Source organism: Mesoplodon densirostris, chromosome 12 (genome assembly GCF_025265405.1).
Source record: "Mesoplodon densirostris isolate mMesDen1 chromosome 12, mMesDen1 primary haplotype, whole genome shotgun sequence".
Taxonomy (NCBI): Eukaryota; Metazoa; Chordata; class Mammalia; order Artiodactyla; family Ziphiidae; genus Mesoplodon; species Mesoplodon densirostris.
This window is the reverse complement of record NC_082672.1, coordinates 18,543,397-18,831,754: the sequence shown is the minus strand read 5'-3', so window position 1 is coordinate 18,831,754 and position 288,358 is coordinate 18,543,397. Positions and strand designations below refer to the sequence as shown.

The window sequence follows — 288,358 nt, the reverse complement described above, 5'->3', positions numbered from 1 at the left end:
GGCAGGGTCCAACCTTATTCTTTTGTATATGAATATGCAGATGTCCCAGCATCATATGTTGAAAACACTATTCTTTCCCCCATTGAACTGTCTTGGCACGGTTGTCAAAAGTCAATTGACCATAGATGGGTGGGTTTACCTCTAGACTCTCAGGTTAAAATGTTATGTGATCTATGTGTCTATCCTCATGCAAGTAACACACTGCCTTGATTACTGTAGCTTTGTAGTAAATTTTGAAATCAAGAAGTGTGAGTCTTCCAACACTGTTTTACTTTTTCAAGATTGTTTTGGCTTTTCTGGGTCCCTCACATTGCCTTGTGAATTTTAGGATTTGCTTGTGCCTTACTGCAGAAAGGGGAGTTGGAATTTTGATAGGGATTGCATTAAGTCTGTAGATCACTCTGGGGAGTACTGTGACCTTAACAAGAGTAAGTCTTCCCACCATGAGCACGGTATGTCTTTTTATTTATTAGGTCTTCTTTAATTTCTTTCAACAATGTTTTGTGGTTTTCAGTGTACAAGTCCTGTGCTTCTTTGGATAAATTTATTCATAAGTATTTTATTCTTCCTGATGGAATAGTAAATAGAATTTTTCTCTTAATTTCATTTTGAGATTTTTTTATTGCTAGTGTACAAAAATACAATTAAATTTTGTACAGTCATCTTGTATTGTGCAACTTCACTAAACTCTTTTTTTGCTCTAATACTCTGTGTGTTTGTGTGTGTGTATACTTAGTGTTTTATGTGATACATATTATCATATATATATGATATTGTCATCTGCAAACAGAGATACTTTTACTTCTTTCTTTCCAATCAGGATGCCTTTTGTTTCTTTTTCCTGCTTAGCTGCCCTGGCTCATACCTCCAATACAATGCTGAATAGAAGGGGTGAGAGTGTACATCCTTGTCTTGTTCTTTATCTTAGAGGGAAAGCATTCAGTCTTTCACCTTAACTATGATATTAGCTGTAGGATTTTGTAGATGCCCTTAATTAGCTTGAGGAAGTTCCCTTCAATTCCTAGTTTGTTGAACGTTTGAGGCTGAAATAGTGTAGGATTGTGTCAGATGTTTGTTTTGTCAAATGTTTGTCTTGAATTTTTGTCTATTGAGATAATTTTTTCTTTACTCTCTTAATATGGCATATTACATTGATTTTCATATGTTGAAACAACCTTGCATTCTTGGGATAAATCTCACATGGCCATGTTGTTCACTTTTTATATGTTTTGGATTAATTTGCAGGTATTTTGTTGAAGATGATGGTATATTTATTCATAAAGGATATTGGTCTGTAGTTTCCTTTTCTGTGATGTTTTATCTGGTTTTGGTATCAGTGTAATACTGGCCTCATAGAATGAGATGGGAAGTGTTCTCTCCTCTTCTTTTTTTTTGGAGAGTGGGAGCTATGTGAATAATTGGTATAAATAATTTTTTAAATGTTTGGTAGAATTCACCAGTTTGCTTAGTGATATTCCTAAGCTAATTCTGTAAAGTCTCTGTTCTTTGTCATGTGTGGCCACTGAAATCTTCTTCAGTTAGCTTAAGAATCAGCTAATGATAAGTAATTTTTTTGTAATTCCTGAAACCAATAAATCTCTCATTCTTTATTGAGGAGCTTTGTACGCATGTTAAAGTAATCTCCAACACTCAGCTTACAACTCTGCCTTAGCTCCCACTTCCTGCTTGGCTGCTTCAAGGTCAGCCAGAGGTGAGAGCTAAGGGCCTTCTCGGGTTCTTTCTGAGAATGCACACAGCACTACACATGTGCATGAACTTTTAGATTCTCAGGAGCACGTCCAAACTTACCAAAGCCCCTATGGACACCTCATTGCTCTGCCTTTTCTTTTCAAGCTGTTTTGGTTAATCTGTTATCTGTGCCAACTGTTAACTATCACTTTAGGCATTATGGTTTTGAAACATTTGCCTGCAAATGTTTTTCATAAATGCCCCTTGGGGAGAGGCTTTTAGTACTGGGCAACCTTGAGTCAGATCAAATAGAGACAAGCTTTTCCAGTTGAAAAACCATCTAACAGACCAAATAATATCAATTCTTTGCAAATGCAGCTTTGAAAGGGCCCCAGCTCTGTTCTGCTTCCTCAAGTATTGGGAATGCAGGCTCTTCTTTTTCAAGGCCACTGCTGAGTTGGGGAGTGGGAGTTTGGAGTTGCTATCCTTACCAATATTTGGTAGATTTTCTTGTATAAATACTTCCTGGCTTGCTTCCTTTAATTAATTTCCAGAGTTCTGGGGAAAAAAAATGATCCTATTTTGCCAGTCTGTTGATGTTGTTGTTGTTGCTTTTACGAAAGGATACATTTTTGGATGCCAGTTTCACTACACATCACCATTAATAGTAAATTAACCTTATTAAAATTGAACTAATATGATACAGTCAGTTCACCAGTATTGACCAGTAATCTTATGACAACTCAATCTTGCATACTAGCAGAGGGAAAATATACTATAATTAATTAATTAATTAATTACAATAAATAAAAATATGCTAGTGCAAATCAGGTATTTCAACCATGAAACATGGCTGCAGGTAGTGACACAGAAATATCTTCTGCAAATATGAAGAACAATTAAGTATAAGCATACTTGTATAAGAGAAACACTATTCAATGGCAGCTCCAGGATCTAAAAGAATAAGTCAGAATTTTTAAAATTACGACTAGAAATTATAAGATGCATCTGAGAAATTAAGAGTAAATTCTACTCGTAGAGTTAACTCATCAAAATGAAAGCAAAGCCTCTTTATTAGACACAGCCTGCATAAGAATATTAAACTCACTTTGTACTTAAACTCTCACCAAGGATGATTGATGATAGAAGAAAAAACTAAGAAGAAACATACTTTTGTGACCATACTTTTATTTGCTGACACTACAGAAAGCCAAATCTCTACTACACAAAGAATGAGTTCATAATGGAAAAACACCGAAGCATCTAAATTTGACTGTGTACTGTACTAAGTCAAAAACAAACTCAGAAAATGCTCTACATGAAAACAAAGTTGATTTGCTGTTGATCGTATTGGTAATTTTGCATTTTCTTTCAGCTAGAGGTTTATTTTTAAATTCAATCTCCCCTGACTGAAATGAGGTTTTTTTAAATTGTGTATTTCATATTTGTCCTCACAGCAGTCAATGAGGTAGGTGAGATAAACAGAACTATTCTGGGAGACACAGAATTCTAAATTAAATGATAAAGTATGTCTTAAAATGACATGCAGTGCTTTGTGACCACCTAGAGGGGTGGGATAGGGAGGGTGGGAGGGAGACACAAGAGGGAGGAGATATGGGGATATATGTATATGTAGAGCTGATTCACTTTGTTATAAAGCAGAAACTAACACACCATTGTAAAGCAATTATACTCCAATAAAGATGTTTTAGAAAAAAATGAAATGGACTAAGTGCTCTTTCAGTTGGATCATTCAGTATTTAAAAGGCCACTTTAATCTGATACCTTTTGGGGCACAGACAACAAAAACACTTAGTTAATGATTGTACATCATTATAAGGGGCAATTTAGAAGTGTATACAAAGCCAAACCCTACCTACAAAGTCATCACAAACCCCTAGGTTAACTAAGAGGATTGTCACTGTCCTTTAAATTACACCACATGGCTTTAAAAAGCTAACATCCTTCTAAGAGTTTGCCTGTCTCTCAGGATAGTGGATTAATCCCTAATCTCACTTATCTGACTTCCCATTGCAATTACAGTCACTTCTACAATGTGAATAATTTATCATCCACTATTAGTTTTATGTGTTTTAACATTGTCTATGTAGATAATATGCTCCAGGAGTTCTTAAATTTCTCTATCACCCTCTCCTCTCCTCTCCTCCCTTCTTTTATTCATGGGGTCTCCTTATTCCATTCCATCCCATTCTTTCCTGGGCAACAAGTGCCTCAGTGCTCCCCTCTACTAGAGCAATTCATTCAAACAGTTTTGAAACCCTAAAATCTTGCCTAATTAATTGAAAGAAACATTTCAGCTTTACAGTGGTTCTGTCCTGTCTAAATATAATTTTGAGACTTCCTCCTATTTTACTCCTCATTTTCAAAAACTCATTGTCCAGTCTTATGTCTGTAGAGGGTTACCTATTTTACTGTCCCCATTCCTCATTATCTAGTCACTGAAATATGGATTCTATCTCAACTATGCCACTGAAACAATTCACACTTTAGACTTTATCTTACTGGAAATTGCTGTAGCATTTGGAATTGACCACTCTCACCTTACTAAACACTCTTTCTTTGGCTTCCATAATACTGAACCCTCTTTTCTCAGCCTCCTCCTCGGACCCACTTCATATGCTCAAACGCTTGTTTTGCTCACAGATCTCCTAGATGCTCTCCTCTTTTCAGTGTATATACTTTTCATGTGTGATTTCATCTTTCCCTTGGCAACAATTTCTAATGAAACGAATGATTCTTTAGCCAGGAATTTTCTCTAGGGCTTTATGTCTCCATATCCAACTGCCTTCTGAATATCTCCATTTGTATGTCTGACAGGATCCAAAATGTAATCCATACAAAATTGAACTCATTTTTAGTCCCATAATTTCTGCTTCTCCTCTCAGATTCTGTAGCCTAGTGAATACTGCCACTGAATAGCAGATGCACTTGGATTCCTCCCCAAAATCCATCCTTGCCCTCTTCCTCCTTCCTAATAAAACTGAAATTTGTTCAGATTTTCACCCTCCTCCATGAGACCCCTGAGCTCTAGCCCTGGGGTGTCCTAGTTCGTGGAAAATACTTTAAATCAGTAATGGTAGAATGATTTCCCTTGCCTGTAAGTGGGTTTTCATGAGCATGTGATAAAATTCTGGTCAGTGACACATGAGCTGATGTCTCCTGAGGTGTTTCTGGGAAAGGTTTCTCACTCTTAATAAAAGACACAGGAAGAAACTTCCCCCTTTGCTGCCCTTGAATATTGTTGGCCTTGGATTTGTACCTGAAACTGTCTCAGTCATCTTGTGTTTCCAGCAAGAATTTGCCTGACAACAAACACGATACAATAGAAGATAGAATCAAAAGAATGGTAAAGAAGCAGAACTAGAGTCCCATTCCTCAGGCTGCTCTTCTCTTGAATGATGGTTCAAATCAGTGGTTCTCAGACTTAGCCTGCAAAGACTTCTAAAATAAATATTGCTCAATTCCACCTCCAGAAATAGATAAAGAATATGTGGTACATATACACAATAGAATATTACTCAGTCATAAAAAGGAACGAAATTGTGCCATTTGCAGAGACGTGCATGGACATAGAGACAATCATACAGAGTAAAGGAAGTCAGAAAGAGAGAAACAAATATTGTATAATATCGCTTATATGTGGAATCTAGAAAAATGGTACAGATGAACTTATTTGCAAACAGAAATAGAGACACAGATGTAGAGAACAAACATATGGATACTAAGGGGGGAAGGGGGTGGGTGGGATGAACTGGGAGATGGGATTGACATGTATACACTACTATGTATAAAATAGATAACTAATGAGAACCTACTGTATGCACAGAGAACTCTACTCAATGCTCTGTGGTGACCTAAATGGGAAGGAAATCCAAAAAAGAGGGGATATATACATATGCATAGTTGATTCACTTTGCTGTACAGCAGAAACTAACACAACATTGTAAAACAATTAGACTCCAATAAAAATTAATTTTAAAAAAATTCCACCTCTAGAGATTTTGATTAAGTAGGTCTATAGTGGGACTCAAGAATTTGCATCTCTAACAAGTTCCCAGGTGATGCTAGTATGGCTTGTCAAAGGAAAGTACTTTGAGAACCACTGGTTTAAATCACTGACCCAAGTTTCCTACTATGTGCAGCCAAACGCATTTTAATGGATAAAGCTATGCACTCCATTGTCAAAACCAGAATCTTGTGTCTCAGTCCAAACTCTCTTTTTTTCTCCACATGTACAATCTACCCTGAAATGTTATTCATTCTACCTTCTAAATAGTTCTCATATTTGTATGCTTTTTCCATAGAGAGCATCATTTCTTAGTTTAAGCCACCACAATCTCTCCCTTGGATTACTGCAACACTCCAACTAGCCTTCTACTCCCACTCTCTCCCCTTTTAGCAAGCAGTTCACTGCCATCATGGGAAGATTTCAGAAATGCAAATTTTGTCATTTCTCATTCGCTTAAAACTTCACAGAGGCTCCCCAGGCCTTCTAGTACATTGAACAGTAGTCCTCGGTCCCACATACTGCAGACTCATTCCTGGTTGCTCTGCATCTTACACTTGCCTACAACAGCTTTAGCTTTCCAGAATGTATCTACTTCAGAATGTCTTGAGTTCACTGTGCTCCTGGCTCCTCTGTGCCTTTCATATACTCTTCTGTTATTCCACCCTAGTCCTTCTCCTTTACTTGCATGGACCTTATTTATCTCAAATTAAAGGTTCTGTTTAGATATTTCTTCCTAAAAGGATTCTTCCCTGATCTCCCAAGTGTGGGTTTGAGACACCTCCTTCGAGCTCTCACAACACTCTTTTCTTCCCTTCCAACAGCATGTCTTTTATTGCCTCATAATGACCTCTCTCCTCATCTGTACACTTGGGGGGATCAGGGGCCATGTCGGCCTCATCCGCCTTGTGAATCCCTCACATAATGCTTAGGACCACATTGTCATTATCCTCCTCATCATCTTCATCATCATCATCATCTTCATCATCTCATCTTCCTCCTCCTCATCAACAGACACTAAACTAAAGGTCTTACATATTTAATGTTCTAACTACCGTATCTTGCCCATAAGGAAAATTAGGTTCAAAGAGATTAGATAATTCACCCCAGGGGGCAGTTAGCAATGGAAGGGCAGGATTTGAACCCAAAGCGAGTCTAACCCTAGAGCTCACTCTCCATTCCTTCTTCTGCTAACAGTACAATGACCCTTGATTTTCCTCCAGGAAACCACCCCCTCTCCACCAGTTCCCCACCTTCCCTTGCCTGAGATTCCACTTCTTCTATTACCAGCCATCCCTCCCAACACCGGCAGCACACCTGTGCCACACATCCAGTGGCCTGAGGGAAGAGGCTTAATTGCAGTTTGCCAGAGGGGTGCAAAGCCTGTCACTGGTCCCATTCCCAGTTCACCCAGGTATCTCTTCACCACTCTCTGGGGAATGACTGCCCAGTGATCCTTTTCACTACACAGGTAAGACTGGGCATATATTGGAGAGAAAGTGCTATCCTTTCAAGAATTTATATAGTATGCCACAATCCAAATTCTGAAAACACTAGGTTCTAAGAGGAAAAATAAGTGTGAATGGACTCTATAGGTTTGATAAATTAATAAAGCTAATAGAACAAAAAGAAAAATTATTCTGAAATACAAAAATGAAAAATTCAACTGTTTATAAAGCCCATCTCCAGGCCTCTCCTGACACTTGCACACTCCTCTGTTGCTATCCTGTCTGCCTCTGTGGCATATGACAAATTCTGTGAACTCTTGAGCACAAGGACTGTTTTTCATCCCTGGATGCCCATCATCGACAACAGTTCCTGACATAATACTCGTGGTCAAAAAAAAATGCGAAATCAGTTGTGCATATAACCCAATGTTTCCATCAAAGTCTCTTCCCTCTCAGCAAGATAGTTGAAAAAGAAATTTGGTTGAATAATTTTGAATTTGAGCTTTAAATTTGTCTGACCAGAGGCGAGTGTTAGTATCTGAGAATTAAAATGGAAAGTTAAGTTGTCCTCTCTTCTGTCATCTCCAATCCTCTGAGGCAGAGAAATTTACATAACTGTCACCCTGCACATATTCCATCCAAATTTCACTTTGCTGCCACTCATGGCCCCTCTGACCCTGGAGTAGCACTCTCTTACGCCTTAATCAACTTCCTTCACTCTGGGGCAGCCTATATACAGCCTCTCATTTTCTACACAGGCAGGCATCTTGATACCATTCAGTATTCTCTAGTGACAAGGCCACGCATGATAGAGCAGAGGGAAGGGCAAGATGAAGGACATACCCCGGGGCCCTCCTGCCATCACTCCTCTCTTGCCTTAGCCAGGCAGTGGCTGCCCTGGAGAAACAGTGCACAGATGCCTGGCAGCCTACTGGAGCAATCTATTCTTGACACTGAAGAATTTTTTTCTAGTCAGCACTGTGATACTGTAATGAGTAGACTCAGCCTCAAAATTAAAGCTTCCTGATAAAAGAACATCCTGAAGATTGTTTGACCTATATCACCGAAATTCATTTTAATGCATGGTGACTCAATGTTTGTTCATTGCAAACATAAACAGGGCTGATTTTTAAGGGTGTGCCTGGTTAAACATATGGTAGACACCCTCTTTATTAAGACTAACACCTGGTTAGAAGCTGCAGTTTATTTTGTCGAGAGTGTTTAGTTTTCACACAGAATAGAAATTGAGAAAGAGGCAGTTAAATGAAATTGACAGATGTCAGATCATGAGTGTCCTTCTATATCCTTCATTTTTACTATAAAGGACACTATTAGGACACTTGGCAAAACTTTGAATGGGGTCTGAAGATTAGAGGGAGGTGATGTATCATTGTTAATGTCTGATTTTGATGGCTGTATTACCGTCATCTTGGGCACCTACCATATGCAAAGAACTGTGAGGTACAGAAAAAAAGGACAAGAATTGTCCTAGGTTAATTACAGTGTAACAGGAGAGATATCAGGTGCATGTAAAAGATGGGACCTCAGACACACCTGAGAGAAATTTTGTATAGTTTTTTGAACCAGGGTTTCTCTATGGTCCATTAGAATCTTTCTTCAGATACTTTTACACCTTGATTCTGATATTTTGTCCTATTTTAAGGGACTTATAGAGTTTGGTTTGTTAGGTTGGGAAAGAAAATCTTATGTACAATTGTGTTTTAATGGTACATTCCACAAAGCTTAACAGTTCTTCCTTTATTTACCTTGTTTTTCTAGGAGAAATGTATGGAATTAAAACAGACTAAAGGACTAGGCTGTATAACACTATTTCAGGAACCTCAAACTTAAAGCCAATGTACATGAGCTCCAATCCTCACTCTATTAATAAACTACTTGCTGTGCAAATTTTGGAAAATATTGACCTCATGAGGTTGTCCTGAGGAGCATATTAGATGATTTGTAAAAGTAAGTTGATAATCATTGTAAAGCAATTATACTCCAATAAAGATGTTTAAAAAAAAAAGTAGGTTGACAAAGTATAATATGCAGTATAAAAATAGTGTGTCGTATTTAAAGAAGTTACTAAAATAAGAAGATAAACACAAAGCCTGTGTGAAAAAGAACACATGAGACTGCTTTTTCCTAGAATTACCTGTTTTCTCTGCATACTTTCAAAGACCTTTGGAGTAGGGAAGACTTTCTGAGTCTTAAGTGCTTGTCTGAGAAGTCTAAAGAGGTAGAAGTCCTCTTCTACTATGTGATATTTAGATTACATCTATAAGTCAATTTAACTCAATAGGTGCTAGATTGTATTTTTGGTTATTTGGCATAAAGGTGCAAATCAAAAATTGAAGTTCAAACTCTTCTCTCTGGATAATTTCATCAATTATTCCTTAGAACTATTTAGAAATAAGGCATGACATAACCAAAAGACCAACTGACTATGACTAACAGACTAACATCATCAGTGTGGGTAGCCTAATTGCATAATTTGAGCTCAAAGTGGATATGAGGAAGTGGACTCCATTTTCTTCTGTGCACAGAGCTTAGTCCATACCCCAGGCTTTCACAGCACTGAAGTCACTCACAAGAGAATAAGATTCTTACCCAAGTGTCTTTGTTCCTGCAGCATAGCATAACCACCTAAGCCTTACATCTAATCATTATTTCCTTTTATCTCATACAGTAACCCTTACATTTATTAGCAGAAAACCACCGGTATTACAGCCTTTATTCTACATTGCTATTTTTTTTACTGTGATGCTTATATTCTCAGTACTACTTATTGTACCATATTTTCACAAAATTAAAAAGGGTTAAAAACTTTTTTTTTTGGTCTAAATATCAAAGATCAGTTCATTCAGGTAGTATAGAGTGGATGAGTTTTCTAAAAGAAGATTTCTTTTCTTTCATATGTTCTTTGCAGGCTGGCCAAGAAAATGTATAAATACTCCACCAAGTCACATCTTGTTACGAGTCATTTGATTACTGGTAGCTGGCATGTAGAGCAATGAAAATGCAGTTTTAAAAAATTAAATGCTGAGCTGGTCGCACTCAGACACCAGACAAATATAAATATGAATCCTGTGATTTTATCATAAGGAGGCTACTTGTCTTATTTATTTCCCACTTCCAGCACAGTGTGTGATCATAGTAACCACTCAGTAAATATTTGTTTTACATGATCTGGTAAAATAGAAACAGCCAGAGAAAATAGCTAGATCAGAATATGGACTGTGGTAAGTTTTCTTCTTTGCTATGCTTTTCCTTTCTTTTCTCTAGAAGCCAGAAGTGTTTTCTATACAGGTAATTCACACCAGCAATTCCCTTACAGCAAATTTCCAAGTAACTGTAAGTCTCCTTAAAAGGTTACATAGAGAAAGTCACTGTTCACAGTGGTTAGAAAGCATTCTAATGAGACAGACTGCAGCTTCTTGAAAAGGATATGAAGTAACCTGAGCCCTGCACAATAGGCTCTTACCCCAGACCACCCTGTATAGAGCTGCTTCTTACAACATGATTTGCAGGGGGAGCAATCATGAAGGAAGAATAAATTAAACATGCAACCATTTTTCAAAGTGAGTTATTTTATATTCTAATAGTTTTTATATGAGACACTTTCTAATTAATCTCAAACTCTTCAACATAAGCACTGAAAAATAAACCCTTAAATTTCTTTTCTCTATGCAAAATGTAAAATTGAGGCTAAGAATCTATACTGATTGTGGGTCTGGTTCACCCAATGACACTGCAAATTCTTTAACTTTCTTCCCATCTCCCTACAAAGTATTATAAACCAAGAAGAATTTTCAACTTGAACATCATTGTATATTTAGGGGATGTGGTAGACACAAATGACAAATCTGTATTAAAATGAAAATATAGACACAAGGTCTAGAAACACTGTTTGTCTGTTTTTAATTTGTTTAAGTGGATGTGCTGTATGTCATGAGGCCAGGAAGAAAACAAGGTTATCATGTTACAGTCAGAACCTGGAGAAGTTAGAAGACTTTGTCCAGACAGGTATGGACAGAAACCACCCAGAGGAAGACTTTTCCAAGCTTTGAATATGCCAGTGCAAGAAGAAAAGAGTACAAAGAAACAACTAAGATAAAAAGATCAAAGATGGTGGGTCTGAGAGACAGTAATACAAGGAGGGAGTGAGATAGAATGAGAAAGTAGAGGAGGAAAATCAAAGATAAATATGTCTATTCCAACGTACTTGAAGAGTTTTAAGAATGTTTATATACACAATGGAATATTACTCAGCCATAAAAAAGAATGAAATAATGCCATTTGCAGCAACATGGATGGACCTAGAGATTGTCATACTGAGTGAAGTCAGACAGAGAAAGAGAAATACCGTATGATAACACTTATATGTGGGATCTAAAAAGAAATGATACAAATGAATGTATTTACAAAACAGAAACAGACTCACAGACTTAGAGAATGAATTTATGGTTACAGGGGCAGAAGGGTGGAGGGAAAGGATAGTTAGGGAATTTGGGATGGACACGTACACACTGCTATATTTTAAAAGGATAACCAACAAGGACTTACCGTATAGCACAGGGAACTCTGTTCAATGTTATGTGGCAGCCTGGATGGAAGAGGAGTCTGGGGGGAGAATGGATACATGTATATGTGTAGTTGAGTCGCTTTGTTGTGCACCTGAAACTATCACAACGTTGTTAATTGGCTATACTCTAATATAAATTAAAAAGTTTTTTAAAAAGTGTTTTAGGGGCTTCCCTGGTGGCACAGTGGTTGGGGGTCCACCTACTGATGCAGGGGACGTGGGTTCGTGCCCGGGTCCGGGAAGATCCCACGTGCCACGGGCCGGCTGGGCCCATGAGCCATGGCCGCTGAGCCTGCGCATCCAGAGCCTGTGCTCCGCAGCGGGAGAGGCCACATCAGTGAGAGGCTCGCATGCCGCAAAAAAAAAAAAAAAGTGTTTTAAGCTGGGACGAAGTGAGAGAGTGGCATGGACCTATATATACTACCAAATGTAAAATAGATAGCTAGTGGGAAGCAGCCACATAGCACAGGGAGATCAGCTCAGTGCTTTGTGACCACCTAGAGGGGTGGGATAGGGAGGGTGGGAGGGAGACGCAAGAGGGAAGAGATATGGGGATATATGTATATGTGTAGCTGATTCACTTTGTTCTAAAGCAGAAACTAACACACCATTGTAAAGCAATTATACTCCAATAGATAAGTTTTTTAAAAAAATAAATGTGATGGTAAGAACTCAAAAAAAAAGAATGTTTAGATACTTTGACATGGTAATTTTACTTCTAAGAGTATATAATAAAGGAATAGTGTGAACTTTGAATAAGGCATAAGAGTAATTTATGTTAAAAAAACTGGAAATAATCTTGTGCAAAATAGGAAAATACTAAGTAAATTATGAAGTACTAATAAGATGGAATACTTAAGATGTTTAATCTTGGATAGAGTATTTCAATGACATGAGAAATTATTATGGCAGAATGTTAAGAAGAAAGAATAAAATTGTAACTAAAGTAAAATGTCAACTTTGAAAATAAAAAAGAAATAAAGCTTGAAGTAAATATTTTTAAATGGTAAAAAAAAAAAATAAATAAACATGTCCATTCCAAAGAGAAATTCCTGGGACCAAAGACAACAATCCCACCTACTACATGGCCAGCAGTGGCTTAAAACACTTCTTAGCATATCTTTGAATTTGTAAGAGTTTATCTTCTCATGACTCTTTGTCCCTAGCCCCTGCATCTACTCATGCTGTTTATTTCACCCCATGTCAACCTAATCTGGAAACCTCAGAATCAAGCATTATCATCAATTTTCATAAAATTGAAACTCACCCTGAACATTTCTGAGTTGAGTAGAAATCTACCAATGATCTTAATCATCAGGATGACTGCTGGGAGAATGAATGACGAGATAGAAATACACTTCACATTACATTCTGCCATCTTACTGACCTCATTCCATCTTCCTATCTTCTCTTTCTTTTCAGGAGTGCAACACAAAACCTATTTTCCTGTCTTACTTGCAACATCTTAGCAATGCCACTGAAACTTTTGCACCAGCAATAACTAAGCCCCTGGGTATATATAGAAGGAGGGGAGAGCTGTGGAGGCTGACTTTCTACCAGTAAGTGTCAATGCTTTCTTCAATTTCTTTTTTATTTCTTTAAATCTTTGGCCACACTGTGAGGCATGCGGGATCTTAGTTCCCTGACCAGGGGATCAAACCTGTGCCCCCTGCACTGGGAGCGCAGAGTCTTAACCAACGGACCACCATGGAAGTCCCACTTTCTTCCATTTAAAGTAGGATGGTGTGAATATCATATTTTCACTTGATTACAACTATGAAACTTCTTAGGGATCTTATGCAGTCAATAAGATCTTATTTTCAAAGAACATTTGTGAACATAAAATGCTTATGATATGATAAATGGGTCATAAAGATATATATGTGATATAATAATTTATATAAAAGTCATATATATTTATAGTTGTAAAAATGACTTCAGAAAAATACATAAATACTTTAAAAATAAAATATTTAAAGTATCTCTGAGCAGTGGAGTTGTAGGTGATTATTACTTTCCCCTTTAGAGTCTTCAGTAGATGTTTTATCATGAAGAATTTTTTTTTAAATCAGAAAGAAAAATATAACTTTACTTTTAAAGATGTCTTAGGGTCGTACTAAGTAAAATTGTTTTTATATTAAAGTAATATCTGGTTAGAGTTACAGAAAGCAGGTGAAGTCATTTCAAGTTTCCCTTTAAATGTGAAATACATACGTTACTTGTCCTTGAAACTCAAGCCATTTGATTCCTTGAGACACTATGAATTTGACTTCTCCTTGGGGAACTCAATCCTTTTCAGACTTTAAGTGATACATTAGCTGAAAAGAAAGAGAAAAAGACAGAGAAATTGTAAAAATAATGCATAAACTAGAGATGCAGTTGCATATATATTTTAAACAATTTCTTTCAATAAAAATTTTCATTATGAAGGATTTAACCAAGTTTTATAGTTTGAGGACTTAGCTATGATCTTCTAAAGTTTGGTGAAATGATGAAATTCTACCTGAGGGCCAACATTTTAAAAAGTTGTTGATAATGATAATGATATGAATAAGAAAAGTTCCTGTCCTTAAGCACTTCAGATTCTATGGAAGACACTCAAGACACTGGTAGGAATACACAATTCCTTTCTTGCCTTGAGCCTCTAATTACAATTAATGCTTACTTTTCACCTCTGAAAAAATATTGTTACTACTTTGAAGAAATCATACCCAAATTCTTCCTCCTTCTTTCCTTCTTCCCTTTCTTTCTTGCTGTCTTTCTTTCTACACACCCTATACCTGCACTGTGTGGTATAGTAGCCATTAGCCACATGTGGTCATTGAGCACATGAAACGTGGCTAACCCAAGTTGACAATAAAGAACACATTACATTTCAAAGACTTGGTATGAAAAAAGAATGTGAAAGATCTCAGTGATCTTTTTTTCATTTATTACATGTTGAATGAGATATGGTGGGTTGAATAAAATACATTATTAAAATTAATTTCACTTTTTTAACCTTATTTTAATTAAGCTAGTTAAAATTTTTTTAATTATATAAGGCTCACATTACATTCTAGCACAGGTGCATTGCACTAACTGCACTCAGTTTGTGCATTTAGAAAAAAAATAGAGAAAGAAAAAAATAGAGGAAAAAAATAGAGAAGCTTACCACTTCACAAGACATATTTGTGTAAAACGTAATGATATACATTTTCATTTTAGTAGTCAGTTATGAGGGTCAGCCCATGTGAACAAGCACACAAGATTTAGCTAAGAAAGAATTGTGTATGAGCACTAATAGTTTTTGCGCATATTGTGATACTGTAAAATACAGTGGAAACTAGTGACTTATCTCTTATCTTTGTGGGTAGGGTGGGAAAGAAGTTTTTCTCTACCTCGGTATTTTGTTTCATATGATTGAAAACAAGCACTTTATTTACAAAACTCATCAACAGACGCATTCTTATGGGTTTGTTTTTTCTTAACATCTTTTTGGAGTATAATTGCTTTACAACGGTGTGTTAGTTTCTGCTTTATAACAAAGTCAATCAGTTATGCATATACATATGTTCCAATATCTCTTCCCTCTTGCATCTCCCTCCCTCCCACACTCCCTATCCCACCCCTCTAGGTGGTCACAAAGCACCAAGCTGATCTCCCTGTGCCATGCGGCTGCTTCCCACTAGCTATCTATTTTACTTTGGCAGTGTATACATGTCCATGCCACTCTCTCACTTTGTCACAGCTTACCCTTCCTCCTCCCCATATCCTCAAGTCCATTCTCTAGTAGATCTGTGTATTTATTCCCATCTTGTCCCTAGGCTCTTCATGGCCTTTTTTTTTTTTTTTTTAGATTCCATATATATATATTAGCATACGGTATTTGTTTTTCTCTTTCTGACTTACTTCACTCTGTATGACAAACTCTAGGTCCATCCACCTCACTCCAAATAACTCAATTTCGTTTCTTTTTATGGCTGAGTAATATTCCACTGTATATATGTGCCACATCTTCTGTATCTATTCATCTGTTGATGGACACTTAGATTGCTTCCATGTCCTGGCTCTTGTAAATACAGCTGCAGTGAACATTGTGGTACATGACTCTTCGAATTATGGTTTTCTCAGGGTATATGCCCAGTAGTGGGATTGCTAAGTCGTATGGTAGTTCTATTCTTAGGTTTTTATATATATATATATATTCTAGGTGTTTATTATATAAAAATGCTCTTTACAGTGGCTCAGTCAGAAAAATTTCTTTAAAATTACATTTCTGTGAATGAAATTGCTCTTGAATAGTTCATCCTACATAGAAGTAGTATGTATAATATACAGTTTGAAGTGAAGACTTAGGAAAACTATGTTCATTAGACCCTTAGCATTAGCAAGTGGTATTTCTTGAAATCTTTGTGGACCTAGGATATAACTACCTTCATAAAATACAGATTTAATTGAAAAATTTAGTTGATCTCTTCAGACCCTTAATGATTCTATAAACAGGACTCTGTCGTCAAAGTTGTTAAGCAATTTTTTGCTTCTAAAATGAAGGCTGGATGATTTTCATTACATCATTAGTATACATGCAGAGTTTCTTATTCTTGGCTTTTTTGCCCTGGGGTTTGTAGAACAAAAGAGTGTTTTTGGCTTAATCGCAAAGCCTGCTGCACTGTCACAAAGTTGAAGAGTTAGTCGTTGGTCACTGTAATGCTTGCTGCTTGCTGTTGTTTCTTGGTCATGGTTTGACAGGAGTTGGACACTTCAGGAGTTTGTGTCCCTTCTACTTTCTGTATGTCTTCAGCTTGGGAAGATTTCCCAAGCTTCTCCTGTCAGTTGTTGGAACTTTTTGTTAATTTCACATTATACCAAGAATAATGCATTTGACTCTTCTACCAATATTCAGTTTTGGTAACAAATGGTTCAGTAGCCACCCTAGCAGCCACATGACTTCTTACTTCGTGAGAATGTTTATACAGTGCTCTGACTTTCTCTTGAATTATATTTCCTTCAGAATCACATGCTTTCTATATACATTCGTATACAAGTTAGCCATCATTTCAACTTTCAGTAAGGTTTTAAAGTTTTGCTTTGGTAGGAGCAAAGGAAACATTTTAAGTATAACCTTTTTGTTTGTTTTAGTATAGAGCCTGTGGTGTATGGTGGACTTTATAATGACACTGATCCAGTCCCTGTCACATTTCTTTTTTTTCTTTTTTTTTCTTTTTTCTTTTTTTATTTTTGCTTTATAACAAATTTAATCAGTTATACATATACATATGTTTCCATATCCCCTCCCTTTTGCATCTCCCCCCCACCCTCCCTATCCCACCCCTCCAGGCGGTCACAAAGCACCGAGCTGATCTCCCTGTGCTATGCGGCTGCTTCCCACTAGCTATCTACCTTACGTTTGGTAGTGTATATATGTCCATGCCGCTCTTTCACTTTGTCACAGCTTACCCTTCCCCCTCCCCATATCCTCAAGTCCATTCTCTAGTAGGTCTGTGTCTTTATTCTTGTCTTACCCCTATGTTCTTCATGACATTTTTTTTCTTAAATTCCATATATATGTGTTAGCATACAGTATTTGTCTTTCTCTTTCTGACTTACTTCACTCTGTATGACAGACGCTAGGTGTATCCACCTCATTACAAATAGCTCAATTTCATTTCTTTTTATGGCTGAGTAATATTCCATTGTATATAAGTGCCACATCTTCTTTATCCATTCATCCGATGATGGACACTTAGGTTGTTTCCATCTCCGGGCTATTGTAAATAGGGCTGCTATGAACATTTTGGTACATGTCTCTTTTTGAATTATGGTTTTCTCAGGGTATATGCCCAGTAGTGGGATTGCTGGGTCATATGGTAGTTCTATTTGTAGTTTTTTAAGGAACCTCCATACCGTTCTCAATAGCAGCTGTACCAATTCACATTCCCACCAGCAGTGCAAGAGTGTTCCCTTTTTTCCACACCCTCTCCAGCATTTATTGTTTCTAGATTTTTTGATGATGGCGATTCTGATTATTGTGAGATGATATCCCATTGTAGTTTTGATTTGCATTTCTCTAATGATTAATGATGTTGAGCATTCTTTCATGTATTTGTTGGCAATCTGTATATCTTCTTTCGAGAAATGTCTATTGAGGTCTTCTGCCCATTTTTGGGTTGGGTTGTTTGTTTTTTGATATTGAGCTGCATGAGATGCTTGTAAATTTTGGAGATTAAGCCTTTGTCACTTGCTTCATTTGCAAATATTTTCTCCCATTCTGAGGGTTGTCTTTTCGTCTTGTCTATGGTTTCCTTTGCTGTGCAAAAACTTTTAAGTTTCATTAGGTCCCATTTGTTTATTTTTGTTTTTATTTCCATTACTGTAGCAGGTGGGTCAAAAAGGATCTTGCTGTGATTTATGTCATAGAGTGTTCTGCCTATGTTTTCCTCTAAGAGTTTGATAGTGTCTGGCCTTACATTTAGGTCTTTAATCCATATTGAGTTTATTTTTGTGTATAGTGTTAGGGAGTGTTCTAATTTCATACTTTTACATGTACCTGTCCAGTTTTCCCAGCACTACTTACTGAAGGGGCTGTCTTTTCTCCATTGTATATTCTTGCCTCCTTTATCAAAGATAAGGTGAACATATGTGCGTGGGTTTAGCTCTGGGCGTTCTATCCTGTCCCATTGATCTATATTTCTGTTTATGTGCCAGTAGCATACTGTCTTGATTAGTGCAGCTTTGTAGTATAGTCTGAAGTCAGGGAGCCTGATTCCTCCAGCTCCATTTTTCTTTATAAAGATTGCTTTGGCTATTCGGGGTCTTTTGTTTTTCCAAACAAATTTTGAAATTTCTTGTTCTAGTTCTGTGAAAAATGCCAGTGGTGGTTTGATAGGGATTGTATTGAATCTGTGGATTGCTTTGGGTAGTAGAGTCATTTTCACAGTGTTGATTCTTCCAATCCAGGAGCATGGTATACCTCTCCATCTATTTGTATCATCTTTAATTTCTTTCATCAGAGTCTTATAATTTTCTGCATACAGGTCTTTTGTCTCCTTAGGTAGGTTTATTCCTAGATATTTTATTCTTTTTGTTGCAATGGTAAATGGGAGTGTTTTCTTGATTTCACTTTCAGATTTTTCATCATTAGTGTACAGGAACGCCAGAGACTTCTGTGCATTAATTTTGTATCCTGCTACTTTACCAAATTCATTGATTAGCTCTCGTAGTTTTCTGGCAGCATCTTTAGGATTCTCTATGTAGAGTATCATGTCATCTGCAACAGTGACAGATTTACTTCTTCTTTTCCGATTTGGATTCCTTTTATTTCTTTTTCTTCTCTGATTGCTGTGGCTAAAACTTCCGAAACTATGTTGAATAATAGTGGTGAGAGTGGGCAACCTTCTCTTGTTTCTGATCTCAGTGGAAATGGTTTCAGTTATTCACCACTGAGGATGATGTTGGCTGTGGGTTTGTCATATACAGCCTTTATTATGTTGAGGAAAGTTCCCTCTATGCCTACTTTTTGCAGGGTTTTTATCATAAATTGGTGTTGAATTTTGTCAAAAGCTTTCCCTGTGTTTATTGAGATGATCCTATGGTTTTTCTCCTTCAGTCTGTTAATACGGTGTATCACATTGATTGATTTGAATATAATGGAGAATCCTTGCATTCCTGGGATAAACCCCACTTGATCATGGTGTATGATCCTTTTAATGTGCTGTTGGATTCTGTTTGCTAGTATTTTCTTGAGGATTTTTGCATCTATATTCATCAGTGATATTGGCCTGTAGTTTTCATTCTTTGTGACATCTTTGTCTGGTTTTGGTATCAGGGTGATGGTGGCCTCTGTAGAATGAGTTTGGGAGTGTTCCTCCCTCTGCTATATTTTGGAAGAGTTTGAGAAGGATAGATGTAAGCTCTTCTGTAAATTTTTGATAGAATTTGCATGAGAAGCCATCTGGTCCTGGGCTTTTTTTTGTTGTTGGAAGCTTTTTAATCACAGTTTCAATTTCAGTGCTTGTGACTGGTCTATTTATATTTTCTATTTCTTCTTGGTTCAGTCTTAGAAGGCTGTGCTTTTCTAAGAATGTGTCCCTTTCTTCCATGTTGTCCATTTTATTGGCATACAGTTGCTTGTAGTAATCTCTCATGATCCTTTGTATTTCTGTAGTGTCAGTTGTTGCTTCCCCCTTTTCATTTCTATTTCTACTGATTTCAGTCTTCTCCCTTTTTTTCTTGATGAGTCTGGCTAATGGTTTATCAATTTTGTTTATCTTCTCAAAGAACAAGCTTTTAGTTTTATTGATCTTTGCTATCGTTTCCTTCATTTCTCTTTCATTTATTTCTGATCTAATCTTTATGATTTCTTTCCTTCCGCTAACTTTGGGGGTTTTTGTTCTTCTTTCTCTGATTGCTTTAGATGTTAAATTAGGTTGTTTATTTGAGATGTTTCTTGTTTCTTAAGGTAGGATTGTATTGCTACAAACTTCCTTCTTTGAACTGCTTTTGCTGCACCCCAAAGGTTTTAGATCATCCTGTTTTCATTGTCATTTGTCTCTAGGTACTTTTTGATTTCCTCTTTGATTTCTGCAGTGATCTCTTAGTTATTAAGTAGTGTATTGTTTAGCCTCCATGTGTTTGTATTTTTTGCAGATTTTTTCTTGTAATTGATGTCTAGTCTCATAGAGTTGTGATCAGAAAGGATACTTGATACGATCAATTTTCTTAAATTTACCAAGGCTTGATTTGTGACCCAAGATATGATCTGTACTGGAGAATGTTCCATAAGCACTTCAGAAGAATGTGTATTCTGTTGTTTTTGGATGGAATGTCCTACAAATATTATGTCTATCTTGTTTAATGTATCATTTAAAGCTTGTGTTTCCTTATTTATTTTCATTCTGGGTGATCTGTCCATTGGTGAAAGTGAGGTGTTAAAAGTCCCCGACTATGATTGTGTTACTGTTGATTTCCCCGTTTGTGGCTGTTAGCATTTGCCTTATGTATTAAGGTGCTCCTATGTTGGGGGCATGAATATTTACAATTGTTATATATTCTTGGATTGATCCCTTGATCATTATGTAGTGTCCTTCTTTGTCTCTTCTAATAGTCTTTATTGTAAAGTCTATTTTGTCTAATATGAGAATTGCTACTCCAGCTTTCTTTTGATTTGCATTTGCATGGAACCTTTTTCCATCCCCTCACTTTCAGTCTGAATGTGTCCCTAGGTCTGAAGTGGGTCTCTTGTAGAGAGCATATATACAGGTCTTGTTTTTGTATCCATTCAGCCAGTCTATATCTTTTGGTTGGAGCATTTAATCCATTTACATTTAAGGTAATTATCGATATGTATTTTCCTATTGCCATTTTCTTAATTGTTTTCAGTTTGTTATTGTAGGTCTTTTCCTTCTCTTGTGTTTCCTGCCTAGAGAAGTTCCTTTAGCATTTGTTGTAGAGCTGGTTTGGTGGTGCTGAATTCTCTGAGCTTTTTTTTGTCTGTAAAGGTTTTAATTTCTCCATCAAATCTGAATGAGATCCTTGCTTGGTAGAGTAATCTTGGTTGTAGGTTTTTCTCCTTCATCACTTTATATATGTCCTGCTTATCCCTTTTGGCTGGCAGAGTTTCTACTGAAAGATCAGCTGTTAACGTTATGGGGATTCCCTTGTGTGTTATTAGTTGTTTTTCTCTTGCTGCTTTTAATATTTTGTATTTGTATTTAATTTTTGATAGTTTGATTAATATGTGTCTTGGCATGTTTCTCTTGGATTTATCCTGTATGGGACTCTCTGTGCTTCCTGGACTTGATTGACTATTTCCTTTCCCATATTAGGGAAGTTTTCAACTATAATCTCTTCAAATATTTTTACAGTCCCTTTCTTTTTCTCTTCTTCTTCTGGGACCCCTACAATTCGAATGTTGGTGTGTTTAATGTTGTCCCAGAGGTGTCTGAGACTGTCCTCAGTTCTTTTCATTCCTTTTCCTTTCTTCTGCTCTGCAGTAGTTTTTTCCACTATTTTATCTTCCAGGTCACTTATCCGTTCTTCTGCCTCAGTTATTCCCCTATTGATCCCTTCTAGAGAATTTTTAATTTCATTTATTGTGCTGTTCATCACTGTTTGTTTGCCCTTTACCTCTTCTAGGTCCTTGTTAAATGTTTCTTGTATTATCTCTATTCTAATTCCAAGATTTTGGATCATCTTTACTTTCATTATTTTGAATTCTTTTTCAGGTAGACTGCCTATTTCCCCTTTATTTGTTAGGTCTGGTAGGTTTTTGCCTTGCTCCTTCATCTGCTGTGTGTTTTTCTGTCTTCTCATTTTGCTTAACTTACTGGGTTTGGGGTCTCCTTTTCGCAGCCTGCAGGTTCATAGTTCCTGTTGTCTTTGGTGTCTGTCCCCAGTGGCTAATGTTGGTTTAGTGGGTTGTGTAGACTTCCTGGTGGAGGTGACTGGTGCCTGTGTTCTGTTGGATGAGGCTGGATCTTGTCTTTCTGGTGGACATGTCCATGTCTGGTGGTGTATTTTGGGGTGTCTGTGGCCTTATTATGATTATAGGCAGCCTCTCTGCTAATGGATGGGGTTGTGTTCCTGTCTTGCTAGTTGTTTGGCATAGGGTGTCCAGCACTATAGCTTGCTGGTCATTGAGTGAAGCCGGGTCTTGGCATTGATATGAGGATCTATGGGAGATTTTTGCCATTTGATATTACATGGAGCTGGGAGGTGTCTTGTGGACCAGTGTCCTGAACTTGGCTCTCCCACCTCAGAGGCACAGCCCGGATGCCTGGCTGGAGCACCAAGAGCCTTTCATCCACACAGCTCAGAAGAAAAGGGAGAAAAGCAAGCAAGCAAGGAAGGAAGGAAGGAAGGAAGGAAGGGAGGGAGGGAAGAGAGAAAGGAAGGAAGGAAGAAAGAAAGGGGGGAGAGAGAGAGGGAGGGAGGAAGGAAGGAAAGAAGATAAAATAAAATAAAATAAAATAACGTTATTAAAATAAAAATAATTAAGAAAAAAAATTCTTAAAGTAGAAAAAAAAAAAGTACAGACTGAACCCTAGGACAAATGGTAAAAGCAAAGCTACACAGACAAAATCACACACAGCAGCATACACATACACACACACACACAAAGAGAAAAAGGGAAAAAAATATATGTATATATACATATATATAAGTCCACCTCCTCAATTTGGGATGATCGTTGTCTATTCAGGCATTCCACAGATGCAGGGTACATCAAGTTGATTGGGAAGATTTAATCCGCTGCTCCTGAGGCTGCTGGTAGAGATTTCCGTTTCTCTTCTTTGTTTGCACAGCTCCTGGGGTTTAGTTTTGGATTTGGACCCACCTCTGTCTCTAGGTTGCCTGAGGGCATCTGTTCTTCACTCAGACAGGACGGGGTTAAAGGAGCCGCTGCTTCGGGGACTCTAGCTCACTCAGGCCAGGGAGAGGGAGGGGCACAGAGTGAGGGGTGAGCCTGCAGCAGCAGAGGCCAGCGTGACGTTGCACCAGCCTGAAGCGTGCTGTGCGCTCTCCCAGGGAAGCCGTCCCTGGCTCCCGGGACCCTGGCAGTGGCGGGCTGCACAGGCTCCTGGGAGGGGTGGCGTGGATAGTGACCTGTGCTCGCACACAGGCTTCTTGGTGGTGGCAGCAGCAGCCTTAACATCTCATGCCTGTCTCTGGGGTCCGTGCTTTCAGCCATGGCACATGCCTGTCTCTTGAGCTCCTTTAAGCAGTGCTCTTAATCCCCTCTCCTCATGCACCACTAAACAAAGAGGCAAGAAAAAGTCTCCTGCCTCTTTGGCAGCTCCAGACCTTTTCCCGGACTCGCTCTCGGCTAGCCGTGGTGCACTAACCCCTTCAGGCTGTGTTCACGCCGCCAATCCCAATCCTCTCCCTGGGATCTGATCTCCTAAGCCCGAGCCTCAGCTCCCAGCCCCGCCCACCCTGGCGGCCGAGCAGACAAGCCTCTCGGGCTGGTGAGTGCCTGTTGGCACTGATCCCCTGTGTAGGAATCTCTCCTCTTTGCCCTCCGCACCCCTGTTGCTGCGCTCTCCTCAGTGACTCCAAAGCTCCCCGCCTCCACCACCCGCAGTCCCCGCCTGCGAAGGGGCTTCCTAGTGTGTGGAAACCTTTCCTCCTTCACGGCTCCCTCCCACTGGTGCTGGTCCCAGCCCTAGTCTTTTGTCTCTGTTTATTCTTTTTTCTTTTGCTCTACCCGGGTACGTGGGGGAGTTTCTTGCCTTTTGGGGGGTCTGAGGTCTTTTGTTAGCGTTCAGTAGGTGTTCTGTAGGAGTTGTTCCACATGTAGGTGTATTTCTGTATTTGTGGAGAGGAAGGTGATCTCCGCGTCTTACTCTTCTGCCATCTTGAAGCTTCTTATGCGTTTTATAATTTACATGTCTTCATAGGATTATTAGATATTTTAAGTACAAATTCTACATACATCTAGATATATCTTTATACCACAGAAGAGTCTCTAATTGTAAACCCAATGACCATGAAAATTATAAGAATGAAACAGCACTTCTATTTTATCCTTAGGAGTTGAATAGAGCCTGAAGGGGTTAGTGCACCACGGCTAGCCTGGAGGGAGTCCAGGGAAAAAGTCTGGAGCTGCCGAAGAGGCAAGAGACTTTTTCTTCCCTTTTGTTTCCTGGTGGGCGAGGAGAGGGCATTAAGAGCGCTCCTTAAAGAATCTCCAGAGACGGGCGTGAGCCACGGCTAAAGGCACAGACCCCGGAGAAGGGCGTGGGACGCTGGGGCTGCTGCTGCTGCCACCAAAAGGCCTGTGTGCGAGTGCAGGTCACTGTCCACCCCCCTTTTGGGGAGCCTGTGCAGCCCGCCACTGCCGGCATCCTGGGACCCAAGGACAGCTTCCCCTGGAAAGCGCACGGAGCGCCTCGGGCTGGTGCAACGTCACGCCGGCCTCTGCCGCCGCAGGCCCGCCCCACACTGCGTGCCCCTCCCTCAACTCGGCCTGAGTGACACAGAGCCCACGAATCAGTGGCTCCTTTAAACCCGTCCCGTCTGAGCGAAGAACGGATGCCCTCCGGCGACCTATGCGCAGAGGCGGGGCCAGGTCCAAGGCTGAGACCCGGGAGCTGTGAGAGCAGAGAAGAGACAGGGAAATCTCTCTGTGCAGCCTCGGAGGCAGCACATTAAAGCTCCACAGTCCACTTGATGTGCCTTGCGTCTGTGGAGGGCATGAATGGACAGCGAATCATCCCAAATTGAGGAGGTGGACTTTGAGGACAAGATTAAAGATTTTTTCGCTTTTTCCTCTTTTTACAATGAATTATCCTAAATTAAGGAGGTGGACTTTGAGACCAAGATTTCAGATTTTTTCCTCTTTTCATCTTTTTACAACGAATTATCCCAAATTGAGGAGGCGGACTTTGAGAGCAAGATTTTCGATTTTTTCCCCCGTTCTCCTTTTGTGAATGTGTATGTGTATGCTTCTGTGTGAGATTTTCTCTGTATAGCTTTGCTTCCACCATATGTCCCAGGGTTCTATCTGTCTGTTTTTTTTTTTCAATAATTACTTTTTTATTTTAATAACACTACGATATTTTAGACTTTATTCTATTTTACTTTATCTTCTCTCTTTCTTTTTTTCCTACCTTCCTTTCCTCCCACCCTCCCTCCACCACTCCTTTCTTTCTTTCTCTCTTTCTTTCCTTCCTCCCACCCTCCCTCCCTCCTGTCTTTCTTTCTTTCTTTCCTCCCTCCCTCCCTTCTTCCTTTCACTCTTTCTTTTTCTTTCCTTCCTCCCTCCCTCCTCTATTTCTTTCTTTCTTTCTTTCTTTCAGTCCTTCCTCCCTCCCTCCCTCCTTTCTATCTTTCTTTCTTCCTTCCTTCCTTTCTTTCTTTCTTCCTTTCTTTCTCTCTCTCTTTCTTTCTTCTCTAATTCTTTCTTTCTACTTTTTCTCCCTTTTACTCTGAGCTGGGTAGATGAAAGTCTCTTGGTGCTGCAGCCAGGAGTCAGTGCTGTGCCTCTGAAGTGGGATAGCCAACTTCAGGACACAGCTCCACAAGAGACCTCCCAGCTCCACAAAATATCAAGCGGTGAAAATCTCCCAGAGATCTCCGTCTCAACTCCAGCACCCAGCTTCAGTCAATGACCATCAAGCTACAGTGCTGGTCAACCTATGCCAAGCAACTAGCAAGACAGGAACACAACCCCACCTGTTAGCAGAGAGGCTGCCTAAAATCATAATAAGGCCACAGACACACCAAAACACACCACCAGACGTGGACCTGTCCACCAGAAAGACAAGATCGAGGCTCAACCACCAGAACACAGGCACTAGTCCACCCCACCAGGAAGCCTACAAAACCTACTGAAACAATCTTAGCCACTGGGGAGAGACACCAAAAACAATGGGAACTACGAATCTGCAGCCGGCAAAAAGGAGACCCCAAACACAGTAAGATAAGCAAAATGAGAAGACAGAAAAACACACAGCAGGTGAAGGAGCAAGATAAAAACTTACCAGAACTAACAAATGAAGAGGTAATAGGCAGTTTACCTGAAAAAGAATTCAGAATAGTGATAGTAAAGATGATCCAAATTCTTGGAAACAGAGTAGACAAAATGCAAGAAAGAGTTAACAAGGACCTAGAAGAAATAAAGATGAATCAAGTAATTATTAAAAACACAATAAATGAAATGAAAAAATACTTTAGATGGGATCGATAACAGAATAACTGAGGCAGAAGAACGGATAAGTGACGTGGAAGATAAAATAGTGCAAATAACTGCTGCAGAGCAAAATAAAGAAAAAAGAATGAAAAGAACAGAGGACAGTCTCAGAGACCTCTGGGATAACATTAAATGCACCAACATTCAAATTATAGGGGTTCCAGAAGAAGAAGAGAAAAAGAAAGGGACTGAGAAAATATTTGAAGAGATTATAGTTGAAAACTTCCCCAATATGGGAAAGCAAATAGTTAATCAAGTCCAGGAGGCACAGAGAGTCCCATACAGAATAAATCCAAGGAGAAATATGCCAAGACACATATTAATCAAACTGTCAAAAATTAAACACAAAGAAAACATATTAAAAGCAGCAAGGAAAAAACAACAAATAACACACAAGGGAATCCCCAACAGGTTAACAGCTGACCTCTCAGCAGAAACTCTAAAAGCCAGAAGGGAGTGGCAGGACATATTTAAAGTGATGAAGGAGAAAAACCTGCAACCAAGATTACTCTACCCAGCAAGGATCTCATTCAGATTTGATGGAGAATTAAAACGTTTACAGACAAGCAAAAGCTGAGAGAGTTCAGCACCACCAAACCAGCTTTACAACAAATGCTAAAGGAACTTCTCTAGGCAAGAAACACAAGAGAAGGAAAATACCTACAATAACGAACCCAAAACAATTAAGGAAATGGGAATAGGAACATACATATCAATAATTACCTTAAATATAAATGGACTAAATGCTCCCAGCAAAAGACACAGATTGGCTGAATGGATACAAAAACAAGACCCATATATATGCTGTCTACAAGAGACCCACTTCAGACCTAGAGACACATACAGATTGAAAGTAAGGGGATGGAAAAAGATATTCCATGCAAATGGAAATCAAAAGAAAGCTGGAGTAGCAATTCTTATATCAGACAAAATAGACTTTAAAATAAAGACTATTAGAAGAGACAAAGAAGGACACTACATAATGATCAAGGGATTGATCCAAGAAAAAATTATAACAATTGTAAATATTTATGCACCCAACATAGGAGCACCACAATACATAAGGGGAATACTAACAGCCATAAAAGGGGAAATCGACAGTAACACACTCATAGTAGGGGACTTCAACACCCCACCTTCACCAATGGACAGGTCATCCAAAATGAAAATAAATAAGGAACACAAGCTTTAAATGATACATTAAACAAGAAGGGCTTAATTGATATTTATAGGACATTCCATCCAAAAACACCAGAATAAACATTTTTCTCAAATGCTCATGGAACATTCTCCAGGATAGACCATATCTTGGGTCACAAATCAAGCCTTGGTAAATTTAAGAAAATTGAAATTGTATCAAGTATCTTTTCTGACCACAATGCTATGAGACTAGACATCAATTACAGGAAACGATCTGTAAAAAATACAAACACATGGAGGCTAAACAATACACTATTCAGTAACGAAGTGATCACTGAAGAAATCAAAGAGGAAATAAAAAAATACCTAGAAAGAAATGACAATGGAGACACGACGACCCAAAACCTATGGGACGCATCAAAGGCAGTTCTAAGGGGGAAGTTTAGAGCCATACAATCCCACCTTAAGAAACATGAAACATCTCGAGTAAACAACCTGACTCTGCACCTAAAGCAATTAGAGAAAGAAGAACAAAAAAAACCCCAAAGTTAGCAGAAGGAAAGAAATCATAAAGATCAGATCAGAAATAAATGAAAAAGAAATGAAGGAAACGATAGCAAAGATCAATAAAACTAAAAGCTGGTTCTTTGAGAAGGTAAACAAAATTGATAAGCCATTAGCCAGACTCATCAAGAAAAAAAGGGAGAAGACTCAAATCAATAGAATTAGAAATGAAAAGGGGGAAGTAACAACTGACACTACAGAAATACAAAAGATCATGAGAGATTACTACAATCAACTCTATGCCAATAAAATGGACAACCTGGAAGAAATGGACAAATTCTTAGAAATGCACAACCTGCCAAGACTGAATCAGGAAGAAATAGAAAATATGAATAGACCAATCACAAGCACTGAAATTGAAACTGTGATTAAAAATCTTCCAACAAACAAAAGCCCAGGACCACATGGCTTCACAGGTGAAGTCTATAAAACATTTAGAGAAGAGCTAACACCCATCCTTCTCAAACTCTTCCAAAATATAGCAGAGGGAGGAGCACTCCCAAACTCATTCTATGAGGCCACCATCACCTTGATACCAAAATCAGGCAAGGATGTCACAAAGAAAGAAAACTACAGGCCAATATCCCTGATGAACATACATGCAAAAATCCTCAACAAAATACTAGCAAACAGAATCCAACAGCACATTAAAAGGATCATACACCATGATCAAGTGGGGTTTATCCCAGGAATGCAAGGGTTCTTAAATATAGGCAAATCAATCAATGTGATACACCATATTAACAAATTGAAGAAGAAAAACCATATGATCATCTCAATAGATGCAGAGAAAGCTTTCGAAAAAATTCAACACCCATTTGTGATAAAAACTCTGCAGAAAGTAGGCATAGAGGGAAACTTCCTCAACATAATAAAGGCCATATATGACAAACCCACAGCCAACATCGTCCTCAATGGTGAAAAACTGAAACCATTTCCACTAAGATCAAGAACAAGACAAGGCTGCCCACTCTCACCACTCTTATTCAACTTAGTTTTGGAAGTTTTAGCCACAGCAATCAGAGAAGAAAAGGAATCCAAATTGGAAAAGAAGAAGTAAAGCTGTCACTGTTTGCAGATGACATGATACTATACGTAGAGAATCCTAAAGATGCTACCAGAAAACTACGAGAGCTAATCAATGAATTTGGGAATGTAGCAGGATACAAAATTAATGCACAGAAATCTCTGGCATTCCTATACACTAATGATGAAAAATCTGAAAGTGAAATCAAGAAAACACTCCCATTTACCATTGCAACAAAAAGAATAAAATATCTAGGAATAAACCTACCTAAGGAGACAAAAGACCTGTTTGCAGAAAATTATAAGACACTGATGAAAGAAATTAAATATGATACAAATAGATGGAGAGATATACCATGCTCCTGGATTGGAAGAATCAACATTGTGAAAATGACTCTACTACCCAAAGCAATCTACAGATTCAATGCAATCCCTATCAAACCACCACTGGCCTTTTTCACAGAACTAGAACAAGAAATTTCAAAATTTGTTTGGAACAACAAAAGACCCCGAGTAGCCAAAGCAATCTTGAGAATGAAAAACGGAGCTGGAGGAATCAGGCTCCCTGACTTCAGACTATACTACAAACTACAGTAATCAAGACAGTGTGGTACTGGTACAAAAACAGAAAGATAGGTCAATGGAACAGTATAGAAAGCCCAGAGATAAACCCATGCACATATGGTCAACTTATCTTTGATAAAGGAGGCAGGAATGTACAGTGGAGAAAGGACAGCCTCTTCAATAAGTGGTGATGGGAAAACTGGACAGGGACATGTAAAAGTATGAGATTAGATCACTCTCTAAAACCATACACAAAAATAAACTCAAAATGGATTAAAGACCTAAATGTAAGGCCAGAAACTGTCAAACTCTTAGAGGAAAACATAGGCAGAACACTCTATGACATAAATCACAGCAAGATCCTTTTGGATCCACCTCCTAGAGAAATGGAAATAAAAACAAAGATAAACAAATGGGACCTAATGAAACTTCAAAGCTTTTGCACAGCAAAGGAAACCATAAACAAGACCAAAAGACAACCCTCAGAATGGGAGAAAATATTTGCAAATGAAGCAACTGACAAAGGATTAATCTCCAAAATTTATAAACAGCTCATGCAGCTCAATAGCAAAAACACAAACAACCCAATCCAAAAATGGGCAGAAGACTTAAATAGGCATTTCTCCAAAGAAGATATACAGACTGCCAACAAACACAGGAAAGAATGCTCAACATCACTAATCATTAGAGAAATGCAAATCAAAACTACAATGAGATATCATATCACACCAGTCAGAATGGCCATCATCAAGAAATCTAGAAACAATAAATGCTGGAGAGGGTGTGGAGAAAAGGGAACACTCTTGCACTGCTGGTGGGAATGTGAATTGGTACAACCACTATGGAGAACAGTATGCAGGTTCCTTAAAAAACTACAAATAGAACTACCATATGACCCAGCAATCCCACTACTAGGCATATACCCTGAGAAAACCATAATTCTAAAGGAGACATGTACCAAAATGTTCATTGCAGCTCTATTCACAATAGCCCGGAGATGGAAACAACCTAAGTGTCCATGATCAGATGAATGGATAAAGAAGTGTGGCACATATATACAATGGAATATTACTCAGCCCTAAAAAGAAATGAAACTGAGCTATTTGTAATGAGGTGGATAGACCTAGAGTGTGTCATACGGAGTGAAGTAAGTCAGAAAGAGAAAGGCAAATACCGTATGCTAACACATATATATGGAATTTAAGAAAAAAAAATGTCATGAAGAACCTAGGGGTAAAACAGGAATAAAGTCACAGACCTACTTGAGAATGGACTTGAGGATATGGGGAGGGGGAAGGGTAAGCTGTGACAAAGCAAAAGAGAGGCATGGACATATATACAGTACCAAACATAAGGTAGACAGATAGTGGGAAGCAGCCACATAGCACAGAGAGATCAGCTTGGTGCTTTGTGACTGCCTGGAGGGGTGGGATAGGGAGGGTGGCAGGGAGGGAGACGCAAGAAGGAAGGGATGTGGGAACAGATATATATGTATGACTGATTCACTTTGTTATAAAGCAGAAACTAATAAAAAAAGAGTTGAATAAATCAAATTCTCTTCCCATTTGCTGTGATTCAGAGTTAGTATTTGTAGTTTCTAAGTTAAATGTACAGTCAGTGAAATGCCACTAGAAATTTTAAGACTCATAATACATAAAAAAGACATTTTTAGCAAGACAAATATTAGAATAATATTGTATCATTTTATTAAATGTATTCATCAATTTTTATAGAAAGAACAGTCAAAATTTTAAACTCAAGTTTGGTTTTTAAAAAATGCTATAGGGCTTATTTGTATTTTTCTCAATAATACAGTTTATAGTGTTTATTTATAATATATACCACATTATAAAATATTCCATATAACTTTTTAAGGATCACTTTTATAGTAAAATGTCTGTAATATATTAAATGTGCTTTTCAAATAATTTTGACCATAATAAAACATTTAAGCAAAACTCTGCTAAGTGCATCTTACCAGAATCAACTTTCTATGTCTCACCTTAAATTACTTTGAAATAAAGAGTAATAGCATGCTACACGATACATAGCCACACCTCTAATGTATAAAAGATACATTTATAAGGAAAAATATATGCACACTTTTTGTCTGATGGAATCATTGCCTTTAATATAGATCACAATAAATAAAATGGTCTTCGTTTTTCCAACACATCCACTCATCTTTCTCTCTTTAGAAATCCAAAACTTCTAAAATTCTCATTTCTGTGATTTGTCTGTTGAAAATTTGATTAAAATTTTACATTGATTTGTATAAACTTTGAACAGAATAATTTTTTTCATTGAATAAATTTTTACTGAGCATCTACTATGTTCCAGACACTATGTTAGGTGCTCTGTATATGCTGTTGAACAAAATTATTATGATCCTTGCCTTCACAGAACTTAGAAATTGAAGGAAAATTAGACATTTCATAAATAATCTCACAAACAAAAACACAGCTACACACCTGAGGAGTCCAGTGAAAGAGAAGCACAGGTTTTACAAAAAAGCTTAAGAGGTTGAGGGAAAGGGTTAACTTAAGTTAGGGAAGTTAAGGAAAATCTATCTGAGGGAGTAACTAGTTCTGCCTGGAAGAAGAGAAGGATTTAGCAGGTGAAGCACTGGAGGAGGAATGTTCTAGGCAGAGAAAGGTGTGTATGCAAAAGGCTTCCAGTACAAAAGAGCTCCATGCATCTGAGGTATTAAAAATGGTTGGGTAGCAGCAGCCTGTGGGGATGATGGGAGATTGAGGACAGCAAGATTGACAGTGGTCAGAGCTCACCTGGTCTTATATGTTCTTTATTGAGATAATTGACACAGCCTGAATGGGGCTTGAACATAAGAGGGTAGTGATGTTAACTTCCTGGTTTTGATGGTTACATTTTGGTTACATAACACAATGCCCTTATTTGTAGGAAATATACACTAAAGTACTCAGGATTAATAAAGCATCATTTGGGCAATTCACGCTCAAATATTTCAGGGAAGAGAAAGGTTCTTTGTGTGGTACTTGCAACTTTTTAGTAAGCTTGAAATTGTTTCTAATAACGAAAAAAGAAACAAAACTTGAGAGTGAAATTTCCTTTCTCCTACCGTTTAAGAGATTTCTATTCCATTTTTCTGGTTTGTTTGTTTTTTTTAACAACAACAAAAATGTGAATGGAATAATTTTACAGTATTCAAGGAAATATAACTTGTAGGGCAATTTGTCTTCCTTATTAGATACAGATTCATGTAATATGTTTCCTGTATATACAGAAATGAGATATTAGGAAGCAGGTTTTTTTTAACACCTTTACTGGAGTATAATTGCTTTACAATGGTGTGTTAGTTTCTGCTTTATAACAAATTGAATCAGCTACACATATACATATATCCCCATATCTCCTCCCTCTTGCATCTCCCTCCCACCCTCCCTATCCCACCCCTCTAGGTGGCCACAAAACACCGAGCTGATCTCCCTGTGCTATGTGGCTGGGAAGCAGTTATTTTTAATCTAGTGCTCTAACTGGGCTTTCTATAGACAGATATACTACTCTGTGTAGACAGGTGATTTGGAACAGAGAGAGGGAAAAATGGGTTCCACCTGGGTGATCTACCTGTATAGCACCTTTCTTTAACCCTTCAAAGTTCAGTCTTCGGGCTTCCCTGGTGGCGCAGTGGGTGAGAGTCCACCTGCTGATGCAGGGGACACGGGTTCATGCCCCGGTCCAGGAAGATCCCACATGCCATGGAGTAGCTAGGCCTGTGAGCCATAGCTGCTGAGCCTGCACATCCGGAGCCTTTGCTCCGCAACGGGAGAGGCCACAACAGTGAGAGGCCCGCATACTGCAAAAAAAAAAAAAAAAAAAAAAAACAAACTTCGGTCTTCCCTCAGGCTCTAGGACAGCAAAGACACTATGAGGCCTGCTCTGAACATTTGAGGAACGAATGGAGGCCTACATACCAAAGGTTGGAATATTTTAAAATTATAAACCAAGCTAATAAGCTATCAAATAAAATATATTTTATCTTTCTTGACAGTATACCTTCATAGACATCTAGAAGGTGCATTTAGAGTTTATAAATAAAAATTCGAATTTCATCTTAGAATTCCTCCCTGGAATACATAGTTCAAGGAGGAATGACCCATACCCATTCTCTTCCCACATCAGGGTCCCGCCCACATGCAAAGGCTGCTCCTCACATGTATGTGGACATCTCCACAGAGAGCTGCTCCCTCTACCACCACCCCTTGGGTCTAGGAATGAACTGTAGGAATTCCTCCAGTATCTCAGTGATTCTCTTGGGATTTCCATTACATGATTTTTTTATAACATTCCAGGACTTTTGATAAATATATACATTCACGTCTAATATTAGCTAAACATTATATGTTTACTAAACATCTATAGTTTTGTTTACATAGGTTCTTCTTCTTTTCTTTTCATGTAATATAAATAATAACTTGTATAGCTCTTCAGCATGTTTTGTTGCTCTAGAATAAGTCTTGGAGATCTATCTAACTTTACCTCTGATTTTGCCCTAAAAAATCCTAGATATCATTGTGTACATCAGATTGAATGTACAATGGCCAGACCATGTAAATGGAACTCTGACACACAATCTATAGTAACCAGCCCAGAAAGCCAGCCTGCTAACTGTAAGTCAGACTTGTAGGAACTAGCAACTGACCCAGGAAGTTAAACAATAATCCCTAAAACAGTTAGCCCCAAATGGCCAGGACTTGATTAATAACTGACAGATTCCCTAACTTCTGTCCTGGCTTCCAACTTAGGGCCAATTAGGGGGCATATACGGACCCTTAACGAATCACATAGGATTTTCCACTTCTACTTAGCCCACCTACAGCTTTCCTATACCAACAGCCTTCAATTAGAGCACACCTGAAGCCTTTCCTTTTATTTTGTATAAAGCTTTCTGGCTCCTCTGCCTGTCTTTGCGTCTCTACCAAACACAAGTAATAGTGGCTGACTCTTTTTCTATAACAAGCTCAGAATAAATAACCTTTGCTTGTTCTCATTTGGTTAGTCTTTGTTTATTTCCACATGTAGCAGGCAGTGATAGATTTCATGCTTAATATCATTTATTGTAATGAAGCAGTTGGCAAATTTAACTCTAACATATGTTTGGTTAATATTTATTTATTTTTAATTTACTGAAATTAAGTAAATAATTTAACAAATAATTAGTTATTATTTTATCATTAAAATTTCAGTTGGACTTGTTTCCTTTATAGAACTAGCTGTGGCTCTAGTAAAAAATGGAATTTAGACTGCTTAAAAAATATATTCACAAGGCTTTATTCATTTCCACAGTTAGCAATAAAAGCAAACTTTTCAACAGTAATTTAGGCAGTGAATGATAGATTCTTTCAGTTCTGCACATAAGGATGAGTCATCACCAGGGTGTTTTATAGAGTGAAAAACAATGCTCATATCTATAAAGACTTTTTACATAATTCACTTAACAAAAAGTGTTAAATCTGAAAATATAATTGATTTTATTATTGCAAAAGCATTTGGTAAGTGGAAGAAAACAGCATGACACTTAGAGCAGTAGAATTCTAACTCATGATAGGTTGAAAATTGACATGAGTTCCCAGATATCTTCTTAGTCCCTATAGTAAGCTGTTTATGAGGTCTGTGACATGAAGTTATTTTAAAATTCAAACCATGACTCAGAAGAAATAATTTTGAAGACAGATAAAGTAATTGGTAAATTCTAATTCCAGTATTTTCTGTTTTCCGCAGATAGTAGCAAAGCCATTTCCAAATTGCAGCCATCTCTTCCTCTCCCCTTCATTGGATCCAAATCTTCCTCCAGTCTTCCAAATCATTCCCAAAGTCATTTCTTCAACTTTTTCTTCTTCCATTTTCCCAGGAATTTCTCAAGCTGTAGATGTGAGGTTCTCCCTCACAGAATCATCAGAAGGCACCTGTAAAAAGGCAAATTCCTGGGCCCAGCCCCATACCTTCTGAGTCAGAATCCCAGGGCATGTGGCCAGAGGAATGTGCACTTTCACAAGCTCTCCAGATGATACTATTGCACATCTGGAGTTGAGAATTACTGTTTAAAACAATTGTCTACCTCAGAAATCTCATCAAATCTCTTGGATTCACAGATGGTTTAATATGATAATGACAGAATAACATATATTTTTAACCTTACTTTCTTTTTTGAAATTGAACTGGTTTCTCTAACTTCTGATACGATATATTTACTAGATAACTTACTGTCAATCCACAACTCAGGAAAAATAAAACCAAATTTGAAGTATTTCCTGCAAAAGAATCTCCCGCCCTTCCTTCTATCAGTCTCTTAATTAACAACTATTTAAACATTTAAAAATAAGAGTCACTGGGCTTCCCTGGTGGCGCAGTGGTTGAGAGTCTGCCCGCCAATGTAGGGGACGCGGGTTCATGCCACAGTCCGGGAAGATCCCAAATGCTGTGGAGCGGCTGGGCCAGTGAGCCATGGCCACTGAGCCTGTGCGTCTGGAGCCAGTGCTCCACAACGGGAGAGGCCACAACAGTGAGAGGCCCGCGTACCGCAAAAAAAAAAAAAAAAAAAAAAAAAAAAAAAAAGATCAATAAAACTAAAAGCTGGCTCTTTGAGAAGATAAACAAAATTGATAAACCATTAGCCAGACTCATCAAGAAAAAAAAGGAGAAGACTCAAATCAATAGAATTAGAAATGAATAGGGAGTAGTAACAACTGACACTGCAGAAATACAAAGGATCATGAGAGATTACTACAAGCAACTATATGCCAATAAAATGGACAACATTGAAGAAATTGGGCAAATTCTCAGAAAAGCACAAGCTTCTGAGACTGAAACAGGAAGAAATAGAAAATATAAACAGACTAATCACAAGCACTGAAATTGAGACTGTGATTAAAAATCTTCCAACAAACAAAAGCCCAGGACCACATGGCTTCACAGGTGAAGTCTATCAAACGTTTACAGAAGAGCTAACACCTATCCTTCTCAAACTCTTACAAAATATGGCAGAGTGAAGAACACTCCCAAACTCATTCTATGAAGCTATCATCACACTGATACCAAAACAAGACAAAGATGTAGCAAAAAAAATAAAACTACAGGCCAATATCACTGATGAACATAGATGCAAAAATCCTCAACAAAATACTAGCAAACAGAATACAACAGCATGTTAAAAGGATCATACACCATGATCAACTGGGGTTTATACCAAGAATGCAAGGATTCTTCAATATATGCAAATCAACCAATGTGATACACCACATTAACAAATTGAAGGATAAAAACCATATGATCATCTAAATAGATGCAGAAAAAGCTTTTGACAGAATTCAACACCCATTTATGATAAAAACCCTCCAGAAAGTAGGCACAGAGGGAACTTACCTCAACATAATAAAGGCCATATATGACAAACCCACAACCAACATCATTCTCAATGGTAAAAAACTTAGACCATTTCTTCTAAGATCAGGAACAAGACAAGGTTACCCACTCTCACCACTATTATTCAACATAGTTCTGGAAGTTTTAGCCATAGCAATCACAGAAGAAAAAGAAATAAAAGGAATCCAAATCGGAAAAGAAGTAAAGCTGTCACTGTTTGCAGGTGACATGATTCTATACATAGAGAATCCTAAAGATGCTACCAAAAACCTACTAGAGCTAAGCAATGAATTTGGTAAAGTAGCAGGATACAAAATTAATGCACAGAAATCTCTGGCATTCCTATACACTAACAATGAAAAATCTGAAAGTGAAATTAAAGAAACACTCCCATTTCCCATTGCAACAAAAAGAATAAAATACCTAGGAATAAACCTACCTAAGGAGACAAAAGACCTGTACGCAGAAAACTATAAGACACTGATGAAAGAAATTAAAGATAATACAAACAGATGGAGAGATACACCATGTTCTTGGAATCGAAGAATCAACATTGTGAAAATGACTATACTACTGAAAGCAATCTACAGGTTCAGTGCAATCCCTATCAAACTACCTCTGGCATTTTTCACAGAACTAGAACAAAAAATTTCACAATTTGTATGGAAACACAAAAGACCCCGAATAGCCAAAACAACTTTGAGACAGAAAAACGGAGCTGTAGGAATCAGGCTCCTGGACTTCAGACTATACTACAAAGCTACAGTAATCAAGACAGTATGGTACTGGCACAAAAGCAGAAATATAGATCAATGGAACAGGATAGAAAGCCCAGAGATAAACCCACACACATACGGTCACCTTATCTTTGATAAAGGAGGCAAGAATATACAATGGAGAAAAGACAGCCTCTTCAATAAGTAGTGCTGGGAAAACTGGACAGGTACATGTAAAAGTATGAAATTAGAACACTCCCTAACACCATACACAAAAATAAACTCAAAATGGATTAAAGACCTAAATGTAAGGCCAGACACTATAAAACTCTTAGAGGAAAACATAGGCAGAACACTCTATGACATAAATCACAGCAAGATCCTTTTTGACCCACCTCCTAGAGAAATGGAAATAAAAACAAAAATAAACAAATGGGACCTAATGAAACTTAAAGGCTTTTGTACAGCAAAGGAAACCATTAAAAAGACGAGAAGACAACCCTCAGAATGGGAGAAAATATTTGCAAATGAAGCAAGTGACAAAGGCTTAATCTCCAAAATTTACAAGCATCTCATTCAGCTCAATATCAAAACAACAAACAACCTAATCCAAAAATGGGCAGAAGACCTAAATAGACATTTCTCCAAAGAAGCTATACAGATCACCAACAAAGACATGAAAGGATGCTCAACATCACTAATCATTAGAGAAATGCAAATCAAAACTACAGTGAGATATCACCTCACACCAGTCAAAATGGCCACCATCAAAAAATCTACAAACAATAAATCCTGGAGAGGGTGTGGAGAAAAGGGAACCCTCTTGCACTGTTGGTGGGAATGTAAATTGATACAGCCACTATGGAGAACCATATGGAGGTGCCTTAAAAAACTAAAAATAGAATTATCATATGACCCAGCAATCCCACTCCTGGGCATACACCCTGAGAAAACCATAATTCAAAAAGAGTCATGTACTACAATGTTCACTGCAGCTGTATTTACAAGAGCCAGGACATGGAAGCAATCTAAGTGTCCATGAACAGATGAATGGATAAAGAAGATGTGGCACATATATACAATGTAATATTACTCAGCCATAAACAGAAACGAAACTGAGTTGTTTGGCGTGAGGTGAAGGGACCTACAGTCTGCCATACAGAGTGAAGTAAGTCAGAAAGAGAAAAACAAATACCGTATGCTAACCCGTATGTATGGAATCTAAAAGAAAAAAGAAAAAAAATGGTTCTGAAGAACCTAGGGGCAGGACGCAGACGTAGAGAATGGACTTGAGGGCACAAGGAGGGGGAAGAGTAAGCTGTGACAAAGTGAGAGAGTGGCATGGACATATATACACTACCAAATGTAAAATCAATCGCTAGTGGGAAGCAGCTGCATAGCACAGGGAGATCAGCTCGGTGCTTTGTGACCACCTAGAGGGGTGGGATAGGGAGGATGGGAGGGAGACGCAAGAGGGAGGAGATATGGGGATATATGTATATGTATGGCTGATTCACTTTGTTATACAGCAGAAACTAATACACCATTGTAGAACAATTATACTCCAATAAAGATGTTAAAAAAATAAACAAAATTTAAAATAAAGATTTCAAAGTAAAAAAAAAAATCCAAAGATGAATACTATTTCATGATGCACAAAAATTATATGAACTTCTAATTTTAGTGTTCATAAAGTTTTATCAGAATATTACAGTATTCAATTCTTACATATTGTCTATGGCTGCTTTCACGTTACAAATCTGTAACTGAGTAGTTGTGACAAAAACTCCATGGCTTACAAAGCCTAAAATATTTACTATCTGACACTCTTTACAGAGAAAAGTTTACTGACCCTTGTTCTAGAAAAATTAATTGTGGCAATGCAAAGAGCATTAGGTATGAGGATTAAATGCAGGTAGTCTGGGTAAAGAAAATAGATCAGTAGTAGAAAAACTGGGAGGAAAGGTTTCTGCCTCAAGTTTTTTCTTCAGTTCTTTCTAATAGTCATCATTCTTCTGGTTAATATTAGGTCATGGAGCATTAACCCTGAGCAAATTTAAATCATTAATATTTCTCCATGGAACTTTCCATTTCAGCTCCCCCTCTCACTCTCTCCTACATCATTATTGTCTATACCACTTACCAATATATCGTTAATTATCTGTATACTTACATGCACATGACCTGTTCCTCAAATTAACTGTAAGCTCCTAGTATTTGTTTTTTTTTTAAAAAGGGAGACTACTTTACCCTTTTTTGTTTTCTTATATTTCTAAGACCTAGAATGAAATGCTTATCCATGATGCTCATGAATGTTGAAGATGATAATAATTTCCTGGGTATTTTCTGCACTTTTTTCTCAGGGAATAGAAAATAAATCCTACAAAAAATATATTTCCAATTCTAAGAATTCCAACAAGATAGACTTTGATGGAGCTGAGACTTTTAGTTGAATAGCACAGTCTGGGAGTTTGGAAAGTACCCAATAGAACATGTGTACTTTGGTTGAACAGTTGATGAAAAGAGACCTTTGGATCTCTCTTGATTTCCTTTCTTTGGGACTCCACCCCGCCCCCCAACACACACACACACACACACACACACACACACTCTTCAATCATTCCATCCTGCTGTATTCAAAATCAGAGAGAAAACTTCTTGACAGTGAAATAAAAGTAGAAGAGCTTTGAAATAAGCATGTGCTAAGATGTAGAGCGAAAAGAACACAAAATCCAAAAATACTTCAGGCTGATGTAGCTTGTGTCTCTGAATTTCACCCAGGATTCTGAGGAAAGAGTGAACTGCAGTTTTCATTTAATTCAATAAGACTCCCATTTGGCAGGGTTAACCTTTTCCCTCTTGTGTCTTCATTGTGACTTAGTTGATACAAATTGCTTTCATTAGGGCATTAATGGGCTTCTGGCTGTAGTCTCAAATGGAACCTGTTGCAGTGGTTCAGTACACAGTAGTCAGGATGCTGTTAACTGTGGTTTAACATTAGGAAGGAAAGGAAGCAGGCTTATAAATGATTGCTGAAAGGTTCTGTCTGAATGGAAATTTTGGAACGTTAAGAGATCCAAACAGAATCACAGATTACACACCTTTCTGGCCTAAGATGAAATCCCTGAAGACATTCTCAAACCTTATTCGGTGACATTATCTGTATATTTTATGAAGGAGGTCTTGGTATATTTGACGCTAATACATTTCTCTAATGTGACCAAGAGTCAAGTTGGAAGAAAGGGAAACACAGTGTGCTACATGGGCTGAAGGATTTGCCAAACAGAATGCAACAGAACGCCAAAGGCTCTGAGACAGACTTTAAGGAATGATAGGACAGGAAAAACAAACTGGCAATTTTTCATAAAGAATAATAAAGATTAAACTGTCGGACTTCCCTGGTGGCACAGTGGTTAAGAATCTGCCTGCCAATGCAGGGGACACGGGTTCGAGCCCTGGTCCGGGAAGATCCCACATGTTGAGGAGCAACTAAGCCCTCACGCCACAACTACTGAGCCTGCGCTCTAGAGCCTGCGATCCACAACTAGTGAGCCCGTGTGCCTAGAGCCCGTGCTCCGCAACAAGAAAAGCCACTGCATTAAGAAGTCCACACACCGCAACAAAAGAGTAGCCCCTGCTCACCGCAACTAGAGAAAGCCTGCGCACAGCAATGAAGACCCAATGCAGCCAAAAGTAAATAAATAAATACATTTATAAAAAAAAATTAAACCGTCATCATCTCTATCCCCACAATGCCAGCCAGCTGATGATGCAGAGATATCAGGCTGCTTTGGAGACAGTTCTCCCAGCTTGACTCACAAACAGAGAGGACAACATATATCCAAGATGTTTGGTACTTTGCTACTAATTTTGGAACTCAAATGTGAGGACATATTTCTTCAGTAATTTCAGTAATCCCATTCAAACCACAAAATAGAACAATGGACCCACTGAGCATCCTCCATCTCCATAATAACTGAATATCCCTCGTTGTTTGAACCACATCTAGGCTGTAAATTGCAATAATGAAGCTGAGAACATGGAATGTAGTAAGGCGCTTGGTAAATATCTTTCGAACGAATGTATAGGTGAATTACTAGGTAAATAACTGGAGGTCTGGGTGTATCGCTGCACAAATCCTGCCAGTGCAGATAAAACAAAGCATAAAGGAGTTTGTATGTACCATGGATAAAGACAAACATTTTAAAGACTAGGTCCAAAGCAGATTTGCTTATAGAATTCTATGTGGGAGAGTTCTTGGTGAACACATTTCTAATTGTGATAAAAATATCAGCAGCACATTAAACACATTTGTTTATTATCCAGCAGACATTACCAAATTAGTGTCTGTTCTTGTCGTTACTGTTTGATAGATCCTGTTTATTAAAGAAGCAATGATTTCATCCTTGGAGAGAGAGGAATTTGGGGTATTGCTATGGAATCTTTCTGCTATTCATTTGGGTAACATTTTGATCTTCTCTGGAATAGTACACATTGATCATGGCATGAAAATATTTTTTTGTCATCTTGTGTGAATAGTACCTAGAATTTGGAAAATATGCTATTCCACATGAAAGTGGAGGAACTTGCTTGAGGGCACATAGAAAATTAGGGATGGGACAGAATTATGTGTCCCAAGATTTAATCTGACCCTAAATTATTTTGCTCAGAATAATGCTCTGTATTAATCCTTTAATTCCTAGGAATACATGCCCTTCTAACCAAAAAGCCGCCTTTCTGAAATTTCCTTTTGTAAGCTTCAATAACTATTTTGTTTCCACTACTCCTTGAAAACAACGTTTTTGTTTCAAGTGTCACAAAATCAAATGTCCACAGGGGCCAAACAGGTCAAATACACAAATGAAGTGATGAGACAAGTGGTAAGTGACACTGAGCCCCAGTTTCTGTGGGATGTAGATGATGGGATTGCGAGAAACTGGAGATAAAAGCCCAATGTTGAGGATCCAATTTTCTAAGAGAGGGCAGAAATTCACATTTGTGCATAAGGCTCTTAAATTTCATTGTGTTTATTTTGGTAACTAATTAAAATGTAAAGCACTCTCCAGGCCAAAACCACAAGCCAAACTAAGCATGTCTATGGGCTGCATCTAGTTAGAGGGACAGCTCACTTCCTTTTTATACTGCCAGATCAAGCTGCTGGGGGTATTTCGCTCTCTGTTTAGATTGGCTTTTAATTTATCATCAATCAATCGCATTGAAGAAAGTACAGGAATGTCTTCAGTAATGCCAACATAGATGGAATTGCACAGCCTACCAGGATGGCTACTCAGCAGGACAACATAAAGTACATAAACTCTGTTGTCAGGTTGCCTGGGATCTTTCACTTACCAGCCACGTAACCTTGGGCAACAGATGTAATTTCTTCCTGGCTCAGTTTCTTATCTGTAAGATAAAGATTATGACAGGTATGACAGTTACATGAATACACACCCATACACACAAAATACTTAAAATCTAAGTTAGTGCTATCTAATTATTTGCTATTACTTATTAATCACAAATCATTGCATTGTTGAAAAGTAACAAAAGTTTACATGTTTCTGTCACATTAGACAGCCACTGACTCCACAAGTGGCCTCAGAAAACTTTCTTCCTCAGACAGAACAGGTGCAAGAATCAGGCTGCTATGGTATAAATTCCCACTATTTTGTCTTTAACACCAAACGCCATCACTTCTTGGAAATGTCATAACTGCATATTTCAATGAGAGGAATATATAAGCAAATTTTCAAAACACTAAAAATACTAGCAGTTAATAATATGTTAAGCTATCTTTTCATTTTTCCCTTCTTTGGAGATGATCCATTTTAAAGTCAGGGATATTCTGTTTCAGAGTTGAAAGGCAGAAAAATTAAAGGAACTTTATTTTCCTCTTTTATAGGTTACTGAAGCATGAAACTTATTGACAGATGCTTGAGCTAGATATAAGTTACCATGCTATTTCATCCAAGGTTGTTTTCACATTCTGGAGGTTTTAATTTTTTTAAAGGGTACCCCCAATTTTTTTGAATGTCTAGAAATAGAGAAAACAGAAAGTCACATGTCATCTTGTCTATGTTACTGAAATAATCATATGTTTGTGAATAGTAAAATGATGACACAAAATTCATTTTCTGTGGCACAAGCATATTTACCCACCAATGAAAATTCAAGATACACTGCCCTTTAAAGATTCCATAACTTTGTTTTTTATTTCCTGTACTCCTATAAATAAAGTTAAATTGTCAGGCCCACGTGCTTTCATTCTACCAAAACCTTTCTTCCCAAGGCAGGAGAAGAGAATGGTGAACTCTCAAAAATAATGCTGGTTGAATGTATTAAGGTTGAGAACATCTCCTTCCACTCTGATCTCATCAAGTGCTGCTAGACAGTGGCCTTATGCTCATGTGAAACCCAACCCAGGAGCCAAGAAAAGCAGAAGTGCAGAAGCACTGACTCACATAAGATGGGAAGGTACATTAGAAATAACAGACTCCACACACAACCTCACTCTCCATTTAACAATGAAGTACCAATGCCCAAAGCGGGATGTGATTTACAAATGTACAACTGGATATCCAGGGGCCAGAAGCCAAACCTAATATTGCCAATTGATTAAAATATCTTTTCTATCCTGAACTGTGTCTACAAGCTTCTAGAAGTGCATTAAAATTGGAGATGCATAACTTACAACATTAACTGGTTTTCCTCTCATAACTATTACAAATGCTCAGTTTTTCTCAGATATGATGGGTGATTCACCAGCATACAAATCACCTGAGGTCTATGGAAACTACAGATTCCCAAGCTCACTCCAGACCTACTGGATGGGGAGGAGATTTAGAATTTGGCTACATGCAGTTTCAGTATACAACTCAGGGGACTGTTATAAAAAATAAAGTTTGAGAACCACTGACGTCTAGGATATGTGATATACATTAATACAGGTGAAATTACTGGAATAGGGAAAAACATTCCTACTTAATTTACTCACAAACTGATATACTTTAACATCTCAAACTTGAGTGGTTAAGGAATTGCTTTAAGGAATAGTTGCTTTATAATTTCTAAATGTGCTCTTGTGTATGTGTACTTAGTGATTTTTCATAGTCACTTTCTCATCTGGTTTTGAATCTTGGGGAATGACCCAAAATGACTCTTACTCAACAGTCAGTGAAAGCTTTTAGCATATATAAGGTTAAGGAATTGTACTTTGCTGCACTTAAAACAGATGTGCAGCTAGAATTTAATCTTGTGTTTCTGAAAGGAGACTGTACATGCAGGGTCAGGGCATCTCAAACCCAAACAATGGCATAGGAACTATCATCTGAAGATGATGCTTTTGTGGCACACTATTTTCCTGATTTATTGCTTAATGTAAAAGAACTACCATAATTGAAATGAAACATTAATATACATTACAGTTTAAATTATATATCAAATTTAGAAACATGACAACTTTTAAAACGCATTAAACCAGGAAATGGCATTTCAAATATAGAAGATCCACAGACAAACGTTTAGAATTTGAACTTAAATTTGGCTCTCTTCCTTGTCCTGAAGCCACTATTTCCTATCAGCATCATTCAGAATAAAACTGGCACTCTATGTACCATGTGGGTGAATTGAGGCCTTTTTTGAGATTCTATTTTAAGACCAAAAAAATTTTTGTTTTAATTTATTGGTAAATCCCCAAGGATTTATGCTTAATATTTCATGACAAAGGAGCTATTTCTCCTTGTTTTCTGAAAATGAATATAATATTACATCATTTTTGTATTCTTACTGTGGTAAAATATCTCTGCTTATTACATTTCCAGTATGCATAATTCATTTTTATTATTGCCACATTAAACTGGAGCTGTTTTCTTGATGACAGCTATTCCTTTTAGACTAGATACCCAGCACTCTTCTACCCAGGATTTTACATCTTATAGGAAATGAATGTATTTAGAACAATAGTCAAAATTAATTTAACAATGTCTAGAAAGATGAAGAAAGTTAAAATTATCCTTCTGAACTATTGTCACCAATCCACTGAAGATAATGAACATCTATAAAGTATGGTGCATTTATGCACCGTTTTCATTACATTTTCCATGCATTTGTTTTACATTGTCATATAAAGCTAGAGCCATCTGTAATATTGTCACACATTTTATTCACAATTATATTTGGACATAGGTTGAGCTTCAGTGATTGTTTTCTGCAAATATTTGTGCAAAGACCTTAAATAAACTAGGTAGTGCTGGATAAATGTTTCCCAAATTTGTACTAGATTGGTTTTATAATGACTCAGAAAAATATTAGTATGCTTATATCTAAAATTTTATTGGGAAATGAGGGGCAGAGAAATTCCATCTGATTGGCTGACATTTAGAAGAATTAAGACCAATATTCAACCACGTCCCAGGAGACAAATGCAAGGATCCAGATCCTTCCATATCTGGAGTGTTATATGAATGCAAAACTATGACTTGTTGTGAAACTCTAAACCTGGGAACACATTTCTGCACGTGGTCAGCCTCACACTTCTTTTTATTTATTTATTTATTTATTTATTTATTTATTTTTTGGCTGTGTTGGGTCTTCATTGCTGCACGCGGGCTTTCTCTAGTTGCGGTGAGCGGGGGCTACTCTTCATTGCCGTGCGCGGGCTCCTCATTACCATGGCTTCTCTTGTTGTGGAGCACGGGCTCTAGGTGCACGGGGCTCAGTAGTTGTGGCTCGCGGGATCTAGAGCACAGGCTCAGTAGTTGTGGCGCATGGGCTTAGTTTCTCCATGGCATGTGGGATCTTCCCGGACCAGGGCTCAAACCCATGTCCCCTTCATTGGCAGGCAGATTCTTAACCATTGTGCCACCAGGGAAGCCCTCAGCCTCATGCTTCTAATCAGTAATTTCTCCAAAGTTCATTCCGGGTCAGTTGTGCTAAATTCTTTACACTCCCATTAGCCTGTATAATTATTAAATCTCATTTTGCAGTTGAGAAAACTAAGAGTCTGTGCCCTTAATAACTGTAGCATATAATTGGAAACATCTTTTTTTCTTTTCCTTTTTTGTAAATATTTTTGTTTCTTATCCTTTTACATTTGGTTGCAATTCCTTTTCTTTTACTAAAAATATTACCTAGGTGAATACACATAAATACATGCTACCATATTGCACATAAATAGTGTAATATGTCTCTCCTAGGTTCCAAGTGTAGATATTTGTACCTTTCTGGGAATGGGAAGCATCCTTTGTTATGTAAACGAAACTAGTGACTAGTAGTATAATGTCTTTGGACTAAGAAGTCATTCCAGTCAATCCTAGCCAGTATTCTTCTATTGCAGAACATTAATAAGGTCTTGTTGTCTATAAACCCTTAACATTTTCAAAGCAGAAAACTGATTATTACAACTCCAAGGTAAGCAGGAAAGAAATTATGGTCTTTACTTTAGAGATGACATAACTGAAAGGAGGGGAACTCCAGTCAACCGACCTACCCAAGATTATATAGTTAAATAATGGCAGAGTTTTGTCTAGAACCTTGGCCTTCTGATGACTCATTCAATGTTTTTCTAGTAGAATGTCTCTCAGATAACACTTAACTTTCTGATTATTCAGTCTTTATAGCTCACAACTTTTATGAATTTGATAATTTTTCCAGAAATAAATAACTATATATGGAATACAAAATTGAGCTGAAAGCAAAAAGATGTGGAGATACAAAGCAAAGATGTAATAAATTCCAAGCATATCATAAATAATCATAAAAAATATTTTCTGGAACATTGGATTTGAATTCTCAAAAAATTTATTCTCCTCTCTGAAGACCTACATTCTCTGCACATCCATTATCCCTTTTTTTCTATGTTCTGTCTGTAGTTTTGTATCTATTTCCTTTTTCCTTTCTAAGGTCCTAAATTTTCATATTTTACAAGTCTAGCAGCCATATTAACCAGCCATAGTTTTGTCTCTTAATTAAAATTTTCAGTAGATATAACAAATATACTCAGCCCTGTCTTTGGGTATGTTTCAATCAAATATGATAAATAGGGTGAAGACTCATATATAAATAAAACTACTGAAGCCCACCAAGTCAGGATAGAGGACCAGGCAAACACCCAAAACATGTCCACCATTAATAAACACTTGTAGAACATTATCCTAATTGCCACAATAAAGGAAACACATGGTGTTATGGATGAACATGGAACACGTGCTTAAACTAGACCAGAAAGCATCATGGCAAGTTCCTAGAGGAGGTGATATATGAGGTTAGATTTGAAGGATGAATGGCTAATAAGAGTCCAGGAAAGACAATGAAGTAGTGTGTTTAAAGCAACGGAATCAACATGTACAAAAATAAGAGGTATCAAAGAGTTTGACATGTTAAGGGAACTGTAGGTATTGCAATATGAATAAAGCAGAAGATTAGAAGGGGAGAATAACAAAAGATAAATCTGAAGAGTTCAATAGGGACCAGATTACAGAATGTTAACCAGGCTCACTAAGGGCTGCGATTTTACCCTAGAAAAAATAATACTCCTTTAAGGAATTATAGGATTAATTTTTAAAGGAATAATAACCCTTTAAGGAATTTTAAGAAGAGTTATGATATGGAAATTCTAATAATAATGTTAACAATAGCTAACTTGTTTTGAGTCCTGCTATATCTCAGGAACCATGCTAAATGCTTGGCATCTAGCCAACATTAGGTCTCATAAAAACTCCAAAAGGTAGATACTGTGAGTATCCGTACTTTTCAGATGAGATCATTGAGCTAGTCGGTAATAAAACCATAGCCAAGAACGAATTTGAGGGGAGCAAGATTAGAGACAGAAAAAAACAGTTATTGGGTTGTTGCATCAATCCTGGCCTGAGATGACTGAGACTTCGTCTAAAGCAACAGACAAGAGCATGGAGAGGAAGGGTTGGAGAGGCAAGCAATAAAGGCGTCAGAACCAAGATGTCCAGATTTGATATGGGTGAAAGGGAAAGGAAGTAGCCAGGAGTAACTCCACGTGCAATGGGGAGATCATCTGGGATGATAATAATGCCAGAAATGAGAAGTAAATTTGAAGAGAAATATGTTAGACTTGAGACATCTATGAGATACAAAAGTAGAAATACCTCGTGAGCAGTTGAGTATACAATTAGGGGGCTCAGGAGAGGCACCAAAAAAAAAGGTAATTGCTCAAACAATTGTAAGGTATTTCTCGCTCACATGAAATTCTAGAGCAGGTATTTCAGGCTGGTGGGTGGCTCTCCCTCATGCAATTATTCAGGGGCCCAGGCTGATAGTAGCTGTTCCAGGTTCAACATGTGGTTTCTCTAGTCTCTGTGCTTGGAGAAAAGAGTGGAAGTTGGAGGCCAGAGAAGTCCTTTTAAGCAAGTGAGGAGGAAGTTGCATATATAACTTTTAATCATATTCCCCATGCTAGAACCACTATAGGTCCACATCTATTGCAATAGGGCTAGGAAATGTGATCCCTAGCTTAGTTGACACAAAGCAGTCACAATTCTACAATTATGAAAGAAGCAACAGCTATAGAAGAGTAGCTGGAGAGTTTAGAGCCTTGGAAGTGAATTAGATTACCTAGGAAGAATGTTTAAATTGAGAGGAAAAGAAGGCCAAGAATGGGATGGACATATTAATAGTCTTTTTTAGTCTATGTGAGGGCCATCAGGGAGACGTCCTTGTTTTTGTAAATCTTGAGTCACATTTCTTACCTTGCCCCCCTGCTTTTTTAGCATTTGATAACCTAACTCTTGATTATCTATTTCATAACATAAAATACTATGGTAAGAAATGACCCCATTTCCAGTTGCAATGCCAGGTTTATCACACTCACCACCAAAAGTATACTGTAGTCTCAACCTTCTGCTTTATCTGCAGAGAAGGTCAGCTAAAGCCATAGAAAGCATTTTATAAAAACTTTGTATAACAGATAATTTGTAGGACAATTAATATATTAGCTAAACGAGGTTTGAAAGGGTTTGACGGGGATGAATGATGGTCAAATGCTAATAAGATAAAATTTCACAGGAATACATACAATACAGTTTCAAAAAACTAAGTTCATAAGAAAAGAGGTATCAGACCTTGCTTGACAACAGTTAACATAAAGACCTCAAGTTTCATTTGATCACAAGATCAATATGAGGAACACTGTGATACAGCTGCTAAAAATGTAAAGCAATTTAAGGCTTTATTAGTAGGTTTGGCACACACAACAAAAAATGTTGGTACACAAAACATTTTACACTGAACAGTTGGGAGCGCCATGTTAGCATTTACAATGTATAGTCACCTTGAATTCTTCCTCTCCCTTTTGCATACATTCAATTAATATCAGGTCCCATCTATTCTACTTTTTAAATATTTTGTGGTCCTTGTAATATTGAATTGGAATTGGAGATGTGAGTATGAACTCATTTATATATATATACATACATTCATACACATAATATATATACTATATAATTTTACAGAAAGAGGTACAAACACATGTATCAGTGTGTGTGTGTACATTTCTTAGATCTGTCAAATGGATGGGCCTAGAAGTAAAGACACCACAAGAGCAATGATCACATCTAACATCCAGATCTTTGTCTCTAAGTACCATTTTCCACTAAAAGGAACTAGGGATCCTGAGAGAAATGAGCCCAGGGTGGGTCAGGGAAACCATAAAATGAGTCTGGAACTTTCTGTTGTACCAGAAAGTAAGAAAGTGCTAAGATAGGGACATGTCAAAAAAGACAGGGGATCCAGCTTAATGAATACTAAAGAGAGTGGATGAAAGTTTGATGAGCAAGAAGATATTTACACAGTTTCAGCATAATCACCACAGGTTACTTACTAATTACAAAGAGAAAAAATAGTAACTTTATAGTAAGTTAACCTAACAAACACAAATTTATTAAAGTTATCAAGGCTAATGTCACTCATAACAAGACAAAACAATATGATATGCTTCCTGATATGATACCCTGAGAAGGACACAACATCACTTCTATGCTGTTACACTCAAAAATACATACCTGAAGCTAATTGTAAGGAAACATCAAAGAAACTCAAACTGAAGGATATTCTGCAAAGTTATTGGCTTTACTTTTCAAAAACATTAAGATCATGAAAGAAAAACAAAGGCTGAGGAACTGTTTTGGATTAAAGGAAATGAAAGGAACATGACAATTAACACAACATGTGATCCTGGATTGTATCCTGGACAAGAAAAGAAACTATATATTATTCAAACAAGTTGTGAAATTTGAACAAAAACTATGAATTAGATATAACATTATACGAATGTTACATTTACTGACTTTGATAGAGGTACTTTGGTTATGTAAGAGACAGTCCTTAGGAAACACATATTAAAGTATTTGTGCATAAAAAGAAGATAGAGAGAGAGGGAAAGAACAAATGCTAAAGTAAATGGGGCAAAATGTTCAGAATTGTTGATCTGGGTAGAGGATATAATAGAGTTCTTTGTAATAGTTTTTGTAACTTTTATGTAAGTAAGGAATTATCTCAAAATTAGAAGCTAAAAAGATAAACTTCTGAATCTGACCCAAATAATTTGCAACAGGTCGTTTCCCGAATCTGGTAAATACTTCCAGTGCAATCTAGGAGGTTCAATCTGCTATGTACAAAGAAAAAAAATGGAAAAGTGTATAAAGTCTTTGGTTTACATTACCCGTTTTTCAATATGTCTTATTAAAACATAACCTGTACCCGGGAAATCATATCGTCATCCAGCAATCATCAGGTAGTCAGCTTTCAACAATGGAATTTCAAAAACTAAGAAAAATATAAAACTAGATCTAAAAGACTATGTTTTAGGATACTAAGTGTGACCTCAAATAATCTAAAAATATGCCATAGGTGTCACATTTGGGCATTTTCATCCTTAGGATATATCTGCCAGAGCTAACATTGAATGCTAAAAAGAGAATTCTCAGCAGAGTGCTCTAGCCTCAGAGTTATAATTCAACTTCACTAGTCACTAGATGAATTTTAAAAGATACCACTTATATATTTAGTATATTTATATTCCTAACAAGAGTCCTATAAATAAAATACTATTATCCCAATTTTACAAATAAACTAAAGCAAAGAGATGTTGAGTAATTTTCCGAAGTTCACACAGCCTGTAAGAACTTGAGCTGAGACTCGAACCCCACAGCGCCACCAAAGATAGTGCCTTTTCTCCTTTCTCGTCTCTACTGCTATGTGACTGACATAAAGACTCTAACACACATATTCTAAGAGACACTTTGCTCAGGTGTGGTTAAGTAGAAGAAATTCTATATAGAGTCAGTGTAGCTATCCTCTCACTGAGGAGTGTCCAAAAATGTTATTCATACTGGCAAAAATACATAGGAAACAACCTAAATGTCCAATAATAGAAATTGGTCAAATGAATCGTGGTAGATAACATTTTCAGAGAACGCTAATGATCATAAGAAAACAAATGCCATAAAATGATCATTAAGGGCCTCCCTGGTGGCGCAGTGGTTGAGAGTCCACCTGCCGATGCAGGGGATACGGGTTCGTGCCCCGGTCTGGGAGGATCCCATATGCCGCGGAGCGGCTGGGCCCGTGAGCCATGGCCGCTGGGCCTGCGCATCCGGAGCCTGTGCTCCGCAACGGGAGAGGCCACGACAGTGAGAGGCCCACATACCGCAAAAAGAAAAAAAAAAAAAAAGATCATTAAAAAAGAGAAGAATACAAAATTATTTAGACAGTGTGATTCACGTATATATACCTATAGAATAGATTTAGTATATATACGTGTGTATATACACATACATAGGAAAAAGGCTAGAAGGAAATAAATGTTTATCACTGAGTACTGCAGGTTACTTAGGTTTACATCTGTGTACCTTATCTTTATTTTCAAAGCTTTCGAATAGTAGTCTCCATTATTTTTATAATTTAAAAAGCCAATAAACAGCACTAAAAAGATTCAATGTGGCTTTTGAAAAGATAAGAAGAAAAATAATAGACAAATAAACCTAAGAAAGCTGGGAGACTGGGTCTATGTTCATCAAATAGGCCAGGAAGTGAAACGAGAGAGTCCCAACCAGTTGTAGGCTCTGTAAGGAAGAGATCTGGTGAGTCACTGACCAAAAGAGCTAGTAAACAGTATGGGAGAATTGTCAGTCTCACAAACACCCTCACATATGTTTCCAATGATGACACTGGTGCCATCTTCTAAGTAAGGGATAGCAAAAAAAGTCAAGAAAAGTGTAGTGTATCTAGTGTTTATAAAAAACATTCAGAGAAAAAAATCAAAAGTAATAAATCTTTGAATCCAGAAATTAAAAAGAAATGAAAATAGAGCACTGAAACTATTCTGTACAATACTATAATGATGGATATGTGGCACTTTGCATTTTTTAAAACCCAAAGAATGTACAACATCAAGAGTTAACCTTTAATGTAAATTATGGACTCTGGGGCATAATGATGTGTCAATATAAGTTCATCAATTGTGACAAATGTACCACGCTCATGCTGATAATGGAAGAAGTTGTGTATGTGTGGAGACAGAGAATATATGGGAACTCTCTGTACTTTCCACTTAATTGTACTGTGAACCTAAAGCTAGTCTAAAAGATAAAGTTTCTTAAGTAAAAACTAAAATGAAAAAGAAATAAAAATGGAATTTTCTTATAAAATCTAACACAGTTCTCTAATCATTCCAACTTTAAGCTATGAAATCACTGAAGGAGATTTAATTGGATTGATTTAAGTTGGATTGATTTAATCCAGTTGGATTTAATTGAATTTAAATTTTAATATGTGCCTCTATATTTTATGCCTACATTCCCTAAGAAGTAGAATTATTTTTTAGGTGAGTGTGAATATGTGTGGGCATGTATGTGGACTCATAGATGATAGAACTAGCTACTAGAGACAAAAACAATTAAAGGCAAATTCTTGCCCTTTAAGAGAGTGGATAGTCTAGCAGAGAGGCAGACATGCAGTCAGGGCCACCTCTGCTGACATACATGCTGTGTACTGCATGTACTCCAGGGGGTCATCCACATAGCTGACTAGGAAATGACTGTTATAACTTGGAATTGCTTGGCAGTCCTATAAAAAGTTACAGAACAAAAAGAAGGGTGGGCCATGGGGACCTACATGACTAGGCACCCAGTTTCTTGGGGGCAGTGATGGAGGCTTCATAGACCAGGTGACGTAGAACTTGAGACTAATAGGATGAAAAGATGGACTGCACGTTCCAAGCATGAGCAAAAGCTGAACTGGGGAAGAGAAGATAGTGTTCCATGCTTCTGTAAAGTAAAATGCAAGGTGAGTAGTGACAAAAGATATACTGGTGAATTAGGCAGGGACCAGAGGGTTAGGACATAAAAAGTGAAAATTTTATACTGAAGGCAGGGAGTGAAGAGACATGAGGAGATTTGAACAAGGATATGACAAGATTAGATTTTCATTCTAGAAAAATAATCTTTGGGCAGCAAGGAGGTGTTCCATACTAAAGACAGGAAGCCAGTGAACTCAATACTGCAATAATCTAAGGGAAAATAATGAGGATCCAAACTGGGGTGACTGGTGCAATGGGGAGGAGAGGAGGAAAGAGACCAAGAGCTACTGAGAAGGTAGAATCCTGGGAGCTGGCATCTAATTGAACACAGTGGTGAAAGAGAAGACAAACTTGCAAATGACTGCCCAGGCCACCTGGCTTGGTCACTGGATAGATAATGATAGTCTTTTCTGAGGGGGAGAACATAAGAAAGGGATCATGTTCCAGGGAAGAAATGAGCATGCTGAATTAGGAGTGCCTGTGTGGCATCCACATAGAAATGTTCTGATAACAACTGGATATTTGGATCATTTTCCTTTCACTGAAATAGAAGAATCAGTGCCTTCAGGATCTATAGCTCCACTCTGTTTGCTATGTGGACACACATGAGAGGATCACACAACCTGTCGGTTCAGAGACGACCTTCACCCTGGGAGCAGGGAAAGAATGATGCTAGACTTGAACCAAGGTAAACAGTTTCCTCTCTTCTAAGGCATCATTCTTCTGCTGCCTGGGCTGCTGTTCTGGAGAATGCTGGCAGGATACAGCGTGTGTTTTCTCTCTGATCAGGAGGGTGCTTAGCGAGTGTCTTCATACATGCAAATGACACAAATGAAGCTGAGTATACACACAGTGAGTATTTAAAAACATCCAGTTAAGAAAAAACAAATAAACCACTAGCTATCTTCCTATATTAGCACCAAAAAACACATTTATTATTAATAATATCACTGAATGAAGCCCTCTGGTAGGCATTCCGTAAAAATCATTAAACACTGTCCATCATCCAAGAGATTCTAGAGAACAGAACTTCAAATATAAAAATGGCACATAGAAACTCAGCTTTAAAGTGATTGAACATGAACAAATACATAAATATCAAAGTGTGTACTTTGAGGAATGGGGAGCTCAGAGATCTGTACTTGGAGGCAAAATAAACTATAGAGAAACAGCCGCCTCCCTTTCAAACTACTAGGACATTGAGGACACAAAACTTTAGCTATGTGTAGAATGATGAGTTTGGACTTCTGGGAATAGGAAAACTTTCCACATAAAAGAAACAGCCTAGAATGGTTTGTAGGAAGGGGTGGGATAATCTGATAAAAGGAGAACTGTGTCAGTTTTCTTGGGGAGAGCTAATCTGTTGGATCTCTGAGGTAGAGAGTAGGGAATCATAGTTGCAACTTTCAATGAGGAGTCGTTTTGATTAATGTTACTGATATAATGCCTGCACTTATTACTTAATAATAGTAATTGCTAAGTTGAACTACGTAAGTTATTAGTATATATAAAATTCACCCCATATTGTGGCTTATTAGATAGAAGTAAACTTCGAATTACATCATAGTTTCCTTATGCATTCTTTCCAGGGTTAATTTGAGTGTTGTTACTTCTATTGTTATAGGTTTCCAGTTTTCAAGTATAATGATAATGTGCTTAAAAGTGCATATTTTAGCAATTAAAATACATTTCTATTTTAGGTGAGAGAAATAAGCTGCATGACAAGAGGAACTCTTGAACAACAAAGAAATTATTGTCATCCAAATATCCTTAGTGATTAAAAAATAAAAAGAAACTGAAAAGAATTCAGAACATGTTCAGTACTACAATATTTCTGCCACAAAATATTGGTATGATGAGCATGTTTATAATTGCAACCAAACAACCTTCACCACTGGTAACTACAGGGGTAGAACAGCTTTTGCAAACTATAGCTTGTAAACAGAAATTTACCAGGCTAGAATTCTTTTATTCCTTATAAACATTAATGATAATATTTATTTTTAAAAAACACCCAAATAAAGTCAGTGATTTATCTTTTTAAATTTACAAGTCAGAAAGACAACACATGGGGCTTCACTGGTGGTGCAGTGGTAAGAATCCGCCTGCCAACGCAGGGGACATGGGTTCGAGCCCTGGTCCAGGAAGATCCCACATGCCGTGGAGCAACTAAGCCTGTGTGCCACAACTACTGAGCCCACGTGCTGAAACTACTGAAGCCCGTGCGCCTAGAGCCTGTGCTTCACAACAAGAGAAGCCACTGCAATGAGAAACCCGTGCACTGCAACGAAGAGTAGCCCCCGCTCACTGCAACTAGAGAAAGCCCGCATGTAGCAACAAAGACCCAATGCACCAAAAAATAAATAAAATAAGTAAATGTATTTTTTAAAAAAAGACAACATGCAATTTTCATTTAGAATTGAATACATTTTTAAATCTTCATCAATCTGATCTGAGAGGGATTCACTTCTCACTCCACTGTATGCCAAAAAATGATAACAATAATAGCAATAACAAAACAATTTCTACTGAGTATGTACTATGTGTAAGGCATTGTTCTAAATGTGCTCCATGTGCTAAGTAATCTAAACCCCCAAATCCCTGTGAGGAAGTACCTTACATGATGGGAAAAGTTAGCACTATCTACAGTTTTAGGCCCTGAAACGTTCTCATAAAGATTAGTTAATGTGTTCTGAGTATTAACAGGGAACAGGACACAGTATAAAAATTTCAACTCATGAATTAAGATACTCAAAAAGAAATTTAAGGATATACTATAGGAAAGTCATAGTAATTGGACTTTAAAGATTTTTAATGAGGAGAAGAAAATTTGGCGGATGAAGAATGTGGAAATTTTAGAGCTGAGTCAGATTTGGCCTAGAAGAAGAATTCACAAGAAAAAGGATATTGAAAGGAATGGAGAAAATCTGGTAGAGGATAGGGACTCATCTTTAAAATAAACCCAAAGCATAATCCTGGTTCTCTGGTTGTGTTTTTTTGTTTTGGGGGGTTATTTGTCATTCTATAACTTGAGCTATTCACAAAAGCAGTGTGGGTAGAAAAAAGAGTTCTAGACAGAGGGTCCAAAAAACTGAGTTTTCATCTTTACTCTGTCATTTATGACATTTATGGCTGTGTGACATTTTACAAGTAATTCTTCTTCTCTGAGCTTTATTTCCTCAATTCTAAAATAGGAGCAATGATAGGTAAGTATTGTTGTGAATATTAAATAGATGATATCCTTTTAAAAGTGTAAAATGCTATACAAATGAAAGATATCATCTGCATTAGTCTCAGGTTCAGTCACTGAACATTATTCTTCCTTTTCTTCAAGTTTTTTCTTGCTGGCATAACAAAGTATCTTGGCATCAGCTTAGAATTCAACTATGCTAAGCTTTTGAAATTCCTAAGTAGAAAGGCAGTTAGATGACAGAAAGAGAAAGTGTTTCTGAGCCTGGAGCAGGACTCAATTCCTGAGCCCACACTTCAACAACCCCTATACTCAGGTTAACAAGCCCCAAGTTAATAGAATTGTTCAGCCAACCCAGTCCATTGCTCATCAGGGAATCTATCCTTTGTGGACAGCTCTGGGCAAGGGATAAGCCTGATCTTGGAATCAGACACAACGGAACAATAGATAGTACAAATGACCAATTGAACAAGTCTATATTGTGGTAAGAGATAGTCTATTTTCTGATCACAGTATATATATCTTGGAGAAGTTTAGGTTAACGGAAGGTTACTGTATATATCGTAGGTCTAACCCTCTTCCTCACCACCCTGTCCTGATGAACTCAGCTGTAATGGTGTCCGGAGGTTTAGTATTACACAACAGTGAGTAGGGGTAGCAGAGGTGGCCAGTCTGAGCCTCAGAGTTAGAGTGGTGGTGGCTGGAATCAGTGGGAAAATATAATACTTTGTGCCCAAGAGAGTGCCATTACCCCAAGGCCAGAGGTAATGGCAGAAAATGATGTAATGTATCCACTGGGGCAGAACAAAAGCCTGAGCCAAGATCTGGAGTAAAACAGGACAGAGGAACTGAGCCAATGAGGTGGGAAACCAGCCTAACAGAATTTTGATTTGCTGTGCTGACATTCAGTGTAGATTCACTAAAGGAAGGTACAATTAAAGAGTGTATAACTAGGGTGAGTATAATACATACATGTATATTTATTATTGTTGTTGTTTTCATTTGGTTTTTGTTTTTTTTCTAACATTTTGAATAAATATCTCCATACATAAAACATTTCAAGACATAATTAATTATGGATTATTGATTATGGGGACACCAGCATCAGGCACCATCACAGCAACATCACTCTGACCACCAGCTGTGATGCTGAACCTTAGGATTGTTACAGTCTTTTGAGTTTTCTAGTTGTTTGGATTGTGAGCAATCAAGAGTCTATGCAACATTTTCCAAATTACCGATTTAGAAAATTCATGAATCACAAAAAGTAAATAAAAAATCAGTGCCAACAAAGGAAAATCATAAAGGCAGAGATAGTAAACTATTAGGAGGAATGACATTTATTCCAGTACTTGGGTAGAAAATCAACTAAAAACTTGGACAAGTGAATTGAAGTGAAATACAATGAAAACCTGGGAAAAAGATAACTGACTCCTGGAGAATGGTTAATTAAACCTGGGAGGAAAGACAAAGTCAAGGTGAATTAACAGAATATTTGCTATAGATGCTGCTTAAAACTTTGATTTCGAATCTTGAAATTTCCCCTGATGAGGTATAATATACCCCTAAATTCTAATCATCTCCACAGGTTATAAATGAATATAAAAACTTGACAAAATGTTTTAAAACAACATATAAAGTGATAGTTTTTAAAAATGGAATGGGAGACAGAAATTGAAACATGGAGAAAAAAATAATGCTCATTTGTCATAAATTCTGAAATTTATACCTACTATTCCTTTCCTTAGGTAAAGGTCAAGGAGATAGTAAAACCTAGAGAGGTGGATGGCTTAAATTCTTCAGGGAAGCATAGGTTCAGACATGTTATGTGGAAGAGCTGGGGTCTCATATAAAAGCTACTGCACTGTGCAATGTCATCTCACATTGATAATGTATGTCAGAGGGTCTTGGTCTCTTAACAAAAAGGAGTGTGGGATGTTATGTGATTTTATGTTGCTGACAGCAGCCCTTGCCTTACCTTGAATCCATGACTTTAGATAATCTGGATGTCAACATGTTTTCCCCTAAAGGGAGAAAAAAAAAAAAAAACTGTGACACTTCTCAAAGTACATAGGAGAAAACCAAGGTGAATGTGGATAACTAACTCTTGGGGTTTTTATGATAAAATTTAAAATAAAATTGATGACTTCTTTCTAGAGTTTATAAAAACTTATGCCAAAATGATAATAATAGTAATAATAATAATACAAGGATGTTGAATATAATGAAATATAGTAGGATAAGGAAAATGAGGTATTTAGGTCTTCTGCCCATTTTTGGATTGGGTTGTTTGGTTTTTTGTTATTGAGCTGCTTGTAAATTTTGGAGATTAATCCTTTGTTAGCTGCTTCATTTGCAAATACTTTCTCCTATTCTGAGGATTGTCTTTTGGTCTTGTTTATGGTTTCCTCTGCTGTGCAAAAGCTTTTAAGTTTCATTAGGTCCCATTTGTTTATTTTCGTTTTTATTTCCATTTCTATAGGAGGTGGGTCAAAAAGGATCTTGCTGTGATTTATGTCATAGAGTGCCCCGCCTGTTTTCCTCTAAGAGTTTGATAGTGTCTGGCGTTACATATAGGTCTTTAATCCATTTTGAGTTTATTTTTGTGCATGGTGTTAGGGAGTGTTCTAATTTCATACTTTTACATGTATCTTTCCAGTTTTCCCAGCACCACTAATTGAAGAGGCTGTCTTTTCTCCACTGTATATTCTTGCCTCCTTTATCAAAGATAAGGTGACCATATGTGCATGGCTTTATCTCTGGGCTTTCTATCCTGTTGCATTGATCTATATTTCTGTTTTTGTGTCAGTACCATACTGTCTTAATTACTGTAGCTTTGTAGTATAGTCTGAAGTCAGGGAGCCTGATTCCTCCATTCTTCCTTCTCAAAATTGTTGTGGCTATTCGGGGTCCTTTGTGTTTCTATACAAATTGTGAATTTTTTTGTTCTAGTTCTGTGAAAAATGCCAGTGGTAGTTTGATAGGGATTGCATTGAATCTGTAGATTGCTTTGGAGAGTATAGTCATTTTCACAATGTTGATTCTTCCAACCCAAGAACATGGTATATCTCTCCATCTGTTTCTGTCATCTTTAATTTCTTTCATCAGTGTCTTATAATTTTCTGCATACAGGTCTTTTGTCTCCTTAGGTAGGTTTATTCCTAGATATTTTATTCTTTTTGTTGCAATGGTAAATGGGAGTGTTTTCTTGATTTCACTTTCAGATTTTTCATCATTAGTGTATAGGAGTGCCAGAGATTTCTGTGCATTAATTTTGTATCCTGCTACTTTACCAAATTCATTGATTAGCTCTAGCAGTTTTCTGGTAGCATCTTTAGGATTCTCTACGTATAGTATCATCTCATCTGCAAACAGTTCTCCAAAGAAGATATACAGATTGCCAACAAACACAGGAAAGAATGCTCAACATCATTAATCATTAGAGAAATGCAAATCAAAACTACAGTGAGATACCATCTCACACCAGTCAGAATGGCCATCATCAAAAAATCTAGAAACAATAAATGCTGGAGAGGGTGTGGAGAAAAGGGAACCCTCTTGCACTGTTGGTGGGAATGTAAATTGATACAGCCACTATGGAGAATAGTATGGAGGTTCCTTAAAAAACTAAAAATAGAATTACCATACAATCCAGAAATCCCACTACTGGGCATATACCCTGAGAAAAACATAATTCAAAGAGTCATGTACCAAAATATTTATTGCAGCTCCATTTACAATAGCCAGGACATGGAAGCAACCTAAGTGTCCATCAACAGATGAATGGATAAAGAAGATGTGGCACATATATACAATGGAATATTACTCAGCCATAAAAAGAAATGAAATTGAGTTATTTGTAGTGAGGTGGATGGACCTAGAGTCTGTCATACAGAGTGAAGTAAGTCAGAAAGAGAAAAACAAATACCGTATGCTAACACATATATATGGAATACACATATATAAGGGGGAAAAAAAGGTTATGAAGAACCTAGGGGTAAGACAGGAATAAAGACACAGACCTACTACAGAATGGACTTGAGGATATGGGGAGTGGGAAGGGTAAGCTGTGACAAAGTGAGAGAGTGACATGGACATATATAGACTACCAAACGTAAAATAGATAGCTAGTGGGAAGCAGCCGCATAGCACAGGGAGATCAGCTCGGTGCTTTGTGACCACCTAGAGGGGTGGGATAGGGAGGGTGGGAGGGAGGGAGACACAAAGGGAAGAGATATGGGAACATATGTATATGTATAACTGATTCACTTTGTTATAAAGCAGAAACTAACACACCATTGCAAAGCAATTATACTCCAATAAAGATATTAAAAAAAAAACGTATATGGATGAGCAAGTGGGTTTGTTAATTAGCTTGATGACAGTAAAAAAAAAAAAAAAAAGGAAAATGAGGTATTAATCAACATGATTTTTCTCTCACTCATTGTCTGCTCCTCTAACCACCCTCCTGCTTTTAGGCTCAGATGTGGGTTACTGTTTGGCCCATTGGGAGATTGTGAAAAATTTGCTGGCAATCAAACAAGACATCTTAATTTTTATTTTTTATTTTTTCTTTATTTTTTTTTATTTTTTATTTTTTGTGGTATGTGGGCCTCTCATTGTTGTGGCCTCTCCCGTTGCGAAGCACAGGCTCCGGACACGCAGGCTCAGCAGCCATGGCTCACGGGCCCAGCAGCTCCACGGCATGTGGGATCTTCCCAGACCGGGGCATGAATCCGTGTCCCCTGCATCGGCAGGCGGACTCTCAACCACTGCGCCACCAGGGAAGCCCGACATCTTAATTTTTAAACTTAAATTTAAATAAAAAAGATTTAAGAGGCAGACAAAAGTGATGAGGGGAAGAAAAAGAATTCTGTCTGTTCTTTCTGCCCTCCCCATACAGACATGAGAAGGGTAGGAAGGAAGCGTTGAAGAGTTAGGTGTAAGCCTGGGGAGCCCTACTCCTCCTACATCCTCAGATGGAGTGCAGAGTTGGGCAAGGGCACCACACAAACGTAACCATCTTTTCAAGTATCTTCTTTCTCCCTTCACTCCCTTTAAGCTTGATGATCCACAAGTGGAGAACCTGTGCCTTCTTGAATCTGAGCAGAACCCTGAAGGGCCCCTCCAAGTACAAAGGTCCCTCCGTGTCCCCTACCTCTTGTTTGTAGAAAAGCTGAGGTATCCCAGGCTTCCCCTGAGTCACAAAAGAGCAGGCTCAAGCAGTTAGTGATTAGGACAATACAGTCACAGAATCTTAAATTCCTGTCTGATGCACATTCCTGAGTTGTTTTACAGATACTATAACTGCCACCAGAGGGAAAAAGCTAACTGCATGATGACCAGACTATAGCTGTGACATAAGCTGCTCCCTCTTGAGCAGTACTGAATCTATGGCTACACAATTCCAAGAACTGGCTTCAAGAGAATGGGATTAACACTACTGCTCATAATAATCTGCATCTTTGTGGGCATCAAAATAATGGCTTGTTCTGCCCATATATGTAAGTGGGCAACTAAAACTGTCTGCAGAGAGATGTTGCAGACCCCATGTCGACATCTTCCACTCTAAGAATACGGTGCCCTATGTCAGCATGAAGAAGCTACAGAAGATGAACCTTCACCCCTAATCCCATAGAAATGGAATCATGTCTGACAGTGGGGATTTATAAACAGCTCTTTGCAGGAAGCAGCTCTTTGCAGGAAGCAGCTCTTTGCAGGAGGCCCTTTGCCTTGTCACTTTAGTAAAGCTATATCTTAGCTAATTTAAAAAATAATAATTTATTTATTTACATTTTGACTGTGTTGGGTCTTTGTTGCTGTGCGCAGGCTTTCTCTAGTTGCGGCGAGTGGGGACTACTCTTCGTTGTGGCTTCTCAGTGCGGTGGCTTCTCTTGTTGATGAGCATGGGCTCTAGGTGTGCGGGCTTCAGTAGTTGTGGCTCACGGGCTCTAGAGCGCAGGCTCAGTAGTTGTGGCACACGGGCTTAGGTGTTCCATGGCATGTGGGATCTTCCTGGACCAGGGCCTCGGCCCAAGCACACTTTTCAAATATTTTGCTCACACAATGCCTCACGTAACCTGTTGATCCTTTTCTTAGATTAAAGAAGTAGAAATGAAGAATAAGTGATTAACAGATCTTTTCCCCAGCTTCCCCTTCAGTAATCTGGAGAGCAGACTGTGTGAACAAGATAGAATCTAAAAAAAGATCACAAGGGGCCTCCCTGGTGGCGCAAGTGGTTGAGAGTCTGCCTGCCGATGCAGGGGATACAGGTTCGTGCCCCGGTCTGGGAGGATCCCATATGCCGCGGAGCGGCTGGGCCCGTGGGCCATGGCCGCTGAGCCTGCGCGTCCGGAGCCTGCGCGTCCGGAGCCTGTGCTCCGCAGCGGGGGAGGCCACAGCAGTGAGAGGCCCGCATACCGCAAAAAAAAAAAAAAAAAAGATCACAAGAAGTCAATAAGATTGCACACAATTGGAGATGGCGAGAATCTGACCCCCTAACTTAATGATTTACTAAGATTATTTCCCTTTTCCCTTTAAAACCTTTCATGACTGAGCAGAATCTTCAGAGTTGGTTCTGGGACATGAGTCTGCCTTCTCCCCAGATTGCTGGCCTCCTGAATAAAGCAATCTTTTCCTTTTCCAACCAACACTTGCTTCTCGAGTATTGGCTTTCGAACGGCGAGCAGCTAAACCTGAGTTCAGTAACATTCTGTTCTAGGTGAGGTCCAGGGAAACTGCAAGCTCCCCAGAAAAGAAAGCACCCACCCCCATCTGGTTGGTGAAGCCAGTAAAGTAAAAAGATAGCAGGACAGTAGGCATGAGAAGGCTGAAGAAAGGTCCCCTGGTTTGAGTCTCACAACTGGCCAAAGGAGTTCATATTAGATGGATATGGCATGGGCACTCCCCCCTGGAAATCTACTGAGTCCATGGCTACATCTCAGCAGACTGTCATCTGCAGGGAGTAGAGTTGGCCTCCTAGGACCATCTCTTTGCCCTTTGAAGGACTGTGATTTATTTCCTGTGCTGAAGACCTGGCAAGTCAAACCAACGCTGAGAAGTTGACACTTCTCTTTCTCCACCAGGGCAGCATTGAGAGAGGGGGACAAAAAAGCAAACTCCTTGGAATGACTGAGTTTACAAGCTTATGGTTGAAAAAGCCCTTAGTTTACCTGATGTGACAAGACTAATTTTCTACATCAGGTTCAAAAAAATGGAGGGTGGGCTTCAAGTCAGGAAATAATTTTAGTATTTGAAGATGAAGAAAGTTTCACTTTCTTGTACACTGTGAACTTTGTGCCTTCTGCTATAATAATCATGTTTTAAATAAGCTCTTTTGGGGATCTCTGTCCCTTTCCCAAATATCCTCCTGGATAATTATTTGGCTGCCACCAAAGCAGCAATCTGAGTTGTATGGCAGCCAAGAAAATCTCAGATCCTACGAGTGCTAATTGGACATAACAATTCATGCTCAGGGGCATCAGGCAAAATGGACTTTACTCTGCCAGAATTGTTTTGGCTTCCAATTTTTTGGTTAGCCTCAATCTCTCATTCAAAGTTTTCTGACCCTTGAAGCTACTTTCCTGGCAAATAGCACCCAATTCTCCACCCAGGTATAAGAAATGCTCATTCCACTGGATCTGGAGAGGCCAAGGCTTTCTATGGGAGAACATGAGGGTTTGCAGCTGGGTAGAGTTTTGTGCTTCTCTGAAACTTGATCACTTTAGAATTAATAAGAGCAAGTATGAGAATTAATTCACAAGGAACAAGAAGTCATAAACATTTGACAATAATATTCTGGTATATGATCTTTCTATTTAAAAAATCCTATAAATATAAATCACAGCTTGTAAATCAAATTACTGAGAAACAAATGGGTGAGTGATATAACTCTAGATTTAACTGATTAAAATTTGAAAACTTTTAGATCTTAAATTACAAAATGGAGGCCCAAATAATCACCTCTGCCTGATCTCTGTAGTAAATGTTTAGGTAATGAAGGAATGCTTGGGAAAAAAGGAAATTAGTTAGATTGAATCTTCAAACATCTCTTGAAGATTTCAATTTTTTTCCTCTATATACAAAGTTTGAAACAGAGAAAATGACCTAAAGAGGACACTACTTTGGTCATTTAGAACTCTGAATAAGTCAAAGTTCTTTGATTTGAAACATACTTATATTTTTCCTAAAAGAGATTAGTGTGCAATGTACTAACAAACAAAACTTACATTTCTATTAACTTTTTTTTCCCTTGGTTTTGGCTTGTTGGCATTTACTATTTGATTTGATCTCTATAGCATGTCTTATCTTTTCCCCATTTCACAAAGGGACATTTATAACCTGAGGGGTTAAGTGACATGCTAAAGGTTATTTGGCTTATACTAGAAACCAGAAGGAACTCCTGCCTTCTGGCCCAGAGCCCATTGATTCATTCTATCTCAGTCAACTGTTCTATGCCCCAGGGGCACAGCAGAGATGAAAACAAAGTCCCTTAGAAATAAATGGATAGTGTGTCAGGTAATGGGCTTTGCTCTGCCAGGACTGTTTTGGCTTCTATTTTGGGGTTAGCTCCACTCCCTCATTCCAAATTCTATGACCCCTAAAGCTACTTTCGGGTGAATAGCACCCAATTCTCCACTCAGGTATAAAAAACACTCATTCCATTATATCTGGAGATGCCAAGGCTTTCTGTGGGAGAAGATGAGGGTTTACAGCTAGATAGAGTTTTGTGCTACTCTAAAACTTGATCACTTTAGAATTAATAAGAGAAAATATTAGAATTAATTCACAAGGAACTAGAAGTCCCTTACAAAAAGGTGGAAAAATAAGACAGGGTAAGGGGTCTGGAGTGCAGATGGGAAGTACCTACTGGGGTGGTGTATGTATGTGTGTGTGTGTGTGTGTGTGTGTGTGTGTGTGTGTGTGTTTGGGAGGGAGGGAGGGGGTAAAATGTGGAAATGGATCACACAAATATCTGGGGAAAGAGAAATATTGGCCAGAGGTCAGAGGTTGGATAAATTCAGCCCACCACCTCTCTATGTAAATAAAGTTTTATTGGAACACAGCCACGCTCTGAGGTTAATTGTCTATGGCGGCTTTTGTGCTATATTGGCAGTGTTGAGTCATTGTGACTGAAGCTGTATGTGACCTATAGAACTGAAAATATTTACTCTCTGGCCCATTAAAGAAAACACTTGCTGATTCCTGGTTTATGCAGAAGGAAAAACAAATGCAAAGCCCTAAGGCACAAGTGCACCTGTTGTGTTCAAGGAATAGAAAGAAAGCAAGTGTGGCTAAGGTGAGTGAACCAGTGGAGCATGAGAGGAGATAAGGATGAAGAGAGTGGGACAGGACCCTGCAGGGCCTTTACAGGCCACTGTATAGAACTCTGACCTTTACTCAGAGTGAGATAGGAAACCACTGGAGGAGGCTGAGTACAGAACAGACATAATCAGACTTACATTTTAAATTGATCACTCTTTTTAGAATAGGTGAGAGGGGGTTAGTTTGGTATATACTGTAATAATCCAGATGAAAAATTATTCAGGCCTGGACTAAAACATGAAGGTGGAAGTTGTGAGAATTTGTCAAATTCTTAGTATATGAATATCTTGTAAAGATAGTGCTGATGAGGGCCTCCCTCGTGGCGCAAGTGGTTGAGAGTCCGCCTGCCGATGCAGGGGATACGGGTTCGTGCCCCGGTCTGGGAGGATCCCATATGCCGCGGAGTGGCTGGGCCCGTGAGCCATGGCCGCTGAGCCTGCGCGTCCGGAGCCTGCGCGTCCGGAGCCTGTGCTCCGCAACGGGGGAGGCCACAACAGTGAGAGGCCCGCATACCGCAAAAAAAAAAAAAAAGATAGTGCTGATGAGATTTCCTGGTAAACTTGAAATAGAGATATGTGTGGTGTGTGTGTGTGTGTGTGTGTGTGTGTGGCGGGGGAGGCTTGGGAAGTCGGTGGTCCCAGTTTATTTTTCTGGGCCTGCACATCTGGGAGGATAGTGACCATGAAGAGATGAAAGGAAGATTGTTGGGGGTGTAAGTTATAGCTTGTGGTTGGAAGTGAAGAATTCAGCTTGGACAGTAAAATTGTGAATGCCTTTTGGATATCCAAGTGGAGATGTCAAAGAGGCATATATGAGTCACATCCGGAGTTCAGGGGAAAGGTTTGAAACAGGCATACAAATGTGGGAGTCATCAACATTTAGATAACATTGAAGTCACAAGAACAGAATAAGATCACCTAGAGAGTTAGCTACAGATGTCACAGAGAATGACTTGAATAGCTACCATTTAATTTCAATGTATGTGACAGGTTTTGAGCTAGGAACTTTCTACTTTTTGTCTCTCACCTTACAACCCTCTACTTGGGTTGCATTTTACACATGAGGAAATGAACACTTAAGTGACTAGTCTGACACTACCTAGTTAGTGACAGCCCCCAGGTATGCCTGCCTCAGTGGTAGAGCCCTCTCTGCTCTGCCAGGACATAAGGAATAGAAATACAAGAGTGAGCATCAGCTCTGCATATCTGAATAGTTAAAGAAGCAGTAGAGCTTCCCAAGTAGGTTACTCATTAACACGACATTATCACCAGATGGGCACCTCTGCTGTAAGTTTCAACGGTAGTGAGACGCTTTAAGGAAACCGCTAGGCTGGTGAACTGTGATAATGCTATCATGGAACTTCCTTCTCAATTTCCTGGATTTAACAAACTCTCTCATCATGAATAAGCAGAACATTTCTCCTTTAAGAGCAGATTAAGAGGTGGACACTGCAGAGGAATTTATGCATCAATGTCATGCACTGCATTGTAGGCAAACTACAGGTTACTAAGGTTAGATGCTGTTACAGGATGCTGGACAAATCCTTGATTAAGTCAGAGGAAACAAACCTCATGACTGAAAACTGAATATGAATCATTTGAAACAGCACAGAGACAGAGAATATTACTAGCAATAGATGTGACCCAAGATGTTACTAAAATTCTTATAGCGTTGCTTTCGTCCTCACAAATTAAAAGTTTCTTGGTTGACTAATAGTCTCAAACTTGATCTTGTTTCCACTTGGCCTCTCAAAAGTGCAGTCATTCAAACTGCTAAAAAAAATGTGGAGCAAAGAAAAGCCTGTTATCCTCCTTCCCTGTCTTCCTACAGGCCTGGGCTGAAAGGAGTCATCACTTATTTTATGCCTACAAAAATCAAAAGAGGCTCATCTCTCCACGTTGAAGGGTAAATAGGAACGAACCTGTGTGCATAAGTGAGAACTTCCACTTACCCCAGTAAGGGAGCCACACCTTGGGGTTACACCCTAGTTATAGTTATTAGGAAACCAAGGAAGGGAAGTTGTGTTTGGGGCCTGCTGAACAAGATTAAGTCTTGGTGGAAATATTTAGGTCAGGCTGGTCTGGACGAAACGTAGTGGGAGTAGTTGGAGGTTTTGGATGAATAATAGAGAATTGAGTGATTCCAGTGTCTTTCCTCCTCCACCTTCATGTTTCCCAACCCCAGGTGCTGCTTCCATGGTAGCCCATCCTCTGGAGCAAGGTACCATGACGATGAGTACATACCTAAAGGGAGAGCGTTATTCGTATGGAGACTTTGAAATGATATAAGGTAATAATCCTCAGGAGAATCAAAAGATGCATTTGGCATTGATGCTTGTCGCTCCTTTCAGGGATTTTGCTTCTTTATCACTGTATTGCCATCTTATTGAGTGCCACAAGCAAGTTGGGTCGTGTTTGTATTTCCCACAACACCCAGCAAAGTAGCTGTAACCCAGTGGGCACAGAACGAATGTTTGCGGAATGGAATACTAATCATCACCCTGCTGGCAGATACACATATGCACCAGGATTCAGACTCCTGATCCTCTGTTTTTGAAGCCGCACTAGTAGAGCACACTTCTGTTTCACTCTCACTTTGTAGACTTTAGACATTTTGTGTCCCCAACATCATGATTATTATCTCTCTGGATATATTTATGAGCCAGGAACAAATAGAACTAAACCACTCAAGTGTACCTAGTCACATTTCTTGTCCCTTCCCTGTGAAGAGTATTCTTTATTTGTGCTTCTGGGCTCTTCACTCTGTTTTTTTTTTCTTTTCTCCTGATTAACTGAGAATATTAGCTGAGTGTCAGAGAGAAGAGAATAGAGGCTGCTATACAAGAAAGTATATAGAGAAGAAAATGTCAAGAGGTTTGAGGAGGGGGAATTCAGAGATAGTGAGTAAGCTATCCAGCAAAGGCAGGGCTTTCTAAGGAGAGAGGGATCTGGGGTATTGGAAAAACTGCCATGAGGTGGGGAAGAGTTGGGGGGGTGGTTATAAATAGGTGAAGAGTATTCTGGGGCAGTCGTCCTAAGTATTTCATCATCCTTCAAAGGTTATCTTAAGAAATCATTCAAGAAAGATCTAAATTGTTCCCCAAGGCTTTGGGAGCTAGGGGTGTGTGTGTGAGAGAGAGAGAGAGCGAGAGTTATTGTGCTGAGAATTAAAAGGCTCAGTTTTATTTGGGGTACAGTTAATATCTTGTATACTGACTTTAGTAGCATTTTGGTTTACTAACATGTTAGTGGGTTATTTAACAGAGATTTTTCATTAAAAATTGTATGCTTGAAGGAACTAAGTTTGTGTCATTGGTCATAGAACCAGGAACAGGACAGTGGCCACTGGAGGTAGAATTGTGACTACAGGTGTATGAAAATAGAATAACAGGGTAATATAAATAGAGCAGATGACCAGGAGGCCAGAGGTTACATAAAAGTTGAACTTGTTTGACCCAGAGTTGAGGGAAGCAGATACTACAACTACAGATTTGTAGGCACATGGTTGTTGAACTAAGCGTGTGGTGTTTATTAAAAACACAGTCAAGGAGTCCATTCTGAGTTGAAAGCTAGATACCTGGTCCTATTTTGAGGAACTCCATCTCTTGTATTGAGACTATGCTTACCCATCTTCTATATACATCCTCCCACACTTAGTAAGTATCCCTTGCATATTTTCATTGTTGGTATTATTCTCTTGGCTCTTGATGGGTCCTTGGAGAGAGGGTTGCTCCCACTCTCCTTATGTTAAGGTTTCTGCTTTGATTCCTTTTGATTTCTCAGGTCTTTAGGATTAAACAGAGAGAAAGGAGAGTTGGCATCTAAGAGTTCTACAGCCAGATGGCTGAGACATGTGACACAGCTATGTCTAGCCTCAGCGCCAGAGACGGAAGGCCCTGTCCTATCAGCCAACCACAACTGACACCATCTCACTGGGCTGCCATGTCAAGTGATTCTCTCTGAGGGAAAGAGTGTTCAGTTTTCTGTTAGCATGCTTGCACTTGATTATTGACCTGTGTGCTGAGTAGTGTTTAATATTTTTTTTAAAGTGTGGCCTGGCAATTCCCTTGGAATCACACTTGGTGTGGTTGACCTCCCCTAAGGAATACTTTTCAGAAGTATTATCATGTACAATTTATTCTGTTTTGTGGGTGTATGTTGGGCAGGGCATATTTGGAGACAGGGGACAGGTGGGGTGGAGAAGAAGGGAGCACTGGGGTTGGGGGTGGAACAAAATATTAACTTTAACTGCTTATTCAGTTTCCACAGTATATTAAATGTATATTATACTGTGTATATTCAATATTATACACAGTATAATTAAATTTGTACTTCATTAATTGCATAAAGTACAAATTTTGTCATTAGCTCTTCAGTCCACAAATCAAATATAAGAAGTCATTTACAACAAGATTTAAATCCTAAAATAAAATACTGAAACTAAAAATTCTGGGAGCGTTATTCCTCACCTCAAATATGGTCCCCGTTGTAGGAATATTGTTCCCATTGTAGAAAGAGAATTTGAAATATTTGAAAATTTACTGAGGAAATCCTGATTGCCCAGTTTCTAAGTTTTAAGAATCTGACAGTATTTTTCACTTATATTACTGAATGCCTCATATTTTATGCTTAAATGCTCATTTGGTTCAATTTGTTTTGTTTTGCACTTCTGGAATTTTCTCTTCCCTTTAATTTACTGACTTTTGCTAGGCATTTTTGTATTTAGTTTAATGATACTCTTACAAATAATATTAAATAGTGATAGAGGTAATCTATGGAATAATGAAGGCTCATTAATATCTGCCTAATCAATTTTTCTAAAAGGCTAGAGCTTGACAAAGAAGATCACAACGTAGTGAATCCTGTTTTTTCCCAGACAAGGCTTGTTTATTTAGTTGATGATATTTGTCGAGTTCACTCAGGTACGAATAGTAACTGGAGATTATCCAGGAGTCATAAATGTGGAAATTACATTGTAACGTCACTCTTCTAAATGCTCAGGCCAAAAATGGGGGCATCATCCTTGCCTCTTCTCTTTCTCTGTTACCCACCATCCTGTCAGCAAATCCTCTTGGCTCTACCATTAAAATATAATCCAGAGTCTGACCCTTTCTCTCCACATACCATTCCACTCTAAGCCACCATTTCCTTGCTGGATTACTGCAGTAGCCTCCTAACTGTAGGGAGAATTGTGAGTATAAGGTAAAAATGACAGTGAAAGAAGGCTACAATATCTCTACATTCCTTTACATTTTGGGCAGGTCGTGGCTAAATTTCTGGCAGAATATTTGATTGCAAGAACAAGAAACCTATTCAAACTCATTTACACAAAGAAGGAAAGAGTTGCCAGATTTCACAAGGAATAAAGACTGGGAACTGGAAAGTCAGGAATGGAGACTTTTCTCTCTACCTCACTAGATTTACTTCTCTGTGTGTAGTTTGTGTGTCTGCTCTGTTCTCCTGGGTTCCATAGACATCTGCGCAATCTCAGCTTTAATCCCAGCTCTGCATGACTTTCTAGTTGAAACTAATTAGCATCTTTATGACTCAGTGCCAGATTCCCAGAAGAAGATGATCTCCCAGGTTGGCTTATTTCAGGTGTTCGCCTTTGATCCAATCAGTTTAGACCAAGACATATGGTCACCGGATCAAAACACAGTTGCCCAGTTCCAGCATTTCAGCAGGGCCTAGGGGACCCATTCAGAAAATGGGTCATGAACTAGGCAAACTAACTAACATCTCTACTGCAATTTACAGATAATTTAAATTCAATATTCTGTTAAATGCTGTAGTGAATCAATTATTGTCATGCATACATCCTTTGGGACTCAATAAATGAAAATTAAGTTGATATAAATGAATGCTAGCAGGTGAGGTACAGTTGGTCTACCTTCCAGAAAGCTTTTGCCAATAACATAATTTTTTTAAAAAAATATTTATTTTTAGTTTCTACTTTATTCCTCTCAGTCAGCATCCATCCACCCCTGTGAGACCAATAACAGAGCCTTTGTGAGGCTGGTAGCCTTTAAACAAAATAATGAAGACTGGCAGATTGTTATGGGAATGTTATGGATTCTTAGTCTTTGACCTTTCATACCAGATAATTTAGTGAGCTGCTTTTGTGTGTGTCAAAGTTTTTTTGCATTTTAATTTTCATTGTATTAACTGACTATTGTTTAGAGCTGTCCTGACTCAGCTAAATGTAATATAGCTATTTATAACTTGTCAGTGGTATATATTATTATGCCATCATCTCCTGGTCCATTCTTCAAAATGCTCAGGCCAAAAATGGGGGCCTCATCCTTGCCTCTTCTCTTTCTCTGATACCCACCATCCTGTCAGCAAATCCTCTTGGCTCTACCATTAAAATATAATCCAGAGTCTGACCCTTTCTCACCACATACCATTCCACTCTAAGCCACCATTTCCTTGCTGGATTACTGCAGTAGCCTCTTAACTGTAGGGAGAATTGTGAGTATAAGATAAAAATGACAGTGAAATAAGGCTACAATATCAGGTAAGAAAGAATTCCATTTGGGAGAATGTCACTTACCTAAAGGCAGAAATCTATTAAATTCTTTTGAATCAGCACACTGATTCACTCATGAAAACAAAACAAAAATAAATAAATAAAATTTTGTTGAGAGATTACTATGGGTAAATACTATGGGTATGCTATGTGCTAAATTTTAAAAGGAATAATACAAATTATTGAATTTTTAGTCATTTTATTTTAGACTTTAAATTCCTAATTAATTTTAATTCTAAATTAAAATCCTAATTTAAAAATCAATTGATCAATTTAAACTGACTTACAAGAAATATCATAAGTTTGAGGATCCATTATTTTATCTTTGCCATCATAAAGGTAGATATTTGGGAGCATTGGGTTTTTTTTTACCTAACAGAATTCTGGATATGTCTCTGAGCTAGGAGAAGATAGACGGCAAGTTCACAAAGCTAACCTACAGTAGCAGATATGCTCCATATTCATCTTAAATTCTACGTTTCCTCTATGAACCAAAGTTTTGGGAATGCCACGATGAGTTCATAATCTGATGAGAGGGATGAGGTATGAACACCAAAACAAAATTCCAGAAGTCAAAAAGGCGGGACTGGCTTAAATTGGTGATCTGTTGAAGTTCCTTTCACCCCAAGGACCCTGATAGTAGTTTTTCCATTCTACTATGTGTTACTAATGTAATGCAAATTTTACATTTTTCCCTAGTTTATCCTCCAAAACCCTAGGAAGCAGGTAGTATTAATCTTATTTTTCACATGAGGAATCTGACCCTTAGGAACAGTAAGGAATTTGCCCGAGGTTGCCCACATTACCACGGTCTGGACTGAAATCCATGTCTGGCAGACAACAAAGCCTAGGATTTTTCCACTCTATCACAAGGCCTTTCGGCAAGAAACTGTCCCTTCTCCAAAGGGTTTCGTAATCCAATGATGACAAATCATCCAACAGATTTATTTTCAAACTAGATGAAAATGTGGATCATAAACTCCTGCAGGGAAGTGACCTCTCTGTTTTGCAATTTACGCCTATGGAGGCATTTGTATTTTTAAAAAGCTCCCCAGGTAATTCTGATCACCTCCCAGCTGCCTTCCAATGCTCTTCTCCCTCCTCTTCACCTGGTCGACTCCTCCTCACCTGGACTGAACTATGGTGAATTCACCATCGCCGGACCTTTTCCGGCCAATTAATTTACCCTCTTCATTCCTCTTGCGTGATGCCATCAATGAGCTCATCACATCAATTCACAATTACTGATTTAGATGAGGTTTGCCCCCTTTTGACTAGGGAGCTTGTTGAAAGTAAGAGTTGCATTTTGCGTCTTCAGTACGTAGCACAATGTCTCACACTCAATGAAATGTGTTTCAGAGGACTAAACTGGTAAACAAACATCTCAGAGCCACTTGGAAATAGCCTGAGAAAAATCTTCAAATCTGGTTTATCGCTCGTTACACCTAGTGAATTAACTGAGTAACTCAGTAAAAATTAAAACACAAAACAATTTTCTACGTTCCAAGCGTTAAGCCATCGCCCTCTGATGCGGAAGCTCCACAGAGAACTACGTTTGCCGAAATCCCTGAGGCCCAGTCGTGGCTGGTTTGCTGACGGTTCTTGAAAGCCTGTCACATCAACCAATACTGTGACGAGAATTTCCCTGCGCAGGGCAGTAGGCGGCCAATCATAAAGTAGAGGGCGGGCACTTCTGATTTGGCTTCAGAAAATCCTCAGTAGCTCAGAACCATCAGGGGGAAGGAGTTAGTAACCTAAGGAGTTAGTAACCTAGGCGAGTGTCCTTCCTCTCCAGCCCCTCCCCACGAATTAGAGTTAGTCTTTATGCGCTGCCATACTTCTTTACGTTTTCCTTAGTTTCTACATCTTCCTAATCAAGTACCTCTGCTTCCCATCCACCTTTCCTTGTTGAACTCACTCTCGGGAAAGGGTACCCGCATCATTAATCTCTCCTCCTTTTCAAACTTGAGCCAGATATTTGTCTCTAAACATCCAAGTGGGATTATGACAGTGAAGCAGTGGAAAGGTTTGAGCGAAAACTTCATTCTTTCCTCCTTTCCCCTTGCAAGAGTGGAGAAGCTACTGGGGATTACTTAGTGGATAATCAGCATTACCGGGCGGATTGAAGGTCTGAGTGTCCGCGCTGTGTTTACTTCCACCCTCGCTCCCGCTCCCATCTCCACCCACGCTAGCGTGCGGACTGAATCCAGGGCTGGCGTGTCACTGGTCGGGGCAAACACCTAGCCCTGGAGCCGTTTCCCTTTGGCATCCTCTTCCCATTCTAGCAGCTACCTGCCATTGGCCATGCTTTCATCCTACCAACAGTAACAGCTACAGGAAAGAATTCATTTTTCCCTTTCTAGGTTCATCTCCTTTCCTGGTACCCTTTCTAAATCTGTCGTCCCCTTGCCACAGACATAACCGTTGTCTAGACGCTGTTTTTCAAAATCCAAATCCAAATCAATCCAAAACAAAGCCCATCAATAAAGCAACAACAATAATATTGCGGCCAGCAGCCGGGAGTGTGTGCCTCATTAAAGGGTGAGAATATAAACCCCCAATTCAATGACCGATTTTGAAATAAAGGATTCCTGCTGCTTGTTAGTCATCAACATTTTTACTCTCCCAGCTGCAGGAAAAGCAGCTGCATCCTCTGGCAAGGCGATTGAGATGGGAGAAATTTAGCCACGGTCTGGGATTTTCGCAGAGGATAATTCAAGCCCCAGCTCCACTCCGGTGGCGGAGGAGGGGGTGGGTACGAGCGGTGCGCATGCTCAGCAGCCCGGCTCCGCTGAGGCCCAGCTGCCGCCACCACCGCGGCCGGTGCTGTAACCGCGGCTGCCGCTGCTTCTCTGAGCGGGCGTTGGTGCCGTGTGCCGAGGCGCCCTGTCAGGGGAGAGGGAGAGGCCGGGCGGGAGCGCGGGCGGCGGCGGAGCCTGAGGAGGGCAGCCGGGGCTCTGAAGGAGCGAGGGCGGGCTGAGCCAGCCTCGGAGGAGCGAGGCGGAGAGCGCGGGGACCCACCCCGGGCGCCCTGCGTGCTATGGCCGGCGGGCAGTGGCGCTGAACGGCCGAGAAGCCGAGCGGCGGCGGCGGCGGACGGAGAGCCGGCGACCCCCGGGAGGAGGAGAAGCAGGAGCGGGAAGACGCGCCGAGGGACTGCGGGGCCCGGGTGGGCAGCGGGGCCGCGGGCCATGGACTCGGCGGCGGCGGGGGCGAGCCGGGGCGGCGGCGCGGCGCAAAGTCAGCCCGCCGCCAGGTGAGGCTAGGCGGAGCAGGCTCGGGGCGCCGCCGCCACTGCTGTGCCGCTGGGCCGCGGAGCGAGGCGGCGGCGGCGGCGGCTTAAGCGGCGCCGCAGCAGCCGCGGCGAGCAGCGGCGGCCTCGGAGGAAGAGGGGTCGGCGCCCGGGGTTCTGGCGGCCGCGGCTCTCCCGTCGCAGTATATCCTGCTCGGATTATCTTTTGCTTCTCCCCAGCTGCCTCCTTCCCCTCACACTGACACTCTGTCCCACTCCTCCGCGTCCTCGGTCGAAGCTGCCCTCGGCCCGGGCTGGTTCCCCCCCGCCTGGGGACGCCCCTTACCTCCGCTCCCTGGCTGCAGGGGACCCCGCCGAGACCATGAGGAAATTCAACATCAGGAAGGTGCTGGACGGCCTGACCGCCGGCTCGTCTTCGGCCTCGCAGCAGCAGCAGCTGCTGCAGCAGCAGCATCCGCCTGGGAACCGGGAGCCCGAGATCCAGGAAACGCTCCAGTCAGAGCACTTTCAGCTGTGCAAGGTGAACGGAGCTCTCAGCCCCGCGAAAATCGGGGTCGTTTTAGGGGCAACTCAGGCTTTACACACGAGTCGAGGGATAGAGCGCCAATAATAATCATACCTCGAATAAAGGTCTCGCCCCTCTAGCACACTTTGCTTGGTGGGCTATTTTGGAGATTGACATCATCTTACTCCTTTTCGTTGATTTTCACGTGCGGCAGTCATTACAAGGTTGCTTCTAACATATACTGACCTTTAATTCGTATTCTTAATCTTATGGCTTTTATATTCAAGCATTTTAATACATAATTTACTGACTTCCAAGTTTCCTTTGGGAACAGTGTCTCATGAATGTTTATCAAAAAGCCAAACGTGTTCAACTAGATATTTGCTAATCACTTTTCCCTTAAAATGTGGTAGGAGGCTTAAAATATGAAATCATAGGGTCTTTCTATCATTGTGTTTGGTGAAAAAGTTAGAGCTGTGATTTTTGCCTATTAATGGCACGACAGTTGCCATAGCGGTCTGTAATTCAGAAAGAATGATGCAGCGAATTAATTCACCAGCTGCTCAATGAGAAATACAAACTTGTGTTGGTATTAATACCAGGCATTCATAAGTCAGAGTTTCTTAAAAGTGTGTACGTACTTTTTTGCCCCAGTGTCCTAAAATTAAGGATTTAATAGCAAAATGCAAAAATATATGCTGTGTTTATTTTCATTCTGTTACAGTTGCAAAATGATGAGATAGATGTTTGCTAATTGCTTTACTGAATCTTTAATTAAAGTAATTATGACAGCATTTCCTTAGAAGTACTTGTATTTAGCATCCAAATAAAGTAATGATAAAGTTATCACACTTGAAAAAAAGCATGAGTTGCATTTTTAAATGAATATACAGAATTTTTGACCACTGAAAACTTCAGTAATTTGTTCTCAGACATAATAGTATAGAATATTAGATTTTCTTCTAAAGCCTACCACTGTGATGGAAAAGCAGAAATTAAGATGTAACACTGGGATAGTTTTCTTGTTTGTTTGTTTGTTTGTTTTGGTTTCAGATTCTATGTGCATAGGTTTTTGTTTGATGTAGACTTCATAGTTGTTGTTGTTTTTTATAGCAGTGTATGTATATGTGTTTTGCATCAATTATAATTGCTTCTAGGTTCTAATGCCTCTATTGACTTTTCTGTTTTAAAACTTTGCTTTCTGACTTGGTTGCTGTGATGTCACTTGCCCATCCCTAGACTGTTCGCCATGGATTTCCCTATCAACCCTCAGCCCTGGCCTTTGATCCTGTACAGAAGATCCTGGCAGTGGGAACTCAGACTGGTGCTTTGAGGCTGTATCCTTTAATTTAATTTCATTTAATTTTTTAACTTTTACTGTATTCTCCCCAGTCCTTCTGTATTGCTGATTAGTTGCTTTTCCTGTTTAATGCCAAAGAAATGGTATGATCAGGTATTATGTGAAATCATGTGGTTGTATCTTTCCCCATGATTATACTTGCATGCATGCAGGTTGTATGTTGCTGTGATGTTTCTCAGCTCAATTTATAGTAGCTAAACATGTATCCACATAGAGTTCTAAAGTTTTGCTATAATAATTACTGTCTTTGCAAGGAAGAAGTTTCTAAGGGGAAATATATCTGCTTATACTAGTGGTCTATTGAATGGACTATGTTGAGGATGAGGTTTAAAGACAATAGCACAAGTCACATTTTATTTGCTTTTTTAAAAATATTGTGCATGGTAGATGTTGAAATTATGACTATTTATTCTAATGAATTAGAGGTTGAATTTGAATTTCTTTCTGACTTGTCCATCTAGAAAAATCATTAGAAAACAAACATAAGTTTTATATAAATAGTTATGAAGTATTGCTATTTCTAAAAGTTTTAGAGCATTTTCTTAGTATAATGCAAATGGAGAAGTGTACTGTCTTGATATGTTTTCTCTTTCATGGTCTACATTTGTTATGTATATGTAAATACTCTTAGGTTAGCTGTACTCTTAAATATTAGTATAGAGAATTATTTTTCTTGGTTATGCATGAACTATAATTGTTTTGTCATAGCATTTTTTCCCAAATACCTACTCATTCTTCAAGATAATTTTTTCAGTCTGAACAATGGAGAATACTACACAATTCCTCTCAAACTATTTAACTTGAAATAAAATTGTGTTTACTTTTACTATGATATTTACCCATATTAACCTAAATGCCCTTAATTTTAAACTTAAACATCAGATTTTAAAAAGAAAATGCTTTGTTCATCCATCAGTAGGATATCTGCTTCCTACCTATTATTTAAGTAACATGTTGGTAATAAATAAAAGAAAACACTAGATGATAAGAAACACGGAAGAGCAGGAAACTTTACTCCCCACGTGTTAGATTTATCTGGCTCCTGAGAAGGAGGAGGGGAGCCTGCATTTGAGTTAAACATGTGTCTTACCTTTTTTTGCAATCTTTTAAAATCTTCATTTCAAACTAGTGCTATATGTGGTATCAGGATATTTTATTTGTGATTAGTGTGCTCTGTTCAAAATGCTTATAAAAGTTTTCACTGAATTGTGTTACTAAGTGAAGTCTATCATTCATAGTAAATACCAGTAGTGCAGTCATACCTGTAAAAATGGTAAAATCTGACCAGGCTACATCTGAATCTGTGAATTTCTAAGGCAGTATATCTAAATAGTTCTTACCCAAATATCTAGATAGTTGACATTAAAATATTTTTTACTTCAATTGTATAAATATTTTTATTCTGGTATCCAGTGATCCATACCTTCTAGTTTAGGGCTCCTATTTTAGTCTTGTGAAGATGGGAATAAAATTAATTTTGGTAGTGTGGGTACTAAGTGTTCAGCAAAACCCCGTGTAGTGACAAAGTAGTGTGGTATTGGATCCAGATGGACTGTTTAGAATGAAAAGCAATTTTTTTTTCGTTAACAGCAAAAGAGTATCACCTCTGGACTAAAAGGGAAAAAAAAAAGTTGAATTAAATCAGTTGTATTTAAATTATTTTGGTTTTCTTTTAAGTGGGTTCAATTTTTACTGTTTTCCCAGTTGAGACCCAGTGTGGTCTCAATTTTCTTACCGTACATAACTTTTCTTTTAACAGCCAGTCTGCTCCTTTTATAACTTAATATAATCGTGAGTACCACAAGCAAGTCTGATTTTATAAAATCAAATATATTTCTTAGACAAGACTTTTTACCCCTACTGCATTTGAGGAATTAGCAAATTACACAAAGAGAGAAGTTAAAATTAAAATGTTAGGCCTAATGCTGACTGTCAAATGAAAGCAAGGATCAAGTGTACAAAATCATCACTTATATGTCTTTTGCTTTTATACATTTTTATAGTTAAATACTGTATGAAAAGTGAATCTGTAATTTACAGTTACACTCTAATTTTTTTTAGAACCTCTCTTAACTGTATTTACAGTGAAGTTAGGAAAGCAGTTTACCAAATATATTTTTACTTTACCTTTTTACGAGATTTATATGAACATTCCAGAGTGATAAATTGGTTTGCCTAACAGTAATACCACTAGTCATTCCTTCTGTTAGGCTTAAGTAGGAGATAAGCTTATGAGCTTTATTATGGCTTTGATTTGTAGAAAATCTAAAGTAAAATAGAAATCTTTTTTTATTTTAAAGTAAAATAAAAATCTTTTTATTTATCTAAAATAGAAAGATTAAGATCTTTTTATTTTTATATAATTTCCACATACGTGGCTTAAAATTTGTTAATTTCTCTGTGCTTTGTTTTGAAAGCTAGACAACTATAGTTTCTTTCAAAGCTCCATATTGGTTTAATGTGCAGACTTAATAATAAGTCTCTTCTCTTGCCCTAGTTCTTTTATATTTTTCACTGTTGCATTTGGCTTCTTATAGTCCTTCTCTTTATTTTCTTCTCGTATTAGACTCTTGTAGTCTGTAATACATTTGTTCTAAAAGATGTCTTCAGAGCAGAAGTATACTTGTAAATAAAGTCTTCTTTCATCTAACTGTGGAGCAGAGTAGGAGGCTTTCAAAAGTGGGACTGGGTTATTAGAATTTGAATTGCATGTCTAATTTAACTAATAGAGTGTCTTCCTAAATGTTGGAGGACTCTACTAAGTTATCTGTTTTGAGGTTAGAAAAAAGATGATGAAGAATTTACATCTGGTATCTAATGTTTGTAGACAAGAGTTGTGAAAATCTGAATCCTAAAACAGTATCTAACAAATGATGAAGCAAGATAAATTTAATGTATTTGCTGCATTAACGTATAGCAAATGGCTGATGTCATTATAAACATGCTTTATGTTCAACTTTTTTGGCTTCTGGAGTGAATATGAGGTTGGAATGAACTTACTGATAGGAAGCAGGAAAGCGTAATTTTATATGCCAAGTTGTACAGTAGTGATTTAATTATCTTAATTCTCCTCCTTTTGCCATGTAGAAATAGGTACAGTTTGGTTCTTCTGAGTAATCTAAGCATCAGAACTATTGAGATAAAGTAATCATCTATCCCCATATGGAATAAGTAAAGGGAACAAAAAAGGTTCTAACTGAAGAATGAAGGCATTTCTAGTAATTCTGCTGTTGTCCTTATCTGGACTCCTGGTTTACTAGTATAATTTCGAATTGCTTCATAGTCTGTTGTAACTATGGGCTACCCTGATCTTATTTTTAAGGTATTTTTGTCTAAACACAACAAGGTTGTTTTATGTATGAGTAGTTCAAGGACTATGCCAAAAAATGGACTTTCAAATTTACTTAATCTTTGTAAAAAATTGAGTTTTTAAGTATCAAAATTATCAAAGGATCTCATTTATTGTCTTCCTGACTTGTGGAAAATATAGTAGGCAGTCTCTGCTTTGATAAGGCATGGGCTTGTCTTTTAAATTGCAGTGTAATTTTGCTGAATGCAGGCTTACAAAATGATTTCTGTACATTGGAGTTCATTTAACAAGCACTTGTTAAGTGTTAACGTTCGATTATGAATTGTGGCCTTATTTCCTGTTCGTGTCTTGCCACTAAAGAATTATGTGACCTTGAGTTAGTTTTTTCTTACTTTTAAAATGAAGGTGCTGTATTAGATGATTTCTTCGAGAAACAACTTTGTGATTCTAAGTAGCTATATATTGTTCTAGGTGAGTATGAAGAAGAAATGAAAATATGATTCTTATGTTCAAGGACTAGAACTAGATAAACATAATTGAAGTAAGAGTTATTTAGGGTCTACTGACATAACACAAAGTCAAATTACAGGGAAGTTTATTGCGTTTAGTGACACTTTTGCACATTAGTAGATGAGGTTTGAGAATGGCAGGGAAGGAGGAGTTGGAAAATTATTCTAGGCTAACACTGTGGGCAAAAGTAGAGAAAAGGGATCATGGTAGTTTAGAGGAATACTAGAGACTGCTTGGAATTGTGATCCTAATTGAGTTGGAGGGAAAAATAAGGAACCAGTAGGTGGAAAACCTTGAGTGTTAGCCTGAGTTATCTGGGTGTTATTCAGTAAGGAACCATTGTAGCTATATAAGGAGATACGCTCTCAGGAAGACCTTGTGATTTTTAGGATGATTAATAATGCAGTGGTGTCATGGATGAAAAGAATAGAGCCAAGGGAACCTTAATATGTAACTAAATCCATATGGGTAATAAAGTGGATCCAAAGCAGGGGTAGTAGAATGGGAACTGGAGAAGGACTTGATGACTTCTTTGTATCAAATCTTAGAGGGAGCAACTAAAGGTGATGATAAAGTTTTCAAATACAGCACTGAGGTAATTACAAGACAGAAATGGAAAACTTGGTAAAGAGGGTGGCAGAGTAATGTGGAGTTTGGAATTATGTAATCTTTTACTTTTATACTATTGCCATTTCGAGAAGGTAGCCTAGACTGATTCTAGCTTGAGCATTTGATGCGCTTTTACATTTGGTTTCCTTTGGGTTGGTCCTTGGTGATTTCCTGGATTTTGTTATTGAATCGAAATAATTTAAAGTCCCTGTTAGCTGTTTGGCTTTGTCCATTTATCCTTGGTCAGTGTCTCTCAGTAGTGCTAGTATTTGGGGCTGGATAATTCTGTGGGTTTGCCCAGCACGTTGCAGGCTATTTAATATCCCTGGCTCCGACTTACTAAATGCCAGGGTTACCTCTGCTGTTAGTGTGGTAACCCACATGCCCTCACACACTTCCAGGGGCTCCTGGTTGAGAACAACTACACTTTGTCCTAATTCTTCACCAGTTAAGTAGGAATAATAACCCAACTAGTTCGTGAAGTGAGCGTCAGGATTAAATGCAATAATGTGTATGTTTTTAGGACCATGCAAGGACTGTTTTGGTGACAATTCAATATGATATTATTATAAATATGAGAGTTTTTCTGTGGTTTTAATGCTCAGTTCTTTCACTCATTTATTTCAGCAAATACTTGCTGAGAAGCAACTAGCTGCCAGGCTCTGTGTAGGAAGGCCTTAATTTCATTATTTTTGTAGCTGACGTAGTCAGTCTTCGAAGGAAAAGTTCTTAAAGTACTGTTTTTGTCTTCTTTAAAATGGTTGTGTTCTTTTCAACCACAAGTTTCCAGGATTGCTATTTAGATGTGATAAGATAATACGTGAAAGTTTGTTTCACATAGTAGGTGATAAATGATTGTGAAAGTTTGTTTCACATAGTAGGTGATAAATGATTGTTTAATGGCTTTGTACTTTGATAGCTAGCATTGCAATGTTTGACTTGCTGCTTATTAATTTTATTTTATTGTAATTAACAAAAGTGGAAAAAAGATTTGGAAATAGATTTTTTTGTTGTTGTTACGCGGGCCTCTCATTGTCGTGGCCTCTCCCGTTGCGGAGCACGGGCTCCGGACGTGCAGGCTCAGCGGCCATGGCTCACGGGCCTAGCCGCTCCGTGGCATGTGGGATCTTCCTGGACCAGGGCACGAACCCGTGTCCTCTGCATCGGCAGGCGGACTCTCAACCACTGCACCACCAGGGAAGCCCTGGAAATAGATTTCTGTTCAAAGTAGTTAAAAGTGAAACAGTTCAGCTAGAATTTAGCCAAATTTCTGTTACTCTTCTACCCCGCCATCCTTTTTGTTCATAGAAGAATTCTAGTCACTTGAAATTCTAGCCATAGAGGAGAAACAAGGACTTCAAAATACTTTTACTTCTCATCTCTTAGCTCCTCACTGAAGAGGACTTTGTATAAAAGGAAGAATGAGTACTGTGTCAGCTATAGGTTGTGATTCTCAGCGTGGAATACTGCAGCAAGAAGAATAGGCACACTTACTTTAGAGACTACCAGAAAAGGTGTCTGCCTGGAAACAGTTATTTTGCAATGAATTTCCTGTGGAGGGAAACAAGGTATGATAGAATCTGAATGGGATTGAAAAGGGATATGTTAATTACTGGGGAATCGAGTCTGTGCTTGGTAAGCCTTTTTACTTTAAGTAAGATGGGTTTTTATTTCTGCTGGGTATCCTCTTTGTTTTCCATTTGTTTTTTAGTATAATTTGCTTTTAAAAATATAACTTGACTTTGCCATCCTGACAGAAAAAGGTAAAGGAATGTTGGAAGAATTCCCTTATTAAAAGCTTGTGTTCTAGTCTTCAGACTAATTTTGGATAAGCCAACTAAAATCTCTAGGCTTTAGTTTCCTTTTCTGTAAAATGAGGAAATTGGGATCTGTGATTTCTAAGAGTCCTTCTGGCTCTAGGATCTTGAATTTTTTTCTGTGGAGGATTTGGGAATGCTCTGTACCATCTCTGTCTAGAGTTGTCTTCTGATTGGTTGTTCTGAGTATCTGTTAAAGAGGGTGAAGTGTTGGACTCAATCCCATTGTGGGCCCCTTTACTTTGTACCCGTTGCCTGCATTCATAAGTCAGCAGATGCACAGTTGTAAACTTTTATTTACAAAAGGGAGCAGGAAAAAGCATGTGAGATACACTTTTTTCGTTGATGAAACAGCAGCTCACATTGAATACTAGGATGGTGGGTTGCTTTTCCTTTGTTTAATCGGTAGGGCCTCATTAATAACAGGAAACTTGGGCCATTTTTAAATATTATTAACAAAGTTTACTTTCCTTTATTGAGTGTTAATGGTCAGGATGTAAATTAAAATGAGATTGCTTAAAAATAATACTGGGTTCCTAATCATATGATTTTATTAATTTTTTTTTTTTTTTTTTTTTTTTTTTTTTTTTTTTTTGCGGTACACGGGCCTCTCACTGTTGTGGCCTCTCCCGTTGCGGAGCCCAGGCTCCGGACACGCAGGCTCAGGGTCATGGCTCACGGGCCTAGCCGCTCCGCGGCATGTGGGATCTTCCCGGACCGGGGCACGAACCCGTGTCCCCTGCATCAGCAGGCGGACTCTCAACCACTGCACCACCAGGGAAGCCTGATTTTATTAATTTTTATGTAAGAAATTTAATAGAGACTAATTTCATTGACTTGGTAGCACGTAATTGGAGTAATTGTATAGTAAGTTGGAAAAGTAATAACTAGCAATGTACATGTAAATAAGTGGACTATAGGGGTGATTATCACTAAATAAAAGATAAGCTTCGGGTGTCACTTTTTGACTTTAACTTAATGCATTGGAAGTGACACCTTATTTACAAGAAGGAAATTAATAATCAGAGTGTCAGCATTATGACTGATAATGCTTAAATGAGAATATCCTGTCCTGATTTGGTGCATTATCATCATCGGAAGGTATATTATTCAGTATCTTGGGATTGCAGATTAATGAAATGTCTTTGGTTTGAACTAAACAGGTGTCTGTTTAAGAATATAGCAGAATGACAAAGAGAAAAGGATGTTTTACTATATACTACCTTTTATATTTGAATGCCTTTTATTAAACATAATATAGTACTATAAAACTTCCTAGGAAGCAAAACAAAGTGACTGTTGACTTGATTTTTGTAAAATAAACTAAGAGTTCATAAACTATAATCATAAAAGCCTACCAAAAGGTATTTGATACATCTCCCTTCCCTTAGTCACATGTGATGTAAATCATACTAAGGAGAAAATATCAATAGTACCTTTGGATTTAATTACTCAAACTTCTTCCTGTGAAGATATTCAGGCTTCTATATAATAGGTCTTGTACTTTAGTTTAAACCTATTTCAAATATTTATTTGCAACACCAAAGAAGAAAGCAAGTTAGTTGTCTTCCATATATTATTACAATTTTTAACATTTTTGAAAAATTTAAGTAACAGTCATCTACTTGCAGATTTAGCAGTCCCAATTGCTTTAATCTCTCATTCTTTTGTATTTCATTTTAAAGAAATTGTGGATACTGGCTCTGTTTTATGTGTAACTTTTGTTTTTATTTTTGGACTTGGGTGGAAGGAGGGGAAGGGGAAAGAATCATTGACAGTTTATTCCTTACTACTCAGTGTCCCACAATGGGCCATGTGTTTAGTGATTCCTTAAGTCTAGAACAGCGTTCCCCAACCTTTTTGGCACCAGGGACCGGTTTCATGGAAGACAGTTTTTCCACGGATGGGGGAGGGGTGATGGTTCAGGTGGTAATGCGAGCGATGGGGAGCAGTGGGGAGCAGCAGGTGAAGCTTTGTTGCCTCGCCTGCCGCTCACCTCCTGCCATGCGGCCTGGTTCCTAACAGGAACCCTAACGTGTTGGGGACCCCTGGTCTAGAATACATTTTTCCCTGTTAAAGTAATCCTTTAAAGCCCAGTGCCTTTCTCTTTGTGATGTCCTTTTGGGTTTAATTCCATCCCTTTTTCCACCCATGTAGCAATCTTTTTCTTAATTCACGGTTAAAATGTAAATTTCTACATTACCATCCTTTATACGTAATATCACATAGTCACTAAATGGCTAAAACTAGTCCTTTTGGAAATTATAGCTATAATATTGAGGTATTTTTATTTTAAAATATCTGTCAGAAATGTTACAGCATATGAGAAGATGCAGTAGAGTCCAAAGCAGTGCAAATCAGAATCAAGCAATATCCTCTGCCTTATAAAGAGGCCAGAAATTGGACAGTGGTCAATATACAATTATAAAATCAAAACAGAAAGAACATACAGATTCTTAAATGATTAGCTTAATATCTTCTCTACTAAAGATCATATAGAAGATGAGTGTGTGTGTGCATACAAATGAAGTAATGAAGGTCTAAATCTATAATTCAGGAGTCTGCAAACTTTTTCTGTAACGTACTAGATAGTAAATATTTTGGCTTTATTGTCTCTGACCCAGCTACTCAACATTGCCAATGTAGCACAAAAGCAGCCATAGACAATATGTGAAGGAAGGAGTATAGATATTTCAATATAACTTTATTTATAAAATCAGGCAGTGGACTAGATTCAGCCCACAAGCTGAAGTTTGCCATCCCTGCTTTAGTTTATCAGGCTTCCTTGCTTTTAAATTGGAGAGGAATACTCAGGAAGGAATTACTACTGACATTTTTATAGTTAAGTTTCATAAATTACACTTGCATATCAGTTTAATCTTTAGTCATAAATAGAAAACTATTTTAAAGAATGATATATGGTACTGCTATATACCAAGTTAAATAATTTTCATAAGTATTTTTTGATCCTATGAAAGATGCATTATTTTTCTGGTGAATTATAATTTGTATGATAAGATGACTTATCAGGCATTGTTTGGGGACAGTTCAGTGATCAGTTCTATTATTGAAGTATTCAGCTTGTTTGAGCCCTTTATTTCCTAATTTTAATTTTAAATATATTGGCATTTGTAGCTTTTTCCTAATATTTTCATTAATATTATATAGAGCTATGTAGAAACATTTAGATACTTTTAAAAATAAAAGTGAATGTAAATATTTTATTAAAATATTGTGATTTCTTGTATATCTGCAAATTTTGATTGAAAATAAATCATTTACACTGAGGGAGAAAATAACCTGAAAAAATGTATTAACAACAATAACAAAAAAAACTCATAAAGCTCTTAGAAGCAAATTTAGGTGCATGGTTACCTTCTTTAAGAGTCAGATATGTTGCATGTCCCTTCTTGGAATGAACATACATGCGACAAATTGAAAACATTATATCCGCCATGAAAAATTTTTATAGTTGCTCACTGTTTACATCGTTTTTCATTAGCAGTAAATATAAATTTTATTCAGTAAATAAGGCTGATTTCTACTTAGTTTCATTTCTCCAACTGGTGTTAATCCTTTTGGAAGTTGTTATGTAAGACAAATGAAATGATGACATGCTGAGCATATTTCTTTATATTTACTGGTGCTATGATTTAAAAATGAGCATTGATCTAGAGTAACATTCCCTTAAACTGGGAGTGAATACAAAGGTTTTTAACTAATAACAATAGCTAATACTTTTGGTTTTAGTACAGTCTTCGTTTGGAAATTAGGGTTTGCTAAACACATGATGTTATTTGCAAAATAATATAGACTTAGAAATTATATGGTAATTATTGTTAAATAATGTTTTGTTTTATAGTTTTTGGTTGTGCTTCCCTTTCAATAAGGGCTCTCTGGAACTTCTGAAGCTTTTCCTGGTGAGGTTGTCTGTTGAAGAGTGATTTATCCTACCCTTTCTTGAAAGTACATAATCTTTTCTTGTAATAGCAGCACCTCTGCTTTTTCACAGCAGTACTCTGCCAAAAGTGACAATAAATCTAGTGGCATCAACTATTGCAGTACTTTCTGCCAAATTGCTTTCCTTTTGTGTATTTTTTCCTTTTTGTCTTTTGAAAGGGAGGAAAAGTATTGAAACAGATTTTCCATCTATGCAGTCTTTGTACTATATTTTTCAAAATGTGTTTTATTTTTCTTTTAAAATTCACTTGGCCATACTTAAGAACTTAGCCATTAAGCATCTGAGAATGGATGCTGGGATAAAAGATTGTTATATGATATGTGAGAATGTATGTTCCTTTTTGTTTCTTTAACCCAGGCCATGGTTATTTATGACTATATTTCATAGACGACTGAGCAAATGGTTCATTTGAAAGTATATTTATGTATCAAAAGCCATTCTAAAGAATTGCCTGTGATAATAAATATAATTCATTTTGACCCCTTTAGAGACGGTCCTAACTCCAAAGCAGTAAATAATAAGAATGAATATTTTTGAACCACTCTATTCAAAAATAATAAAAAATTCTTATTCAAAATAATAGTGGAAGATGTAACTAGAGGCCTATTTCAACCCAGTTAATGCTATAATTATATTTTAGTCTAGATGCTGCAATTACTTTGTTTTGATGTTTCACTCACATGAAAAGAAAGCAGTTGACTGACAGTTTTTCAAATACCATTTGACATTTACTGTAAAATATTACAATCGTGTTGGATTAAGGAAGTTTTAAATGTTGACCTATGCATCTTTCATGGTTAATTTTAGCATTTCGTTAAATTTTTACTGTAGAAATAGTGCACGTTATAGTTTTGCTTGAATAGCAGACTAGCAGGATGTTAGAACTGTGAGTGAGCAGTAAAAATTATGTCCACCCTTAGAATCATGAGAATGTGGCCAGCTTCATTTCATAACATTAATTTTTTAGCAGACTTTACTTTTTAGAGCAGTTTTGGCCTCACAGCAAAATTAAGCAGTAAGTACAGAGATTTCCCATCTACCCCTGTTCCCACTCGGCACAGACTCCCCCATTATTAGCATCCCCCACTAGAGTGGTACATTTGTTACAGTTGATGAACCTACATTAACACATCATCACCCAAGTTCCATAGTTTATGTTAGGGTTCATTCTTGGTGTTGTACATACTGTGGGTTTTGACAAATGTATAATGACATGTATCCACCATTATATTATCATATAGAACAGTTTCACTGCCCTAAAAACTTTCTGTGCTCTACCTTTTCATCCCTCCCTTTCCCCTACCTCTTGGTAACCAGTGATCCTTTTACTGTCTCCATAATTTTGCCTTTTTCAGAATGTTACATATTTGGAATCATACAGTAAGTAGCCTTTTCAGATTGTCTTCCACTTAGTAACATGCATTTAAGTTTCCTGTGTTTTTTCATAGTCGATAGCTCATTTCTTCTTAGTGCTATATAATATTCCATTGTCTGATAAACCACAGTTTGTTTATCCATTCACCTACTGAAAGACATCTTTAGTAGCTTCCAAGTTTGGGCAATTTTGAAAAAGTGGCTCTACATATCCATGCACAGGTTTATGTGTGGATATAAATTTTCATTTCCTTTGGGTAAATACCAAGGAGTGTGACTATTAGATTGTATGAGTATGTTTAGTTTTGTAAGAAACTGCCAAACTGTCTTCCAAAGATAGCTGTACCATTCTGTATTCCCACCAACAATGAACAAGAGCTCTTTTGCTCCACGTCATCATCATCATTTGGTGTCGTCAGTTCTGGATTTTGGCTCTTCTAATAGATTTGTAGTGGTATCTCCTTATTCTAATATGCATTTCCCCAATGACATATGTGGGGCATCTTTTCATATGCTTATTTGCCATCTGTATATCTTCTTTGGTGAGGTGTCTGTTAAGGTCTTTGGCTCATGTTTAATTGGGTTGTTTGTTTTCTTATTGTTGAATTTTAAGAGTTCTCTGGGTATTTTGGATAATGGTAGCTTATCAGATGTGTCTTTTGCAAATATTTTCTTCAGGTCTGTGGTTTATCTTGTCATTCTCTTGATACTGCATTTCACAAAGCAGAAGATTTTGATCAAGTCCAGTTTATCATTTTTTTCTTTCATGGATGGGGCCTTTGGTGTTGTATCTAAAACGTCATTGCCATACACAAGGTCATCTAGGTTTTCTCCTATGTTATAGGAATTTTATAGTTTGGAGTTTTACATTTAGGTCTACCATCCATTTTGGGTTAATTTTTGTGAAGGATGTAAGGTCTGTGTCTAGATTCATTTTTGGTGGTACGGGGAGGGGAAGCTTTCTTAGGTCGTAGTCTTTTTGTGAGCCTGTGCTTCTGGACTGTGAACTACACAGGCGCTCCTCAATTCCCCTCTCCTCCCACTTTCTTCAGAGGAGTTAGGATGGCTAGAGTGGGTTGAAGTTGGATATTTCCCTTCCTTCAGGTCAGTTAGGCTCTGATAAGCCCCCAGCAGTTTAGGCTCTCATTAGTTTCTCCAGAGGGCAGACCTTGTTATGAACAGAACGCTCCAGTGTATTTAAAAATGGTTGCTTTTCCCTTTCCCCCTCCTGGAAGTGGGAGGGGATTTTTCTCAAATAGTCACTGTGAGAACCTGGTAGAGTCCATGGAGGTAAAACTCACTAATGTATGGGGATCCCTCCCATGATTGGGTCCTCCTGGAGTTTCTAACACACTTGTCTACTTTAGGCCTCCAGCAGTTCATCAAGTACAATTTAGGTTTTCCTGCCCCAGCACTGATTCCTGCAGAGGTGTCTGCTGGTTGGTTGGTTTCAGTAAGTTGTGATTTTCTGTATTGGCCTATCTGTGTCTGCAATTTTAGGGGCAGCCATTTGCCCTGTGACCTCACTTGTCTTATGAATCTAAGAAGAGTTGTTGATTTTTAGTTTGAACAGCTTTTTATTTATTGTCAGGACAGAATGACAACTTCCAAATTTCTTATGTGCTGGACGACAAATAGGAAGTCTGTATTCATTTTTATAGGTGAAGAACACATGATCTTCCAAAAGCGGTTTTTCAATTGATGTTTGTCAAGCAGATGAAACTATAGAGTTAGGGGTACTGTACTATGAAAGTGAAAATAATTGCTATTTGACAAAGGCTTTGTATTGCAAATACATTCATAGGTCATAAAATACAAAATGAGATGTTCTTCACTATCTTAAACTTTGGTAAAGACTTAAGTTCTTGTTTTGAGCATATTCCTATCAAGTTGATTAGAACTAGTTCAGATGGAAGTAGCAAATTTTTAGAAGTGTGGAAAGTAAGACCTGTGATGAGATATTAAGGGGATTCATGATAATTTTTCAGACTTTCTTTCTTCAAACAGAATAATTTAATTATTCATATATATATATACAATATGTGTGTATGTATATCAATATATGAATTTTGTGGAAGATAATGCTTAGTCATACTTTTGCCCACAAAGTTTTGCAATTGTTCTGAACCATGGCTATATACGTTAGAATGATTTGTGGAGCTGAAAAAAAAAACAAAACAATGCCCAAACATGTGTTTGGATTTCTTCTCTAGATATTCTGATTCAGTGAGTCTGGCATGGGGTTTGACATCTGTAATTTTTTTTTATCTTAAATGTCCACGGATGCTTATAATGTAGAGCCAGAATTGAGAAGTACTGGTTAAATGTTTGGTAGACAGGGTAGTAGTATTCTTAGTGAGGCAAATGGTAGATAAGAATCATGTTCAGTACAGTGTGTGTAGAAAGGATGTCATTTTAAAACAATCATAGCATCTTGAGATTTGTGGTATAACCAACCATAAGGAAATAAGCTGACACTTTGCTCTATCATTGCCTTTGGAGACAAGGCTGTGAAGCTGTACAAGATATTTATGAAGATGGAAAGGAACTGGAATTCCAGGTTTGAATTATTCCTCTTCCTAGCAGTGTGTCACTGGTTATGAGAACCAGCAATAAAAAAAAAAAAAAAAAAAACCATGGAGTCTAATTATGAGGTTGAAAAGTCTAGTTTCAAACTTGCAGGTGATCCTCACACTGATGAGACAAAGGAGGCAGGTGAAGCAGTTCACAGAAGAGAACTCTGCAGCACACATAGGTTGCCTTAGTTATCACAGATCAGTATCTGTATTTCCATTTTTTCTCTGGTTATCTGCTACTTTTAGAAATTTTATTTTTTTGAATAGGTTGTATTATCTTGACCAGCATAAATGTATGATATACTGCCTCTTTTATTTGTTGGCCCCCATTTATTCCTCATAACAGTATAGAATAACAAAGAAATGAAAGCTTTCACGTGCTAATTGATTTGTTGTTTACATTCAGGGTAAATGGTAGAGTTGGTCTGATGCTAAAGTTCACCCTCTTTTCGTTTTAAGGATGCTTTCATCAATATTCTTTGACCACACTATGGTGGTATTTAGATTTTAACTTCGTTATTGAAAAATAATGACATTATGGTTCAAGACTTGGGCCATTAAAAATAAAAATCATCCACTGACCTTTTATTCACAGAAAAGTAAGCCAATTCAAAGTAGACACCTTGAAGGCTTACTAGAATACTTAAAGAGTTATGAATTACCCTGTTTGCTAAAAGTCTAAGAATGTACTAAAAGAAGTGGTAACAGAAGTTAGTGGAAACCTTCAGGGTTTCTGATGGATTAAAATTATGCTCTTGGGTTTAGTATTTTTACTGTGGCAGGAAGGAACAATTTACCCTTAAAAATTTTCCTTGGTTTGTTAGCAGAATATCTGCTCAAAGAAAGTTATTTCACAGAATATTACATAATTAAACATGGAATAATTTATTATCACGAACTCACTTATGAGTTCATGAAAAATACAGCTTTCCGTATTCTTATTTTTAAACTTTGCAGGATGTAAGTGTATCTTCAGACACTGCACAGGATATCAAAGTTCTCCAGTTCTTTTCCATTTTATAGGTACTCGAATCTTCTCTTTCTAGGTTGGAAAATTGAAGATGTCACTTCTGTAGTTGTTGGAATAATGCCAGTACTTTCTTTGCCTTTTTTCTTGGTGACAGGAATTAATGAACAGATTCTCTGAGAAGGTACATAATCTTAAAAATCTTAACAGTTTCCTAAGTATATACCACTCTTGATATTACCGCCTTCTTCATAAAAATAGAGGTTGTCAAATATGTGTATAATCAGTGGTAGTGGCAGCAGTGAAACTTGCCTAGGAGTTGTACTTTCAGAACTTATCACTGGCTGGGGTCCCATTGCCTGCTTCTTTTACTATTTTTTATTCTACTAGTCACAGGTGATGCCTGTTGAAGGCAACAAGGAAGTACCAACAGAATTCAATATGATTATATAAAAAAGAAAGAGGAAAACAAAAGAACAGCATGGACATAGAATACTATAAGACAGGCTAAAGCCCAAATGAACTGACGATCGTGAAAGTAATTGGGAAGTGATTTTTCTTTTCAAGCTAAATTCTTGTCTACAAAATGAACACCATTTGGGAGTATCTGTGCACCTATCTGCTCTCTTGCTTTTATATTTCTATTACTAGAGTTTAAGGCTTTTGAGGATAGGGACTATGATTTATATCCCCAATGCATATTAAAGTTCTCAATTAAGAGAAATGAGTGGGTTAAGCAGACATGGTTAAGGAATATTCTGTTGCTTGCTCTCTTTACCTTTTAAGAGCTACAAGATGGGAAATGTGGAGACAAAGTAGAGTCTTTAGTATAAGAAGCTCTGCTTTGTTTCTTCTTTTATTTGCATTATTATTGCCATCCAAATGGTAATTTTTTTCCTGATAGGCTATAGGGTCTTAAGTGTTCGTGCGATAAGATTTTACAGTGGTATATTTAGATATGGGTCTTATTTCATTTATCATTCTGGGTACTTCCATCTGAAGACATTTTTTTTTTAGAAGCTAAGTAAAATACATTTTTGTCCTGTTACTTCTTTGATAACATTTTTTTTCTCTTATTCGATGTTACCTTTCCTAAAAGTCTTTTATAGTGCATTTTTTTCTTATATTTTCCAAGTTTTTTTAATCTTTTGGCTGTACTTTTTTTTTAGCATGTTCTTAAAACAAATTATAGCAGACATATATGTTCAGCTTACTATCTTGAACCAAAGCATCTTTTCCCTACTTTTTAATACATTGTTTTTTATATTGGAATTTGCTGAAATTTTTTTATCTGTATATTTTAAGTATTAATGTGTATTTTACACTATTAGATGGAACATAAATTATCATGATTTATAAAGGAAAAGACATATTTTTCGTGGGATTTTACTTATGTGTTTCTAAAACCATACTATTTCTTTATATGATTGAAGTTTTCATTTATTTAAGAGAACACTGCATTTTCGTTGTTTCTTATCTGTTGAATACTTCCTGTGTTCAAATCTTGAATGAAATTAAAAAGTTTAAAAATTGGGTGCAGGACAGAAAGAAAAAAGCTTAACTGCAAAAATGTTTAAGTCTAGTCTTATTTTGCCCTCTTACTATGCTGCATTTCATTTAGATTGCTAAATAGTTATATTCATTTGTTGCTTATAAAAGATATTTTTAAATCTCAGATAAAAGGGATTTTTAAATTATATTTAAGAATATAATGTTTTCACTTGTTTCATTAGTAGCTACAATCATTTTTGCTTTAAATTCAGTCTTTTATTTTTGGCTATTTGTTTTCATCCATTCAAACTAATTATTTTTATGATACGTTTTATTGAAATATTTGAATATACCATAAAATTCACCCTTTTAAAGTGTACAGTTCAGTGTTTTTCATTATATTCAGAGTTATGCAATCATCAGCACTTTTTAATTTCAGAACGTTTTCATTACCACAGTAAGAAACCTTATACCTATTAGCAGTCTGTCCCCATCACCCTCTCTACCCAATCCTTCACAACCACATATCTACTTTCTTTTTCTATAGATTTTATTTAGGACATTTTATATAAATGCAGTCATATAATGTGTAGCCTTTTATGATTGGCTTCTTTTACTTAGTGTGATATTTTCAAGGTTTATCCATATTGTAGTGTGTACTATTTCTTTTTATGGCTGAATATTCCATTGTATAAATCTACTACATATTATTTATCCAATGATCAGTTGATGGACATTTGGATTTTCCTCTTTTTTGGCTATTATGAATAATGCTGCTGTGAACATTTGTGTAGAAGTTTTGTGTATGTATGTTTTCATTTCTCTTATTTTTATCCATAGCAGTGGAATTGCTGAGTCATATGTTAACTCTGTGTATATAATAGAGGAATTACCACTCTATTTTCCAAAGTGGCTGCACCATTTTACATTCCTCCCAGCAATAATTGAGGGTTCTAATTTCTCCACATCCTCACCAAACCTTGTTGTTGTCTTATTACAGCCATACAAGAGGATGTGAAGTGATATTTCATTATGGTTTTGATTTGCATTTCCCTAATGATGTTGAGCATCTTTTCATATATATTTTGGCCATTTGCATATCTTTGGAGAAATGTCTATTCATTTTTCTTGCCCCATTTTTAAATTAGGTTGTCTTTTTGTTGAGTTGTTAAAGCTCTTTATATATTCTGGATATTAAATCCTTATAAGATATGATTCACAAATGTTTTCTCCCATTCCATGGATTGTCTTTTCACTTTCTTGATGGTGTCCTTTGAGGCACAAATGCTTTTAATTTTGATGAAGTCCAATTTATCTTTTTTTTTCTTTGTGGCTTGTGCTTTTGGTCTTATATCTAAGAAACCATGACTTTATCTGAGGTCACAATGATTAACTCGTATGTTTTCCTCTAAGAGTCTTATAGATTTAGCTCTTGCATTTAGATCTCTTCCATTTTGAGCTAGCATTTGTATATAGTGTGAGATAGGGATCCAAATTCATTCTTTTTCATGTGGATATCCATTTGTCCCAGTACCATTTGTTGAAAAGACTATTCTTTCTCCATTAAAGTGTCTTGACATCCTTGTCAGAGTCAATTGATCATAAATATTTGTTTCTGGACTCTTAGATTATTCCATTGATCTATATATCTACCCTTATGCTAATACCACACTGTCTTGATTACTATAACATTGTAGTAAGTTTTGAAATTGGGGAATTGTGAGTCTTCCAACTTTTTTCTTTGTCAAGATTATTTTGCTGTTCTGGGTTCCTTGCATTTCCATGTGAATTTTAGGATCAGCTTGTCAGTTTCTGCAAACAGCTGGGATTCTGATATTGTGTTAATTTTGTAGGTCAGTTTGAATATTGCCATCTTCACAATTATTATGTCTTCTGTTTCATGAGTATAGGATGTCTTTCCATTTATTTAGATCTTGTTTCAACAATGTTTTGTAGTTTTCAGTGCACAAGTCTTGCACTTCTTTGGATAAATTTATTCCTAAGTATTTTATTCTTTGTGGCATTCTTATAAATGGAATTATTTTCTTAATTCCACTTCAGATTGTTTATTGCCAGTGTGTAGAAGTACATTTGATTTTTGTATATTGATATTATGTTCTGTAACCTTGCTGACCTCATTTATTCATTCTAATAGTTTTTTATTTTTTAGTTTATTGTAAATTTTAAGATTTTGAATTTTCCATCTACAAGATCGTGTAGTGATAGTTTTACTTTATTTCTTCCTTTGAAACACGGACACTTTGTATTTCTTTTTCTTGCCTGTTTTCCCTGGCTAGAACGTCCTGTATAATAATGTTAAGTAGAAGTGGTAGAAGTGGACATCCTTTTTCCTGAGCTTAGCACAAAAGCATCCAGTCTTTCAGCACTAGTATAATAATGTTAACTGTGGGTTTTTCATATATGGCCTTTGTCAAGTTGAGGAAGTTCCTTTCTCCTTGAGTGCTTTATCATGAAAAGGCATTGGATTTTGTCAAAGGCTTTTTCTGTTGGGATGATCATGTGGTTTTCTTCCTTTATTCTACTAATACAGTGTTTTGATTCCGTTTTTTGAAGCCAAGGTTGTTTACTCATTTTAGTATCTTTTAAACTTTACTAAGAACTGTTCCTCTCACATGGCTATAGTCTCTAAAATGTTTGTGGGCTCATCATTTTACACATGATGATATCTGTAAGGAGACTATTCTAATTCTAGTTGAAATTTTGAGATACAGAACTCCAGATTTTGAGAAAAAAAAACTCCAGCTTTTTGCTTATTCTGCTTGTCCATAGTGCTTCATTATTAAAATAGGTGTGTATTACCATGAACAAACATGAAAAGTGAACCTAGAAAAAAATTTTTGATTGGTTTATTGTTTATGCCTAATTGGTTTTATGGTGTTTACTTTCTACTAAAAGTTACATTTGGTCTAGTTTTATTGTTTTAGACAAGTCTGACTTTAGTGATATTGATTTTAAGTATTTCCTCGTTGTTAATTCTCCAGTTTTAAAATGACTTAAAATAAGTCAGGAAGTGACATTTACATGTGAAAATTGGCTGTTTGGGCAGTGAGGTTTGATTTGTGTGTGTGTCTGCCTATCTGTGTATGTTCTGGTGTTAGACTATTTGGGTTCAAACCCCAGCATCCTTACTAACTAGCTGTATGGCTTTGACTACTTTATTTAACTTTGTTGTGTACATAGTTTCCTAATTTGTCAAAACAGAGCTTATAATAGAGGGTACTCCTTGTGAGGTAATACATGCATAGTGCTTGACACATTAAGTGTTCAACAAGTCTTAACTACTACGATGATGATGATGTACTTAAAAGCCTCCAAATTCCTCTTTTCTCTCTCTTTCCAACCAAATATATATGTATATATAATAACCATTTAGACAACTGGATGAATGCTTATTTTGATTTTTAATTTGTGGTACAGTAGTATAAAATAAAAGATTTTACTGGATCTAGTCTTTGTTTCTGCTTATCTGTCATTACGTATGTCTTCCTGATTATTCTTCATTAACTGGAAGGTTTATTATGTTATTTTTTCCTTAAATATTTCTTTTCCCCTATTGCTTGGCATTAGTAAGTATTAACAGTTTTATTTAAAAATGCAGGGCATTTGGTCCTGTCTAAAACACTCATAAGACATTTGGTCCATGCCAAAAGTTTCTTTAAATTTAGTCCTATCCAAAATGTCCATGAGCATATTTGGTCTATGCAAAATGGTTTTGGACAGGACCCAATATCAAGAACCTTTTGGTGTGGACCAAATGTCTTATGGTTGTTTTAGACAGGACTGAATGTCTGCTCACCCTGAGGATCATGTCTGAACTCAAAGATCATGTCTGTTTTCAATGACTCTGCTCCCAACCAAACAGCCTTGCCTTCTGCAGCTCCTCTTAGGAGTTCTAATGGTGCTTATCTGGACAAAAACCATGAGTGTAGCTGTGCAGGAAGTATCTGGCCTGTGTCATGGGTCAGATAAATTACTGGTTTACTCAAGAAACAAAGATGACTGGTAGGGTTAGGTAGACATCAAAGCTCTTGATAGGTGAGCAGTAGAAAAATTGAGACTAAAGGTATCCAAGATAGGAAGATTGCAACTTTTTTTTTTTTTTGCGGTATGTGGGCCTCTCACTGTTGTGGCCTCTCCCATTGCAGAGCACAGGTTCCGGACGCACAGGCTCAGCGGCCATGGCTCACGGGCCCAGCCACTCCGCGGCATGTGGGATCTCCCTGGACCGGGGCACGAACCCGTGTCCCCTGCATCGGCAGGCGGACTCTCAACCACTGTGCCACCAGGGAAGCCCAGTAGCTTACACTTTTAATTAACTTAGTTAATCCTGATCTGGTCAGATAAGAGAAATTTTACTCCATTTATATAAGGTGGGAATATAGAATATGCAAATTGGTGCCAGAAAGAATTTTAACTGGAAAGATTAGAATTACTTAGAAATTAGTAATTTCTTGGACTTACTTAGAAATTAGTAATTTCTTGGACTTACTTAGAAATTAGTAATTTCTTAGACTTACTTAGAAATTAGAAATACTGGCTGAAAGGTGAAGGTCTTTTCTGTCATCTGACAAAAGAAATGGATGAACAGAATGTAGACCTATCTTTGATCTATCAGGGTGTGACGTGGCACTACCAAGTGCCAATAGTAGCAATTTCAAATTTAGCTTCATGTAGTTGCATTTGGGCAATTGATGTAGCAAAAATACTACTACTGATATTAATAATAGTAATAAAAATTTTGAAGTATTTAAAGAGTAGGGTAGTATAGGCTAAACATGTTCAATTAGTCTACTAGTTTATAAAATAATAGAAGAGTTAATTGCTAGTAATAAAATAAAAGCCATTGTAAATAAATATCACCTAAAAAGACTTCTAGAAATCAAAGGGAAAAACATATACCTAGAAAATAGGAATTTAACCTTTTGGTACAATTATTTTTAATTAAGAAGAACCATAGACCTGTTACTTGCTGGGTAAAAATATGAATGAGCACAATAATGAAATTCTTTTACACTTATTATTTTGCTATCTGCTTTGTACCAGTTTTCATTGAAATACTTTTCTATATATATTGTGGCTACCTATACATTCACATTTATTGCATTTTGTTGCTTGTTATGCATTTTTACTGATATATCTTCTCTGTCTGTGTGTATTGGCTAGGAATTCATTTAAAATCACCTTCTATCGTGTTTTTTGGTTAATAGTATTCACTAAAATAGAGTGGGCAAAACTCACTTTCATAATATTGCATGTATGGTACAGAATGTCGTTTGTTAGTAAATTCATTATGCTTTGATACTTGCCACATACCCCAGTTTTCATTAATATCTATGTATGTATTTTTCATTATGTAATATGTTTTTCATGATTTTTCTTTGTCTTTCTAGAACTTACTGTATCTTCCTCCATATAAATCATACACAATATAAAAAAAAAAAGAAGAACCATAGGGCATGTACTAATAGAATATAGAAATAGTCTGTTCGTTTGAATGTGACTTTGTATAAAGAGGGCTATAATTTTATTAAATCCCATCAAATTTTATTTTTAGATTTAACTTTTTATTTTCAATTAATATTAACTGGTGAAAATATTAATGTAGCAGTGTGTTAAAATGGCTAACTTATCTCAAGTTTATGAAGGTAAAAAGTGTACAACAATACCTGGCATGTAGTAAGTTCTGTAAGTGTTTGGAGTTTTTTGTTTTTGTTTTTTTACTCAGCATAACTTACCAATTAAGAGTATAGACTCTGGAGCTAGAATGCATATTCAAATTCAATTTCTGCTATACTTTCTAGTTGTATGACTTGGGACCAGTTAATTTCTCTGTGCCTCAGTTTTCTTATCTGTTTATATGGGGGAAATTACATATTCTTCATGGTTGTGAGGATTAAATGAATTAATATATATGAAAAGTTTACTATAATGCTTAAGATATAGAAAATGCTGTGTTTCCTGTTATATGCAAATTAATGGATATTTACATATTAATCTGTGTTCAAGCGTATTGTAAAAGATTGATACATTCATTGGTGATATAACCTGCCACAATTACAAACATAGTTATGTGGTTCTTCATTATATTTTTAGCTTACACTGTTTAAAAATGACACTACAGGAATGAAAGATGCCAGTAAGAAGATTGTACCTAAAAGCAATATTCTAAAATGACATTTGTCTACTTTTCAGATTTGTTTCTTGACTTCAGCAAAATTGGAAGCGCTACAGATCAACTCCCTTTTCTCTTCTTTTTACTTTAAGGGAAAGAAAAAGACTTGGGCCAGAGTAAAGTATAATACATATATGTAGCTTGGTTTTGTATATTGCTATTTTTAATTGTTTTTTTAATAGAAGGGACAGTTGTCTTATTTCTGTTAAACCTGAAATCTCTGAAAATTCTGATTATCAACAGGGACTAGCTGATTAGATTGCTGTGTAATCACCTAACTCTAAATCTCAACCTTAGTAAATAGCCTGTATCAGGTCATTGAAATATTTGAGTCTATTATATAACTTATCAATTGCTATAAAAAAGCTCACACATACCATAAACTCCTTAATGAAATTAATGACAGTTTTGGTCGTCCAGGAGTAGAATGTTATTGCCAGCATGACAGTGGAGCTGCAGTAATCCAGCTCCAGTTCCTGATTAATGAGGTTAGTGAATTGCTTTAATCCCATCTGCTTATGTATGAAATAGGGCCACATCCCATCTTTCAGAATTCTTGCATGCAATTATATTTAAATATTTGAACAAAAATGAATTTCTTGTAGGTCAGAGCTAATAGTAATTCACTTTAAGGCATCATCACAGACAGTTACATAAATAATGTAAGATGTTTCTCAAAACAGTGTTGAAAATAGAATGGCATAAGGTAGATCTTTTTGGTACAGTGCACTGCATTTAAATTTTATTTCAAGAATATTGAAAGTTATATAACATAAAAATCTACATTAAATTTTTTTCAGAGATTGACCTTATTATAAATAACAAATTGTATTTCTCCAGTGGGTTGTTTTGAAATACATCCAGGAAACCAAAATCCATTAGAAACTGGTTATCGTCCAAAGTTCTTGTTGTGTCACTTACTGGTTGAAATAATTGATGCCTTTCTTTCTGATAGAGTGTAAAGTTTGGAAGGAGCTAGAGATACATCATTTTATTAGCAGAGTAAACAGTGTGTTTGCATGTTTTAAAAAAGTATGAGCAGCTCTGACAGGAGATGTTTACTGCAAGTAGTGACAGGAAGGAGAAGCTAGAAGGAAAAAAGCTAGAAGCTAGAAAATCTAGAAGAAAAAATACTCTAGAAAAGATTCTGCTGTACTTAGATGTGAGGATAGTTTGTGGGCATTCTTTCTGCCCCTAAGTCCTTGGGTTTCATGGAATAAATTTCTAGATGTATATGAGAGAAAAAAAATAGTTGATACTTTCGGCTTTTGATAAATCTTTTCTTCATATCAGAGGATTTAAGAGAGGCAGTATTGATGTAAAGAGTTAAAGAGGGTAATATCAAAATTTTAGTAAAACTATGATCCAAATGATATGCAATCATGTAGGTTTTTCAGGGTCAGAGGAAGTGTTTAAAAACTTCAGTATTCTGCGTAGGGCTGAATAATAGGCATCGTAAAATGTTAAAATACACATAAAAATATCACAGTGTAGAAAGTTGTTGAATTCATATGTGAGATTATTTTTCCTATTTTTTAAAAAAAATTTATTATGAAATAATTAGACTGGCAATTAGTTTCAGAATAGAGAGGTCCTATGTACCCTTCCCCCACTTTCCCCAATAGTAACATTTTATGTAACAATAGTAAAATATTAAACCAAGAGAAAGACATCACTACAATACTCTTTAACTAGACTACAGACCTTATTTACATTTCACCACCAGTTTCTACATGCACTCATTGTGTGTATGTGTGTATAGTTTCATGCAGTTTTATTCCCTGCATACATTTCGTGTAATGACCAGCAGGAACAAGACTACAGATCAGTCCCATCACCGTGAAGGCATGCCCTCAGGCTACCCCTTTATAATTAATTGCGCCCCCTCCTGCTCTCAGTCCCTATTCTGTATCTTCCTCCATATAAATCATACACAATATAAAAAAAAAAAAGAAGAACCATAGGGCATGTACTAATAGAATATAGAAATAGTCTGTTCGTTTGAATGTGACTTTGTATAAAGAGGGCTATAATTTTATTAAATCCCATCAAATTTTATTTGGCAACCACTGACAACCACTACCCTATTCTCCATCTTTACACTTGTGTTGAGATTTTTTTTTTAAGCAGTATGAGCCAATGTAAATAACACATTGCAAATAGATTAATTATACGCCTAAATTTTAGAAATCTTAACTAGTTGATGCTCTCATTATTCATAACACAAGCTGCTTTTCTATAGAATTTATCATAAAGTTCTGTGATATGACTGTTATTTTACATGCTTAAATGTTACATTTTAAAGTACTTAAAAATGACAGTTTTAAAAAATGCTTAGCAGGATATGAATATTTACATGGTGATGGCTATGGGAATCTGACAATTGGGAGTAGCTGTTTGCTTTCAGTTTGGGAAAGCCACATGTAGGTAGGTGAGCCACCGTAGGCAGTCAGCTGTGATTGCCATTTTGCTTCCACATCTTCTCTTCTTCCCTGAAATACAAAGATGGGGCAAACAGCTTGAGAAAGAAGATGACCTGGTCTGAAACTGGTGGAAGTAAGAATGAAAAGTACAAATCTTTTTTTTTCTTTTTGCGGTACGCGGGCCTCTCACTGTTGTGGCCTCTCCCGTTGAGGAGCACAGGCTCCGGACGTGCAGGCTCAGCGGCCATGGCTCACAGGCCCAGCCGCTCCGCGGCATGTGGGATCCTCCCGGACCAGGGCATGAACCCGTGTCCCCTGCATCCGCAGGCGGACTCTCAACCACTGCACCACCAGGGAAGCCCTGAAAAGTACAAATCTTTGATACTCTGAATCCTTTTAGTTTCTCTGCTTCAAAGTGATAGAGATAAGAGGATGCTTTCTAGTGAAAGGAAGAGTATGTGGGCTTCCTGTATTTCTGTTTTCCAATAGTCATGCTGTAGCAATAGGAGTTACACAGTAGAGTAGCCCTCATAGAATTTCAAATTGGAAAGCACTTGGAGAGATCATTTAATGTAAATCTTGTCTTCAGAGCTATTTTAGTTCTCTTAGATAAATGAGAAACTCTCCTACTTAAAACAGGGAAATTTTAAGATTTCTCATAATAACCTAAAGGACTGGAATTGCAAATCTTTTTTGAAATGAAAGTTCTTCGTGTTGCATCTTTTGCCTTATTCTCTCAGTGTAGATGAGGAGTATCTTCCTCTTTTCAGGAAAAACATTCATATGTCTTAATAAATCAGCCTTAGCCTATAGATTCTTAATCCTATTCACACATCAGAATCACCTCTGGAGATTTTAAAAAATACACCTGCAATGGTCCTTGCTCTGAAATTTCTGATTTGTCAGGTCTGGGGTGAGACTGAGCCCCTTGCATGATTCTCACATACTGCCAAAGGTTTTCTTCTCCAGACTTAATAGTATTTAATAGTATCAGCTGTTTTCACTTTCTAAATTAGTCAGATTTTTCAGCCCTTTGGACATTGAAATTATACAGTGCTGAATGCAATTTTTGTTTTTCATATCATTCTAGTAGTAGAATTATGATCCAAGCAGAGTACATTCATAAGGATTTGTCTTAAGCCAAATAAAATGGGAAGGTTACTTCATATCATATAGTCAAGGAAGGATGAACTATAGGGACCAAGTAACTTATAGTCTGACTTCTAATTTTACATAGCTAGTTATCAACTATAACTATATCCAACTAGATCCTAGTACACTTTTAGTTTATAAGGTATTAAATTATACTTTAAATTGTTGAAGTTGAAACATTTTTATACATACATATACACATAATACACTCTTTTACATCTGCTGTTTAGAATTTGGGTGAGGCAAATGTTTCTCAGAACTAAATCTATTGGCAGAGAGTTTTGAAATTTGGGAAGATTGTTTTGGTAGGTCTTTAGTAGCATTAATGTCTGTAAATGTATTCTATATAAAATATATTACACTTTATTTTTAAGGGAGCTCTTGTGAGTGCCTTGGCTGATGACACCTTACATTTATGGAATTTACGTCAAAAGAGACCTGCCATACTACATTCACTTAAATTTTGCAGAGAAAGGTAAGAATTTTCTCAGTTATTTTATATATATATATGTTATTTGCTATTCATTTTTGAAATTTTCCTTTGAATTTTATTCTTTAATTTCATTTTCTTGTGATGGATTTTATGTACAATCTAAAAACTAATTCAAAAACTTCAAAGCATATATGATAAAAAGCAAGTTTCCTTCCTTTCCAGACCCACCTTCCTCTTCAGAGGTACCCACATAAATTTCTTTTGTGTCCTTCTAGAAATACAGTCTGTATACATAAGCAAAAATCTCTCTGTATAGCTATTTTATTTGCATAAAAGGGAAGGCATTACATATTCTTTCTGTAACTTGTGTTCACTTAGCAATATATCTGATAGGTCGTTTCATATTGGTATATTTAAATCTTCTTTAGTCATTTTCATAACTGCACGATATTTCATTGTATCGAAATGCCATATTTTATTCAGTCAGACTTCATCAATTGACTGGACATTTGATATATCCAGGACTGGATTTGATATAAATGGACACATATCATTTTCAGTCTGCTGTTCATTATGCTTTGTGATGTTACATATATTTCTTTGTCCACTTACGCAAGTATATCTGTAAGATAAATTTGTAGACGTGGAACGACTTGACCAAAGAAATCTCTCACATGACCTGAGTTTTGTGCTTTGATTGGAAAGGCCATTTTCACTCCAATTTTATTAAACGTTCTCCCATACTTTTTATAGTGCTCTTATAGCTGCATTTTTATGCTTCAACTTTGATTCATATGGAACTTATTTTGGCATGAACTAAGGAATATAGTCCCCCCTCCCCCATTGCTTATGAGATATATTTTTGGTGTGTGTTAAGGTTAAGAAATCTGGGTCTAGCTAGTATCTAAATGCAGTGGAGTTAGTGTCAGGCCATGCCTGTGGGAAGGCAGGCATTAGACTGCCCAATCCATGTCCAAGGATCAGGCCATGTCTCTGTTTTGATAAATATCATCCATTCAGGTTGTATAAACTGATCAGTCTGTTTGTGAGCCTGGGCTTCTGCCCACAGTGGCTTTCCAAAGTAGGCAAGCTAAAGAGGCTGCTGGGAATATAGCAATCCAGACTCTTCTGGCCAACGCCAGGGCATGTCTACATTGTATGCCAGGCCAGAGCTGGCAGGGGGTCAGTAGCAAAGTAGCTATTGGGCTACATCTTGTCTGGGAAGATAAATCATCTAAGTGGCTTGGAATCATGGTTCTACTTCTAGGAGAAGTAGAAGGAGGGGTTAATGGAAGGAGGGAGGGATGAGATAGGGGAGGAAAAGCAAGCAAAAAGTCAAGGTTCATTCTTTTCTGCCTGATGGGAGTAAGGCTATCTCAACTTGCTGGGCAGGGTTTCTTTGTCTGTTTGCCAGTGGAGTCTCAAGGGGAGCCCTCCATCAGCCTCAAATGCCATAGGGCTGGTGGAAATAGTGGTGGGCATCTTAGTCCCAGTACATATCTTCTTGCTGTCAGTCTCATACTGGAAAGGGAGGTGTAGATCTAGCAGAGTTGTTGTGAACCTGGTGCATTTTTACCCACCAGAGGGCATTTGACAATGTCTGGAGACATTTTTTATACAGTTGGGGGTGGGCGAGCAGTGCTAATGGCATCTAGAAGATAAAACCAGGGCTACTGTCAAATATGTTACAAATCGCAAGACAGCTCCCCATCCCATAACAAAGAATTATCTGGTCCAAAATATCAATAGTGTCAAAGTTAAGAAAACCTGTGCTCTGGCACATCAAAGTGGTGTCATTTGATTGGTGTAGTGCTGTAGAAGTTCTCTTAAACCACCATCCACTGAAGGGTTTCTTCCAGGATGTAGAATTCTAGTAGAAGAATATTTCTGATAACTCATTCTCCGGTGGCATGCCCATATTCCTCATTGAGACACAGGAATGTGGCAATATGTGGTCCAAGTTCACAAACATACACTGCAGGTTATCATGGTAATCTTCCAGAAGGACCATACCTCAAGGAGTTCCAGAGCAGTCAGAGTCCCATGATTGTCTGGTACATGGTAAGTCTCCTCTAAGGATGGTCTCCAAGAAATTCTGATAAATGTGGATAAGGAACAGTAAGCTAGTCTCTGAGGTACCTGTAGGCACATATCTTGACAGACAGAAGGCATCTTTGTGTGAAATACAAAAAAGTAGCCCTTCTTGGTGGATGCAGCTTCAGAGTCCACCACTCCCCTCCTTGGTTGGGTGCTGTTATTCAGGGCACAGCCTGTACAATTGTATGAGGTGATCCTAAAAGTTACAAATGAAATGAACTGATGGAGTTCCCAGTTTTGCGTTCTGTAATACACTTTACCCACCTCACCAGCAGAAACTAGTTGATTCTGTTCAAAGTTGAGCTTCTCCTCGGCCTTTATTAGGACAACAAGAAACAAGAAACTGTAGCGTGAGTAACTTGGTCCTTGAATATCTTCTTTGGATGAAATCCTCTAGGATGGCTACAAACTTGTATGGCAGCTTTTGTACTTGCATGCTAAGAAATGGGCCTGATGCCTCATGGATGAACCTTGTTATGTTCTCTCAAGACTAAAGTTCAGATTTCCTCAAACGGCAAGAAGGAGAGAGGTGGCATTCGGGAGGAGCCTACTTTTCCTCGGCACCTGGTTAAAGGTTGGGAGGGGAAGGCATAGTAGAGGCTTTCCCCCAGCTCTAGCAACCTGCCTATGGTGGCAAGGCTTATTCTGTCCCTCACCCTGAGCTCTCTGTCATTCATGACTTTTCCTAATGCCCTGTAATCAATACTCTGATGGAAGCCTTCTGTTGGAGCAGCTGCCCCAGGCAGGGGAGGAATAGAAGCCTGTCACTTCCTGCCCATCCTTCCATCTCTCTCATTTGTAGAAATCAATTCTTTTCTTTACACAACTGCCTTGCATTCAGTTTTTATATCTGTATCACGATAGTCTGGTGTTACGCTGTGGTAACAAAATACTCAAAATCTGAAAGACTTAAAAGAGCAACAGTTTATTTTTACTTATGCTGTATGTTCTTTGTGGATTTGCTGGAACTCTCTTCCTTTTCGTTATCAGTTTTATTCCAGAATCTTGGCTGAGGAACAGCCAGTCTTTACAATATTACCAGTCACTGTAGCAGAGAGAAAAAGAATATGGTGAAGCATGTTTTGGCTCTTAAAGCTTCTGCCTGGAAGTGATACTATCTCTTCCACTCTCATTTCTTGGCCCAGAGCAAGTCACATGGCCATCCCTAGTTTTACTCATCTAACCAAGAAGAAAGAGAGCTAGAATATTTATGAATACTTGTAATAACTACCACACAGCTTATTTTTATTGTTGACATTGAAGTACAATAAGCAATAGCCTAGTTAGTTTTCCCCTCATTTCACATGGATTTGGGCTAACTTAATAGTTAAGTTACTCTATTTCATTTTTATGCTATTTGCATTTTTATTTCCGAAACTAGGAAAGGGAGGAGAAATATGAAAATTTTATAAGCCAGTTTTATTACATTCTGAACAATTGTTAAATAATTCAAAGTTTTTATTGTAATATTGTCTTATTTTAATAACTAGTTAAATTCTCTTATTTTAGTAGAAATTAACATAAATAGAAATTGTAATGATTTAAACTGTATTTTTTCATAATGTAGATTTTTTCTGGTTTTAAAAAAATTGTGCTATAATATACATAACAAAGTTTACTCTCTTAACCATTTTTAAGTGCACAGTTCAGTAGTGTTCACACTGTTATGCAACCATGTGATGTGGATATTTTGACAGAATTTCACTTTTATGGTTTTTAAGAAAAAAATATAGAAATTTGGGGTCTCAAGTCTTGGTTTAACTACATGAACTTAGACGTTACTTCACTGCTTTGTGTGTTGGTTTTGGTAGAAGCTGTGAATTTGACAAGTAAAACTCTATCTGGCAGTTGCCTTATCAGAATATGTTCCATTTAGCTTCTATGTTTTTTTTTCCTTTAAAGGAAGTTTAATTGGAGGAAGTTGTGGGTTTATAAGCAACTACAACTGTCAGCTCATCTTTCTTCATCACCTTGAATTAGCATGACCAATATTCTTATCCATGTTAAATTTTTGCATAATAGTTTTTAAGAATAAACTATATATCTGGGCTTTCCTATTTAGGACTCACTATTCCCTAAGTGAAATTTCAGAGGATAGAATCTTTTCTCCATAAATATATTAGACCCCTAAGTTGCTGAGTCTGTATATTGAAACCAATACATTTCTTTTAAAAGTATGTTTTCTTTTATTCTAACACTCTGATATACAGTTTATTTACTCTGACTTAAGCTTTTTCATTTGATGATAGATACAACTATTGGTTTAGGGAATAAAATAAGCATGCATGCATTCTAAACTAATGGTTAGGAAAACACAGTATTATATGGATTAATAATCCATTAATAATCAAAATTTCATCTTAACAATTATCAATGGAGCATCAATGTCCAAAGTCCTCTAAAGGGGAAAAAGAAAAACATAAAAGGAGTAATCCATCCCGATAACACAGCAGTTGGGAGAGTTGGTGCTTATAAGGTACTTAAGGAACTGACTGCTGCCGTAGCATCAGATTTTCTTAGTAGCATAAATAAAATAATGTAGAAACAAAAACTAATTTGTCTCATTATATTCTTATTATGATACTACCTAAATACTGTGTTTTGCATGTTTATGAGGCTTACAATTTGCTTAGTCTGCACAAGAACAGGGCATAGCTGTAAAAGAGAATTTAGCTAGATATCGGCCCTCAAAAAGTCTACACAGGTCTTCCAAAGATTTTGAATTAATTAATTCATGTATTTAACAAGAAAAAAATCATAATCTTGGAACAGATTCTACACCTAGAATTACAGTTTTTGTGGTAATGGCAAAATGTTTTTCTCTGAAAGCAGGTTAATGAAAAGTATACAAGCATTAGAAATGAGAACGATTTGGTGAGAGGAAATTCAGGACTGGAACAAAGGAATGGGATGATATCCAGGCTTGTTAGGAAGGCAGGCAGAGGGGTCTACTACTCCAGACTAATTCTAATCCACAAAAAGAGTTGCTTGTTGATATGGAAATGATGAGTCACCTTGGGAATTTTAAGTGTAGAGAACCACATACTGAGACAAAATTTAAAAGGGAAACAAACATTCTCAGGGTTCAGAGAAAAAACTGCTTTGATTTGATGGCCTTGAGACTGTGAAAATCAGGAAATGTTGGATAACTTCCTAGAGTAAATTAATAACTAAGAAATCCTGACAAGGGAATTAGAGACAGTCAAAGAGACTGGCCTAGTTGCACAAGGGCTTTATAATGTACTCAGGTATAAAAAGATATGGAAGGAGGAGATACCTGTAACAAATACCTAAAGATGTAGAAATCACTTTGGAATTGGGCAGTGAGCAGAGGAAACATGATAGAGAAGCCTAAATTGTTTTGACAGGCTGTTTGCAGGACTCTGGACTTGGAGGCTGCTGCCAGAGAGAGCTCAGAAGGAAGAGAGGAACATGATTTTGGAAATTGGAGGAAGTTCCTTGTTATATAGTGGCAGGAAGCTTAAAAGAAGTGTCTCTTGCACAGTGTTTAAGTGTTAACTTGTATATTTAGCTGAGGAGATTTCCAAGGAAAGGCTTGGAGGTATAATCTGACTTTTTCTTGCTGCTTTATAGTAAAATGCAAGAGGAGAGAAATAAATTGATGGAAGAATCATTAAATGAACCAGGACTTGATGATTTGGGAAATTCTTACCCTGATCTATATGGCAAAAGGGAGATTGCTTCTGAAAGTGTGGCATAGGGAAAAACAAGAGGGTGTGGCTGAACAACTTTTCACTAAAAATCTTCTATAGACCAAAAGGTCAAAGTATTTAATCACATAAAAGGCTCTTTTAAGATATTGAGAATGCCCTACAGATCTTCTCAACCAAATAGCCTGTAGGAAGTTTGAGTATCATCCCTCAGGCCTCTCAGCAGCAGCCTAGATAGAGAAAGTGTTATCTCCAAAAGATGTGTGGGTGTGACTTTTGCTAATGCAGAAGACCCAGTGAAATGTGTTCAAGACCCACAAGTTTCTTGAGAAAGTTGTACAGCAGAAACATTGCCAGCTGGGACTTAAAGAAACAGAGTACAATGTGAAAGGAGGCTGTATCCGGAATCAGGCCCATAAAAGTACTCAGCTGTAAACAGTTGCTGTCTTTCATGAAAAAGGATGATTAACAGGGCAGAACTGAGAGCCACAGAGGCTTATACCCAGGCCTTGAAGCTAATGAAGACAAATCCAACATTTGCCCACCTGGATTTCAAAACTGTTATGGAGTCCTTTTTACCTTCCACTTTTTTTCATTTTGAACAGGAATTTCTACAGTTGTTATCCTACACCTGTCCAACCATTGAATGCTTGGAGTGTTGGGGGCAGATAATCTGTCTCTTCAGTTTCATAGGTCCACGGATGGAGTGGAATTTTGCCCAAGATCTATCTATACTGAATGGTAACATGCAGGACCCTCATCTGCACAAATTTAGATGATGAGATTTGGGATTTTTGAGCTGAGATTTTGGACTTGAATTACTGTTGTGATTGGTTGAGACTTTGGGAATATTGAGATGGGTGAATGGAGGGATTGAATCTTTGGAGGGTAAAGGGAAGACTATTAGAAGCAGAATTCTAAGATGGTCCCCAAGATTCCTACCCCCTGGTAAATACACATCTTCTCCTAAGTATTCAATTCTAATCAAGGTACTGCTGTGGAGGGATTTTGCAGATGTAATTGAGATCCCAAATCAGGTGACCTTCATAGAGGGAATGTATCTAATTGGTTTTAGACTTGTATTATCTGACTTAAAATGGCAGCAAGTACATGGAATTGCCCTGCTTGGTTTGGCTTATCTCTGGAAGTCAGTATGGTTTAAGTGTCTCCCAAAGTATCAATATATGGGTTACTTGGGTAAGATACGGGCACTCTAATGAACATCTAACTAATATTAGGAGGAAGTGGACTGAAGAGTGCATGGTAGGTAGATAAACAACCAATGTCCACTGTACTTTTCACTGCCTTCAAAATGAAGTTGAAACTTAAATATTTAGCATTCCCTAAAAGATCTTGCAAGATCTGTGACTCTTCTTTTTAATCACCATAATTTTATTTCACTATATTTCTCCCTCTCTTTATGATTGTAGTCCAGACACCCTGACTTTTCAGTTTTTTAATGAACTATCCTCTCTCCTGCTTATTTGTATGAGCTGACCTCCCTGCTCAAAAGACACTTAGGATTCTCTTTTCATGGCTAGCTAATGCCTGTTCATCTTTGAAGTCTTGTCATTTCCTTTACAGGTTTTTCTGTAAATTCCCAAGACTAGGTTTTGTATTACCCCATAGTATGGTGTTCTTTCCCTAAAATAGCATATACCATTCTTACTCTTATTGCCTTGGTTTCTTGAGTATCTTCTCGATTAAAAAATAAATTGTAAGTATTTTCCTTATTTTATTCTCAGCAGCAGCAGTCTCGATGCCTGACGTCTAGTAAATGCTCAATAAAAAATGTTTGATGGGTACCACATTGCCATTGCAGAAACAGCGGGGAATCTCTTTTTTTCTAGAAGGCATGATCCTCCACAGACTGTGTTAATTACCTGGGAGATAGGTTCTAAGAGGGAGGGTCTTCAAACAGAAAAAACAACAAGAGTATTTGCTCCAAGCTAACTTTATATATAATCTTTATTCCTCTCACTAATCCAAAACTGGCTAGGATGTTTGATTACCCTTGGAGTGCTATTTTGTCTTTGGCTCGTAGCAGAGCTTTTAAATTTTTTCTTTTTTTGTAAAAAGAGTGAGATAGGAGAATAGATCTTTGAGCAGTGTATTTCTTTTTCCTAAACCAGCATGCCTGTGAGGTACAGCAGACTTCCATCTGTAATAACTTGGCAGGGATTTTCAAAATGAAAGTGAAAATTTTATTTTTCATTTTCCTGCCTTACTGTATTAGCAAGAATTTCCAGAACAGTGTTCAATGATATTGTTGATAGCAAGTATCTTTTTCTTTGTAATAATTTTAATAATACTGCTTCTACGGTTTTACTGTTAAGCATAATATAGGATGTAGATTTAAGATAGAATTTTTCCCCCTACGAGTTGGTGGTCAATTATGGAAGTTAAATTTTAATTGAATGCCTTTATAACATCTTTTTAGATTATCATGTGATTTTTCACTTCCCTTTTCCATATTGATTTAATCTATGACATTAATAGATTTCCTAACACTAAGCATTCTTGTATGCCTGTGAAATTTTTTGAATAAAGTTGAAATTTATTTTATATTGTTAAATATGATTGTCAGTATATTCTTCAAGGTTTTTACTTCTGTTCGTGAGGTTGACAATAACAGGAAAAAGTTATATTCCAATTTTGGTATCAGGGCATCCTTCCCTCATATTAAAGAATTGAGTAACCTTTCTGTCTGTCTTTCTTTCCTCCCTCCCTTCCTTCCTGTTCTAGGTCAGAGAAATTAATAGAGGAATTATTTATTTTCTGAATATTTTCAGAGTATACTTAAACTTTTAAGGGCTAGAAATTTTTTTTGTATATACTTTAAATATGTTCAGTTTCATTTATGGTTATTGATCCTTTTTGTTTTCCTCTTTCTTGAAAAAATTTCATGATTCAGAGTATGATGAATTTCATTAAGATGAGAAGCTTGTATCCCACTGTATTCTTGTGTGCTTAAATTTACTTTTGTATTTTCTATATTCCCTTTCTCACTTTGTATTAACATATTTCTAATATGATTTATCAGAAGTTGTTCTATTTCACTGTCTTCCAAATGAAGTAGTTTGTGGATTTATTAATTTTATTCTTACCTCTTATTGATACCTAATTTGTTGATTTTTATCTATCCTTCTCTTCAGTCTAACTTAAAGTTAAAATTTATTTATTGTAATTTGCTTAAAAATAAAAATACTTTAGGGCAATGGGGTGAATATGATAGAGACAGTGATAAGATAAAGGCAGAGGATGGAGATTTCAGCCCAAGAATTGTAGGGATCTTTTGGGAGGAGAAGACAGGAGAAAACAGAACAATGGGGAGAGAAGTAGTGATCAGAGGCATAAGTGAAGAAAGTTTTGTGGAGCTAAAATATCTTTAGGTTGAAAGGTCTAACTTCTGACATAACCAATAAAATTAGAAATACCTTTTTGAGCTATATTCTAACATTGTCAGCTATGAAAGAACTCAAAAAATATAACATTTATCTGACACTAAGCCCCCCGCAATACTCATTCTTTCAGACTTTGTTAGGAAGCTGTAAAGTTAGATGTGTCTTAGAAGTGTAAGAGTAACTGCTAAGATGGAAAATATATAATATTAAAACCATTAGAGGGCTTCCCTAGTGGTGCAGTGGTTGAGAGTCCGCCTGCCAATGCAGGGGACACGGGTTCGTGCCCTGGTCCGGGAAGATCCCACATGCTGCGGAGTGGCTGGGCCCGCGAGCCATGGCCACTGAGCCTGCGCGTCTGGAGCCTGTGCTCCGCAACGGGAGAGGCCACAGCAGTGAGAGGCCCGCGTACTGCAAAAAAAAAAAATTAGAGAAGGAAATGAAGAAAATAAATAAGGGTCAGGAAAAGAGATAAAATGATAGAAAGAAAAAAGATGTTTAAATAAGGTTAAAGGCTTAGTTCAACTATGTCAGTAATGAAAATCATTGTAAATATACTAAAATCATCTAAGATTTTGAGATTGGATTAAAAAACAACAAAGTACATCTATTAAACTGTTTATAAAAGATATACATAAAGCATAACTACACAAAGTTTGAAAGTAAATGGAAGGAAAAGGGAAAAAAAGCACAGAAGATCATGCAACAAAGGTTACAGTGTTCCTAGAAATAACACTAGCAAAAATGTATACGATCTGTGTGGAAAAATACTAAAACTTTATTGAAGGAATAAAGGAAGATTTAAACAAATGGAGAGCTTCAAAGGAAGGAATACTCAAGTTTTAAAATGTCACTCCTCTCCAAATCTATAAATTCAGTAGTATTTCAATCTAAATTTTAACACCATTGTTCATTGGACTTATTAAGCTGATCTAAAATTCATTTGGAAATAAGCTGATCTAAAATTCATTTGGAAAAAAGAAAGGCTCAGAGCAACCAGGACAGTTTTGAAAAAGAAAAATGATGGGGCCTATTTTATTAAATACCAAAAATTATTATAAAGGTATAGAAATTAAAATGGTACAGTAATTACAAGAGAAAGAGAAATGAATGAAAACACAGTAAATGGACTCCAGAAACACGTATATGAAGAGAGAGATCACACACACTTGATATATGACAGAGGTGGCATTACAAACAAAAAAGGATGCAATAAACAAAAGATGCTGTGACAACTCTTATCTAAATAAGGAAAAGTGGTCCCTACCTTATAAGTAAAATAAATTGCAAGCCAGTTAAAGACTTAAATGCGAAATGAACACAGAAAAAATAAAACTTGAAAGAAAGTGACACAGGGAGTATCTGTAAGACCTGAGCCAGGTGTGCTTAAATAGCATACAAAAAAACCCCAAGCTAAAAAGGAAATGATTAAAAGTTCTGTACAACAAACACACTTACCATAAAGTTAAAAGACAAACCCCATCCACCAGGTGCTGATGCATAAGAACACAAGATTCAGAATAATTTGTATAGTACTCTTTTTAAAAACAGTGACTCCCTCCCCACCCCAAATTTATGTTAGCTTATGTGTATTTAATGAACATGGAGAAAAAATATGGAAGAATATGTTGTTCCAGGCTATTAATATGACTTATGGAAAGAGTAAATTTTAAAGGAGACAAACATAATAAAAACTAATAAAAAATGACTGTGATAGTAAGTTTGCATAAATGTACAAATAGGGTAATATTTATGTGTGTGTATATATATGTGTGTATGTATATATATATATATATATATATATATATATATATATATACACACACACACACACACACACAGAGAAACTTCTTTAATAATCAAGCCATAGACTGGAAGGTATATAGAGTTTACCTATCCAAACAGTAAAGAGCAATCTAATATAGAAATGGAAAAAAAGTATAGTTAACAGTTGTTGATGAGTACCAGATTGCTTTTGTTTATCATAGCATTTGTTATATAAAAACACTCTCATCTTCATTCCTCAAGATAATATCATTAAAAACAGAACTTTAAGAAACTCCCTATACAACAAGGAACAGTTTGGGTTTTTTTTCAGATGTTATTTATTATTTCTGTAGTTGACATATACTGTTTTCCTATTTGATATTTACTGTTTTACTTACTGATACTCAGTTTTTTTGATAGCCATTGATGATGTTACAATAAGGTCTCATTTCACAAGGAAGGTTAATACCATGATTTATTTGGCATTTTTCCAAAAGTTCTTAAATGTTTTGTAAAAATTGAGATGTAATTGATAAAGCATATAGTAAATCAATACAAATGTAAAATGACCTTCAAAAATCTCTGAAGCTTATTTTTTGAAATATTTATTACATTGTACTGCTGTGTTATAGATGTGATGAAGGTTTTTCTAAAGTAGCTGTGACAGTTTATCAGAAAAGATACGTGGGACTACAAATAAAAAGGAAATCCTTTGAACAGATTTATAAATTGCTTTCAGCTGACTGCTGTTTTAATATATTTCCATGTTCATTAATGCAAACTTAAATTTTCATCTAATAACAGTATAAGGTACAATTAATTTAAGAAAAATATCTAATATTTGCTTTTTTATTTTCTTTTGCATTAATTCACTTGATAAACAATTGATTAAGATTCTGGTTCATGCAAATACTGTCATCAATTCCGGAAAGACATGGAAGTTATAATCGTCTAAGGTAGATGAAATGTCTAATTACAATGCAATGGAAAACGTGATATAATATAAATGTAGTGAAATTTTCTTATGAAATTTTAAAGATTAACCAGAAAAGGGACATATCACCATGTTTGGGGAATTTTAGATAAAGCATTACAAAGGAGCCTATATGAACAGATTTATAGAGTTAGTAGTAATTTCCTACACTGACAAAGGGGAAAGGGAATTTCCATTATGTTCAGATGTACTAAGTCATAAAGCAGTCTCACGTGTTTTGGGAACTGTATCTTGTTAGACATTGTTAGGTGTCTAACAATGATAGGATAATTTTGGAAACAAGGACAAGGTCTACTTCTTGAAAAACGTTTTATGCAATTATAAGAAAGTTATTCTTAACCTTTTTCCAACTTTAAATCATTAAATGAATAATGTCTGATCAAGATACATTATAAGTGGGTATTTTTTTGGTTACTATAAACTATCATAGATAAGTAGCAGATAAGGTACATTTCTTTGCTGTATTAGTCAGGGTTCAACACAGAAACAGAAAGCACTGTAGATGTTTTTAGCATAAAGGGATTTAATTCGAGGATATAGCTGTTTATAAAATGTTTGGAAGTGTGCTAGAACTATTGAGTTTTATAACTTAATATTCCTGCCGTACAACTGCGTCTCACCATGTGCATCTGAGGAGTAGATCTGGGAATGCTGTATCTGGTCCCCACTGCTATCTCTTAGCGCCTCTTACCTCTCGGGTTTTCATGGACATTCTTGTCAGCTTAAACATCAGCAGGAAGATGGTCTCTGCCTCACTTCTGCTTATAAATCTTAAGCTCATTCAGTTAGTAGAAACTTAATTTCATCTAGAATTCCAGTTGTAGGAGTGTCTGGTAAATGTAGGTTTTAGCTTTCTAGCATCTGCAGTAAAAGAAGGCATGTAGGAGGATATGGGAGAGGCTGCTGAATATCAGTTGACCAAATCCAGCACACTTTACATCTATGACCCCCTCTCTCAGACATTTGTACCACAGTATGTCACTAAATATTGCTTCAGAAGCATTATGGTAGAAGGTAGGAAACCATTAGAGTCTCAAGTCAGATAATGGTGTGTGTGACCTCTCTTGGATTTGAAAGATAACTCTTAGGGCAGCTTGGAATTGATTTAACCATCTGTGATAATGGTTTAAATTAGGGCCAGGCCATGAGGATAGAGAAAGGAATAAGTCAAAAATATCTGATTGGACATAGAGAATGGACTTGAGGGCAAGGGGAGGGGGGAAGGGTAAGCTGGGATGAAATGAGAGTGTAGCAATGACATATATACACTACCAAATGTAAAATAGATAGCTAGTGGGAAGCAGCTGCATCGCTCAGGGAGATCAGCCTGGTGCTTTGTGACCACTTAGAGGGGTGGGATAGGGAGGATGGGAGGGAGGGAGATGCAAGAGGGATGGGATATGGAGATATATATATACATATAGCTGATTCACTTTTTTGTGAAACTAACACAACATTGTAAAGCAATTATACTCTAATAAAGATGTTTAAAAAAAAGAATATCTGATTGTTAATTAACATAATAAATCCTCACAAATTTTTATAGTTCATTTGTCCATTTAACAAATATTTATTGAGTACTTATTAGGTGAAAGATAGTGTGATTTTGCTGAGGCTATAAAAGTGATGACATATATCCTGTCATGTCGGGCTGATCAAATGGTGGTATAGGCACGTAGAAGAGCTTATTGGTTCATATTTCTTTCTGTGGATTAAACTGTAAAGTTGTAATCATCTGTGTATTATGCCCTTGCTTATGGATGATTAATTTCAACATAGGAGGCTGTGCATGTTCTTTTGCTAAAGAAAATTGGTAATAGTAAATCTTCCTAATATGGAGCTTGTTGACTACATAGTATTTGAAAAACTGCTGCTAAGGATAGTGAATAGGATATATGTATCACTCCCTAAAACTTAGCATGTTATACATTTTTTAAAGTCCCTCAAGCAAGTATAAAAATTATTGTGTTCCCAGTAACACTTTGAGTAGGATAAGTATATCTGTGTCTAAGTCCAGTATAGAGATTCAGAATGCAGCTCCATTTAGTGACACACTGAGGGAATGCAACTTTATCATCTGTATATTTCTGTTATATTGGTTTCAGTCACCCCCTTTTTTTGGCTTAACTTGTCCATTTTAAAGTACCTTATCAGTCTCAATTTAATATGCCATTCTTATATAACCTTATTAGTGTTCACTGAGTTTTAATGTTTTCCATGTGCTCTCAACTATATGTATTATAAATTATTTTTGGTATAACCTTTTGCTTTAATAATGTCAGCACATAAGCTTAAATTAACTTGATCTCCTGGTGTCAGTAAAAACTGAAGTCACTGTCATTTATTATGATCTTTATCACATTAAAATAAAAATTAATCTTTATAATAAAAGTGCATGAAAAACAATAGTCATGAATTTGTTTTTTTGTTTGTTTTTGTTTGTTTTTTAATTTATTTATTTATGTATTTATTTTTGGCTGCGTTGGGTCTTCGTTGCTGCACGCGGGCTTTCTCTAGTTGTGGTGAGCAGGGGCTACTCTTCATTTCAGTGTGTGGACTTCTTATTGCGGTAGCTTCTCTTGTTGTGAAGCACGGGCTCTAGGCACGCGGGCTTCAGTAGTTGTGGCTCATGGGCTTAGTCGCTCCACGGCATGTGGGATCTCCTTGGACCAAGGATCAAACCCGTGTCCCCTGCATTGGCAGGCGGATTCTTAACCACTGTGCCACCAGGAGAGTCCATGAATTTGTTTTTAATCTAAGGTAATGTTTTAGCTTCATGATACATGCACTTGCATTCCTAAAAAGTTTTCCTGCGGTCTTCTTAACCTAATTCTAAAACTATAAGAATTTGTTTTCCTGTATGTTTTTATAGCTTGTCTTCATTTTCAACTAAAAATTTTAGTTGAGTGGATTATATTATGTAATAGATCAATTAGCTATTGCTGCATATCAAAACATCCCAAAATTTAAGAGACTAAAATAGCAGTTATTTTGTTTGCTTATAATTCTGTGGATCAGCAACTTGGGTTGGGCTCAGCAGGAATGGTCTTCCCCTGTAGTCACCTATGTACCATGCTCATCTGGTTGCTGAGGTGGCTTGGATGATCTAGCTTGCCTAACACATGTCTAGTGGTCGTTGCCATCTATGGGTTGGGCCAGTGTCTCCAAAATGTTATTCTGGGCTTCATCACATGACATCTGGGTTCCAAAAGCGTAAGGAAGAGAGAATCCCCAATGTGCAAGTGTTTTTCAGATTTCTGGTTCTGGCACAACAGCTAATGTTCCGTTGCCCAATGCAAGGCATGTGGTCAGTCCTAGCCTAAGTGGAGGGGAGGACTATACAAGCAAGAGGATACAGGGAGGGAGATGAGATCTTTTGGGGCCATCAATGTAGTATTTTGCCATATGTGATATTTGGTTCACTGTTGAAACTTTCTATTTATTTTCAGTATTTTTCACATCTTTTGATCTGAACTCCTTATGAATTGGCTATTCAGTGCCATTTGTTTCATGACTACTTTTACTGAAAAATATTAGATTTCTATCATGGATCACTTTCTTAGATTCATTAAATAACAACAAATCTCTCTATATATATGTGTATGTATATGTGTACATATCAGACATGTACATAATATATGTATATAGTTTTTAATATGTGTATATAGTTTTAAGTATGCTAATATGTTATTCCTTTTAAAGAATCAATTAGTATAATAGTTTCATCAATTTAATTATTACATAAAAGCTTACTTAGTTATATATTCTCTTAATTTTCAACAGAGGAGGCTAAGATTCTTATTTTGTAAACAAGGAAATAAGGTCATGTTTATATAACAGATTGAAAAGACACTCTTAATTATAATAAGTAAAGTCTAGTTTGTGTTAACCACCAGTTATATGTTTTGGTAACTGACTGATTAAATTGCCCCAAATTTAGAATCTTGCAGTTCTTGGTAAGGCATGTTGATTGACTTGCTCTTTTAGTAATATGTTTTGGGGGACCACATTTTCTTATTGGCCTTTCCCTAAATCACTGGCATGGTATCATTTTATTTGATTGCAACATTGAATTTTATTTTTCTCACTATTCCTAATCCAATCTGTTTATTACCCATTAAAATTTGCTAGTTAATAAATTATCAAGTTAATTGTGATAAAAACTATTTGACTTTCCCCCTTCTCAGTTGACTCAAATAATGATGGTAATAATGGAACAGAGTAATTTTTAAATTTGGTAGTGCATTGTACAAATACACTCCTATGATTGTTTTTTTTTTTTTAAGTGTACAAGACTCATTCTAGGGACAGTATTAAAGTCTTCATGTCAGATCAGTAAGTAAACAGTTTAAGTTCCTCCTTAAAATGTTAAATATCAAATAGGATAAAGATTAAAACATAAAGTTGCTTAAAATTTCCCAGCAATGTAAGTTGGTTTTATAGTTGACTGGGGAAAAAAATCTTACTATGGCAGCTTATATTGAAAAAGTGAGCCTAAGGAAAAGTTCTAGATTTTTTTCTGAACAGTAAAGAATTTATTCTTCATTTCTTTAAATATTTGAGAAACAGCTGCAGTATGGTATTGCTGTGCTAGGAACAGAAAATATTGTATGATATATCCAAAATGTCTGCCCTTAAGGAGATAAGTTCAAACTTTGTAAACACATTATTTAAATAATTTTGTTAGTATTAAAATCAAAGATGGATCATGTAATTGTATTAAGCCAATAACTACTGTTTTTTGAAGAATAATGGGAAATTGCAAAATAGCAGAACAGATCAGGAAGTTGGATATTTCTGATTTTTTTAAATCAAACTGTCATTATTTTGACTTATTTATTTTGAAATTATTTTTGAATGTTCAGAATATTTGAGCTATATTCATGTTTTAGTTTAAGGCACATTTCAAATGAAATATTTGGGTTTTGTTTGTTTGTTTGTTTTAATATTTATTTATTTGGTTGCTCTGAGTCTTAGTTGTGGCAGGCAGGCTCCTTAGTTGCAGCTCACCAGCTCCTTAGTTGTGGCACTGAAACTCTTAGTTGCAACACGCATGTGGGAGCTAGTTCCCTGATCAGGGATCAAACCTTTGTCCCTTGCATTAGAAGGCAGATTCTTAACCACTGGACCACAGGGGAAGTACCAGAAATAGTTGTTTTTATGATATTTATTGAATTGTTCATTTTGTATCTGGCATGCTATTATTGTACCTTATTTTCTTGATGTCATTAAAATTTGCCCTATAACTTCTAATTGATAGAGTATCACTTAGTTTTTTATAATAATTAGCTAACATTTATTGAGCACTTACCTGTGTCAGGCCCCATGTTAAGCATCTACCATGCTTTGTCTTATTTGATCCTCAGGTGAACACTAAGGTAGATGTGCTTTACCACTTAGAAACTGAGGCTCTGAGAGACTGAATGGTTTACCGAAGGCCACATTCTAGTGAGTGACAGAGCTCAAATTAAATCCAGGCAGTTTAACTCCAGAGCTTGTGCCTGTGTATTAATCAGAGTCACAATCTTATTTTTCATAATTCCTAAAGCCACAAATCTCTGAAAACAAAAAATTTTTAAATAGCTTAATTTAGGTATAATTGACATATAATAAACTGCACATATTTAAAGTAATAAGCCATTTGATAAGTTTTGACACATATATACACTCATGAAACTGTCACCAAACTGTCAATCAAGATAATGAACCTACCCATCACCCCAAAATGTTTCCTTGTGGTAGTCTCTCCCCTCTTCTGTTACTGGCCTCTACCCTCACAATCCAGGCAACCATTGATTTGCTTTCTGTTACAATAGCTTAGTTTGCATTTTCTATTGGCATATAAATTGTATGTGGAACGATAAAATATGTCTTTTTTGTCTGGCTTTTGCTCATCTTAAGGATTTTGAGATTCATTGGTGTTGCATGTTGTATGTTGTATGCATGTTCTTATTTACTACTGAATAATATTCTAAGTATATAACACAATTTTTTCATCCATTTATCTGGTGAAGGACATTTGGGTTATTTCCAGTTTGGGTCTGTTGCAAAGCTGCTGTGAACATTTGTGTACAGGTCTTGTGTAGACATATACTTTCCTTCTTTTGGGTAAATACCTAGGAATGGGATAGGTGGATCATATGGTAGGTGTAACTTTTTAAGAAACCGCTAGTGACTATAGGTAATAACACTGTGTTATGTATTTGAACTTTGCTAAGAGAGTAGATCTTAAATGTCCTCGTCACAGGAAGAAAAAAATTCTTACTATACCTGTGGCTATGGATGTTAACTTGACTTATTGTGGTGATCATTACGTAATACATACATATGTTGAATTATGTTGTACGACTGAAACTAAAGTTGTAGGACAATTATATCTCAAGTAAAAGAAACTGCCAAAAATTATACCTCAGAAATAATCAGTGTGTTTACAAGATGCTACCACCATATTAGGTAATATATAAATACTTATTAGGTACCTTTGTAAAATGTGGAAAATTCTGCATTCTGAAACCTATATGGCCCTAAAGTTTTCATAAAGGTACTGTGGACTTACTGCCTTGTGAAGTAATAAGGTACTATAAGATTTTTTTTGATTTAGTAGTCATTTCTTTGCTTTGTTAAATTTACATAAACCCTTTGGAAAGATGACATGCTATCATATAAAACACTCAACAAAAAATATAGATGATGAACATTAAGTAATTATCTAAATGAACATTAACTCTAGGAAATAGTGAGACCATGAGTTGCATGTATTTATTTGAAGTGTTTTCATCTTGAAAATTCTCTGTAATGAAATTATGTTAATGGGAATAGCAAATGTTCTGTATGCTGTATCTTGCCTAATGACTACTGTCAGTTTGAGGGTTCAGCAGTGATTATCATCATTGTGTATTATTGAAAGGGCTATTCCATTAAAATTTTAAATAGTATATTTTGAGAGATACAATAGGTAGTCTGAAAAAAATGAGCATTATATGGTTTCATAACATACTATCTTTATTTATTTGTTTTTACTAAAAATAAGTTCTACAAAAAGGACAAGGTATTTTCCATTCTTAACCTTGTTATCTGAGCTTATATAGAAAACGTTAGAAATTGTTGGAATGATTATAAAGTTTAATACATGCATGTAAATTATTATTATGTGTCAGTGAAGGACTTTTATATCATCAGGACTTAGAAGGAGATAGTTTTGAGCATATTCCAGTATCATCGTCTAAGCCTAAGTACAGAGGATCTTAGCCCTTCCAAAGGCTTACAAGTTAGTGAGGAAGGTAGACTCTCTTACAAGGCAAGCCTGATAGAGATACAAAAGTGTTGGGGTATCAATTTGAGTGAAGGTGACATTTTAACTAAATCTTGAACAGAAGAAGAACATGAGGAGGAGGAGCATTTTGCGTAGAGGGAGTAGTCAGCACAGGTACCGAGATGGATTCGTGTGGTTAATAACTTCTGAGAAATACGGTAGTACCTAGGGGTGATGTGTTAGACTCACTTTGTGGCTTTAAAGGTTATATTTGTCATATGTCTGAAGTAACACAGTGGATAACATAGCCAGATTTGAAACACATACTAATGTCAAAACTCATCTTCTTTCTATCAGGTTATGCTGTCTATTTACTGTAAAGACTTATATTTGACATTAAAGTTGAATTAGCATAATTGAATATTAACTACAATGAATTGATAAAACTGATAGTTGTATCTTTTTTGCTTTTCCTAAATTGTATATGTCATTATTAACCCTCTAATACAGTTAATAAAGTTTACCAGATATTTTTCTGATTTCCTTTTTGGATATATTTTCTCCTGCAGGATTACGTTTTGCCATCTGCCTTTCCAGAGTAAGTGGCTCTATGTGGGCACTGAACGAGGTAATATACATATTGTCAATGTGGAGTCGTTCACACTCTCAGGCTACGTCATTATGTGGAATAAAGCCATTGAACTGTGAGTTTGAACAAATATTCCATATCTGAAACTATCAGTACCATATATGATAATATTATATAATAGCTAATTAGTAAGTATAGAATTAAATTTTTAATATTAAATACAGATTTATCAACCTTTTGCAAGTATTGCCCCATTGGCAGTTTGAAACTTTAAATGCTTTACATATATCTACATAGATACATATACGTATTATATATAAATGTGTTCACACATATATAAGCTATAGCACAAGTTTAATAAAACCATTATTCTTATTAGGTGAAAAACATTCCAGATTTTTTTCTGTTCATTTATCATCTAATTATTTTTCTTTCAAATGCTTGGTCATGCCCCACTAAATTGATTTCATGACCCACTAACAAGTTGCCACCAATGTTTAGAAAACACTGATCTAAACCACTACTTGCTGTGTTTTAGTAATTACCAAATATAATGTAAATGTTTATAGTATAACATTGCACAATTAATTTGACAGTTAATTTTCCTTAGTTTTGTTATGTTAATGATTGCTTTTATTTAACAGTAATGACAACAAAAACTGGGTTGTGCTATAGGGCCCTAAGGATCTTTAGTGCTAACTTTTCACTGTTGTAGAATCTTATCTCTTTCTCTAATTTTTTTCTTATATTATTTAGACAGAAAAATCAGAATTTAAGGATATTGGCAAGGTTCATTTTCAACATTTCTTCTTGTTTATAAACAAATAGTTCCATATTGTTGCATTCCACAGAATTTGACATAAGGATAAATTTGTGGCATATCTCCTAAGTAATGTGTTGTTGCAGCTGTAATGGTGTATTAAGTTTGGTTTTCCTTCCTTTATCAGGAACATTGTTATTTCTCAGTCCCTTGGCACAAGGTTTTCTAGGTCTGTTCTTTGAGTTGATCACAACATATAGCGGGGAGGGCTGGTGCAGGTGTCTGTGTGGTTTCACAAGTGGCTCTCAATGAAGTGGACTGGCCTCTCAACTCTTAGAGTTTATGAATGGGTTATTTCTGCTTATTTCTACTCTATAGGCATCAGTTCAGCTACATTCTTATCTGTATGACTTCTTTTTTCTCTGAGCAAATATTGGTGGCATTATTTTGTTGATTTTTTAAAAGCCATAATAGAATTTTTCTTTTTTTTTAAATTTATTTTTTATTTTTTTATTTCTTGCTTTATAACAAATTTAATCAGTTATACATATACATATGTTCCCATATCCCCTCCCTTTTGCATCTCCCTCCCACCCTCCCTATCCCACCCCTCCAGGCGGTTAGAATTTTTCTTATTTTTGGTATGAACTGTGGAACTAGATGAGATGTCCCAACTGGAGGCTAGAATTGAGTAAAATAAAGATAGCAATATTTTAGATGCTGCTTTATTTTAAAATATTAACTTTGAGAATTCTACCATGAGAATAAATTTTCTGTGCTAAAATACAAAATTGAAGATTCTTTCCTATACAGAAAGTGTACATAATTTTAAATTTGCTGACTTATATCAATGTGAGAGCCACTATTTTTCCTGATTCCTATTTTGATCCATATTGAGAACTATACATCTGTTACTGATCACTTGCTGAAATGTTTTCAGCCTTTGTAAATATATCTTTATTTTCCATTCATTATTCTTATTGTAATGAATATGTAATAGTATTGCAATTTTTAATTGAGAAAAAACATCTTAACTTTTTTTCTTTTAGGTCATCTAAATCTCACCCAGGACCTGTCGTCCATATAAGTGATAATCCAATGGATGAAGGAAAGGTAGATTTTTTAGAATATATATATTTATTACTTAAATGCATGAATTTTGTATTTTTTAAATATGCAAACTATTCCAGAACTACACTTACTCTGCAAAGTTGAGATTGATAACAAAGGTGGTATATCATAAATACTTAATTGCTTATTTATGCATTATGAAGAACAAGTGAAAATTAAAATATTTACATTTTAAAGAAGAAAGCTCTAAAACAAGTAAAATTTAATAAATACAGTTAAAGGTTGTTAACTTGTTTTTGGCTTATTTAGAATAATTCCCCTTATTTTCTGATAATCCTGACAAAAACCATTTTCTTTTGGTCTTGAATTCTTTTTTACACTAGTTAAACAATTTTTATAGTGCTTATCACATAACATCTTATGTTAGAGTTGTCTCTGTATCTCTCTCCCCTAAATTTTTCTCCATAAATAGCTCAGACCAGTAGAGATTTTTTTTTAATAATACTTAATTTTTTTATACTTGAAACCAGTTTCATGCAGTCATTACCTAGCTGTTGTTAATTTAGGTTCATTAGTACTCTGAAAAATAATAAAATTTTCTTTTCCATTAATCTCTACTTCTTAATTCAAACCAATCTCTCAGTAGTTCTATTTAATGATATTTTTTCTACTTATAAAATTTCATGAAAATTTGTCTGTATCAATACTAGAAAGTTAATCAGTATCAGAAATCAGTGAAATGAAATTTCTGGATTTTGTGAAGTTTATTCAGGTTTTTCCTTTTTTCAGTTAGTGAGAGTGGTAGAGCCTATATGTTGTGTTAACACTGTTCTGTTAACCCTGGGAAAACAAAAGGATAGCGGTACTGTTTAGAGCTAGCTTATATCATACAATTGTATGGTTTGAGAGAAACTACATGAAGCAAGTTACAGTAACCTGTACCTTCACTTTACTTACTTATTTTTGGTATAAGATAATTGTCTAAAAGCCAATCTTTGGGTGGGAGACCTGGTGGAAGAATTGAAAACTTCCCTTTCTTCTACGTTGAATCAGTCAGTAAATCATTTCAGTCCTTCCATTGCAGTGTCTTTTCTATTCAATCTCCTTATGACCACTGCAGTTCAAGGCATTCCAACCCATTCTTGAGTCATTTCCAGATCAATCTTCCTAGAGTGCCATTTTAATCTTATTGCTCTCCTGTTCAAAGGCTTTCAGTGGTTCTGCAGTATCTAACAAACAAAACAATGTTTCCTTAAAACATAGCCCTAGGTTTCATTATCTTTGGGAACATCTTTACCTGAATGCTATGCTGAAGCAAATAGTTATTGTTGTCCAAATGTGAGCTGCTCTTTACTACCTCCATGCCTTATTTATATAAGTCCCTCTGTTTGGAGTTCTTTCCCACTGTTCTTTCTCTGCTGAATTCCTACTCACATCTTGAGGCTCAGATTAAATACATATCTTTCATGACACCTTTCCTGATAATCCTAACATAAAATGTTTTCTCTCACTTCCAAATTTATTAGCACCTTAGTTGTGCAATTTTCTATTTATAAGTACCACATCCTTCAGTTAGTTCTTCTATTTTTTAATATTTAGGAGATTGTAGGGATTAAAGTTTAACTTATTGGCACAGATTTCTAACATTCTTAGGAAGATACAGCTGGCTAGAGGGGTTAAAGTTTACTTTAACCCTCTTATGTTATTAAGATCTGGATGGGTAAAAAAAATTTTTTTAAAGTTACTTAGCTACTAAGTGGCAGATCTAAGGCTAGAGCTTAAGTTGTCTGTGTCCTGAGCAATCCAGTATTGTTTATACTGTATATCAATTCTTTAATTTTATATTTTTCCATCTCTTTCCTTATTCCTGAAGTTCCTCTCTTACTTCCCCCATCAGAAAATGCCATATACATGTCCAAGATATTTAGAAGGGCTAGAAAAAGGTAAAGGAAACAAATACCAGTTTTGTTTTTTTTTTTCCAGAAAGAGTATGTATTTCAGATTGCCGAAGAAAGAAGAGTTTATGTTAGGAAAATTAAGTGTACTTCCTACCAAGATGGGAAAATCTATTTCGTTAGTTTCAATGACTCATTCTTCCAAATGTCCCCGTAGTCTGAAATCCACTAAGTTGCTATTTAGTTAAAGTTACTGGGTCTGCCCCCAAATTTGTTCATATCTCCAGATTACATGAAGAGTTATTGGCTAGCTACCAATCATTCATGTATTTATTAAACAAATATTTATTGAATAGCTACTATGCATTAGGCAGTATATTAGATATTAGAGACATATAGATGAAAATGCATTTACTAGTGTAAGATAAGAAGCATCTCCGTCTGTCCAGAGGAATTGAGTAGGCTTACCCAAGGAAGCAACACTAAATTCTTAAAAGTGAATAAAAAGTGAATAAAAGTGCATTAAAAAGGGAGAAGGTTTCAAGCAGGGGGAATACTGAGATTTGGAAAATGCCAGTGCAGGAGGTGGTAAACAGTAGACAGTTTGTGAGGCAAGAACATGCATTTCATTCCGGAACTTATTCATTCACAAAAAATGTATTCATTCACAAAAAAAGTACCTACAATATATCAGGCTCTCTGTCTTATGTTAGAGGTATAGTAGTAAACAAGATAAAATCAGTTCTTGCTTAAATAGAACAGTGTTACAGTTTGCAAGAGAATTCAGATGAGGAAAAAGACATTATTTTATTGTCTAGTGATCCTTCAGGTTAAAAAATGTACAGGTTGCTGTTGGAGCACATAGGAAGGGCATTGACTTACATTTGGTAGGTCAAGGAAGACTTTCAGGAAGAAGTGATAGCTAAAATGACATGAAGGATTAGTAGGATTAGTCAAGCAAAAAGGATGACATTCGAATGCAGTGGCCCAGTTAGGGTGACAGAATGGGCAAAGGCATAAAGGTAAGAGAGAGCATGACCTGAAATATATAATGGAATGTATTGGGTAAGAGGGATGTGGAAAAGGATGAAGCTGAGGAGGTGAGCAGAGGCCAGACCATGATGTATCTTGTAGGTCAGATTATTCAGTTTGGACTTGATCTAAAAATAATGGTAAGGCATTAAAAAGTTTTAAACAAAAAGCTTACATTACATGATCAGATTTGCATTTTAGAACTATCACCCTAGCTACAATATGGAATGGGTTAAAAAAAGGGCCCAGACTGGAGAGTCAGAGAGATCAGAGACTAGAGAAGAGATTTTTGTATCTTGAACCAAGAGAGAGGTATTGGAGGTGGAGGAAAGTAAATTAGAGAGATATTAGAGTGTACTTTTTAAATTACTTGATGATTTTACCTGGTAGGGGAGAGACTAGAGTTAAGGATGACTCCAAGGTTTTTGCCTGAGCGACTTAATGAATATTAAAATAAAAAAGAATGCTGAGAGACACTACAATAGGGAATACCAGAAAAGGAGGGTAGGGAAGAAAATAATGAATTCACTTTTGGACACATTTATTTTGAGGTTCTTATGGAATAAATATGTGAACATGTGACCACTGGAATTATAAGTCTGAATCTCATGAGAGAGGTCTAGGCTAGATATAATTTGGAACTAATCAATATATAGATGAGTAAATGAGATTGCCTGATAATGTGTTAAATTAGAAAAGTCTGTAAACTTTAAAGCACATGAAAATGTTAATTTTTATTAGTAACATATTAATTAATGAAAATATACCCTCTGGACTTCAAAATGGTACTGTTTTCATTTTCAATAATCAGTTGTATGATATATGTTGAATCCCTAATGATCAAAGGCATATAAATATGCAATACAGTATTCCCATGTCATCCATGTGATTAGTAATTAGCAATGCAGATGTTTAATTATATTATAATTTCATAGCTGAAGCATATGAATGATAATAATTATCTTTATCATCAGCAAATAAATGTTTCATATGATTTATGTCATTCCTAGGTAATGTGGCATTTTCTTTTATTACAGCTTTTGATTGGCTTTGAATCTGGAACAGTAGTGTTATGGGACCTCAAATCAAAGAAAGCAGACTACAGATACACCTACGATGAGGTAATAACATTATTTTTGCTAATCAAAAGCTGTTGTCATTTCTCTAGCTCAGAACGGCTTCTCTAAGAACTTAATTAGTGATTTTTAGTCAACCTTTTTAATTGCAATAACGTACATTTTTTGCATATATATGAAATAATATATTAAAATAGGTCAAAAGATAGAAAAAAAAAATCTCTGCAACTCCTGTCATTTGGCCATCCAGTTCCCTTACCTCACATCCCAATGTTAGTTTCTCATGTATTCTTCCAGAGATATTTTCTGCATTTACAAACAAATTAATAAATGTATGCTATTTTTAAATTTTATACAAGTGATAGTATGCTGTAAATATTTATAGTTTGCTTGCTTTAGGATCCAAATAAAGACTGTGATTGATTGATTTTGTCTTTTTTTGCCCTCAGATTTCCTATAAATTGGATGGTTTACTGAGGCATGATCATATTTAGTTTCATTTTTTTCATTTTTAGCAAGACCATTTCATAGATGATGCTGATGTTCTTCTACCAGGTTGAATATTAGTGTCTGTTTGTGATTTTAGCAGCCAGTGACGTTCAAGGCCTAGATCTATTAGTGCATAGTTGTTGCAAAATAGGGAAGTTCTAATTTTATAATTCCTTCTCTATCTATTATCTGGGACACTTCAGTAAAGAGAAACTTCTTGTCTACTCTTTTGGTTATATAGTAGGACAGTTCAGATAGAAAGGCAGGATAAATGCTTGATTCTTTCTTTTTATTTCAGTATTTACTCTAAAGGGGCTGTTCTCTAGTAATCTTAATGATGGGTAATTTGTTCTTGTTTTCTGTTTCACTGTGTACTCAAAGATTTAAACATATTTCATATGCTTCAATACACTGAAGTTATTATCCTTATTGATTTTCAAATTGTCCCATCTTTGGTCAGTGAATCTCTTCCAATTGTTTCCCGAGTCCTCTGATGATAATACTCTTAGATAGCTTCCTTGCCATCTGTTATAACAAAGTATACCTATTAATCTTGTATATTTCTGTCCCAAATTTAGAATATCTTTTTCCATGAAACTGGCCTCTTTCAGTGTGAAATGGTATCTAGTGACCATAATTTGGGTACCAGGAGTGTTCACAATTTCCAATTCAGTGAATAGATCTAGGAAATGTGTAAGTGGTTTTGTTTGTTTGTTTTTGAGAAATATGTCATGTGTTCATATTGATGCTTTCAGTTGCTCAAGCAGACTACCTTGAGCAACTGTAGCAATACTTGGAATACTTTGTAAATGTCTGCATATTATCTTTGTAAGCTTGACTAAAAGAATTTCCTTTGCTTTCATAACTGTATACTTTTTGTACTTAAAGCTTTTTAGTTAGTAAGTATTCTGTGATTCACCAATCAAGATCTTGAAATTATTTTAAAAGAATATTTTTAATAAACGGTTCTTGTCATTTCTCTGGAAGCTTTGGCCTATAGAGCTGTTTCCTATGTCAAAATGAAAGCACATTTTAAAAACTGACTTTTTTTTTGTTTTGCTTTTGTCATTTAAATAGTTATCTTGGCTTTAGCCACTATGGAGTCACAGGGAATTTACCATGTCACCTTAAATACACTGGAACAATACATGAGAGAACAGTTTTTAGAAATTAGCAGGTAGTGTAGAACAGGGATTCCTTAGAGAGGGGAAACAAGGTGAACCCTTCAATTGCCTTAGCTTATGACCTGGAGAGATCTTCCAGGTCTCAGCCCACGAAGGGGGAAGGAGAGAACCTACGTTAATAAGCCCAACAGTCTCCCTGAGTTGAGGAGGCAGAGTTGGGAAATTGGGGAAGATATCCATAGCTTATAGGACAAGGTAACAGAGAGTAGAGAACTGCCTAGAGATAGTTTTAAAAGTTCGCAAGGAGCCCTTCACCCTGCGTCTTCAGCTGAATACTGATTACCGCATGGGTGTGAGGCTTGGAAAAGATCCACTGGAAAGGAGTAGGTAGAACAATTCTCATAGCACACAGAGGACTGAGAGTAGTTCACATTCCCAGCAGAATGGAGAAAGCTTGCTGTAGACAGGGCATCAGGAAGAGTGCTCAGAAAAGTACTGCCTCAGCAGTGGGGCCAAACTAGCCCTGCATTACAGGCTGGCTCAGCTAGCCCAACAGAGCTTAAAAGCAAGCCTTAAAAAGTCTAAGCTGTTTCCAAGCAGTATTTTTAACTGCATCCCAGAAAAAAGGCTCAAAAATCTTTAAAAGAGTATAACAACCCATCATAAATTTCACAATGATTAGCATCCAGATAAAAATCTATGAGGCATGCAAAGAAGCAGGAAATATAATGCAAAAGGAGAATAAAATGCAGTCAATAGAAACAGACACAGAAATGAGACTGATGGTATAATTAGTAGACAAGGATACTAAAACAAATATTAAACAGACTCCATATGCTCTAAAAGGTAAATGAAAGCATGAAAATGTTGAGGAAAGACATGCAAGACTTCAAAAACACAAGTGTAAATTTCTAGAGATGAAAAATGTCTAAGATGAAAAATTTTCTCTGGATGGGTTTACCAGAAGATTTGATATTGCAGAAGAAAAGCTTGATTAACTTGAAGACACATAGCAGTAGAAATTACTCAATATGAAAGATGAGCAAAGAATGAGCAGAACATCAGTGAACTGTGGTACAACTTCAAGAAGACTAATATATGTGTAGTAGGAGTCTCAGAAGGGAGCATGTGGACAGAAAACATATTTGAAGAACTTATGACCCAAAGTTTCCCAAATTTGATGAAGACTTTAAACCCTATGAACTTCTAGAATATACAGAAATCTTAGAAGTTCAACGAACTCAAAGCAGAAGAAACATGAAGAAAATTACACAAAAGCACGTCATATTTCAGTTGCTTAAAAGTAGAACCTGGGCTTCCCTGGTAGCACAGTGGTTGAGAGTCCACCTGCCAATGCAGGGGACATGGGTTCGTGCCCCGGTCCGGGAGGATCCCACATGCCGCGGAGCGGCTGGGCCAGTGAGCCATGACGACTGAGCTTGCACGTCCGGAGCCTGTGCTCCGCAATGGGAGAGGCCACAACAGTGAGAGGCCCACGTACCACAGGAAAAAAAAAAAAAATGTGGAACCTAGTGATAGAGAAAATCTTAAAAGCAACCAGAGGATGGGGAGGGGGAGGACAATTAAATACATTAAATACCGAAGAGCAGAGATTAAAATGACAGCAAATGGTTTCCTTAGGAACAACACAAACCAGAACACAGTTGAATAATACCTTTATAGTTCTAAAAGAAAAAAATTGTCAACCTAGAATTATATCCAGCAAAAATATCTTTTCTAAAACAAAGGTAAAATAAACACTTTTACACATATAAAAACTCAAAGAATTCATCATTTGCAGATTTTCACTACAAGACATATTAAAAGAAGTACTTCATGCAGAAGGTAAATGATATGATATGGAAATTTGGATCTACTCAAAGGAGTGAAGGATACCACAATGGCAGATATGTAGGTAGATATAAAAGCCTTTTTTTAAGGGATAATTAATTATTCAAACCAAACATAATAAAAATGCATTGTAGGGTTTATGACATACATAGAACTAAAATACAGATAATAACAACACAAAGGTCAGGAGACAGAATATTGTTGTTTAATAAGGAATAATCGGGTTATTTTACTGTACCTAAAGTGATGTAACATTACTTGAAAGTGCATTCTGATACGGTAAAGACATATTGCAAATTCTAATGGGAACATCAAAGCAACAACAACAGTAACCCAAATAAGCCAGAAAGGAAATAAAATGAATTAAAATTTTGTTTCATTCCAAAGGAAGGCAGAAGAAAAGGAAAAAGGAAGCAAAGAATAGATGGGAGAAACAGGTAAAAAAAATAGCAAGATGATACATTTAATTGCAGCTATATCAACAATCGTATTAAATGTAAATGGTTTGAATACCCCAGTTAAAAGGCAGAGATAGTCAAATTGGATTAAAAAGCAAGATCCAACTATATGCTATCTGTAAGAATCCCACTTTAAATATAAAGACAGATGTTTTAGGAAAAAGTAATGTTAGCACTAATGAGAAGACAGCTGAAATGGCTGTATCAGCATTTGCAAAGTAGGTATCAGGGCACTCCACTTAACTACAAAATACACATACTTTTCAAGTACACACAGAACATTCATCAAGACAGACCATATTTTGCACCATAAAATCAGGTTTTATTAATTTTTAAAGATTGAAATCATAAAAAATGTTCTCTCATTCTAATGGAATTAAATTAGAAATCCATAATAAAAAGGTAGGTGAAAAATCTATGAATATTTGAAAGTAATATAACTTTTAAATGATCCATGGGTCAAAGAAGAAATAAAAGGGAAATGAGGAAGTATTTTGAACTGAAAAAAATATAAAAATATGACAGTGAGTCTATGAAATGCTGCTAAAGCATTCACTATAGCATTAAATGCTTGTATTAGGAAGCAAGAAAAGTCTCAAGTCAATGGCCTCAGCTTCCTCCACAAGAAACAAAAAGAGCAAGTTAAATCCAGAGTAAGCTGAAGAATTGAAATAATAATGAACAAAAATTAATGAAATAAATAACAGGAAAAAATTAAATCTTTATTTTATGAAGATCAATAAAATTGATAAACAGCCAGAGGGATAAGAAAAAAGAAAAAAAGACACAAATTACCTATACCAGGTATGAGAAAGGGGATATCACTTTAATTTCTACAAGAATACAAAGAGAGCATTAAGGATATATGTACAACCTAAATTCAGCAACTTAGAAGAAATGGACAAATTCCTTAAGCAACAGCAAATTCCTTGAAAGTACCAAAGCTCACTCTAGAAGAAATAGTTAACCTGTGTAACTGTATGTTTACTACAGAAATTGAATTTTTAATATATATATTTCCCACAAAGAAAATTCCAGGCTTAGAAGGCTCACGGGTGAATTTTAGCAAATAATGCCCATTATACCCAAATACTTCCCCAAAATATAAGAGGAGGACACACCTCCTAACTCATCCTGTGAAAACAGCATTATCTTCGGACCAACCAGACAAAGAAATTACAAGAAAACGACAGACTAATGAACAAAGATGCAAAGTCATAAAATTTATTCTTAGTAAATATTAATACACAGTTGATCCTTGAACAGCGCTGGTTAGGGGCACCAACCTGCCACCAGGTTGAAACTCCACATATAACTTAAGAGTCAGTCCTCCATATACTCCATTCCTCCATGTCCATGGTTCCACAAGCGTGGATTCAACCAACCACATATTGTGTAGCATTGTAATATTTACTATTAAAAGGCTGCATATAGGGGCTTCCCTGGTGGCGCAGTGGTTGAGAGTCCGCCTATGGATGCAGGGGACGTGGGTTTGTGCCCTGGTCCGGGAAGATCCCACATGCTGTGGAGCGGCTGGGCCCATGAGCCGTGGCCACTGAGCCTGCACATCCGGAGCCTCTGCTCCACAGCGGGAGAGGCCCGCGTACCGCAAAAAAATCAATTAATTAAAAAATAAAAGGTACTTTTAAACAAAGCTGTATATTGTTTTCTTTAGCAAAGTAGAAATATTAGTTCTCTTTATATAATATATATACTTATGTATATGTTACACATTTCTATATATGATAAGATTAGAATGTTTTTATTTATAAGTTCCAGATAACACTGTAAACCTCTCTTGTATTTCTTTTATCACTTAAAAAATATTTAAATAGCTTTGTGTATAGCTTCTTAACACTACTTATATTTTAAAGAAATAATTTCATCATTAAGACGACTAAGAAATTGCTTATTTTAATTTTTTTTTAACAAATAAATTTATTTATGTATTTATTTATTTATTTATGGCTGCGTTGGGTCTTCATTGCTGTGTGCGGGTTTTCTCTAGTTGCAATGAGCAGGGGCTATTCTTTGTTGCGGTCTACGGGCTTCTCATCGCAGTGGCTTCTTTTGTTGCGGAGCACAGGCTCTAGGTGTGCAGGCTTCAGTAGCTGTGGCATGCAGGCTCAGTAGTTGTGGCTCACAGGCTCTAGAGTGCAGGCTCAGTAGTTGTGGTGCATGGGCTTAGTTGCTCCGCAGCGTGTGGGATCTTCCCGGACCAGGGATTGAACTCATGTCCTCTGCATTAGCAGGTGGATTCTTAACCACTGCACCATCAGGGAAGTCCCAGAAATTGCTTATTCTAAGATTGAGTTTATGGAATGTCATGTGTATATTTTGGAATAAGTTTATTACTGTTTTAAGATTTTATTTAGAATTTTGTTAGAGATACTTTGACCCTAAAACATTGTATTAAATATTGGCATTTAAAAATACAACTGAGGGACTTCCCTGGTGGCACAGTGGCTAAGAATCTGCCTGCCAGTGCAGGGGACATGGGTTCAAGCCCTGGTCTGGGAAGAGCCCACGTGCCACGGAGCAACTAAGCCCATGTGCCACAGCTACTGAAGCCCGTGTGCCTATAGCCCATGCTCCACAACAAAGAGAAGTCATCGCAATGAGAAGCCCATGCACCACAACAAAGAGTAGCCCCCTGTTGCCACAACTAGAGAGAAAGCCCATGTGCAGCAACAAAGACCCAACACAGCCAAAAATAAAAATAAATAAATAAATTTATAAAATAAATAAAAATACAGCTGATTGTCTTTGTCTATCATCATTTAAATTTTAAAATGTGATCCATAAACGTTAAATTATTTTATTTAACTTAAATTTATAAGCATATGAGGAACCCAAACAAATGGACATTGAATGATGATACTAAATGATGGCTTTGTATGTAAGTGAAACTCTTAACTTCCAGGTACATGGTTTTTGTGCTGCACTCGGCAGTTCAAGACATTCTAGTAGGATAGCTTTTAGAGTCTGTTGACCATTAAGAACAAGAAGTGTATCAACTTGAATAGAAAAGAAGTAATTTAAAGAGAACGTAGGAGAGTGACTTTTTACAGACAAAATTTAAATAATATCAGAACAAAAAATTGAAGGGTAACAAACTTTGGTCATATAAAAATATTTTTCATGAACATTGGGGTCCATGTGTCTTTTCGAATTAATGTTTTTGGGTTTTTTTGGATATATACCCAGGAGTGGAATTGCTGGATCATATGGTAACTCTATTTTTAGGTTTTTGAGAAACCTCCATACTGTTTTTCACAGTGGCTGCACCAATTTACATTCCCACCGACAGTGTATGAAGGTTTCCCTTTCTCCACATCCTCACCAGCATTTGTTATTTGTGTTCTTTTGATGATAGCCATTCTGACAGGTGTGACTTGATATCTCATTGTAGTTTTGATTTGCGTTTCCTTGATGATTAACCATGTTGAGCATCTTTTCATGTGCCTGTTGGCCACCTCCATTTCCTCTATGGAAGAATGTCTATTTAGTTCTTCTGCCCATTTTGTAATTGGGTTATTTGTTTCTTTGATTTTGAGTTGTATGAGCTGTTTAAATATGTGGGATGTTAATCCCTTACGAGTCATATCACTTGCAGATATTTTTCTCATGTTCAGTAGGTGTCTTTTCATTTTGCCGATGGTTTCCTTTGCTGTAGAAAAACCTTAAGTTGAATTAGGTCCCATTGTTTATTTTTGCTATTATTTCCTTTACTTTAGGAGACAGATCCAAACAAAATATTGCTGCAGTTTATGTTGAAGAGTATTATGACTATGTTTTCCTCGAGTTTTATAGTATCCAGTCTTTCATTTAGATCTTTAATCCATTTTGAATTTATTTTTGTATATGGTGTTAGAGAATGCTCTAATTTCATTCTTTTATTGGGTTGGCCAAACCATACGTGTAGCTGTCCAGTTTTTCCAGCATCACTTACTGAAGAGACTGTCTTTTCTCCATTGTACATTCTTGCCTCCTTTTTCATAGATTAATCGACCATAAGTGCATGGATTTATTTCTAAGCTCTCTATCCAGTTTCATTTAGCTCTGTGTCTGTTTTGTGCCAGTACCATACTGTTTTGTACCTTTGTAGTATAGTCTGAAGTCAGGGAATATGATTCCTCCAGCTCTATTCTTCTTAAGATCATTTTGGCTATTCAAGGTCTTCTGTGTTTCCATATAAATTTTAAAATTATTCTAGTTCTATGAAAAATGCCATTGGTATTTTGATAGGGCTTGCATTGAATCTGTAGATTGCCTTGTGTAGCATGGTCATTTTAACAATATTGATTCCTCCAATTCAAGAACACAGTATATCTTTTTATTTGTTTGTGTCATCTTCAATTTCTTTCATCAGCATCTTATAGTTATCATAATACAGATGTTTTGCCTCCTTAGGTAGGCTTATTCCTAGGTATTTTATTCTTTTTGATATAATGGTAAATGGGATTGTTTCCTTAGAAGATACATGCACCCCAGTGTTCATAGCAATTGCCAAGATATGGAAGCAACCAAAGTGCCCATCAAGAGATGAATGGATAAAGAAAATGTGGTGTATATATATACAATGGTATACTACTCAGCCATAAAAAAGAATGGAATTTTGTCATTTGCAGCAACACGGATAGACTTTGAGGGCATTATGCTAAGTGAAATGAGTCAGAGAAAGACAAATACTGTATGATATCACTTATATGTGGAATCTAAAAGATACAGCAAACTAGTGCATATAACAAATAAGAAGAAGACTCACATATAATAGAGAACAAACTACTGGTTACCAGTGGGGAGGTGCGGGAGGGGCAATCTAGGGGTCAGGGAGTGGGAGGCATAAACTGTTGGGTGTAAGATAGGCTGAAGGATGTATTGTATAACATACAACACAGGGAATATAGCCAATATTTTGTAATAACTGTGAATGGAAAGTAACCTTTAAAATTTTTATTAAAATTTTAAATTTTTTTTAAATAAATTTAAAAGGTTGAAACTTAAAAAATATTTTTCAGATAGTTTTTAAGTGGCTCAGACATATAAAATAAATTTCACATTTTAAAAGTCACCTTAATAATTACTGTGAGAAATGGGTAACCTGTCTTAAAGCTCAGTCTGAGGTATTTTTAATTGACCTTAATTCCAAATGTACATTTTTGTCTAAAAATTCTAAAATTTTAGTTAATTTCTAAAATTTGTTCTCATCTGTCAGTGCAACTAGTTTTTCCAATGGAATATTGATTATAATTGCTTGGTAATTTATGTTTAGTTATTGTTTATTCTAAGAAACTGTAAGAATACATTTTGTTTTCCTGAACTTGTCAATAATACATATATCACTATCATATTATTCTTATGCTCACTTAAGGAGTATATAAAGTAAAAAACATTAAAATAGTGTCAGAACCAAATTAAATCTCATAATGACAGGAGGACTAAGTTATGGGAATTTAAGATTAACATTATTGATGTTAGCTTGGGAAATAAGAAAAAGTTTAAAATGAAAAATTAATTATGAATAACTTGGTGTTTAAATAAAATTTTGTTTTTAAAAATGGAATTCTTTACCACTCTTCTATAGGCTATCCACTCTGTTGCTTGGCATCATGAAGGAAAACAATTTATTTGCAGTCATTCAGATGGCACTTTGACTATATGGAATGTGAGATCCCCTGCTAAGCCTGTACAGACGATAACTCCACATGGTAAGAATGTATCCCTTTTAAATACCACCTAAATTGTGATGGACAGTAAACTGTTTTGAGTTTGCATTTGGATTTGTTTGTTTTTGATGATAAGGATGGGTTTTCTTTCATTTTGAATTTTAAATGTTTATACATATAGAAATAATTTGTAACAACCAGGTAAATAAAATCTCAAATAACTATATTTGTGGTTGAAATTGCAAATATGAGCTTTGAGAAAATGAAGTTACATAATCTTCTGAGTATTCTTTCCTCCAGTAGTCCAAAAAGTAGATAATTTTGTGAGTAATATAGGACTTACTTTAAACTGTTGCCATCTTAAAGTTATCAATTGCAAGTTGCTAATGTATATATAATATGTACTGAAACACTTGGAACTCTAAGAAGGTAATTTTGTACATTAAAGTATTGTTTTCAGAGTCCCCAAAATGACCCCAAGTTTGATTCACTAGGAAGACTCATAGGACTCAGCAAAAAGATGCAAAGCAAAATCAACACAGGGAAAAGGCACATGGGGTGAAGTCTGGAGGAAGCCAGGTTGAAGTTTCCAACAGTCTTCTCCCAGTGGAGTCACACAGGACATGCTTAGTTCCTCTAGCAATGAGTTATTACCACGTGTGAAACGTTATCTACCAGCGAAGCTCACCTGAGCCCAGAAGTCCATAGTTTGTATTGATGTCAGTCCACAGGTACCCTCTGCTTTATTTTATCATGTACCAAAATTTTAGATGCTCAGAAGGAAAGCAGAGATTGGTCATAAGCCATATTGTTTGTATAGATAATATAGCATAGTGTGCCACCCTTATCAGTCTTAGAATGGTGGAAGCTGTCTTGAAAGCCAAGTTACCAGTTGCCAATGAAGAGAGCTAATCTTGCAAGCTGACCTTTCTAGGGATAGCGATCTCAAGCCTGCTTTGTTAACTTTTTTCTGTACAAGTAATATATACAGAACCTCCATGAAGGTTTTATTAGGGTGCTTATGAACACATTATGAAGACCTTGTTTGAATTTTGGATGAGGCCTAGGAATTTGTATTTCTTTATTAATCTGCATTCTCCCAATTCTACCCTCTTAACCAGCAAATTTAGGGAAATAAAAAGGAACTGTTTTTTAAATTGGTAGCATACTAAAAGAGTACTTTTATAGTTATTGCTAATGTTTCATTGTTTGCTTTAAAGTATGAATGCCCACTTTTTTAAAAAAATTGGTACATTCTGAATTATTACAATGTAGAAAATAAACAGTCAAATTAAAAACTTATCTTTCTGTAGCAATATGCATTTTTAGACTTGTTTTCTGGTAAAAATAATAATTCTTTTAGCCACATACTGTAATATATTTTACCACTGCTTTTTGGTAGCAGTCATCTTCTGGAAAAGCACTTATTTTAAATTTGCTACAGGTCTATTTATGTGTGCCTCCAGAAGATAGCCCTTTTGATAGTAGGTTCCAGTTTTCCCTAATATATTTTTGTTCTTCCTTCTGTTAATGCCTAAGTCCCTAATCTTTGTGGTACTCCTGAGTATTCCCATACATTTTAGCATCTCCCAACCCCACTGGAACCTAGGAATTCAGAAAACCAAAACAGTAGATGAGTAGTTTCAAGACCTATAATTTCAAATCCAGAAGGAAATAAAAATAATATTGAAGATGGTAGAAATATGTAATATTGGTTTTAAAGTTTTAAGTTTATCTAAATTTTTATCTTTTTTTGTAAGTCTAGTACAAAGAGGTTTTTTTCTTTCAGACCCTTTGAGAGTAAGTTTTCAACATATTGCCCAATTATCCCGAAATATTTCAGTATTTGTTTCTTACAAAGACATTCTCCTATATCACCAAGTTTTGCCGTTTATCAAAAGGGTCTATATGCAGGATAGATTTAGTTGTCATGTTTCTTTAGTCTCATTCAAACTGGAACTGTTCTTCAGCCTTTTCTTGACTTTCCTAACTGATAAATTTTGAACATTAAAGGTCAGTTATTTTATAGAATGTGCCTCCATTTGGTTTTGTCTGATGTTTTGTCATGTTTAGATTCATGTCGTACATTTTCAGCAGGAATATCCCAAAAGGATTGATGTGTTCTTTTTGCAGCCTCAGGTGGAGCTTATGTTTGATTTGTCCTAGTGATGTCTCATACTCTGATCCCTTGATTAAGCTTCTGTCTACTAGGTCTCTCCATTATAACGTTATTTTTTCCTTTTGAAATTAATAAATGTTTTTGATTTTTTCTTGTAATCAATAAGTGTTTTGATTTGAAGGAAATATTTGAGACTCTGTAAACATACCATTCCTCATCAAATTTTTACCCTCTGGTTTTAGCATCTGTTGTTTCTTGGATGGATTACTTATTGGTTGCCAAATGGTGATTTTCTATTTAATCTTGATACTTTTTTTATACTAAAATCTTAAGACCTTGAGAGCAGACTTTTAGAAGTAGCATAAATAGATTTCTACAGGGTTTGTAATATCTTAGCAAAAAAGGGTAACTAGTTAAAATTACTTTTTTCAAACAAGACAAAGAATATTTGATATAATATATTTTTTTCAAAATTAGAATCCAAACAAGATGTAAAAGTACATTTTTTTCTGTGGCAGATGTTAGGAAGTTGGATGGCAATTGTTGGCACAGTATAGCAGCCTAAAAATGTAGATCATCAGAAGTACTGTTTCTTTATAAAATATGAATTATTTTCAGCAACAGTAATATGATAGATACCTGCCAAAGTTAAATTTATGCTGATAGTTGAGTTCAGTGGCAAAACTAAATGCCTTTTTATACATTAAAGTACAAAAATTTGTTTTTCATACAGTAACAAGGTATCACATATTCCATATATACATGTACCATATTTGTGCTATGCAATTTTTGGTATACTAAATATCTGATTTGATGGATTGAAATTTAGGGCTTTTTTTCATTACTATCTTGTGTTGTGGTCTCTTGCTCTTACTTTCTAACAGTTACGGTAAATCTTGGGGTTTTTTTTTCATATCTAAACCATATAAGGTAGTGGTTAAGTATATCTTATTCTTTAAAAAGAATTAATAAGCCTTTCCTTGATAATTGATTGGAACTGATTGTACTTTTATTTATTCATTCAACAAATATTGGTTCTACTATGTGGTAGGCACCATTCTACACCTTAGAACAAATAAGCAAAATGTAAGTGAAAATACCTGGAAACTGACATGCTATATACATATGCGATTATAGTAAATATAAATTTGGATATCTTATTTACTTGGTAGGATAGGACCAAAAGAATTTTAGATTAGTTTTCCCCAAAATGTATTTCACGATACTAATTTTTCCTATGTTAATGAGTTATTTGGTGAAAAAGTATGTTATGATCAAAGAAGTTTTAGAAATGCTGAATTAAAGTTGAACATTTTCTTCACTACAAGACTTCTTAATATTTAATGTACACAATGAATTTCTAAGAGAGAGGTACGTATACACATGTATACATACATATACACGATTGACCCTTGAAAAGCGCAGGGTGTTGAGGTGCTCACTGCTGCCTAGTAGAAAATCTGCGTATGACCTAAAGTCAACCCTTGGTGTCTGTGGTTCTACATCTGTAGTAGTCTAGTATTTACTACTGAAAAAAAATTTGCACATAAGTGGGCCCATGCATCTCAAACCCATGTTGTTCAAGGATCAACTTTATATTTATTATTTATGTTGGTTTATATATTAATTTATTTTATGTAGCTTTTCCCAAACTTATTTGACTTTAGCATCTTTTGTTCACAGAACATCTTGTGGTTGTCTAGGGTTCCGTGGAATACACTTTGAGAAGTGACGGCCTGGTGCTTGAATTATAATTTAATTATAAGACAGTTCCCCAGATTTGGTAGCTATGTTCAGTTTACCCTCTGATGGCATCATTCATTGCTAAAGCTGTTTGATAGTGGACTCTTATTCTGAGGCGCATAGCAGTTATTTAGATAATGATGATAAAATGGCCAAGAAAGGAGAATAATTTGAATTCATTTAAGGTAATTTTCTGATATAAAGTTGTATAATTTTAAGCATATCAAGATGGTTGATAGTCATATTTTTTCAGAAAGTCTCTATTTGGGTGTCTGAAATTACTCGACAGAAGATTTTTGACCAAAACAAACAAAAAGTGATACCTCCCTTTAATCTAGTTTTTATGAATATCAAAGAACATTTCCCTGGCAGTCAGACAATCTGGAATGTAATTCTAACTCTTCTGTCTGTGAAATACTTTGTGTAGATAATTACTGTTTTCTGGGACTTCGTTTCATTGTATGTAAAATGAAAGGATTGAGCAAGGTGATTTTTAAGGTGTAAAGTTTTATGATTGTGTGGAAATTAAGCAGGATTTGTACCATCTATTGACTCTGCAAAGTCTTTTCATCTTGGTGAGCTGTAAATTCTGTATGTCTATATGGTAAGCCTAGTGGGTAAGGTCTACTTCCCTCTCTCTCTCTTCTGGCTTGTTTCTCTCCTATGGCAGATAGGCTTTCATTTCTTAGGAGGGAAGAACTTTGGTAGTCCTGGCATGGCTCAGGCTCTGCTTACCCTGAAGCAGTCATCATGGTTAAGTGATTTGCTGACATAGGGCCCCAGAGGATCTCCCGTGTAACCCTGGGTGTGTGCGTGTGATGTGTTGCAGAGTGAGATTTTTCTGCTATTGTCATATTCACCAAAGTCAGATTATTCTCAGAGGAAATGGAGATGGTAGATAGTCAAAATCAATAGGTATCCATTATAGGAAATGACATTTTAAGATTTAGTTCGTGGAGCTTATTCATCAGTACAATCAATCCATTTATCAAAGAATAACCCAGGGTTAGAGAACTTTTATTCTGTTAAGCGTTGCTGAAGGAAAGATAAATTCAAAGTTCACATAAGTAAAGATAACTTAATGTAATATTTTAAGGATATGACATATTAAAAATTTCTATTAATCTACTTTTAAGATTTACCTGAAGCATAAAACATTCAATAAAAAATCCATACAGCATTTCTTTAATGTAGTCCATCACAGAGTTTTCCCTAGTTTTTATATTTGAGTGTTATAAGATAGCAAAGAGCAGAGCAGGGTTATTTTAGTCAGAAGGTGCAAAGACATAATCAAAAGCAGGGTGTTCTTGGAAAACTGTTAATAGTTTAATATGACTGTTAATGTTTAAAATTCCTTTGGGCGAGTAGCAGGAAACTAAGACAGAACTGCATACAGAGGCAAAAATATACATTGTAGTGTGCTAAAGAGTTTGGACTTCATGATGGAGACCTAGGAAATGATTTTATAGTGAGAAACATAAAATTTATATTTGGAAATACTGCTTTGATGGTATTGCATCAGATGAGCCGGGAGCAGAAGAGGGAGGTCAGTTAGGAAGCTGTTGTCAACAGTAAATAATGAAGATGTCAATTGTGACTGCTAATGAGAAGAAATGGACATACATAATAAAATTCTGGAATTAGAATCAATAGGACTTTGTTGATTGTGGCTGAGTAATTTTGGGGGATGGGAAGCAGGGCATAGTAAGAGACAAGAAGAAATCACATGTTACATGGAGGTTTATGTGATTTATTAAGTCGTTTTATATTTAACCAGATCTTTTCAATGATTTATCAAAGTAGTTCACAGGTAGTTGAAAGAGTAAGCACAAATTTTTCTACTGAGGTGGCATAGCAGTTAAGAAGTAAAATGACACTTAATGGTGAAATCCAGTGATGCTCTAAATGTCGTTTAGTTATATGTGCTTTATAAAATCTTAGCTAGTGCCTTATTACTTGATTTGATTTAGAAAATGGTTAGTCTAGGAGTACAGATGAATAAACCTTTCAGGAAAATAAGCAGTAATCAGTGGCATAATTTTAAAAACCTGAGTTGAAAAAAGATCAGAGTATGCAAATCAAAAGGACTCACTAATTTCCAAGCAAGATTAGTGAAAAATCAGTATAAAAACTGTAACATTTTTAATTTATAGAGATAATGAAACGACTCTCTTAGCCTCCTTGCATGGGGTGGACAAAAAGTTTATTTATAAAGAAGTAAAAATCAGACCGGCTTTAAACTTTAAGTTGAAATGCTGGACACAGTAGAGCAATACCAAAAGACTATTGAGCAAGACAAACGTTAAGAATTTTGTACCTGGCCAGGTTTTATGTATCTGGTCTTCTTCAGAGCAAACATTTAAATTCCTGACTGAAAGGTCATATATCTCTGAACAGATTGGAATAGAGGTTGAAATTCTTACTTTGTTCCTTGTACGGCATGAGGGACTAGCTTTCAGATTTAAGCCTCCTTTTTTCCATGCCTTTCTGATTACCCCCAATTCTCTCTCCCACCTCAAGAAACCAGTCTTCTCCCCTGGCAGTCCTTTCCTGTCTCTTGATCTGGTGTTCTACTTAACTCTATCACTAGTCACTTGTTGGTTCTTGTAAGTTAGGATGCCAGAGGTTCAAGATTCCATTGCATCATCATTTTCTGCATAAAGTGGTGAAGAGATGTTTCCCTAGGATCTTAAGGCAGGATTAGATGTTCTAATACCAGTTGAATGGTGTGTATTTATAAAAATTTAATGTCATAAAAGTGTCATTTCATATCAGTGGGGAAAGCTTTGATGGTTCAGTAATAAGGCTGGCAGGTGCATACCTGTATCACAACTCGTCACATTGTACATTTTAAATACTTGCACTTTATTGTCTGGCAATTATAGCTCAATAGAACTACACAAATAGTGCCAAAATTATTAAAGAAAAAACACCTTCCCTATATCAAAATATCCTTCAGAAAATAAATGTAGTAAATGAAAATATAAAGCAAGTACAAGAAAAAGCAAAAAAAAAAAATTGTAATGATATTTGTGTGGGGAAGAACTTCCTAACCATGAAACCAAAGAGGCAGTGACAAAAAAGAATGATAGTTTTTTTTCATACACGTACACATATGATGATACTGGATCATAGCGTACCAGCCTCTTCTCCCTAAACGTTCCCCGACATTAGCAGCGCAGTCCTCTTTCTTGCCCCACCAGGTAGGCTATGTCAAAAATCTTACAGGTGTTCTTCCAAAATATAAGCATTTCTAAAATCGTATGTATTTACACACACATATACAAACATATGAGATTTTTTGGTCATTGTTTTACAAAAATAGAACTATATTAGTCTTTTCTGCATCTCACTTTTCTTAATCCACTGTACTTGAGGAAAATCTCTCCATGTCATCTGGCATAGCCCTAATTCCTTCATTTCAATGGTAGTGTATCAGCCAGTTGTTTGTCTCCCAATTTTTCACACTTTATTCAGCCATGCCAAATTGATGGGCATTAACTTTATTTTCAGTTTCTGATCACTACAGATTGTGCTGCCTTTACCTTTCTGTATGTATTCGATAGGAATTGGTCCTTTTGTTTCTGTGGAATAAATGCTTATGAGTAGAATTACTACTCCTTGAAATTTACTAGTTTTACATATTTCTGTTTTTCATAAATGTTGTCAAACTGCTTTTCAAAAAGACTGTATCCTTTGCATTTTTACCAGCCATGTATAAGTACCTCTCTTCCATTGTTCCTGCCAGCAGTGGTATTGTAGCTCATTTTACTTTCTTTTTTTTTTAACTTCCTGTTGGCCCAGAGTCTTAGAGTTGGCCAGAGATGAATGACTAGGGCCTTTTCCTTTCCTAGGTCTTTCCTGGGCATGCACACTGCCTTGCACATGTATACAGCCTTTTAGATCCCTAGAGTATGTCCAGTTCTTCAGGATTTTTAAAAAATTCCTGCCCAGGATCTTCTTTGCCTCAACTAAAACCACCGCCTTAGGCAGCTGTGATATTGCCAGCAGATTGCTATTATTTCTGTGATGCCCTGAAGGTAGGGCTTTTTGTCTCTCTGAGCTGATGTCTGTTCTGTCAAATTAAGTTGCCCCAATGCCTTGGGAGTAGAGTTTTTCAGAGAGCTGCAGATTGGGACAAAGTACTGATTGCCCTCTAGGGAATCTGGTTTTAATGGAACTGCAAATATACTTCAGTCCTCTCTGTTGGCTGATGATGCTATTGCCTTTTCATGGTACTGGGCCACTGAGCTGGGGAACAAAGGGAATAGGAATAGCCCTCGTCAAAGCATCCCAGTCCCCCTTGTCTTACCAAGGTTTGGTCATTTCCATTGAGTAGATAATGTTAACGCTCATTTTGTGGCTTCAGTTAATTTTCAGAGTTTATAGTAAGTGAGCAAGTTCAAGGAGGTCACACTTTGTCATTCTGGAAGTCAGTCTCCTTTTTTAGTTTTGTTAGCTGTTTATAGGCATTGAGTCCACCATGTGAACTTTAAGGTCATTTTGTCCAAATTTAAGAAAAGCTGTTGGAATTCTAATTACATTAAATTTGTAAGTTAATTTTGGAAGAATTGCCATTTTAGGATTTTAAGTTTTCTTAAATAGAAACATGATTAAGACTGATAGACTTATTTAATCAATCACAAGTGACACTAGGGAGAGTATTTGCAACATATGGATAAAATGTTAATGACCTTTGAATATTAAGTTTATTTTTAAATATAAAGAAGATAACATACAAGCACGGGTAAAAGATATAAGTTATTTTTAAAAGAAGAAATACAGATGATCATAAAGCCTAAGAATTTTCCGTTAGGGATTAAATCAATACAAATTAGAATGAGATACCCTTTCCACTTACCAAATCAGGAAAAAAAAAAAGAGCACTGTTCAGGAAGCGTGTGGCAAAATACCCTCCTACACTTTCTTCTTCCTTTCTGGAATACAGTTCTACCTAAGTATCTCTTTTCTAGAAATTAATCCTAAAGAAAAATTATTAATTTATTCACTGATTAAATAGTTATTGAGTGTCCACTCTGTGCCAAACAATGTTTGTCACCATGGATGTATCACCAGAAAACACACACTTAAAAACCTTTGCTTTCATGGAAGTTACATGCTTGTTGGTGAGGCAAACAACAAACAAAAGAAAATACAAACTTCATTAGAATGAGCTAGTTACTCTTGGGGAAAAAGCTGGGAAAGAGGATAAGAAGTGTTGGGGTAGCGGTGTGTGTTTGGGATCTTCACAAATAGTATAATAATGGTGAGACTGATTAACCCTTAAGAAATGGGGATAATATGTTTTATTTTCTTTAATTTTTCTGAGTTGTTAATACAATGAACATGTAAAAATACATAACAGAAATCAACCTTTTAAAAAATAATCAAAATTATTTGACAGTATGAGTTTCTGACACTTTATAGAGGTTGGTTTATTTTAGCAATCTTCTGGACATTGCAATGGATGGATTTTACTTTAAGAGAATAAATGTAAATGAGTAAGAGAGTAAATGTAAATGTAAGTTCATGCCATTGAATTTATTAGCATAGGGATTTAATTTTGCAGCCTGTCACTTTGGATGGAAATATGATTTAGATGTATTTTTCTCAAATAAGCTATTTTAAAACTTGAATTCATTGAGCAAATTGAGACCCTATTTTCCTTATCTTCAATTAAGAACATTGGAAAGACTGAATTTCTCTTACTAGAATTTTATCACATAAATGTTGTTGACAAGTTATTTTATTTACTTTTTAGCACTGAATTTCAAACAGTAAATTGATCATTTAAAGTATCTTATTTTGTATTAAATACTTCTTTCAAGACCACTTTAAAATGTTTCATGGTGGATTTCATGATATTTCATTTTATAAACTGTCAATGTATAAGAATTTAGAGTAACTTAGAATTTTAGAATTTAATGCAGGAAAATATATTTTAGGAAAACAGTTAAAGGATGGGAAGAAGCCAGAACCATGCAAGCCTATCCTCAAGGTGGAATTCAAAACGACTAGACCTGGGTAAGATTTTACTTCACTGACAGTATTCATTGTATATAGTTACTGAAGTAGCACTGACGGCTCTCTTATAATTTATTTTTGAAAGCCTACTTTAGAATGGTCTAACCCAGTCATAAATTTTATGCTTCCTTTATTTAACAAGATAACTAAAATGGATAATTTTAAGATAAAATATTTCATTGTGTTCTCTCTGTCTTTAGTAATTTCACAATATATCTTGGAAAGTTTGAATTATTTTTCTTGTCCAACTTTATATGTTCTATTAGCTTAGTCTTCAGTAGCAGTAGTGTTTATTCACTAGTGAAAATGGTGGAATAAGCAATGAAGAAAAAAGATTTAAAATTTAACCTATTTATACAATATATGTTCATTACAAAAGTTATAAGTATTCTTCAAAAATTAAATCTTATTTTAAGAATATTTGGCAATTCCAATAATAAATACAGCTTAATATCCAAAGAAGATCATCAGTAGTATTTGAAGAGACTGATTTACACTGTGAATTAGGTATAAGATTTATATGGTCCTTACATATGTTTTTTGTATATACCAAATGTTATATTTAAAAATATAATAAAGGAAAAAAATTTTTAAGATTTCTTTGAAAATTCCACATCTCTTTAACCTCTAAAGGAGCCCCTTTATTTATGTTCTAGTTTCCTAGGAAAGGTGTATGGTTTTATTTACTAGAGCTATGTTGTAAGAGAGTGAATTTATGTAGTATATATAGTGCAGTGGTTCTCAAATTATGGTCCCTGGGCCAGCAGCCTTAGATGAGAACTTGTGCAAGTTCTCAGAACTCACCCCAGACCCACTGAATCAGAAACTCTGTCTGTGGGTGAAGCCCAGCAATCTGTTTTTACTAGACCTGCAGGAGATTCTGATGCACACTAAAGTTTAGAACCACTCGCACATTTTTTTATATACCAGCTTATAACCACTGGTTATTATAACTGGCTTACTTCCCTTTTCAATCCATTCTTTTCTCAATCTAATTCAACTCAGCCTTTTTCTCATTCAAAAAAAAGATAGTAGGCTGAAGAATCTTAAGATTGCTGTTATTTTTCATTGATCCTCTTTAGCCTTCCTCTGGGACCCAGAAGATATACTGTGTTCAGACAAAATGTTGACTGAACTCCAAGAGGAATAGCATCTGTTTAATTGACCATGGCATCCCTCACTGTGTGACCTTTGGCACAGAGTTATTTGACTTCTTTGTGCTTTAGTTTCCTCATTTATGACATAGATGTGATAATAGGTCAAAAGGTTGTTGTAATGAATTAAGTGAGATAATCATGTATTCAAAACATTTCACACAGTGCCTGGTACATAATGAACTTTTTATAAACGGTTGCCCTTATTTTTATTGGGAAACCTCCAACTACCAATTGCCTTTTATTTGCTGTAGTTGTTCTATGGCAAATGTATGTGAATAGGAAAGCATAACAGCAAAACGGGGTGGGGTGGAGAACCAGAAGAAAAAACCCTATGTTTATAATACAACATAAGATGAATTGTCTAAACATTTAAACTAACAGTGCTAACTGTCTTCTGAATTATCTAATCATTTTAACAACTATTGGTTGGCAACAAAGGCAAAAGTACAGGGAATATTTTTTTTTCCTCTCTGTGTTCTACCTATTCCTGTTTTCACTCCTATTTAGTGGTAATATTTATAAGTTCCTGGTTTCTTCAGGATGGCAGTGATATTTTTCCTTTCATAGGATCAGAAATGAAAAAAGTCTGGCTCTTTTGTATGCATTTGTAGGTACTGTTAAATAGATCAATAAGATAACCTTCTGGTAACAGTCTTCTCCAACTTTCTAATTGCTTTTTTCACCTGGGATAAGATTTTCAGTAAATTAAATGAGCTCTTTTTTTTTCTCACTCCATGACTCATTTCCTTGAGATATCTCCCCAGAATTCTAGCACATAGCCAACATTGGGAGCTACTGGAACACCCCTCCCATTGAGAGCAAAATCACCCTCCATTAAGCAAGCTAGGCAGCTCTCAACATTGCCTGTTCCTAGCAAGTGTCTCGGGCAGGTGCCAGCAGAATGTGTTCTATCAGTTCATGTTGGCAAATTACCAGATTTTATTAGAAGGGCCATCCTTCCCTGCTCAGAATCTTCCACATTTTCTTCTCTTTACCTAGAAATAATTCAAAGCCGAAGGATTCCCTCTCATCCGTTATAGTTCGGCATAGATGTCACTACTTTTAAGGATATGTCTTGGCCATGTGGACTAGATTGTGTCCCTAGTAATATACTCTCAAAGAATACTGTATTTTTCCTATCTAAAACTTATACTTGTCATTAATAATGAAATTATTTGTTTAATGCATGCCTTTCCCATTAAATATTCAGACTGATGAAAGCATGACACATACCTGTCTCACTTCTAATTGTCCTAGCACAGTGTTATTGAATGTAAGGAAGAAGAAGATAGGCTGGTGTATAGAAAAGCACAGCCATGAAGACTTAGCTGTTTTCTGTTAATGATAAACTAGCTGTTACTGTTAATGTTAAAGGTAAACTGACAAAAAATGGAATCAAGATGTTGTATAATTTTTATTTTCTAATAAAGTATATATTATACCAGGGAAGACAAGATTTTTCCCTTACATAGGGAACAATGACAATTTACTTAATATTACATTTTAATAGCACTTTTATTAAAGATACGCAGCTATTCTTTACATGGCCAGTTCTTAATAAAGAGTCAAAAATTAAATGGTAAGTCAATTCTGTTGAAGCTGTTTTTTGTAAAATCTAACGTGACTCAGGTGTGAAGTCCTGCAGCCAGTGATGCTTGAGCAAAGTGATTAGAGCGTGAGCTCTTGAGCCGCACCACCTGGGTCTGAATCGCCTGTCCACTCAGGTGCTACCTTCGGCAAATCAACTAAGCTTTCTGTGCTTGTTCCTTCTCTGTAAGGTGGGAATGAGAGTAGTATCTACCTCAGAGTTGTTATGAAGATTCAACGATTTATATAAAGCACCAGGTTGAGGGGAAGCCTCTCTGTTAGGGAACCTAAAAGTGAATATGATCACGGCTAAATGTGGCAGTTTAGTTACATTTGGAGAAGCACAGCTAAGAGGTTAATTTACTCCCTTTCTTCATAACACATGCTATGACAAGCCTTTTGTGTACAGGACCAGAGAGTAAATATTTTAGGCTTTACAAGCCATATGGGTCTCTTGCAGTTATTCGGCTCTGCTACTATAGCCCCAAAGCAGCTGTAGACAATTCTTAAATGAATGAATGCAGCTGTGTTACAATAAAACTTTATTTATGGACTTGGAAATTTGAATTTCATATAATTTTCAGGTATCATTATTTTGGGTGATTTTTTGAACTATTTAAAAATGTAAAATCCATTCTTAGTTTGCAGGCCATACAAGAACAGGCAGTGGGCCATAGTTTGATACCCTTGATAGGCACACACGTATATATGCATGGTGTAGTTAAGTTAATCTTTTTTTTTTTTTTTTTTTTTTTGCGGTATGGGGGCCTCTTACTGCTGTGGCCTCTCCCGTTGAGGAGCACAGGCTCCGGATGCACAGGCTCAGTGGCCATGGCTCACGGGCCCAGCCGCTCCGCGGCATGCAGGATCCTTCCAGACCGGGGCATGAACCCGCGTCCCCTGCATCGGCAGGCGGATTCCCGACCACTGTGCCAACAGGGAAGCCAATTACGTTAATCTTTAAGGAAAAGTTGGGCTTTTGTGTTTGTTTTCCACTTACTCCCACTCCCACCCCTGGTGCCAGAATTTGTTTTCAAGTAGTTGAGTAGATATGGTGATTTCTTTAATTTTATATGTGGGCTAAAAGCTGTAGGTAAATTGATTACCTATGTAATATAAAAAACCAGATTACAGTAAAAAACTCGGGATACATTCATGATATTCATGAAAATATCTAAAGATCTGTTTCAATAATCCTCACAAACTTGCTACCCTTGAGTTTCCCCCACTGCTACCAGTGTCGTGTTTCTGATGAGAGAATCCTAACTCTCAGAAGCCCCAAAACTCCCCTGTGCACAAAGTTATTTCTCCAGAACACGGGCTCACTTTCTCTGATTTGTATCCTTCTCGACTGTAGATTGTTCTTAAATAACTATATCTGTTAACACTTGTGCTGCATCTGCTATGTGTGTGCTGCCAAAGTGCTTTACGCATATTTATTTAATCTTAGCAACAACCGCATGAGGCAGGTATTATCTCACAGATGAGGAAACTGAAGAAGAAAGGTTGAGTAACTTGCCCAAAGTCATACAGCTCATAAGCAGAAGAGCCCAGATTTAATCAAGTCTGTGCTCTTCCCTGTACGTACTCTACTACTGCCTGCTCTGTGTTCACATTAACCACCAATCCCCAAGATTACACTCATACCTGCAGATCTCCCAGCAACAACTGCTCTGCTAAAGTACTTGCTGAAACTGCAGATGAAGAAACTCACCTTCAATTCATTTACAGATATGTTGCTCAACGAGAACAATGTTTTGGGATCACAGGTTTGGTAATAGTCTTTACATCAATAAGTATGTTTGTATTTTCTCATTCATGGAGCCTCTGCTTTTCTCTGAACTCTTGCCACCAAAGCATTGTTCAGCAGATGTTCCATCTGCTCATCCATCTCAATTCTTGATAAGCCATAGCAGCAAGAAGAGAAACCACATTCAGAATCACAAGTTGTTTCCTTTTGTCTTAGCAATTCTTATATTCTTAGTTGAGACAAAAATAGCATCTTATATCTTGAACTCAAGACCCTTAGTTAGATGGCTTGGCTTTCAAGTACCAAGAAAAGAATTAGTAGATCAAGTGAACATCCATTATTTGCCAGGTATTCTGCTATGCAGTTGGAATGCATTATCTTTCATAATTCTCATAACAGCACTATGACTTGGGTACTTTTATTGTCTCCTTTTAGGATTATAGATAATGAGTCATGGAGAGCTTACTAACTTGCCTCATGAAGTAACAGAGCTGGAATTTGAACCCAGGTTGACTCCAGAGCTGGAGCTCTTAATCAGTGTACTAGTCAGTATCACAAACAGCCTGGGTTAGGATGGATTATCCTAATGATTCACAACTCACTCAGTTCACCAAGAATTGTATTCTCTTTTATATTTGCTAGTTTATCAGGTCATCTTTTTAAATTTAATATTAAATGCTACTCAATACAAGTAATCACACTAATGTGAGATGAGAGATCTGTCTGTGCCTCTAACAGGCTGGATAACTTAATGCAAGTAACCCTAGCTACTCAGGACTAGAGAGTTTCACAGATTGCTTCCAGGCTGCATATTTAATTCTAATTTGGTGATTCCCGCATTTGATTTTATGATATCCCTTTGTGGTCATGGCACTTGGTGTTATACTAACTGTTTAGGAGAAATCCACAAGCAGATTTACATTTAATTGTACCTAATGAGAAAAGACCTCTTTGAGTCCATGGACTCTTAAAATTTCACATGCATCATCAGATAACCTTCCCTGTTTTCATGTTACTTTTACCATGTTGGTCAGCACGTTTCAACCTCAAATTGGCTAATTCTCATTGTATCACTATCTTCAGAGACATTCTTATGACCCCCCCCCCCCCAGATTTATCTGTATTATATTCATTCTCTCAAAAGTTGAACATTTTCTCCCGATCTTACTCTTCAAACCTTGTACCTAACTGGGATAAATTATTGTTCACTTTCTTGATTTAAAGATAACATTTGATGTGCAGTGCCTTAACAAACACTATTATTGTATAATCCTGTGTAGCTAGAAAAGTGAGACTACTAGGTTGATAGCTCTGTCTTCTGACATCAGAATACTTCATTTAGTAGGTATATAAGTATATGCTCAAGTTTGGGTTTTTTGTCCGTGGCTTCTATCAATTTAAAGTACTAAGATTCCTCTATTTTTAAGCTTCTCTATATATTAGGTGGGGTTTTTTTGAGTTTTATTTTTATTTTTTTATACAGCAGGTTCTTATTAGTTATCCATTTTATACATATTAATGTATATATAGATAATTCATTACTGCTAAGATATAATTGATATCACATATTTAATTAAGTCTACTGATATACAAATCCATTTTTGTATCATTAGCAAGTTTTACTTCTTAATTTTATTTGAAAGTAAACGTGTATCAAGCCATTGAAATATATTTAACCAGTAGTGGTTACTAGAATGGAGGTGATGTTTCCTGAGTGTAAGACAAAGAAGCACATATAGAATGGTTCCCTGACAGCTCAGAACCCTTTAGCACCAAGGCTCCCAGCACTGGTATTTTATCCTGAAAGACACTAAAATAAAGATGTAGAAAGGAAGACTAATAGACTCTGAACAGGGGGAGAAAAAAGGAAACCCAGGATATCAGGTTCTTGAAGTGTTTGTAGGAGAGAGTAAGTAAGCATTGTATACTTCTGTAGAAAGATGGATTAGAATGATAACAGAAGAAAAATTGGGAGATATATATTGTAGGAAGGATTAATTTGTATGGGTACTTTATTAGCATCATTTCAAACATGAGCCAGGATATAGGGACATTAAATTTAAGAAAGAAAAAGAAATGGGTGGATTCACAATAGAAAATACTCATTTAGAACATGTATTTAGTGAATTCACCAGTATATATAAGTAGCAGTTATATGTCATCAAGAAGAGTAAGATGCAGGTTTTAATTTTTACTTTAAATTAGGGAAGACCGCCATATGATTAATGGCAGAAAAGAAAGAGCCTTTGGAATAGGAGACACTGAAAATGAAATAATTTTTAAATTTTTTTTTACATTATTATTTTTTAACATCTTTATTGGAGTATAATTGCTTTACAATGGTGTGTTAGTTTCTGCTTTATAACAAAGTGAATCAGCTATACATATACATATATCCCCATATCTCTTCCCTCTTGCATCTCCCTCCCACCCTCCCTATCCCACCCCTCTAGGTGGACACAAAGCATGGAGCTGATCTCCCTGTGCGATGCAACTGCTTCCCACTAGCCATCTATTTTACATTTGGTAGTGTATATATGTTCATGCCACTCTCTCACTTCGTCCTAGCTTACCCTTCCCCTTCCCCGTGTCCTCAAGTCCATTCTCTATGTCTGCATCTTTATTCCTGTCCTGCCCCTAGTTTCTTCAGAACCATTTTTCTTTTATTTTTAGATTCCATATATATGTGTTAGCATACGGTATTTGTTTTTCTCTTTCTGACTTACTTCACTCTGTATGACAGACCTCGGTCCATCCACCTCACCACAAATAATTCAATTTCATTTCTTTTTATGGCCAACTAATATTCCATTGTATATATGTGCCACATCTTCTTTATCCTTTCATCTGTTGATGGACACTTAGGTTGCTTCCAGGTCCTGGCTATTGTAAATAGAGCTGCAGTGAACCTTGTGGTACATGACTGAAAATGAAATAATTTTAGAAGAAAGTTTTAGAGTGGATTTCTCATGTTGAACCCAAAAGGTACAGAGAGAGAAGATAACTTTCTTAAATATTGAAAGCATTGTCATATGATTATATGATCCATTCTTTTGGAGAAATTTTTTGGCCACAGAACCAATAATCTTAGGATTAAGATTAGGTTTTAGGTCCTGAAATGGAACATTGAAGTAGATGACAAGAATAAAAAGTGTGGTAGAGGGGAGTGTGCTGGCTAAAGGATGCAGTGAAGCCGGGGAAATTAAATGATGGAAAACAAGAATTCTTGGCCCCTGCTGCAGTGACCAGCACATATTAAGTGCTCAGTAAAACGCTTGTCAAATGGATGAATCATAATAATATCGTGGCTTCATTTGTATAGTTTTTCTTGAGTGGCCTAGGAAGCAAAAAAATTTTCAGCATAAGCTACATTTTAACAGTACTTTAATACAAAGTGTAATGACCAATACGGAAGTGACATTAAAATTGGCAAACTATTTTCATGGTATTTCATATGAAAAATGCACTTTTTAAAAAGTTGGATTAGTCGCAAATACTGTTGTAATTCCACTATTCTAAAATATTTTTTTTCATTTGTTATTTTCCCTAAGTCTTTTTTCAAATACATATACATTTTCACTTAATTATATTCTTAGAGCATATTCAGTTTGGTATTTTTTTTTCTACTTAGTATGTCTAAAGTATTATAGTCTTTATCAATTTTTTAAATTAGTTTCAAGGCTGTGTAGTTCAGTCAGTCATACCTCCCTTTTTCTGAACATTTAGTTTTAATATTATAATCAGGTTTATAATATAATTAATACAGTAGTGAGCGTATTTCTCTTGATGTTACAGAGAATTCAACAGAAGATTTTTACTATTTTACGATTACAGTAAATTTCCAGTGGTGAAATTTTGAAGATAAAATATTTTTATAAATCTTGACAAATTGTCACATTGCTTTTTGAAAGTATACTTTAAAGAGCTGAGTATAAAATATAAGAGTTTCATCCATCTCATCAATGTGGGATGACTTTTTTTGTTTTATTAATTCACTACCTTAAAAATCAGCATTTATGCTTTAGATTTATCTTAAATTCTCTAACCATAATTTGAACTCCTAAATGACTGCTGTTAATGGAATGGCAGCCTGCTGTCATAATTGGGGTTGAAGTTAAAGTTGTTTGTATCTGCAGGCAAAGCAGCAATGATTCATAGAAACTTTCTAATTTAATTTTTTGTAAGCAATTGTCCAGCTAAGCTTTTATGTTTTGACGGGCACCAGAAATTATTCATATGCTTTTCTATAGTTTTGAATATGTATTATTTATTAAAATGTACAGCTTTATTTCAAACCTAATTGTTTTCAAAATTGTTGCTTATTTGTTCTGGCTATTCAGATATCCCCTTCTTTTACTGCCTGTAGTTGATTCATTCTACTTTACCTACTACTGAAGCTCATTCTGAGCTTTCCTTCAGTTTCTTCTTTTAGAACCATGCCTCCTCCATCTCTGACTTGGTTCTCTGGTGCATCCTTAAAGCTTTATGGATTGTTCAAGCTAATGTAAGGGTATATTTTCCATCATTATACATCCTAATCTACATTTTGTCCCATCCCTAAAATGCTTACACTTGAGATCTGTACATAGACTAAATATCTTAGTGATAGTTCACTGATTATTCTAGTACTTTTACTTAGTTGTTTATAATATATATTGATATCAGCTTATATAATTTAGATTATATTTTTCTAGAGGACGAGAATCAAATCCATGTAAGGCTTTTTCTGCAATAAATGACTTTTAATGTTCTTTTATAAACAGGCTTTGAAATCATACTTGTAACACTGTGAACCCTATATATGGTCCATTTAATCAAAAATTAATTCCATATGGCGAAGATTACATTAAAAAGTTTAGATTTCTTTTTGAGAAAAAAGAAAGCCTAATTGTTACATAGTTAAATTCTCCTATGTGTATTGATTCTAGTAAGAACCAGAGTAATACACTAATATGAATTGCTGCTATATCCTTATAAATCTTATTCATCCTAACCAATCTGTATATAAAAACTGTAACAGATTGAAATACCAAAGCATAAGTTTTGTGGAATTTGTGTGGTTAGGATAAGTCTTCTAAACTCTGTATCTTTATCTCATTAATTTACCATGTTGATGCTTACTGTTTGTTTTGCTTTCTAGTTTAACTTCACACTACACTTGATGCTCTGTCCTGCAAAGCACAGGTAGAGAAAAGTTATGTTGCCATAGACATGGCAACTTCATCATACTAGCTTTTGTTATCATCAGCTTGGGCTACAAGAGAGTACTGTAATTCTTCTAAAGTTATTAAGGTTCATGAAATATTCAGTTCATAGGAGCACTTAAGCAAATTTCTGCATCCAAGGTAGGGAAGGTGTTCTGAGATCTTTTTTCCCTTTCATAATTAATCATTACAGTCCACTTAATCACAAATTAATTCCATATGACAAAGACTGCCTTAAAAAGTTTAGATTCATGAATTCTTCTTCTGCCCTTATCTCCAAATCTGTGGATTGTAAGCCAGTCATTTAAGTGAGGATTTCACATGTTAGAGGACTGATGCTAAATAACTCTTTAAAATTCTTAAATAATTAAGGAAGACATTAAAATTTATCTAGTATGAAGAGAAATCATAGGACTTTGATAAATATCACTATACTAATGGTCAAAAGTTGATAACTTGGAAAAGAATGCTACTTTATTTCTTTGCGTTGTACAAATAGAATCCTCTTTAACAAACTCAAGCCCACTTAATACCTTTATTAATTATAATACCTTTATTAATTATAATACCCGTTTATATAATTATATAATCTCTTAATAATTACAATAACCAATTAATTGTTATAACCTTTATTAAAATGAAAACCTGTCATAGCATATTTTCTTTTGTGTGGGCTTAATTTTTAGGTGTATGCAAACAGTCCACAAACTAATCTAAGGACGCTTTACACTTTTAATTATGGAAAATCCCAAAGAACTTTTATTTATGTGGGTTTTATCTATTGATATTTACCATATTGGAAATAAAGGTTAGAATTTTAAAAATATGTATTGCTTCACTTGAAAATAATAAAAACCCTTTGCATGTTAACATAAAAATATATTTTAAAATAACTTTAAAATTCCAAAAAGAATGAGTGGAATTGTTTTATTTTGGAAAATACTGATTCAGTGAATCATTCATATCTTCTAGTGTTGACACAGTTTATTATGTAATATATTTTTTAATTGTTAATATTACCACTGATCTCATCTGGAAAGTCTTTTAAGTATTGGGAAGCTGTGAAGCTCAGCATGACAGATAAAAGTTTTCCAGACTCTTGATATTTTTACCTGAAAGCCTAGATTTTATCATTGTAACCAAATAATCTCAATTGTTTTTCTTAAAATAACAGACTCATTTGATTCATTTTTGAGAAAACAACTATCAGTTACCCAAACCTAACTAATGATAGTTTGTCAGTCATCCTTTAAGCAAAAATAATAGCAATTCAGTTCATAACTCAAACAGTAGTACAAGTGCTTTTCTAGAAATAACTGTCCAATTCAGTATACAGAAGCAATGCTTTATGTATACCTCCCATTTTCTCAGCACAGTATTAAAAAGGCATTTCTTTACATGCTACTAATAGAACCCCTTTTAATAAACTTAAGCCCAAGGGTCAAGACGAAAAATTTTTAATTAGTCATTTTACTGCTTCATCAAGGACATTTTAAAGTGAGAAAAAAACACCTCTTTAATGTGTGGCAATAAAAAAGACAAATAACTAGTGCTGTTTGGTGCCACTGCTTTGATTCATGCTGAGATGCCAGGAGTTTTATTCACCTACTGTTACTTTTGTGCCATCAGTGCAAATATCAACATAGTGAAAAGGTGAGTGATGTCTTAATATCACAATGAAAATGGTTTTGTTTTACCCTTAGTGATTTTTTGGAAAAGGTCCTGGGAACCCCTAGCAGTCACAGACCACACTCTGAGCATCACTGTTGTGTGTTATATGGGTATTTAGACGAGTTATCCAAAAGGAAATATTTTGGGATTCCATATTTTTGATACCTTAAAGGATATGTATTAAGTCCAATTACTCTTAACAATTTAACATAACAAAAATAATAAAGCATTTAACATAAAATTATATTAAAATCTTATATTTTATGCAAATACTGTAATATACAAATCCACTTTACCAAAGCTGTATTATCATTGTTAAATTGGTCAGTAAATGAACAGGAACTTGTTTAAATATGTTATGTTTCTTTGTGTTTACCCCAAACTCATACCTTTTTATCTGAATTAGCAAAAGGGTCTTAAGGTTAGTCACTAGTGAAACATGGTCTGGAGGTGGCTCCCCTAGTTCCAGAGGGTCCTCTTAAAATTGGCAAAGGTACAGATCCGAACTAGAAAGATACTGGAGTATCATCATCATCCTACTAGTAAAATACTCACTTCATTATCGTAGTGATTTATTCTTATGGTACCCAGGTGTTTCTCTGTTCACTCAAATAGTACTGTAATGAAAACTTCTCATAACTAAGCAGTAAACTTGTTCTTGGGATCAGTCTGTCTACCCAGCCAGGCCCAGCCAAAGAGTTCTGTGCTTTCTGATTGAAGTCCATAGAGTGTGAGGGGTGTGGGGCCTTGTAGTGAGATCCTTAATGACAGTAAGTTAAGGCTAAGGCAAGTAGTACCGATCTCTAGGAAGCTCCACTTCCCGTGCTCCACTACTCAAAGTGTGATGCATGAATGGTCCCAGTCTGCTAACTGGTCTGAGTGCAGAGGTAAAATACCATACTGTGTCCTGAAGGAGCTCACAATACAAATGGAAAGTAGATAAACACTGACAATTCAGTGTGGAAATGTTGAGAAGAGGGTGCTTAGGAACACAGGAAGGGTACCCAACTCGGGGGGGAGGATGAGTCAGGAAAGGGTTTTTGTAGAAGATAATGAATGTTTGGACTGAGTTTTAAAGGAGGAGCCAAAAAAATGAGGGGGAAGTGCATCTCAGGCAATGAACAACTAAATGCGATCGTAATTATATAAGCTGCAGGTTATTAAGGTGAGAACTAAAGAAATTGTGAAGATGAAATACAGGAGACCGGTTCTTGAGATCCTAACGGTGTAACAGGATATGTTTGCAAGATTTGGGGGTCATGTTATCCTTTACCACGTATTGCTTTACTCACTGTATTGCAACCATGCTGACCTTTTAGTTCCTCAGATATTCCAAGCTCATTCTCGACTTGAGGGCTTTGCAGTGGTTATTCCTGCAGCCTGGAATGTATATCCTTCTCCCCCAACCCCAAGATCTTTGAATGGCTGGCTCCTCTTCATTCTGGTTCCAGTTCATCTGTCATTACTTTAGGAGCCTTTCCTGACTGCTCTATTTTACAGTAACCCCTCCAGCCCCTCCCTTATATTCAGCACATCACTCAACCTTGTTTTATGTTCTTCACAATACTTGTCACAATGTGTTTACTGTCTGTCTAGACTAGGCATGAGAGCACCATTTTATTCTCAGGCGTACAGGTGCTCAAAAACTATTTGAGTGAATAAATGAGTAGTATTATGGAACTGAGTTGAGCAAGTTCATTATACAAATGGCTTTTTGGGTAGAAAAGATAAAGAACGTTTCACCTGGAAACACAGCTTCATCCAAAGCTGTTATCAAGGCCAGCCCAGGGAGAGTGATCAGAATCAGGAAGCATATATGCTTTCCTGAAGTGTCTAGTCTCTGAAAAATTACAATCAAAATTATAAAAAGTTCAAACCAACACCTTCCTAACCTAGATGGCTTCAAAAGTTAGAGTCTTGTATAACACCCAACAACATCATTAAAGAAATTCTTCTTAAATTCCTCTTAAAGTAAGGGAATAAAACTTAATTCACATATTACCTAGAAATAATCTAGATCCCTAGAACTTTTAATATAATTACAAATGCCAACAAAACCTTTGAATTTTTACAGTTTTCACCATCTAGGATTAAAATATTTAATTTTATTTTATCATTGTATTTAAGACTGGTTTTTTTCTTGTAAACTATTTCATTAATATTTACGCCTCAAGATTTGGGGCATTACAATGAAAAAAATACATAGCCTGTGGGATTCGTAAGTCAGATGATTCCTGCCTGGCAAACTGCACATAAAATAAGATTTTTTAAAAACAGCACATAAAATAAATAAGAAAAAAATATATATATATATGCATTTATTGCTGTATTATGGAAACCTTTATTATTATGGAAAAGAATATTACCTTGGTATTTAACCATTTATTTTTATCCATGTTTTTTTCACTGTATTTTTTTTCTCCTAAATTTAGGAAAGAAATACAGGCCATTTACAAGGCCACTGAACAAGCACATAGTTGCCTTTTGAGGACAAACCTACCTAAATACCATGCTGTTATTTAATATGTTAACAGTTTGTCCAATAAGCTGATCACCTACCCGGCAATACCTACTTGGTATCTCCATGGAAATTTTATTCTGTAGTGTAACTCAGCATCTTCCTGTTCATGGTTCTTACATTAATAATACTTTTTTTTTAAGTTGGCTATATGTAAAAACAAACTTGTCAGACTATTCTTGAAATACTACATATAAAATACCTGGCCCAGTCCTCTCACTCTATAAGAGTATATGTTGTTAGACTCTTCACCCTTCTTCTTAGTATTTTATATTCAGTTGTATGTTATATTTCAAAATACAGACGAGAAGAGATATATTCTATTTATTCACTATATGTGATGAAAAGTAGAAGAAAATTAAATATACTTTCCTGACCACAGTCAATAATCACAGTAAGCCAAGATATTAGAGCAATGAATGTATGGGTATATAGTTCTATTCAGGACAAAGTTTTAAGCTCTGGTTACTGTCACTTAGCTGAAGAACTAAGATTACCCAAAACAGTTTAACGCTGAAAAATCTAAACATTAGTAAGCTAGACAGCGGTTAACATAACATACATTTCTGTTAATTCATTCATTTACCAACGAGGCACTGTTTTGGATACAGCAGTGAACAAAGTGGACAAAAACCCTTGCCCTCATGGAGGTTACATTTTCATGAGGAAAACAGTAAGCAAAATAAATTAGCTCAATGGGTGATAATGATTATTTGATGATAATGACGATAATGCTAGATAATTCTTACTAAGGGTGGTCTGTGTGCCAGGCACTGACCCCAGTGTTTTGCAGATATTAATTAATTCAATAATTGTCTGAAAATAGATATTTATCACTCTATCTCCATGTTATAGATGCAGAAGCTAGGCATAGAGAGATTAAGCACCTTATCCAAGGTCATACAGAAAGTAAAGCCAGAGCTGAGACTTAAACAGACAGTTTAGTTCCAGAACTAGCACTTTTAACCATTACATATTATTATATACTGCTTGTACTAAGTGTGAGAGGAGGGAGATAGCTACACTGGACTTAGAGTGAGCATTATGAAACTACCTAAAAAATTGTAAATGAAGAGATTTAAGAAAATCATACATGGAACATTTTAAATCATCTATATAATGCACCATAAACAACTTCCCCACCAATAAATGGGAAGGTACATGTGGCAGATCAAGAGCTAATTTCCTTAGAATGCAAAGAACTCTTACAAACCAATTAGAAAAGAGTTACTAATCCAATAAAACATGAACAAAAAACATGAACAGGCAGGTCAAAGATAAAGAAATAAAGACCAAAACATAGGAAAGGCTATTTAGGTTTTTTTCTTTTTTGCATATTTAAATATATTTGAAAGTAGATCTAGATAAATCATTAAATTTAATAATGACTAATAGGGAGACAAGAGTTATAGGGCTAATTAGAAGTGGCAAAAAGGCAGCTGATAGATGTGCATGGAAGCTGTAGTTTGAGAGCATACCAGCCAAGGAGAGAATTAAGCCCTACAGAAAATGGTTTGAGCGACCAGTTTTCTCAAGGGTGATTTGTAGCTAGTACATTGTTGATGCATCAATGAGAAGTTAATTCATTACATACAATGGATGCCTTAGGGTATTAGCATTCTCTCTTAGAATTTCTGTTGAGAAGGTCTGGTTATTAGGATTGGAAATGATGACAGTACCTTTAAGAGACTTATCAGGAGAAACCCAGAGAGAATATTTTGAAAACTGTGAAAAAAATTGGGAAAAAAATTAGGGACCAAACAGGAGGTATGAGAGTCAAATGTGGTCAGTGTTCATTCTTACTGTAGGTTAATTTTCAGGAACTCACCTGGGTCTTACCTAATGCAATTTAAAAAGCTACATGTGAGTATTCAATTAAATGATGCATAAAAATGTTAAAATTTAAGATTTTATTATTTCACTAAAAAAATTTATGATACAGCAAGAAAATAGACTCCACTATGCTATTTGTAATCCTATCTACGTATCTTATTTCTAGGGAACCTTTTATTATTTTATCAGGAGGTTTGTCATACGATACTGTAGGAAGAAGACCTTGCTTAACAGTTATGCATGGAAAAAGTACTGCAGTGCTAGAAATGGACTATTCAATTGTTGATTTCCTGACGCTGTGTGAAACACCATACCCAAATGGTAAGCTTTGTGTCTTTAAAGTTCATTCTCTATAGATATGTTATTCAGAACAAAGACCTATATGTTATCTAAGTAGTTTCCTTATCCTATTGTGCCAGTTCTTCCATGGGAGAGATGCTGCCTTCATAACTTTGTAAATTTTATTTGAGAAGTAAATTTTGTTTTTAAACTGTATCTGTTTAATATTACATATTAGTAGTAAGTGCCTTTGAAGAATAAGCAAAACTGTCCACATTAAGAAACATTTAAAAATCCTCTAAATTACTAGTGTATTAGTTACAGTTCTCCAAAAATCAGAACCAATAGGAGATTTTAGAGAGAAAAAGAGAGCAAGAATATGAATTTATTTTAAAGGAATTGTGAAAACTTACTGCAGACTGAAAATTCAGGAAAGAGTTTGATTTGCAGTCTTGAGTCTGAATTCTGAAGGCTGGAAACTCAAGCACGTTTCTGAGTTGCCATCTTGAGGCAAATTGCATTTTTCAGAATACCTCCTGTCTTTGCTCTTCAGGCCTTCAACTGATTGGATGAGACCCACCCACATTATCTAGGATAATCTGCTTTACTCAGAATCTACTAATTTAAATGTTAGTCACATCTAAAAAATACCTTCACAGCAATATCTAGACTGGTGTTTGACCAGACAGCTGGGCACCATAGTAAAGACAAGTTAACACATGAAATTAACCATTACAACTGGCATGTTATTATTTCAAGAGGAATTTAGCTGGATCTTTTTTTACTTTATCTGAAGCTAATTGAGATATAAATATGTAATGCATTTTATAGTTAACATGCACATAGAAAATACCCAAAAAAAGAGATTATAATATTATAGTAGTACTCTAGTGGGTTCCTATGAGATCCAGTATGAGTTGTTCTTATGGGTATTAAGATTTAAATTTGGGGTTTGTTGTTCATGTCCTGCCTTGGACTTTGCAATACCATGGAAGGTACTGTGAGCTTCTTGTCTAATTCATCTTTACAGAATAAATAATTTTTTATGGGGTGTTGTATAGATTTATCTCATTTAAAGCATACTGGCCTTGCATTGTATGAAGTATAATATCAGAATGTTAAATACTTGAGAGAATGGAACAAAATAAAATAAAAACTAAGCAAGAAATGTTTGTTATCTCATTTGCTGTCCTCTCGCATATTTAAAACTATTGTCCATGCATTGTTTTCCTATTCCAGATTTTCAAGAACCATATGCTGTGGTTGTTCTACTAGAAAAGGATTTAGTACTTATAGACCTTGCACAAAATGGGTAAGAAATAAAATTTGGTGAGCAATTACTTTAGTGTGTGGTGAAAAAAAGAGTCTTTTTAGCATAGGATTGGCTGTTTCATTTCTTTGAATATGCTACATTTATATCCATAACCTAGACCTCTGTTTAGAACTACAGATAAACATTTCTCATTACCTGCCAAGTGTCTCTGTTATGTTACTCATAGAAATTTCTTGTTTAAGTCAAAATTTGTTGAATTTCTGAAATTTCATATGATTCAACTCAATACTTGGATACTCTGGGGGCACACAAAATCAGATATGTCCAAAATTCATCCCCATCACAGCTTTCCTCCAGATAAACTCTTGTAGTCTCTCCACCCATATTCACTCCTGTTGCCGTGTGTCTTGAACATTGTCAGGTAATTTTACATGCAACCCCAATCTTGTTACTCTTTTCTTTAAACCACTATAATTCTCTATTGGTTTTTTGTGTAAAAACAGTTTATCAGCCTGCTACTCTACACTGAAGGAATTAAGGGTACATTTCCAACCTGGTGCCTGTTCGCTAGAAAAACTGAATGGTGTATTAAACAAACACCACACTTCCATGTCTTTTCTTATGTAGCTCCCAACAGCTGAAACATTCCACTTGCTTCACTGCCATCAAAAATCCACATAACTTTCAAAGGCAGCCTCTTCAAGCTTTTCTTATTCTCTCTTAACCAGATATATGATATCTGATCTATAAATTCTCACCATAGCTCCTTTGCAACTTTTTGTGGTATTTCCCATATTCTGCTTGTTCGTACATGATAGTATGTTTACTTATAAATTTTTTGTATGGAAGAACATTGTATTACTTATTTGTATTTCCTGAGAGATAATCATTAAATATGGTTTTAAATGAGTTTACCCATTCAATATTTCAGTGTTTCTCAACTGGGGGCAATTTTGCCCCCCAAGAGATATTTGGCAATGTCTGTGTAGACATCTTCTGTTGTGGGGAGGGGTGCTACTGGCATCTAGTGGTAGAGGACAGGGATTCTGCTAAACATCCACAATGCTCGGGACAGTCCCCATAATAAATTATCTGATCCAAAATGGGAATAGTACTGAGATAGGGAAACCCTGAAGTGTAAGTGAACAGTATTATTTACCTTACTTTAAGGCATTCCTAAATTCACATCAACTCAGTGTATGCTACCTGTAATAATGAATTTTTTTTTCTTCTTGAAAATAACAAGACCATGTGGAACAAAGGATAACTTATTATTAAATAAGTTTAAATATTTTTTAAGTTTTCATTGTTGTATTAATCATAGGTAATAATTCATTAAGTTAATATTTTTCTTTTCCTGTTGTTAAAGATATCCTATATTTGAAAATCCCTACCCTTTGAGTATACATGAATCCCCTGTTACATGTTGCGAATATTTTGCTGACTGTCCTGTGGACCTTATTCCTGCACTTTATTCTGTTGGAGCTAGACAGAAACGTCAAGGTTACAGCAAAAAGGTACTGAACATGAGTTTTAGTAATTACTGTTACATTTCAGCATTTTATATTTATCACCTTGGAGTGGTTGATAATGATACCTTTTCTAGAGAAATTAAAATCCTTTTTGAATATGAAATACGTTGTTTACTCTTGTCATAGATGTATTATGAAGATATATAGTATCCTTGGAAATTGCTTTATACAATAATCTTTTCTTATAGGAATGGCCCATTAATGGAGGCAATTGGGGCTTGGGTGCTCAAAGCTACTCAGAAATAATTATTACAGGGTAAGTAAAAGTCCATTTTCACCTAATGAATCAATAATAACTAAATATGATTAAGACTACATGAAAATTAATTGGGCAGGTAGTGCTTGCAGTAACATAATAAGAAATAAGTTATTGTATAGAACCTGCCAGTTTACCCTAAATTTTACCTTTTTTCTCATTTTGGTGACTATCTTTTTAAGTAACAATATATTTAACTTCAAAGAGAGAAATAATGTAATTTTTTTTTCTTCAACACATACTTAACTCATTTGCTTTTCACAGGCACGCTGACGGATCAGTTAAGTTCTGGGATGCTTCTGCGAGTAAGTATTCTGAATCGTGTTTGTTACATGCCCTACAATCATTGCTTTTATATAGCCTGTTTTGTAATGATTGCCTAACCAACATTTAATTTGAAATTTAGAGACTATAAATTTAATACCTGATTTATCAAATATATGAGTTTAGAATTTATAATAGATAAAGACATTTTAAGGATGTTAATTAGTAAGTCAAGAATAATTTTCAGCAGAAATACCCAAGTCCTTTCTTCAGTATTTCTTCAAACCTTCTCTTCCTAACTCAGAGATAGGAAAAGTGGGAATATGTTTCAAATCAACAGAAATCTGCTGAATAATTTTAGTGCCTGATTCTAAACTTATGTCACAAAAATTTGTGTTGTCTTTGCAAAATATATATGTTCGCTACATTATCAATAAAGGAAGAATGCTTTGAATGAATAATGTTTGCAATTAGAATCCAGTTAACTGAGGGTATATTATGTTTCACCATATAGAAGTGTTAGATAATATTGGTACCTTTCAGAGAGAAAATATGTAGAAAATAAATCTGCAAAGCAAAATATGTGCCTTATTATTTTTATTATATTTATGCAATTTTTTTTACAAAATCTTTTTGTTACCCTTTTTTTCAGATAATTTAAATTCATCATAATGGTGATTTTTTTTTCTTTTTAATGAATACAATGAGTACACCTTTTTTTGGTCAGTGAGTACAGTGAATGCATTATGTAAAAGAATAGTAGAGAAATGTAGATCTAGGAATAAAACTGTGGTTCAAAAAATATAGTTTATTTTCCTTACATGGTATGACTGATTAAATATTACCTGATATTTGTTCTTTTTATATTAAGAAATCATATTTTATCTTTTTTTTAGTAAATCTACAAGTATTATATAAATTAAAGACGTCTAAAGTATTTGAAAAGTCAAGAAATAAAGATGACAAGCCAAACACAGACATTGTAGATGAAGATCCGTATGCCATTCAGATCATCTCCTGGTGTCCAGAAAGTCGAATGTTGTGCATAGCTGGAGTTTCAGCTCATGTCATTATTTATAGATTCAGCAAACAAGAAGTGATTACAGAAGTCATTCCGGTAGTAGTCTCTTAATTAGTTTCAATGTCAGATGTCTGACATCTTAAAGTTTTAGAATTATTTAGGAGGTTCTTTGCAGTCAGTTTTAAAACACCTCAGTATTTACATTGCCATCTGTCTCCTGTGACAAAAAGTCATATTTCTTTGTATATCTTCTTACTGAACATTTAAATCTTTAAATATATTCTGTTTCATTTAAGGAAAGCTAATATAAGTATGAGCATACTCTAATTTAGTATTAACATGAGTGCCATAAATTCTAAAATCATAATGCATGTGTGCATGTACTTGCACACATTCACACGATCATTTTTAAAAAGCTGAGTCAGGAACCTTTTTTCCTTTGCTAAATCCTTACCTTTAGAAAGCTCACTAAGTTTTTCCTTTAAAAGTGTTCTTTCCACTGTAGTGTACGTGTGTGTATGTATAAACTGTTATAAAATGAACAGTAATTATTAGGAGAGGCTAAACTTTTTACTTTTACAACAGATGCTTGAAGTTCGACTGTTATATGAGATAAGTGATGTGGAATCTCCAGAGGGTGAACAGGCACCACCTTTGCCAACGCCAGTTGGGAGTGCCAATCCTCAGCCCGTTCCTCCTCAGTCTCATCCTTCTACCAGTAGCAGTTCATCTGATGGGCTTCGTGATAATGTCCCTTGTTTGAAGTAAGTTATCTAAAAATACGGGTGTTTTGGAAGTTATCTTTTAATTTAGATAAATTGTAAGCATTCGTAAAGTGAAGTAAAATCTTCCTGTGATGGAGTAAATTGACATAACCACATCTCTTTTTGTATTTTGCCGTGGTTAATTCAACTCTTTTTTTCTGTGACACCAAGAGAAATATGATTGCATTCCATGATTTTATCCTTAAAGTACGAAGATTTGATCTCTAAACATACTGGTAGATGAGCATGGATCTTTCCTCTATATAAAGCTTCGTCTTCTAAATCCTTCATTGTTTTTTAGTCTGGATTTATATGTGGATCAAATGTATATTTAGGCTGCTTTCTTCCACTCTGAAAATTCTGTTTTTTCAGTCTTTAGAGATTCAGTTGTTGGGTAATCATTTTCTTGTCTTTTTCTGAATCTTCTCTAGCATCTCAGTATCATTATTTAAATGCCTTTATTGTGGAAATCCAGATTTGAATACATTTTGCTTTTTTACAGGAATAAATTGGACAAAGTTTATTTTTCCTTTTTTTCTGTCCAATTTATATTATTGAGTGGTTAAATTTTGTTAAGCATACTTGCCTTAAATATGGCACAGAAAGAAAAGAGGAAAGAGTTAAAATCATTGAAGGAGTTCATGAAGACTTATTAAAAGTATTAGATTTACAGAGAAGTCGGTTAGGGCAGTGACTGAAAACTGGTCGTGGAAAACGTCAGATTCAGTACAAGAGGGGGACAGAAACCAGGCTGTAGTAGGTTCAACCTGAGGCTGGTGGCAAGAAAGACAGTTTGCATTTGTTAACAGAACCGGGCTTTATACTGTTTTGGCTTTAGATCTGCTAGAATCTTTTATTGGTGAATGGTTCAGCAGTTCCTGTGGAGAATATCCATGTAATCAAAACTGCATTCACCCCAGAGATAAGGCAGATTGGTTTATGTGACAATCACTTGCAATATAAATCTATAGAAAAGTAGAGTTTGGTTTTTTTAAATCTGCTTTATATGTTTACATGAATTTGAGGTTGTGTGTTCTGTGCCAGTGGTTCTCAAACGGGGATGACTTTGCTCCTCAGAGTATGCTTGGCAATGTCTGCAGATATTATTTGTCACAACGAGAAGAAGGGGTGCTACTGGCATCTAGTGTGTAGAGGCCAGGGATGATGCAAAACATCCTACGGTGCGCAAGACAGTGCCCCCGACAAAGAATGACCCGGTTCAGAATGTCAGTAACGCCAAGGATGAGAGACTGATCTGACCTAACGAATATAAGCATTGAGGTTAAGCACCTATCAGTACATTCTCAGAAAGGTCTCAAGTTTCTCCTCCCTCTCTCCCCCCTCCCCCTCCCCCTTCCTTTCTCTCTCAGGTATATATACACACACGTCCTTTCTGCTACAATCCGGCATATGTTTAGATAGAATGAGACTTGGTAATAAAAGAATTCTACATCTTTCCCTTTTGTTACTTACTCTGTACTACTTTACTTTAAACTTAAATTTGTAAAATTTTCGTTAATGCCATTTCTTCTGATTTTAATGTGTATTTCTCCTGCTTTTTGTCAATTTAATTTTTATAAGCATATAAAGTACAATTTGTCTTTGAGGTTTATTTTGGTAACGTATTTCTGGTAACAAGTTTGAGATTTTTGTCTAAAATCCACACATTCACTAGTGACTTTTTAAAATCATAGGCAATTTGAGTTATATTTCTTTTTTTAACCATTTTAACAGTTTTCAGGTTAATGCAGTTATTTATTAACTTCACATTGTTTTAGTCCACAATCTCAAAAGCCAATTTTTAAAAGTCAGAAATATAGCTAAATGGATGTGAAAATAACTAATACTTAGATGTTTTTTGTTTGTTTTTATACAAAATGTTTTTGTACATAATTGGGTTGGGGAGTTTTGTTTTTTTTTTCCTATTGAAGTCTAGTTGATTTACAATGTTGTGTTAATTTCTGCTGTATGGCAAAATGATTCAGTTATACATACATATATATGTATTCTTTTTTAAATATGTTTTTCCATTATGGTTTATCATAGGATATTGAATATAGTTCCCTGTACTATACAGTAGGACCCTGTTGTTTATCCATTCTATATAGAAGAGCTTACATCTGCTAACCTCAGCCTCCCACTCCCTCCCTCCCTGTACGTAATTGTTTTTCTGAAGAAACATTTTAAAAACAGCTATTCAATTTACTTCTTTTACCAATAAAATGTTGGTTTTATTTAAGTATTTTAGTTGTGCTTTTGCAGGGTATTAGTCCAAACCTACAAATTATTTTGAAACTGCAAAGCCTCCAGACGTTATTTTGACATTTAAAATACATTTGTACAAATTACAGAGCTTTTTATGAAAGTTCAACCCTTTATCTTTAAAAAGTAAACAAATTAATTTGTATATATTAAAAACATTAAAATGGTAACTTGCATATAACCATTATAGACATTAAACCTAATGCCCACCCAGCCCCCATTTTGTATTTTTTAAATCTAACATATTTCTTCATTTCTTGATTCAGTTTCTAATTTTTTTACCAAGTGGGGATTTTTCAGCAAGTTTGACTTATTTTTGCTTAAGAAATTTTTTGTTCCTTCATACTAAGTAAAATAAGAATTCCATGACTTCTGTGTGTCTTCATCACTTACATCTTAAATGTGCCTGTACATGCACTTCTAAAATTATCTCTGAATGCCTGTTCCTGCTCTTGAGAATCTAATCTAATGTGCACATTAAATATGCCAGAGGGAGGGTAGACACTTCCTTGAACCTTATCTAATTCATACAGGGAGAAAATAGCACACTCAGACTCTATAGGCTGTGCTTATGTCAACAGAGGCTGTCTCTGGTGGAGGTGAAATGCTACTCAGTCTTTATTTTTGTCTTTCAAGAGGGATGGCTGTAGCCAAGCAGTGGGTGTTTCCCTGAGGGAAATCAGAACTTCTGCATCAGCCAGTGTACTGTTCTGAGTGTATTAACTTGAAGACTTTGCACAGGCAGATGTGACCGCAACTCAGTTTGTTTTAGGGGTACCCTCGGTGATTCACGTTTACTCTGAAATTTGGACAACATCCTGACCCTTGTCTTACCTAGAGTGAGTCTAGCAAGTAGGACAGCAAAAAGTCTGGTGTCATGGTGTTCTGTACTAAAAGTACCAAGTAAATGATCCAAAGGCTTCTCTGAGTTTAGTGTCAGGAGATTGAACATCGAATAGACTTGCTGCCGTCCTTCCTTTATACACTCACTCCAGAGCACAAGCCCCAAGAATTGTTGGAGTAACCAGGCTTTATATATGTTTTGCAAGAACAATTACTGGAGAGAGTCTATGCAATCAAAAATGTCTCACTTTAAAGTAAAAGTAGATTTTTTTAATAGTAAAAGTAGTCACAAATAAATGGCTCACATTTTAAAAAAATTTTATCTTCCAAAATCACTTGAAGTTTGCAAGTATGACAAGGTATCATATCTAAGTAACTTTATTCCTTAGAAAGTCTCACATTTATAAACCCCCCCTTCACTCCCTCTAACATGCTTATAACAAATTTAACCAGTATAAGTTTTGTATGAACTCACTCAGTACAAGTGAGTATAACTGTTTGCTGAATAGTTCACTTGAAGATCCTACCGTCACCTCAAAGTTAACCACATCTTCCTCTAAAACTAGCTCTTCATCTTGACATCTTTTTTCTTTCTTTTTTTTTTTTTATTTGGAACTTAGAATCACTGTCTTCTTTTTCTCCCCTCCTCTATCTCTAATCAGCCTCCAGCTCATTCACTCATTCAGTAAATATTGAGTACTGCCTCTGCCGGAGTATTAAAAGTAACTGCAAGGTGTCTACCTTAATGGAATTTACGAGCCCTTTTGAGAACTTACTTCATGTGTTTGAAATCTACCTTATTATTTCGCATCACAAGGATCACAGGAACTTCCGCATGGGTCTCATTGTACTTCGTCTTGCATGCCTCTACAGTTAATCTTTCCAAAATATTTCTTATAAATCTTCACTGGCTTTTAATTCTTTTTTTTTTTTTTTTTTTTGCGGTACGCGGGCCTCTCACTGTTGTGGCCTCTCCCGTTGCGGAGCACAGGCTCCGGACGCGCAGGCTCAGCGGCCATGGCTCACGGGCCCACCCGCTCTGCGGCATGTGGGATCTTCCCGGACCAGGGCACGAACCCGTGTCCCCTGCATCGGCAGGCGGACTCTCAACCACTGCGCCACCAGGGAAGCCCACTTTTAACTCTTTAATAATGAAAATATATTACTTTTATATAACCTGACCATTGACAAAACTCTTTCATAGGCATTCACAGTGCTGTCATACTGTGATTAGGTAATATTATTCCCACTTCTAGACAGGAAGACGACTAGTAAGGGGCAGAACCACGACTCAAACTCTAGCTTTTTTGAAAGCCCTGAGTTCTTTCTACCAACATCAAACCTTGGCAGCTGGACCTTAAAGACCCTGTAAAGTCTGGCCCTGGCCTGTTTCACTATAGTGATTTTTTTTTTTTACTGTTACTACACACACCTTCCACTGTGACCAAACTTAGACACTTGTTAATTTTTGACTATGGGTTTTCCTACTTCTTTATCTTGTTGGCATATTTTTTGCAAAAGCAATATTTTAAACACTATGCAGCAGTTATTAGGGGAAGATTCTGCAATCAAAACTACTACCAACTCGGGCTTCCCTGGTGGCGCAGTGGTTGAGAGTCCGCCTGCCGATGCAGGGGACACGGGTTCGTGCCCCAGTCCGGAAAGATCCCACATGCCGTGGAGCCTGCATGTCCAGAGCCTGTGCTCCGCAACGGGAGAGGCCACAGCAGTGAGAGGCCCGTGTACCGCAAAAAAAAAAAAAAAAACTACTACCAACTCAAGGTCAAAAAAAAATTTTTTAATAGTAAAAGTGGTTATACAAGCAAAAATAAATTGCTCACATTTTTTATACTTTTTCCTTAACTCCTTATGTTTTGGGCCAGTTTTCATTTAGTTATACCATACCTTTTTCAAGTTTTAAGCCTACTTTTCTAACTTGGATTTTTTTCTCTAACTTGATTTTTTTCCTCTTAATACCTAAGTGGCTTCTTCTCTTCATTCTTCTCCCCATCCTTCCCTGTTCTTCTTTCATCCCTCTCTACCCACTTCTCCCCTTCTCCACCTTCCCTTCTCCCCTCCCTCCCCAGTTTATATGTGGAACTTATATATAATTTCTTATTTTTGTGATTTATCTAGGTGTTTCATCTCCAATTAGACTAAATGATTCTAGAGGACAGGATTCTGATTTTTACATTTTTTTATATTTTACAATTTTATATATAAAGTTATTTTTTATATAGTTATTTATGCATGACTTTATAATTACATAGGCTAATAAGATAATTGAAGATAGGTTAACAGGTAACATGTTTTCCTTTCTTACAGAGTTAAAAATTCTCCACTTAAACAGTCTCCAGGTTATCAGACACAATTAGTTATTCAATTGGTATGGGTGAGTGGAGAACCACCGCAACAAATAACCAGTCTGGCAGTTAATTCTTCCTATGGATTGTAAGTATAATTTCTGTGTTTCTCAGTCTCTTTATCGTATTCCATGCATTTTTATATTTTTAAAAACAGAATGGATGATCTTTACTATATCACTTAAAAAGATGTTGTATCACTTTAATTTCAGACCAAACTCAGTGTTTATTTGCAACATAGTTCTGTTTTGAATAATTTACTCTGGATATGCTTATACTGCTTCCTGATTTAAAGTTAAATATCTTATGGACCAGTGAATCTATCCTCTCCTGGAAGTACTCTGAGAAATAATTTCCTTGTTAATGTTTGGTATAATGAAGGTCTAACAATATCAACCCAGAAATCTATGTTCTAAATTGATTCTATAAATGTTGAACCATAGCTGTATAATTTGTTCTTTCTCCTTCCATAGTTAACTTGTGTAAATTGTAAAGGCATAGTAATAGTTAAGTAAAGTATTCATCTATACTACAGGTGTATTTTTATTTATCAATTCATGCCTTCAAGTATATAGTGTTAGTAGTACATACTTTTTATTATAATAGGATAGATTGGTTTATTTTTTAATAAATAAATAAATAAATTTATTTATTTATTTATTTTTGGCTGTGTTGGGTCTTTTTTTTTAACATCTTTGTTGGAGTATAAATGCTTTACAATAGTGTATAATTTCTGTTGTATAACAAAGTGAATCAGCTAAACATATACATATATCCCCATTTCTCCTCCCTCTCGCGTCTCCCTCCCACCCTCCCTATCCCACCCCTCTAGGTGGTCACAAAGCACTGAGCTGATTTCCCTGTGCTATGTGGCTGCTTCCCACTAGCTATCTGTTTTACATTTGGTAGTGTATATATGTCCATGCCACTCTCTCACTTTGTCCCAGCTTACCCTTCCCCCTCCCCATATCCTCAAGTCAATTCTCTAGTAGGTATGCATCTTTATTCCCGTCTTGCCCCTAGGTTCTTCTGAGCATTTTCTTTTTCTTTCTTTTTTTTTATATTCCATATATATGTATTAGTATACAGTATTTGTCTTTCTCTTTCTGACTTACTTCACTCTGTATGACAGTCTCTAGGTCCATTCACCTCACTCCAAATAACTCAATTTCATTCCTTTTTATGGCTGAGTAATATTCCATTGTATATATGGGCCACATCTTCTTTATCCATTCATCTGTCGATGGACACTTAGGTTGCTTCCATGTCCTGGCTATTGTAAATAGTAAAAATCAACATTGTGGTATAAGAGAAGCCACATGCTAACTGTTCAGTCCAGAGCTATTTATTATGTGTAGGTCGCTGTCACCTTCCTTGATTCTAGCCCTAGGGACTCATTCATCTTTCTTCTTCCTCCTTATAGCTACTACCACCTACTCTATCTCTTGCAGTTGTGCACCCAACTAAGACTCTCTATAGTCTGAGATAGTATTTTCTAATGTCTTTTATTTGGGCACCACCATGTAAGAACACAAACGTTCCCCTTTTTAATATTTTACTTCCCACAGCCATAAGAGAAACAAACAGGGAATAAGAAAAGGAACCAATAGAAAGTTTCAAAGGAAGTTGCAAATCAGTTGATCACAGTCCCCATTGGGCTCACAGTTGTATTTTGTTTAGCCTTTTTTTTTTGTATTTTTTAAATTTGAACTAGTTGCCAAGACTATTTAATGTGAAAATCCATTTTTAGAGCTTTAATTGAAAAATTTGATTATCTGGCCCATGTCTCCACTTCTGGTCGGCAGTAGTCAGCAGGAACTGAGTTGAAGCTTCCCCTCTTTAGATGGGTTGTCCACTCTCCAGTTCACCACAGTCCTTAGTTGGCCTGTTTTACTTACTTATATAGCCCCTCTATATATTTTAGCTTTCGATTCCTGGCTTAAGGGATCTTAAAAGAATAAAATTCCTTTATTCATAGTTGCTTTATTCATAGTTGGTTTGTACTTCCCGACCCATAATTGAGAAGGTATTTGGAATAGTCCAAAGGGAGGCCTCCAAGATTTATGCTTTCTACTTTTTATTCTTGACTATAGGGATTACCAAAACTTTTCCAAAGGTGTAATCCCCTACTTCCCTAGTGGAAGGGAATGTCTTCCCCTGAGGCGTTCAAAATACCCCTAAGTCAGGAAAATAGATGTCATATTGCCTAGTGTGGAGATTTATGTCCCTGGTTAAGTTTCAACTCCTATGCCAAATTTTTTCTTTATTAATTTGTAATCATTGATATCTACAGAAGATCTGCACAGTTCCATCAGAAGGCATATGTAACCTGCATTTGCATGGCTGTAATAGTGTTTTGTTTCAAAAGGAATTTTCTTAAAGACCCATCATGATTTTTTAGCCCTGTAGACTGCAATATGTTTTCTTGTAGCTGTTTATTTGTGCTAAAATATTTGCTCTTTCCCTATTCCTAGGGTAGTTTTTGGCAATTGTAGTGGCATTGCAATGGTTGACTACCTCCAGAAAGCAGTACTCCTCAACCTGGGCACTATTGAATTATGCGGCTCCAGTGATCCTTATCGGAGAGAACCCCGATCTCCTCGTAAATCTCGACAACCTTCAGGAGGTAAGAAGAAAAAAATCCTGAGCTTTAGGATTTCCATAAATTCTGAGTTACTTCTGTGAATATAAGTACTTCCATTAGGTAGATAGCTTGTCTGATTTCATCTGTTTGTATAAACCGTATCATCCTTCTTTTTTGTTTTGTGTTGTTATTAGTTTATGCTTTTGTTTTTAATATTCTAGGATTTTATTTAACATTGGGAAAGAAGCACTGTTTCAGACTTCTTTAGCTAAATTATAATGACAGGAAAATTCATCTCATTATTACAGAACAAAAGTTAATTTCACAGCTCTGTCCCTTTTATTGTTTAGTATTGTGAGACCAAGTTTATTGTTTTGACTATTTAATTCAAAGGAATCATTTCCCATGTGAAAAAAAATGTAGATGCAAAAGTGAATTTGAACTCTATGAAATACAGCGTTCTCTGATAGCTTTGATTCAGTGCAAGCCCAGATCCATTAAGAATTCTCTCCATAGCATTCTTTTGTGTTTGCTAGGTAATTAGTCTTATTTTAAATGTTTTAATACTTATTCCTCATGGAACACATGTATAGTTAGCTGTTTATAATAGTACTCCTCACCTTTTTTTTCCCAAACTTCATGGCACACACAGAAAATGGCATTGGATCTCTGGCGTATAGGGATATATTAATGAGGCCTCTAGCAGTAAATGGCCTCTGGGCTCCAGACTCCCCAGGACCTGCCCAACTGGACCAGGGATTGAGGGAAACTACATCTGGGGCAGACTTAACCTAACCCATTTGCAGAGTGCCATTGGGAAGCTCTGATCTATACTTCCTAACTCAATCTCTCTGAATTAAAATTCTTTCTGAGATTCATTTCTCAGTTGCTTCCAGTACATTATTAGCTGATACTAAATACTTCTCATAATTCATGAGAGAAGAAAAGAAAAAGGTGATGGGATGTAGACCTTACTATCATTTTGGTGATAGTTGAATATTTTTTTCTGTTTTTGTTTGTGTGATCATTTTGTCATGTGTTATCTTCAGCAGAAATTGTTGTCCCAACCATACCATTCTAGTATCTTTGTCTCCTTTTTTTTTCCTTCTGCTTTTCATTGCTTCACTAAGGTATGCTGATTGTGACTTCTTGCATGTGCGGCGTTTCTAGCTTATATTCTGAATCTGTGAAACAACTCCGTTCTTCTTTTTTAAGTAAGTTATTTATTCCATGTCTGTAAAGTCATGACAGTGTATTTTGTCTGTAAAATTATTTTTTCTCATTTATTTTTAAAAGAGCCTATTAAAGCATCCTATATCGAAAGTAGTATACTCACTATTTAAATTCCTCTCATAATATGTATATGAAAACAGCTATTGAAATGTTTGTGTCACAATCCAGTTTCTTTATAAAGCAAAGGAACTAACATTTAGTGTCAGAAAGTTAAACATTGTCTTGACAGAGAAGTAGTAGAAGTTTTATTACTCCTGAAATTAATTAATTTCTTTTCTTGTTGGTACCTCATCATAGTGTACATAAAATTACTAGAAATTAAATACCTAAATTCATCCAAGGATAGAGACCAGTTCTACCGTGTAATTTTCAATTTTTTTTCTTGAATTCCATTGCATGCTACTTTATTCTGTAGTAAACCTTACAATATTATTCATTTTATTATTTGCTTCATTTTGTATTGAAGAGTTACATATTTAGGCACAAGAGAACTACTTGAGTTTTCATCAGTTTAAGATATTTACTTATTGTTGTTATGCTCACTTGAACAATATTTAGGATTGTTTTAAATAAAAATTAAAAGAACATTATTTTAAAACATACTTTAACATTTTAAGAATATTTGTGCCTTCTAAAATATATTATTTATATTTCAAATAAAATCAAATGTAGAATAATTGGTACTAAAATTCTTTAATTGCATTGATACAAAAATATTTTTGCTGAAGTGTATATTTTATAATATGTTCTTGAAGTGTAGCCCAAGTACCATGAAATTGTCCTTCTATCTTTTGTAATAGATCAGAATGAATGGAGAGATTATTTTTTTTCTACTAATAGGTGCTAATATATTTTCTTAAAGAATAAGATGGCACTCAAATTATTTTATAAGATAAAATGTTACTGTTTAAGTTTAAATATTTTATAGCTGTATAAAATATCTACAGTATTTTCATAATAAAAATTATGAAACTGTCACAGGGACAGGTAGTGATATAGTATTTCAACTACCTATATATATATATCTGTTGATAGTCTTAATTCTGTTAAAAGTGAAATGTGATAATATATGTCTTGGTTTGCTGGCCACTTTTTCACTCAGTGAAGGACACAAAAAGGAAATTTCTATTCAGAATATAATATCTAATTAATGATGTGAAAGTAATAGACACATGAGAAAAAGTGCTTACTTAAGCTTGGAAATAGATAAATATAGAATTTAATAAAGAAGGAAATTAGATGCACAAAGCTGTATCTAGACTTTAGGAAAGATGTTTTCAAAAGTTATAGAGAGGAGGCTCTAAAAATGAAGTTTTGGGCTCTACAATTGCAGTTAGTCAAGTCGTCAATATTTTCGATAAGACAGTAAAAGGGAAATAGCCCAGTAGTACTAGTTGAAATTTCTGTCTTTGTGTTTCTTATAAGAAATGAAAGAGACTATATAAGAAATAAGGGATACAGTCAAGGATGGATAAAAATGTTGCATAGATCAGTAAGTACTGTGTTGAATTAAGGCTGAATTCCCCAAAATGAGAAATATAGCAAAATGTTTGGTTACAGTGAAAATATAGTTAAGGAAGGATGAGGACACCACTTTAAGGATGATTTGCAATGATAGTTGAAAAATAGAGTATAGAACTAAATCACTTTGTTTCTCAACTCTCCATTAAGAATGATTTTTCCTCTCTGGAAATTATGAAAAATAATAAAGAGAAATTAAAGTTTATGCCACATTATGGAAATAAGGCAAACCAAGCAATAATGGAAAGATATCAAGAGAATTTGTAAAGAAAATTTGTAAATGGTACCCCCAATTGATGAAGGTCAAATATTTTACAAATCAGTAAATTCTAATCAAATCTAATTCAAATCAGTCAGAATTCTAGAATGATTTGCTAAGTAGTTGATGCCTCACATGCATATTGAAAATAGAGATAATAGCAGAAGTCAACAGGAATTCACTAAAAGTAAGTTGTTCCAAAATCAGCATCTGGTAGCTACATTGATAGTTCATGGCAGCCTGTTGACAAAGTATTTCCTGAAGTTAATTGGGTATTTGATAAAGAATTCCATGATACTTTTGTGAACCAGACAGGTGGAAGTGACCTAAATACCTAGTTCAATTTGATGGTTGCAAGATTACATCAGGAGTCAGCAAACTACAGTCTGCGGGCCAAATCTGGCCCATGGCCCACTCCATTTTTTGAAATATAGTTTTATTAGAGCAGCACCATGCTAATTCGCTTAGGTGTTATCTATGGCTGCTTTTGTGCTTCAATATTAGAGGTGAGTAGTTGTGACAAATTGGCCCCAAAACCCAATCTGGACCTTCACAGAAAACATGTGCCAACTCCTAGATTAAAGCATGGTACCTAGTGGGTCGGTTTGTGGCCTGATACTAATTTGATGTAGTGTGCCTCAGTTAGTGGATATGTAATACTGAATAACATATGATTGTGCTTTGTTGAACATTTTAAATAGTTAAACTTCCTGTTTAAACAATTGAAAGAGAGGTGTGCTTATATTTGCTGTTTAAAGGATAACTAATACATTTGATGGCAGAATAAAAACCCCAAAGGTCATTATAGGTAGAAATCATAAGCTTAAAGCAGGGAAATGAAGTTTATCAGCAATAAATGTTAAGTCCTGTGTTTAGATTATAAAGATAATTACATGTATACAGAACAAAGAACTGGCTCAAGCAGTGCATGTGAACATGCTTGGAGGTTTTGTTAGTTTAGGCAGATTTGTGTTAAATCTCAGCCCTCTTTTCATGTGTGTTATATTAGAGAAGATGCTACTCTGAGGCTCAGAGTCCTCAAAATCGGGGTGATCACCTCATAAAGTTAGTGTAGTTATTAAGTGAAAGGGCATATGTAATGTGCCTCATCTTGTGACTGGAATATTGTTGGCGTTCAAGTGGTTGTTCTGTTACCACAACTTAAGGTATGCCAATAATATGACATAACTGCTGAATATACTAGTGTGAGAGATACAGAAGACTTTAAGTTATCCATTTATATTGTATTTCTTCCTCTTTTTAAAGCAGGCTGTAGAGAAAACAATTTTGGGCCCAAATGTACTCAAGAACTTCTGGCCAGTAAAATATCTATTACAATGACAATGAAATTGACTGCCTCTAGATGTAATTAGGTGTTTGTCACTGAATAAGATACCTGAAACACTCAGTGCCTCAGTTTCTTCTTCTGTAAAATGAGGATAATACTGTCTACCTCATTGGCTTCAGTGAGAGTTAAATGTGTCAAGAACTTTGTAACTGTCATTTATTAGCAGCTAGCTAACTGGGTTGGGATACATTTGGGCAAAACCTAGATAACTGTATTGCTAGGAATATTGCTTGAAGGGAATCTGGCAGCAACAGAGAAAATGGATTAGATTATATGCTATGAAATCCTTTCATATATATTCATTCAATTATTCAACAAATATTTATTGAGCACCTACCATGTGCTATGCACTGTTACAGGTAACAAAACAGACAAAAATCTCTCTCCTCATAGCACTCACATTATACTGGAAAAGACAGAAGTTTTAAAAGATAGGTAATGTACAGTAAGTTGCATAATAGTGCCAAAGGGAAAAATAATTAAATGAGGGGCATTTGAAAAATCAGTGACAAGGGTGTTACATTCTAAATAAAATATCTTGAGCAAAGATTTAAAGGAGACAGCTGTTTTCCATGAGGATGTCTGTAGAGAGGACATTTCAAGCAGAGAAGAGCAAGTACAGTGGCTCAGAAGCAGTGTAACTGGTGAGTTCAAAGTTACAGTGAATGGTAAGTGTGGCTGAAGTAGGGAGAGTAAGGGAGATGGGGAAGTACGTAGAAGGAGAGGAAATAAAGTCAGAGAGGATACACCATAGTCACATAATATATACCACAGTCATATACCATAGGATCATATGCATCAACCAGTCATGTGGAGCTGGACTTCGGCTTTTACCCTGAGTCAGATGGAAGGCACAGAAGGGGTTTTTATCTCATTCAATAATTTAATATCTAAATTAAATGATCACTATCACACTCTTTAATTTAGCTTCTTAAATGTTTCTTCCTAGGCTATTTTAAGACTGGGAATTACATCTCATACTACATTTTTATAGAGTTTAGTAGCAGTTGACAAAATACCAAAGGCTTTAAATTTCAAAATTTACTTAGTATCAGGCTCATTGTAATACTGGACTATATAATCACTACTATTTATTTATTCACTTAATTGAGGTATGATTGACATGTAATGTTATATTAGTCTCAGGTATACAATATGATGATTTGATATTTGTATACAGTGCAGAATGATTGCCACAGTAAGTCTAGTTAACAACCATCACCTTATGTAGTTTAAAAAATTTTTTTTCTTGTGATAAGAACTTTTAAGATCTACTCTCTTAGCAAATATGCAATACAGTGTTATTAACTGTGGTCATCATGGTATTCATTACATCTGCATAGCTTATTTATTTTATAACTGGATGTTTCTACCTTTTGACCCCCTTCACCCATTTCTCCTCCCATCCCCTGCCATCTCTGGCAACCATCTATCTTGTTAGATTCCACATATAAGTGAGATTATATGGCATTTGTCTTTCTCTGCCTGACTTACTTCACTTAGCATAATGCCCTCAAGGTCCATCCACATTGTCACAAATAGCAAAATTTCATTCATTTTTATGGCTGAATAATATTTCATTGTATATGTATAACTCATTTTTTCATCTGTGCATCCACCAGTGGACACTTAGATTGTTTCTATATATCACTACTGTTTAAACACCTACTATCTTAGTGTTTTATCAAGAAAAAGTTTATTTATATATACAGATATTTTGTCAGAGATTAATAAATGCATACCTGTAATTACATCTGTCATCTTAGAACTGTAAAGACTAGTTTTTTTCCCCAAAATCTTTAGTGTGATGAAAGTTAAAAAGAAAAAAAAAAAAAAAACTACTTGTTGTCATTCAAAAGCTTCCTATCCAATGAAGACAAATAATATATAGTTCAAAATAGAAAACACTCCTCATAAACCCAATTCAGTACTCAGTGTTCTCTAAATATTACTGTAAGAGCTTTCTTAGGGACTGTAGAGGTTGTGACGTCATGAATTTTACCAGAGGAATAGAAAAGCAGATACTGGTCATATGTGCACATATGTCGTTATCATACCTGACAACTTCTGAGGCCTAGTCATTCAGCCTCTTGTCTGTTGCCCAGCTATCCCAAGCTCCTGGTGTGTGTTTATTTGTAATTTTTAAATACTTTGGAAGAATTCTTTTCATTTCAATCTCCAAGCAAATTAATTTCCATATTTTTTACTTTGCATTTTGCCATGTCTTATAAGATTTTGTCTACAGCGTAAAATACCTTGCTAGGATTTCTCCTGAGAATTGAGGCCATCCTAAAAGATAGATTAGTTTTATATGATTCATATATATCTGCAAAAAGAAAGTATTTCTTTAGAGCTCTTTTAAAAATGTGATAGTATAGTTTTTAAGAGTTATAGCCCTAGAAGATAAGTAATGTGCAGTACAGGCATACCTCGGAGATATTGCAGGTTCAGTTTCAGACCACCACATTAAAGCAAATGTGGCAGTAGAGCGAGTCACATGTATTTTTTGGTTTTCCAGTGCATATAAAAGTTATGTTTACACTATACTGTAGTCTGTTAAGTGTGCAGTAGCATTATGTCTAAAAAAACACAATGTACAGAACTTGATTTTAAAATACTTCATTGCTAAAAAATCTAACAAACCATTATCTGAGCTTTTAGCAGGTCATAACCTTTCTGCTGGTGGAGGGTCTTGCCTCAGTGTCGAAGGCTGCTGACTGGTCAGGGCGGTGGCTGCCGAAGGCTGGGGTGGGTATGGTAACTTCTTAAAATAAGACAACAGTGACGTGTGCTGCATCGATTGGCTCTTCCTTTCACGATTTTACTCACAATCGAACCCTCTCAAACCCTGCCGCTACTTTATCAACTAAGTTTATGTAATATTCTAAATCCTTTGTTCTCATTTCAACAATCTTCCCACCATCTTCACCAGGGGTAGATTTCATCTCAAGAGACCAGTTTCTTTTTTTTTTTTTTGCGGTACACGGGCCTCTCACTGCTGTGGCCTCTCCCCGTTGCGGAGCACAGGCTCCGGACGCGCAGGCTCAGCGGCCATGGCTCACGGGCCCAGCCGCTCTGCGGCATGTGGGATCTTCCCGGACCGGAGCACGAACCCGTGTCCCCTGCATCGGCAGGTGGACTCTCAACCACTGCGCCACCAGGGAAGCCCGAGACCAGTTTCTTTGTTCATCCATAAGAAGCAGCTCCTCATCTGTTAAAGTTTTATCATGAGATTGTAGCAATTCGGTCCCATCTTCGGACTGCCTTTCTAATTCTAGTTCTCGTGCTATTTCCACCACATCTGCAGTTACCTCCACTAAAGTCTTGAACTTCTCAAAGTCAAACATGAGGGTTGGAATCAACTTCTTCCAAATTCCTGTTAATGTTGATACTTCAACCTCTTCCCATGAAATCACAAATGTTCTTAATGGTATCTAGAATGGTGAATCCTTTCCATATGGTTTTCAATTGACTTTGCTCAGATCCATCAGAGGAATCGCTATCTATGGCAGCTATAGCCTTACAAAATGACAGAAATATATTATATGTAATATATATATATAATATATAATATTATTTAAGAAATATAATAAGATGCGAAAGTTGAAATTACTCCTTGATCCATGAGCTGCAGAACAGATGTTGTGTTGGCAGCCATGAAGGCAACATTAATCTCATAGTACATTTCCATCAGAGCTTTTGGGTAACCAGGTACATTGTCAATAAGCAGTAATATTTTGAAAGGAACCTTTTTTTCTGAACAGTAGGTCTCAACAGTGGGCTTAAAAGATTTAATAAACCATGTTATAAACAGAAGTATTGTCATCCAGGCTTTGTTGTTCCACGTATAGAGCATAGGCAGAGTAGATTTAACATAATTCTTAAGGTCCCTAGGATTCTTCAGAATGGTAAGTGAGCATTGGCTTCAATTTCACGTCACCAGCTGCATAACCCCTAACAAGAGAGTCATCCTGTCCTTTGAAGCTTTGAAGCCAGGCATTAACTTCTCCTCTCTAGCTATGCACGTCCTAGATGGCATCTTCCAACAGAAGGCTGTTTCAGCTACATTGAAAATCTATTGTCTGGTATAGCCACCCTCGTTAATTATCTTACTAGATCTTCTGGATAACTTGCTGCAGCTTCTACATCAGCCCTTGCTGCTTCACTCTGCCCTTTTATGTCATGGAGAGGACTTCTTTCCTTAAACGTCATGAACCAACCTCTGCCATCTTCAAACTTTTCTGCAGCTTCCCCACCTCTCTCAGTCTTCATAGAATTGAAGAGAGTTAGGGCCTTCCTCTGGATTAGGTTTTGGATTAAGGGAATGTGGTGGCTGATTTGATCTTCTATCCAAACCACTGAAACTTTCTCCATATCAACATTAAGGCTGTTTCACTTTATCATGCATGTGTTCACTGGCGTAGCACTTCTAACTTCCTTCAAGAACTTTTCCTTTACAGTCACAACTTGGCTAACTATTTGGCTCAAGAGGCCTAGCTTTGAGCCTGTCTGGGCTTTTGACATGCCTTCCTCACCAAGCTTAATTATTTCTCATTTTGGATTTAAAGAGAAAGGAGAGCGACTGACTGACTCTTCCTTTCACTTGAACACTTAGAGGTCACTGTAGGGTTATTAACTGATGTACTTTAAATATTGTGTCTCAGGGAATAGGGAGGCCTGAGGAGAGGGAGAGGAATGGGGGAAGGGCGGCTCAGTGGAGCAGTCAGAACACACACATTTATCAACTGAGTTTGCTGTCTTACATGAGCGTGGTTCATGGTGCCCCAAAACAATTAAAATAGTAACATCAAAGATCACCGATCACAGATCACCATAACCAATGTAATATTTCAGACTTTTTTATTATTATTATGAGAATTACTGAGATGTGACATAGAGACACGAAGTGAGCAAACGCTGTTGAAAACAATGGTGCTTGTAGGCTTTCTCAGTGCACAGCCTTCAATTTGTAAAAAAAAAATGCAATACAAGCAAAGTGAAAAGTGCAGTAAAACAAGGTATTCTTGTATTTTAAATATTTCAAACTTGGAAGTACACAATATTTTCTTAATTATTATTCACTGATATTTAAGGGAGGTACTTGAGATATACTTAGGGGAAACCACTTTGAGGTTTGAGTTGAGAGTCCTTATGATGTAAAAATCACCAAATTTATTACCAAGTATTTATTCTCCTTCAAGTGAAATCCAATAAGAAGTATGTCATATGCCCTCAAATTGCCGACTTTAAACAAAATCCTGTGTTATATCTAATGTCCCTGAAAAATAGCAATTATCTCTTTTGGAACTTGTTTCTTATTTGTTTAACTGATGACTGCTGTGTTAGTTTGAGGTGTTTTAATATCAGAATACTCCTATATTCTGATTTCAAAACTAATGAGCATAGTATCAATGCTAGCGTAGTCTGCTAACCTGCTGGGTTTTTTTTTTTTAATGGACTGTCATTAAATACATACTGTAAATAGGAGGTAAAACTGCACTTACATAAACTTGTGGTATGATTTGGTTTTGTTTTTGTTTTTTAGCAGGTCTGTGCGATATTAGTGAAGGGACTGTAGTCCCAGAAGATCGCTGCAAATCTCCAACTTCTGGTAATTTACTTTTTATTTTATTAATAATTATAATTCTACAAAAGATACAGCTTGTCAAATTTTTATAGATAAGCGTTTAAAACACACCTACAGGGAACTTTTGTGTCACATATTTATTCTTAAAATCATAACTGTATTCTTTGCATTCTCATTAAGTGAAAGAAATGCATTAGATAAAAATCTACAGCTATTACCTGTTAAGAGTCGTGTAACTGTTTACTTAGCTTTCTAATATTTACACTTTTTTGGGAAAATGTATTTTACTTCTTACCATTGGATCGAAGGTTTCGTCATGTGCAGTTTTGTCTTTGCTCTCAGCATGCCTGGAGTCATCTGGTAGAATAGTGCTCTAATCCATGAATAATGTTCACCTAAATGTTATGAAAGATTTTTAACACTTATTATCTAATGGTGACTGTGGACAGTTAGAATAATTGTAGACTAGTTACATTTGTTTTTGTTTTTGATCAAAGTAATATGAGATATAATTTTATAGCTGTATTAAAGCATTTGTCCTTTCTTATCCGTATATTAGTCTTATGTAACCTATGTATATATTAATATTTCAGAGTAACATTACTTTTTGAGTCTCCTTACAATTAAGAGGATCCTGAATTCACTATTTTTTTTAGTGGATTGAAACTTTGCTAAAACTTAATAAGGTTAACTTCATAATTTTAACTGATGTATTTATTAAATCATTCTGGCTGGGAATTTTCATCAGCTTTCTACTGGAAAGATTGTTCTTAACATAAAGTAACACTGTTCTTAGACAGATTTTGATCCTTGTGTAGGTAGTTCTACATCAGAAATAATTTTAAGAATGGGAAAAATTGAGAGGTGCATTTTGCTTTACTCCCTCATATTTCAGTTTACCATTATGTTAGATCTAGGACCAATAGAACTTTTGTGAGGTTTTCTTTTTAAAATTGCATTTTCCTGATATTGCTCAGGTTAATCATTTCTTTTCTTAAAATATATGCACCTTCTGGTTTTCTTAATATTCAAATTTCATATTTAAGTACACTCATTACACCAATAAAACATATGGAATACAGGAATCACTCATATCATTAGCACCTAATATTAAGGCTGAACGTTGGTAGAATAACATTGAACGAATAATATGGAGCAATACGTACTTCCCATCTCACAGGACTAGAGTTATTTCTGAATATGATTTAGAATTATAATATCTCTTAATTATTACTGTTCTTCCTCCAACCATATACAGTACTGTTCTGATGTTCTCACCTTCTCTAAAGGCCATATGAATGCACTTGTCAATATGTTAAGACTATAAGCCACATTTGATAACTTGGACATTTGATACATTGTCTTTCAATATATTAAATGACTATCAAATGTGTTTTAACAAGATTCAGCCCAAATAAATTAATACTCCTTTTCACCCTAAGTCAGAATTTCAATAGGTGTATATTTCTAGCAATTTGGAATAACCCAACAAGAGGTAATTATAGATAAATATGTAAGTACACTTCAGTATAACTATTCAATAGATAAATATAAAAAATGCATACTGGTAAAAACCCTCCAGGTTCTCTCTTGTACCAGAGAAACTCAGACATCATTCAACGTTTTCAAATATACTGTGCTCTTTGGTTCACATGAAAAGAAAATATAGTTTTAACGTGCAGAAATATGTATGACACCAGGCATCCTTTTAGGTGAGTTTGAAATGCAAAGTAAAAATTGTGACCTCAGAAATCATTGATAAATCACAAATTCTCATCTTTAGATATAACCTCTTAGTTTATTTAGGTTAGTCTTTGATTATGCTCTGAAAGAGTGAAGAGTTATCTGAAGAGTTGTATTCATTCATGCATATCAGAAAAGACTGCTTTTACAAAAAACAGACCACACTTTGGTAGACAATAGTTGTACCTAAAACATGTTTCATATACCAGGAGATGGATGTCCGTCATGCATAAGTACTAAGAACTACCATAGAAACTAAAATAAAGCTCTGGAAATAGTTATTAGAAACCAACGTTTGTGTTTATGAGAGAAGAAATGTATAAAAACTGGGTTGGGAGTTCAACTGAATTCCTAATAAATACTAAGAAGAGGACCTCTATTATAAAAATGAAAAGTAGTCATATGCCCTTTATCAAAACCAATATGTTCATTTGAAATAATACGTATAATTGAAGAGAAACTTTTCTGAAAAGCTTTTAAAGCCCGTAATCAAGATTTGTGATCTGAACAGTTTAGCCAACTAATATCAAAGCTCTATTCAAAAATCATCCTGAGAAAACCCAAGTTATGAATATAGTTTTCCCTTTCCATTTATCTTTAAATAAACCAACAGTCTCTCTGAAATAGAAAATTAATTCTGCCATCCTGAATTAACATAGAAAATTATTTCTGCCATCTTCATTTGATCTTTATTTCAAAGAACTCAGATTGCTTCACTGAGCACTTCTCTAATGTCGGGATATATTTTAGTGCTGCATCCAAAATTTATGTGTGCGTGTGTGTGTGTGTATGTATGTATGTATGTGTATGTATATATACATTTCAAATTGAAGAAAACCCAAGGCTACGTACCATGAGATGGTGCCCTCAGGAGTTTCTGTGTACCCTAGAAAAAGACAAAAGCTGTATGTATTTTCTGTGTTTGTCTAATCTAAATTTTAAAATATATTCAAGTAGGAAATGCTAAAAACATTTTTGGAGCCTTTTCATGAGCTGTCACAGAAGTTACGACAACTGGTAGTAGGCATTTTCAGTTCGGGAAAAAATATATCTGCTTCTTTTATTCACATTTATGGATTATGTTGCCTATTTTTATGTTAGAAATATGGGACATTTTCATAATTTTATATTCGTGTTCAGATATGCTACCTTGCTATTAGTCTGATATGAAATATATCAAATAAAACAAGTGCTAATAAATATTTGTACATCCATGTGGTTATGTAGTATCAGAGATGAATAATATTTTAAAGCATATGTAACATCTTCTCATAACCATTATCTTCTTTAAATCTGAATTATATTATGTGAAAAAGGAGTGTACCCTATTTCTATTCCTGAAAATGTTGCTGAGCTCAGTGTTACTTATGTGATATTTTTTGATGTGGGATTTATGAGGATCTATAAATGCTACTTAGCAAAAATAACATAGTTTTAAAAGGTCAATTTTTATAAGACTGTTTTAGAAGTAATTGGATCCTGCCAATGTTGACAGGCTTTACTTGGTCTGAGAAGATACTTCAAGGATGTTTTCCACCTGGCCACAGAAAAAAAGTACGATTTTGTGGGGGAAGGTCAAATTTTGACCTTATTTATGAAGGCTCAGTAGTTTCACTGGGATAAAAAAGAAACAGCATAGAAAAACCATTTTATCTACTTCCAGTTATGTTCTAGATAGTCACTTCTAGCAAAAAAGCTTTATTCGTTCAGCAAATGTTTACTTAGAGATTCCTACATGAAGAACACTCCACTGAGTCCAAAAGAGATGCAAATATCAATCACATAGGGTCCCAGCTTCTCAATTCAGTTCAGTGGGAAAGGTCAGGTGTATGTAAACTTAAAATATAAGGCATTAAGTGATTAACATCATAAGAGAAGTAACAGGTGAACTTTTACAGGAATTCAAAGAAGGGGAGGGGATTTTTACCTGGAGAGATGGTGAAAATTTTATTGGGTGAGATATCATTTGAAATGTGTTATAAAGATAGGTAGTTTGACTCTAATAATAAAGTCAACTAGAATACTACTTAGGATTCCCTTTATAATAAAAAGTTTGTGTTAGAAATTAAAGAAATACAATGAAAATTAGGAACATCTTTTTAAGGAAAAAGGACTAAAATCTTAATTATAAAAATATTAGATAAACATTGAAAGTCACAGTTGAAATAAAATATTTCTTACCTCATTAAATTTAAGTAAATATTTGAACATATCTAAAATTATAAATATCATCCTCAGTATTTTAAAGACCTCTATGGTACTAGTAGAATTTATATATGATTTTATAGTTTGTATCTAGAAAGCTAACTCTAAAATAAACTTTACCAGTATAGTACTTATACAGGACTCTAAGTGCTACTAGATAAACCTTATTCGGTTAACTAATTTCAAGAATTTTTACATTTTCTTTCAGAAACAGATAACTCCTTAAATTTTTCTTTATCTGTTCTCTAACTTATAATATATACCAAGATTTTGCCAAATGGTTGTAACTTATGGAAAAATTATTATACATTAGGGTTAATATTTATATATACTAGAGATTGGTCAATGAAAGATAATGCACTACGGATTGCTGTTCTTACTGTAATATTATAAGAATTATTATTAACTATATACATGATATTTTCTTCTGGCCAGTAGTATGGGAACTTGTTTTAGGGGTTACCAGATTACTTTGTACTTCTCCCTGTGACAGCTCAGTGTTTGTGACTGACTATGTGCCTGTTCCTTCCATTGTCTTCATTTGTGTAGGTTCTTCATCACCACACAATTCAGATGATCAACAAAAAGTGAATAATTTTATAGAAAAGGGTATAGTATCTTTATTTTACAGTATTTTCTTTTAATTACATTTAATTCATGTAGTTTACTTTGGATAGATTTTGACATTTTGTATCAAAATATTATTTTCAGTGAAGATCAAAAGCAGAAAGTTTTCCAAGATGGTAGCCAGTGATATAGGTAGGAAAGAGACATTTCTATTTTATTTCTAATCCTTGCTATTTGCAATGCTAACTCAATACCAGAAAATTATCTAATGCATTGCATTTTGTATATATTAATTTGTTATTCCTATGCTAAACAATCATCTCCTGGGCTGTGTTTCTTCTAAACTCATTGGGGCAATAATTATTAAAAATCAGTTAAACTGGGGTTGCAGTTCTTCCTCTGACTTAACAGTGTGAATTGTTCTATTAATTTTTATTTTTGCTTTATTTTAAAATAAAGCAGGGTTCAATTTATGCCATACATAGCAGTTTTATACTTCAAAGTTTTGAAATTTTTTTCTTTATAGTTTTATTTGTATTTTTGCTTACCTGTCTTCTATCCTCACATTATCCAGACTCCAGATTTCAAGGAAGTGGTTCTTTAAAATATTGACTTCTAGTCCATAATCTGTACTACCCTTGGGTTAAATGGGAATTTTCTACAACTCCTTCCCCCCAAGTAAAACTGAGTGATACTTTGAAATTAATTACTCAGCCCAAGATTTTCAAAGTTTCAAACTGGGAGATAAAATATATAATTAAACTTTAGGGACATAATTAAACTAGGGTTTTTTAGTCATAAAAATTTGAATTTTGTCTGAAGATTTTTACAAGCCTGAGAAACACCATTTTACTAAAAGAGAATACATTTAATCTTTGATGTAAATCCAAAAATTTTATTACACTGTTAACATATTACTTATTTCCCCTGAAACTCCCACCATATATTCATTGAATTGTATTAAATTAGATGAATTTCTAGGCAACTGGAATAGATTTACATCTTTTCAACTGATAAAGTTTAATATGTGGTAAATTTCTAAAATTCTTAGAAGTAGCATCCATATTGTTTGCATGTTGTAAATTGAACCCTGTTTAGTCATATTAACATTGGCAGAATTTTAGCACCTCTGGTCATTTTTTGAATAATGTGGTTTATTCTTGGGCAAAGGGCTCTTCATTTATGGAGTATCAATTATTTATCTCTTTGTATTTGTGGTACCTTAGTGAATCATTTGGTAACATTTAAATCACTTTCATTATCTACGAGCACTACTGCATAATTCTTTTTCAACCAATTTCCTTTTTAGTATATACTATCTTAATAGTACTTTAGAGGTTCTTTTACTGTCATGTAATGTAAAAAGTTAGAAGGGACTTTTCTACCTATAATTTATCAAAGAACTTGTAGAATTTAATTACCTAGGAATTTTACCTTGCATGAAAGTTACTTTGTACATAATTAAATTTTTCAAATAATTTATCTGTTTGATTTTCAATCCTGGGGTTATGTTTGATTTGTTAAATGTTTTGACTCACTTTCCTTTATTTTCTGTGTTATGAATAGAATATGTAACATAGAATATCTGAGCGTGATTATTTGAAAGACTTTAATAAATTTCTTAGGATTGAGAACATTATTGGAAGGATAGTTCTTTGGTAACATAAAAAAGAAAGCAAGGGCCTCCCTGGTGGCGCAAGTGGTTGAGGGTCCGCCTGCCGATGCAGGGGATGCGGGTTCGTGCCCCGGTCTGGGAGGATCCCATGTGCCGCGGAGCGGCTGGGCCCGTGAGCCATGGCCGCTGAGCCTGCGCGTCCGGAGCCTGCGCGTCCGGAGCCTGTGCTCCGCAACGGGGGAAGCCACAGCAGTGAGAGGCCCGCATACCGCAAAAAAAAAAAAAAAAAAAAAGAAAGCAAGAATGTTATCAGAAAGTTTTTTTGTCACACCACTTTCTGTAGTTATATTTTTTGGGAAGCATTAACTTTATTCAACTTTTCAAATTTATGTTAGCTATACAGTTATAAATAATTATTTTTCATCTCCAGAAACCACTGTTATATCTCCTATTTTATATATAATTTTAATTGTTTTCAGTTGGAATCTTTCAGTATTTTTTTGAAGTATAATTGACTTACAATATTATAATAGATTCAGGTGTACAACATAGTGATTCAGTATTTTTATACATTACCTACCATACAAAGTTATAGTATTTGTGACTGTATTCCCTGTGCTATACATTACATCCCTGTGACTGACTTACTTTATTACTGGTAGTTTTTTAATTCCAACATATATCCCAAGGTATATAGAAGGCAAGCTTACTTCTCAATTTTTTCTTCATTCAGATGGAGACTATGCCATTTTAGATTGTAAAGTTTTTTCAGTTAAAAAAACAAAACAAAACAAAAACACAGTTTATCTCCCTACATTAGTGTCTGGTTTCATAATAAGACTTAGCATAAAATATGCTACTGAAAAACATATAAAATGTCAATGAAACATTGGGAAAAAATTCATAACATCTCCTAAAGACTTCTCTTTTTTTCTATCAGTACTTAAATCTTAATAGTATCAAATGTGCTACGACTCCTTGAGCGTTCTGACCTCACTATGTTCCCTATCATCCAATCCCATACTTGCTCTAAAGGATCCTGAACCTCATAAAATTATCACCTTGTTCTTCCTCAATCTACAGACATTTATTGCTTTAACTTAGGCAGTTATGCTGTGGCCTAATAAGGGAAGGCATAAGAATTAAGCCTCGAACCTCCAAGATCATCACTGGTGAAAGAACGACCTTATGTGGAAGGCTGACAGAATGTATTGGCTCTGAAGTTTTGTCCCTAAGTTTCAATTACACTTTGAAAGTAACTGCTGCTTGTGTCATATCGGAGAGGACGGGGCCAGGGGGTGTACAGGAGGTCATTCTCACTTTAACAATCTGACCCAACCGTGGAAAAATCAACTGTTTTTTGCTGCCTGACAGTACAGCTGAAATAGCTGAAACGGTAACAATTTTTTTTTAAATATACTTAACAATTACAATTTTCCTAGCACACTGTAGCAACCATTTATAAATATTTTTTTTGTTATTTAATCCACTCAGTAACCTCAGTTAGCTACTTACTGTTATTTCCCTGTTTCACAGATGAGGACACTAAGAGTTAAAGAGTATGTAGAGTATCTGTTGGTTACACAGCTAGCAAATGTCGGAGCCATGATTTATAGTGAGCTTGTCCAACTCCACTGTTTGTCCTCTTCAACAATATCCTGTATTACCTCTTAAGAAGATTTACTGAAGGCTGTAAGGATTCAAACACAAATCTGTTGTGATTTGAAACTAGATAATCTGGCTCTGACCCTGTTCTATCTACATGGTAACCTGGAAAAACGGTGGCTCGTGTTAAATTCTGTCCAAGCACTAGGTTATGGGGGCCATCATGTACCCATTACGCAAATATAATATACAGTGCCTGGAAGTCTACCTTCCTCAAAGAGCAGACTCAAGTGAAAGTAACTAGAGTGGGCAGTAGGGTTCCCGAACCCATCTACCCAAAGCCTGGCTTCATTGTTTGTTTCCTGACCGACAGCTAGCTCAGGTAAACGATACTGACAATGACTTCATTGTTCGTGCATAAGAATAGCAGCCTAAAAAGACATAACTTTAACCTTGTGAATTTAACAGTAAAAATATAGCATAGTATAATGCAACTGCAGCATCCCTATGCATGTAATACACATATAGTGATTTGTTTTGCCTGTTCATACCTTATGAATAATTTTTGTTGGTAAAATCTTAATGGCCAACATTTCCAAAATCAATAACTTTCCTGTAGTTAGTTAGCAATTTCTGTAAATCATTTCGAAAATAAGACTGCTTATCAATTTTTTATTTGTTCATTATTTATATTTTATAAATATATATATTATATATATATATATGTTATAAATATGTTTCAGAAATATATAAAGCTTTTCATTATTCTAAGTTTATATAAAAATAGTCCTAAAATATGTATCTTTGTTAAAGTATTAAACAAATTTTTCATGATATACTTATGAATAAAATATGGTCCAGATGTTAACATTGTTTGGTAGATCTTGAAATTACACAATTAAACTTCTCTAAAGATCATCCTATTTCATTATGAGTCTATTTCAGTCTGAAAGTAGATTTCTAGCTGGATTCTATAGTCTACAACCCTGCCCATGCCCCATTTTATTACTAATTTTCATATAGAAGGAATGATTATCAAATTGATTACATGAAACTGTGAGGGGGAAATAATACTGGAGATGAAAGAATAAAGATTCAAAAGTATAGTGACTTAATTAGTGCTGTGCCAAAACAAACAGAATAATTGGGGTGTAGTTACTTTACAGTGCTGTGCTAGCTTCTGCTGCACAGCGAAGTGAATCAGCCATACGTATATATGTATCCCCTCTTTTCTGGATTTCCTTCCCATTTAGGTCATCAGAGAGCGTTAAGTAGAGTTCCCTGTGCTATACAGCAGGTTCTCATTAGTTATCTGTTTTATACATAGTAGTGTATATATGTCAATCCCAATCTCCCAATTCATCCCACCCCAGTAGCTCTATTTAATGAACACCTCCTAAGTTCTAGATATTATACTAGATATTTGTCATATGATATTTATTAATATAGGAAAGATAATACCTCCAGGGCCCTTTTCATGTCTCAAATTTCTGAATTAACAGTTAGTTGGGGAATAATTAATTTTCTTTCTTAGCAAAAACTGAAGTAATTTTTGAAGTCTACTTAAATGAAGATAATGTCCAAGTGCTGTTTTCATGAGTTCTCCTATACATGAGTCCCAATGATTCCTTTTTTATATTAAAGCATTCTAACAGACTTAAATCTGTTCTGAACCATTATATGCTAAATCACTAACTTATTAAATCCTACAGTTTTAAAGCAGCTCAAGCCCCTTTATTTTTCAAGAAAAGAATTTGAGCCTATCAAAAAAGAAACGAAATTGAGCTATTTGTAATGAGGTGGATAGACCTAGAGTCTGTCATACAGAGTGAAGTAAGTCAAAAAGAGAAAGACAAATACCATATGCTAACACATATATATGGAATTTAAGGGGAAAAATGTCATGAAGAACCTAGGGGTAAGACAGGAATAAAGACACAGACCTACTAGAGAATGGACTTGAGGATATGGGGAGGGGGAAGGGTAAGCTGTGACAAAGTGAGAGAGTGGCATGGACATATATACACTACCAACCGTAAGGTAGATAGCTAGTGGGAAGCAGCCTCATAGCACAGGGAGATGAGCTCCGTGCTTTGGGACCGCCTGGAGGGGTGGGATAGGGAGGGTGGGAGGGAGGGAGACGCAAGAGGGAAGAGATATGGGAACATATGTATATGTATAACTGATTCACTTTGTTATAATGCAGAAACTAACACACCATTGTAAAGCAATTATACTCCAATAAAGATGTTAAAAAAAAAAAAGAAAAGAAAAGTAATATCCCATGATCATGACTTAGTCAAGATCCGAATCCCGGTCTGTTGACTATACACTGTAGCATGTCCCTGCTCTTATAGTGTATGGTCTCTTCTTGTGCTGTCTTCCCAATTCTTTTATATTTACAACTCGAAAAATAAGTTCTCAGAGGTTTATTTGGAGTTCGCCATATGAATTTGAAAAGGTATGTATGAAATTAAGTAGAATTTTACGTTTTAAAATTATTCTAATTCATTATAAAACAAATTAGTTCTGATATTTCTAGTTTATATTCCCCAATATTCAACCCAAAATGTGGCTGCTACATCTATAGAACTTCATCTTTACATTTAATCCACAATGTGGCTACTGAAAGAACAGAAGTTCATCTTGAAAGAGAAGATGAGTCAAGTGTGCAGTAATACCATTTTTACAGGTAACTTTAATATTTTCCACTTTGAAAAAAGCGTATTACTTACTCTTAATTGTCAAGAATGAAATTTCACAGACAGGTACTTTAAAACCATTATACAAGTAGGAATTCCTCTAAATGAATTCTTTTTTCTTTTTCAGGATGACTGAAATCTGAAGAGTATGGCATATTGTGTACTCAAACTCTAATTCTATTTCTTAGTGTATTTTCTGTCAAATTTCATAATAAAATCTGCTCAGCAAAGTCTGTTTGTGTTTTATTACCAGTACTTACTGTATATGCGTCTCTCTATAGAATCTAGAAGGATATGCAGTGATCTTTCTAGAAATAACTTGCTGTTTGCTTCCTAACATAAAGAAAATTAGTCCAAATTAAAGTTACGTTACTGAAATAGTTTTTCGTCAACTATCGTTTGAACAGAACTATTGATGTGGCAATTTATTTTCTGTCATTACTTACTGTATTTATTTGCTAGAGTTGCCGTAGGAAAATACTGCAAACTGGGTCGCTTAAGCAATAGAAATTTACTTTCTCTAGAATAGTTCTAGAGGCTAGAAGTCCAAGATCAAGGCATTGACAGGTTTTTATTTTTCCTTCTGAGGCCTCTCTCCTTGGTTTACAGATGGTTGACTTCTTTCTGTGTCCTCACATAGTCTGTTCTTCTAGGCACGTGCACCCCTAGTGTGTCTGTGTATCCAGATTTCTTCTTCTTACATGTACCAATCAGATTGGATGAGCACCCACACTTAGTGGCCTCATTTCAACTTAATCGCCTCTTTAAAGGTCCTATCTCCAAATAGGTCGTATTCTGAGTTAGTAAGGGTTAGGGCTTCAACATATGAATTCGGGGGGAATAATTCAGCATGCAGCACTTATTATGTTAAGCTTATGTAATACCTTCTATAGGAAATGCTTTGAGATGTTTTTAATTATGGTGATATCCTAGACATTAAGTTTTATGAGTTTGTGGAAAGTACTTAGAGACAGGAAAAATAATGAAGACAAAAGCTCTAGGAGTTCAAGAATTAAGAGAACTTGTAATAGCCAGATCTTTACCAGACAGGTATTAATATCTCTTTAAAGTTTCTCCTTCATCTTAGGTAATGGATAAGTGTTTTGTGTTTCTAAAAGTTGTCCTTTTGATTAATAAGCCTATATTTAATTTGTCCTCTTTTTTCTCTCTATTTCATTTCGTGAAGAAATTCAGCTTTTTAAAAATTCCAATAACAGTTTTTGTTTATTTATATTTTCATTCATTTCCATGTTTATTAAACATACACATTAAGTGCTAGACACATGCATAGGTGCAGTAATTTGCGAAATAAATTCTGTTCCCAAATTCATAGAATTTATATTCTAGGATGGGAGGTAGAAACTGACATTATTCGTTCAAATGACTATTAAAATAGTGTGTGATAGGAGAGTTTCTACTTCTTGGTCCCACTTTCCCCCTTGGATTGCTTGCTCTATCCTACAAGCTGATTTTTAGTCTTTTTTTTTTTATTCTGATTGCTTTTATTTAATATGCATACATTTCGACATTATCCATGAAAAGAGTTGCATTGGATATCTGCAGGTGAGAAAAGTGATATTGTCACTTTATTCTAACTATTGAACTGCTCTCGATGTAAACAAAGATCCATTTGCTTTTTTGGCATCTTCTTCATACTGTCATAATAAGAAGTCACTTTACCTTTTATTGTTGGTACATTGTTTAATATAAAAGTCATAGTTCTGTTTTCCTTTAAAAAACCTTCCTTAGAAAAATAAGATGTGCAACACAGTGGGTAGAAAAGCTAAAGGAAAATTTCAAAGCATCTGTTTAATTTCAGAGAAGCAGTAAGAAACTCTATAATTGAGAAACTTTGCTTTGCAAAGAACTAAAAAGCATCAACCGTGACGAAACTGTCATCTATGGTATAATGGCCCAAGCAGTCCCCTTGCCTTAAGATTTGCTTCTCTTGAACATCATGCATCTTTCCTTGATGTTGAAACTACCATTGCAGACATGATTGTTGTGATTAAGTGTAACTTCATTATTCTTTACAATCAAACGCAGCTCTTTACTGCTTATTCAGCCAGCCAGCTTGATCTTCTCATTCAGGTTTATAAGAAGAGAGAGCAAAGACTCAGGTTAACAGCCTCCCGAGATCCATCTCTGACTCCAGTTTTCTTCAGACCGAAGAAACTTCTTTACTGTCATTCCCATTGTTTCTGCTGTGGACAAAGGCATAGATAAAGAGAGCTATTTTATAGTTTCTAGTGACAGAGGATTTCAAAGCAAGGAAGATACTGGGTACCAGGGCAAGAGTTGAAGAATACACAGATAAAGAAGAGAAAAACAGGCAATTTGCCTTCCAAGAACTCATTCAGATCATATGTTTTCAGTTTGAAAACCTCAGTGGAAGCTGAGTAACTTCAAAGCACGAGCAGAAGTTTCTTTTTCAGTGTGATGAAATCAGGTGACAAGGTAATTGTGTTGGGAAGTGCTTCTGAGACTCCTGAGGAGTAAAAATATGAGCTTCAGAAAATGCTGGATAAAGTCTGCAACTGCTTCCTCACACAATTACAACCAGAGTACAGTTTATAAGCCAGGAGGACTAACTAGAGGTTCTCCATAAGTGGATCTGCCTCTCCTGGACCTGCCACCAAGGAGGCTGATTAAACAGACCTGAAAACAAGGATATTCCTCTGAAGTAGTCACAAAAACTGAAAGATAGAAACATTTAGCCTAACTTTCAACTTTAGACCTTGGGTTTGGAACTTAGCGTCTCACAGAAGACAACAGTAAAACTAGTCAAACTACATGAGGCTCTTATTTCCAGGCATTGAGCAGTCCAGGACTGTCATCCTCAAGAGAAAGAAAAAACATGAGGTGAAACACAGTTCTCTGCCAGAGAATACTTTTCCTGTTGCAGTGCAGAATGATTAGAACCCAAGTGGAGTTGCAGTCTCATTAAGCTAAGGAGGAAGAAATTGCAGTTCTGGGCTTCTAAAGTGACTGGAATTTGTGAGGGAGGGCACTAGAGAAGAAGGAACTGCTTCAAGGGGTATTCCTAGAAGTCCCTGTGGATATTCAATGCAGGTCCTTGCCTTAGAGCTGGGCCACATACAAGCTGGTCAAGACTTCAGTAGGCCTACTTAACAACCACCTGCTGTGAGGCTGAGAGCTGGCCAGTGATATCAGAGGTCATGCGATGCTGGGAGTAGACATAGTGAGACCTTGCTGAGCACCTCATTCATTCTGTTTATATCCCAGCAAGGCCACTCTTGAAGAGTAAGGATCAGTTCTTAGCATAAGAGCCATACCCTAGAACAAAGTTCTAACTGAAATAGACCCACCCTAACAAAGAATAAAACCAAGCTTGTTATCCACCAGTAATTTAACTGCATGGCAGAACAAAACTCAACACCAGTTAAGGTTGATGGTATAATCCAGGCTTCTTTCAACATATTATCTACTATTTAGTCAAAACATATGTCTACATTCAATCAAAAGTTCCTAGACAAGTGAAATAAAAATTCAAAATCATGAGAAAATATTACCCATAATTAAGAATTTAAAAAATCAGTAGAAACAGACTATAAGATGACCTAGATGTTGAAATTAGCAGCCAAGAGTTTTAAAGCAGCTGCTATAATATTATATGTTCAGGTACTGACATGGGAACATGGTCATAGTGAGTGAACAGATGGAGAATATCAGCAGAGAAAATTTTATAACAAAGTGAAATACTAGTACTGAAAAGTTCAGTACCTGAAACTATGTGATCAGTTCATCAGATGGGTTTAGTATCACTAGATGGAGACTACAGAAGAAAGGGCTATGGAACCTGACGGCATAAATATAAATTACACAGGAAATGCCAAGGAATTAAATATTTTCCCCCCTCCACCGCTTCCTCATAAAAATATCTTATAAATTACTCAGGTTTATTTCACTTCTTATGTTTAGATATAGAACTTAGTTTTTGAAATGAACTTAAAAAGAGGTTGAGCTTATAGTTATGCATGCCATTCTATATTTATATCCTGAAAGTTTTTCTCCGTTTTCTTGTTTTAGTTAATTGGAATATTACCATAGAATTAGAATAAAGAAATATTGGGTTGTTTACAAGTATATTAATAGCTCATCTGTGTAACATTTTACAGTTTATGAAAAAGTCATTTTGTTTATTAATAAATAATAACTAATGTTTATCAAGTCCACACTGTGTGTAAGGTATTATGCCTAATGTTTTGCTTATGTCATTTTATATAATCTTCACAACTATGAAATTGTCATTAATATCTATTCCCATTTTATAGATGAGGAAATTTAAGGTTTAGAGAGGCAAAGTGATTGGCCTAAGGTCACACACCTAGTAGTTGGTTGAATTAGATATAGACTCATTTGGTCTGATTCCAAATCCAGTCCTAACCACCATACTTTACACTTCCACATTGTACAAACTAGATGTTGAAGCTTCTTCAAGAAATGTTTGCTGTGGACTTATTGTATCTACATACTGGGTTTGATGAATTAGTCTTGTTCCCTATCCTGAAGTTGCTTTTAGTCTAGGGACCTTGATGCTCTCTGTGTTCCACATAACAGCAGCAGCAGCATCTCCTGGGAGCCTGTTAGAAGTGCAAGAATCTGATATCACAAAATACCCAGGTGACTGGTGTGCACATTCAAGATTTATAAGCACTTGATTAATTTTCAGAATAACTTAATCAAATCAGAGTAGCAGGATCTAGAGAGGCATCCACATCATCTGATTCTGAAAGAGTATCTTTAGACTGTACCTGACTGATTTTTCTCCTTCAGATATTGTATAGATATTATTTATCAGTCTATGTACATTGTACCTTTGATATTTGGTGAAAACCTCTGAATTCTTTCAAAAGTTTAATATTGCATTTTAAAAAACATTTTGAGAAGGGTATAGTATCTTCTAGGTTTAAGAGAATTGGATATTAAATACAAGAGCAGCTATTTATATGAGATCAACCAACCATAGATTTGGCTATTTTCGTTTTCTATTACTTTTTATCTTTTAACTGAGATTGATTAAGTCTTTGTGAAAATGAGATAAGACTGATTCATATATTTGACCCATTGTTGTTATTTTTTAAAGGATGCTAATTAGATTAATGAAGCTTAGAAATAAATACTTGATTTCCCCCTATCCCTTCCCAGTTTGCCTAATGCCTCTTTCCTAACACTGGATTTGTCATTTTTTTAGATGTGGAAGTTATGTACTATGACTGGATTTCTCTTTGTTTACATGGCGCCCTTATGGACTAGCAGGGTCTGTTCTTTAAATATCTCCTAACAGTCCTAAATTTAACCCAGTATACACATTCATGTATTAACAAACAAATGCTTTTTCAAAATTTCACATAGGAAGCACTATTCTGTTATGCATGCACTGCCACTAACATAATAGATGTAGTTAAACACCTCCTAACTTTAAATCACTTCCTAGATTTAGGCAATGACTGACTTTCAGGATGGAAAGTGAATTTCAGTAGGTTTTTACATAGGCTTTTGTATTATTCTAATCCAAAATAGAAATATCTGTACTTTATATTTTTGTAAATACTCTAATTTTAGACTGAGCATGACTTTGTTTTTTTTGTTTTTCACTAAAATGTAAATTGAGTTGACATATATGAAGAAATGGATGAGCCAAATATTTTTGTGAAGTAATCAAATACTTCAATTTGACTGTAGATATAGGATGTCCTATATTCAAGAGATTAACTTAAAAAAGAATGAGCCTGAGAGCTGTGAAGACAAGGAGCTGGAAAGGTTTTATTGTATCACATACCCAAATTCAGTCTTATGCCTCTATTGTCCTTATCTGCAACACCTTCTTTCTGAGCAATGATTTTGCTTCCTTAGAAAAGCCTAACCCTTTTTTGTGAGCCTAAGAAATAATTAACAGTTAGAATTTAAAAGGCCTCCTTGAAGTGAGAGCTTCAAGCACTCAAAGATGTTACAATCAAGTAAGTACAAACTTTTTAAAAAGTTGAAAATAAGATTTACTTTCCACCCATAACATTATTAATCATATCTTAAATATCTTAGCATCTAGACCTAGTAAGAAAAATATTCACTCCTGTCTTGAAGAGCAGTTGGTATGAATAAGCATGAATCAGATATTCTTCAGAACTTTAAAAATGCATTTTATTTTTCAGCAAAAATGTCAAGGAAGTTAAGCTTGCCTACTGACCTAAAGCCTGACTTAGGTAAGTAAAAGAAATAAATGAAAATACATAGTAGTTAAACTCTCTTTAATGGGGAGGCAAGGAAATCAGGAGATTTAAAATGACCATAGACTAGATTTTCATTGAAAATCAAGTTTAAAATGACTAAGTGTTTAAGGATTAATAGCCTTCAGGATGCTCTCTGTGAATTGTAAAGGATAATTATAATATAAATTTAAGCAAATCAAAATAATATATTTCCTCAGCCCTCTCATACTTTATCTAAACAAAATTTAGTGTAAGATCAAGATATGTGTGATTTTAGATTAATTTCTATTAACCGCCTGAAAATTTATTTTCAACTTTATTATTTATAAACTTATTTTATGAGAATTTAATATTTTCAAAATAAATGACTAGTTTTCTGTATTACAGTGAATCTCGTATGAAGAATCATTATTACTTTTTGACGATAATAAGGTGGAAAATATATCTTTTTCTGTAGCACTCTCTATGCAACCTATCCTTAGGAAAGCAGAGTGAATATATTCACACATTCCTTCTGCTTTACATCCAGCTCCAAAACAGCTAGCTCCCTGATATCCCAGGATAGGGATAAATGACATTTCAATAAAGACAAAAATAAGATTCCATGTAGTAAATATAAAGCAGGATTTCCATTTTAATTTTAGAATTTCTACCTTTAAGTGGATAAGAAGTATGACTGCATACGGATGATTTCACCCATGTTTGTCTTAGAAACAACTAGATTTTCTCCTTTTTATTTGCTCACCCACCTCATCTTCTCACTGTTAATTCTCTAGATTCCTTGACTATCTTCTTATGCATAATACAGACTTAGGTATTGGTCCATTTCACCTTACTGATTTTAGCATTTCCAAATCATAGTCTTATCTCAGTTATACTGATAGCATGTTATTATGAGTGAGTAGGCATAATATCTCCCACTGTCATCAGTGAAAGTTTCCATTCCTGAACATAGGAAAAACAGTTTAGTAGAACCCTGTAATACCCCTGCTGTTAAGAGAGCCAGAAATAAATTCTAGAATGTTGGATAACGTATGTTTTGAGAAGAGCATAGTTCCCTTCACTATAAAAATGAAAGATGCCATTTGAACCCACGTGTATCTGAGGCTACCCTTAGGCATTTTTTCCCCAAAAAAGAGGATCCAGAGTTTTCTTCAGACTCTCGAAGATGCCCATGATTTCAGTAACACTGAATACTACCACTAAAAATGGTTTTGTGTCTTTTAGTACCTAAAAATCTGATGAGAAAACACATGTAGAAGTACTTTTTAAATTAGTAAAAATAGGATGTCAGTTACTTTTTAAAAGAATATTCACACTTATGAATTATTTAAGTAATTTAATCAAAGTGTGTGCTGTGTGCTTTTATAGATCATCTTTATTCAGTTTATCTTTTACTTGTGTGCCCGTGTATCTCAATGCCCTAAGCTAATTATAACTTTGATTAATATATATGTTGAAACAATACCCATGTTGCCTCAATAATTTCCCCTTAAGCCATTGTGCTACTGATCTATTTTTTGATAGAGATTCTTAGCTGGTAATTCTTTTACATTGGCCAGAGAGTCAACGGGGAAAAACAACTATTATCCATGGGCTCAAACTGCCAAATGTTGCTAAAGTAGCTGAGCTGTTGGATTTTCCTGCAGCTGTGGAAGCTTCTGTGAATAGAACTCACTTTTGTTTATAGGGGAATTATGCAACATTGTACTTTCACCATAGCTTCACCCTAGATTCCATGGCCCACAACTCAGGAATCATGGGCGATATTGTTAGACTGCTGATGTCACTTTTCAAGTGTCAAGAACAGGAGGCAAAATATCAAACTGTTATGTATCTTTATGTGAGTAAGTATTTTGTCCTAATTTTTACCCTGACCAAATTTACCTCTTGGCATTATGTTTTGATTGGGGGATATAAAATTTTGTTGCATAAGGCTCTATGTGACAGGAGAGTGTGATGTACACAGGTGGAATGTTCTAGGCATCCAGAGAATAACAGGAAAGCAATGATTTTATGACATGGTTGTATCACTAGAGCTGGATGAAGGCATTAATGACAACTTTTTTCTGAGTTTAGATTGGCCAGAAAGACCACGTGTTCCAGTTTTGTTTTTTTTATCTAAACACTGAACTTTAATACTCAATAATAATTAGAACACTCCACTCGTATGATATTGGCGATATGACTGACCCCATGTTTATCTGGAGTTGCCTAACAGATGTTTTAGACTTGAACATGGGCACAAATCCAAACTCTTCCATTAACTAGCTTTCTCAGTCATTTAACCTGTCTGAGCCTCTACTTTATTATTTGTTAAATTATGGTGATAATACTTTTCAGGGTTATTATATAGATTCAATAAAATGATAAATGTAAAGTTTATGATGGTATGAAGCACATGGTAGGCCCTACTTAGTGGTAGCTATTTCATTTCTGCTCTTATTAGTAGAATGAAAATGAAAATTTCTATTCCATTTGTTAAGCTTGCCCAATTTCTAAAATTTAAGCCACAAAGACCCACAACATCTAACTTAAGAGCAGTCAGTTGTAGTTACAATTCTTGAACTGCTGAAGATTCTAACTTGTTTTCAGACAGTTCTACACAGATAAAATAAGCAACCTAATTCTCTAAGTTCAGAGTTGATTCTGATTCAGTTCATTTTCCCATATTGATCTAGCCATAGGAGTTTCTCTGTAATCTAATTTTTATAGAGAAGTTATAAAATAAAAACACAGTTTCAGGGCTTCCCTGGTGGCGCAGTGGTTGAGAGTCCGCCTGCCAATGCAGGGGACACGGGTTCGTGCCCCGGTCTAGGAAGATCCCACATGCCGTGGAGCTGCTGGGCCCGTGAGCCATGGCCGCTGAGCCTGCGCGTCCGGAGCCTGTGCTCCGCAACGGGAGAGGCCACAACAGTGAGAGGCCCGCACACCGCAAAAAAAAAAAAAAAAAAAAAAAAAAACACAGTTGCAGTTTATGAATTTTATATAGTTAAATTAGTCTATTAAATTAAAATAATGTTTACTTGGCCTGTGAATTAACATTTGAAGTATAGATTGTTGTGAATCACCTATTGTAATATTAATAGATAACAGTAAAGGTTTTCATACAGCTTAATTTAAATTGAAATTTATAATATTAAATTTTCTGGTATCATTGATTTTCATTTTTATCACTAGGTCACAACTGATAATATAGGTGAATATGTCTGTTCATCTTGTTATGTGTATGTCTTATCAAAGTAACAAATATTTTTATCATTGGAAAATAAATTTTAAATTTCTGTTTTTTTACTAAAATAACTTTGGGAACATAAAGGGTTAACATTTGGAATCAATATCATATTACAAACTCATCCAGTAATGAGCTATTGCTTATAGAAATTTGTTTTATTTACATTAAGTAGTTCTTTCCTGCTGTGTCATAATCTGTAACAGGAAGCACAATCTCAGGCAAATGAAAAGCATTTTTAGAAACTATAGTTAGAAATAACCCATGCTGTTGTCATAACTAGTGGCTTTATTGTTTTCAGAGGCTAACTGTAATCAAAATTATGTTGTATATAATTATTGTTTGGGAGAATTTTTTTTAATCTATGAATCTAAATTTGATTACAAGAAGCTTTTGGGGGGTATAAGTAGGATTCAATTATGCCTTTTTTATTCAGTAAAATACAACTTAGAAGACTTGAACGTGTTTTTCATTTTTCACAACATTATGAAGTCATTTCTTTCACAATAGCATTGGAAACACGTGATTTGAGGAATGACTTATTAGATGTGAACAGCAGAAGCTACTGGAAATTTTAATATATCCCAGTGGTGTAGCAGAAACACATTGCTTTAGATACTTCGAACTGTAGGTCTGTCTTCAGCAAGTATATGTTGAATACCTTCACATGCAAGGCACTATGCCAAATTCTGCAGGGCATCAAAAGGAGAGAGCCCTTGTTCTCAAGAAATTTACAGTCACATTAGAACAAGGCCTAAGACAAGTCAGAAATAACTACAGAACAAATGTACTGTTCATGCCAGGGGGGAGATAAAAAGCTATCAAGATTCAAAAGAGAAAAACTGTGTATGGTTTTAGGAATCAGGATAAACTTCATGAGGATGACAGTACTTGAGATGGAGAATAAACACCATCTAGATAGGTAGAGAAAAGGCAAGGGCACGAATCAGAAAGAAAATTACAAGCAAAAAAAGTAGGTAAGCTCCAGGTATGTTTGGAGAACATTGAATGGCTCGGTTTATTTCCCACAGTGAACTGAAGCAGAGCAGCACTCTGGCAGGTAGGGCCGGGAGGGTAGGTTGAGATATCTTGTGGAGTCTTAAAAGCCTACTCTGAGTAAGAGTATAAGAGGAACTGTTGTGGATTTTTAAGATAGAGGTGATAGAATTAAAATTGTACCTTGTAAAATTTAGTTGAGTTGTGATAGAACAGTGACAGAGTGAAGGTGGGGAGATCTCTTGGGAATTGTAGTCTAGGTGAATGGTGATAAAGGCCTGGACATAGGGTGATGGAAGTTGATTAGTAGTGGAAAGAAGGAAACAGAAACATTAGAATAGCGTAGGACTTGGCATCCCATCAGAGACGTGTAGGTAAAGTGAAAGGGAAGAACCGAAATTGGGACTCATTTCAAGTATTGTTTCCCTAGGAGAACAGGGGTGTCATTAATATAAGTAGTGCCATTAGAAGAATTTAGAGCCTTGGGTAAATTATGTATTTTGATTTTGCCTCGTGAGACATAATAGGAAAAAAATTTTATAAGCCTTTGGAAATGCATTCCAAGAGAAAAGAGGCCAGGGCTTGAAACAGACTTGAGATTGGCCACAGAGAAGGTAGCTGAAGACAAGAGAGGGTTTATTAGTATAATTTACAAGTATCCCTGTCATTACAGACAGAGCTAGGTAAAGGGAATATACCTGGCATCAAATTAAGTATGAGCCAGATACCAGTTGTACAGTTTAATGAAAAATGCCTTAGATGAGCGTTGGTTACAATTAAAATCGCATTTTTTAAAAAAAGCTAAATTTTTATGGATTAAGGCTTTCATATGGACAGATTTGAAGGAAGAAAGTCCATCATACAATAAATTTGAAGGTAGAATCAGAGTACTTATAAAAGCATTTTTTTTAACGTAGAAAATTGAAAATACCCACTTTCCTGATTCTACCTAATCATGAATTATATTACCAAAGAAAGAAACAGCACCATGAGAAAGGGTAGTAAGGGCTAAGATTGGAAAAGCAGCCAGGATACTAACAGAGAGCTGCACCAAAACCACAGAGATCATACATCCAAAAACTCACTGGGATGACCTCAGCTCAGTTCTGAGAAGTGTGGATTTGTCCCTCTGGGTTTCAAATACAAGCAAAGGAAAAAATTGTTAGCATGAAAGTAAATTGTTTTTCTTTTAAATTAAAAGAAACTTAAAATTAAATATGCTGTAGATTTTATCTTTTTGCAGATTAACTATTTGGCAAAACTTATACCAAGCAAAAAACATGATATTTTATAACTTGAGCAATCTCACAACATTTTAAATCATTTCAGATATAAAAGATAATTCCTTCAGCCGATCACGGAGTTCAAGTGTAACCAGCATTGATAAAGAATCCCGAGAAGCAATCTCTGCTCTTCATTTCTGTGAAACTTTTACTCGAAAGGCAGATTCAGCCCCCTCCCCATGTTTGTGGGTTGGTACTACATTGGGAACAGTGCTTGTCATTGCACTGAACCTTCCCCCAGGAGGAGAGCAAAGACTTCTTCAGCCAGTAATTGTGTCTCCAAGTGGTATGTATGCTCTGGTGCTATACTTCTATTGAAGGTTTGCTTTAGTATAATTTAATAGAAGCCTTTGCTTTTCATTTTTGAATCAATCTAAGTCTAAATGGGGATAGTTATAGTCTTATGGGGTTTTTTTGTTTTGTTTTTTTGTTGTTGTTGTTAATATAAGCTATTTTATTGCGTATTTAAAACCAGTGATGCATATAATAAACATGCTCTATCTTTCTTTTACCCTAACTCCATCTCTGATTTATATGTTACTTCAGACTGGTTACAAAATTAATATTATGAGAGGTGATTTAAGTACTTGTAAGGAATTTGTTCCACAGATGTTCAAGCCCCTTAGACTACACATATATCTTCATCCTAAGCTAAAATTATTAAGGACTTCAATATGGTAAGGACTCCAAAAGTTTCATGGATGGACCATTCCTTCTTGAATCTTACCAAGCTCTTGAACTCTTTCTTATATTAACAGAAACATGGCCTTTTTTTCCCTTTTACCCATTGTTTCAGAACTTTTGCTAGGGTTCAAAATACACTACTTTAGAAAGGAATCTGCTGTTGATTCCTTGAAAGCAGATGAAATATTTATTTTCCTTCCAAATAATACCTGTTTTTCAATAGCCCTTAAGTTATCTGTATATTTAAATATTTCAGCAATAATTATCAGTTATTATGCATAGTGCTAACAGAGGGAAGACTAAATTAGGTTGCAAAAAGTATTTATTTCTGGTCTGCATGGCTGACAAATAGTAAAATTTTCTTAAGGAATTTTGCAGTAGAGAAGCAAAACTCCATGCAGATCTGAATTGTAGATGCATACAATTGTAGATCCATCTCCTTGTAGATCCATACAAGGGATGTCACTGAGTTCACCATTTTAAATTTTCCATTCAAAAATGTATTGTAAAATACATCTTACAGCAAACAAATCTTAACTAGACGTTTATTATATTCATCTCTCCTCTAAACATTTAAGGAAATGTGATATTGTGACATGTCACTTGGACAAGAAGCTGGTATAATCCAGTAGGATTAGGAATAGGAATATAGATCCTACAGCCCAAGGTTAATATTTTACGGTTTTTTTCACTCTTTATCATTATTACTTTTTTTTTCTAAACAAAACAACAATGAAAAAAGTTTAGCTTCATTCAAAAGAATGGCTCAGTTTTTCTTAGGCCTAACTAATCTGCATACAAAGTAAACCTAGGTTGAAAGAACATAAGATGAACCTAGCATTATGAACTAAGATGAAATATTATATATGGATACAATAATTTTACTTCATTTTATTTTATTCCACCATTAGCAACTGCCTTACATGCCTTGAAACGAAGAATTGACCTCATGTTCAAAGCTAAGAATTAGAATTACAACAATACCTTTTCCATAGAATCAATATGAGGATTTGTTAGGGGCGTTAAGACGCTGTTGAGTCCTTGACTGAATGTGGTATTAAATAAGGCCACAGCTTGCCAATTCTAATTGCCTCTTGCAGGTTAAGCAGTAATTGTCCACTTTGAAAAACTTGAAAGGTTCACATTTACCAAACTCAATTTACTTTTTGATGGAAATCTGAAGTAAATTGAAACTATCTCATTTTAAAATCCAGTTTGAGTAGTTTTGCTTTGTTTTCCCAAAAAGAGCTTTTAATATATTATTCCATCTCGTGATTAGTCTTATGTTTTTAATTAAAGGAATACATGGAATAAGATTCCAGAATATCATTTACTTATACAGCCATTCAGGTTTTATATTTTTTTAATCCTAGGATCATGTCTAAAATGGTTACTACATAACAAAATGAAAAAAAAAAAAACCCAACACTGTTGTTCTACTGCATTCTAGGATACCTCAGAATAATATGTTCTGTAAGCAAAAGGATGGTACATATTTAGGGAAAAAACAGAAAAGTATATTTTTAAACATTATACACTTGGCTATTTTTAATCTCTGTGAAGTCTTAAAATACATTAATTTTCTTCTTTGAAGAATTAGAAAAGGTGATTTAATTAAAAAAATTTTAAGAAGAAAAAATTTACAGTCTTCCTATATTGAAAATGAGATTGAATTTTATCACACGTATGTGGAATCTGATAGGTCTTGAAATAATTGAGAATTCTGGTTTCCGTTACTAATCTACGCTGATCTAGATAGAAAAAAACAAAAACAAAAACATGGTTTTGCTCACTAGTGTATTTCTTGTTTATATAGTACATTTTAACAATACTTAGAATTTAGAATTAAAATGTAATTATGATTTCTAGTTCTACCATTTCTGAACTACCTTTACATTAAAGGAACAGTTTGATTTACAAATTAGCAAACCGTTTAAAATAATTAAATTGTCTACTTGCCAAACCTGGACAATAGACTAATGCCAGATGTAGCAAATGAATTGCAGGATGCCCAGTTAAATTTGGACTTCAGATAACATATTTTTTAATATAAATATGTACCATCTTTCTCTTTGGAAAAATAATGCAGAATTTGGGACACATTTATACTAAAAAAAAAAAGTATTGATTGTATATCTGAAATTCAGATTTAACTGGGCATCCTTTATTTTATCTGGCCACCCTGCAATAGACAAAATATATAAATGTGAAGAGGAAAGGAAAATTTTGTCTTCTAAGAAAAATTTTGACAGAACACTGAGATCTCTTCCTCTTAGAAACAAAAGAATATAATATATGGATAATTTTTTGCAAACTATAAAATATAAGTATAAAGTAATAAAATATGAAAAAATCCTCTAAAATAAGAACTGAAATGCTACATCGGTTCTATACCCTCCCTTCTATTGCTTTCCCAATCCTTAATAGTATCATTTAGCTTACTTAGAAATGAGCGTAACTCATATTTACCTATTCAAGGATATGGAGGAAAGGGAGTCCCATTAATTAAAGTAAATCAAGAAATATAACTACTAATTTAAGACTGTAAGTTGACCAAAGCAATGTCTTGAGTGTATTTGACATTTACTGGTAAATAGTTTTTTTGAAGTAATGTTTAGAAATATGTGGAAACTTTTTTTTCTCATTGACCCTGTAGATCAGTTCTGTCCTTTAAAAATACAGTGTGAGCCACATATAGTATTCTAAATTTTCTAGTAGCCGTATTAAAAATGTAAAAAAAAAAGTGAAATTAATTTTAGTAACATATTTCATTTAGCCCAGTCTATCCAAATACTATCATTTTAGCATGTAATCAGTATTTTTATATTATTGTGGTATTTTCTTGTAATTTTTTCTTTGTACTAAGCCTTCCTATCCAGCATGTATTTCACTCTTACAACATGCCACAATTTGGACCAGGCACACTTCAAGTGGCTGGTGGCTGCCATATCGGACCGTGCAGCTCTAGATGCCATCTGCTTGCTCTCATACTCAATGGTAATACACTTACCAGGTATGAGACCTAGTTCCAGACATCCTAGCGTTTATCTGTTTGGTAGCAGTTATAGTAGCACTTATTTATTTGGTAGCACTTACTGATATCTTTTTTCAGATTCAAATATCATGCTTGAAGTTTGAATCCTATCAGTGAGCCAGTGTACAATTTCGGTTCAGTATACATTCTACATATTTTTTAGTGTCTAGTATGTGTCAGAGTTGGAATAAACATATTTACTGTGGGATTAAAATATTTTTTATTTACTAAAATTACAATTTTAGGTACTATATTGAGGTTAAAAGGGGCAGTCCTGAGAATGGCATTCCTGGATTCCACAGGCTGCTTAATACCACCCGCATATGAATCCTGGAAAGAACACAGTGTTCCTGAAGAGAAGGATGAAAAGGAGAAACTGAAAAAACGAAGACCTGTCTCTGTATCTCCCTCCTCTTCTCAGGAAATTAGTGAAAACCAGTATGCAGTGATATGTTCTGAAAAGCAAGCAAAAGTAATTTCACTGCCAACTCAGAACTGTGCTTATAAGCAGAACATTACAGAGACCTCATTCGTTCTTCGTGGAGATATTGTATCATTGAGTAACAGTATCTGCCTTGCCTGCTTCTGTGCCAATGGACACATTATGACTTTTAGGTAAGAGTTAGATTATTTTTTTTAAACACAGATATAACATTTCCTCCCTTAACACATAATGTTGCAGAATTATATTCAGTTTGAAAGAAAGGCTTTTATTTGTCTACAGTCTTATACACTGAGAATTTATTTTCATTCAGTTTGTAGCGAACAAGTATGTGAGGAAAACAAATCAGTTTTATCTCCCACTCAGGTACACTAAATCATAAGGTTTATAAGTTCCCTGCTATTTTTACCTCCTCTAGTATTTGTTCAAGACTAAAACCTACCTGTTTATTAACAAGTTTTTAATTTTTTTTCTCAAGTTTGCCGAGTTTAAGACCTCTATTGGATGTGTATTACTTGCCCCTTACCAATATGCGGATAGCCAGAACATTCTGCTTCACCAACAATGGACAAGCATTATATCTTGTTTCACCTACAGAAATCCAGAGACTCACTTACAGTCAAGAGACCTGTGAAAATCTTCAGGTAAATAACAAAAATATTACTATAATTTCTTCAGAGGTGAAACATTTTCTAAGGTCCCTTATATTGTCCATCCCTTATACTCACAGGAGTGTACAAATGAGCCTACATGAGAAAACTCAAAGCCTTTCTTGAGAGTTTGAGAGCACATGTTTTGAGACTGGTGATAAAGTGTCTTCATCAGACTCTTGTTATAAGAGGGACTCCATCTCCTTGATCCATATTTTTTCTCTCCAGTGATGTCAAAGAAATACAAAATACTACATACATTTTATACCCACTCTCCACATAGAATAAATATCTATTATACAGAAACAAAAAAATCCTTTTTAAAGACCTACGTTAATGTGAAAATAACTGTATCTCTTTTAGAGCAAATGTGTCATTCCTTCTCATACTCTGTAGTTATGAGGATGTATATGCATTATAAGAAAAAATAAGATTTTATAGGTTTCCTCTGAATATTTTTGTTAATCTATTTGTGAGAGATTACAAATTCTTTAAATACAAAACTATATCTTTTTTAAATATTGAGTGCTTTATTTGCTTGCATATATATTAGAAATGATCGGCTTAGCTTCAACTTTTAAAATAAAAGTGCTCTTAAAATATTGGAGCTAAAATATTAATCGATATTTGATATTTAGAGGAAACTGTTATTTAAGGGAACTTCATAGTGAAAGTTTTTGCAATTAATCAGCCCTATTTTCCTGGTTTATAAATTTGAATTTGTGGCTTATTTTAGAACATGAGCTTTAGAGTCAAGATGACTGAATTTAAGTCCTAGCCATGCTAGTTACACAATTATGTGACATTAGACAAGTTTCTGTGTCTGAGCTTCATTATCTTTAAAATGAGGATAGAAATAATATCTAATGTCATAGGGTCTGATGTAAATTAGAGACAATACACGTAAAGTGCTTATTATTAGCACAGTGCTTAGTACTGAATATATGTTCAGTGTCAGATGTTTGTGTTATTTCAGTAAGGTAGACTATACTAGAAACATACTCTTAAATGATATCATAAATCTTGAGAGTGAAACAAAATTACATATCTGATATATTAAATTCCCATTTACATTTGGGTGGATGTGTTTTTTTAAAGATTCCTAAGTTTCTGAATTAAAATTATGCTTTTTTTTTTTTTTTTTTTTTTTTTTTTTGCGGTATGCGGGCCTCTCACTGTCGTGGCCTCCCCCGTTGCGGAGCGCAGGCTCCGGACGCGCAGGCTCAGCGGCCATGGCTCACGGGCCCAGCCGCTCCGCGGCATATGGGATCCTCCCAGACCGGGGCACGAACCCGTATCCCCTGCATCGGCAGGCGGACTCTCAACCACTTGCGCCACCAGGGAGGCCCTAAAATTATGCTTTTTATAGGAAAGGTAAAATTTTCCTGTAGTGTTTTCTTTCATTAGTAAAATGTTACTATATGAAGAAATAATATGGACAATTGAATATATTCTTAATTCATTTCAATCTGAAATGTGGTCTTAATTCAACTACTCAAAATTCTAAACTTCATCACTTTTCTGGAATCAATTTATCTTATCCTTGGATCAGTGTTTTATTATTTTAGTAAAAATCAATAGCAGCTACAGCAACTTTACCTATTTATGTTTAAATGAACTAGTCACTTAATAGTACACTCAATTTATCTTGATAACTATCTGCTATATGCCTTCATGATATGGTAAGTGAGAAATGAATTCTGTTCAAGGAGCTTGTGATAGAATGTTTTCTTTGGGCAATATTGGCATTTTATTTACCTCTGTATTTTCAGTGCCTAAAAATAATGCCTTGGTAAAAACCTGTGGACTAATGAATACCATGAACTCTGTGATTTCCATAGTACCCTATTACATTGTGCATTTATTTAACTTTAACCAAAAAAAAATTAGGAAGATGTTTATAAACATTAATGGAATTTTTAGCCAAGATGGAATAACAGGAACCAGATTAACCCTCCTGCCTGGAACAACAAAGCATACACAAACATGAAATAATAGTTTTCAAGATCCTAGACATTAGGCAGTGAAATGAAAGTAATCCCTGAGAGACAGGAAACAAAAGAGGTGCCCCAGCATTCATGCCTTGATAGAGTTTCCAGAACATTGCAGAGAGAGCTGTGCAGAGAGAGTACACTAGAGATCTACAAAGGGTGCAAGAGTACTCAGTAGAGTTTTGTTCAGCATATACGTATGGATAAACTCTTTGGCCAGAGAAAGAACCATCTGAAAGGAATAGAGGATTAGAGGGAAAGGTGCCTTTTCCCAACAGCCAGATGGGAAAAACTTATAATTCATTTATGAGTGTTTTAGTTTCCTAAGGCTGCTGTAACAAATCACCACAAACTTGGTGTCCAAAAACAACATAAATTTATTCTCTTACACTTCTGAAAATTAGAGGTCTGAAATAAGTTTCACTAAGCCAAAATCAAGGTGTTGGCTGGATCATGCTCCTTCCAGAGTCTCTAGAGGAGAATCTGTTCTTTGCCTCTTCCATCTCCTTGTAGCTGCCAGCATCCCTTGGCTAGGGGCCGCATTACTCCACTCTCTGCCTCCAAGGTCACATTGCCACCTCCTCTTGTGTGTGTCGAATCTCCCTCTGCCTCTCTTTTTAAAAAGGCACTTGTAGCAGCTTCCCTGATGGCATAGTGGTTGAGAGTCCGCCTGCCGATGCAGGGGACACGGGTTCGTGCCCTGGTCCGGGAAGATCCCACATGCTGCAGAGTGGCTAGGCCCGTGAGCCATGGCCGCTGGGCCTGCGCGTCTGGAGCCTGTGCTCCGCAACGGGAGAGGCCACAACAGTGAGAGGCCCGCATACCGCAAAAAAAAAAAAAAGATAGGACAGCATGACCCATAATGAGAAGACTAATCAATCAATAGAAACCAAGCCATAACTGACACAGACACTAAAATTAGCACAGAAAGACATTGAAGCAATTATAACTGTATTTCATGTGTTTAAAAAGTTAAGTAGGAATATAGAAGATATAGAGGCCAAAGTTGAACTTCTAGACATGAAAATCCAGTGTTAGAGTTGAAAACTATACTGGATGGAATTAACAACAGATAGACATTACAGAAGAAAAGATTAGGTAACTTGAAAGCGCAGCAATAGAAAAAAACAATTGAGCATTTAGACTTGGAAAATTTATAGCACTGAAACACCTATATTATAAAACACTATATTGGAAAAGAAGTTCTCATCAAACCAGTGACTTCAGCTTCTACCTTAAGAAACAGAAAAAGAAGAGCAAGTTAAACCCAAAGTAAACAGAAGAAAGAAAATAATAAATATCCAAGTGGAAATCAATGAAACAGAAAACAGAGAAACAGTAGAAAAACATCAATGAAACCAAAAGCTTGAGCTCTAAAACCAGTAAAATTGGTCTCAAGCCAGACTGATTATGAAGAGAGAAGTGACTTACCAATATCAAGAATGAGAGAAGTGACTACTATAGATTCTACAAATGTTAAAATGGATAATAAGGAAATATTATGAACAACTTTAGGCCAATAAATCCAAAAACCTGGATGAAATGGGCACATTCCTTGTGAGACACATATTCCAAAGCTCACTCAAGAAAAAATAAATAACCTGAAGAGTACTATAGGGAAATTGAAGTTAGAAACCTTGGACAAAGAAAATTCCAGGCCCAGGTGGCTTCACTGGTGAATTCTATCAACATTTCAGGAAGAAATAGTACCAGTTCTATACAAAACTCTTCCAAAAATTAAGGTGGGGAAATGCTTCCCAACTTGTTAATGGTAGGTTCATAGAATATGGTACCAAAACCAGACAAAGATTTTAAAGTAAAGAAAATTGCTTATAGACCAATATACTTCACAAATATAGATGTTAAAATTCTAAAGGAGATTTTAGCAAATTGAATCCAAAGGTATATCAGAAGGGTAATTCTGGTCATGATAATTCATCATGACCAAGTAGGATTTATCCCGGGAACATGGAGTTGACTTCACATTTGTAAATTGGTCAATGGAATTCACCATATTAGTAAACTAAAAAAATAGGAAGCAGTTGACAAAATCCAACATCCATTCCTGATTTAAAAATAGTCAAACAAGGAATAAGTGGAAACTTAAAGGGCATCTAGGAAAAATCTACACTTAATATAATACTCACTGTTGAGATACTGAATTCTTTTTTCCTTAAGATCGGAAGCTAGAAAGGGATGTTCACTCTCAACACTTCTATTCAGTGTTGTACTTAAGGTTCTAGCCGGTGCATTCAGGCAAGAAAAAGAAAGAAAATTCATCTCGATCGAAAGGGAAAAAATAAGCCTGTTGTTATTCATAGGTGACATGATCATCTATATAGGAAATCCAATGAAATCTACTTCTAAAAACTACTAGAATTTGACAGGGATGCAGGGTATGAGATCAATATGGGGAAAAATTTATTTCTTTACTAGCAATGGACATTTGGAAATGAAAATTTTTAAAACACCACTTATAATAGGAACGAAAAATATGAAATACTTTGGGATAAATCTGACAAAAAAAATATGAATGACTTCTACATTGAAATTAACAAAATATTGAAAGAAACTGTTAATAACCTGAATAAATTGAAATATGTTCTTGGGTCACAAAACTCAATATTAGGATATTGATTCTCCCAAAGTTGACCTACAGATTCAAGGCAATCCAAAACAAAATCCAAGTGGGATTTTTTTTTGTAGGAATTGACAAGTTTATTCGAAAATTCATGGAAATGTATGGGAGTAGGCAGAATAGCAGAAAAACTCAAAAAAGAATAAAGTTGAAGGGCTAACACTACCTGATTTTAAGAATTATTATAAAGCTACAGTGATCAAAAGATCATGATATTGGCATCAAATTAGATAAATAAATCAATGGAACAGAGTAGAGAGTCTAGAAGTGAACCCACACATACCTGGACAACTGATTATTTTTGTTTCTTGAAGTATAGTTGATGTATAATATTATATAAGTTATAAGTGTACAAATAGTGATTCACAATTTTTAAAGGTTATATTCCACTTATAGTTATTATAAAATATTAGCTATATTCTGTGTGTTGTACAATATATCCTTTTAGCTTATTTTATACATTATAGTTTGTACCTCTTAATCCCCTATCCCTATGTTGCCCCTGTCCCCTTCCATCTCCCCACTGGTAACCACTGATTTGTTCTCTACATCTGTGAGTCTGCTTTTTTGTTATATTCACTAGTATGTTGTATTTTTTAGATTCCACATATAAATGATATCATACAGTATTTGTCTTTACCTGACTTATTTCACTTAGCATAATGCCCTCCAGGTCCATCCATGTTGCTGCAAATGGCAAAATTCCATTCTTTTTTATGGCTGAGTAGTATTCCTGTGTATGTGTGTGTGTGTGTGTGTGTGTGTGTGTGTGTGTGTGTGTGTGTTACATCTCCTTTATCCATTCATCTGTTAATGGACACTGAGGTTGCTTCCATATCTTGGCAGTTGTAAATAATGCTGCTGTGAACATTGGGATGCATATATCTTTTCAAATTAGTGTTTTTTGTTTTTCTCAGATATGTAACCAGGAGTGGAATTACTGGGTCATATGATAGGTCTGTTTTTAGTCTTTTGAGAAACCTCCATACTGCTTTCCACCATGGCTGTACCAATTTACATTCCCACCAACATTCCCAGTGTACAGGGGCTCCTTTTTCTCCACATGGACAACTGATTTTTGACAAAGACACAAAGACAATGCAATAGAGAAAGAATTGCCTTTTCAACAAATTATGCCAGAAAATTGGATGTTAAAAGGCAAAAAAAAAATGAGCTTTGATCCATGCCTCTCACTATATACAAAAATTTATGGATCAAAATGGATCATAGACCTACATGTAAATCCTAAAACTGTAACACTTCTAGAGGTAACCTAAGAGAAGATCTTTGTTAACTTCAGTTGGGCAAAGATTTCTTAGCTATGACACCATAAAAGAACAACTTGATAATTTCAACATCAACAAATTTTAAAACTTCTGCTCTTCAAAAGACACTTAAGAAATAAAAAGATAATCCATAGACTGGAAGAAAATCTTGGCAATATGTCTATTAAAGGATCTGTATCCAGAATATGTAAAGGACTCTTAAAGCTCAATAGAAAGAAGACAGACAACTCAGTAAAAACTTGGGCAAAATATTTGGACAGATGCTTCACCATGAAGAGATGCTTGACATCATTAGTCATTAGAGAACTGCAAAGTAAAACCACAATGAGATATTGTTAAACACTTACTAGAAAGGCTAAAATTAAAAAGAATACCATGCCAAGTTTTGACAAGGATGTAGAGTATCTAGAACTCTAATACACTTCTGATAGGAATGAAAAAACAAAAACAGTACAACCACTTTGGAAAACAGCTTAGCAGTTTTGTAAAAAGTCAAACATCAATGAACCAAAGACATAGTCATTCTACTCCTAGTTTTTTAACTTAAGAGAGAAGTAAATTTATATTCATAGCTGTTTTATTTGTACTAGTCAGAGACTGGAAGTTACCCAAGTGTCCATCAACAGATGAATGCTTGATCAAATTATAGTATATCCATACAGTAGAATACAACTCAGCAATAAAAAGGAAAGAAATGTTGGTAACATTCAATATCATGGATGAATCTCAAAACAGTTATGCTGAGTGAAATAAGCCAAGCAAAGAAGTGTACACATTGTATGATTCTATTTACATAAAACTAAAGAAAATACAAATTAATCTGTGGTGAGAGAAAACAGATTGGCAGTTACTTAGAGATAGGAGGTCGAGAAGGGGGGTGAGAGAAGATTTTACAGAGAGGCACAAGGAAATGCAAGTGATGGATATTCACTTTCTTTATGGTGGTCATGATTTTACGGGCATATGTGTATGTCAAAACTTGGCAGTTTTTACACTTTAAGTATATGCAGTTTATTATGTCAATTACCTCAATAAAACTATTTTTAAAAATTAATGGATTTCAGGACTTTGTATTGGCATTAAAGTGCAGTTAGTCAAAAGTATATGTTTATGGATCGAAATACTTAAATTTCTTTCTACAGCATTATTCTAACCATATCTTGAGTGAAAACACAAGGAAAATTTACAAGTTGTCTTTCAAATTGATGACTTGATTTATCTGTGAAACTTAAATAAAACTTACCATAATCATAAAGAGGTGGAACATACCAATTAATTCAGTTTAAACAATTAAGTTAATAACTGTTCTAAGCACCTCAAGATTGTAACTTATAAACAAAACTCCAGGTATTCACTGTAAAAAATTGATGACAGTTGAACTGTTTAGGTTCTCTTGAATATATTATGCAGCAATACTGAAATTTATTACTGTGCTTATCTTGGAAGATATTCATGTAGTCTCAATATTCTTATAACAGAAAGTTTTCTTAATCAAAGTTATTAAAATCAGTGATTATTTGATGTAATAAAAAGAGTTTAGTTATTATAAATAATACTGCTGTGAATATTGGTGTTTTTATTTTCTTCAGATATATACTGAAGAAAGTGGAATTTTGGATCATAAGGTAGTTCTATTTTTAGTTTTTTGAAGAACTTCCATACTGTTTTCCATAGTGGCTGCACCAATTCACATTCCCATCAAGAGTGCACTATGGTTTCCTCTCCTCCACACCCTTACCATCATTTGTTATTTGTAGGCTTTTTGATGATAGCCATTCTGACAGCAACCAAGATATGGAAGCAACCTAAGTGTCCCATCAGCAGGTGGATGGATAAAGAAGATGTGATAGATAGGTAGATAGATACATACATACATACATACATACACACATACATACATACACACACACACATACAATGGAGTACTACTTAAACATAAAAAAGAATGAAATTTTGCCAGTTGCAACAACACATATGGACCTGGAGGGTGTTGTGCTGAGTGAAATAAGTCAGACAGAGGAAAGCATACTGTACATTATCACTTAAGTGTGGAATCTAAAAAATAAAACAAACGAATGAATATAACAAAACAGAAAAAGATTCACAGAGAAAGCAAACTAGTAGTTACGGGTGGGGAGAGGGAAGAAGGGAGGGACAATATAGGGGTAAGGGATTAAGAGGTACAAACAACTATGTATAAAATAAATAAGCTCTAAGGATATATTTTACAGTACAGAGAATATAGCCAATATTTTGTAATAACTTTAAATGGAGTATAATCTATACAAATATTTAATCACTCTGTTGTACATCTGAAACTAATATAATATTATAAATCAACTATACTTCAATTTAAGAAAAAGAGTAGTGATGAACAAAGCACTTACATTGACTCATTCATGAAATTAGTCCTATATTTTAGCACTTAAGCTTATAAACACAAATGACAAATGAAATCCAACTGTCTGACATCAAACAAGTATACTTGTTTCTATATATTCATATTTTAGAGTAGTTTAAAAGTTCCAGACATCGTTTCAGACATACAGTTTCCTATTACTAGATGTAGAGAAATATCACAGATAGTACAAATCTATTTCGATTTCACCAACATTTATTAGTCATTAAAGTTAAGTGTTCTAAAGAGTAAATTTATCATAATTAAAATCCTTATTTAGATACAAGTGAAAAAATACCTATAGATACCATTTTATATTGCTGAAATATATACATTTTTAACATCAATACTTCTCCCCCAATCCTAATACTAACTGCAGACAGTTAGACTCATTAAGAAATACCTAATTTTAAACTTCCTTCAAAGATATCTATTCACAATGTTAATCTAATGATAAATGACTTGCGTATTTTCTAATTTGTTTCATCTCTTTGTGAAAGGAGATTTTTCTGTTTAGTGTATATATCATTGAGTGTCTGATCTTGGAATTGTATGTCATCTTCAGTTTATTAAAGAAAATCTTCATTATCTTTCATCCTGGTATCCTTTAATCTTTAATCTTTAATCCTTCATTATCTTTAATCTTTAATCCTGGTAACATTCCCGAGAGGTAAGTATTTGTATCACTTCTTTATAAAGTTGAGGAAACCAGTTCTCTGGGAGACTGAATTGCCTAAGGTTGCTCTGCAAGTAAAAGTCAGAGGTGAGAGTCAAACCCAGGTCCACGTGGTTCCAAAGTTTATACTCATTCCAGTACACTTTGGTGATTCCTGATTTATAACTGTAATCTTTGGATTTTTAAATTTCTTAACTTTACATTTGTAAGATTGCAAGCTCATTAAACACCAAATAAATTAAGAGCTGTAAACCATAATTCTAAAGTGAGGTAAATTTCAAAAAACATTTTTATGCTGTGACTCTTTGTGTGTGTGTATATATATATGTGTGTGTGTGTGTCATATTACTCTTGATTTAGCATAAAAGACACTCAAATGGTAGCTATTTGCCATTTGTTTTATCAATTTAATAGATACAGTTTAAATTAGAATCTGGGGCCTCCCTGGTGGCGCAAGTGGTTGAGAGTCCGCCTGCCGATGCAGGGGATACGGGTTCGTGCCCCGGTCTGGGAGGATCCCATATGCCGCGGAGCGGCTGGGCCCGTGAGCCATGGCCGCTGAGCCTGCGCGTCCGGAGCCTGCGCGTCCGGAGCCTGTGCTCCGCAACGGGGGAGGCCACAACAGTGAGAGGCCCGCATACCGCAAAAAAAATAAATAAATAAATAAATAAAAAATAAATTAGAATCTGTTAAGTACAGTATAAAAAAGAATGGAAATATGCCTAAAATCATCTTCTTTATATAGGCTAATATGAATTTGAATTAAATAATAGGTATTAGTATATTCTGTGGTGGGTTTTAGCAAGTTTGATTTATTGACTTCAGGAAGTTTTTTGTTCTACTTTTACTCCACTTTATAGAAATCCAGAGGAAGAGAATGAAAATGTAAAGCCTTCAATCCACTTCAACATTATAAATGCAACTCTGTGTTGTATAGTGTTAATATTATCTCCTTTCATTTATAATCTGGTTGGAGAGACAACATTGATATGGATATATCTGGGAATTCCCTGGTGGTTCAACAGTTAAGACTCTGCGCTCTCACTGCCGTGGGCCCGGGTTCAATCCCTGGTTGGGGAACTAAAATCCCACAAGCTGCGCGGTGAAGCCAAAAATATATATATGTGTAAAGATATATCTAAATGTAAAACCTTTGGACATCCTTTATTAACTTTCTTAGCCCAGCCCTAAGGAAGAAACTCTAAAAAATACATACTTTAGCTCCAGCTGTAATAATGTAATATCAGAATACAACAAAACTACCTGGAAGCAGTGGTGTACTTGTCCTTTGTATCATAGCTACTTCTCTTTAATGGGCAGAAATGCAATCCCAAAGACTCACTATACTTTTATTTTGCTTCTAAAGCTTCCCAAAACTGCCTTGCAAATAATATTGCTACCATCCTTTTTTTTTTATAGAAACTCCTCTTCCCTCTTTATGTCTCATCTACAAAGTCAGTTAGATGTCAGCAATTTTTCTTGTCTCCTGACTTACTTTTACCATTTCTGTGCTCTGAAGAATATTGACAAAAATTTCAGAAAACTCTGACAATATAAAAAGAAGCCTTCCCATCTCCCTGCCAGATTTCTGAAATTCCAGGTTTATGTTGGCATAATTCTCTTCCCAGCATTTGTTTATGAAAAAAGAAGTATGTATGTCTTTCTAAACTACTAATTTTCGGCCTCAGCTATTTTGGATAATTCCAAGACTGTGTATCATCATTACACTGGAGTTTTCAACTTGCTAATAGATTTTCTTCTTTCTAATGTAAGAAGACCTAGTTATTAATCCAGTTACCAATTCCTGATAAGAGTTATATGAACACTTTGTCATTAAGATTGGAATCTCCTTACAATTTAAGCAGGAATATCATCTTTGCTTAAAATGTGAAAAAAGTGATCTAGCCAAAGTAGCAAGCAGCAAGTTATTCTTAGTCAAGTTAGTCTTAATAACTTACTGTTTGACCAAGTCAGAATGTCCTAGATCTGATCATTTGAAGTGTACTCATTGTACTCAACGGGTAATGTAAGTTTGAGTTAAAGAGTTTACAGTGATGGTTTTGTGAATTATAGTTTAGTGTCCCTGAAGCTTTAACAATTACAATTTGTTTTGATTTTAAAGGAAATGTTGGGTGAACTCTTCACTCCTGTAGAAACACCTGAAGCACCAAACAGGGGATTCTTTAAAGGCTTGTTTGGAGGTGGTGCACAATCTCTTGATAGAGAAGAACTATGTAAGTTGATTTATTTAATTTGGATAATATGTCTGTAAAACAGAAACATCCAAGCCATATAAATTTTTCTTACGTGTATAAATTATGTTCACCTTTATCCTCTCTGTCACAACAATTGATAAATCCATGTTTTAGCAAAATACATAAAATGATATTCTGCCATATTCTAACTCAAGTCAGGGGAATAGTTTACTCTGGAAACCAAAATCAGAATGGTTTCAGGTAGCTAAAAAGGAATATTCACAGCTTTAAATGAATAATTTAAAAAGTATTTTTTGACTTTCATTAAATATGATCTTCATTATTTTAATTGTGTAATTGACTTTAGTTGATGACCTTAACTTTGAAAAAGTTTTTACTTAAACATTTATTTTATCTTACATAACTTCCAGAACTAGTCTCATTGCACTTAGAAGATTATTTAAAATATAAAATCTGGGGCTTCCCTGGTGGCGCAGTGGTTGGGAATCTGCCTGCCGATGCAGGGGACGCAGGTTCGTGCCCCGGTCCGGGAGGATCCCACATGCCGCGGAGCGGCTGGGCCCGTGAGCCATGGCCGCTGAGCCTGCGCTTCCGGAGCCTGTGCTCCACAATGGGAGAGGCCACAACAGTGAGAGGCCCGTGTACCGCAAAAAAAAAAAAAAAAATATATATATATATATATATATATATATATATATATATATATATATATATATATATATATATATATATATAAAATCTGGTTCATCTACTACCTTCCATAGAATTGGCACAAATCAGAAATTGAATGAATCAATGAATGTCTGACCTTTCTTTCAAATAGGAGCTCTTAGCTATCCTTGAATTTTTATTTTCTTTTATTCTTTCTTTTTTGCTAGAATATTTTAGAATTTTCCTTTTCTGTTTGGTTGACTAGAAAGACTGTAAGATTAAATACCAGCAAGTAAGTGTGTAGTACAAGTTCATTTTAAAAACTTACCCAAATGACTGTTCAGTCATCTGGGTAATGAGGATTGGTCAGTTTTAATTCATTTAAAAAATGAAGACTGTTCTTCAAGTCATGGGGGACAGATACTTTAGAATAACATTCTTACTGAGGTTAATAGACAAAGTTATACAAAATTCAAACATATGTACATTTTTGACTTCTCAAAAACATCGAAGAGCTAACAGTATAGTGAAGACAGTATCCGTGGGGAAAGGTGGTGAGCGTGGCAACCTGAGGCCACTTTTACCCTGGAGTACTTTGCTAATCTAAAGCAGCAAGCTGAGATTCTAAACTGTGTTAGGACTAGCAAGGTAGGCTCCCAGAATTGGCTAAGATGGGAACCCTGATAAATAATTCTTTCTCTTTGCAAGGACCCCAAAGGGCCGCAGCTTAAGAGTAAAGGTGAACTGGAAGTAAATCAGCACATACACACACACACAGACACACAGACTTTCAGCTCAGCTTGAGATGATCTGAGTGGCCCAGAAAACTTTCAACTTTAATTAAGATTTTTGCAAACTGCTAAAGTCCCCAGCAACTGGCAGATTCAAATGAAAATGTTCTCTAAAGAAAGATAACATATTCAGAGTCCTCAAATCATTTTTAGAAATAATTTTTCAAATATGTAGTCAGGTAATCCGGAATACTAGGAATCAACACCATGATCAATAAAACAGAAAAAGCCAAAGCAGAATCACAGGTACTTCAAATATTGGAATCATCAGACACAGACTATAAAATAATTATTCATATTATGTTCAAGAGGATAAGTATCAATACCATGCCTGAATATTTTATCAGGTAACTGAAAACTATAAAATCAATACAACAAACGTGTAAAAGACTAAAATGAAATCCTAGAAATGAAAGATTCAGAAACCAAGATTAAAAGCTTAGTGGATGAATTTAACCACAAATTAGACACAAGTGAACAAAGAATTACATAACTTAAACATAGGTCAAAATAAAACATCCAGAATGTAGCACAAAGAAGCAAAAAGATGTAAGATACATAGGAGAAGATAAAGGAAATAGAAGTTGCAGTGAGAGGCGCTAACATATGTTAGACCTTCTCAAGAAGGAGATAGGAAAGAATGTGAAGGAGAATCAATATGTAAAGAGATATGGCTGGGAATTTTTCAGAATTGATAGAAGACAGCAATTCACACATTTAAGAAGCCAATTAATTCCAAGAAAGATATTTTTTAAAAATCCACAACTAGATAGGTCACATGAAAATAATGTGTATCAAAAATAAAGAGAAAAACTTTCAGGTGGCTAGAGAAAAATGATAGGTACCTTTTAACAAGTTATGGACTGAGTTCTCAACAGCCAAGGTAATAGGATGATCTTCTATCGTCCTATTATCAGAAGATAGTACTTAATCTAGAACTCTATACTGAAAAGAAAATATTCTTCAAGAACAAGAGAGTTTTAGACAAGTGAACAAATAAGCCTCACTACCACACTAAAGGTAATGCTAAAGGATGTACTTCAAATAGAAGGGAAATAATCTTGATGGAATGTCAGAAATATAGGAAACAATGCTTTGGAAAGAAAGTAATAAATACATGCATAATTATAATTACTGAAATCTTTATAAACTATAAAGCAAAGTCTTGTGGTATGTGTATACACACATAAATAAACAATGTGATCCAAAATATTGCATAAAATCAAGGTAATTAGAAAGGATAAATGGATTTGATGTGATCTGAGCTCCCTGCATTTTTTGAGAGACTTGTAAAAAGTATCTGTTAGCATTAATAAGTTAAGGATTCTTGTTGTCATTTCTAGGATGACCTCTGTAACCTAGAAAAGTAGTACATAACTTGATGAATAGCAGGAAGATCACAGTCCTTCCAAAAGGAGGGAAGAAAGAACACAAAACAGGAGAGATAACTAGAAAGCACATGAAGGATGGTAGATTTACTTAAATATAAATAACCGTAGTAAATGTAGGTAGAATAAATACTCTAGTTAAAAGATAGAGACTATGAGGCTAAATTTTAAAAGAAGGATAAGTTTATTGCTTACAGAAGACACATTTAAAATATAAGAGATAAATACTACAAAATGTAAAATAGATAGCTAGTGGGAAGCAGCTGCAAAGCACAGGGAGATCAGCTCCTTGCTTTGTGACCACCTAGAGGGGTTGGATAGGGAGGATGGGAGGGAGATGCAAGAGGGAGGAGATATGAAGATATATGTATATGTATAGCTGATACACTTTGTTATAAAGCAGAAACTAACACACCATTGTAAAGCAATTATACTCCAATAAAGATGTTAAAAAAATTTTAAATAAAATATAAGAGCACAAAAAGATTGAAATTTTAAAAGTTAGAAAAGCACAAACACAAATGAATCATCTGCCTGGTATGACTATGCTAATATCAGAAAGAGTAAACATTAAGGCATTATTAAGTATACCTAATATTTTGACTTCAGTATATATAAAAAACAAATATGGACATAACTGCTAGAAGAGACAATTTCTCAATCATAGTGGGGACTTCTAAAATATATCCATTGATTGAGATATAACAGCAGATAAAAAATAGGTTGCAAGGGTACAGAGATATTAACAACACAATGAACTTAAACCTAAAGAACATTACAGAATATACATTTTCAAACACATACAGAATGTTCATAAAATGTATTCTATTGATATTTGTAGGGAAATTATAGATGAATACTGAAGTATTTTGGAGTAAAATATCAATTTCTATAATAAATTTTAAGTATTCCATTCAAAAATTATATATATACAGACACAGTCAAATGGCAAAAAAAAAATGTTATCTATTACCAAAATTAGATCATGGATATATGGATGTTTATTATACAATTCTTTTTACTTTCCTATATGTTTGAAACTTACATTATAAAAAGTTAGTTTTTTTTTAAGTTTACGTTATGTTAGATGATTTTTTTAAAAAATCAACAGATTTCAATGGATTAGAATTAAGAGTGTGTGATCTAATCACAATGCAGATGATATGTCAAGACCAAGTTTGCATTGTTCCAGGAATTCAAAGCTGATTTTTTATTTTTTAAAAAGTTAATTGGTAGTTCACCACATTAACAGATTAAAGAGAAAAACCATACCACCACCACAATAAGTGCAAAAAAGATGTGTTAAAATTCAGTATCCATTCATGATAAAAATTCCTAGAAAGTAATTTGATAAATTATAGCTGCAAATGATACAACATTTAACTACCAAAACTCTATAGCAAATATCACATTTAGTATAGGAACATTAAAAAATATTTAAAATTTTTCCTTTGAGATAAGGTATGAGATATATAATTCTGTTACCACATATATTCAACAATGTATTAAAGTCCCTAGAGATAAAGCAGAAACTTATTTAAATAAATAAATAAAAAATAAAGAATAAAAAAAAAAGTCCCTAGAGAGTGTGGAAAAGGAATTAAAAAGAAAGAAAAGGTACAATAATAGGATAGGGAGAACAAAATAATCACTTGTGAATGTTTGATATGATGACATATTTAGAAAGCCTAAAAAATCTGTAGCTAAATCGTTAGAAATAATGGTTTAGTAAACTGACTAGATATAATCAGCATATAAAAATAAAATTTATTCATATCATATTAACAGTAAAAAATGAAGTTTTAAAAATTGCTCTTTGTATTAGTTTTCCATTGCTGCTATAATAAATTACCACAAACTTAGTGACTTGAAACAATAGAAATTCTATTATCTTACAGTTTTATAGGTTAGAAATCAACATGGGTCTCACTGGTGTGTTACCAGGACTGTGTTCCTTGTTGGAAGCTTTAGGAGAGAATGGTTTCCTTGCCTTTTTCAGCTTCTAGAGGCCATAGCTGGTGATGCCTTCCTTAATCTTCAAAGCTAGCAACATTTTTGCATCTCTCTGTTTTTCTGAAGCCACATTTCTCTGCCCACAGCTGGGGAAAGCTCTTTGCTTTTAAGAACACATGTGATTACATTGGGTTTACCTGTATAATTAGTCTACCTTTAGGTCTTTAACTTAATCACATCTGCAGAGTCCCTTTTCCTGGGAAGGTAACATATTCACAGGTTCCAGGAATTAGAGTGTTGTCATCTTTGGGGGTTTGGGGGGGGGCATTATTCTACCTACCACAAGAGTATCAAAAAAATCAAATACCTAGAAATAAATCTTAACAGAAGATGTTCAGGGACCTCCATGGGGAAGGTAGACAATTATCGAACTTCGTTGAGAGATGTTAATGACCCAAATAAATGAAGAGATATACCATGTTTGTGTGGTAGAAGATGCAATAAGAACATCCCTTCTCCCAAAACTGATATATGCATGTACACAAACATTTAATGAAGTCCTTATCAACACCCCCCCAAATTTTGTAACTGATTCTAAATTTTATATAGGAATTCAAAGGGTCTCACTACTTCTGTGAGTATATTATACTAGAGGCTTTAACCAGGACAGTTAGGCAAGAAAAGGAAATACAGGCATGCAGGTTTGGAATGGAAGAAGTAAAATTACCTCTCTTCACAGATGACATAACCCTGCATATAGCAGATCTTAAGGAAACCACACACACACACACAAAAAAAAAAACATTCTAGGGAGTTCCCTGGCGGTCCAGTGGTTAGGGCTTGGTGCTTTCACTGCTGTAGCCCCAGATTCAATACCTGGTCAGGGAACTAAGATCCCACAAACTGCACTACGTGGCCAAAAAATTTTTTAAATTAAAAAAATTTTTAAAACACATTCTAGCCAATAAACAAGTTCAACAAGATTTTATACAAGATCCATATAAAAAATCAATTGCATTTCTGTACACTAGCAATGAACAAACCAAAAATTAAGCAAACAATTTCATTTATAATAGCATCAGAAAGATAAAATACTAAAACATATACTAAATATATGGAAAACATATACTAAAACATATACTAAAAACTTCAAACATCATTTAAAGAAATTAAGACATAAATAAATGGATTAATATCTTACATTCATGGATTGGAATATTTAATATTGCTAAGATGGCAGTACTCCCCAGGTTGATCTATACATTCAACACAGTCCCTGTCAAAGTCCAAGCTGGTTTTTTGAAGAAAGAAACAAGCTGTTCCTAAGTATCATATGGAAATGGAAAGGATCCAAAATAGCCACACACACAATTTTATCTGAAAAGAAGAAAGAAGATACAGGACTCACACATTTTGATTTCCAAAGCTGCTACAAAGCTGTAATCATCAAGAAAGTGTGGTACTGGCATTAAGGTAGATACATAGACTAATAGAATAGAATTGAGAGTCCAGAAGTAAGCCCATACATGTATGGTCAATTGATTTTCTACAAGGATACCAAGAAACTTCAATGGTGAAAGAGTGGTCTTTTTGACAGATGGTGTTGGGACAATGGATATCCACATGCAAAAGAATGGATTGGACCCCGACCTCACACCATACACAAAAATTAACTCAGAGTGGATCAAAGACCTCAATGTAAGAGCTAAAACTATAAAACTCTTAGGAGAAAACCTAAGTATAAATCTTTGTGACCTTAGATTAGGCAATGGTTTCTCAGATATGACACCTAAATCATAAGCAACCAAAGAAAAAAATAGATAAATTGGATTTCATCAGAATTAAAAGTCAAAAAAGATGGTCTGATATCTCATAAGAGTCTAATATCGAATATTAAAAAATTCTTCCAACTCAACAATAAAAAACCAAATAGCCCAATTTTTAAATGGGCAAAAGGTTTGAATAGACTTTTCTCCAAAGAAAATATACAAATGGCCAATAAACACATGAAAAGATGCTCAATATCACTTGTCATTAGAGAAATGCAAATCAAAACCACAATGAAATATCACTTCACATTTACTAGGACGGTTGTAATCAAAAAGATGTACAGTAACAAATCTTCTCAAGGATATGGAGGAATCGAAACCCTCACAAGTTGCTGGTGGAAATGTAAAATAATGTAACCTCTTTGGAAAACTCTGGCAGTTCCTCAAGAAGTTAAACATAAAGTTATATGACCCAACAATTCCACTACTAAGTATGTACCCAAGAGAATTGAAAACACATGTTCACACAAAAACTTGTACTAGTGTTCATAGCAGCATTATTCATAGTAGCCAAAAAGTGAAAACAACTCAAATGTCCATCAACTGATGAACAGATAAACAAAATGTCATATATCCATATCCATACAATGGAATATTATTCAGTTATTTAAAAGGATGAAGTACTGATACATGCTACAATATGGTTGAATCTTGACAGTAAGTGAAAGAAGCCAGACACAAATCCACAGAGTGTGTGAATCATTTGTATGAAATGTTCAGAACAGGAAAATATATGGAGACAGAGAGTGGATTATTGATTGCCAAGGACTAAGAAGTGGAGGAAATGGAAAGTGACAGCTAATAATCATGGGTTTGTTTGGGTGTTTTGTTTTGTGTTTGAGTAATTAAAATGCTCGAGAATTAGTGATGGTAGTTGTACAACCTTCTGAATAAACTAAAATTTACTGAATTGTTCAAGGCCAAATTTTATGGTATGAGTTACATTTCTAAAGAAAGAAATGTACGCTGAAGAAAGAGGGAATGTGACATCAGTCTTTAACGTATTTTAAGACTTTTGCAGTTTTCTAGGTGTTAGGTGATGAGGGTCTAGGTTATAAAGGGAAAGGAAGCAATGAATTCCTGAGATCTTTTGAAAGAAGAAGTTGATCTATTTCGTAAGTGACAAGATAAATGGATAGAAAGAAAGGGATTTGGGGCTTCCCTGGTGGCGCAGTGGTTGAGAGTCCACCTGCCGATGCAGGGGACACGGGTTCGTGCCCTGGTCCGGGAAGATCCCACATGCCGTGGAGCGGCTGGGCCGGTGAGCCATGGCCGCTGAGCCTGCGCGTCCGGAGCCTGTGCTCCGCAGCGGGAGAGGCCACAACAGTGAGAGGCCCACGTACAGCAAAAAAAAAAAAAAAAAAAAAAAAAAAAGAAAGAAAGAAACGGATGTGGTTATCTACAACTTTTGGAGACTGAAAAGAAATACTGAATAAATTCTACATTTTCCTTCTAAGCGTAAGCATAGTATTTCAAGTAAGAGGAAGTGTGGTGTAAATAAACTAAAATAAATATGTATGTTTAAATCTATGTCTTTGAATTTAAATATTTTTATGTTAATTTATCTTTAATTTTTTGGACACTTAAGAGTGATTTTTTTACTGTTATTAAAGTGGTATCAGTATACCCATTATTCATTTCAACAAATAATTACCAGTCACTTTTTTGCTCAAGTTCTATTATATGAACTAGTATAGAATAGAATATTTATTAATGTACATTGTGTTTTTGTATGTTTGAAAAGTATCTACAAATTATTAAAACAATCATAATAAAAAAGTAACAATTATATAGTAAAATAAATAAATCAATTATATTGTCAATCAAGTGTGTTTTAATGCTATCAGGTAGTAGGATTTTATTAGTAAAAAATTTTCATTTTCTGGGTTACTCTTTCATTTATCAAATCGTTCAGTTGGAGAATCATCCTCGGGAAAGGCTTCAAGAAGTCTTGCTCAGCATATCCCTGGCCCTGGTGGCATCGAAGGCGTGAAAGGAGCAGCATCTGGAGTTGTTGGTGAATTAGCACGAGCCAGGTTGGCACTAGATGAAAGAGGGCAGAAACTTAGTGACCTGGAAGAAAGAACTGCAGCTATGTTATCCAGCGCAGATTCATTTTCTAAACATGCTCACGAGGTACGTCTGTCAAATATTTAAGCCAAAAAGCCTAGGTAAAGCAAGCATGAAAATTACTGTATTTTTATAGCTGTTGTATTTCTACACATGAATTTTCATGTATCCTCAGTATGGTTGCAAATTCCTAATTTTTGCCGCCAGCAGGAACCATTACAAGAATATAGCCTTTGGTCTCTTACTGAAGTTTATAAATTTTGAAGGTACCTGCTCACCTTCAGGCTTTTTGTAAACAAAGCCAGTGGCTTCGCAAACAGTTTCTTAGGGGATACAATAACAAAAACAAAGCTAATTTTCCTAAATGCCTCAGATTCTACTACTAACTTCTCCTAGAGAAGGAAATAATTTGCCTCTTGATCTTTAGGTAGAGCTAAATAACTGAAATTGGCCAATGTTTTTATTCAATGAAACAATACTAAGTCTGTCTGTAGACCAGTTCACACAGAGGAGTAATGTACATTTTTGCAACGAATTCATCTTGATGAACTAGGAAGTTGTGGTGGAGCTTAAAAACCAATGCTCTAAAGTAGGGGATCCCTAACTGGCCTTCTTAGAAATACACTTTGTTAGACAGAATAGTACCCTTGAAAAACTGAATTTAAAAGCCGTCAGGTGGAATACACGTTCTTCATTTGGACACACAGTTCTGCCACTCCTTGATGCTTTATACTGGGCTACTTCACACATTTAGTTCCTAGCCTAGCCCTCAAAGGCATTTTGAGTGTATTATCTGAAGAAGCCATATTAAGGTTATTTTTATATCTGAGTACCCACTCTGTCAGTAATAGCTCTTCTTTAAACTTTTCAGTCAAAAGTCATCTCCTCCTTGCTTAATAATGTTGACACCTAGAATGTATCAGAGGTAACTTGACTTGGGAGAGATTTGTCCAGGCTTTCAGAGAGATTCAGAGATCTTTTGTGGGTCCTTGTACTAGGCCAACACACCTCAGATGCAGGCTAGTGCCTTCAGTCTAGGTCAGGCCTTTTGTTGGCATAACCCTGCCCCTGACTGTGGTCTCTAAGGCATATAACAGTTCAGTTAACCTCAGATATATCTACAGTCAAAATATTTAGCAAGGAGCTCAATCCCTAGCTGTTCGCTCTTCCTTTCTACCAGACATTCCTGAGCCATATTTGAGAGTCTAAGGAAGACAGTACGTTGAGGTGGTTAATATCATGGGTTTTTGAATTAGACTCCATGGGTTCAAATCCCAGTTTCACCATTGTGTTACTGCAGTTAACCCCATAAGCCTCAGTTTCTTCATTGGTAAAATAGGGAGACTAATAATGCCTAACAGATAGAGTTGTTGTGAGGACCAAGTGAAATCATGTAGAGAAAGTATGTAATACAGTGCCTGGCCCAGAGTTAAGTGCTCAGTAAACTGTAGATGGCAGCAGTGGTAATTTCAGCCTTTCATTCTCCAGGTTCTTTAAGCATTATTTTTAATTCACTTTAGAGAACTGAAAGTTACTTTATTTTTTAAGTTATTAGCTTAGGTCACCAAAGAATGCACTGAGCCAAAATTTACTTATGTCATGTCTTTAGGAAATGTGAGGACCTTCTAGGCTAATTCTTCATAGTTACATTCCTTTTTCCTTGAAACGGAACAGTTCCTGCTTCCTGCTTTCCATATAAATACTAAATATAAAATGAGAGAATGTTTCAGAATATCATGTTTTGGAAAAGTATAGCAACCAGTTGTAAGTGTTGTTATTCTGGCATTTTAAAAATGTGTTCTTCATGTTTTCTCCCCTTTAGATGATGTTGAAATACAAAGATAAGAAGTGGTACCAGTTCTGATAACCAGAAATCCAACTAAGTCCAACTTTAGCCAGAAGGAAAAAGAATTTTCCTATTTTATTTTACTGATTTCACTTTAGGAAAGTTAACATTAACGAGATGTTCATCACTGGATTTTGCTCTTTCCTAGCACAATCATGCACTGTTTGACCTCAGTCATGCGGCTTTAACTGAGGAGCATTCACACACACTCAACATGGAGTATATGCTGTGGGCCAGCTACGAGTTGACGGTTTGGGAACTAGGATGGTCACATGTTACAGATGAAGAAACAGAGGGGTGTTGAGGAGACATGGCAGGGACTTTTCCTGGGTCGGTCCTGTATTAAACTTTCACATGCCAAAAGCTTCTGTACTGTCGTTACCTGCCATCGTTGTTTGACCTCTTTGAGGGAGAGGCAATAAGTCAGAAGTCCTGAAGCTGAAATAGTTACATTTGTGTCACTGACTGAATTATAAACGGCTGTCTTGGACTTTCCCTCCCTTCAACTGACTGGTCATCAGTATCATTAGTGAAAAAGAAACAAACTGTTTATTACCATATCTTTAGACAGATAAGCTGAATGGTGGGCTTTAAATAATAAAAACATACACATAGTTGAATTGTGTATGGGCTACTCTTGGATTCTTGTTATTGTATACTTGTGTTTATTCCATATTTTGTCAAAAGCAAAACAAGGCGATACATCACTTTTCATTGAAAAGAAAAGTGTAGAGCATGACTGAACTGCTCATCATTTGGGAGTTTCCATGTAATGGCTATGCAGTGTGGAAAGTGAGAAAAACCTCCATTGTGGTGAGGAGAATACTTCAATGTCCCTTGTCCTTGTTCTCATTAATTCAGCTAAACGTGGATTTGACCAAAATAGTTACTGGTTAAATTTGTAGAAATGTTGAAATTGGCTAAGTTTTTAATTTTGCTTGAATTTTTATAAAATGTTTAACCCAATGTACCTTTGCATTATTTAATTAAAGTTGCTTTAAAAAAAAGTTTCATTATTTCAGTAAAATGTTCAGCTCCCTTTTTAATATGCCCTTTACTTGCTAACAGTTCCAGTACACTCAGGTGATGAGCCAATTAAATCTTAGTGCACATGCTGTCGCATGGAAAAAATCACAAGCATCCTTTGTCAATAATTATCTATGTAAAAGTCTAGTCTGATGACGTACAAAGTATTTTCTGTAGAAATATAATGTAAAATTGTTCATGTCCTTTCAAGGTTTTAAAAAGCCAAAAGGAAAGGAAAATATGTGCATTTTGGTAACTAAATTATTCCTGTATTGGAGTATAAAGCAGATGAGAGCATCAGTGGACAATAAATGATTGGTCCCTAGAATAGCACACAGACAGAAAAGAGATGATGGGGTAGATCTGAAGTAGGTAAGCTCATTCTGCAGGCTCATCTGAGATTATTACTGACTGTTCTTAAAGCAACAAAGGACGAATAATATAGAAACATTATACTTAGTATTAATGAAATTTAAATATTTTCTTCTATAAAAAATAGTTTAAAACAGTTTTCTTTTGTCATTAAGAGATAATCAGAGCACAAATTGATAGCAAACATGATGGTTGCTTTTCTATTCCATATGATCATTAAAGGTATATTGTAGAACACCTTAATTTCACACAGTCTGTTATGCATTTTTCCTCTTTACTCTTTTCATTACTAAAGCTCTTATGTTTACATTTTATAACGTGCACTATGGGATATGAAAGTTTACATTAAAATGTACTTTGAATATCATTAGGGAGGGATTAAATATATGTGATGGAGACAACTGATCAAGCCAAAAGAAATATTTTAAAAATAGTCATTCTCAAAAGTTTTTGACTTTGTAGAAAGTACCTATGAGTAACATTTCTGTTAGTTAATGTCAGCTATATGATGAACATGTAGCAGTTTACAAATTGTTTAATTTGTATCATATATTATCTAATAAACCCATTGTTCCATGATATGTCACAGGAAGTATTAAGCCGTTTTTTAAAGGTACAGTTTTGTGAATGTCATCAATAAAATCAGTAGCTAATGAATTTGAAGTTGAGAAGCACTAAGTAAAGTAATATACTGGTTGATTCCCCATTCATGTGTAAGGGCATATTAGCTCCAATTATTTAATTTGCTGTGTTATTTCGTGTTAATTGTATATCAACTTAATTTTTATATCAACTGTCATTTTTCCTGTTGTATATAAAATGAACCAATCTTGTAATTATTTTCAAATAGAGAAGTTAGATACATTTACCTGAGATGGATTTTATAAGAAAATCTTAAATCAATATTTCAAGTTATTTTATTTCATTTTTAAATTAATCTACAAATTATGCACAGCAAACTAGAAACTCACTTAGGATTAGAAAGCTTGAAGTATTTTTGAAAATAGGAAATAAGCTTCTCAGAGTTATACTTGATTCAGTCTGTAGATAAGAGACAGTCTGCAGTAATAAACTAACCCAGGGAATTTATTGTAATTTGAGAGGTAACATCTCTATTTTTTTTCTAATGCAAAAAGTTACAGTCACCAGCAAGCCAAGATTTCAGGAAAACAAACCAAAAATTTAAAAAAGTAGTCAAAATAGAAAATATTAGAAAAGTGAAAGATTTTTGTGTGCTTCCTCCATATCTTCAAACATTATTCTTTGTTGCCTGTGTCCTTGACTCTCAAATCATTGAAGTATTCACTGAGTAGCAGTTTGTCAGTAGGAAGTGGTTTCCCTATATGTACCACATACCTGGTTCATTTCACTCTTCAAACTAAAATCCATATTTATTTGCTTAGAACGTTATTTGAAACCTTATATTCTGACAACTTCTGTATATTACATCATTTGAAGTTTTCAATTATCTTAATTCCCTTGGTTTGCATTTCAATTGTACAAGGTGTTTCCAAAAATGGTTATAGATATAACTGAGCTATTACTAACTTCTTAATTTGATTTTTTTATGGATGGGAAAAAGTGCTGCTAATTGTCTATGTTATTATGTGTACTGTATTACAATTTAAGTACAGTACTTTAAAGAAAGAAGCATTGTCTTTTGCTTAGAACTTTTTAATTGTAGGTTTCTCTGAGGTTATTTCATGTAGATATGTGTTTTAAACAAGTCTGAAAGTGTTACATACTTTTAGGTTACAGGGGGTGGTGAGAAAACAGCTGAGGAAAGGAAAAATATGTGAAAGATACCATGGACTTCAAAGTTTTACACTGAGTTCTGTATTCCATATATGTTTTGCTTAAGGCATTTTTTCATGTGACATTAGAAAAGCTATATCCAAAGGTAAATTTTTTGTGGCAAAGATTTGTTTTACATTTTAATTTTTGGGATTTTATTTGTTTTTGCAAAATAAAGAGCACTGAACTTTAAACTTGAATTTTTTCTGTACTTTTTTAGGTAATGAAAACTTTTTATTATCATTTAATTCACATTTTTCCATTCCAATCAAGTGATACATATGTATAAAACATACCAAAATTGTGAATATGCTGCTAGCTGCACCTTAAATGATCATAGTTTTAAAACCTTCAATAAGGTTTTATATCGTTTGGAAGGATAAAAAAATAGTAAAATCATTTGCTGTTTGTTTTAGTGTTCTAGGTCTTAAATTATTGCAACACTTTCAGATTTGTTTTGAGATCATACAGTAACATGTTATATTTATACATACTGCTAGAGAATATACTTTTAGTTTTAAAATGGAATTTTTATAAATGTACTCTTTAATTTTAAAAATGGTGAACTTGTTAAGTTTAAGTCAAAGTACTTAAAAAGTATGTATATTATCCATACAAAAAGTTATGTTTTACGCTTATAATAAGAAATATTGGTATCTCATATCGAGATACAATTAATTTTAAAGAATCATACATCATTCAAAAGTCTTCACACATGACAGGAAATATACCATTATTATGGTTTAAAAGAAACCCTCTATTGAGCATTTTCAAATATTAATTTTATTTTGGGGGAAATGCCCACAACAGTAATTACAAGATCTTTCTCAATAGCTGCAGCTTGCTGTTGGATGCCTACCTTAATTATTGTTTTAAAAAATATATATATTTAAAATAGTTTTCCAGATATTTTCTTCTACCTTTTTTAAAAATAAATTTCCAAAAATGAAAACAGAGTTTATGTATTTTTGTCAATGATGGTTTTTATTTTGTAGTTTATAGAATTTGTTCCTTATCAGTTTGATACTTGATCAAATATTCCTAGACTTTTTAATCTGTATTTACTTTGAAAAAGAGCACTTCTCTATCTTAAGTGTCCTCCTTTTTTTCTTTTCCCTTTTAGGGTGTTTGTTCTCTTGAATTGAAATTTATGCCCCAAAATTATTTTTTTTTCATTTGAAAATGAATGTGAAGATACTGTTTACAGCTTTTGTTAATTATACTTTTCATCACTCTGATCAATTCTTGTAAAGTGCTATGGGGATGATTTTTCCTATGACTCTGAATGATCTTACTGTTACCACAGAAGTTTTAAAGCTTCTGTGGACAGAAAATAGTTGTAACAACCCGGACAAAAATCAAAGGGGAAACTTTCGCTTACCTTTCTCAGCTGAATTAAATGGTTTTAATAACTTCCCAATTATCAGGATTATAGCATTGCTTTCTTCAGTTCCTAACACAGTCTTAAATTATTAGGCACAATTCCTTTACAAATTGAGTACAGTAGTCCAGGGCTACATGTAATTAAATTGCTCTTTTCATTGCACTCTTTGCATCAGAAAAATCGTGACTGTGTTCTGCCAATATTTCACAATGAGGCTTATAGTTTAAAATTTTATACTGTATGAGTTGTAAATAAATCAGTATTAATTTATTGTAGGTTGTTTGACTCAGGCATTTAAAATGGATATAGGCTAATGACAATGGAATCCTATTTATTTGGGAGTTTGGGGTTTTTTTTTTATACTTTTGCAATGTGTTTTGTGTTGTTTAAATTTTCTTCAACTGAGGACCATGTAAGGAGGTGGAAACAGATTTATCATAGCAATAGAGAGCAATGCAAAGAGGGTAAATCATGTTTTAAATTTAAAAAAATTTTTTTTGTAAATAAATGGTACTGTGATACTTTAGGTGTGACCTCTGCTTAACGTGGTAGTTAGAACCAGAAAAACATTTTGCTTTCCAGTTATACTATTGGTTCGTTGTAAATGAAACACCAAAAACAATATTAAAAAGAGCAAGATTAAGTTTTTCTAACATTGTCCACTTCAGGGGCAAGCATGGTTGGTATAGAGCTCAAACTTGTGTACACCTTAAACTGTACATGCAGGTAGTTTTCAGTTGCTGCACTTTTTTTTTTTAATCTTGCTCAGTCCAGTAACTATCTCAAAGGTGATTGCTGGAATATGCATTTTAAATATGATTTAAAAACCCATCTCTGTGTACTGTTTCATTTAAAACAAAAAAGCACTATTGCAAATGCTAAAAACGTGTTAAACTTTGTAGTTATTTTGCATTCCTGTACTTTACAACTGTCATCACAGCAAAAGGTTTAAATTAAGTAATGAAATATTTTTGTAAATAAATACCGTTAAGCTGGTATTTTAAAATAATGTATTATAAATTAATGTTTCTGGAAAATGTTCATATATATGTATATGAATGTCTCTTTATGCTGAAGGGCTCTGATTGGGCAAAATAAAATATTCTAATCTCTCCTGAAACTAAATAAGCCCTTTTTTCTGGAAAATTTGTTTTAATTTTTTTCTCTGAATTGTGGGATTAATCCAGTAGTTTAACCTCAGCAAATAATAGATAAAATAGATTTCTACATCTGCAAAGGGAAAGTCAAGTTAATCAGGTAATTCAAGTAAAACAAACTATACTTTTCTTAACGATCTGGACTTTTTGGTAAAAGTTACCTGCCCCTACATTAAGTGGGAAGTACAGTAAAGGGTGAGGATCCAGACAGTAGGCACCAGCTGTAGATGAAGACATCTTGGCCTTGGGTGTGTACGGAAATCCACAGCATCTTGTTAAAATGCTGATTTGGATTCCAGGTGTCTCAGGTGGGGCCTGATTTAGCATCTCCGATAGGCTCCCAAGTAATTACAGATGCCACTAGCCTATGGAACATACTTGGAGTCGCAAGGTTGTAGATAATTTCTATAAATGGCCTTTTGTTAGTTGATATTATCAGTATCAGTGTCCAACTACTTGTACCAAAAATGAACAGCACATTAATGGATATAGAATAATGTAGCTCAAAGAGGACCGAACGTCCTTGTTTATCATTGTTTCCACTGCATTTCAGAATAAAGAATATGTTAATTCTCATTAAATTGAAGGTTTATTTGATTTTGAAATCTGTATCATCTTACTGCCCACATGGTGGCAGTCATGTGTCACCTTATTGTCAGCCTTTAACAAGAGGCATTTACAGTATGGTGTAACAAGGGAAAACTGCAGACTTTGTAAAGGTTAACTTTTATGATTGATACTTTTCATCCAGAAAAATCATTAAAGTCTTAGATACGGAACTGACAAAATGTCTAAGTTATTTGTTGTAAAGTGATGTAGATCTTTTGGTAGTGATCTGCTATATTATCAAAAGAAATAGTATTTTTCCAGAAAATATAGGCATAAAGTGATAAAGTTTTAAAAAGTAGAGAGACTGTCTTCATGTATCTCTGTTCATGGCTTTTTAAAGAACCTTAATTTAGGGTGTGTCCTGTTTAAATGGTACAGTGCTGTCCACTGTTTTAGATAGAAATATATTTGTCATTGTAACTCTTCATAGGTGTTTATAAGACAATTCAGATTTTCTTCCATTACTTTAAAAGATAATGTGATTGCTCTGTCATAAAGCTTTTTTTTAGTTTTTGTACAAATGTGATCTTTTAAAGAAGAAAAGATTTCTCAAAGTCATTTTACTTTTTCAAATTTTAATTTACATCAATACTCTAGTATGTGTTCACTCAAAACTTATGGAAATATGCTGACCTTTAGTTTTGGTCACATTATCCAATTGTACACTATTTTAAAAAACAAAACCCCATAGTTTTTCTTAACTGCTTCTAAAAACAACATAACATTAAGCTACACAATTAGTAAAAACAGTTTCAGGTAATACAGAATATGTTGTTACTAGCAAAGTCTAGAAGTCTGAGAGCTTCATTTAAATATCAAACTCAAGTCCTTAATTTATTTATCTGTTGCAGATTTCTGTCATCCATGGAATGCCTAAGGTACAGCTCTCAACAGGTGTGTTACTATTTCACAGTGAGTGTGTGTATGTGTGTGTGTGTGTGTCTGCTCCCAAGCAGAAGACCCCTTTGTGCATCTCTCCCTAATTGAATTCATCTCTGAATGTTTCTCTCACCCTCCCTCCCTCCCTCTCTTTTTCTGTCTTTCTTCCCTGTCCCTATCCCCAATGCCTCTCACTCCAAATCTCTTTACTCTTTAGTAATATTTATTTTAACCCCGCACAGTTCTTTGCCAATTTTGGGCAGAAAGACTATAATTTCTTAATGTTTCTCGGGGTCCCCCCCTAAATATTGGGTGACTTTGTAAATAATTTTTAAAGGCAATAATGCCATCCCGACTCCTTGTGACCTCCAGACCTGCAAAATCTCAGCAGATAAAGTAAAAACAGTTTAGCACACAGAAGACCTGCGCTGAGGCAGAGATTTTTAAAACGTAAACGCTGGAGGGGTGTGAGGTGACAGAACATGCAGGCAGCCCTCAGTGCTGGCCCACCCGCTTCCCTAGAGTGGTTAACCAGATGATGACTTTGCTTTTGAGATCAAAGATTCCAAGAAACCATTAGCATCACATGGGTGTAAAAGCCAGAAAACTACATTTCAGAAAATGTAACCTCCATGTCCCTTTAACAATAATGTGAGTACAGGTACCATTAGTCTAAGCAGTGGTTCTCAAACTTGAGAATCAGAATCTCCTGGAAACCTTGGTAAAACGCAGATTGCTGGGCCACACGCCCAGAATTTCATGTTCAGTAAGTCTGGAGTAATAAGAATTTGTATTTTCAACAAGTTCCCGAGTGATGCTGATACTACTGATCTACAGACCACACTTTGAGAACCCTGATCTAGAGCAGTGCCCTAGAGCCAGTTTCCCAATTATATCACAGTTGTTTTGGATGTTTCCTTTACTGTCCTTTAATGAAATTCATAGATAATATATTTTCCTATATATGTAATTTTTAAAAATTGACCTAATAACCTAATACACTAGACATATGAAATGTGATTTATAATTTAAAAACTTTTTTAATATGTAAATCTTAAGGTTATACACTAGAAGAACTACAAAAAAAAAAAGGCCCCACAAATTTCCAAAACACTCCCCAGTAGGGTGGTCCCTTTTTCTGGCCTCCCTCCCCTTCTAGAACTCACTCCCACCCTCTACCATGGGAACCACTGGCCCAGAGAATTCCTGAGGGGCTGTCACAAATATGTTCATAAAAGCTCTGCCATGGTGTAGATAAGAAAGTATAGAAGTCTAGGCTACCTAAATGCTAGTTTGGATTTTTAGTGTATTTGCACTAATTCCTCTTATAAGTTCACTTTCTCTTTTACATTTAATCCATGCTTTTGAACTAGTTGGAGTGGATGAGTGAGCCCGGACTTACCTTTGTAAATTTGTGCCCGAAGCTCACAAATCTTAATACCTGGTGTGGTTCTCCTAACAAAAACTCCTCATGATAAGATAGAGCAGTGAATCCATTTATAAGATTTCATTGCATAACTTTTCTAATGGTTAGTCTGTTGGAAACTTTATTTACTCCTCCTGATATCACCAAAACTCAATGAGTAATTATTGGTTAAATGTTAGGCAAGTGGATTTGCCTCTCATTTCATTCCGAGTTTAGCAAAAGTGGGCATTTTATGTAGCTCCTTTCAAAAGCCTAGTACGTTGGCCTGCGTGTGAAGGCCAGTTTTCCATCCCTAAGTTTGGTACTAGTTATGCCAGTAAACTTTACAAGTTACTTAGCCTCTATTTGCCTGTTTCCTCATGTATAAAACTAGGCTCTAAATATTGGCCTTACCTACCTCACAGAGTACTTGTTGGGATATAATAAAATAACCTCTGAAAATGGTTAGAAAACAAAATTACTACACAACACAAGGATTTATGACCTTAAAAATAGTCCCTTAGGGCTTCCCTGGTGGCGCAAGTGGTTGAGGGTCCGCCTGCCGATGCAGGGGACGCGGGTTCGTGCCCCGGTCTGGGAGGATCCCACATGCCGCGGAGCGGCTGCGCCCGTGAGCCATGGCTGCTGAGCCTGCGCGTCCGGAGCCTGTGCGCCGCAACGGGAGAGGCCACAACAGTGAGAAGCCCGCGTACCACAAAAAAAAAAAAAAAAAAAAAAATAGTCCCTTAGAAGCTCTGTGAATCAAAAATATATGTGAACAGGAAAGAACAAGAAGCAATTCTAGTACCAGGATCAGCAAATCAGGTAATATTAAAACTGCTATAATCAGGATAAAAACAAATTGATAGCTTGTCTTTAATAAAGTAATTAATGGAGAATCAATGAATTAAAACATGTTTGAATTTAATAAGCACCTTTAGTTCAACTAAATTTCATTTTTGTGGTATGGGACCCCGGGGAGCCAATCCAGGATGCGTTTATCACCAACTATCATCAAGATATAAGATCTGATTAAAATTAATATGTAGTTGCCTTTCAAAATAGTACAACCAGAATCCCAGTGCCTGGGAATTTTTTTGTAATAATTATGTTCAAATTTATAAACGTAATTTTTTTTCTCACTGGTGTAGAGAATAAATACATTGGGGGGGTTTAGTCATAGCAGAGTTAACATATATTTTCACAGAGCATTTATAAAATACCTCTATAAATAAAAATAAAAATTGTCTGAAATTAGGATGTTGCTTTCCTGTCCTTTTACAGAGCAGATTACCTTTCAAAGACTTTGTTTCCATTTAGCTGGTAAGAGAGAGACTGGATCAGGCCAAGGTCCAAGTCCTTGTTTGCTGTTTACCAATAATGTGACCACACCTTACTTAACCTCTTTTAAACACTTACTTCCCTCAGATATTAAATAAGAATGAAAGCAGTACCAATTTATAAGCTTGTCATAATATAATGTAACAGCAGAGGGACCTTGCTGTTAGGGCACCCTTTGCTCTGCAGCCTTAGAGATGTAGTGTACAGATGAGCATGAGCTCTGGAGGGAGACTATTTTAAATCCCTCCTGCATGATATGCATGGCTTACAGCAAGTTATGAAACTTACCCATGCCTCAGTTTCCTTGTCTGTACAATGGTAGCAATTATTAAGTTAATACAAGTGAAGTGCCCAGGACAGTATCTGATGCATACAGTATTTCATTAAACTAAGATGCCCCTGAGAGTAAGATACACCACCGTTTGTACCACTAACAAAAATGCTGAGAAGTATATTTGAATAACCTCTCCTGATTTCCAAGATATAAACTATGTGAAAATGTGTCTAAGAATTGATGAAATGTGGTAGTCAGCACTCAAATGCTTACCCTTTTTCAGAGAACTAGGAAATGAGACCCCCTCTGCTTATTCGTAATCACATGAAATTCTAGACTAACCACGTGGATGTGCAGGAAAGAACTTCTAAAAATTCCTCTCTTTGCTGTGTTCATCGGCACAGTTTTTGTTCACATGAACCTACTGAAGCTAGAACTCCCACGGCTGCATCTCAGGGGAGGTGGTGTTCCAGGAAACACAACATAACAGATGAAAAATAATTTTAGAAGGATCCCATGATTGATTCAACTCTCTCAGAAGATGCTAAAAGGAACCCAACTCATAACTCCAAAACTCTTCTCATAGCCCTTTGCCTTTCAAATTTTTCATCACTGCTTACTCTCCGAAGACTTTCTTCATATGTTTCATCCCGCTTTTTTTCCCCTTAGATTCTAACTCCCAGATGTGCCTGAGGAAGAATGGTCTAAGCTCTCCCTTCCCCTCCTGAGTCTCAGGTAAGATGCTCTCCTGTGTCCCTCTGGTTGCTGGACACTGGGGGAGCTCTCCCAGGCCCATGACATCCCAGCATCTCAGCTGCCACGCCAGCATGGTGTGCGGTGCTTCTCCAAATTCCAAAGGGAAGCGGGGTCTCAGTTCTCCCTACTCTTACACCCTGAAACTTTTCAGCCAATTCCATCTTTCCTCTACCCTCCTTGGAGCTAATCCCTAAAGGGTGTCAGGTTCAGAGCCCCGTCTTCTTTTCCCAGCCCAGCATCTAAGATTAACACCTAGTCTGGACAGACAGGAGAAAATCATTCTGTCTGCTTCCTGTTTAGGCCAGAACACCAGCTCTTGACATTGAAACCCAAGCTGTCATTTACTCAAAAATCCTTTTTTTTGCCTGAAAGCTGCTCTCTATACCAAGAGCTCCAAATTTCCATTTTGACATTCAAATTATTGACTTTTGTTTTTAATTAGACAAATATTTTTTGGACACCAGAATATGTCAGATTCTGCTCTAAATATTGGAAATGGAAAAGTGAACAAAATGAAAACCCTGCCTTGGAGTTTACATCCAGAGACACTGCCATTTTTCTTTCTGTCTGTTTCTTCAGTAATAACACTAACCTGAGGACACAGAGGGTGAAGTGCCTTTGCCGCCTGAGTGAGAGAAAACAGGAATTTTGTATGTGGGGTGAGGAAATACATCATTTAAAACATCACCACATTATCCCACCATAAATATTTATTAAACACCATAATAAATATTTATTAAACACCTATTCTTCTCCCTACCTCAATACCCACGTCTAATTCATCACCAGTGCATCCTTTCTAACCTCACAAATGATTCCCAAATGTATCCTCTTTCTTTCTTTCCTGCTCAGTGACTGCCTCTGTCAGCATCTTATTGATTCCTTTCCTAACTGGTCTTCTTTTTCAGCCTCCTCTTTCTCCAGTATATTCTATCCCAGCTCCAATCAAGCTGTTCTCTTTTTAAATTTTTCAAAGACTCCTCTGATGACTGACGGTGAAGTTCAAAGCTTTAATTTGGCAACATGGCTCCTGAACAGTCTCCTATGTTCCATGATTCTGGTACCATATACCATTCCAAACTCATTCCCTGACATTTCCTCCTGCCCTTACAGCACATGCTGTCAATTCTCCAGGCTCTCATTCATGCTTGAAATACCCTTCATTTCTTTCATGGCCTGGAAAAATCCCACTCATTCTTTATGGCTAAACCGCAATGTCATTTTCCCTTGGAAGCTTTCCATGCCCCCAGGAATGATTAATTGCTCTCTCCTCTCTGCTGCAGTAACCATTTCCTCATAACACGAGTTGGGTTCTTATCACACTGTGGTCCAGCTACTTGTTCATGCATCCATCTCCTCTCTAGATTATGGGCTCCTTGAGAAAAGACTGTCTTATCCATCTTTGTAACTCCTCCAGTATCTGGCATGATACCTGTCAAGTAGGAGGTGTTAATTAATATTTGTTGCTAAATTGACAAAACTCAAGAGCTTTGTCACATATAACATATTTACACATATGCATAAGCTTTCATATATACACACATGCACATATTTTATATATTTTATATTTCATCTAAACTTTAATATCTCTGTATTTCTGCCATAAATGTTCAGTAGCTGCTATTTCTTTTGAAGTTCTCCATAAATATAAAATAGAAAACTGTCCTTTATTTTAAATGGACTAATATTACATTTGAAGGCGTTTATAGTTCTGACATTTCTGAAAAGTTGACTGGTCCCTGAAAGCTTATTATTAATTCCATAACACTTTGTATTCTGTACTGTGTATTATATTTAGTACTCTGTTTACGTTAAATAAGATTGCCTACATGGTCAATAAGACACAAGTCAACTATATAAGTCAGAAGGAGGAATCTAGGCAATGCCAAATCAAGTGATACAATGGTTTGAAGTAAGTAGTCAGATTCTTAGTCTATTTCATGATCACTATATAACCACTCAGAGAAGAACATTTAAATTCAGCTTTTCAGATGAGAAACTAGAATACTATAATCCCCAGGAGATTATTCTAGTCTTATTTCTGTCGTCTTTTTTTCTCATTAGTCTGTGAAATCATTTCACATGTAAAGACTTGAGATCCTCATTTGAAACATATAGTCTAAAGAAAGGTAGAAACTGTAATAGGGTAAACCAATAAGAAGTTGTTATCTTGTGCTGGGTTAAAGTAATGACCTAACTAGCTCTATCTTATCTTTAACAAACCATAACTTCCCAAGTGACAAAACTCAGATGTATTTGTTGGGTTAGGGTGAGGGTAGGAGTCATAACATACGGTTACTTAAGCTGACTAAAATTTTCCATAATCCTAGGTGTTAAAAATCTAGGTAGTAACACTGTTCCTAAGAAAGTCCTGCTTTGTCTCCATATGTAAGTTTGACTTGTTATTTATGATTATAATTGATATTAAATTTTTAAACCATAGTTTAGATGTCGTTTCAACTGATGCAAGGGAGGAAAAAAAATCACTGCAACCTTGTAGGATTCCACACCAGGTATTAGGATTTGTGAGTTTCAGGCACAGATTTTTTTTTTTTTTTTTTTTTGTGGTACACGGGCCTCTCGCTGCTATGGCCTCTCCCATTGTGGAGCACAGGCTCTGGACGCGCAGGCCCAGCAGCCATGGCCCACAAGCCCAGCCACTCCGCGACACGTGGGATCCTCCCAGACCAGGGCACGAACCCATGTCCCCTGCATCGGCAGGCGGACTCAACCACTGCGCCACCAGGGAAGCCCTTCAGGCACAGATTTACAAAACTCTGGCTCTCTCATCCACTCTGACTACCTCAAAAGCATGGGTTAAATGTAAAAGAGAAAGTGAACTTATAAGATGAATTAATACAAATACACTAAAAATCCAAACTAGCTTTTAAACAGTCTAGACTTCTTTTCTACACTTTCTTGTATACGTCATGACAGAGCATTTATGAACACATTTTTGACAGCCCCTTAGGATGTGAACAGATAAGAAGGCACTTTGGTTTTTAGGCAAGTCGTAAATGGTGTGATCCTCCGTATCCTCATTTTTGGAATAGGGATAACGATGCCTCTTTGTGGGGCTGTTGAGAGAAAAAAGCAAATAATATGTGTAAAAGTGCTTTATAAGTAGAAGTATATCCCTATACAACTGAGTTATCCTGAGCAATGTGGTCTCAACGTCCTTATCTATAAAATTTAAAAGTTGAATTAATATATAGCTCTAACTGATCTCTTAGTTACAGCATTTTTAATACTCTCATTTGATAGAAAACCCTGAAAAACTCTCCACTTAGTTTGTGTCACTTAAATAGAACCAAGACTGATTGCGTGTTAACAAGCGATGTCTCTTTTTCTCATGTGCTTAGCTAATTGACACGTGTGGTTAACTCCTGTATTGAAATAGAAACTATACAGACAAAAACTAGGTGAGAATGCATTCAATACGCAGGAAAGTGACTTGAGTGTATCTTAAACCATATTCAAAATATTTACCGCTGGTGGGGTAGGGTCATCATCCTACCTGAACAGGCACCAGCCCAGTCAGGTCAGAAACCACCACTCAGAAACATCACTAGCAGCCACGCCAATGCACGGGCGTCAGCACCATGCCCGACTTCATCAAGATGGGCTACGGGCCCCCCTGGTGGCGCAGTGGTTGAGAGTCCCCGTGACGATGCAGGGGACACGGGTTTGTGCCCCAGTCCGGGAAGATCCCACATGCCGTGGAGCGGCTGGGCCTGTGAGCCATGGCCGCTGAGCCTGCGCGTCCGGATTCTGTGCTCCACAACGGGAGAGGCCACAACAGTGAGAGGCCCGCATACCGCAAAAAAAAAAAAAAAAAAAAAAAAAAAAGTACACAATCTTCATTTATCTTCAGGGATGACATCTGTTCCTTTAAAAATATTTCCTTTATTAGTTGCACTTCAGTGTCTGTGCCTCTTCACAATTCTTACATCTATTATAGACTGTAGAGCCCTCAAATCTCTCAGCTGAGACTCAGATCTGCTGACTCCCTGCATGCCTCCTGCTGATTGATGTGCTTCTTTCTAATGGAGCTGCCAAAAGAGCAAAATGCACAAATTATACTTTGCCCCTATTATGACTCTGGTCCAATAGAATTCTTGTCAACTACCGTATTTCACTTCTGCTTCTGCTCACTGAAATGCATGATTTATTTTATAATTAATAGGGTGTTTCTAAATGAATATAAAGTATAATTGATTCAAGCTAACTTTTGAGTTTTTTTGTCTTGTTTTTAACTCAGGCAACATCTTTCTTGACACAGTTTTCTAGGTATCATTCAGTTGCCAAAAAGATCCAATGTCTCAGACTAGATACCTCTGAGATGGTTAGGTTTTTTTTGTGTGTTTTTGTTTTTGTTTTTGTTTTTTGCGGTACGCGGGCCTCTCACTGCTGTGGCCTCTTCCGTTGCGGAGCACAGGCTCCGGACGCGCAGGCTCAGCGGCCATGGCTCACGGGCCCAGCCACTCCGCGGCATGTGGGATCCTCCCGGATCGGGGCACGAACCCGTGTCCCCTGCATCGGCAGGTGGACTCTCAACCACTGCGCCACCAGGGAAGCCCTGAGATGGTTAGTTTTATGTGTCAACTTGACTGGGCCGTAGGATACCCAGATATTTGGTCAAACATTATGCTGCGTGTATCAGTGAGGGGGATTCTACATGAGATTAACACTTCAATTGGCAGACTGAGTAAAGCAGACTGCCTACCCCTAAGTGTGTGAATCTTCCAGCCCACTGACAGCCAGAATAAAACCAAAAGACTGAGGCTAAGCGGGAATTTCAGACCCTGACTCTTTGAGCCGGTGGTGTTTGCAGCTAAGGGTGAGTGCAGCTTAGGCTCACATTGGGGCCAAAACCACACATTTAGTACTGAATAGTGAGTACTTTTAAGGAAAGGAAAATTCCTTGAAGCCCAGGATTATCCCTTAGAGTGTAAACTTTTTGCTTACTTACATTTGGCCCCAATGCCTAGAATAGTGTTAAAATACACAGTCATCTCCTAACACATCCCTAAGCCATCCCCCCACCCCCGTAACCTCCCCAGCACCTTCCTTGACTGTCCCTCCTGCTCACCACGCCCTTCGCACTTTTCCACTCCTTTTCCTCTTCCAAGGCCACAGCTCAAATGCTTTTCCTGTATGAACCCGTCTTCCCGGCCCATCCACCCACAGTACATTCCCTCCGCTTCTGGGTAGTACGTTTTTCTTTTTTACATCAGCAATTGCCAGAGGGGAGTTTAGGGGCCGCTTCTGGCACCTGGAGCCCACCCACCCCAAATCCCCCCTACCCAACCCCGCTCCGACCCTGTCCCACGAAGGCGCTTCTGCGAGAGCAGGCGGCCCAGTTATGTGTGTGTTGACCTGGTATCTTATTCTGTGACTTCCCACATGAGTACTAGACATGTTTTTGTACATTCCTTGAGATTTTTATTGTAGACAATCATGCCTTGTGCAAATAGGGACAGTTTTATTTCTTATTTTTCAATCGGTATGCTACCTTCCTATATCTATCTGTCTGTCTATCTATCTCTGTCTATCTATCTATATCTAATCTGTCTTGCCTTATTGTACTGGCTAAGACTTCCAGTACTATGGTCAATAGGAATGGTAAGAGTGGCCATCCCTGCCTTGCTCTTGATTACTTTATTTTTTCAGTTTTAAAATTTCACCTTGGTCCTTCTTTATATCTTCTATTTCCTTGCTGAAGTTATTTTTCCATTTGTTTCCAGAATGTTCACAATAGCTGGTTGGGATATTTGTATAGTAGCTGCTTTCAAGTCTTCCTCAGATCCTTCCAACATCTGTGTCACGTTAGCATTGACATCTGTTGATTTTCCTTCCCTGTGAAAGTTGAAATTGTCTTGCTTCTTCACATATTGAACAATTTTAGGTTGTGTCCTGGATATTTTTAATATTATGTTCCAAGATTCTATGTCTCATTTAAATCCTGTGGAGAATGTTGACATTTTTGTGTCAGTAGGCAGTTGACCTGGTTACGTTCAGGCCGCAGGGTCCAACCTGCTTTCTGTGGATGGTTTCTAATGTCAGCTCTATTTTCAAAGTCTTTACAGTTCTATTCACATTATCCCATTTGTATGCCACCTGATTGTTATTTGGAGACACGAGCGTGATTGAATGAAGTGAAGAAAAAGAAATGGGTATTTCTGTACTCTTTCTGCTCCTTGAGGCAGAAGTAGAAGTTTTCTTCTGAAGGTGTGCCATCTGGTCCTCAGTTCCCAATCCTGGATTTCATGCTGCATTGCCTTCAGGCTGGAAGATACCAGAGGAAAAACGGTGAATTAACTGCTTTTTTGGTGGTACCTAGAATTCTGGTCTTCTTCTCCAATTTGCCTAGTACTATTTACTTTTCAGAGTCCTCAAATAGATTTTCCATGCATTTTCCCAGTTTTTATAGTTGCATTTAGCAGAGGAGAGAGAGTGGCATGTACTTATTCCATTTTGCCTGGAACTGGAATCCTCTTTGCCTTTCTACATCCACTGACTTTTTTAACAGCTTTATTGATATATAAGTTACATACCATAAAATTCACCAATTTAAAGTGTACAACTCAATGATTTTATATTGATTTATATTCGCAGAGTTGTATAACCACCACCACAATCAATTTTAGAATAGTTTCATCATCCCCCAAAGAAATCCCATATCCATTAGCAGTTATTTCCCATGTCCTCAATCTTTCCAGGCCTAGTCCTAAGCAATCTACATTCTGCTTCTATAAATTTTCCTATTCTGAATATTTCATATAAATGTAATCATTCAATATAGTCTTTTGTTATTGGCTTCTTTCATTATCATAATATTTTCAAGAGTCATCCATGTTGTAGCATATATTGGTACATCATTTTTTTATTGCTGGGTAATTTTCTATTGTAGGGATATAAGCCCTTTTATTTATGCATTCATCACTTCATTTAGGTTGTTTCTACTTATTTGTCATTACAAATAATGCTGCTATGAGAATTCCTGTACAACTTTTCAGGTAAACATATATTTTAATTTCTCTTGGGTATATACCTATGAGTGGAACTGCTGGATCATATGGTAATTCTATGTTAATATTTTGAAAAACTCCCAAACTCATTTCCAAAGCAAGTGCATTATTTTATAATCTCATTAGCATTATGTAAGTGTGCCAGTTTCTGCACATCCTCACCAACACTTGTTAGCATCTACCTTTTAAAAAAATTGTAGCCATAATTTTGGGTATAAAGTTGTATATCATTGTTGTTTTTATTCTCATTTCCCTGATGGCCAGTGGTTTCTTTTGTTGAGGATATTTTCATGTCATCATACACCTTAAGAAATTTCTGTTCAAATCTTTTGCTCATTGTCACTTGTCTTTTTATTATTGTGAGCATTCTTTATATATTCTAGATACAAATCCTTTATCGGATAAGTGATTAGCAATTTTTTTTCCCATTCTATATGTTGTATTTTCATTTTTGTGGTGTCCTTTGAAGCACAAAAAAGTTTTAGTTTTGATGAACTTACCTAGTTTTTCTTCAGTTGCTTGTACTTTTAATGTCATATCTAAGAAAACATTACCTAACCTAAGGTCATGAAGCACTTACATCTATGTTTCATTCTAAGACTATAAAGTTTTAGCTCTTACATTGAGGTCTTTGAACCATTTTGAGTTAATTTTTGTATATGGTATAAAGTAGGAGTTCAATTTTATTCATTTGCATATGATATCCAGTTGTTGCAGCACTATTTGTTGAAAAGATTATTTTCCCCCCATTGAATGGTCTTGGCATCCTTGCCAAAGATCAGTTGACTGTAAATGTGAGGATTTATTTCTGTACTCTCAATTCTGTTCCATTGATCTATTCTATCCTCTGTGTCTACCCTTATGCCAGTACCACCCTGTCTTTATTACTGTAACTTTGTAATAAGTTTTGAAATCAGGAAATGAGAGTTCTCCAATGTTGTTCTTTTTCAATACTTTTTGGTCTATTTTAGGTCCCTTGAATTTACACACAAATTTTAGGATCATCTTGTTAATTTCTGCAAAAAAAGCCAGCCATAATTTTGCTTGTATTGAATCCATAGATCGATTTAGGGAATATTGCCACTTTAACAGCATTAAGTCTTCTGAACAAAGAACTTGGGATGTCTTGCCACTTATTTAGGTCTTCTTTAATTTCTTTAAGCAATGTTTTATAGTTTTCAGAGTTTTATAGTTTTGCATTTCTTTTGTTAAATTTATTCCTAAGTATTTTTTTATGCTATTGTAAGTGGGACTTTTCCTCTTACTTTCATTTTTGCATGGTTCCATTGAATTTTAACTTCAAGCACTATATTTTTAATTCTTGAAAGTCCTGTTTATATATTTTTTTTTCATATTGATCTAATCATTCATGCTTTAATATCTTTTTTAACATAAGTAAAGATCAGATCTGGAACCATCAGATACAGAACTTATTCTGTATGTGATTATTTCAATATCTGAAGTCACTTCAAGTATGTTTTTCTCACTTGTTTTCTTCTATGTCTCTCTTGTGGAGATTTCTTTCCTCCTTTGATTAGTTCCTTGGAACTTTAATTGCAGGAATGATGTAAGGAAGGCTTGGTTTGAAAGTGTTCAGAGAGCATGTGGTTTGCTTCTGCTATATCCTTGGGGACACTGCCAACCCTTGATCACTTGGAAATAAATTTTACCACACAGGAAGTATGTATTCTTATACCACACCTACCTGAATATTAGGAATCTTCTGGGGAAACCTGTGTTTCCTCTGACACTCAGAGTCAAATTTGAGATGTTTGCTAGCTCTCTCCCTTCAAATGGTGATGGTCTTCTATTTTACCCTATTACTGAGGTTAACATCCTTTATAAGTTCTAGCTTTATGTGACCAAAAAGTATTGAAAAAGACTTGTCCAAATCCACACTCTGCTCAAAGCTCCAGATTTTGTATGTGGCTCTTTAAATCCCAAGTTCTTGGCCCCCAGGGATTGGCAAATACCATGGACAAACACCTGATTCCAGCACTTACATGCCACTCTAAACTCACACTTTCTTATCATTTTTGCCCTTCTTAATATTTGTACTTTTCTGCCAGCTCAACCATGCATTATAAAATACTTAAAACAAAACTATACAGCAATTTTCCTTTCTTCTGAACATTTAGTCTGCAATATTGCCTGCAATAGAATTTAATTAATGTCTTTTTAATTTCACTCCAGTGAAGGTAGGGAATTTGATTCTGGTTCTAGCCGCATGACCTTTGGTTAGTCTTTCATTCTCTCTGTGCCTCCATCTATGAAAAATGAAGAGGTTGGGCTAAATTATCTTTACGGACCCTTTCAGCTGTAAATGTCCATGACTCTTAGATGCAATAATTCCTAATTGTACAGGAACTTCAATAGTTATTAATCACATTCAAGGAGTTATTTTACATCAGCAGGGATGAGATTGTTCTACTCAAAAGTATAGTTTTTCTCTGACCTGAGTGGCTCATTCCTTTTCTCTCTGATAGTGGGAGTTCTTATATCGGGGCCTGCACACCTGATTGATTACTATTGTAATTCCACTTTAAAATATTAGAAGAGTAAAACAAAATACACCAAAGTAAAAAATTGTTTTTTTTCTTCCCTTGGATTTTAATAGTACCCATAAGAGGTAAAATAACAATGTTTTATCCTTGAAAGTAAGACATTCATAACTACTGTTCATGCCGTTAAAATTTTTTTAAGATATGGTTTGGATTTCTTTAAAAGTGTTGGCCCTAGAAATTCCCCTAAAATTTCAGATAACATTCAGAGATAACTGTATATTTAGCAGCTTCAACACTTTCAAAGCCCTTCAGAAAAACAAACCATAAATCGGCAGCAGGCATGGAAAAGGAAAAATCTTCTTGAAGCAAACTGTTTACTACTAAAACCCCATGAATCATAGAAAACAGTATAAACCAAAAGTGAGTTTTTCTTCTGCCATTTGAAGTTGCAGGAGCACCTCTGTGGCCTTGAGGAGATGAAATGCACTGAGACAGTATAAAATACATTATTCAGTTGCTTGCTACATAATGTGATTTAAATTGTTTTTCCTTCCATTATCCTCGGCTCGTGCGCACTTAAGTTGAGGCAAATTTATGAGTATTTCATAATTAACAAGTGTTCTTCTCCAGCAAAGAGAGCAGCCTAATTTGGTGGGAGGGGGGAGCCTTTCTGTCCCCACTGAGCTTCTTCATCAACACCTTTGCTTCCCTCCAGTCTGTGACTCGGTTAACTTTAAAAGCAAATTAGAATCTAGTCTCTTTAACTGTACTTACTTCATTCAAATCAAAAGGCATTTAATTAGTTTGCTTCTAGGATATATTAGTGCAATAACAGCATCTAGTATAAACAGTACAACAGGATGGTCTAAGACGACGTGGGTTCAGAAACAGACTTTGAACCTGAATTATGGTCAGTGCCTAAAGGACATTCCAGACAAAGTCTATGAGTCTAAGCTACATTCGTAAGACTGTCGCCCATTTATAAAGCCTTAAAAGACACATTTGGGGCTTCCCTGGTGGCACAGTGGTCGAGAGTCCGCCTGCCGATGCAGGGGACACGGGTTCGTGCCCCGGTCTGGGAAGATCCCACATGCCACAGAGCGGCTGGGCCCATGAGCCCGGAGCCTGTGTTCCGCAACGGGAGAGGCCACAACTGTGAGAGGCCCGCGTACCGCAAAAAAAAAAAAAAAAAAAAAAAAGAAAGAAAGAAAAAAATACTTCTGTTAATATCTTAAGTGTAATAATTCTACCATGTGCAGGTTGTCCAGCTTAAAACTCAGAATCTAGTCAAGCAGATGACGAAACAGATGCCTAGAATACCAATGTGTAATTTATCCTTGTATATAATTAATTTATGATACACTCTGCTTTGAAAATTTTGAAATAAGCCCATATATATGTCAAAAAGTCATTTCTATTGTAAGTGGTTTCACAAACAACACAATTTTATATTTAATTTAATTTTCATTATTATCTTCTGGAACAATTTTTTTCCCTGAAATATTAAAGAAGAAAGACGTTATATTAGGTATATAATTTATAACAGCAGGATCTGCTACTTTATTTTTTATAAGGTATTATTTATTTTTTTGTATTTTAAAAAATTCACAAGACATTGAATTCATTAGTGAAATATTTTTCCCGTCTTCAAAGCACTGACTTTATTTTTGAAATTCTGGTTATGTCCAAATTTATAACATGTATCCTTTATTTTTATGAGCATCAATTTCAAGTACGATAGCTAAAAAAAACCAAACAAATATCTTTATAATGTAAAAACAAAATCTGAAACCTTTCAAAAGACTGCTATAAAGAATAACACAATAGACTGTGACCTTATTAATACTGCTTGACTACCAACTACCCGGAAGGTCTCACTGAACTTTAAGCTCCTTATATCTTTAATAATAATCACAATCATTTTTTGAATGTTAGCAGGTTCACTGTGGCTCCACAGAAATGCTGATGGTACATGGAGAGTCCATTTATCTCCATCGTTACTACATTTCTTTCTTTCTGTGAGGGCTCTAGTTTTTACTTTATTTTGACATTTCTTTTGATTTTGACACTGTCCATTGGTTTGCTCTGTGCATCTCAACCTCTTTCTTCAATTATGGAAGACCTACCCTTGACAAGGTTTTATGCCATTGCTTTTACACAGATGCCTTTGGAACGTTTTTAAAAATCAGATTATTTCAGGTGCTTTGATAATTTTTGATCAAGGATCGATTATATGTTAATGAAATGCAGTGAAAAGAACATATAATTTGGAACTGAGACGTGGGGTTGATAATCCTTTATCTGTCACTTAATAGTTATGTGACTAGAAGTAACCCACAGCCTTTCTGAGCTCTGGTTTCCACATCTTAAAGCAATAAAAATAGTTTTTTCAAGGCTTATAGTGAATGAGGTGCACAAAAGATAAAGTGCTTTGTACAGTGAAATACTAACGCTATTGTTATTTTAAGACTGTAATCGTTCTGACTTTGTCTTCCTTTACTCCTAGTTGTCTCCAAGGCTTTCCACATCTATAATTGAATCTGCTATTTTCTCTTTGTTAAAATTAAAGTTTATGCTAAAACCTAGATGCAACCATGCTCTGGAGCCCACAAATTAGCACATTATTCTTTCCCAGTTTATCTATAGGGCACAGGCACGGTTCTAGGCAGAGGAGCGTGCAATGCAGCATGCTTAACTTTAAACAATGGAATGACAGAGATAAATTAGAAAACTGTTAGGAAGAGCTAGTAAGAACGAGACAAATTTTCATTTTATTTCTAAGTTCTTTGAGGCTGCTCTAATCATTCTGCTGCAAATCTGTAAACACAATAGACAATGAATGTTTCCAAATAAAATAATCCAAAGGAATAGGCCAAGAGAGCCAGATAACTTAGAGGCTTTAGAAGTCCTAACAGCTAAGTGTCTTTGAATTCTACTATTGTACACGTTTCCAAATGATTGGAGTAATATACATTACTCCATTATGGGCATATAATGAAAGTATTCTCTTTACCAAGAAATTGCAGAAATTATGCAAGCTCTTTCACATAAGCTTGCTAGGTCTAGAAGTGCCTTATGGATTTTTCCACCATGTATGTCTTTACTGATCTTTCTAAGAACATCTACCACTGCTCATCATTTCTGCATTCATTCCAAAAATATTCATTAAACACCTATCATATGCCAAGCAGCGTTCTAGGCAATGAGTATGAGCACACAGAACAGCCACTACCCTACCCCTAATCTCTGCTGTCATTGAACCTACAGTAAATATTATGTTAGATAATAATAAGTTCCAGGGAGAAAAATAAAATCAAGGTGGAGAGTAAACTGTGCATGAGAGGGAGAATTTTTGTTTATTTATTTGCTTGTTTGTTTGGTACCTTAATTAGGGTGGCCAGAAAAAATACACTTGAGAAAAGTTGAAGGAGGTAGTGAGGGAGCAGACTGGGCAGATCAAGCTGGGAAGCGTCTTCCAGATGGAGGGAGCAGCAAGTGTTAAAGTTCTGAGGTCAAGTGTGTTTGCCTGGCACATCTGAGCATCGGCAAGGAAATGAGTGTCCTGGAGTGGAGTAAATAAGTGGGAAGGTTGCTGGAGCCATACATGTATGCTGTAGGGCTTTACAGAACATCGTAGGGTCACTGGTTTCTCTTCTGAGAGAAAAGATGAACAAACATGGAGGGTATCAAGCAGAGGAGTGACATGGCCTGACTTAATCTGAACAGGATCACTCTGGCTGCTGTGTGGGAATAGATGGGAGGAGAGCAGGGGCCGAAGCAAGGGGAACAGTTAGAAGGCTATTGCAAGAAATGATGAAAAGCCTGGACCAGGCTAGCAATTCTGAGATTACCTGAAAGTGTCATCACAATCATTCCAAGATGGTGGATAGAGAGGACAGTAGACATTCAATTCAGAAATGCCTATATTTATAATATAGGAAGAAGGAGAGGAATTCGTGGAGAAAACCAGACATACTCTCAGCGTTCCAAGAGGTCTGAGTCTCTGCTAGACTTCTAAAGCAGGAAGAAGGACCAAGAAGTTATTATATCCTCATGAGGCAGCAAGGCAAGAATATCTGCTCTCATCACTTATGTTCAGTATTGTACTAGATGCCCTACCCAGAGTAATAACACTAGAAAAAGAAACAAAAGACATACCATTTGGAAAAGAAAAATAAAACTTTTTTTATTCTCAGATAACATGACCATTTATGTAAAAAATCCAAGGGAACCTACCACACACACACACACAGATTACTAGAACTAATATGTGAGTTTAACAAGGTTACAGGATACAAGATCAATATAAAAAATAGTCATATTTCTTTATAATATTAATGAATGGTTAGAAACTGAAATTTTTAAAAACATCTACAATAACAATGCAAATATGAAATATTTAGATAAAATTTTACAAAAATTTGCAAAAGACCTGTACATTGAGAACTACAAAGACAGTGATAATGAAGATGTTTTAAAAATAGAAATAAATGCAGAGATACACCCTGCTCATAAATTTAGACTCAATATTTGTAAAATGTCAAATTTTCCCAAGTTAATCTATACATTCAAGGAAATACAGCTGGCTTTAGGAGGAGGAGGAATAGAAACTGATAAACTCATTCTAGCATTTCAATGGAAATACAAGGACCTATAATAACCATAACAAATTTGAAAAAGAAGAATGAAATTTGGGGATTTATACTACCTGATTTCAAGACTTTCTGTAAAGCAACAGTAAAGGCAGTTTGGTATTGGCATAGATATAGACATATAAGTCAATGGAATAGAATAGATAGTTTAGAAATAGATTCACACATAAGTGACCAATTGGTTTTCTTTTTAATATAAACATATCTTTATTTGCCCTCTATTATTTTTATTGAGTTATAACTGACATACAACATTATATCAGTTTCATATGTACAACATGATTCAATATTTGTACATATTATGAAATTATCACTACAATAAATCTAGTTAACATCCACAGCATACATAGTTGCAGAACATTTTCTTTTGTTGAGAACATTTAAGACGTACCCTCTTAGCAAGTTGTAAATATGCAATACAGTATTATCAACTATAGTTGTCATGCTATACATTACATCCCCAAGATTTATTTACTTATTTTGTAATGGGAAGTTTGTACCTTTTGACCCCCTTTGCCCACTCCCCTGCCTCTCGTCTCTGACAACCGCTAATCTGTTCTCTGTATGAATGAGCTTGTTGGTTTTTGTATTTGTTCCTAGTTTTCACATATAAGTAAGGTTGCATGGTATTTGTCTTTTTCTCTCTGACTTACTTTGCATAATGCCCTCTAGGTGCCCAACTGATTTTCAACAAAGATGCCATGGAGAAAGGATAATCTTTTCAATAAATGGTATTGGCAAAGCTGATTATTTATATGTAAAAATGATGAACTTTGACCTTTACCTCAGACCACATACAAAAGTTAACTTGAAATGGATCATAGATCCAAGTGTAAAAGTGACAACTACAAAACTTCTAGAAGAAAACGGAGGAGAAAACCTTAATGACCTTACATTTTGCAAAAATTTCTTAAAGAAAACACAGAAAGTATGAACCCTGAAAGAACAAATTGATAAATTGGACATAATTTAAGGATTTTGTCCTTCAAAAGGCAATGTGAAGAAAATGAAAAGGCAAGCCACATACTGAGAGAAATTGTTTGCAAAGCATATATCTGATAAAAAAAAATCTATGCAGATTCATAAAGAACCCTTGCTACTCAATATTAAAACAACTTTGATAACATAAAACAGGCAAAAAGTCGACACTTCACCAAAGATAAAATTACCAGATATAAGTACAAGAAAAGATGGTCAATGTCATTAGTTATTAGAGAAATGCAAATTAAAGCCACAGTGAGATACCACTGCATATAAAATTGAATCGCTAAAATGAAAGGAACTGACAATGACAAACGTTGTAGAACATGAGTAGCAAATCAGGCTCTCCTCCATCACCAGTGGGATATAAAGGTATATGGTCACTTTAGAAGGCAGTTCCTTATGGTCACTATATGACCCAGCAATTCCCTTCCAGGTATTTATCCAAAAAGAAATGAAAGCATAGCATCAATCCACACAGAGATTTGTGCTCACATGTTCATGGCAGCAATATTCATGAAAACCAGGAACTGGAAAGAGCCCAAAAGGTCCATCAATCGTTAAATGGACAAATGGCAGTACATTCTTAATGATAAATTACTACTCAATAATAAAAAGGCACTAATTACAGGTTCACACCACATGGTTGAATCTCAACACATTTTGCTAAGTGAAAGAAGTCACACACAGAAGACCACATAGCTTGAATTCCATTCATAAGAAATTTTACAAAAGGCAGAATCCATGATACAAAGCACATCAGTGGTTGCCTGGAGCTGGGATAGGAGTAGGGATTGACTGCAAAGGGAAAAGAGGAACTTCTGGGGGTGAGAGAAATGTTCTGTATCTTAATTGTCGTGCTGGTTCAGGGTGGTATGTGTATGACAAAATTCATAGAACCATACAATTCGAATGAGTGAATGTCACTGGATGTAAATTGTACCTAATTAAAGCTAATTTAAAATTTTAAACAGAAAGGAAATCCCACAAATGTATAAAAGAAGGTGGCAAAAGTTGGACTAAATGATATTACTTATCACAATAAATCATTCTATCTTTCCCCTCTACTATGGCAATACTAAAAGCAGAATCTTAGCTTGGGTGAAGAAATTTAAAGTAATTAATGTTTCCTCTATTCATTAAACAATTATTTGTCACAAGGTTTATTGAAAATTAATTGCTGACCAAGAAGTCAAGCCAGGACTTTGAGTTTGGGGCTCTCTTGATCAAAGAGGGGATATGGCAAAGGAAATGGTGGGAAGAGGTAGGATGGGAAACATATTTGTTTGGTGGCAGATTCTCACAGTGGTAAAGAATCGCCACCCTCTGGAATGCCAGGAAGTGGTGGTGAACCCCATTTGGAGATTTTGTATTTAGCTGGGGCCTGAGCACACCCCGGCTGAGCTTGGCATTACAGATGTCACCTTCAGATGGCTCCCAGGAGCCTGGACGAGGACAGGCAGCCAGGGTGGACTGAAGGCTGTGGCTTTTCTCCAGTTTCTTGGCGTGCAGAAGGCTTAGTGTTCTTGCACCTGGACTTGGGAGATGAGAGCATCGTGAAAAATGTTTTATCCTTCCTGCTACCTATGGCTCATGGGGAGGGGCCAGATTTGATTTGATTTTGAGAAGCAAAGGAAAGGATATTTCACGCTCTTGGAAATTGTGGAGCAATTCCTACCTGTTGTACATTCACAGATACCTACTGCATCCCTGGGATGCTGGATAAAGACTAAAAATGGATAATAATAAATAGCCCCCCACCTCCATCCTCAAGAAGCTCAAAGCTGTTGGGGAATACAGCTGCATAAATAGATAATGTACAGCGCAGTGACAGATATTACTGTGGGAACACAAAATAACAGGGGTTCCCTTCTGTGGCTACACTTTTTTTTTAATTTAATTTTATTTATTTTTTATACAACAGTTTCTTATTAGTTATCTATTTTATACATATTAGTGTATATATGTCAATCCCAATCTCCCAATTCATCCCCCTGACTTTCCCCCCTTGGTGTCCATACGTTTGTTCTCTACATCTGTGTCTCTATTTCTGCCCTGCAAACTGGTTCATCTGTACCATTTTTCTAGGTGCCACACATATGGGTTAATATACGATATTTGTTTTTCTCTTTCTGACTGAATTCACTCTGTATGACAGTCTCTAGATCCATCCACACCTCTACAAATGACCCAATTTCGTTCCTTTTTAAATATTCCATTGTATATATGTGCCACATCTTCTTTATCCATTCATCTGTTGATGGGCATTTAGGTTGCTTCCATGACCTGGCTATTGTAAATAGTGCTGCAATGAACATTGGGGTGCATGTGTCTTTTTGAATTATGGTTTTCTCTGGGTATATGCCCAGTAGTGAGTGTGGCTACACTTTAAAAAAATATGTATTGCTTTTTAAATTTTTATTTATTATTATTATTATCATTTTTGGCCCTGCAGCATGTGGGATCTCAGTTCCCCCACCAGAGATTGAACCCGTGCCCCCTGCAATGGGGGCTTGGCGTCTTAACACTGGCCCTCCAGGGACGTCCCCGTGGCTAGCCTTTAAAAGCAGGAGGGACCCGGCCTAAATTTTGTTTCAGATGTCAAGACTGATAATGCCACACACACCTTGAGAGGGTATGAAAAAGTTTATTACTTACATAATTGAGCTCTCTGGGGAGGGGAGGGGAGGGGAGGCTCGTCTAGCATATCAGAAACGGCTTGAAAGAGGAAGGAAAGGAAAATAACTCCGGGTTTTTATTGTGGCTGAGGGTTGGAGCCTCGGGCAGAATTCTTGTGAGCGGACGGGGTTTGTGTGGTCTGAATCTCTCACTGGATCCAAAGGAAGGCACACCGGCTCTTTCTTATCAACTTGCCCGGATGTGGCACACAAAGGAGAGCAGGGTGAGGCTTAGAAGCTGTTGCAGTCAAACATCAAAACTGGAGTCTGACTCTTTATTGTAGTCCCTCACCCAGTTTTAAAGGAATAGGGTCCTCTAAAGGTTAGGAAGCTTTCCTGGAGAAGGTAATGCCAGAGATAATATGAATATTAGGAAAGGAGTATTTACGGACTCACTATTTATCTTTTGTGTCTGCTTGTAAATATATTAAAATTGCAAACAAATGGAAAAATACAGTAAAGTATAAAACAGAAATAAAAATTCACTCATAAACTCATCATCCTAAAATAACCACAGTGACCATTTTTGTGCATTTCCTTCCCGTATGGATTAGTTTGATTATTAGAAAAAAAATTATAAAAAATTAATAACATATTTTTTCTGGTGTGTTTTTAGTGCATTTACCTTTTTTCCTCAGTGAAGTCGCGGTATAATTGTTACTCTCAAACTTCTTCCTTTTTTTTTTTTTTTTTTTTTTTTTGCTGTACGCGGGCCTCTCACTGCTGTGGCCTCTCCCGTTGCGGAGCACAGGCTCCGGACACACAGGCTCCGCGGCCATGGCTCGCGGGCCCAGCTGCTCCGCGGCATGTGGGATCTTCCCGGACCGGGGCATGAACCCGTGTCCCCTGCATCGGCAGGCGGACTCTCAACCACTGCACCACCAGGGAAGCTCAAGATCATCTCATTTTAAAGAGGAAATCCCATGTCTTCAAGAGATTCGATAACTGGTCCAAGGCCACACAACTACAAAGATTCAGGGTCAGGACACTAAACCAGGCAGAGTAGCTAAAAGCTCAGATACTTTTCCATTCTGTACCCCACTTCCCCAAAGATTCCAGTCCTGCATAGTAGGTGCTCTGGTAAAGCGTCCATAATAAAACCCTGTGGGACACAGGGAACCCTACTTAATGTACTGTGGTGTCCTAAATGGTAGGAAAATCCAAAAGTGAGGGGATATATGTATATGTATGGCTGATTCATTTTGCTTGCAGTAGAAGTTAACACAACATTGTAAAGCAATTATACTCCAATAAAAATGAATACAAACAAACCAACAAACCAAAAACAAAACCCTGTGGGAGACGGGTTACTGGAGAGGCCTCCCCAGAGAGTTGAGTCCAGAATGATAACGAGATTTTGTGGTAGTGTGGGAAGATACATTGCAACCTTCCCAAGTAATTTTTTTTTTTTTTTTTTGCGGTACGCGGGCCTCTCACTGTTGTGGCCTCTCCAGTTGCGGAGCACAGGCTCCGGACACGCAGCCTCAGCGGCCATGGCTCACGGGCCCAGCCGCTCCGCGGCATGTGGGATCCTCCCAGACCGAGGCACAGACCTGTGTCCCCTGCATCGGCAGGCGGACTCAACCATTGCGCCAACAGGGAAGCACCCAAGTAATTTTTTTTTATACTTTATATTTTTTTATTAGTTTCTGCTTTATAACAAAGTGAATCAGTCATACATTTACATCTGTTCCCATATCCCTTCCCTCTTGCATCTCCCTCCCTCCCACCCTCCCTATCCCACCCCTCCAGGCGGTCACCAAGCACCGAGCTGATCTCCCTGTGCTATGCGGCTGCTTCCCACTATATATCTACCTTACGTTTGGTAGTGTATATATGTCCGTGCCTCTCTCTTGCTTTGTCACAGCTTACCCTTCCCCCTCCCCATATCCTCAAGTCCATTCTCAACTAGGTCTGTGTCTTTATTCCTGTTTTACCCCTAGGTTCTTCATGACTTTTTTTTTTCTTAAATTCCATGTATATGTGTTAGCATACGGTATTTGTCTTTCTCTTTCTGACTTACTTCACTCTGTATAACAGACTCTAGGTCCATCCACCTCATTACAAATAGCTCAATTTCGTTTCTTTTTATGGCTGAGTAATATTCCATTGTATATATGTGCCACATCTTCTTTATCCATTCATCCGATGATGGACACTTAGGTTGTTTCCATCTCCGGGCTATTGTGAATAGAGCTGCAATGAACATTTTGGTACATGTCTCTTTTTGAATTGTGGTTTTCTCAGGGTATATGCCTAGTAGTGGGATTGCTGGGTCATATGGTAGTTCTACTTGAAGTTTTTTAAGGAACCTCCATATTGTTCTCCATAGTGGCTGTACCAATTCACAATCCCACCAGCAGTGCAAGAGTGTTCCCTTTTCTCCACACCCTCTCCAGCATTTATTGTTTCTAGATTTTTTGATCATGGCCATTCTTACTGGTATGAGATGATATCTCATTGTAGTTTTGATTTGCATTTCTCTAATGATTAGTGATGTTGAGCAACCTTTCATGTGTTTGTTGGCAGTCTGTATATCTTCTTTGGAGAAATGCCTATTTAAGTCTTCTGCCCATTTTTTGATTGGGTTGTTTGTTTTTTTGCTATTGAGTTGCATGAGCTGCTTATAAATTTTGGAGATTAATCCTTTGTCAGTTGCTTCACTGGCAAATATTTTCTCCCATTCTGAGGGTTGTCTTTTGGTCTTGTTTATGGTTTCCTTTGCTGTGCAAAAGCTTTGAAGTTTCATTAGGTCCCATTTGTTTATTTTTGTTTTTATCTCCATTTCTCTAGGAGGTGGGTCCAAAAGGATCTTGCTGTGATTTATGTCATAGAGTGTTCTGCCTATGTTTTCCTCAAAGAGTTTTGCAGTGTCTGGCCTTATATTTAGATCTTTAATCCATTTTGAGTTTATTTTTGTGTATGGTGTTAGGAAGGGTTCTAATTTCATTCTTTTACATGTAGCTGTCCAGTTTTCCCAGCACCACTTATTGAAGAGGCTGTCCTTTCTCTACTGTACATTCCTGCCTCCTTTATCAAAGATAAGTTGACCATATGTGCGTGGGTTTATCTCTGGGCTTTCTATCCTGTTCCATTGATCTATCTTTCTGTTTTTGTGCCAGTACCACACTGTCTTGATTACTGTAGCTTTGTAGTATAATCTGAAGACAGGGAGCCTGATTCCTCCAGCTCCGTTTTTCGTTCTCAAGATTGCTTTCGCTATTCGGGGTCTTTTGTTTTTCCAAACAAATTTTGAAATTTTTTGTTCTAGTTCTGTGAAAAATGCCAGTGGTAGTTTGATAGGGATTGCATTGAATCCGTAGATTGCTTTGGGTAGTAGAGTCATTTTCACAATATTGATTATTCCAACCCAGGAACATGGTATATCTCTCCCTCTATTTGTGTCATCTTTAATTTCTTTCATCAGTGTCTTATAATTTTCTGCATACAGGTCTTTTGTCTCCTTAGGTAGGTTTATTCCTAGGTATTTTATTCTTTTTGTTGCAGTAGTAAATGGGAGCGTTTTCTTGATTTCACTTTCAGATTTTTCATCATTAGTGTACAGGAATGCCAGAGATTTCTGTGCATTAATTTTGTATCCTGCTACTTTACCAAATTCATTGATTAGCTCTAGTAGTTTTCTGGTAGCATCTTTAGGATTCTCTATGTATAGTATCATGTCATCTGCAAACAGTGACAGCTTTACTTCTTCTTTTACAATTTGGATTCCTTTTATTTCCTTTTCTTCTCTGATTGCTGTGGCTAAAACTTCCAAAACTAGGTTGAATAAGAGTGGTGAGAGTGGGCAGCCTTGTCTTGCTCCTGATCTTAGTGGAAATGGTTTCAGTTTTTCACCATTGAGGATGATGTTGGCTGTGGGTTTGTCATATATGGCCTTTATTATGTTGCGGAAAGTTCCCTCTATGCCTACTTTCTGCAGGGTTTTTATCATAAATGGGTGTTGAAGTTTGTCAAAAGCTTTCTCTGCATCTATTGAGATGATCATATGGTTTTTCTCCTTCAATTTGTTAATATGGTGTATCACGTTGATTGATTTGCATATATTGAAGAATCCTTGCATTCCTGGAATAAACCCCACTTGATCATGGTGTATGATCCTTTTAATGTGCTGTTGGATTCTGTTTGCTAGTATTTTGTTGAGGATTTTTGCATCTATGTTCATCAGTGATATTGGCCTGTAGTTTTCTTTCTTTGTGACATCCTTGCCTGGTTTTGGTATCAAGGTGATGGTGGCCTCATAAAATGAGTTTGGGAGTGTTCCTCCCTCTGCTATATTTTGGAAGAGTTTGAGAAGGATAGGTGTTAGCTCTTCTCTAAATGCTTGATAGAATTCGCCTGTGAAGCCATCTGGTCCTGGGCTTTTGTTTGTTGGAAGATTTTTAATCACAGTTTCAATTTCAGTGCTTGTGATTGCTCTATTCATATTTTCTATATCTTCCTGATTCAGTCTTGGCAGGTTGTGCATTTCTAAGAATTTGTCCATTTCTTCCAGGTTGTCCATTTTATTGGCATAGAGTTGCTTGTAGTAATGTCCCATATTCCTTTGTATTTCTGTAGTACCAGTTGTTACTTCTCCTTTTTCATTTCTAATTCTATTGATTTGAGTCTTCTCCCTTTTTTTCTTGATGAGTCTGGCTAATGGTTTATCAATTTTGTTTATCTTCTCAAAGAACCAGCTTTTAGTTTTATTGATCTTTGCTCTCGTTTCCTTCATTTATTTCTGATCTTTATGATTTCTTTCCTTCTGCTAACTTTGGGGTTTTTTTGTTCTTCTTTCTCTAATTGCTTTAGGTGCAGGGTCAGCTTGTTTACTCGAGATGTTTGCTGTTTCTTAAGGTGGGATTGTATTGCTATAAACTTCCCCCTTAGAACTGATTTTGCTGCATCCCATAGGTTTTGGTTCGTCGTGTCTTCATTGTCATTTGTTTCTAGGTAGTTTTTTATTTCCTCCTTGATTTCTTCAGTGATCACTTCGTTATTAAGTAGTGTATTGTTTAGCCTCCATGTGTGTGTATTTTTTACAGATCTTTTCCTGTAATTGATGTCTGGTCTCATAGCATTGTGGTCAGAAAAGATACTTGATACAATTTCAATTTTCTTAAATTTACCAAGGCTTGATTTGTGACCCAAGATATGATCTATCCTGGAGAATGTTCCATGAGCAGTTGAGAAAAATGTGTATTCTGTTGTTTTTGGATGGAATGTCCTATAAATATCAATTAAGTCCATCTTGTTTAATGTATCATTTAAAGCTTGTGTTTCCTTATTTATTTTCATTTTGGATGATCTGCCCATTGGTGAAAGTGGTGTGTTGAAGTCCCCTACTATGAGTGTGGTACTGTCGATTTCCCCTTTTATGGCTGTTAGTATTTGCCTTATGTATTGAGGTGCTCCTATGTTGGTGCATAAATATTTACAATTGTTATATTGTCTTCTTGGACTGATACCTTGATCGTTTTGTAGTGTCCTTCTTTGTCTCTTCTAATAGTCTTTATTTTAAAGTCTATTTTGTCTGATATAAGAATTGCTACTCCAGCTTTCTTTTGATTTCCATTTGCATGGAATATCTTTTTCCATCCCCTGACTTTCAATCTGTATGTGTCTCTAGGTCTGAAGTGGGTCTCTTGTAGACAGCATATATATGGGTCTTGTTTTTGTATCCATTCAGCCAATCTGTGTCTTTTGGTGGGAGCATTTAGTTCATTTACATTTAAGGTAATTATCGATATGTATGTTCCTATTCCCATTTCCTTAATTGTTTTGGGTTCGTTATTGTAGGTATTTTCCTTCTCTTGTGTTTCTTGCCTAGGGAAGTTCCTTTAGCATTTGTTGTAAAGCTGGTTTGGTGGTGCTGAACTCTCTCATCTGTTGGTTGTCTATAAAGGTTTTAATTCTCCATCAAATCTGAATGAGATCCTTGCTGGGTTGAGTAATCTTGTTTGCAGGTTTTTCTCCTTCATCACTTTAAATATGTCCTGCCACTCCCTTCTGGCTTGTAGAGTTTCTGCTGAGAGATCAGCTGTTAACCTGATGGGGATTTCCTTGTGTGTTATTTGTTGTTTTTCCCTTGCTGCTTTTAATATGTTTTCTTTGTGTTTAATTTTTGACAGTTTGATTAATATGTGTCTTGGCGTATTTCTCCTTGGATTTATTCTGTATGGGACTCTCTGTGCCTCCTGGACTTGATTAACTATTTCCTTTCCCATATTAGGGAAGTTTTCAACTATAATCTCTTCAAATATTTTCTCAGTCCCTTTCTTTTTCTCTTCTTCTTCTGGAACCCCTATAATTCGAATGTTGGTGCATTTAATGTCCCAGAGGTCTCTGAGACTGTCCTCAGTTCTTTCATTCTTTTTTCTTTATTCTGCTCTGCAGCAGTTATTTCCACTATTTTATCTTGCACATCACTTATCTGTTCTTCTGCCTCAGTTATTCTGCTATTGATCCCATCTAGAGTATTTTTCATTTCAGTTATTGTGTTTTTAATTGATGCTTGATTCATCTTTAGTTCTTCTAGGCCCTTGTTAACTGTTTCTTGCATTTTGTCTATTCTATTTCCAAGATTTTGGATCATCTTTACTATCATTATTCTGAATTCTTTTTCAGGTAGACTGCCTATTTCCTCTTCATTTTTTTGGTCTGGTGGGTTTTTATCTTGCTCCTTCTCCTGCTGTGTGTTTTTCTGTCTTCTCATTTTGCTTATCTTACTGTGTTTGGGGTCTCCTTTTTGCAGGCTGAAGGTTTGTAGTTCCCGTTGTTTTTGGTGTCTGTCCCCAGTGGCTAAGGTTGTTTCAGTGGGTTGTGTAGGCTTCCTGGTGGAGGGGACTAGTGCCTGCGTTCTGGTGGATGAGGCTCGACCTTGTCTTTCTGGTGGACAGGTCCACGTCTGGTGGTGTGTTTGGGGGTGTCTGTGGCCTTATTATGTTTTTAGGCAGCCTCTTTGCTAATGGGTGGGGTTGTGTTCCTGTCTTGCTAGTTGCTTGGCTTAGGGTGACCAGCATTGTAGCTTGCTTGTCGTTGCGTGAAGCTGGGTGCTGGTGTTGAGATGAAGGTCTCTCGGAGATTTTCGCCATTTGATATTATGTGGAGCTGGGAGGTCTCTTGTGGACCAGTGTCCTGAAGTTGGCTATCCCACTTCAGAGGCACTGCACTGACTCCTGGCTGCAGTACCAAGAGCCTTTCATCCACCCGGCTCAGAGTAAAAGGGATAAACAGTACAAAGAAAGAATTAGTAGAAGAAAGAAAGAAAGGAAGAAAGAAAAAAAGAAAGGAGGGAGGGAGGGAGGAATGGAGGGAGGGAGGGAAGAAGGAAGGAAAGAAAGAAAGAAAGAAAAAAGAAAGAAAGGAGGGAGGGGGAGGGAGGAGGGAAGGTAAGAAAAAGAGAAAGAGAGAAGATAACGTAAAATAGAATAAAGTATGATAAAATATAATAGCGTTATTAAAATAAAAAAGTAATTATTAAAAAAAAATGGACGGATAGAACCCTGGGATAAATGGTGGAAGCAAAGCTATACAGAGAAAATTTCACGCAGAAGCATACGCATACATATTCACAAAAAGAGAACAAGGGAAAAAATCGTAAATCTTGGTCTCAAAGTCCACCTCCTCAATTTCGGATGATTCGTTGTCTATTCATGTATTCCACAGATGCAGGGTACATCAAGTTGATTGTGGAGCTTTAATCCGCTGCTTCTGAGGCTGCTGGGAGAGATTTCCCTTTCTCTTCTTTGTTCTCACAGCTCCCGGGTCTCAGCTTTGGATTTGGCCCCGCCTCTGCATGTAGGTCGCCGGAGGGCGTCTGTTCTTCGCTCAGACAGGACGGGGTTAAAGGAGCAGCTGCTTTGGGGGCTCTGGCTCACTCAGGCCGGGGGGAGGGAGGGGCACAGAGTGCGGGGCAGGCCTGCGGCAGCAGAGGCCGGCGTGACGTTGCACCAGCCTGAGGCGCGCCGTGCGCTCTCCCGGGGAAGCCGTCCCTGGATCCCGGGACCCCGGCACTGGCAGGCTGCACAGACTCCCCGGAAAGGGGGCGTGGACAGTGACCTGCGCTGGCACACAGGCCTCTTGGCGGCGGCAGCAGCCCCAGCATCCCACGCCCGTCTCTGGGGTCCGCGCCTTTAGCCGCGGCTCGTGCCCATCTCTGGAGCTCCTTTAAGCAGCGCTCTTAATCCCCTCTCCTCGCGCACCAGGAAACAGAGGGAAGAAAAAGTCTCTTGCCTCTTCGGCAGCTCCAGACCTTTTCCCGACTCCCTCCCGGCTAGCCATGGTGCACTAACCCCTTCAGGCTCTCTTCCCACCGCCAGCCCCAGTCCTCTCCCTGCGCTCGACTGAAACCCGAAACCCGAGCCTCAGCTCCCAGCCCCGCCCGCTCCGGCGGGTGAGCAGACAAGCTTCTAGGGCTGGTGAGTGCTGGTCGGCACCGATCCTCTGTGCGGGAATCTCTCCACTTTGTCCTCCGCACCCCTGTTTTTGCGCTCTCCTCCGCTACTCCGAAGCTTCCCCCTCCGCCACCCGCAGTCTCCGCCCACGAAGGGGCTCCTAGTGTGTGGAAACCTTTCTGCCATCACAGCTCCCTCCCACTGGTGAAGGTCCCGTCCCTATCCTTTTGTCTCTGTTTATTCTTGTTTCTTTTGCCCTACCCAGGTACGTGGGGACTTTCTTGCCTTTTGGGAGGTCTGAGGTCTTCTGCCAGCGTTCAGTAGGTGTTCTGTAGGAGTTGTTCCACGTGTAGATGAATTTCTGATGTATCTGTGGGGAGGAAGGTGATCTCCGCGTCTTACTCTTCCGCCATCTTCCCCCAGCTCCTTCCCCCCCAAGTAATTTTTAACTGCAGATACTAAAGCTCTTTGGGCCACAGGCTTATCTCTACTTAGTCTCTGAACAAGCCCTGCTCAATTTTGAGGGTAAATAGGAGGATAGCAGCCTCCCTCTTTCCACCCCTTCTGTCCTAAGCCCATGTTAGAAACACCGAGCTGAAGTTTCCTCTCCTTCCCTTCCATTCCCCTGTGTTTCCAGAAGTATTCTGAAATAGAGAGCTGCATCCTTAGAGCCTTGCTTTGTCTCTCCATTCTGTGCTCTGCACCCACCATGTTTCTAACCTTTCCACCTTCCCAGTGATGAATAACTGTTTGCCTCCACGGCCCTGGCATCCCAAATAACATTGCAGTGAACATCCTTATAGACCTTTGTGAGAACTGGGGTGGAATACGTATGCTGAGGTGGAATTGCTAAATCTTTGGGCCAGTCTGTACCCTGCCTCCCAGGAATGCATGATATTTTCTGTATACCATCATATAAACCTAATACTGATATACAGTATAGATATTATACCTGGCATTTTCCAGCTTATGCTTCACTTTGTCATCAACATATCCAGTCTAAAACTACAAGTCAGATAGCTCATCACTACCTGGACCTGCCCGCTCAGCTGCTCAGCATGGAGCCCACTGGGCACCTGTAGCTCTTCATTCTTACAACCAGCTGAGGACTTATTGCTGTGTTTAGGCCTCCGTGTTTCCCATCGTGTGCAGGGGCTCCGGGCAGTGAGTGAGTGCCTTTTACGTCCAGAGGGCCTTTCACAGCCCCTGGCACAGGGGTTACTGATGAATCTTCAAAGAGATTCATAGAGAACAGAGAGAGAACAGAGAGAACAGAGCATGAAGAACGAGTTTGGGAGGAAAGATGATTCTACTGGGGGCAGATGGAATTACATGGTCAGTTTGATTGGTAGTGAGACATTCATGTACATTTGTCCTTCAGGAAATCTAGAACTTTGGATTTAAAACACAACAGAGAGTGTGGGAGCCAAGCTGCAGCTGTAGCTGTTGAGTCATGACCAGTGCTTCAGGGAACTGCACGTAGAGAAGTATATTGAGAGGACATGGAATACCAGTTTATTTAGCAATCGGTGACAGATGGTCGTCTGCCAAACTGGGGCCAGAGGACGAGGCTCAGTAAGACAGGTTTAGCAGCCAGAAGAAATCGATGCAGTGTTAGCAAGGTCACGGGAAGTGTAGATGACAGGAAGGACCAGTGTCCCATACTGTACGGTACTAGGGTTAAAATGAGACTAAGCAGGGGCTGCTGGATCTGAAAATTCATGTTTTACTGGGGTCTTTAAAGCCCATTATTTTGTACTGATATTAAGAAGCATAAGACATTTTTTCTTCTAATCTACAGAGCATATTTTGAACTTCCTCTTGTCTTAACTTGATTATAGGATACTTGAAAAATCTATTTGAAAGGGAAATTTAGAATGGGATATTATTACAGAAAAAGTGGAATTTAATAAAAGAAGTCATGTTAAAATATTTTGCTTATAGATTACTCTGTACTGTATGGGATGCTTTTTTAAAAACCATTAGCTAATTCCTGTGGTTCATAATACCACATAAGAATTCTCTTGAAAGTGTTGGAGCTCTGTGTATTTTTTAAAAAGGCACAACCCTGCGTCTTTCTACCACACACTAACATTGACACCATTTGCTTCAAAGAAATCTACCCTTACCTAGAAATTCCATAAGGAACTTTACAGGACATAAGTTCATTTTGTTCTTAACATCTAGTATTTTCTTCATGGAATTTCCATTGTAGTGGACACCATAAGTTTTTTGTCAAAAAAATTTAAACACTTTTTTCCCATTAATCTCACAGAACTTCTTGGAGAACATAGTTCTAAAGATCTTCTATTTCGATGTCTTCAGAAAAAGTCTACTTTTGCTTTTATATTTTATAAATCTTTCATGGTGATTTTTGTAAATGATTCCCACCTTCCTTCTACCAATCCAAAGCATAATCTTTCAGAATTTTCTGGAAAAAAAGATTTGCCTTAAGTCATTTTCCATTATTTCTAGGTATAGAATTAAATTAATGCAATGAAATTTAAAGAAGAAACTCTTCCTTTCATGTAGCTTTTATACTCATTTCTTTTATTTCCTTTGTACCTGAAATTTATGTCTTTTTGTGCTCACAGTGACTTGTAAATCGTCTTTTCCCATCTACACCACTGAACTCAGGCCCTGGAAAAAGATTTTTGAGTCCTGATTTCCTTTCCTGCAGCATTTTCAAGGTGGTAGGTTATGCTAAGGTAATTTCAATTAGAATGTAAATTGGGTAATCTGGAATTCCATCAAATATAGTCCTTCTTTCCTCTTCTCTCTAATATCAAGTTTAGTACTTCTTTCACTAGCACAGTAACTGATGCTCATCATTATAACCCCAAGGTACCACGCTGTCCTCTGAATCAAGAAGGTTTCCAGTATAGTTTTGGTAGGTGTACTCATCCTTTAAAAATGTATAATCTTATGTAACAAAGTTTTTTGTTAGTCAGATTATTTGATTAACTAGCTCAATTCTTTCTTTGCTTTATGCAGGATAAGAGAAAGACTGTCAAACTTCTAAGTTTGTTTGTTGGATTGTTTCAGGTTTCCATTTCCTATGTGTAAATCCTCTCTTGCATTGTATTCTGGGTTTTCTTTTTTCTAAGTCAAGGTTTGGTTAAAGTGAATCCTCTGCCAGCTCTGCACATGCACTGGAGCAGCTCCATGCTGCTGAAGGATAGCATACAATCCTGCTGACTGGTCTCATTCAGTTTATGACCATAAGCTGCAAATACGACCCCAGGGTTACCGGCATCCCTGCTGTATGTCTCCAGTTGATTCAGTCTCCCACTCCCTAGGATGGCTGTTTCTACACCATCTCATACCTCCATTGCCTTCCTCCTCTTTCTCATCAGATGACCTTGCCTTCGGTCATCAATCAGAGCAGAACTTCCACATCCTCCCATCCCCAAATCTACTCATCTACCTGTGTCTGTCCCCACAGACTTGCTCTCCCACCTGTTAGAAATGAAACGAACCAGCTGGGCTCCTACCTGAGGCCAGAGCCTCCACGCATGACCCCATTCCATCCCCTCCCAGCTGCCCAGGGGCTCTGTTCCTGCACCACCTGTTCCCCCCTCTTCCTGGATCCTTCCCTTCTGCAGCCCCACATACAGAAATTTCTCTTGTTACTAAAAAAAGACCCTTCCTTTACCACATACCATTCTCTAGCCCTCACCCCATTTTTCTGATCCATTAGGGCTACACTCCCGGTATTGTCACCTCTACTTTCTCCCCTCAGTCTCTCTTGAGCCCACCCCTGGGCTGAGACTGTTCTGGGCAAGGCCAGAAACTGACCTCCCTGCTCTCGAGCCAAAGTCAGTCTGGATTCTTCGGCAGCAATGGACGCAGTTGCTCGTTGCCTTCTTGGAGTGGCTTTATTCACAGGTCCCGTCCCCACCTCACTGCCTGATCCTTCTGCTTCTCTCCTATGCTTCCTCAGAGTGCCCTCCAGATGCTCCATGTCGCGGTGCCCTAAATTTTCATTGCTTGCCTTCTTTAATCTAATCTCACTTCATCCTGTGACTTTAAATACCAACTACCTGCTGAAATGGCCAAGCTTATACTTCTGCCCTACTGTTCTCCCCTAGCTGCAGACGCCCCTTGACAACTCCACTTAGGTAACTTTTAGGCGTCTGAAACTTGATATGTCTGAATGAGGACTCTTGCTTCTTCTCTCTCCCCACTCCCCAAATCACTCCTGTCTCTCCATTATAATAGAATATGGCGACCCCCTCCCTCAGTTGCTTATGACAAACATTTAGGTGTCAACCTTGGTTTCTCTCTTTTTCACAGTCCACACCCAGCAAGCTCGAGTGTAATGGCATTCTTTGGGGATAATGCAGGGTTGAGTTCCAGACCACCACAATAAAGCGAATATCAAAATAAAGGGAGTCACACGAATTTTGGGGTTTCCCAGTGTATATAACAGTTATGTTTACATTACACTGTAGTCTGTTAAGTGTGCAATAGCATTATGTCTTTAAAAACAACATACATATCTTAATTAAAAGATAATGCTGTTGGAGAAATGGTACTGATAGACTTACTCAGAGCAGGTTTGCCACAGACCTTCAATTTGTAAAAAACGCAGTATCTGTGAAACTCAATAAACAAGACGAAGCACAGTAAAACGAGGTATGCCTGTATCAGACATTCTGAATGCTTCTCACCACGTTTGCCACTATAGGTGCCAAGTCCAAGGCCTTGCTAGACCTACTAAAGTAGCTTTCTAAGTGGTCTCTCTGCTTCTACGCTTGGTCCCTGTGGTCTCTCCTCCATGAAGCAGCCAGAATAGTCCTGTTAAATTACGAATTAGCTCACGTTCCCCTTCCAGGAATCTGAAGAGATGGTTTTCTATCACGCTTGGCACAAGCTCCAACGCCCTCAAGGTGATTCGGCCCTGCCCCCCTCTCTGATTCCAATTGTTCCAACTCTCCCTCACTCTTACTCTTCTCCACAGCACAGGCCCTCTTACTTCTCCCCAAATGCACCACACTTGGTACTGCCTCAGTACCTTTGCATTTGCTGTTCCCTCTACCCAGACATTCCTTCCCCCAGGTATCTCATGACATTTATTCTTCCTTTTAGACTTTATTTTTCTTAATATTTTTAATCTTCATCTGAAACGATACAGTTATTTATTTAAGCCCTATGAGGAGAGAAACTGTCTCTCTTGGGCACTGCTGTATCTCCACTCTTAGAACAGCGCTTGAAACATGACAGGTACTCAATAAATATTAAATGACAAAGAACTAATCAAAGACATAAGGTATTTTCCATTTTTTTGGTTCTGGTTCCACCCTACTAATGCAATAGTCATTGATCATATTCTTTTTTTTTTTTTTTTTTTTTTTGGTACGCGGGCCTCTCACTGTTGTGGCCTCTCCCGTTGCGGAGCACAGGCTCCGGACGCACAGGCTCAGCAGCCATGGCTCACGGGCCCAGCCGCTCCACGGCATATGGGATCTTCCCGGACCGGGGCACGAACCCGTGTCCCCTTCATTGGCAGGTGGACTCTCAACCACTGCGCCACCAGGGAAGCCCCGTATTCTTTATATAGATATTTTTTTCACAGTTCTAGTTCTAGCCATCTGCAACTCCAGCCTCTACATAATCTCTCTGATCTCTGTCACTGGCAATCTCACCTCCTGTGCTAATTATGGTAGACCACCTTGTGCCCATCTACAGGGTTGCAAGCCATCCCACAGAACAATGTGGAGTTTGCATTGCCTATATATTTGTTTAACTTGTTATTACGAAAATTGGAAAACAGGTACAATAGTAAAGAAAATAATATAATGAACCCTATTTAATATAACCCAGCTTCAATAATTAACCCATGGTTAAGCTTGTTTCGTGTATTACTACCTCTTACTTCTCCAAATTACTCTGAAGCAAATCCCATGCATTATATATTTCACCTGCAAAAATTGCATCTCTATGGAATTGCTACACTAAAACAAAAAAAGAAAGAAAACATACATAACTACAATACTGGTATCACACCCCCCCAAATGATCAATTTCTTAATATCAACAAATATTTAGTCAGTATTTACATTTTTCTCATTTTCTTATAACAGTATTTAACGATGTCTGTTCAAATCAGGTTCCAGGAAAAGTCCGTATTTTAAAATTGTTTGATCTGCCTTTTGTTTCTCTTGTCAAAGTCTCTGTCTCCCAATTCCTCTCCACACCCACACCCCGACTTTGCCATTTTGGTTCAAGAAAAATGGTGCTTTTTTTTTGTAATCTCCTTCAGTCTGGATTTTGCTGATTGCATCTCCCACATGTTCATCTGTTGTATTCCCTATAAATTGGTAGTTGCTCATAGAACTTTGTTCAGAGTCAGGTTCAATATAACTTTTAGCAAGACTTCTTCATAGGTAGTGTCTACTTCCAATGGAAGTAATAATAAGGTCTGGATGTCTCTCTTTTAGTGATGCTGTCAGCCATTGACATACTACTAAGATCAGCAGTTATCAAACTTTTTGCCTTATGAATATATTACACTCAAAAATTATTGAGGATCCTGCAGAGCTTTTGCTTTTGTGGATTTTATCTACTGGTATTTACTATATTAAAAATTAAAACTGAGAAAACTTTAAAATATTTATTTGTTTAAAATAACAATAATAAAACATTATATGTTAACATAAATAGCATATTTTATGGGAGAAACTATATTTTCCAAAATTAAAAATTCACAAGAAGAAGAGCATTGTTTTACATTTTTACAAATCTCTTTACCGTCTGGTTTAATGGAATAGAAGAGCGCTGGATTTTTCTTTCTGCTTCTGTATTCAATCTGTCGCAATACGTTGCTTTAATTGAAGTGCATAAAAAAATCCATCTTCACAAAGATGTGTTGTTAGAAGTGGAAGAATTATTATTATTATTATTATTATTATTATTATTTTTGCGGTATGCGGGCCTCTCACTGCTGTGGCCTCTCCCATTGCAGAGCACAGGCTCCAGACGCGCAGGCTCAGCAGCCACGGCTCACGGGCCCAGCCACTCCGCGGCATATGGGATCCTCCCAGACCGGGGCACGAACCCGTATCCCCTACATCGGCAGGCGGACTCTCAACCACTGCGCCACCAGGGAGGCCCAGAAGAATTATTTTATACCCTTTTCAGATAACTGTAGATATTCTTCTTGGACACTATACAGAACCTTGATGAATGGTAGTTTTCTAAAGGTTAGTTGCAGTGTGAAATCTAAAACCATGTCAGTGGACTTTTCCTATTCAATTAAGAATAGGCTTATCTTCCTCTTTGAATGGATCTCTCACCAGGCATGATTTTGTGACAATATTTGGAAAATATACTGATGTATGTAGAACTTCCATATGTGGACATATTTCATTATTCAATATCAAAAAACCACATTTAGGGCTTCCCTGGTGGCGCAGTGGTTGAGAGTCTGCCTGCCGATGCAGGGGACACAGGTTCGTGCCCCGGTCCAGGAAGATCCCACATGCCTCGGAGTGGCTGGGCCCGTGAGCCATGGCCGCTGAGCCTGCACGTCTGGAGCCTGTGCTCTGCAGCGGGAGAGGCCACAACAGTGAGAGGCCTGCCTACCGCAAAAACAAACAAACAAACAAACCCCACCACGTTTATTAATAACCATTGGTTATTTTTTAAAAATCTCTAGGTGTTGGGAAGCTGTCAAGCTCATGGTGGCAAACTCAAAGTTTTTCCAAATTCAGATTTTTATTGGAAAATTTGAATTTTACCACTGGCAACAGATACTGTCAGTTGTTTACTTGACGTGTCAATGTCACTTCATTCATTTTCAGGAAAATACCTGCCAAATACCCAAATCTGAATAACCATAATTTTTCTGTCAGTCATTCCTTGAAGTGAAAATTATGTTCCATGGAAAAAGCAGTTAGTTCAGGGGCAACTCAATCACACAAGTGGTTTTTAAGGAGATGACGACCAGAGGTCAGTAGTCAGCATAATGGCTTTATGTGTATTTCTACTTTTAGAAATTTACTTTTAAACATTTACTTTTATGACCAGGTTGTAGGTGGTCTCTTTTGAGACAAAGCTTCTTAGGGATTCCTATTTTGAAGTCTACTGGTAAATATATTACTTTAATAGGAGTCGCATTAGTGACATTTTAATTTTCATAGCTGGGATGCTTCTATGAAGAAATTTCTCCTCATCAATGATTTTGTTTCCTGAGTTACAAACCATATAGGAAAAGGAGGAAAAGTGCTTGATTCATTCTCTTTAGGTACCAGTCTTTAAAATAATGAAGTGGTTCTCTAATATTCTCTAAAGGTTACCAAGTAGGGTCTTATTAAAATATCATAGGAACTTATGAGTTTAAACATATTTGATCAGTTTTCCTTCATTACACTTATGATCCTAATTGATAATGCTCAAATTATTCTGTCTTTGTCTGGTGGGAACTTGTTCAGGTTGGTGCCTGAGCCCTTTGGCATGCCTAGCAGTCTTTGATAGATACCTTGTCTTCTGTTATGACAACATTTCCCAGACTAATCTTGTTAATTTCCTCTTCCAAACCTGGAACTGGGCATTTTTTTAAGGAAGTAGTTCCCTTTAGTGGGAAATAGTATTTGAGATCAGAATTTGGGTTCTAGAGGTCTCATTACTATTGGGTCAATCATTTTTTCTAAACCTTTTTGTAGACAAAGCTAAGAAAAGGTGTTTTTTTTAAGATAAAATATATTATGAGTTCATATTGACATTTCAAATTAAAATTTAAGACTACGGAGTTTTATTTTTAACTCATTGATCTTACAACTCTAGCTCCTTTTCAATCGTGCTTTCAAAAATCTTCGATCTCAACACCACCACCAATTATGATTTGATTTATACCACATTATACATGTAACAATGTCTTCATAATAATCCAAATACTGTTAACAACAGTCTTATTAGTAAACAAATAGTTTACTATTTGTTGTTGTTGTTCTTTTTTCCTTAGGCTGATCCCATTGGGTTTGTATGGTCAATTTGCCCTTTTAAGTCCCTTAGATAGCTCCTCTCTGTGAGCTTATGCCACTACAGGGCCAATAGGTTTCTTTGTTTTGTTTTATTTCTAATTTGGGGAGGTTGATTTTAAAATTTAATTTAATTTTATGATTATTTAAAAGATTTTCATTGTTCCACAGCCAAATCTACAAAATATGTTTTAAAAAAAATTCTAGGTCCTAGCCCCATCTCTTCTACCCAATGCCATCTCTTTTTGAATATTCATTTCTCAAATTGTAGGACATATAGTCACACCTCCTCCTCCTTAAATTAAGTATAGAATACTAAATGTACGTATTGAATACTTTCCTCCATCTTGCTTCTTTTTTTTTCAAATCGTGGTATAGCCTGGAGCTCATTCCATGCTCATGTACAGAGGGAGTCCTCATTCCTTTTAACAGTTGCCAAGTACTTCACTGTGTCGTTTAACCATAGCTTATTCCATCAGTCCCTTATTGATGGACACTTGGGCTGGTGCCAATATTTAGCTATTACAAAAAGAACTGTGATTTACAGTCTTATGCATACTTAAACAAGTTTAAAAAAAATTTTGCTAGTATATCTTTGGGATAGATTCACAGAAGTGGGAATGCGAAATTGAAGGATAAATGAACATGAAATTTGCTGGCTATCACCAAATCCCCCTCCATAGGTGTCATGCTGATTATTTGTTCATTTTTTCTCATCTCTCTACCCACCATTTCATCCTCCACTTTGAGATGCAGGTGCTGGGACTCAGCACCCCCTTTCTGCTTTACCAGCTGGCTCCCTGCTAAGTTCTGGCAAAAGTGTGCTAGAGGTAGGCTGCAAAGCAGGAAAAAGAATGAGGGACTTGCTGCTTTCTGCTTTGTTCCCTCTTCCTGTCAGAGTCACCCCTGCAATGGTTTTTCATCCAGTAGGGACAGGTTACGGTTTCCAGTTTTCTACACTCTTAGAACCCTCCCTAAGATTTCAGCCCCAGCTAGTAAGCAGCCTTCCTTAGAAACCTCAGCTCTGCAAGGGGACCTCCTTGGAACTCCTGAGGTACCTCTACCAGCCAGATGGTGCTCCTTCCTCAGAAGTCTGACCCCAGCTCCATGGGGCCCTTCCTCCTAACCAATCAGGCAGCACACCTTTCTCAGAATTCTGGGTCCCCGCTCAGCAGGTCTCCTTCTTGAAGTTTTTATATTCTAATAATTCCAACTTCTTTCTTTTGTTCCCTCAATTTTTAAGGATAAATAGCTACTTCCTGAAGTTACTACATCTGGTATACTGTAGGGTTTACTTTTTGTCTTTTAGATTCAATACTTGGTTAAATTCTCTTTCAATTAAATAGATACTGTGAGTTTTATTTTTCTGAGTCTGAGCAATACAGAGGTTGTACCATTTTGCCTTTTTTATTCTCAATTTTGAGAATGTCTGTTTCTCTGTGGTCTTGCCAACTGAGTTTGTTGCTAAACTTTTGTTTTTTGCTAATCTGATAGGTAAGTGGTGGTCTCTCAGTATATTTTGAAAGTGCATTTCTTTTATCTTGAGGAAGGTAGAGAATGGTTTCAGATGAATATCCATTTGCATTTTTACTGGGAACCCTGGCCAATTTTCATTTAGGTCTATTGCCTTTTTCCTTTTCTGAGATGCTTTTTTTGGTATTAGCTTTTCCAATCCTTGATTGTCACATAAGTTCTAAATGTTTTTCCAGAGGGTGTCATTTGCCTTTTTACTTTACTAATGGCAGTTTAAATTTTAATTTTATTTGTTTGCCATGCAAAGGCTTTTTATATTTATGTAATCAAAGCCATCAGTTTTTTTCCCATTGCTTCTAGAAGTGGATTCAAAATTAAGAAAGTCTTCCCTACTCCCAAGTTACAGAGGAATATACCCATATTTTCTTTTAGTATGTATACTGTTTCACCTTTATCTTTAAATTGTTGCTCCATCTGGAATTTATCCTGATGTACAGTATAAGGAATGTATCATTTATATTTTTTCTGGGCAGGTCCCTGAAGACCCCGCCCTCCTTGCTCATGAAACCAGCAAGTCCTCGGAAGTCAGGACACATTGGCAGAGAGCATGCTGCCAAGACCATGGCCATGGTCCAAGCTGTGAGGGTCTGGGCTTACTCAGACAAGACAGATGAACAACCCCAAGAGTCTGAAATTTGGCTTTGGTGAAATTGATAGGCTGAAAAGTTTTAAAGATGCATTCAAAACAACTACTGTTCCCGGGTTTGTCCAACACACTTCTAGGAATAGGGCTTTGCTGGTTTAAGAATCTGGTGCTGCACTCAGATAGGATGTTAACACACCCATAAATGAGGTCTGAGTTTGCATATGTATATCCAAAGTGACCTCAAAGGTCACAGACAGTCCACCTGCCTCCCTCTAAAGCTGGAAAAGGAACAAGGCCTAAAGTTTCCATAGGAGCCCCAATTACTGCAGGTTTCCTATAAGTTAAGGGTTCAAGGGTTTTAGAGTGTATATTCCAATAGCAAATTTGAACCAAATAAGGAGGAAGAAAGATTTGAAAACAAACACATAAAATTACTTTGTCTCAAAAGAGACCACCTACAACCTCTCACTCATGGGAGCCAAATAGATCTCAGGAAGTAGCCTCACCAAATCATTTGTCCTATCACCTGAAGGGAAATGAACTGTTAGATGGGAACAGCTAGTATGTGTTCAGTTTTGACACCTGGTCATAAATGGAGTGATTTCATTTTTGTGATTAGGTAGATAACTTGCACTTGTCTGAAATAGTTTTTATCAATATCATTTCACTTGTACGAGATTATGTAACCTAACTTTCAGGCGGTAAGTTAACTTTGCTGATTTAGATTTAAAAAAAAAAAAGTACTCCTAAGAGCAGCCTATCATTTAACAAAATACCTCACCTACCATCTTTACTTTAGGAAACACTGAACTAATCAATCCTTTCCTCCTTTTCTTGAGTGAATTTTAAAATACAGCATGTTTCGGGCTTACCAGAGATAAGAGCATAGATTTATTTATTTTTAATGGATCTCATTTTATTTTCTATCACTATTAGTCTCTTGCTTGGCTTTTTCTGTTAGTGATCTCCCGGTCTCTGACTTTTTTGAACATTTTTTTTTTACCCTTTGTTCCTTCCTTAGAGAAAGAAAGGCCTGTTATAATAGAAATGAATAATCTAATGGAATCCTGCTGTTATCCCCTACTGCTTCGTGTCTCTCCTTCTTTCATATACATGTTGTCACAAACAAGTATAATGTATACAGCTCAGACATATTAACAGATGCCCCCGCCCAGCCTGCCCTCAATTAAGTTGCCAACCCAACGCCTGACTCCCAGCCACCAGAGAACACATTGCCTATGACATCACTCAAGTCCATTATTCTCCTTTCTCCCTGTGGCATATGCTCCTCCTAGATGCTTTTTAGCTCATATATTCTGCATTTTAAGATTAATATTATATATCCTTGACTTCTACAAGCCTAGACACACTGGGGACTGACGTTTAATAGATGTTAATGGAAATTAATTTTTACACACCCTACATGCGAACAATTTATTCTGAAAAAAAATGGAATGAAACCTTAAGTGGCACCAAGAAAATTTCAAAACAAATTGTTTTTCACTCTATATCCTTAGATCAGGTTACAGAGTGTGAGCAAAGTAGAAAAGCTGTCTTTTGAGATTTAGAATTTAAAACTTGAATATAATTATCATTAATTTATTACACTGGGTATCAACAGGCATATTGCCATAGTTATTACCATTACAGAACAGTTCTCAAAGAATGCCTACAAAGAAACATTGTCTACAACCTATTTCCCCATTAATTTTCATCAGGCAAGGAGTCCTCTCTGCAAAAAAAATCTGGCTCCAAACATATTAAATAATAATCAGCATCATAAATGTTTTGAACATTTTTATAAAAAGAAAAAGATTCTAATAAAGCAATACCGCTTGAAAATACTTGTAAAATTATAGGTACTTGACAATGTATGTTGAGTAAATTAATTTGGTGTTCTAAGGCTGTGCCTAGAAGCATAATAGCCACTTGTTTTTTTTTAAATACATTTCTGTCTGGATGTAAAATAGTTTAATT

At 36.1% G+C, this 288,358-nt stretch overlaps 1 protein-coding gene across 6 annotated transcripts; it reads left to right on the top strand.

Moving 5' to 3' along the window:
* Positions 1-76,551: 76,551 nt before the first annotated feature.
* STXBP5 (syntaxin binding protein 5) lies at positions 76,552-240,230 on the top strand. 6 transcript variants are annotated; one of them, XM_060114516.1, is made up of 29 exons: positions 76,552-76,970; positions 78,195-78,292; positions 101,530-101,611; positions 105,073-105,173; positions 124,883-125,017; positions 126,712-126,775; positions 130,698-130,781; positions 140,246-140,369; positions 150,135-150,213; positions 166,100-166,254; positions 167,452-167,524; positions 168,855-169,002; positions 169,206-169,273; positions 169,538-169,578; positions 170,434-170,654; positions 171,144-171,322; positions 176,753-176,878; positions 179,265-179,416; positions 180,505-180,588; positions 189,281-189,346; positions 193,820-193,879; positions 193,982-194,029; positions 205,933-205,983; positions 211,547-211,786; positions 215,464-215,833; positions 216,139-216,304; positions 227,422-227,533; positions 236,043-236,263; positions 238,020-240,230. In XM_060114516.1, exons 1-29 carry the CDS (start codon positions 76,812-76,814, stop codon positions 238,059-238,061), a joined length of 3,549 nt encoding a protein of 1,182 aa, XP_059970499.1. In that variant the 5' UTR covers positions 76,552-76,811; the 3' UTR covers positions 238,062-240,230. The 6 variants fall into 6 exon arrangements, with proteins under 6 accessions (XP_059970499.1, XP_059970494.1, XP_059970493.1 ...); XM_060114511.1 differs by lacking the exon at positions 180,505-180,588 and having other exon boundaries at positions 76,553-76,970; positions 189,284-189,346; XM_060114510.1 differs by lacking the exon at positions 180,505-180,588 and having other exon boundaries at positions 76,553-76,970.
* The last annotated feature ends 48,128 nt before the right edge of the window (positions 240,231-288,358 follow it).

Excerpts from the sequence above, each read along its gene's own strand:
- STXBP5 (XM_060114516.1), top strand. The coding sequence starts at position 76,812 with ATGAGGAAATTCAACATCAGGAAGGTGCTGGACGGCCTGACCGCCGGC. Across the intron at positions 170,655-171,143 it reads TGATTACAGAAGTCATTCCG|ATGCTTGAAGTTCGACTGTT; the intron begins GTAGTAGTCTCT and ends CTTTTACAACAG. Across the intron at positions 176,879-179,264 it reads GTTAATTCTTCCTATGGATT|GGTAGTTTTTGGCAATTGTA; the intron begins GTAAGTATAATT and ends CCCTATTCCTAG.